The 262,960-nt window shown below is 44.0% G+C and overlaps 9 protein-coding genes and 1 long non-coding RNA gene across 18 annotated transcripts; 5 read left to right on the top strand and 5 right to left on the bottom strand.

Annotated features, from left to right (window-relative positions):
- The first annotated feature begins 11,995 nt into the window (after window positions 1-11,995).
- Window positions 11,996-17,857, top strand: UPK1A (uroplakin 1A). The gene is made up of 7 exons (XM_087939422.1): window positions 11,996-12,058; window positions 12,484-12,684; window positions 14,953-15,027; window positions 15,750-15,857; window positions 16,489-16,668; window positions 16,791-16,874; window positions 17,813-17,857. The coding sequence occupies exons 1-7, from the start codon at window positions 11,996-11,998 to the stop codon at window positions 17,855-17,857; spliced, it is 756 nt and encodes a 251-aa protein (XP_087795548.1).
- A 5,300-nt stretch (window positions 17,858-23,157) lies between these two features.
- ARHGAP33 (Rho GTPase activating protein 33) lies at window positions 23,158-64,537 on the bottom strand. The gene is made up of 22 exons (XM_087939895.1): window positions 64,258-64,537; window positions 55,526-55,620; window positions 54,220-54,304; window positions 53,980-54,063; window positions 53,125-53,262; window positions 51,484-51,576; window positions 49,736-49,858; window positions 48,151-48,228; window positions 46,166-46,232; window positions 44,763-44,822; window positions 44,487-44,636; window positions 42,692-42,794; window positions 41,571-41,715; window positions 39,007-39,089; window positions 38,753-38,860; window positions 37,227-37,372; window positions 35,213-35,402; window positions 33,303-33,448; window positions 31,306-31,380; window positions 29,234-29,785; window positions 25,476-25,834; window positions 23,158-25,072 (listed from the first exon to the last, which is right to left on the bottom strand). The coding sequence occupies exons 1-22, from the start codon at window positions 64,261-64,263 to the stop codon at window positions 23,963-23,965; spliced, it is 3,996 nt and encodes a 1,331-aa protein (XP_087796021.1). The 5' UTR covers window positions 64,264-64,537; the 3' UTR covers window positions 23,158-23,962.
- Window positions 64,538-69,741: 5,204 nt separating this feature from the next.
- Window positions 69,742-87,249, bottom strand: PROSER3 (proline and serine rich 3). 3 transcript variants are annotated; one of them, XM_087939887.1, is made up of 13 exons: window positions 87,124-87,249; window positions 78,792-78,905; window positions 77,744-77,852; window positions 76,950-77,248; window positions 76,608-76,753; window positions 75,698-75,759; window positions 75,014-75,093; window positions 74,717-74,850; window positions 73,611-73,795; window positions 72,702-73,205; window positions 71,788-71,959; window positions 70,867-70,948; window positions 69,742-70,128 (listed from the first exon to the last, which is right to left on the bottom strand). In XM_087939887.1, exons 2-13 carry the CDS (start codon window positions 78,800-78,802, stop codon window positions 70,062-70,064), a joined length of 1,851 nt encoding a protein of 616 aa, XP_087796013.1. In that variant the 5' UTR covers window positions 78,803-78,905; window positions 87,124-87,249; the 3' UTR covers window positions 69,742-70,061. The 3 variants fall into 3 exon arrangements, with proteins under 3 accessions (XP_087796013.1, XP_087796012.1, XP_087796014.1); XM_087939886.1 differs by lacking the exon at window positions 87,124-87,249 and adding an exon at window positions 86,512-86,647; XM_087939888.1 differs by lacking the exon at window positions 87,124-87,249 and adding an exon at window positions 86,512-86,600 and having other exon boundaries at window positions 77,660-77,852.
- Window positions 87,250-89,054: 1,805 nt separating this feature from the next.
- On the top strand, window positions 89,055-100,179 carry LIN37 (lin-37 DREAM MuvB core complex component). 2 transcript variants are annotated; one of them, XM_026702392.2, is made up of 10 exons: window positions 89,061-89,282; window positions 90,216-90,281; window positions 90,560-90,635; window positions 92,368-92,418; window positions 93,118-93,147; window positions 94,957-95,042; window positions 96,285-96,451; window positions 97,750-97,899; window positions 99,760-99,833; window positions 99,990-100,179. In XM_026702392.2, the coding sequence occupies exons 2-10, from the start codon at window positions 90,248-90,250 to the stop codon at window positions 100,069-100,071; spliced, it is 750 nt and encodes a 249-aa protein (XP_026558177.1). In that variant the 5' UTR covers window positions 89,061-89,282; window positions 90,216-90,247; the 3' UTR covers window positions 100,072-100,179. The 2 variants fall into 2 exon arrangements, with proteins under 2 accessions (XP_087796011.1, XP_026558177.1); XM_087939885.1 differs by lacking the exon at window positions 93,118-93,147 and having other exon boundaries at window positions 89,055-89,282.
- Window positions 100,180-106,255: 6,076 nt separating this feature from the next.
- HSPB6 (heat shock protein family B (small) member 6) lies at window positions 106,256-112,318 on the bottom strand. Its single transcript, XM_026702394.2, has 3 exons — window positions 112,043-112,318; window positions 110,077-110,199; window positions 106,256-106,786 (listed from the first exon to the last, which is right to left on the bottom strand). Exons 1-3 carry the CDS (start codon window positions 112,229-112,231, stop codon window positions 106,598-106,600), a joined length of 501 nt encoding a protein of 166 aa, XP_026558179.1. The 5' UTR covers window positions 112,232-112,318; the 3' UTR covers window positions 106,256-106,597.
- Window positions 112,319-112,432: 114 nt separating this feature from the next.
- Window positions 112,433-117,067, top strand: LOC148124917 (uncharacterized). The gene is made up of 3 exons (XR_015744811.1): window positions 112,433-112,568; window positions 115,807-115,874; window positions 116,936-117,067. It is a non-coding gene; the product is annotated as an uncharacterized LOC148124917 (long non-coding RNA).
- Window positions 117,068-122,347: 5,280 nt separating this feature from the next.
- On the bottom strand, window positions 122,348-125,846 carry PSENEN (presenilin enhancer, gamma-secretase subunit). The gene is made up of 3 exons (XM_026702398.2): window positions 125,664-125,846; window positions 124,042-124,146; window positions 122,348-122,722 (listed from the first exon to the last, which is right to left on the bottom strand). Exons 1-3 carry the CDS (start codon window positions 125,722-125,724, stop codon window positions 122,583-122,585), a joined length of 306 nt encoding a protein of 101 aa, XP_026558183.1. The 5' UTR covers window positions 125,725-125,846; the 3' UTR covers window positions 122,348-122,582.
- A 4,298-nt stretch (window positions 125,847-130,144) lies between these two features.
- KMT2B (lysine methyltransferase 2B) lies at window positions 130,145-197,014 on the bottom strand. Of its 4 annotated transcripts, none has more exons than XM_026702395.2 (37): window positions 196,671-197,014; window positions 185,158-185,233; window positions 180,189-182,380; window positions 178,858-178,968; window positions 178,414-178,576; window positions 175,600-175,840; window positions 172,149-172,204; window positions 165,699-165,938; window positions 165,159-165,271; window positions 164,704-164,802; window positions 163,748-163,861; window positions 163,392-163,538; window positions 160,732-160,827; window positions 160,345-160,462; window positions 159,123-159,236; window positions 158,150-158,334; window positions 156,224-156,316; window positions 156,051-156,140; window positions 155,639-155,712; window positions 153,942-154,066; window positions 152,926-153,029; window positions 152,129-152,266; window positions 150,089-150,247; window positions 149,705-149,825; window positions 147,823-147,901; window positions 146,361-146,521; window positions 145,349-145,564; window positions 142,847-144,359; window positions 139,269-139,364; window positions 139,077-139,183; window positions 135,310-135,447; window positions 134,723-134,797; window positions 134,048-134,225; window positions 133,231-133,338; window positions 132,369-132,452; window positions 131,679-131,808; window positions 130,145-131,090 (listed from the first exon to the last, which is right to left on the bottom strand). In XM_026702395.2, exons 1-37 carry the CDS (start codon window positions 196,998-197,000, stop codon window positions 130,815-130,817), a joined length of 8,460 nt encoding a protein of 2,819 aa, XP_026558180.2. In that variant the 5' UTR covers window positions 197,001-197,014; the 3' UTR covers window positions 130,145-130,814. The 4 variants fall into 4 exon arrangements, with proteins under 4 accessions (XP_026558180.2, XP_026558181.2, XP_026558182.2 ...); XM_026702396.2 differs by having other exon boundaries at window positions 165,177-165,271; XM_026702397.2 differs by lacking the exon at window positions 139,269-139,364.
- A 4,592-nt stretch (window positions 197,015-201,606) lies between these two features.
- On the top strand, window positions 201,607-224,444 carry SYPL1 (synaptophysin like 1). The gene is made up of 5 exons (XM_026702399.2): window positions 201,607-201,740; window positions 215,341-215,459; window positions 217,581-217,791; window positions 218,839-219,027; window positions 223,996-224,444. Exons 1-5 carry the CDS (start codon window positions 201,672-201,674, stop codon window positions 224,125-224,127), a joined length of 720 nt encoding a protein of 239 aa, XP_026558184.1. The 5' UTR covers window positions 201,607-201,671; the 3' UTR covers window positions 224,128-224,444.
- A 26,620-nt stretch (window positions 224,445-251,064) lies between these two features.
- On the top strand, window positions 251,065-261,909 carry LOC113437423 (trypsin-like). Of its 3 annotated transcripts, none has more exons than XM_087939902.1 (7): window positions 251,065-251,259; window positions 252,874-252,947; window positions 253,915-254,006; window positions 256,002-256,161; window positions 259,101-259,354; window positions 260,438-260,574; window positions 261,603-261,909. In XM_087939902.1, exons 3-7 carry the CDS (start codon window positions 253,952-253,954, stop codon window positions 261,753-261,755), a joined length of 759 nt encoding a protein of 252 aa, XP_087796028.1. In that variant the 5' UTR covers window positions 251,065-251,259; window positions 252,874-252,947; window positions 253,915-253,951; the 3' UTR covers window positions 261,756-261,909. The 3 variants fall into 3 exon arrangements, with proteins under 3 accessions (XP_087796028.1, XP_026558186.1, XP_087796029.1); XM_087939903.1 differs by lacking the exon at window positions 251,065-251,259 and adding an exon at window positions 251,408-251,533 and having other exon boundaries at window positions 261,603-261,880; XM_026702401.2 differs by lacking the exon at window positions 252,874-252,947 and having other exon boundaries at window positions 251,183-251,259; window positions 261,603-261,880.
- The last annotated feature ends 1,051 nt before the right edge of the window (window positions 261,910-262,960 follow it).

Raw genomic sequence — 262,960 nt, 5'->3', positions numbered from 1 at the left:
CCATTTAAAACAGGGGTATCAAACACAAGACCCGAGGCCCAGATGCGGCTCATGGGGTGCTTAGATCTGGCCTGCAGAGCTGCCCTGGAAACAGCAAAGGACCATCCCGCAGTGCCTCTGTCAGCAAAAACAGAGAATTGGAAAGGCTGCCACGGCCCTCCGAGTTCCATTTTTACTGGCAAAGGGTTGTGTTGTAGCCCGTCAGTGGCCAGCGGATTTGGCAGTAGGTTCGGACAGTGAGGAGGTTGGGGAGGAACATGGGCCAGTCCTGGAGTCTGGAGTAGGCTCTGGCGAGTGCTCTGTGTCAGAGGCAGAGATGGGGTCAGGGCCGTCTGACAGTTATCAGCTGCCTTCAGAGTCGGCCATCAATGAGGCAGAAGAACAACTGGAGTCTGTTTCCAGTATGTGCACGTGCAGAGTTGTCAGACGAAGGGAACAACTAAGGGACTTGGGAGTAAAGCCACAGGTGGACAATGAATGGCCCCTCCCATAGGGAACAAAAGAAGAGTGAAAGGGGACTGGGGTTTTGCAGGAGACAATTAGTTCATTCCTGGATTCTTGCCATATTGTGGCATCTGAAAGATATCGGCCTAGCCACTCTCCAAGCCTGATAAACAGGTGGGATTCTACTAGTTCGCACCTATTCGCTAGAACCGGTTGTTAACATTCTAAGCAGTTCAGAGAACCGGTTGTTAGAAGAAATTCCTGGCCTAATCCTGTAAGGAAGGCAGGAAGGAAACATTCTGGTGTTGCTTACAGAAACTGCCTCTCCATTGACCCTTATTACATTCTTGGCAGGACTAGACTTCCGGTCTCTGGAACTTCTCTGGAGTTTCTTTCCCCTCCTTTGCTGGTACTTTGCTTGTGTGGAGTGACCATTCAAAGTTACAATGGCACTGAAAAAAGTGACTTATGACCCTTTTTCACAGGTGCCCCCAACACAAGTGATGTTGAACTGGCCACACACACCCCTGAGCCCCCCAAGGTCAAACAGTACCCTGATGGGGCCCTTAATGGAATCAACTTTGACACCCCTGATTTAAAGCTTTTGCACTCACACAATTTAGCTTTCCTGTATAGATGTAATGATCCCCTTCATTGAGGAAAACCTGCATACATTATTAAGAGAAAACAGACAAATAAACTTGTTTGGATGATTTTGCAGCAAAAATCATGGATGTTTGGGAAAAGAAAAGTTTAAAACGGATGTACCCGGAGAAAAGACATGAAATGGCGCACATTTTTTCACTGATTGATTGCCAGATTTGCAAGGGGTTTTTTTCCATAGGAGTATGTCAGCCCCAGGAAAAATTGAGAAAACTGTTTTGCAACTTCCTATTCTTTAGACATTTACATTCCTATTTCCTTAGCCTGCTTCACAGTTCTCTGGTTTTCCTTTCACCCTTATTCATTAGTGTAAACTGATTGCCATAACCAAAGCAGAGTTTTTGCAAACCTAATTTGGAACCTATGCCAATGTATAGTTTGGCCAAACCTGAGATGAGGGAAGATCTCTAAAGAGATGACTAAAATGTCGTGAAATTGAAATTAGCATATCTCTGTTATATTATATTCTAGACATCATCTTGAGCAGCCTTTAAGCTTTGATACCATTAACATCCAATCATGATGTATGATACACCAATCCATGTCAAGTATCATACAATTAGTGCTTTTAAAATCATGTGGGACATACTAGTTGATGAAGGTAGGTCATATGTTCAACTCCAAATGCTGGACATTAAAAAAATAGCAAATCCCTGCATTTTTCAAAAGACACTAGAAAAAGGAACATGTTCCTGCCAAGGAAAGTGATGCCCAATGGGATCATAGTCTAGCTGTGTGACACATCTATGCAAGATCTCTGAGAGGATTCTAGGTTAAAAAAAAAACAGAGCTGATTTTATAAAAGTCCAGCTCTTCAAATAAAGGTATGGTTTATTCTAAATGGTTGCTACCCCACCCCCACCCCCACCCCCCAAAAAACCTTGGCATTGGATATTGGGGTTAAATCAGAGACCTCAATACCTCTCCTTAGGTTGCAATGAGCTTCTTAATCTATAGAACAGTGTTTGCTGGCTGGGCAATTTTGGGAGTTGAAGTCCACCTATCTTAAAGTGGTCAAGGCTGAAGAACACTGTGCTGTTTAACCAATTAACCCAGAACCATTTTCATAATAGGTCCTTGCCACTTAGCCCAAGCCTTTCTGTTGGAGCCATTTGTCCACTGGAAAAAAACAATTGTGCTGAGTAGTTGAGTCTGTCCGCCATTTTAATTCATCTGAGAAAGTCCTATTCTTGAGAGATTGTGGGAAACAGAAATGGCGGCTAGGCACAGTTGCTTGGCTGTGCACAGAGTGCATGGGTGGAGAAAATATGAAAGGAAGTCCCAAGATGTTAACCATATATCATGCCAGAAAGCATGGGGAATGTTCCAAAATAACAGGTGCCAATAGTGGCCCTTATGGTTAAACAGAAACTGCACTTCAAAATGGTTGCTCATAAATGCAATTACAGTTCTGTTCTAAATATATGTAACCATACTACTTCCCAGAGCCAAGGATCTAATCAGAATCGCTGCTTCTGAAATACATTGATCAAGTTTGAGTTCTTAAAGCCAATGACTGACTGACTCCATCCAAAAGCTAAAATAGAGTTGGTTTAATCACGATTGTCTAAATTATCTGTCATTCACATACAGCATCCTAATCCAGAGACCAGATCTGTTCATGAACCTGCTAAAACTTTAACATAGTTTGGTTAGCTTGACCTTTGCATGTTGTATATATACTATATATAAAAATTATGAATGAAGTGGATTGAACCTGGGATTCTCCAAGGCAGTCTACTAACTTGATCGTATCACTCTATAAAAGTAATTCCTGCCAATATTTGTAAAAACAGATTTTTCTAAATGATAGGGAACATACAAACTTTTGCATCATATGCCTGATGATTCATCCACAGGCAAGAAAAGCCTGTTTGCCGAGAAGTGACTGGGGTATGTCTGGACAAACACGTCACACTAAGACTGGCAAAACTCTATATGTGTTTCTGGGGATGGGCAAGCTAAATATACTGAGAAACCAAGACGGTCTATTACACTGTTTCTCAATCTTAATCTATTAGATAAAATTATGAAAGATCTGTTTCTCCAAGATAGCCTTTTTCAACCTAGTGTTTTCCAAATTGTTGGAACATGTGAGAAGTTCACCTCAATGATATCAAGACAACTTTAAGGCATGTGGACTTCAACTCCCAGAATTTCCTAGTCAGTATGGGGAATTCTGGGAGCTGAAGTCCACAGATTTTAAAGCTGCCAAGGATGGACACACCTGCTTTAAAGTCTTGATTCCTATAGGTCTACTCCTCTTTATATTTTACTAGCTCTAATTCTTGAATAAATTAAAGGGAAGAAAAATAGTCTTGTCTGAGGTTATTGACTATATTTCCGCCTCTTACACATGAGATCCTTATTTTTTTCCCCAATAAATCTATTCACTTTAAAGTGAGTCTGAGTTTTATTACTTTAATTTTTCCTTCTAAAAAAGACAGGAAATAAATACTGTAAATAAATTAAATGTTAATCTCGTGAGAGGAGCACATTATTTCGCTATGAAATATCTTCACAGCTAGAATCTCAATAGATTGTTCCAACTCAATGTAAAAATTCAGCTGTTCGCCAAAAAACCTGGAAGGAATTTTGAGTTGATGAATATTAAATTATGTTTGAAGAATTCCCACTCTCAGCTCACTGCCTCAAAGGTCCTTTTTTAAATAGTTCTTAAATTGCCTCACAGAGGGACAGTAGGATAATGTCACTATGCAGAAGAAGTTGGTTTACTTAGTGCTGGTGGAGACTTTATATTTATTATATAAAGAACTTGTTCTTATATGTTGCCCAGAGGTTGATGATACAGTATAAAAATACGGTTAATACATAATAAAACTATGCATTTGGATTTTTAACAGCATATGTTTAGCTGTCTTTCCACATTTAAAAAAGTAACTTGAGATATAGCAAAAATGGAAAAAAAATAGCATATTACCTATCATTGCCACATATTAAAAAACTGAAATTTGCAAATATAGTTATATATTGATTAAAAATAACTAACTGCCTCACTTTTTAAAGGAAGGAAACCAACAGCTGTACAGATGTTGTTGCTGGTCTACAACTTACAGCATCTCTTCCTAAGAGAAATGCTTGAAAAGATTTCTAAGAATGGAAAAGAGATTAATAAACTTCCTTTTGAGAGCTTTTCCTTTGAAACTATGAAAACTAATAATGCAAATTAGAGAAAGATAAGGAAATATTAGCTAGCAAATCTAACTTGTTGCATTTCTTGTCAACCATTTTCTATCTAGCTATTAATTATCTCTTACAATTCTTGCCCAGGCTTTTAATTTGACTCGCACAATCCTTATGCCAAGCTATTGTTTAATCCCATTTTCAAGCAAACCTTAGAAACTAAGTTTACACATATTGCTAAACCATAAATTATAGTATTGCTTCACAAACCACAATAACCTGGCTCAAAATTTGTCTTTAAATCAAAGAAAAATACTTTATTTTGGTATCACACATTTAGCCTTGGTTAACTGAACTATGTTTTAATTAACTGGTTTGGAAAGTTCCACAGCAAATACATCATAAATCAAATGCACACAATGGGTTTGCATAATACACTAGATTAAACTGTAGTTAAATAGTTTGCAACTCTGCAAACCATGCAAATTCTTAACATAATGTACGAAATGAGCCTGTTTTCTTATCTATCTGCCTTGTAGACCTCTAAAAATTCTTTAAGGGATCATTCTTTCTCTTCTATTGAATCTCCCTATGCTGGAAATGATAGTGGACAGTCAATCAGACAGCTATTCCTGGGTGGGGCAGGAATAACTGAATAGGCAAAAACAAGAGGACAACAATCTTGGTTGCTGGTCCACCTAGCTTCTGAGCCAGAAAATCCAGTCCAGTTCCTTGACCCTTTTGCTCCCACTTCCTTCATAAATATATAAAGGCCAATGCTGAGACAATTGTATCTTGCAGAACAGGTTAGAGTTGGCTGGTATACATCTAACAGGTAAGTGGCACTGGTAAGGTGGGATCTTCTTCAAGATGGTTGAGGGAGCAATTGTTGTCCTTCAAACCTATTGCTTCAAATCTTACTCTAATACTGTAAATACTAGATTCGAAAAGTAGAATTGGAGCTGTACTTCACTGAAGTTCTTAATTGTGATGTTCTTCCTGAAACATAACCAAAATAATCAGCTGTAGCCAAAGTCAACTCCAGTCTTAATGCCATCTCAAAGTCTAATGAGTTCATTGCAGTGAAAGCTTTGGGGACTTTAGATGTTTGTGATAAAAATGATCTCATCGTCATCTTTTAGTGCATTTATAAACTCCAGACTTATTATGCCTTGTGCCTTGGATGTTCTACCAGTTCCCACAGGGGATGTTTACAATCTGTGTTGATTAATAATATATTAATAGCATGGATAGCTGGAAAATATGTCTTTTTGTTGAATTGTCACAGCCTCAACAAGCCTAGCACATTATACAGATCTAACCCATATAGTTCAGTATATCCCAAAACTTTGTTGGATGGATTGAATCATGGATATTTGTGAAGGGCCACCACCACCTAGATAGAAGATTTGGGGTTTCCAAAAATCTCAGTGGATGATGGGTATTAAAATCTTGAAGTCTCCCAAGTTTAACCGGGATGCAGAATCAATTATCCATTGCTTCCTGTGAAACAATATGCAACCCAATACGATACTGTGATTAAAATATTGGGACTAGAAAGCAATACAGGTTCAAGTCCTTACTTGTTCACTCTCTTAGCAAAATGTATGTCAACAAATGTGTTCTGTTTATTAATGGACCCTTGAGCATCCAGAATACATTATTGAAATGCAAATACAGTAGTTAAAAATAAATGAATGAATCGTGCCTTGTAGCAACCTGGATATCCAAGTGCAGATATCTATGCATGAATTTTTATCAGAAATCGGAAGGCCAGGGGCTGCTGTAATCTAGCGGAAGAGCAGATTGTCTCCTATGATGTGACTGTCATAGTTAGAAGGCTTACAGTATTAAAAATGGGGGAAGAGGTGAGCATTCCAAGTATTATTTGTTTAAAAGGAGAAATGGGTCAGGTTAGAATCTTAAAGAGAAGATCTGTAATGAGGAAGGTTTAACAGTTACTCTGAATTCCGCTGCTATTATGAGAAAGATATCTGCGGGTTGTTTACAATTGTTCTTGTATTCCTTTCAACGATGATTTATTGGTCATGAACTACAGGAAGTTTCAGCGAAGGACACAGCTTGAGTCTTCTTTCCATGACTCGGTATCCCTAAAGCTGTTACTGAGTCTTTTTATTACCAACCCACTCCCCACTTTAAAATGTGTGCTAAAGCAACAATTAACTGGGAGTGAGCTCTACTGGGCATGATATCAAGACCAGCCTTCCCATTTGGCAAAACTAAAAAAGGGAAATGCTGGAGGATGCTTGTTTGGGGCTGTTCCAGCTAAATTCTCTTGGAGTGTTTCTTTGTTGGCATTTTCTCTGAAAAATCCCTGGATTTAGAAGTTAAGCCGACAAAATGGGATGAAGGATATTCTCTAAAACAGCATCCAAGAGATAACTCAAAAGATTCACTTCTTCTGTTGTGCTGACAAAAAATTGATTTACCCTTTGTATTTGTGGAATTGGGTTTTTTTTCTTCCTCTCGACTCTGAGCCTTGGCTTTGCTGGGGTGTTCTTCTGTATTTTGTAGGGACTATGTTCTTATTGTAATATTTTTTTATTTACAATCCAAATCAGTGGAAAGATGTCCAAAAAGAAATAAATCAGAATGCTTCAACTTCAGAGAGAAGGATCTTCTGTTCCTTAACATTATTTTTGGTCCCACTGTTTTTTCTTTTATTTTTAGAATAGACTTATATACCATTTCTCCATGCTTTACAGCCCTCTCTAAGTGGTTCACAGAGTCAGTATATTGCCCCCAACAATTTGGGTCCTCATTTTACCCACCTCGGAAGGATGGAAGGCTGAGTCAACCTTGAGCCTGGTGGGATTTGAACTGCCAAATTGCAGGCAGCTGGCAGTCAGCAGAAATAGCCTGCAGTACTGCACTCTAACCACTACGCCACTGTGCTCATAAATTAGAAATACCTAATTTAACAGGAAAAGAATGATTCAACTATGCCAGATTGAGCTAATTTCATACATTTCTATTAAAACTGATTCTAATGATAAAAAGAATGGCCAGTGTTTTGAGGATATTGGTCCTTCAAACTCAGGCGTGCATAGCCTTGATTCAGCAGTCAAATGTCTGGTTTTTCCTGTTTCTACGGAAACTTTTAATTAAGAATAGAGCTGGAATTTTTTGGAAGTCTTCTAGTCCAACTCTCTGCTCCAGCAGAAGACCCTGGCCTATATCATTTCAGACAAGTGCTTGTCCAGTCTCTTCTTTAAAATTCCCAGTGATGAAGCACCCACAACTTTGGAAGGCACGCAATTCCACTGGTTCATTTTCCTCACTGTTAGGAACTTTCTCCTTAACTCTAGGTTGCTTCTCTCCTTGATTAGTTTCTATCCATTGTTTCTTGTCCTGCCTTCTGGTGTTTTGGAAAATAAGTTGACTTCCTCTTCTTTGTGGCAACCCCTCAAATACTGGAAGGCTGCTATCATATCACCCCTAGTCCTTCTTTTCTCCAGACTAGCCATACCCAAAACCTGCAACCATTCTTCATAGGCTGTAGTCTTCAGGCCTTTAATTATCTTAGTTGCTCTTCTCTGCCCTTTTTCCAAAGTCTCAACATCTTTTTTGGGAATGTGGCGACCAAAACTCGATGCAGCATTCTAGATGTGGTCTTACGTTCTTGTTAATTCCTCAGACAAGAACAACATCACTACCAACAAGGTTCATTATCTAGTCTGGCAGCTGTTCAAACCAGGAGAAGCTGTCAGAATTTGAACTGTTACCACCCCTCCATACCCATCTCTCTGGAGGGATGGCCCTCCCATTAAGGTGATGCCCCAGGGAAAGGCGTTGATGTTTGAGCTCCTTTGCTGCTTTGAAATCGGAATCAGGATGGGATGGTATCCTTTGCTCTAAGCAACAAAATATCTTGGGCTGATTTTATCAAGATACGCATTATTAGCTCCTTCCCCAGTTTTATCCTCTTACCTTTCCAATATATAATATTCAAGATGGCTAGCGGCCTTCTCAGTCGCTTCACCTAAACTTGAATTCAGAAGGCCAAGTTGATGTTCTCTCTGTTGATTTTCGCCCCGGTGGCTTCAGACATTCCTTTTTTTTTTTTTAATACACCATTGACTCCATGGACAATAATTTTATTTTATTTTTTAAGAAATTGTTATTGTTTGCTTTTTGCCCATTTTAAGGTGTTTTTGGAACTCTCCTTTGCATTTTTAGAAATGAATTTTACATACATGGCTTGTATGTAAACAAAAATGAATTTTTGTTCCTTGCCTTTTAAGTATTTTAAACTCAGTACCATGTTCTAATTTTTGGTAATTGGATATGCTTGATTAATTGTCCCTGAACTCTGAAATGAAACAGAGTCAGGCTTTGCAAATTCCTGGAGAGATAAACTAGGTCAGGAAATCAAAACATCCTGGAAGAAGACCGAAGAAAGCTACTTTTGTACCATTGCCAAAAAAAGGGGAGGGGAGGAACCACCATTGCCTAGAAGACGGATCCAGTGGTAGAATTCAAAATTTTTTACTACCGGTTCTGTGGGCGTGGATTGGTGGGCATAGTGTGGTGGGTGTGGCAGTGGAAGGATATTGTAAAATCTCCATTCCCTCCCCACTTCTGGGGGAAGGTTACTGAAAAATCCCCATTCCTTCCCCACCCCACTAACCTACTTTCCAGCTCCCTTCTCCTGTGCAGGGCAACCAAAGAAGACCCAGCCGATCAGCTGGGACTCAATGGAAGGCAGAGAATAGATGGGGGTGGGGCCAGTCAGAGGTGGCATTTGCCGGTTCTCCAAACTACTCAAAATTTCCGCTACCGGTTCTCCAGAACTAGTCAGAACCTGCTGAATACCAGCTCTGGATGGATCTGATCTTAAAGCAAGGATCGTGTAAACTCAGATGAGATTTTTCTTTTTAATAATAATTTTTACTGTTGTAATCGGCCTTGAACAAAGCACACACATTGAAACAGCAAGGTAGAAATCTTTTGAATGATACAGGGTGGTGTGTTAACCCAATAATATTCATATCTTGTTAGCAGTAGGGGGTTTCTGTTTAACTTTAATTGAATTGAGTCATGGGCCCAGTGCTATAAACGCATCTTTTATTATACAGGTAGTCCTCAAGTTAGAACAGTTCATTTAGTGACCATTCAAAGTTACAATGACACTGAAAAAAAAGTGACTTATGACCGCTTTTCACACTTACAACTATTGCAGCAACGGTAGTAAAATGGGGCAAAATTCATTTCATGAATGTCTCCTTAGCAACAGAAATTCTGGACTCAGAGGTGGTGATACGTCAAGAACTACCTCTTTTTTTATTATATTGCATTTAATTCAATTTGCAAAGGTGTGGCTTACACCACTTAAGCTGTTTGCAACATCAGTGGCCTATTAATTTAGCAAAATAAATGATTCCAGTAATACATGCTGAAAATTACCCATCGGAATTGATATGATATGTATCCTATAAAGCAACTGCAGCTATTCACAGTGCTCTTTGCTGATTGGCTTCCAAAGCCAATTCCTGTTTGGGAAAACACTAATAAGGAAGAGAGTTGGATTTCTAAATCCACTGTAGGAAGTTAGCACCCACCCCTCTCCTAGAGAAATGAAATATTCTAGGAAAAATTAAAAAGGCAGAATATTTCCCCTAAAAGAGAAGTAGACTCAGAGAGGCAGAAACTCACCCCCACCTCTTTTGTTAATAGGCCATTAAGCCCTGGATCAGTCTATTCTACATAACAAAGATCTACCTCCTTGAGGCAGAGCCATTTCATTGCCCTTCATTGCACCACCCACCGAGTTTCCACCAAACTTAGCACACAGACAACCTACAAAGCTCGCTGTGACCTCTGACAGCAACCAATCAGAATACTCTTCCTGCGCCCCAGGAAGTTCAAGGCCCAGAAAAGGCATAAAACCCAGGGGCTCTCAGCATCTCTTCCCTTTTCTTTGCCCAAGAGCTCCAAGGCATGTGGTCCTGTCCACCATTAAACCTTCTTTCCAAGCAATTTCCATGATTCCAGTGCTTTTTCCCCACTTGGAACTGAACCCAGAAGGATTATTTCTTCCAACACCACATTCATTCCTCTCAGACTCTGATCAGTAGATAGGCAGGTGCTCACCTCCTGAGAGAAAACTTGGTATTTTCTCAGAAAGGTGAGGCAAAGCATACCAGGCAGGACTGGTTTAAATTTGTAGAAGACTAGCTCCTTCCTTGCAGAGCTGTCCTGACTGGTGCAATGTGGACATCCAGGAATCTCTGCTATGCTGTCTCCCCAGCCTTATGTCCAACCTGACAAGTTAAACCTGCCCTTTGTGGATTCAAGAATCAGAGCTCAGGGAGAGTCACTCCCTGATCAGAGATATTTTCCCAGTAGAGTTTCAGTTGTTTGATATTCTTTCCATCTGTCCCTTGTTTTATTCCGACCAAGGCGCAAAGAAATTGAAAAATATTTTAATTCATAATTTCAGTTTGGAAAGCAAAAGGGCTGTGCAGAATCAAACATGGGCTGCACTAGGCCCTAGTAATGTGGCCTCACAAGATTGTAAAATTGTTAACATTATGTGACATCCTTATATTAAGTGTATTATACATTTTATTTATGGACCAAGACAATTCCTCTTCATTCAGTGTGGCCTAGGCATGCCGAAAGGTTGGACACCCATGGGGCAGACTAGTTCCTCTTCTGAATTCTATCTTTTCTGAAGCTTCTCCTCCTCCTGCACTTGCTCTTTCTCCTTCTTCTCTTTTTCCTTTTCCTCCTTCTCCTCCATCTCCTTCTCCTTCTTCTCCTTCTTCTCCCTTCCTCCTCTTCTCCCTTCTGCTTTTACTGCTCCTTCTCCTTCTCTCAACTCACTTAGCACTAAATATGTTGATTGCTCTTTATCATGAATGATTTGGACCATAAATATCTCTAGCATTCCAGGTGTCAGCTAACTCAGTCACTAGTGAGGACTTCTGGAACCTGAATGTCAACACCAGCCTTGTCCATCTTTGGACCATATGGAAGATATTCCTCTAGGCTTCAGAACTGGGAAGCAGAACTTTCCTTGAAAATCTGGGGACTGGATTCCCTAAATTGCTTGCAGGTTCATTCTGCAGGTCAGATAAGATACAATATATTGTTGCAGGTCTTTTTTCTCCAAGCGTTCAATATTAATTCCTTCCATCTTTCAAGAATCTTTTGGACAGGTCAAAAGCAGAAAGAGTAGTTACGTCAATGCACCTGTTGGCCTGGGGACAAATGCATTTTCAAAATACCTTCTTTTTACTTTGCACGCTGCCTCCTCCTTACACTTCTCACTTGTGCAAACTTTGAAGCATTTAAAGCAATACAAAGACTGGGAGTATTTAGGAAGTTGCTGGCTTAAAATACATGTTTTCAAAAAGTAGCTAAGCATATCAGCAGTGCTATCTGGTGTACCGCAGAAAACACAAAAAACTGTATGTATCAACATATATACAGATGTACATGCCATGGAACACCTGGACACAAATAGCTTGTTAGCTAACTGGCAAACTTGTTAGCTAACTGGCAAACCAGAGCATATTAACATTTTATTAAGTGCAGATGTGGAAGGTATTAAAGAAGCTGGCTTGTGCAAATGCCCTTTACTCCAAAGAAGGCGAAAGAATTGAGAAAAGCAATGATTTTTTTTTCCCCCTTTACATAGCAAATCATTATGTTTGTTTGTTTGCTTCCCTTCTGCAGAATTTGAGGACTGGTATCCAAGAAGCCATTCCTGGAAAACATGGAAGGAAAGATATCTCCCTTTGTTGTGGGACTAATAGTGATGGGCAATATTATTATTATGGTAAGAGACCTACAAGCAATACCGTAATGTCTCTCAGCAATGGGAAAATTCCTGGGTTTGACTTGGGGATCTGAAAAATAAAATGGGGAATAGAATGACCTAGGTCATGTTTCTGATTTTTAAAAATGTCTTTGGAACGTTGTCTGTTGACCATCGTTCACTGTATTTTGTTGAATGAATCATCATTGGCCACATTCCCATTTAACCACCATGGTGGGGTTCATATAACATGCAAGATGCACAATTTGAGCCCCCCCCCCCAAAAAAAAAAATTGCACAGAACCCTGAAAAGGTGTAGGTATAGCACCGAGAAATTACAAAAGGAAGCTGAACTAAAATCACTCCCCTTGGACATGCTCAATAACAAAGAATCTGGTTTGATTTCTGGTAGTTTGGTGGCTAACAACCTTCCTCTGTTTCTACAGCTTGCAGGGCTGGCACTTTGTGCTGAGTCAATTTGGGTAACAGCTGATCCCTATAAAGTTTACCCCATCTTGGGGGTCTCTGGCAAAGATGATGTCTACGCAGGCGCCTGGATCTCCATTTTCACTGGGTTTTGCTTCTTCTGCGTTTGCGTCTTTGGCATCATCAGCCTTGTGAAAAACAACCGCCTCATGGTGTTGTTGGTGAGTACAGTAACAAGAAGAATCAGACTTCTCTAAACTCTACGTTTTCTCAACTTAACTCTGGCTAGCGATGGGAAAAAGCCAGGTCAATACAAGTAGTCCTTGACTTACCGTGATAATTGAGTCCAACATTTTCATGACTGAGCAAGGGAGTTGTAAGTTTTGCCCCATGCACGACTTTTGCTGCAGTTGTTCAGTGAATCACTGTGGTTGTTAAATGAGTCACAATGTCATTAAGTGTAGAGAAGTGTGAAATTCAGTGTAGAGAAAAGTAAAGTCCTACACTTAGGCAAGGCAAAATCAAAAGTGCACATATAATTGACTGAGTGAAACCAGGCTCAATAGCAGTAACTGTGAGAGAGATCTTGGACTCTTAGTGGACAACCAGCTAAATATGAGCCAGCAGTGTGCGGTGGCAGCCCAAAAAGTTAATGCAATCCTAAATTACATCAACAGAAGGATATAATCGAGATCAAGTGAGGAACTAATACCACTCTATAAAGCCTATAAAGACCACACCTAGAGTCCTGCATCCAGTTTTGGTCACCACACTATAAAAATGATGTTGAGACTCTAGAAAAAGTACAGAAAAGAGTAACCAGGATGATGAGGGGACTGGAGACCAAAGCATACGAAGAACGGTTATAGGAACTGGGCTTGGCTAATCTAGTGAAGGACCAGGGGAGACATGATAGCAGTCTTCCAATATTTGAGGGGCTGCCACAGAGAGGAGGGGGTCAAGCTATTTTCGAAAGCACCCGAAGGCCAGACAAGGAACAGTGGATGGAAACTGATCAAGGAGAGATTTAACCTGGAAATAAGGAGGAACTTTCTGACAGTGAGAACAATCAACCAATGGAACAGAAGTTGCCCTTGGAAGTTGTGGGAACGCCATCACTCGAGACCTTCAAGAAGAGATTGGACTGCCATTTGTCAGAAATGGTGTAGGGTCTCCCGCTTGGGCAGGGGGTTGGACTAGATGACCTCTAAGATCCCTTCCAACTCTGATGATCTGTTATCTGTTAAGCCAGCTGGGAAGTTTACAAAGGGTGATCATATGACCCTGGGAAAGTTCAACTGTCATAAATACATGAAAATTGCTAAGCACCTGATTTTTGATCACCTGACCATGGGACTGCTGCAATGATCATGTGACAAACAGGCATAAATCACTTTTTTCAATGCCATTGTAGCTTCAAATGAATGGTTGTTAAGTAAGGACTATCTGTAGTGCTTTCTCTTTTCTACGGGAAGAGATGAAGGTCAGTGCAAGTGAAGCTAACCAAGACAAAGTAGAAATGACTTGGAATATAGAATTGTATAGCTCCTGGTTTGTGATTCCATTGTTGTCTCTAGTCAAAAAAAGTATTTGTATTTTTCTAAGAATCTATCTGATCAGAGAGTTTTTTCTGGTAGACGGGTCTATCGGGGCAACCTGGTCTACCCAATTATGGGACGGAGCATACTGCTTCCGCTTTCGCCTTTCAGCCCCAATCCAGGAGCCTCCGCAGGCAGCCAACTTTCACGACAATTTTTTGTGTCGAATTTATGTTTACTTTTATTACCCTTTATTTCTTTGTTGGTAAACATAAATTCAATACCTGATCAGAGCAAAAACACCAAAAGCACATTAGCAATTTAGCTTGTAATCCAGTACATTTCGGTCTTAGCTGTTCCTCTCCAGCAAATGGAATGCACATACTGTCTCCATCAGTTAAAATGGTGTAAATAATGAACATTCATCAAAATCTCTTCTAATGGATTTGCTTATCCCTCTTTGAAAGTCATGCCATCATCATGTCCAACTAGAGCATGGCACATCATCAGCAATAGCAACAAACACCTGCGTTATCAACAAATCAAAGGATACAATAATTATTAATATAGTATTGACATTGTACATCATATATACAATGAAATTGGTTTAGCCTCTCTGGTACGATCCATAACAGAAAATACAAAACTACATAAATAGTATAGAGAATAATCTCTATACAAGTAATTGCGGGGGAAAAGACTAATCATAAGTTTCCTTATGTATGTGGAGTGATTGTGATTGTGTTTAAGAGTCTGACAGCCATGAGTAGAAGCTGTTTTTAAACCTGTTTGTCCGGCTGGCTATGCTTTGATGTCTTCTGCCCAATGGTAGAATTATCTCTAATTAATTATCTCTAATCCATGGTGAATATCCTGGGGGAAAATGTCTCCAAGTATGTATTTTTTTTTTTCTTCAAATTGAATCTTATTCTCTATTTTCTTATTTTTCAGTACCTGGTACTGATCCTGGTTGTCTACTTATTTGAATGTGCCTCTTGCATCAGCTCCTACACACATCGTGATTATGTAAGTACAGGGTGCAAATTCTTCCCAGGTTGGTCTTCTAAAAGCAAGGTTTTGGCTCACTCCACTTGGACAGAAGTACACAGTCTTTCCCAATGTCTGCTTATATCATGGTGAATGATCCATCCAAAACATAATTCAGTCTGGAAATTTGAATGAAGCTTCATTTGTGTCTTTTGTCAGCCCCATTATTCTGATCAACTTGGTAGGCTTGTATAGTTTATAATATGGGAATAGTATATAATTGGTGGATTTCTTTGAACTGTTGGCTCTTCAAAAACTTTCATGATAACCAAAGCTTGGAGAAAGCTTATACATTTCTGTTCACAAATAGACAAGAAAAGGCCATAATTGCTTATTATAAGAATATGGATCCTTTGACCCTACAATTCACATCAGTTCAATTCATACAGCTTTCACTTCTGTTGCTGAATTGGCATAAGATAGTACTAACTGATTTATGGAGGTGGGGGGATCATTTTGCCTCATTCTAAAAGACCAAGACAATCTAGAAACATTTGGGCCTTTCTTCTCTTTTTTGAATGGAGTTTGTTTTCCCTTTAAAAAGAAAACTCAGAATTGCTGTGCAGAAAGAAATGTATTTGGAAATGTAGAAATCTGTTTGCATATTTTTATGTAAGCTGAAACTTTGGAAGTGAAATGTTTGTGTACCTGGGCTTGGGGAATGTAGCTGACCAACATTCTCTCCTTCTTCCCTACCCCAGGTAGTATCAAATTCCAAACTGGTAACCAAGCAGATGCTGGGCTTCTATACATCTGATACACCCCAAGGCCGGGAACTCACCCGGATGTGGGACCGTTTCATGATGGAGGTACATATCATTGTCCAGCCTGTGAGAACGCCCTTGCCTTGTGTCCTTCACCCAGACATAGCTCCAGAATGTATACATGTAGGGACTGTGAATGCAATGCAACTTTTCTGCCAAGCCGAGTCAAAATGCTAGTGACTGAGAGCTGAACTCTCTGGTTTTTCTTTGAAGACGTTTGAAGCTCTGAAGAAGCTTCTTTGAGAAGAGAAATGTCTTCAAAGAAAAACCAAGAAAGTCCACTTGCCTCTTGAAAAAGCACCTTTGGGACAACCTGGACCTGGACAACTCCGTAGACATTTAGTGATTGGGAACTTTGAAGATAGGGAAAAGATTGGAGTGAAACTGAAAGGCAGTATTAGGTATGGAGCAATAACTAGGCTCAACTACTAGCCAGAAGAAGAAGAAGAATAGTTCTCATCAGCTCTCAGTTCCTTGCAAAAACTGATAAGCTTCAAAGATGTGAAATTCAAAATAACTCAAATCAGTCTTAACTTTCTAAACAGAAGAGTTGGGTGGCAGAAGGCCTAGTCAAGAGAAAGTAATACCCCAAAAGGCAGCCAAATGTCCTTTATAATGTGGCTCTTCGCAATAAATACTGTGTTTGATCTTTTTTTTTCCCCCGGTTCACTTTTAGCAAAAATGCTGTGGTGCCAATGATCCCTTGGACTGGGTAAACTATACCTCGGTCTTTCGAAGCAGATTCTCTGAAGCAGTGGCACCTTGGCCATTTTACTGCTGCAAACGTGATCGAAACTTTATCATCGTCAATGAGGAAGGTTGCAGATTGGGGCACATTGATTACATCCACACTAAGGTACCAAGCTCTTCCATCTTTGTACTGATGTTTACCTGCCATTTTTACTTTCTTGGGGATATTGGTACCGTTGGCAGCTTCCCCTTCAAGGCAACCTCACTGGTATGTTCTTTCCTTCTCAGGGCTGCTTTGAACACATTAAGCATGCAGTACAGAGCTATGCCTGGGGCGTTTCCTGGTTTGGTTTTGCCATTCTTATGCTCACAGTAAGTCCTAGCAGAAAGGCTTGTTTGGATGTGTTGGGGCTGCAATTCCAAAATTATCTGGTGGGAACTGTAGGAGCGATGGCTTAAGAACTCAGAGATTGAGGAAAGGTTGTAGCTTGATAATTGAGTGACCATTTGTCTGAAGTTTCCATGAAGCTTATCCTGAATGTACTCCACTCTATCTAAAGGTAAAGGTTCCCCCCTCACACATATGTGCTAGCAGGGGTGAGATTCAAAAAATTTTAACAACCAGTTCTGTGGGCGTAGCTTAGGTGCTGGGCGTGGCCCAGATGGTTGTGGGGCAATAGTCTGACTCTGTAAACCGCTTAGAGAGGGCTGTAAAGCACTGTGAAGTGGTATATAAGTCTAAGTGTGATTGCGAGGGAGGGAGGGAGGGAGGGAGGAAGGAAGGAAGGAAGGAAGGAAGGAAGGAAGGAAGGAAAATGAGGCAAAGAAAGGAAGCTATAGTGCTGTGGTTAGAATGCAATATTGCAGGCTAATTCTACTGACTGCCAGGAGTTTGATCTTAATAGGGCTCAAGGTTGACTTAGCCTTCCATCCTTCCGAGGTGGGCAAAATGAGGAGCCAGATTGTTGGGGCCATAGACTGATTCTGTAAACCGTTTAGAGAGGGCTGTAAAGCATTATAAAGTGCTATAAGTCTAAGGGCTATTGCTAATTGGTGTTTTCCATTTCCAAACCAACTTTAATTAGCTTGTGGTTTCTTACTCTTGGCAAGGGATTGGATTGGTTAATCTCTACAGTTCCTTCCGGTCCTTATGCTGCATGAGTGTGTGAGGATAAAATTGAAGAAGAGGTGGTGGTGGGGCAGATTATATAATTCATCTTGAAGTACTCAGGATGAGAAAACGGACTGCCGTTACAAAAAAATTAAATACGGGCTTGCAGTAAAAAAGGATTATTGTTGTTTTTCCACAGTGTCCTGTTGTTCTTCTGGCTATATACCATTACACCGCAATGTGAACAATTCCAGCCAAATAAGTGTAATTTTTCCTAAGAAGAGGAAGAAGAAGGACAAAGGGATGAAGCCCTTCCTTGAGGGGGAGGAGAAAATCTCCATGGATTCCCTCTGTACTATAACATGTTTTCTAAGGCATGACTATTGCCCAAGGTTTCTTTGGGTGTAGAAGTTATTGGGCATCTCTGGAAAAATCATGCCAACTACTTTAATAAAACCTTTTTAAAAAAACAAAACAAATCGTATAGTAAATGTTATTCGATAGGCATGAGAGATTTTTTTAAAAAAAAATTCTTCGTGAAATTCTGTAAGGAACTTGATCTGCGACCAAGCTGTTGTGTATTCACCGAGAACGTCCGAGGGGTCCAAATCAACTCAATCTGACAATTCAATTTGGGTTTCTAAAAATAGGATCGCACTAATAAAGAGCAAAATCCTATAATCTCTCTCTCTCTCTCTTTCCTTCTCCACCCCTCTCTCTATGTATACAGAAACTAAGCCAGTGGCATTTACAAAGGTTTAAATGGCATGAAAACCCACCCTGCATTGACCTAGAAAATTACTCAGACCATGAAGCATTTTTCATATGCTGGATAATTCCCAATACTGTACTGGGAAGAGTCCAGTCCCAGTCAAAACAAATTGGAACAGATTGGCAAGGAGAGGTCACGCTGGTGCTCAAGGTGGATCAGTCCATCCATCCTTCTGTCCTGTCTGTCCATCTGTTCATCCATCAGTCTGTCCAACTTTCTGTCCTGTTCTAATCCATCTATCCATTAGTCTGTCTCCATCTGCCCATCTGACTTTCTGTCCTTTTAACTGTGGCTAAAACTCATTGGTGTTACTGATTGAGTAGCCGAGTGTGTAGAAAAGTCCCATCAAAACATTTAAGCTTTAGAGGACACATGACTTGCACAGAAGAAAAGAATTAGAATACAGAATACAGAATAGAATATAGAATAAAATAAGGGAATATAGAATATAGAATATAGAATAGAATAGAATAGAATAGAATAGAATAGAATAGAATAGAATAGAATAGAATAGAATAGAATAGAATAGAATAGAATAGAATAGAATAAGAGAATATAGAACAGGAGAATATAAAATATAAAATAGAATAAGAAGAGAAGAGAATATAGAAGAGAGTAAAATAGAAGAGAGAATAGAATAGAATAGAGAATCTAGAAGAGAAGAGAATCTAGAATAGAATAAGAGAATATATAACCTAGGAGAGGAGAGAAAATAGAATAGAATCTAGAACAGAATAAGAGAATATAGAATAGAATAGAACAGAATAGAATAGGAATAGGAATAGAATAGAAATAGAAATGTCCTTTATTAGCCAAGTGTGATTGGACACACAAGGATTTTATAACTAGTAGTTTCTTAGCACTCGCTAGAAAGATAACATAGTTTAGCTTCCAGGCTAGTATGCCTACTCCAGAATAGCAACTAATCTCTGCTGTATTCAGATCAAATGGCTCAACTCCTAAACAGATGTGTGATCCAAGAATTTCTCACTGCAAATACTAAAATGAGGAACCAAACGGTTCCTGTTGGCCATTTTTAAATACGATGTATAAATAAATTTTTGTCCCGTTTCACATCTTGCAAACAGTGAGACCACAGACCCAAGCTTGCCAGTTTGCCTTTATTTGTTAATTGGTTTGAATTAAGCCATTTAGTACAAGAATCCCAGAAAAAAAGGGAAGTCAACTTATATCCAAAAAAAAAAAGAACTGCAGCACATCAGAGGCAACAAGGAAACATGGGCGGTTAAAAACACAGGCACATATAGACAGGCCAGTATGGCAGTGATCGCTTCACAGAATTGGGGGGGTGGGGTGGAGAATACGGGATGGTCGTCTTCCCTTTTGAAGTACTGCCTCTCTCGTGGAGGCATCACACAAAGGAAAGAGCAGGTGCTGTAAAGCCGTGGCTGGCCCACATGTGGCAGAATAAGGTGGCAGGAAAGCCACGGTGCGCGAGAGGGGCAGCCGTGGCCACATAACTACAGCTGCGGATGCGATGGGTTTGGTACTCCTGCATAAATTGCAGACGGGACAAATGTGGTTAAGAACATGCATCACCACCTGCCGAAGTCGAGAGTGGATTCAAAAGTCAACGGCAGGATGGGTGCAGGGATGCCCCCATTCTTCCATCTCAAAAATCTACCATTCCAATTTTGTGGGATGGGTTAGAGACAGAGCTAAACAGCCAGGGGGGTGGGGAGAATTGGATCAGCATGGAACCAGTTCTGTTCAGATTCCCAGGTCAAGAGGTCTTCTGGAGCCGCACCTTGCTTTTACACGTAGTCCTTGGCTTACAGCCATTCGTTTAGCGGATGCTTTAAAGCAGAGGTCTCCAAACTTGGCAACTTTAAGACTTGTGGACTTCAATAGCTGGCGGAGGAATTCTGGGAATTGAAGTCCACAAGTCTTAAAGTTGCCAAGTTTGGGGACCCCTGGTTTAAAGTTACAAGGGACATGTCACAAAACTGACATGACCCATTCTTAAAAGTTACAATCATTCCTCATCTTATGACCATAATTGAGCCTGTTTCTGCTATCAGAAACAGGCCCGTGCTTAAATGAATTTTGGTCCGTTTTACCACCTTTCTTGCCACCTTTGTTAAGCAAATGGCTTCTCTGGTTAATTTAGTAACGGGGTTCTTAAGTGAATTGGGCTTCCCCATTGGCTCTGCTCGCCAGAAAGTCACAAAAAGGGGATCACATGCCCACCCCCAGGGACATTGCCACCGTCATAAATATGAGTCAGTTGCCAAGCCACTGTGAGAACAAGACAACTAGGCCTTAAAGTTGGTGTAGGCCTCTGCCTAGTTGAAGGCCTCAAATTAACAGTCATGTGAAAAATGGCCGCACATCGCTTTTTTCAGTGCTGTTGTAACTTTGGACGGTCACTGAATGAACTGTTGTAAGTCAAGGACTACCTGTACATCCTCCCTGCAATAATTGCACCAGGATTGTGGTTGTGGTTTGGTTGCTTGGCAACCGGCTCAACGTTTACAATGGTTACAGCATCCTGTAGTCAGGCGATCGCAATTTTAACCCTAACCTTCCCAGCTAGGTCCTGACTGAGTGATTCACATAATGATTTCTGATTTGCTCAACAACCATAGTTAGAAATGGTAGCTCATTTGGGTCCGATCACATAGTGGTTTGCTTAACAACCACATCATGAGCAGCCAAAACTCTGGTTCCGATCATGGTTGCAAGTCGAGGACTACCTTTATAGTCAAAAGCATTCAAGCTGCACTTTTGCTTCAAATCCAGTCACACATAATGTCGGAACTGCAATGAGCATCCCAATCTCCCTGGTCAAATAAGTGTTGATAGAACAATCTTATAAATATCCAACGTTTGGTGATATTCGGGTGGAAATAGTCACTGCCCAGCCAAGTGCTAGAAATTCATGAAAGAAAAGTGCTTGGCAATCACTTTTGCACACCCATAATCATTACGTTGTACATAGTAGAAGCTTGTACAAATCTATTTTCAGGTAATTTCAAGGTTCATTTAGCGTGGCCAGCATTTACTTGTGAACCTAGGTGCTCTCCAGATCTTGGACACTCAACCTACGTAGAACTAACGATAGTTAACCATTCCCAAGGTTGCTCTGTCTCCCCAGCCCGACACAACCAACACCATGGATCAAGTTCCAACATTATTTTCATTCATGGATCATTAAGCCCCTTTTTTGCCCCACCCCAGGTATGTCTTTGCAAAACCCAGAAGAGGAACAGTTCTCCAATGTTTTTAAGTTCCTGGAGAAACAAGGAATATAACAAGCTATTGAGAATGTGGGACAACTGGGAAGTTTTTAACCATGGTGGCGTTTTTGCTTCGTTTTGTTTTGTTACAAAAAAAAGTGGTAAAGTTAGTGCAATTTCTGTGTTAAAACCCAGATGTGGAACCGATCGGTATGACGAGGAGGGAATCAATCCCAGATCGAAAACTCTTAGCGCAGGTTGAGACATTCTACGCCGAAAGCTGTTTTATGGGAGGAGTTGAAGATGTTGGACTCAATTGCATATCCTTCTGATGTAGAGATGAATCAAGTTCTTGACAAGCCGGGAAGGTCTCTAGTGAGGACCTCTAGATCTTGCTACCCAAGTGTGCCAGCCAGCTGGGGTGGCCAAGATCCCAGATCCCATACTCTGGAGGAATTCAACCCCTTTACCCACCCACCTACCCCAAAAACAGATCCCACGGAGGCTTCAAAATAACACAATTAAGGCTGTCATCTTGTTGTGCACAAATCCAGTCTTGCATTCCTTTGTGGGGTTGACTTCCAAGCAAGCGTGCCCAGGAGCCGGCTATGGATTTCATGGGGAAAGAAGCTTAAAACTTGTGCTTGGCTCTCTCTGAAAGCAATAAGATCCCAAAGTGCTTGAATTAAAATTTGGACTGCATTCAGGAAAAATATATATAGGTCTTCCTTCTCCGTGATGCATTACCATTGTTGCTTGTTCTGTTTCCTCATCCCTTACACCCCCTCTTCTTTTTTTAAAAAAAATGAAATCTGACAATATAATAATTTGAAAAGGAGCCTAGAAAAGTGCTTTGGGGAGGGGGATGCTGGAGGGAGGGAGGGGGATTTTCATCTTTCCCTAGTGTTTCTCAGCCTTGGCTACTTTTAAGACATGTGGACTTCAACTCCCAGCATTCCCCAATCATCATATGTATCTTAAACCCCTTAAAATGGCCAAAATTGAGAAACTGGCCCAAAGTGGAACTGGTCCTCAAGAGGAAGAAGGCATAAATGCCTCTCTCCCTTCCTCCTACCCAGTATATCTAAAATACTGTCTTGTGGAACATGCACAAACACTTTTACAGACACACGCACTCACACATGCGCCAACTCCAGACACGAATGCACATATCAAGTAGACATGAACCCAAGCAACCCTCAAGCCTGCAACTTAGTCACACATGAGCCCTCCCATGCTAGGCACACACCGTATGCTTCTCCTCCTCTCCCCCCTTGCCCCTCACTCCCAGTTCTTTTGTAAAACACACACACACACACACACACACACACATTCCAAAATCCTAAATAAATACAGAAATGCACGAGACCAACATGCTCCCCCTAGCTTTTTCTCAACATGCCACTCGGACTAGCTGCAAAGAGTGTGGGCTCTTGTAAGAGGAGGTTGCAGGAGTGGCCGCCTGTCTTCCTTGGTGGCATCTTATACGGTATTTCCTTGGACATCTATGTCCCAGCCCAGGGGATGGCTTTCTTCCAGGAATTGGCTTAATCTCAGGGAAAACCAGCAGGGGAAGGTGGTTAATATTTTAATTGGGTTAAAAGGGATGCTTATTACAAGTTAGAACTATTTTGGTTTGAATGCTGGAAAAGAAGAGGAACAAAGATTCGGGGTAGTTGTTAATGGCTCTCTCTCTCCCTTCCAAAGCCTGCAGTCTTCCCCAGCAGTGAGCAAAACGTGGTCCACAGCGCCTCTCTGTGTCTGTTCAGCGCACGACATGAGCACAGTTATAGCAGCCCTGGATGGATCCCAAGCATCCTATTGTGACTCAGGTTGCCAAAGTGGTCGAGGTGATGTAATCCGGAAGGAATCGGCTGCAGTCATCCCATTGAAACCAAACACTCTCCTCTGGGGTTAGAAGTCCGTAGTTGGGAAAGAGGGCAAGATGGAACAAAGCAACGTGGGGCATAACCGAAACTGGAAGATGGGACACACACGATGGAACTGGCGGAGGCATTCTGGTACCCCACAGACTGAAATGATGCCGTCAAATGTTCTTCGGTACGGTGTCCATGCTAAATTCTTCTGTGTGGTATCCATGCTGATTTTCTGGAGAGAAACCTCCTGCCTTGAAAGAATCATGTGCTCTTCAAACCACAAGGAGGTCCTCCAAAGGTGGCAGACACAATTGCCCAATGTGGGAGCCCAAAGACGTGACCTCAGAGTAACCTAGTCGGATAGGTCCTTCCGAAGTCTTTTATTTCTTTCACAACAATCCGTACTGTGTGATCCCATGAATACTGGCAAGGAAGAGGGCAGGAAAACCCGGAGCCCAGCCCCGAGGATCCAAACTGCGCATCTGGTCACCGCCTGTCCTTCAGCAGTAGCTGTGCGTCTGGCCCTCAGCGTACACTGTCCAGCTGGGTCCAAGGTAGCACCCGGATGGAGGGCCCTCTCTCCTTTCCACATTGCCATACTGTGGGGAAGACTCATCCAGCTTCTGCAAGGGAGCTGAGGCCTGGCTCCCCGAGCGGGGGGCGGGACCATCGTAGGTGATAATGGGTTCCGGACCGTAAGAGGGGTGTCCCCAACACGCAGAGGGTGGGCGGTAGAACTGCCACACGGCACGACTGCAAGGCAAAACGTCCATCAGTTGGCGGTGTTGCCCTGAGGGTGTGTAGCCCCATGCCAGCTTCTGCTTCTGAGGCAGGGGAGGCCTGCTGGGCTGGGGCAACGCCTGAGGAGCTCCCGGGTCAGAATGACTGCGGGGATGGGCTGCTTCGGGGGGAGGGGACGGCGTGGGGCTGACGAAGGAGGGCTCAGGGAAGGGCACGTTGACGTAGATGGGCTCCTGGCGGGTGACTGCAGGAGGCATCGACTGGATTTGCAGCTGGGAGTTCTTTAAGACGGGCTGAAGAGAGGAGGCAGCCGGAGGGAGATGGGCCTGGCGCCAGGGCCTCTCAAAGACCCCGTAGGAGGCATTGAAAGTGGCCAGGTACTCGGGGGGTGGGTAAGAGGGCCAGGGGCGGGCCAGGCCAGGATAGGCAGGAGGCTCCCCCACAATCTCATAATAGAGGTTCTCGTGCTCCAGCTGAGAAGGGGGGCTCCCATTGACCCCTGGTCGAGAGGAGACTGGGAAGTGGCTGTGAGGCCGGAGAGGGTGGTCTGTGAGGCAGGGCTGAAAAGTGGAGGACCTCGTTTTGAGGGGCAAGTGACCCGTCATGATGGGAAAGTGGGGAGGGGGCGGAGGCTTAGGTGGGGCAGCGGAAGGGCTGGAGGAAGGAAAGGCGTCTTGAGGCTGGCGGAAAGTCGGGTAGGGGGCCGACAGGGGAGGAGGTGGGGGATGCAAACCGTAGGCAGGAGACAGGGAGGACAGGTGGTAGGGGTCTGAGAAGGGGGGGTCTCTTTGGTCTAGCTCAGCGAGGACCCTCCTGAAAGGGGAAAAGGAATCCGAGCTACCCAAGGGAGAAGATTGGCTGAGAGGCACCTGCAGAGAAACAAGGCAAACTGAATGAGCAGCAAGAAGGCATGTCAAGCGCCACGTGAGCACAAGCAGGCCAACCCCTCCCGCCCTCGTCCCTCCCTCCTCCCCCTTTCTCGTTCTACCGCCTGCTCCACCCCATCCTCCTCCTCTAGCTAAAATCTCCATCAGTTGGCCAGATAAAGCCAGCAGGGGTTTCCCTCTTGATCGCGAGGAAGCTCAGGACGAGTCGGGACTCTATCATACTCTTTATCTTGGATCGCAACACAGTGGAGAAATCGCAGCAAAGAATAACCAGGGTAGGGTGTGGGGGAGGGAAATCCTTCTAGAAATATTCCAAAATCTGCACCCGGCCTAATGGCAAAGTTATCCCAGCTCTGTCCCAGCTCTTTGTGAGCTGATCCCTCACCTGGCTGCCTCCCTTCAGGTTGCGGCTTTGGCTGCCGATGCTCCTACCCCTGGCCTGTGCCTGGAGAGGGGAGAGGCCAGGCGCCTTGGGGCTGGGGCGCACCATGGAGTAGAGCGCTTGGGCGCCGCTCGTCAGCTCGCCTGCCTTGCACTCCAGCGACAGAGAGCGCCGGAAATGCGTCCGGGGTTCCCTCTGCTTCAGGCTGGCCTGCCGCTTTTGCTGCAAGGCTGCCTGGTGCGCACTCTCAGCCAGCGCCAGCGCCATCAGGCGAGCCGGGTTCTTGGGTGGAGGAGGCGGTGGGATATGCCGCAGCAGGGACAAAGCACCGGGAGACACGGGAGCGGCTTCAGACTTCGGACCTGAATTGGGAAAAGAAAGAAAGCAGAGCAGCTTAAGGATTCCATTAGAAAAAATTACTTGTTGATCTACTCGCGTTTGCATGTTTTCATTTTATATATATATATAACCTTGGCTACTTTTAAGTATTAAAGTTTATTTTATGGCACAGCCAGGCCTGTCCAAATTCAGAGGAGCTTGGCAGAACTACCTCAAGTTATAACAGACAGGCATAATGAAAACCAGCCAGGCCAACCACAAGGTCACAAGCAAAGCACCAAATTGCAATAGCTGGCAGGTCAACACTACCTTCTAAAGATAAGCATTCCAGGTTGGGTCGGACACAGGAGGAAGTAACAACAAGAGATAAGCCTCCTTTGACCAACATGATGGAAGCAAAAACAGAGCTATTTACTGATGGGAGGCGGTTGGAAGGGCTTATCACATGTACAAGGGCTAATGATATATAAAGGCAGAGATCTCTGTAATGGTAGCTTAATACTCTGATGATGTCAGCAGAGGCTGACGAAAGCTTAATAAGTACATTAAATGTAATTTTAAGTTCCGGAGATTGCAGGATGTCTGTTTCTTCTTTCACATACATACATACATGTTATGTCTCCTCTTGGAAATTCAAACGAACAAACACAAAGCAGCCATTTCACAATCAAATCAAACTGAAGGAAAATAACAAGATAACGTCTGGCAGAAACTGTTAGGACTTCCCTTCAAAATTCAGACAAACAGAGATCTCTTTGCAGTAACGTCCTCATTCAAAATAGTCATTTTGTTTCTGGCAAAAGGCACCAGCTCAGCTGTGTCCTTTTATACCCATTAAGGCAACGTGCTAATTAACTGGCTTGCCCTTCAGATTAACGTTTCCTGGTTCTGACGTCAATCCACGATCTAACAGTCATCAGATTCAAAACTCCTAACAGGACCGATCCTTCCAATCACAATACATACATACATACATACATACATACATCACATACATCACATACACATACACATACACATACACACACATATATATACTGTATATATATATATATAAAATACATTTTCCTTTAGTAAACTTAAAAACTCAATATCTACATGAACAGCATTGTCTGAATAGTTAGTTTTGAAAAGTAATAATAGTAGTAATAACAATAATATTCATATCATTGATAATAGTCACATAGTAATAATAATATTTGCTTGTCCATACTAATAAACCTTCACTGTACAGTTAATCATTCTCTTAAATCTTTAAGTTTCTAACTTCTGTTTCTGTTAACTAACCATTGGTAAAGCAAGTCGCATGTTAAGAAGTATTCTTCCTTCTCCTTTATTTTTAGTATTAGTCTATCCACCTCTGCGCATTCTATTTTTTTTTATTATTACACTTTCATCTGCAGGGATCTCTTCCTTTTTTCCATTGTTGTGTAAAGACAATTCTTGCTGCTGTTAACACATGCATTTTATGGTTTTCCAACCCCGTCCAGGTCTCTTAACTGGGCTGTCAGATTTCAAGCTAATAAGCTTTCCAGCTGACAAGCTCAGCATCTTTAACTGCTAGCCATCGCACCCCCTTGCATTAGGAAATGGGAACACCAACTTTGCAGGAAGAAGAACTCAGTTCAAGCTTAATCCAGTTTTTTTTATATTAATTACTTAATAAATATTATTAAACTAGACTGGAAGGCAGGGAGCTTCATCGGAGTTGGGAAAACAATGGCCCTCCAGATGTCATACTTTTTTATTACTTAATAAAGTAATAATAAAGTTTTTTTAAAAAAAATTACTTAATAAAGTATTATTAATCTAGGGTTGGAATGCTGGGAACTTCATCAGAATTGGGGAAATGATGACCCTCCAGGTGTTACATTCCCAGCAGCCCTCACCAACAAACTGCTGGGTGTTGCAATTCAGCAAAATCTTGAAGCCATAGAAATCCCCGTCCCTACAGGGCATCCTGAAAATAGCAAACTAGAATTTGGGAAGATATTGATGACTAGGAGAAAGGGGTTACATAGTGCAGAGGTCTCCAAACTTGGCAACTTTAAGGCCTGTGGACCTCAACTCCCAGAATTCTCCAGGCAGCATAGTACACCAGAACCCGGCTGAACCGGTAGAATACCACCGGTTTTGGATCTTTGGATCTTCAGGGCTGCCATATTTAGTGCATAGACATGCTGTGGCATACTGGGAGGGGGTTGCTTCGTGCGGGTAGAGACAGCCCAAACAACATCCCTTTCTCTGAGAATCAAAGATGTTCAGCCTGCACCTGGAGAAGCATGACTGGGAAGTATCTCCAGTTGGGACTTTGGATTGATTGGACCATGTGATGGACATGCTGCAGAGGTGGGTATTCAGCAGGTTCTGACCAGTTCTGGAGAACCGGTAGCGGAAATTTTGAGTAGTTCGGAGAACCGGCAAATCCCACCTCTGAGTGGCCCTGCCCACATCTCTTCTCTGCCTCCCACTGTGTCCCAGCTGATCAGCTGGGTCTTCTTTGGTTGCACAGGAAACCAGAGCTGGAAAGCAGGTTAGGGAATGGGATTTTGCAGTAACCTTCCCCCAGGAGTGGGGAGGGAGTGGGGATTTTACAGTATCCTTCCCCTGCCACGCCCAGCAAGCCACATCCACCAAACCACACCATGCCCACTATGCCCACTCCCACAGAACCAGTAGTAAAAAAAATTTTGAATCCCATCACTGGACTGTGGATGCAGGGGAAGGGACTTCAACTTTCTTTTGGGTGGGGAAAATCCGGGGGGACTTTCAGATTCGGGTTTTCCTAGGTGTGCCAATATGACATCTCTAATAAAATGTAGCTTTGAGGAATTGCCTGCCTCAGAGTCTTACTTGGCTGGGGGCGTTACTTGGAACCCTGACAGTGTGTTCATTTCAAAAGATGTTTTTTTTTCACTGACACTTTGGGGATGAGAAAACAAACCTTTGGGGAACTGCAGTCTGCCTATAGGTAAAGGTTCCCCTCGCACATCTATGCTAGTCATTTCCGACTCTAGGGGGTGGTGCTCATCTCCGTTACAAAGCCGAAGAGCCAGTGCTGTCCGAAGACGTCTCTGTGGTCATGTGGCCAGCATGACTAAACGCAGAAGGTGCATAGAATGCTGTTACCTTCCCACCAAAGTGGTCCCTATTTTTCTACTTGCATTTTTTATGTGCTTTCGAACTGCTAGGTTGGCAGAAACGGGGACAAGTAACAGGAGCTCACTCCGTTACGCAGCGCTAGGGATTTGAACCGCCGAACTGCCGACCTTTTTGATTGACAAGCTCAGCGTCTTAGCCACTGAGCCACCGCGTCCCTTCTAGTCTGCCTACAGGCAGAGGCTATGTTTTATTCTACCCACTCTTTGTGTTCAGCAGAGCACTGGCGGCAATAACGGGGAAGAGCGTCAAAAAGTACTTACTGGGTGGAGACAAACGATCCTGGGCTTGACAAATCTTGCCATGGACTTCACGTTCACAAGTGTTGCTGAGTTGTCCACCTGCCGTACTCAGGAGCATGGAGATCATATGAGGAGGGGAGCTCAGCCCTCTGGACTCCCCACCAGAAAACATTTCCAGCACTTTGTCGGGCAAGGAAACAGACAACGTTTCTGATGCATCTTGGCTGACGTTGGGATGTGAGCAGGGCGAGAGAGCCGCAACAGGACTCCCTGAGCTGGAGTCGTCCGAGAGGGATGGCTGTGGCACAGGAGGGCTACACTGGTACGTTAGCGGGTCAAAGTCCAGCCCACGAAGGCCAGGAGGACTCAATTCCAATTCCGAGTCCAGCTCCGAGTCCCCTTCCAGCCAAGAGGAACGCCGACGGGAGGCCACATCGTCTGTCCCAGTGGCCAAGCCTTCACCGTGGCCAGACACAGAAGAACCCAGAGAAGAACACGAGTGGCATTGTTTGAGGGTAGGGAAAGCATCACTGCTGGAATGTGGGCGTCTCAGGGAACGCAATTTGGGGAGACCTAAGGGCCAAGACCCAAAAGGAAAGAAATGACATGGATCGAAGTTCTCCAATCTGTTTATTCAACAGGCTAGAGATTCCAAGAGTCAACACTGTGAAGAAGAATATTTCTGCTCTGAAGGAGGAGTGGCTTGTACGGACCCAATTTTGCCTAACTACTTGCATTCGCTTACCTGAAATGGTATAGGTTGTCCTGCTTGAGCAGGGGGGTGGACTAGAAGACCTCCAAGGTCTCTTCCAGCTCTATTTTATCCTATTCTATTCTATCCTATCTTATCCCATCCTATCGTAATTCTATTATTCAACTTTATATTATTCTATTCTACTCTATTATTGTACTCTATTATTCTATTCTTATTCTATTCTATTCTATTCTATTCTAATTCTACTCTATTATTTTACTCTACTATTAGAATTAGAATAGGAATAGAATAATATCTATTCCTATTCTATTCTAATTCTATTATTTTACTCTATTATTCTATTCTACTCCATTATTCTATTTCTATTCTATTCTATTCTAATTCTACTCTATTATACTATTCTATTATACTCTATCATTCTATTCTACTCTATTATTTTACTCTATTATTCTATTCTACTCCATTATTCTGTTCCTATTCTATTCTATTCTAATTCTACTCTATTATTTTATTCTATTAGAATTAAAATTAGAATAGGAATAGAATAATATCTATTCCTATTCTATTTTAATTCTATTATTTTACTCTATTATTCTATTCTACTCCATTATTCTATTTCTATTCTATTCTATTCTATTCTATTCTATTCTATTCTATTATTTTACTCTATTATTCTATTCCTATTCTATTCCAATTCTAATTCTATTATTCTATTCTATTGTTCTATTTTACTCTATCATTCTATTCTACTTTATTCTCTACTCTGTTCTCTATCCTATCCTATTCTATAGGAGCTTCAGAAAAAGATGGTGGCATCTGTATTCCCACTGCAGGAGTTGTAACTCAACAAAGAACATCCTTCACATTCAGAGGGTTTTAAGGCTAATGCCTAACATGATCAGGTAACATAACACCTGGAGAGCAGCTGCCATTCAAATCAGAAAATGATCAGCCCCTGGTTTTGACCGCAGGTGAAGGTCATCACTCTGGGGACACTCAACAGACAAAATGCTCCTAGTTTCTTACACAACTGGTTTAATGCCAAACCCAGCAATTGAGAGCAGTGAGAAAATGTCCTACAGATCGATATTCACATTGCTTGAGGGATGAAACCAGCTCCTGATTCAGAAAAGCTGCAGTTGTCCTAAAGCAGCTTTCTCAGCCTTGAGAAGTTCCAGCTTAACAGGACATCCACTCCTGGAACTATCAGCAATGACCTCGCTGGCTATGAAACGCTGGGAACCGAAGCCCTAGAAGTTGCTACACTTGGGAAACAAGTGCTTTGAAGAAATATTCTGTGAGGGTCACCTTAAGTTCATGCAATCCATTTTGATAAGAGCAAAATCACAGGGGTTCAACAGACAAAAGGGGCCATTACCTGTTAGACTAGCCTGGGATGTTAAAGATTCTTCACTTTTGGCAGATCGCAAGGTGACCGTCTCACCACGGCTCCCTGCAGAGAAAGAGGACAAAGAAACAGGTGAGGGTTATCCCTCTAAAAAAGGCCAGAAGTTTGCAATCTCTCCTTGACCTTGAATCCATGGAACAAAAACCTTGCCCGTTTAATATCCAGGAAAAGATAACGGGATATACTGCTTATCTGGTTCCCTTGCATTCTGCTCATATCAAAACTCTGTCACAATGACTAAATTGACACAATGCGTGAAACCCACAGGTTAAAAAAAAAAACAGGAATGCTGTATTCAAACAATATGCCATGTCCAAACAGATAAATCTTCTTGGAATTGAGGTTTCTAAGGTTTTTTAAAAAGTGAACAACTTAATTATCCACTATTGGCCTCACCTCATTCCTAAGAGGTCTGTAAGGGGCGTGGCATAAGTGCATAATCCTGCCGACCGTCCCTGTCCTATTGTCCCCATGTATTTCCTGTATTCTTACTCATGTTTATACTTATACCTATTATTTTGTAAGTGATTGACAAATCAAATAAATAAATAAAATAATCAAGGAGACGAGCAACCTAGAACTAAGGAGAAATTTCCTGATAGTTAGAACAATTGATCAGTTGAACAGCTTGCCTCCAGAAGTTGTAAATGCTCCAACCCTGGAAGTTTTCAAAAAGATGTTGGATAACCATTTGTCTGAAGTGATGTAGGGCTTCCTGCCTAGGCAGGGGGTTGGACTACAAGACCTCCAAGGTCCCTTCCAATTCTGTTAATTCTATTCTATTTTCACAACACACTGAGCCACAAACAAGCCAAGTCCATTTTATCCTTGTGTCAGATCCGTGTAGCTGCCATTCTTCAATGGAAAAAGAAGGTGAGGTGGGGAAGGTTGATACAAATAATCCTTTTTGATGTAACCTGAATATCTTAATTCTTGTATTGAATCTGTATAACTTGCACGCGATATGCAACTGGGGGACTGGAGCCCAGATGCCTAGAGACTTGTCACCTCTTAGAGAGATAGCAAGAGGAGAAGGGGCCATAAAAATTCCAGCTCTGAAAGAAACTTCCCGAGAAATGCTTTCTCAACTATGTTCCCAGAAAAAAAAGGAGGGGGGAATTAATTGTTACTTCTTCCTATTGACAAAATCCACCTCAGACTAAGGGGAGGGCTTCTTACTCCCTTTATCTATGCTGGAGGCATATTAGACCCTGCTTTGACTATCACCTGGATAACTTCCTTTTCAATAAAGAATTCCTTCTGAAATACCCAGTTTACAAAAGTTCATTCTTATCGTATGAAGGGGAGAGAGAGTCTAGGCCTTACACCTTGTTTAGTCTAGCTTATGGTGAAATCCTAGCATTGAGCATCAGACGGTCCTCAACGTATGACCACAATTGAACCCCAAATTTCTTTTGCTAAGGGAGACAGTTGTTGAGTGAATTTTGTCCCATTTTATGACCTTTTTGGCCACAGCTGTTAAGTAACACAGTTGTTAAGTGAAGCTGGCTTCCACATTGACTTTGAGTGTCAAGCAGTCGCAAAAGGTGATCATGTGACTCAGGCCACTACAACCATCATAAATACGAGACAATCGTCAAACCGCCTGAATTGTGATTAAATGACATGGGGATGCTGCAATGATCGTAGGTGTAGAAAAACTGGTCATAAGTCACTTTTTTCAGTGTCATCGTAACTTAGAATGGTCACTAAATAAATGATTGTAATTTGAGTAAATGTTTAACCAGAGGGTAAAAAGCACATGGTCTCCCCTCCCCCACCCAAGGCTTAACTGCGAGTCCCAGCATTCCTTACCATTAGCCATTGACAGGGATTCTGGGAGTCGTAGTTCATTGACAGGGATTCTGGGAGTCGTAGTTCAGCCACACTTAGTAGGCTAAAAAGATGTATGAGCTTGTGATGTTAAGAGGATTTTTAAAAAATAGCGCATAAAGTAGTTTTCCTACCTGGTAAAGATTCTCCAAGCCCAAAAAGTTCTCCCAATCGATGTGATTTTTTGCGGAACGGAACGGGGGCCTTGCCGATGGCAAAGAACGTCTTCCAACTAGGTCCCGATATCTTCCGCAGCTTCCCATTGTTTTCTGTCTTTTGCCTACAAAGTGAGAGGTCAACTTAGAGTAGGGATGTGCAACTCGATTTCATTTCATCGGGGTTGTATTTTACCTTGTGGGCCCGGGGTGGCCCTGGCCCGTGTGGGCATGGCCAGCTCAACATCACTCATGTCAGGGGCACCTGTGGTGGTCCAAGCACTCTGTCACTGAAAACGGACTCCCAAGCTCTGTTTTCGGCTGTGTCAGCCTCCTGCAACCCTCTGCCAGCAAAAACGGAGCTTGGGAGGGCTGTTGCTGGCCCTCGCTGGCAGAGGCATCGTGTGCCGGTCCTTTGCTATTTCCACAAGGGCAGCATTGTGGGTCAGATGTAAGCATCTTGCAGGCCAAATCCAGGCCCCGGACCTTGAGTTTGACACCCCTGTCTTACAACAATCAGCCCCAACAACTAAACCGTTCCCAATCAGACAACTGAAGTTGACTGCTAATTCCCAGAAAGGGCTGGAATTTTTCACTGTGGTTCTTGGTGAGGGAGGGAGGAAAGGATCCCCAGTATAGGTAGTCCTTGACTTATGACCACAATTGAGCTCCAAATTCCAGTTGCTAAGTGAGACATTGGTTAAATGAGTTTTATTCCATTTTACGATCTTTCTTGACACAATTGTTAAGCTGTTAAACTGCAGCTGATAAATTAACAATACGGTTGTTAAGTGAATTCCCAACTGATTTTGCTTGTCAGAAAGTCATCAGAAGGGATCCACGTGACTTTGGGATACTGCAACCATCATAAATATGAGTCACGTTACCAAGCATCTGAAGTTTGATCACATAACCATGGGGATGCTGCAATGGTCGTTAAGTGTGCAAAACAGTCATAAATTATTTTTTTCAGTGTTGTTCAAACAGTCACTAAATGAACTGTTTGCAAGTCGAGAGCTATATGTATTATCCATTCATTGCATGTATAACAATCTGATAATGGTCTTTCATGAAAACATGAGAACTGTGTCCCTAAATCACCGTAGTCTTTCAACAGCAAATATTAATAAATTGACTGTAATTAGATCCCAGTGCCTAGTATCTGCATTTTAATATAATTTTTATTACAAGTTGCAAAGAGCATATTAAAAAGTAACAACCTAATAGAGACATGAGGAAAACAAAGGAAGAAAAAGAAAAAAACATAACAATAGAAAAAGGCTTCCAATTTTCTTTACAGCAAACATACAGTAAGTTCTGATTATAAAATTATCTCTTATTCTTAACTCACTTTTTCTGTTATATATATATATATATATATATTTTCTAACCATCAAAACCACAAATCATAAGTACATTTTTCCTGTTTCATGCAAAAAAGTCTATAAAGGGCTTCCAGTCAGCCATAAATATACATATTGTTCTTTCTCTAATCAAAGATGTCAATTGAACCATCTCTGCAACCTCCATCATCTTCACCAACTATTCCTCTACTGTGGTCAAACTTCCCCACTTTGGAGGATACAATAACTTCACTGCAGTTGTCATAGACAAGAACAAAGTTCCATTCATTTTTCTAGCTGCCTATTCATTAGTCTCCAAAGAAGCATCTCTAGTTTCAATTGGACTTTGATCTTTAAAATCTTCTCCAGCTCCTAGTATCTAGATCAGGGGTGAGGAACTATGGCTCCTTTATGACTTATGGACTTCAACTCCCAGAATTCCTGAGCCAGGTGCCGGCTCAGGAATTCTGGGAGTTGAAGTCCACAAGTCATAAAAGGGCCATCGTTCCCCCCACTTCTGCCTCAGCCCATGGATACAGCACTTACCTGGTATTAGGTGATCCCAAAACAGCAGAGAGCTTCCCTTGATCCTGTGGATCTGGAGATCCACGTCTGGCTTCCAGCTTGGTGATCTTGCAGAGGGCCTGGGTGCGTGCTTGGGCTTCTTCAAGAGATAACAAGCGGGTGGAAGGGCAGCTGACCAACTGGGACTTGGGTCGAGAAAGGAAGCAACGCCCTGTTAGAGGAGACAGAGAATAGTATAGCGATGTAAAAAAATCATGGTGCACCATCAGAATTGGGCTGGAACGTCCCAAGAGAGACATCACGCGATGTTTGTTTATTCTATTTCAGAGGCAAGGATTCCTCAGCTCTGCAGTTTAGCTCAGTTATTCCTCGACTTTCAACAAGTTGATTTAGTGACCGTTCCAAGTTACAACGGCATCGAAGAAAGTAACTTATGCCCATTTTTCAGAGTTAGAAACTTTGTAGCATCCCCCCCATGATCATGTGATCAAAATTCAGAGGCTCGGCAACGGGTTCATACTTATGACCACTGCTGTGTCCCAAGATCCCCTTTTGTGACCTTCTGACGAGCAAAGACAATGGGGAAGGCCAGATTCGTTTAACAACCGGGTTACTAGCTTATCCACTGCAGTGGTTCCCTTACCAACTGTGGCAAGAAAGGTTGTAAAATGAGTTCAGAACTCACTTAACAATGGTTTCGCTTAACAGAAATTTTGGGCTCAATTGGTTGTTGAGTGAATTTTGTCCCATTTTATGGGACAAAATCAAGGATTATAAATCAAGGACTGCCTGATCCATGTTTTGATTGGGATGATGGAAAGTCCATTTTGGAAATGATTGCCTGGATCATGAGCCGTCACTAACACACTCCTCTCCCTCCCTTTAAAAAAAATGAATAATTTGCCAAGTATTTTTTAAATGTTTCGTGAGTTTAAAAACAGAAAAGCGAAACCCACAGGAATGATTATTCACCTGCTGATTTTAAAAAATCCTCCTACAAGGAGAATGAAGACTAACACATGACTCAACCCTGGACCAGATGCATTTGTTTAATCGTAGGTTGCAGCTTAGAAGCTGCATGAATTGCAGCCAGTACATCCTTAGTATTGTCATTTGGAAGTTTAAGTGGAAGATCATTTGAAAACCCTTCACAAAGCTCAAGATCATTTGTGCTGGCATGCGAGCTGCAGACAAACTTACCTTGCTGCGCATGCACGCGCCTCACAGTTGATTTTGGCCGATTTGAGGCCTTTTTTGGGCCTCCCAGAGGCTTTAGGAAGGCTTCTGCAGGCTTTTCAGGCCAAAAACTAGGCCCGTTTCATCATTTCCTGTTTTTCCAAAAATACCGGAAATGACGAAACGGGCCTAGTTTTCAGCCTGAAAACCCTGCAGAAGCCTTTCTAAAGCCTCTGGGAGGCCGAAAAAGGCCTCAAACCAGCAGAAAATCAGCTGTGAGGCACAGTGTAGGTAAGGGGGCATGGGGGGGGGGACACATCACCTCCTGGGTGCTGGCACACACGTGCACTCATAATTTTTGGCACAGGAGACCAAAAACGTTAGCACTACTGGTATATATTATTTGTACAAACATTCCATCTTTCATTTAAACAGTGTGTCATCTGGGTACAAATATCTTGTGCAACAATATTTCTAATTAATACAAATTTCTTACCATAACAATGATTACATTCTTATTTTAACCTAACACATGATATATCTTATCATAATGACCATCCTCTTTTTGCTTCCTTCTCCTCTATATTCTTTTATTCAATTTCTAACTTCCATCTTTATTTTCCAACCATTGACAAAATAATCCCCGTATCGTGTAATATTCAGCTTGTTCTTTTTTTCTTTAATTGTCATTGTTAATCTGTTCATTTCTGCACTTTCTAATATTTTCTTGACCACATTCTCCCTTCTATTGGAATCTTTTCACTTTTTCCAATTTTGAGCAAATACTTATCCTCTAGCTGCAGTTAATACATGAAGAGTTCTAAGCAACTGTGGAAGCCTTCGCTGTTTCTTGAGGTACCTGTGCTGTCCTTGCCAATGGAGGTGAAGGTGTCGCTGAAGAGAACCTGAACATTGGTGAGGAGGAATTCGACCACAAGCGACTGAACTCGGACTTCCTGAAAGGCATCGGCTCCACACTGTGCGACTGACTCCAGAGCCATCGACCTGGCATTAAAAGGGGAACGGGTGATTAGCCCCCATCCGACAACAGAAAGACCCAGATAAGAAAAACGTGACAGTCAAAGCTCAGGAAGCCATGTTTATGGTATAAAGGGGATACAACATTAGCCCTACAACAGCAGAAAGGGCAGCCCAAATCCAAAAAAGCATCATGACTGAAGGCCCTCATGGGTGCAGACGGAGCAGTACACCATGAGGGATGATGAGAAAATGAAGGGGCATTATGGGTAAAAACGGTAGGGCAGAATAAGGCAGGCAGATGGGGAAAAGGAAATGCTTGTAAAAGCCAAAGCAGTGTTTCAGATCCGTTAGAACAGACAACGTTTGGGGAGAGTGATCAATGTTACAGGGGAAGCAGCAAATGATAATAATGTGGTTAGGATCACGTTACAGAAATCAGGGAAACCAAGGTTTTCTGAAACATTTTTTCAAGTTTGGGTGGGGGTGGATGCTGGGTTGTTTTTTTTTAAGCCACCCTAAGCTTATTATAAATCAAACACGTTTTTAAAATGGCAGGAGTCCCCTCAGTTGATTTTCAACCGTCCAGATGCAGGACAGAATAGAAGATGCTTTGAAGCCTGCTTAAAAGGTCTCAGAAGAGAAGAGAAGAGAAGAGAAGAGAAGAGAAGAGAAGAGAAGAGAAGAGAAGAGAAGAGAAGAGAAGAGAAAATATGGAATGGAATGGAATATAGAATAGAATAGAATAGAATAGAATAGAATAGAATAGAATAGAATAGAATAGAATAACAGAGTTGGAAGGGACCTTGGAGGCCTTCTAGTCCAACCCCCTACACTACTTCAGACAAATGGTTATCCAATCTCTTATTAAAAACTTCCAGTGTTAGGAGCATTACAACTTCTGGAGGCAAGTAGTTCCACTGATTAGGTTGTAACTGTCAGGAAATTCCCCCTTAGTTCTAGGTTGCTTCTCTCCTTGGTTAGTTTCCACCCATTGCTTCTTGTCCTGCCCTCAGGTGCCTTGGAGAATAGCTTCTCCCTCTTCTTTGTGGCATCCCCTGAGATACTGGAACGTATTGGAACACCGCTATCATGTCTTCCAAAATGGCTGCGGGCCAAATTTCAATTCCATCACCATCCCTTCAGTTCAAGGTCCCACCCGGATGGTGGGAACGAAGCAGAGACACCCAAGGGGCATTCAAGATGGAGCTGGCTTCTTCTCTCCGGCAGAAGAAAGGCCGAGCTACACGTTATCGTGTTAGCATTGATGGTAAGGGTTAGCGTAGGGAAGAATGGCTGGTGACTCAAAAAAAGGATTTGGAGAACAGCGCAGAGGCCAGTAGAGATGGTGCAAGGCAGAGTCGCAGAGGGAGCGCCAGGGCAGGGCCATTGGTCTGGGCGTCTCACCGCAGCAGGTTGGGTGCCCAAACGATGGCTAAGTTGCGGATGTGCATGCTGGTGTTTTGACTGTGCATAGCCATGCGTGCCAGATGCCGTAGCAGGAATTCCAGAGTCCTGTTGGGACAGAGAAGAAGCTGCTACAGGGAGAGTCTCTTTCAACACACTGAGCCCTCTTCAGCAGCTTCTCCCCATCCAACACCTCCCCAAACCATTTTATCCCGTTCTCTAGACATGAATCCGCGTCCCCCAACAATACCTACCGGTAGTGCGGTGGAGGTAATTGTTGGATGACATCATGCACCCTCACTAAGCGCTCTTCATTCCCAGAAACTGAGACAGCGTCCTATAAGAAGGGGAGGGATAGAAGAAAAAGAGAATTGAAGGAGGCGTGTCAGTATCAACATATTTATGGGCTCTTTTTTATTTCTGGCATTGTCATAACTGTCATTTACAGGCTCTTTTTATTTCTGGCCTTTTTATATTGTCTTTCATCCAATTCAGATTATCTGAAAACAGTGACTGATGACCATTGTTCACACTTATGTCCATTGCAGCATCTCCAGGGTCACGTGATTTACATTTGGATGCTTGGCAACTGACTCATATTTATCACGGTTGCAATGTCCGGGGTCATGTGATCTCCTTTTGCAACCTTCTGGCAAGCAAAGTCAACGGGGAAACCAAAGTCACCAGAGTCAGTAAAAGAAAAGGGGAAAGATTCCCCTCCCACATACATGCTAATCGTTTCCAGCTCTAGGGGGCGGTGCTCATCTCCGTTGCAAAGCCGAAGAGCCAGCGCTGTCCGAAGACGTCTCCGTGGTCATGTGGCCGGCATGACTAAACCCTGAAGGCTCACAGAACGCTGTTACCTTCCTACCAAAGGGGTCCCTATTTTTCTACTTGCATTTTTTACGTGCTTTCAAACTGCTAGGTTGGCAGAAGCTGGGACAAGTAACGGGAGCTCACTCCGTTACATGGCGCTAGGGATTGGAACTGCCGAACTGCCGACCTTGGTTACTAACTTAATGACTGCTTAACAAATGTGGCAAGAAAAGTCGTAAAATGGGGCAAATCTCACTTAACAAACTTCTCATATGGCAACATAAATTTTTCGGCTCAAATGTAGTCGTACATTGAGGACTACCTGTATTGCATTATTTGTCCCGTTGGCCTTAATAGGATGAAAGCCTGATTGTCAACAGCAGGGGGCAGTATTAAGCAAACCATGACTGATCCCTCAATGCTAAGCAAAGTTGGACCACAGTTGGCTGGAGGCTACCCAAAATTACCAGGATTAAAACCTGGATGGCGCAGTCAGAAACTATCCAGAAGAACAAAATGGCAACTCTTTTCCAACTCTAACTATGGTTAAGGAAATCAATATGGACACATCTATGGATTCACAAAGAATTTAGTCCAACTCAAGAGTCTTCACTCTTCCCTAAAGCCAGACTAAGGTTCTTCCCGGGTGTAACTTCCAGCTGCTATGTTTAATGGAGCCATGAATGGAGAATAATGTTTGCTTTGTTTCAATTAAAGTGAAAAGTTCGGAAAAGGGATCTGAAACATGAGGAGAAAGAGCAGGTGGTCCAAAGACTATCCTTGAGCAATAAAATTGAATTTCTGAGTTTTGCGAGATGGCCTGTTCTGAATAAGAAATGCCACCAAAGTAAAACAAATACAGTTCAAAGAGAATGGAAAGGAATGGGGTGGGGGGAGGAAAGGAAAAGGGGAGGGTAGTTGCAGTTAACTCAGCTTAAAATAGCACCACACAAAGAGCGGGTAATACAAAAGAATAATAGAGTAGGAGAAATTGCTGCTTATTATGTGGGCAGCACAACCGTGGGAGGGCAATGTAACTGTACTCTTCCACCTCCTCCCTCTCTGTCTCTTTGTTCTACAACTCCCACTTCCACTGTTCTGCCTAGGAAAAGGGTGTGCAAGTCAGAAGGTTGTTGAGTTCATGGTGCCAACTTTGCATCTCCAGTAGGTGCATACAGGAGTCACTAGAAGGTGTGAAGAAAAGACAGGTGCCCTAAGATACTGTAGGTAATAAAAGTGAACTTGAGTAGTGAGGGGGGCTGTCTTATTAACATTAAATGCGGATTCATATTAAGGTGGTGTTAACCAATTTAATTTGCGCCTTGCTCTGGGTTCCCTTGTTGGTAAAGGAATGTAACTTTTCAGTTTGTGGCCCCAAGATGATGTCACTAAGGAGAGTTCACCTGTACCCATCTTGCATTTCTCCTCATCATTTGGGTAGCTTTTAACAAAGGTGTCTATTGTTACCAATTCTTTTAGAGGAATATAGGATGGATGGATGGATGGATGGATGGATGGATGGATGGATGGACGGACCGGAAGGAGGAGGAGGAGGAGGAGGAGGAGGAGGAGGAGGAGGAGGAGGAGGAGGAGGAGAGAGGAGAAGATGAAAAGAAGAAAAGAAAGAAGAAGAAGAAGAAGAAAGAAAGAAAGAAAGAAAGAAAGAAAGAAAGAAAGAAAGAAAGAAAGAAAGAAAGAAAGAAAGAAAGAAAGAAAGAAAGAAAGAAAGAAAGAAAGAAAATCAAAAAATTACAATAAGGAGATCTTCTAAACTGAGTAAGTAAACTCAAAGGCACATGCAAAATATTCCTCTATTGAAAAGAAAAGACATATTTTCGCACAACTTAACCCACAACGAAAGGCACATGAAACTCAGTGCAATAAGGAAGCAGTTTCCCCTCAACTGAGCACAAAGGAGAGCGAGATGCTAAGGCACAGCTGACTGGAGGCGAGAGCTACAAGAAAGGGAATCTCCTCTAATGTTTTTTTTTTTTAAACCTACTGCAAATTTGTTGTAGAGCTGATAGGTGAGCAAAGGGTTCGGTAATTCCCGGAAGTAGAGCTTGCAGAGAGAGCTGACCGAATGGATGTCTTGCAAGTAAACATCTTTGGAGAGCTCAGGTACCCTCTCACTATCGAATTCATGCCTGAGACAGAGACAAAGAAAATTCATCAGGACAGGCTGCATGGGCTTATTGTCACATATGATTGTCACATACGTTGTCACATTGTGAGGGCTCCAGTGGAGACACTATTTTGGTAGAAACTATTTTGGTAGGCAGCTCAATGATGCAAAGCAGGTGGGATCATGGTCTATGCTATGAGGATTTTTCAAGCTGTTATTTATTTGATTTTTATCCTGCCTTTATTATTTTTATGAATAACTGAAGGTGGTGAATATACCTCATATTCCTTCCTCCTCCTATTTTCCCCATAACAACAGCCCTGTGAGATGATTTGGGCTGAGAGAGAATGACTGTCCCAAAGTCACCCAGCCAGCTTTCATGCCTAAAGTGGAACTAGAATTCATCATATCCCGGTGATTGGCTCAAAGTTATCCAACCAGCTTTCATGCCTAAAGTGGGACTAGAACTCACCGTATCCTGGTGATTGGCCCAAGGTTCATCCAACCAGCTTTCATGACTAAGGTGGGACTAGACATCAAAGTCTCCTGGTGATTGGCCATAGTCACCCTGCCAGCTTTCATGCCTAAATGAGACTAGAAGTCACTGTCTCCTGGTTCTTAGGCCAACACCTTTACCACGAGACTAAAAAAACTAGCTTTTCCTGAGTTTTGGAAGGAAAAAGATGGCGAATCTTATCTGAGAATACATGTGACCATTTTTCTTGGACTTTGCCACAGATGAGTAAGTTTCAGATATTCTGGTTGGAGAGGAGCCACAAAGTAGATCTCAGGCTATTCACCTCTGATGTACTCTATGTGGTAAGATACCCACTCACATTTAATTTATGTATACCACAAAACATGGGTGGGACTTTACTACACCACAAAAGAGGCGGGTATGCATAGGCAAATTTGCCCATCCCATATGCATTGTTACTTATTCTCTGCCATACTTTTTACAATTTCTCTCTATGGTTCCTCCCATGGTCTACACTCACCGCAAACGTTGGATGTTGGAGGAAACACCGGAGAGACGGTAAATGCCATCCACGATGCCGTGTTTTTCGATGAAATCGGAACAAGAACGTAATACCTGGGGCACTGACATAGTAAAAACATGTACATTGTCTTCATAATTCTTAGGAAAAAAACAGGCAGGACTAATATTTCCTGATGAGATTACATCACTTGGGAATATGACAGGGGGTTGGAGAGGGAGAGAATGTGCGCATCCATGGACATGTTTCAAAATGTTTAATCATACACCCACACACTTCTAACTACCATTCTGTGAGGAGGGTTTCATTCTGCAATGGATTGACTCAGGATGATGATGGTGTTGTTGAGAGGAAGAGGAAGAGGAGGAGGAGGAGGAGGAGGAGGAGACAACACACATACACACATGGTCTTGATAATTAGTTGGTCCCCTGGATTTTCACAATACATTGAACTATTAATGAACTTCAACAGACTGCATTCATGCAACATATACCAAGTCACAAAATAACACGAACCAATGTGAAAAGTAGCCAAGCATGGGGTATGGATGCAGCCTCTAGATTTGTAACCATCCTAGTTAAGACAGGGGTCCCCTCTAGAGTTGTAATCATCCTGTAGGGCAGGGGCCCCCAACCCCTGGTCCACAAAGCAGCATCAGTCTGCAGCTTGTCAGGAACCAGGCCATGTAAGCAAGCGATTTGCGCATGCACAGGATTTAGGCAGTGCGCAAAATGATCCCTGCTCCCGGTCCATGGAAAAACTGCTCTCCACCGAACCAGAAAAATTTATTTAATTTGTAATGGCTACTTCAGCTTTAACCACAACAATACAAGCGCACACAATAGATACAAACTCAAGGTAAACTGCACCAAACTAAATTGCAGGAAGTACGATTTCAGCAACAGAATGGCCAATGCCTGGAATACTCTACCTGACTCTGTGATTTCTTCCCCAAACCCCCAAAATTTTAACCTTAAACTGTCTAGTGTTGACCTCACCCCATTCCTAAGAGGTCTGTAAGGGGCGGACATAAGTGCACCAACATGCCTACCGTTCCTGTCCTAATGTTTCCTGTTTATTTGTATCCATTGCATATATTAATAATCATGTTTATATTTCTGTTATCCAATACATGTTTGACAAATAAATAAATAAAAAATAAAATAAAAATAGAACAGTTGAGCTAAGCCACACCCAGGCTCCTTGCTGTCTCCTTCTTGCTCACACCCCAAATACTGTTTCAGTTTCCTAACAGCCTCAACTCTCTCACACCCTGACAGGACGGTAGCCAGATGAATACCGATGGATGCTGGTAGGCAGAGGGAGGATTTTCCCCCCCTTATTTTCCTCCCCCAAAACTAAGCCCCACCACATAGTTCCGTAGCGAAGCATGGGTATCAAGCTAGTACTGCCATAATTTTGTGATTATGAATGAGGATAGGATGGGGTGGGGTGAGGCAGGAAACTACATCTCCTTGGAAGTAGGCAACAGCAGTGGCACTTAGACTTATATACCGATTTATAGTACTTGACAGCCCTCTCTAAGCGGTTTACAGAGTCAGCCTATTGCCCCCAGCAATCTGAGTCCTCATTTTATCCACCTCGGAAGGATGGAAGGCTGAGTCAACCTGGAGCCTGGTGAGATTCGAACTGCCAAATGCAGGCAGCCGGCAAGGCAGCAGAAGTAGCTTGCAGTACCGCATTCTAACCACTGCGCCACCAAGGCTCATTTCAGGCAATGAAAAATAAAATTTAGTAGCAGACTCTCCCTGTACTACGGAAGAGCCAACTTACCATCACTGCCTGAGTTTTTGAGGTGTTCACCTAAATCACAGCCAAAGACCCTCTCCCTCAGGATCCCCCGCTGCTTCAGGCGCTGTTTGCTGGGCCTAGACTTCATGAAAGTACGAAGGAACCCAATGAGCTTGCCATGTTTCTTAGACACTGGAAGAGAAGGAGAAATAAGGATGGAGGGGAATTGAGCTTAGGAGCAGGGAGGTAAACTTTTTCAATCAGCTTTCCTCCCTGATGATAATTAGCTCCCCTTATTTCATTTAGGGTCTAATTTACCTGAGGTCGGGGACAGGAGGCCATGAGTCCTGGGAAGGACACAGCTTGTCCCCTCTGCATCTACACAGGGAGACACAAAGAAAGTTTCAAAAATTCAGAGAGATGAAAAAAAAAATCACATCACCAAGTTGGGGGGAAGAGGATAAGAAAACCAAGAAAGCATGACCTGGATGACCGAGAATCTCCATAAACACTAATCAGAGCAGAAGTGGGTGGGTATTCAGCAGGTTCTGACCAGTTCTGGAGAACTGGTAGGGGAAATTTTGAGTAGTTCAGAGAACCAGCAAATACCACCTCTGACTGGCCCCTCCCCCATCTATTCTCCGCCTCCCAAATCCCAGCTGATTGGCTGGGTCTTCTTTAGTTGCCCTGCACAGGAGAGACGGAGCTGGAAAGTAGGTTAGTGGGGTGAGGAAGGGATCAGAGGTGGGTATTCTAGGTTCTGACCAGTTCTGGAGAACCGGTAGTGGAAATTTTGAGTAGTTTGGAGAACGGCAAATACCACCTCTGACTGGCCCGCCCCATCTATTCTCCGCCTCCCAAATCCCAGCTGATTGGCTGGGTCTTCTTTGGTTGCCCTGCACAGGAGAACAGAGCTGGAAAGCAGGTTAGTGGGGTTGGGAGGGAATGGGGATTTTGCAAGAATCTTCCCCCAGGAGTGGGGAGGGAATGGAGATTTTATAGTATCCTTTTCCTGCCGTGCCCACCAAGCCACACCCACCAAGCCACGCCCACAGAACCAGTAGTAAAAATTTTTTAATCCCATCACTGAATCAAAGGGTATGTCTTCATGATCTTTTTTTTTTAATTAGAAAAATACTTTATTAAACAAATTCATACAAATACAATAATACCAAACATTCCGCTTATTGCAATGTGAGCAAGACAGTGTTCACTCAATCTGACATCTCTCAAATTATGTATAATAATTTCACACTTATTACATTAATATATAACACAAAGCTATATGTTACAAATATAATGTTAGTCTTCATGATCTAAATGACCACTTATAGACTCTTGAATTCCAGGATCCTATGTTCTTCTGCAGATCTTTCCACCACCTCAAACTAGATCACTGATCACGCCAGGGGGGAACATTTCTACAATGGCTACTGCTTTATGTAGTGTTCTCCATATGGTTATTTGCTTCATCAAGGACCAACTACAAATTACTCCGTTGCTAGACAGGAGGATGAAAAGGGACTGTAGGCCATTTAGTTCATTCTCTTAGCTCAGGGGCCTTCAAACTTGGCAACTTTTAAGACTTGTGGACTTCAACTCCCAAAATTCCCCAGCCAGCGATGCTTGGAGCTGAAGTCCACAAGTCTTGAAGTTGCTAAGTTTGGAGATCCTTGCCTTAGCTTGATTCAAGGAAGTCCAACGCACAAGGAGGCACTCACCTGGTTTGACTCCTGGGCTGGGACGTTCTGAGAATAGTTCCACACATTCGCTGGGAAAGAAACCCACCTGGGGAAAAAAAAATACAAAATCCTTCCAGGTACAAAGTCCCACCATTGCAGGAAGTCCTCAACCCTTAGCTATTCGTTTAATGATTGTTCAAACTTACAACTGCCCAATAAAGTGTGACTGACTATCAGTTCTCACCCTTGAGACCCACTGGATCCCCACAGTCACACACCCACAATTCAGGTGCTTGGCAACTGGCATGTATTTATGATGGTCGCAGTGTCATAAGACACGTGGTTGCCATTTAAAACCTTCCTAGTGTTGTGGTTCACCGGCAGCAGGTGTGGTCTCAGAGAGTGAGGACTCAGATGAGGGGCCTGTGTGTGATGCAGGGATGGGGCCAGGACCATCAGGGAGTGGAGTGCTGCCTTAGGAGACTGTGGAGCCTGGCAGCAGTGATGAAAAGGCCCCTGAGGAGCCTGGGCCCAGGGCATGTGCGCGCAGGGTTGCTCGAAGGAAAGAGCAGCTGCAGCAGCACAGGTGACTCAGGAGTAAGGCTGCAAGGTAATGGCCCCTCCCTTAAGGGATAAAAGCCAGCTGAGAAACTGGAGTTCTTTGCAGAAAGCAAAGAAGTTCTTGCACTTCAAGCCTTGTGGAAGTTCGGAGTATCTTGGTTGGTGTTTGGAGACTCTTTGTGTTTGGAATATTTCTTGGCAACTTAATCTAGTGCTTTTGGCAGCCTTGCACAACCTTGGCAAGGCTCGTTCTTATCAGAGACAATTAGTTTTTAACCGTGAATTAACAGAATTCGCAGAGAAGCATTAAAAGGCTTTGCTTTTATCTCTGTTTAGTGTTTGTTGACTTGGAACAAGGTTTTCGTCAGAATACCTGGGAGCTTCCGACAAACAACGTCAATGGAAGAAGCCAGACTTATTTATCAAGCACCTTGATTCATTTACCAACCAATGGTTAAAAAAAGGTTGTAAAATTGGGCAGGATTCACTTAACAGCAGCACCCTTGGTAATGTAAATTCCAGTCTCAATTGTAGTCATAAGTTAAGGATTACCTATATAACTCATTCTGTCCCTATTTACACTCATTCCACAGGAACAAATCCAGCCAGATCCTATATTAAAAATATACTGTATTGATTATGCACTGATCAACGCTTTTTTCAATACCGCTTAATAATTAATTTAATCATAGCTTTTAAAGTAGAAGAGTGGTGTGGTAGCCTAGAGGTGGAGTTCTCACCTCACAATCAGGAGGCTGTGAGTTCGATCCTAGGTAGAGGCAGATCTTTCTCTCTCTGGGCACACTGAGAATCTATCTGCTGAACAAAACTCCACAATGGCAACAGAAAGGGCATCCGGCCATTAAAACACTCTGCTAGCTCCATTCAGTTGCCCAGACTCCACCTCCCACGAGGGATTGTGGGGTCGTTAAATGATGGTGATGATTGTTTTTAAAGGAGACTAAAACATGTTTCACATTAACTAAGAGGCTGAAGATTAAATTAATCAGCATTAATTAAAAGACTGGGGAAATAGCACAGTGCTAAAACTGCGAAGGGAGTTAATTGTGCTTTCAAAAAAAAAACAGTTTCATTTGTGCTGAAATATTTTAGACAACAGTTATCAAATGATCCCACTTATTCCTTCCTCCCAAAGGAATTCAAATAACAGCAATCAGGAGAAATATCCAAGGGAAAGTGATGGGTAGGAGAAAGGGTTCAGAATCCTGCTGATTATCTGTCATAATTGCCCTATGTATGACCCCTTATCTATTTTTTTCAGATAAAATGTGAACATGACAGTTCTTATCCAATGTTGGCTGCAGAATTCAGTGCCCAAAATCCATAACCCTGGAAGTTAACTGTGTTGGGGAGCACCATTTAAGCCCAAGTGTATGTGAAAGGCACCAATGGTGGTCGAACATCCCAACTTCATTTACACAGCCGCTTTGCTCAAGTCTAACCTGGAATCCATGCTTCCCACGCCACCAGCTCCTGTCCTCCTTGGGGGGCATGTCAATCACGGAAATTATGTCTCCAACCTACGATAAACAGATTATTTTTTTTTAAAAAAGGATTATATATACCCATTATGGCGAACCTATGGCACACGTGCCACAGGTGGCACGCAGAGTCATTTGTGCTGGCACAGAGCTGCAGGCAAACTTACCTCCCTGGGCATGCACGTGCCTCACAGCTGATTTTAGGCCAGCTTGAGGCCTTTTTCAGCCTCCCAAAGGCTTGAGGAAGGCTTCTACAGGCTGAAAACTAGCCCCGTTTTGTCACTTCCTGTTTTTTCAAAAATACCTGAAGTGACGAAACGGGGCTAGTTTTCGGCCTGCAGAAGCCTTCCTCAAGCCTTTGGGAAAGCCAAAAAGGCCTCAAACCAGCCAAAAATCAGCTGTGAGGCGCAGTGCAGGTAAGGAGGGATGGGGTGAGTGAGTGGGGGTTACGTGTGCATGTGTAGTGGGCGTGGGGGGGGCGCATTGCTTTCTGGGTGCTGGCACGCGAGTGCAAGCACATGCACAATTTTTGGCACAGGAGCCCCAAAAGATTAGCCACCACTGATATATACCATGCCGAGAGATTCAACATCATGCAGATGGATTCCAGTTTACTGCCAACCCATCAAATAAGAAAAATAATCTACAGATAGACCAGTGATTTACTTAATGACCATTTGAAGTTACAAAGGACCAGCCAAAAGCTACTCACAACCCTGATTTTGAAGTTACAACAACCAAACATCCACTGTGGTTATGTAATTGCATTTTTGGGCACTAGGCAACCAGTTCACCTTTATGGCCACTAGCAGTTTCCACAGTCACATATTTTTGATGTTTTGTTTTATTTTTGCCAGTGACTGGCATTTACTTCCAGTTTCTGGCAAAAAAACCCATTGAGTAAGATGGATTGGCTTAAAAATCACAGCATTCAATTAACAACTTGAAAAAAATTAATAAAATCAGGTCCGGTTATGTGGTGACCCGCTGAGTGACTCCAATGACTTACAACCATAATTTCAGGCTCAATTATGGTCTTAAGTTGAGGACTGAGGCTGGCTGGGGAATTCTTGGAGTTGAAGTTCACATATCTTAAAACTGCTAAGGTTGATAAACATTGCACTAGAGCAGGGGTCGGCAACCTTAAACACTCAAAGAGCCACAAAGGTCCTAACCAGAAGTCCCCCATTCCATTCTGGAGCCGACCGGAAGTCCGGTTCTCCCATCATAGAGTCTCCTCCTGCCATGGTGTCCTTTTTCCTCTACTTGTCCTAACCAAAAGCCCTATCAATTGTGGAGCTGACAGACAACAGGAGCCACAGCTGAGGGACGAAAGAGCCACATGCGGCTCTAGAGACACGGGCTGCCGACCCCTGAACTAGAGTGTTGCTTTCTTCTTGCTAAAGAACAGAAAACGGATGTCCAAATGGCTTTTTATCAAGGAATAGAGATGGAGCTGTAGTTTGCCTAACAAGCTTAGAGAGCCATGAGCCTACAAAGATCGGCTGTTGGAAGTCAGGTGAGTTGTGTTGGTGGAAGGGCTCACCTCGAAAGAGAGCTCATCGCAGGCCTGTGCTGTGTAACGTTTAACCACATGAGCAGCTGCAATGGCAGGAACATTGATAGAAGCTTCTTCATTCACCAAGAGTCGATTGCCGTGATTATCAATCTGAAATGAAACAACCGGAAGGTGGCAACTTAACGGGATTCAGCTTTGGATCGTCCTTTGGATTCCAGGCCTCTAAAATTGGGTTGTAGAATAAGTATAGGATTGTCGTCTATTTTCCGGCAGGACAACTTTACTTTTCAAAATAGGAGTTCAGCTCAACTTGGGGAGAATCAGGGGTGGGATCCTACCGGTTCAGTCTGGTTCTATAGAACCGGTTGCTCTGAAGTGCAGCTCACTGTGAACCTGTTCGCTGGGACGAGCTTTTGGTCTGTTGTTTGACCCTCCTGCCCGCCTGGGTTCTAGGCTGTCCTTTAGTGCTGCGTTTTCCTCCTCAGCTGCTTTGCGCAGCGCAGCTCATCAGCTGAAGAAGGTAAATGCTTGCCGGAGCTGGTAATGAGCATGCGCTTGCAGAGCATTTGACGTGCATGTGTGCACTTCCCAAACCGGTTGTTATCCTGGTCAGATCCCACCCCTGGGGGGAATGTATGCTATCCCTGAAAATATGTTCCCATCTACAGGATGGCAATGATGCCCTCATTTAGTTTTCCCACAATGCTTTTCATACATAAAAGCACCTTCTATAATCTGGTGCTCAACAGATGCATTGAAAAACTTCTTACATCGTTCCCAGACAGTATAAGTAAAAGCTGTGATGTCAGGTAGGCCTCGTTTAAGTACCACTTGCTTAGTTGACCATTCAAAGTTATGATGGACTGCAAAGAAGACACTTTTAATCAGATTAGAAGCGACAATGACCAGGTCCCCTTTGTGGTCATTTGATTGCATTTTGGGCATTTGGCAACTGGTCTGTATTTACAGCCCGTTGCAGTGTTCCACGGTCACGTGGCCACGATTTACAGCATTGTTTTGCAGTGGGTTCTCTGAATGATTGCCACAAAAAAGTCATAAAATTGGATTGTATGACCTGCTTAACAGTGGCAGGGCTTACATCCATAATTCTGGGCTCTATTATGGTTGTAAGCAGAGGGCCAACTGCAGCTTCTCAAACAGAATCATATGTATGTGCTTATTTAGTCCAGAGGTCTCCAAATTTGGCAACTTTTAAGAGTTGTGGACTTCAACTCCTAGAATTCTCCAGCCAGCATGGAATTCTGGGAGTTGAAGTCCACAAGTCTTAAAGTTGCCAAGTTTGGGGTCCCCTGATCTAGTCAAATGACAAAATGTCATTTGAGCAGAGAGAAGAACAGACATTAGACAAATTTGTTTATGAATTGGACAAAGGATGATCAGCCGTTAGATATGCTTTACGTTAAGGATGAAAAAGTTGCAGATCAAATAAGGGCCTTGTCATCTTTTGGAGTGAGGAGGTTGTGATCGCCCAAAATTATTCTAGCAAATTTTAGCAGCTTACTGCTAAGGGGTGGGAATGTGGTTTATGAAAAAGCAGGGGAGAAAATAAGCTTTCTGATTCCTTGGCATTTCTACCTAACCACAAACTCAATCTCCTCTGAGAACTCTGGCACCAATCACTTAGATGAAGTTACTATCACACTCGCTATAGAACTGGGTAACCATATAAGTTTAATAAAATAATTAAGTTGCCATGTTTTCTATCTCTCTCTCCCCGCTTCATCCTCCCCCTAGTCAACAAAAGATGCTCTCACCTCCATCCAGGTGAGAACTGGGCTGCAATTGATATTGCTATCCACAATAGCAGAAAGCTTCTCAAGATATTGTGAAAGCATGGGCACCAGGAGCTGTAAGGGAGAGAAATCTCTCTATATGTAAAAGTGAAATACCACTCAGGCATCATCATAAAATCTCCAGAACCATAATGCCTACAAACTTGAAATTTGGCATGTAATTTCGCTTCTAAGTGCTCACTAAGAAAGGATTTTTCGAAATGACCATCAGAGCATTAGTATTTCATATATTATTATTAACCCGGTCTGATGCTAAGGAGTTCTACTCCCCCTCCCCACCTGGAAAGAAATCTGTTCCAAATGCAAAACACAAGCAAAGGAGAGGAGCTTCAGTTTTGGTTTCACAGCACCAAGCAGCTTTAGTACAGTATAGTTGAGCTAAGCCACGTCCAGGCTCCTTGCTGTCTCCTTCTTGCTCACACAGAAAATATTGTTTCAGTTTCCAAACAGCCCTCAACTCTCTCACACACTGGCAGGACGCTAGCCAGATGAATACTGATAGATGCTGGTGGGCAGAGGCAGAAATTTTCCCCTTATTTTCCTCCCCCAAAACTAAGCCCGACCACATAGTTCGTAGCAAAGCACGGGTATCGAGCTAGTAAACAATATAAATAGCTGAAGTCTTTTCTAAATTCAAGTTTCCAGAAGAACCAACAACAGCTTGGGAGAGAGGTTGGGAAATTTCCCCACTGGGAAAAAATTCTTCATGGCAGATCATCTTATCCAGGAATGTCTTACTCTGAATAGCAACTATTTTCTAGAGCAGTATTTCTCAAGATCAGCAACTTTAAAAAGAGAGGACTTCCATTCCCAGAATTCCTCAGAAAGCATGCAGTGCAAGAGGTTCTGGGAATTGAAATCCATACATCTTAATATTCCTGAAGTTGAGAAACAATGTTCCAGGGAATCTTGTAGATGGCTTTCAAATGACCTTCCATTTGAACCTCTCAAATGACAACGTCAAGGATGTTCTGGCTGCCATTTATGTAACTTCTACGCTACAACCCATTCCCATATTCCAGGTGAGGTTTTTCCCTCCAAAATTTTGACAGAAAAGTTGACGCTCTTAGTGTAATAGGAGACCACTCTGACTATTCTTCCACTATTCATCATACAAGATAACACACGCTGGGAAGGACGCCAAACTCAGAGAGGAACTGTAAACTAGAGATATTTACATGCTTTGTTTCCAATACATTTGCCAATACACTTATTCAGTTGTCACAGCTGCAGCCCCTGAAGAGGATCAAGGCCCTCTCCTCCCAAGGAGACCACGTCTCTCCCTTATCCTCTCCTCCCTGCGTGCCCTAGGATGGATAGGGGATGGGCTTGGGTCCTCTCCTCTGACTGCTTAGCCAGCCTCTGCCCTTCCCCAGCCTCCTCCACAACCTCTGAAGCCACACTTCCACTCCCTGTGTCGCCTGTTCCTCTTTTCCCTCAGAGTCAGTCTCCACCAGGGGCATGACAGCAACAGACCTAAAGATGTTGAGCAACCTTCATCTTTGCTGAACACAAAGGTCAACCCAAGGATTGGGAAGTATTAGCTGGACACAGAAAGTGTTCCCACCCACATACACAAACTGTAAAATAATTCCCAGTCACCTCAGGATGAGCTTGCACATGGCTGAGGGGAGGCAATTCAGGAAGCTGAGAGAAACGCCGGTCAAAGATACAGCAATGGAGGTGAGCATCCAAGGTGCGGAATTCCTCATAGCTGCGATGTACCTGCCAGCTTTTCCCCTAGAATAAAGTAAGGAAATGTTGGAAGGGGCTTCATCAATGAGACTGAAGCCTACCAACACTATGCCTGTTTGTATGTCAAACCCAACATGTATAAATGCAATGGTAGATGATTACAGATTGTGAGTCCCAGGCTTGAGTCTACCTTCAGCCATAGAAACGTTGAATTAGTCAAATGTCTATGGACATTCTCAGTCATCCAGGTCATGGTTATCCCAAAGGTGCCTTTTCAAGGGGCAACTTGACATTGTTTTTCCTTGAAGGCGTTCCGCTTCTCATCCAAGAAGCTTCTTCAATTCTGACTGACAGAACTGAAGAAGCTTCTTGGATGAGAAGCGAAACTTCTTCAAGCAAAAACAAAGTCCAGTTGCCTTTTGAGCTAGGCATTCTCTCTCAGCTGAACGTATCTCGTAGATATGTTATGGTGAACAAATGGTTGAAGAAAAATAAGAGGGAGGAGCACTTTGCACACAGCTTTGATCTGCTATAAAAACAGTGGCCTAGTAACCTCACAAATAAATAAATAGCTTTACACTGGTCCAGGCCTTATATCTGTAGCAGAGTTTCGGTAATTTGCACAGTAGTTAATTATATGTCTAATCTTTCTTTCTTGGATTAGCAGCAACTAATCACTCAAAAACCCTACATTAGATGAGAAAAGAGTGTAACACTAAGAAACTAACTCAACAGGTTTTGCCAACCGTTGTCATCTCTCACCTGACAGGTAACCTGAACAGGGAATAAAAGGCTTCCCTCTTCCAAATTGTTGAGGTTTTCATTTTGATCAGGTGCAAACTGAAGCTGGAAAGAGCAAACAAAAAACAGTTATAGGATATATTTCAATTTTAACATCATTTACATCTACCCACTAAATGCCCTGTTTGTCAAAGACATCCGAGCTCCAAGGAATATTCATGTCCTTGGGAAAAGAAGAGGGGAGGGATTGTATTCACACACCTGGATGTGTCCAAAGTCCACGGCCTCATAGTGGAAATGGGCACATTCAGTCAGCTTGGGGAAATGGCCTCGTGTGATAGAAAGCCTGCGAAGCAAGAAAAAAAGACCCTGGAAATGAATCAAGGAAATTGAAAATTCCAAACTTCAATTTCATCAGGAAGCCAAACCATTATGACCAGCCTCCTTCATGCTGGTTAGGGTTTCTAGGAAGCATGAACTCTCCATCTCTACTTTTGGGAAAATATTAAAAGCAATCACTCTAAGCCCAGCCTTACTGTGAACTCTTGAGCCTCTCCAATCCTTAATTGCTTTGTATTTATCTCCATTTTAATTCCACTGCTTGATGTGGACCAATCTTCTGCCACCTGGAACCTCCAGATGAGGCAAGACCCAGAAGTCCTCACATGCTGGCTAGGAATTCTGAAAAAAGTCCCAAGACATGTGGCAGGCCCCAAGTTTGAGACTGCTGGATGCCTGGAGAAGCCTTCATCATCATCAAGATGCTTTCAGACTTTATTATGCGGTTACAAAGACACACCCATGTATCAGCAAGGTTGCATCCTTCCTTTATTATACTAGAGATTTTACTACCTGAGACTTTTCAAGAAACAACAACTGAATGGAAAACTGCTGGTGACCTTCTACTGCTGCACCATAGAGAGTATTTCAACTTACTGCACCTGTGTATGGTTTGCCAATTGCAGATAGGACAGCACTCCAGAGGGTTAACGTCATTGCCCAGAGGATCATTGGTTGTCCTCTCCCCTCTTTGGAAGAGCTTTATAGCTCCCACTGCCTTAAGAAAGTTCAAAACATTCTCAAAGATCCATCTCATCCTGGGAACCCTTTTTCTGAACTATTACCATCTGGCAGACGGTACAGGATAATAAAAACAAGGACAAATAGGCTGAAAAACAGTTTCTATCCCACAGCAATAACTATACTGAATTCTACTGTATAGTGCAATATTAATGCAATATCAGGGGTTTTCAGTTCAATTGTACAGAATGTGAAGAATGTGTTGTTTTTTATGTATAATGTATACTGAAGATGGCATTTAATTTCATTGTATGAGGTGCATAACAAGAAACTAAACTAAACTAAGCTAAACTAAATTTAGAACCCTTCTAAATTTGGCTACTTCTATTTTTCTTTCTACTGTGGCAAATAAAATACTGTAGCAAAGAGAAAAAAAATGCAGATTATATGTTAAATGCCCTCCATCTGGGAGGAGCTGACAAAACTCAAAGCCTGCTCGCACATCACAAGCCCATGCTCCCCAGCACTTCCTCTGCCTCCGAGTTACCTCTTGATTGGTTTTCCTTTGAGGTTACTGGTAGCGTTGCCCAAAGTACGGACTTGTCCCTCGCCTGTTGCATCAATGCTGTCTGTGCTCCGAGCCTGCATGGTTAGAAACAAGAAAAAGCATGCACAAATTTAACTTATCACATGCTGCGTGATTCACAAATGTTCTCCTGAGGTCACTTGTCTTCGCTCAATTTCCACTCTGCACCCAAGAGAAGAAATAGCTGTCAGAGAAATTTCATGGGGGCTCAAGAAGATAATCCCAGGGATTGTTATCAGATGTGGTGTGAGTGGACTTCCGCTTATGCAACAGAATTTCCTTTTCTTCCCTTCCCCCCCTTTCCCCTGCTCCACTCCTCAAATATGTTCCAGAAATTCTTGAGTAGCTGCACAGGAAGAAATGCATTTATCTGACACATCCTCTCTCTCTCTCTCTCTCTCTCTCTCTCTCTCTCTCTTTCTCTTCCAAATAGCCTCCAAAAATGTAATAACCCAATTCCAATTTTTGCCATCCTATATCAAAAGCAAGTAAATCATGTCCTGTTGAGATTTTTTGTAATGTTCAAATCTGCTTCGAGAAAGATCAAGGAAAAGGCGTTATCATTCTAGATATCTCTGGTCATATACTGTTGCAAACGGGCAAAGGTTACCCTGTTTCCCCGAAAATATTACCTCCCTTGAAAGTAAGTCCTAACTTGATTTTTTATATGTGTGCCCAATATAAGCCCTACCGCCAATATAAGCCCTAATTAAGATCCCGCCCACACCAGAGCAGGGGTAAAAATTAAGCTGGGGATGGGGGCGTGGATGGAGCTGCCCTACTACTTACCTTTGGACAGTTGTAGCCAGGCTTCGCACACCCTGACACCTGCCTTGACAGCCCATTTCTTCTGCAGCCAGCAAGGCTTTCCTGAAGGCCTCTGTAGCTGATAACAAAGCTCCAGATTGATCTGGAGCTCTGTTATTGGCCACAGGGGTCTTTAGGTAAGACTTTCTGGCTGCAGAAGACGTTTCTGAAGGCCTCTGACAGTGAAAAGGAGGCCAGGGGCGACGCGTGCAAGTGAGGTTAGTCAGTGGCTGACATCCCTGAAAATAAGACCTGATGCCTTTTTTGGTGGCAAAAAAAATATAAGACAGAGTCTTATTTGGGGGGAAACATAGTATTTTAACACCTTGAAGAATAAATGTATTACAGCAAAAAATGTTTACGCTGTGTGGCACAGCGTCCAATTTAAGTGTTTCTGACCAGACAAGAATGTATATTTAATTAGCAGAATATACCTCCATTGAAAGCTAACTACTAAAATTATTATCGTCACTGTTATCTCAACCATCCTCCAAATAACTCAATGGCATAAAAATATGGATACTCCTCCTTTTGTCCTTGTAAGAACCCTGTGAGGTAGGTGATGCTGAAGGAAAGAGGGTGGCTCCCAAAGAGGGTGGTCCAATGAGCTTGGCAACTCAAAGGTGATTCCCAATGCTGGCACTTCCCAGTGTAGGTCCAATAATCCAATAATTGCGGTAGCTGATTTACTTACTGACTTCTGCATAGCATAAGAGAAGATATATAGGTATCCTCCAATAAACTATAAATGGAAGAGAACCAGCAAGAGGAGTGCAATACTACAAGAGTATCATTTTAGCAAAAGCCTCGGTGGCACAGTGGTTAGAGTGCAGTACTGCAGGCTCCTTCTGCTGACTGCCGAACTGCAATTTGGCAGTTCGATTCTCACCAGGCTCAAGGTTGACTCAGCCTTCCATCCTTCCGAGGTGGGTAAAATGTGGAGTCAGATTATTGGGGGCAATAGGCCGACTCTGTAAACCACTTAGAGAGGGCTGTAAAGCACTGTAAAGCGATATATAAGTCTAAGTGCTATTGCTATTTTGATTCCAATGGTACTATGGATGAGCTCACAATTGGCCTTGAAGAGTTGAAAGGTAATCTAGTCCTTCAGGAGATCTACTCCTTTAAAATCCAACTTCTGGAATTCCTGCTTTGAGATTCTCGAGGTGAGTCTTGTCTTCAAAAGTTGTGGGTGCTCCTCCAACACTGGAGGTTTTTAAGAAGAGATTGGACAACCATTTGACCAAAATGTTCTAGGGATTTTTGCTTGAGCAGGGGAGTTGGACTAGAAGATCTCCAAGGTCCCTTCCAACTACCATTCTATTATTCTATTAGTCTACTGCCTTGTAAAACGGTGTTTCTCAACGTTGGCAACTTTAAGACATGTGGACTCCCAGAATTCCATGCTGGCTTGAAATTTGAAAAATCTGAAAAATTTGAAATCATCTATCAAATTGATGCTTAACTCTACCCTCCCATTCTTCCTTATAGAGCTTTTCTCCAAGTTTCTCACCATCTCCACATCTCATTCGCACTTTGTCGAATCTAATGAACTGCTAAAGTGTTAATAACTGAAGAAAGCCCTCTGTTTAAAGTGGGATCAAAGCTGAGCAGAGCCATTCCTTTCACGACACAAAAACTATATTGTTGTTAATGTAAGCCACAGTATAGGCGGAAATTGACAGGTCGCTGTGCAAGCTTCACGCCACCAACACTTCCTTTTTTTTCTCTTTCAAAATCATAGGTTGCAAAATCACATGTGTATTGGTTTTGCCATTCCCCAGCTCCTCCTTCCAGGCTGTTAGTTGGTCTGTGGTGAAGTGTGGTGATGTCATCTCCTGTGTTATATTTACTACGCATTTCTGGAGAAACAGAATGCTTTCTGAGGCCACCATCTGGCTCTTAAACCTTTTGGATGTTTAAGCAGAAATCCAAAATCTGCGTGATCTTCATGTCATACAGGAGCTGGTTTTGATCTTCCAACCTTAAACCTTCTTTTCCTGAGCATTCTCAAGATATATTGAGTTACAACTCACATCATGGCCAATTTGGGTAGGTGATACGTAAGAATTATGACTCGAAACACCTGACAGGATCAAGCTGAAAGAAGATTGCTCTAAAAGGCCAGGACTAGAAGAGATAAGAATTAGTATCTATCCTGCACATTTATTTCTATTGGAGAGAATCACCTGAGTGAAGAAGGAGCACAAGGAATTGTTTTTGGGTGGAGACCTTCTCCAAAAGTGAGACAAAATATCCACTACTCTGGAGGCCATGATATGAGCCAGCAGACCTGCTGGATGGTGTAGGGTTTCTGACTCAAAGTGGCTTTGAAACTTTCAGTGGGACACTATTAATTAAGCTGTTCAATGTTATTGTTATGAAAAGAACCTGCAATGTAATTGAATAATTTTTCCTCTTCTCCCCTTAATTTTCCTTTCCTAGGAGTGTGGTCAGAGAACAAAAACCATCCTCCAAATTTAGCGCTAAATGCCTAGACCGAGGTATCTATAAGGCCCTGTTAGTTGATAAAGAGAATGGAACTTGAAACAGTGGTGGTATTCTACCGGTTCGGCCCAGTTCGGCCAAGCCGGTTGCGGTGATGAGCAGCATTGACCAAACCGATTCTCTAAGACGCTCTGCTGTTGGGCCCCACCGCCCGCCTGGGCTCCCATACTAACCTTTATGTCCTGCTTTTGAAGCGCAGTTGCTTTGCGCAGGGCAGCAATTGCCACGCGGCACTGCTGAAGCGTCAGGGAGAGTGCAGGATTGCAGGAGGTGACTCAAAACACCTCTGTGCATGCGCAAAGTGCACATTTGGTGCATGTGTGTGCACGAAGTGTGTGTGCATGCGCAAAGTGCACCCACCAAGCCACACACACCGAACCGGTGGTTAAAAAATATTTGAAACACACCACTGACTTGAAGGGAAAAGAAGTTTCCAACCAAGCAGGCAAAAGTCCATCTGGGCCCCCCCAAGAGAAAAAAAGAAGAGAGTTGCTACACATAGTTTATTGAACAACTGCAATTGGTTTATAGACCCCATTGTTTATAAGCCACACTACACGTTAAGTATCTACCTTAAGTCAGAACCACAAAATTCACATTAAAATTTAGTTATGATGTATGAATCTAGTGTATGTGTAGGGTTGTTTGGAAGGAATTAGCCAGGTCTGGAATTCTATCTTCAAATCTACCTGATGCTGTTTGGCATCTTTAGAGCAACAGGTAAAAAAAATTGGATTTTCTCTGTCAACTAATTACTTCTTTACAGTCATTTAAAAAAATTATTTACTCTAATTTAATTTGCCTCATAAGCCATGCTCAGAATCTACTGGGATCGAAGAGCAAGGTAGAAAATTTGAGAAGACTTTTAAATCGTAATCACATTTCCATAGGATCTGCTGAAAATTGAACTGGGGAATGTTGGTATCTTGCTCACACATTTTACAAGATAATAAACAGAAAATAAACAAATACATTTACAGAGCATGGAAATATGCTGAGATATGCTCTCCGGCCAAGATCACCCAGTAAGTGTGATATAACCAATGAGCAATTGAGCCCAAATCTCTGTAAACTGAGTCACACCAATACATTAATGCTAATTCAGTTCAATTCATTTAAGGTTCTTAAATGAATCAGAGGGTTTCCATTTACAAAATCCTGATTTGTACTTAAAGTCAACTCATAAGCATAATAAGCAAATTGTTATAATGTCTAGTGATATAGAACAGATGCATGATTTCACCACCTTTCCTAAAGACTCAACTCTTATACATCAAAAATACAGTATATATATATAAAATCTGAAAACAGAATTCTTGCTGGAACTCTATTTTGATGTTGGATTTACATTCTCAACCTTTTTGCTAATAAATACCATTGATCAACACTCTTGTGTTTCTTTGGCTTCGTTCTTTACAAACCATGTTGATACAAGAAAACTCTAACACTAATCTTATTTCCTCAGGCATTGCAACAAATGTTGTGTACCATTTGGAAATCTGGAGTAGATATTGAAAAAGAAACTGCCTTTTAAATGCCACTGTTGCATATCCCATGATGATGACTTCCTTTTATTTGCTGCTACCTATAAAATTATGCCCCAAACTGATAAGCAAGGCCACTATCGATCTTCAAAAAAGCAATCTTTTCTTCCTAAAATTGTTTTTCCCTACTGTGTGCGTTTCCACGGAAAGTACCTCTCTGACTTGTTCGGCATTTAATATCTAATCTTGCTCCATCATCAATTTTCTAAAGCAATATCTCAAACCCACATGGCGCTTTTCATTACAGATTGTGAAAAGCTAAAAACTGATTATACGTAACATTCAACACCTGGTTTCTTCCATCAACTAGAAACCAGGTTAAAGTAAGTCAAGTCTTAGCTGAAGCTGGCAATAAAATTGTTATCTGGAAAGCTATAGAAGATTGTCAATCTTCACATATGATATGTGTAGCTGAGGCTGTTTTTACTGTATGTAGAAGAATCAACTGGGATTGTCAACATTCATCACATTCTGAATATTCTCCATAACAGGTGTCATTTTTTTTTAAAGCATTTCATAAAGTCTTTGCAAAAACTCACTCTACACTCAAATGTCTTTGAAATCATTTAAAGTACCCAGGGCTCCTTTCTTTTCCAAACTCTGCATTTATTTAGAATAGGGACTTCAATTCCCAGAATTCCTCTACCAGTCACGTTAACTCAGGAATTCTGGGAGTTGAAGTTCACAAGTCTTAAACATGTCAAGTTTGAAGACCCTTGATTTAGAACGTATTTTGGCAGGTAAACTTTAGTTCTCCATCTAAGTCAATCAGTTGAGTGAATGGTTAAGCTGTCCTCAAATGTGTAAGTTGCCCAATTCTAGTCAATTCCCAAAGGACCAATCTTTATGAAAGCAAAATAAAAAATATTCCACTATAGTAGAGCTTAACACAAGCGTGAAGAATGGCAACAATTGTGGGGAGAGAGAGAGAGAGAGAGAGAGAGAGAGAGAGAGAGGAGTGAAGAGTAGTAGGTTACTAACGTTGCACTGATGATGTTACCTAGTTTGGTAATGAAATGTCTGGAAAAAAAAACCCACAGGCTCAGAGAGCACCAAGAACATCACAAGTTCAACCCAAATTACAAATATTCCCTTCTATCATTAGTACTGGATTAACTTCCTCTCAAGTGGGCAACATACAACGATATTCCAATATGATCATCACCTTTTCACCCAAACTAAGAATTTTTCAACCAAGATTTCTTAAAAAGCAGTGCAAGATTTATCATTTGTGTATCTTTCTCTGTCTCTCACAGTTGGGAAAGACAGTATTTATGGTCTTTCTACACTATCTAAAAAAAACCCTGTCATTTCAAATAGATGTAGCTATCAGGTACACATTTCTAGAAAAGCAAAATGGGACACTGAACAATGATAAAATAAGAGGCACTTTTTTTTTCTATCCTAATAGTTCAGGTCAGGATTTGAGCAGCATTGGTTGTCAGAATACGGCATGCAACGGGTAACTACAACAGCCAAGGTTAACCAAGAAGAGCTTGCTTACCTTGTAGCCAAGTTTGTTTGTTTGTTGATTAGATTTTTGTGGTGCCCATCTCTCTAGTGATGGCCCATTGGCTTACTTGTTTCTTACTGACTTTACTGGCCAATGGCTCTTACTTTAATGGCAGTAGGCCAAAATTGTCCATTACATGGGGGTGGGGGGGTGTTGGAAGGTGAGATTAATGTTAACTTAGTGAACATGGGTTTGGTTGCTTGGCTCCAACATAAGGAATACAGGTGCGTCCACATATAATGAGTTGGGGATGAGCTGCTATCCAAGGCACTGCCCATCTCAATCTACTCAATGATAAGGCTCTTCCAGGAATAATCCCAGTCATCATTGAACCTGATTGCCATTGTGTTCTGTGCTTAGACCAGTGTTTCTTAACACCAAACACTCAACAGTTTGAAGATGTGTGGATTTCAACACCCAGAATTCTCACTATGCTGGCTGGGGAATTCTGGGAGTTGAAGTCCACGCATTTTCAAGTTGCCAAGAATGAGAAACACTGACCTAGATCTTAAGCAAGGATTTGTTTATTCATCTTACATTTGCATGTTCACTGTGCATATATATGTAGGGATAGAGGATGTTGTTCCTGTTTTAGAATAAATATGAAACAGGACTTATTAACCTTTTTATGTGGGTTCACATTTATGCGGTGGAAGGGGGAAACATTATCTCTAAGGGGATAGGAAGGAAGAGTAGGACAAGCGGGGGATGGCACTGGGACAACATAGGAAGCATAGCTGAGAATATTCTTCTGCTCAAAAGAATAAAGCTAGGTAGTTACGAGGGTGGACAGTTCTGAAAACAATCCAAGAAAATGACCCTTCCTTATGGTATATACATGCGTCATAGCTGGTGGGGAAAAAAAGCTTTACAGATTTTTGGATCTGTTTCAAAAAAATCTGCAAAACCTGTTTGATTAGTTGAATAGTTGAATAGCAGGAGGACAGCCTGTGAAACCAAGCCCATCCTAAGCCATGTTTTACTCTTTTTGGACAGATTAAAAAAAAAAAAAAGCATTATTCCTGTCCACTCAGCCAAAGTATACATAGAATGAGATACGAATGAATAGATTCATCTATCACTCTAAGTCTAAAACCATTATATGACCAGCTTGATGTAGGTTACATATATCCAGCTACTGATGTTTACAAATCATGGTTTATGTCTTTAGCCCATAGCTTGAAGATACTGAGGCTTATTCAACAACCATAGCTAAAGCAAAATAGCACTGAATAGGATATGTGAGCCAGAATTATGCTGGGTTTCTTGAAGTATTACATTCCAGCTCTCATAAACCATTACCACTGCTGTGGATGATAGGAGGTGGTGCACCAGAATGGGAAGATAACAAAAATGAGGCCTTTGGATCTGACTGGGTTAAGCTAGATGGAAAGAAATGCCTTTTGTATTAGATGTTTCTATTAAACCCCAAATATCAGGAAACTTTGCCTGTTGGTTTTGAAGATAACACAGTGGAAGAAAGTGTCCAGCCAGAAAATAGGATAATATTCCACTTGGCATCATTGACATTTCCATTCCTCCTCTTAATGAATGGCCTATTTCTGCCTTTCTTGCTTCTTAAGAGTGCAAATCCAGCTGACCAGGCCAGGGAACTCATGGTAACAGCTTCCCAAGAACTGAGCTTATGTAAAGTGGAGAAAGGTAATGGGGGAATATGTGGCTCCAACCTAATATTTACCAGATGCAGATCCGATCTAACGTTTAAGATAGCCAAGGTAAGGAAGGCTTGGAGATGTTTCTGAGGGACCTTTTTTATTTTAATAATAAAAAAATAAAGTGTTCCCTGGGCAGAGCCATTTGAACCTGGTTGGGGGGGGTCTCCTGAGGACATCCAAACCGTCGGCACTGCCCAGATCTTAATGAGTTCAAAGACTTTTCCCTTATGCCTGGTTCCCTGGAGCTGGGGAGAGGAAAGGCATTGGGCAAAGGGGCGATTCGGGGACGGGATGGGGGGGATCCCCTCGGAATGAGCCGCCCCCACCCGGACTCCTGACCTGAGCGGGGAGTGGGGGGGTCCGGAGGAGGCAGGGTCTGAGGTTGAGGTTCGCGGAGACTTTCATCTCTGGCCGCTTATGCAACCACGCGCGAGAGTCGGCGAGCCGAGTCAGCGCGTCGCGTCGCGGCGGGGCTGGGTCGCGCGGGGCGCCCCTTCTGGGTTCCGATGGTAACAGGTGCATCGTGTCGCGGCAGCGGGAGAGCCGGGCTTGCCCAGCCCTCCGCCGTCGCCCCCTCCCCAGCCAGACAGCCGGGCGGACGGACAGACCCCGCTCCTGCCCTGCCCACCCCGAGCCTTCACTCACCACCATGGCGCCTCGAGCCCGCTGTGCCGCGCCGACGGCCGCCCGAGCCAGTCCCGAGCCGGAGCGGAGACAATAGGGGAGGGCGCAGCGCAGCCGCCCGACGCCGCCGACGCCCGATCCGCTCCGGCCCGGCCCCTCGGATGCTGGCCCGTCCTCCTCCTCCTCCTCCTCCTCCCTGGGTCTCCAGCCGGCCCTTGAGGCCAGGCAGCAGCCGGGCGAGCGGAGGCGAGGTGGCGTGGGATGGCGCGCTCGTGCCTTCTTCGCTCGCTCCTTGCCTTCGCTTTCTCGCTGGCTGGCTGGCTGGCTGGCTGCGGGGGCGGGTTCAGCCTTTGGAGAAAAGAGCGGAGGAGGAGGAGGAGGAGGAGGCAGGCAGCGGCGGCGGAGGAGTAGTGGTAGTAGCGGGGAATCGATCGCTTGCTTGCAACAAAAGGGAATACGAGCCGAGGCCACGAGAAGGCGGCGGCGGCGGCGGCGGCGAGGCCGGGAAGGTGGCGGTGGGGAAGCGGATAGTTCCTTCTCTCCCCGCCCCCCCGCCTTGCTTTTCAATGCAAAATATCAATATAAATCTATGGATAGATGTATATAAAATATAAACACAAAAAGGGCACCCGGCGAAGGAGCTGCACAAAGGGGCTTCTGTTAGCGCAGCCGGCAACTCTGTATCTCACGACACACACACACACACACACACACAGACAGAAGGAACCTGGAGCCCTTTCTCCCCGCTTTCTCCGATTGCCTCCCCCCCCCTTCCTGGAGACCCCGATATTTGCCAGGTCCTCCATCCAGTTCATTCGCGCTGCTGCCGCCGCCGCCCTCCTGCCCTGTAGAAACCCGGCGCCTGGGGAGACTTCACGTCCCTCCTCCTTTTTAGCACATTCAAAAAAAAACCACCAATATTTATTCTTTCCCCCACATTCCCCGGTCCTTGTATAAACCAGCCACCTCCCTCTTCTTATATTTTCTTTCTTTTCTTTTTTTTCATGTAGTCACCACGTAGGACTACAACCGTGTTGCTTGCATCTTTACAATTTATATTGTTTTATTTGCTCCCTAGCATGATTTGATTGCTTATTTAGTAACCTACGACTATCACTAAGTGTTGTACCTTATGATTCTGGATGAATGTGTTTTATTTTTTCTTTATGTTTCCTTGTGTGTCCAATCACACTTGGCTAATAAAGAATTCTATTCTATTCTATTCTATTCTATTCTATTCTATTCTATTCCATATTTTCTATTCTATTCTATTCCATTCCATTCTATTCCATATTTTCTGTTCTGTTCTGTTCTAGTCTGTTCTATTCTGTTCTATTCCATTCCATTCCATATTTTCTGTTCTGTTCTGTTCTGTTCTATTGTATTCTATTCTATTGTATTCTACTCTACTCTACTCTACTCTACTCTACTCTACTCTACTCTACTCTACTCTACTCTACTCTACTCTACTCTACTCTACGGCTGGTTGTGGCTGAATGAGAAAAGAGTTGAAAGCACTTGTGTTGCTCCAGAGAAGGGTTGTCACCTGGATGGAGTCAGGTCCCATTTGGAATAGGTTGTGTTCCCCCCACCCCAATTATCCACACCTACCCCTGCTTCCAAAATCTTTACGTTCGTAGGTCCACAAACAAAACCAAGCCTGGATGATTACCCAGGAACAGGGGGTCGGCAACCTTAAATACTCAAAGAGCCATTTGGACCCGTTTCCCACCGAAAACACCAGGAGTCTCAAAACCTGGGTGGGTGTGGCCAACTCAATGTCACTCCCACCAGTCACATGACTCGCCCACCCCTGCTACGCCTACCCAGGTTTTAGGGCTCCGGGTGTCCCTTCCTCTTATTTGTGTTTTTTACTTTCTCGGGCCAGGCGAGGAGTGACTGGGAGGGGAGAGTAAGGGGCAGGGGCAGCCAACAGGGAGCCACAGCAGAGGGCCCAAAGACTCGCATGCAGCTCCAAAGCTGCGGGTTGCTGACAACCCCCCAGGAATAAGACATAATAAATCAGAGGTATTGAAGAGGCAGAGAAGCCCTCGCCCCTCTCACGCACAAAGGTCACTCTCCAGATGTGATGGGCACTAACTCCCAAAAGCCTAGTGGCTAGTTAGGGATTACGGGGAACAAAGTCCATCACCTCTGGAATTCAGGAAGGGAGTGGGAGGAAAGCAAGATTGAAAAACTGTTGCTTCCTAACTACTGAAGGAACAGGAGAGAACAAGCTAACTGGGATCAAGCTGCCTGTCAGCTGGTGCTCCATGCAAAATCCAAGAAAGAAATACTTAGACTCCATTAATTAGAGAAAAGATATCTTTTGCTGGAAATCAAGTGGTAGCAACAAAAGAATTCTGAATCTGAGAAAATGAGCGCGTAAATCACATATACAAAGTGATGACAACGTTCCCACCCCCAATACTTCAATTGGCTCATCCAATTAAAAGTTCTGTATATCATCATGTGGGCATCTCCAGGTGGTGATGAGGCCTCTGTCCATTGACCTTGACATATTTTGATAAAGAGTTGCAGCTGCACACAGCATAAGATAGAAGCCTAAGCAAGAATCTACTCCCTCCCAGCTTATACAGTTCTGGTTTGTAACACCTCCAGCTCACTTCCCATAACCATATCCACCCTCTTCCCCCTGTTAATTATGACAGCCGAAAGACACAAAGAGAGAAAATATTGAAGGCTGACACTGCCGATTTGAACCCAAAGCCCGTCTCCTGCCTTCTTTCATACACATCAAAAATTATCCTATAAAGGCCAGAAGGACCATCATTCTTACAGATGCTCAGATGATAGTTTTCCCAATCTTTAATATCCATGAAGGAATGTTTTGTGCATTGGTGCAATCCTGCCCTTACAAAAGCTGACATGGCTCTGTCATCCTAAGGAGATCAAGCCAAGGTAGACGACATAGTGAGATTCCAGTATCTAATGGAGTAAGTTATTTCTCAATACGGGCCCCAGCTGTATCATCTGAAGCGTGGATCCTCCCAGGTCACTCAGGGAGGTCAGCTGAGATCAGTGCTGACAATTCAGGAATCCACTGAGGAAGCCCTATTAATCAGCAACCTCTCCCATTGTTTCTGATGCAGTCAGTGCAAAATAACAGGTAACCTCATCAGTGCTGGAAGGGAGCAGCACTACTAGCGCTGATAATTGCAAATGAACATTGCAAATGAAATGTGCGTGCAAGAAAAACCACCAAGCTCACAGAGCACCAAGGACCCCACAGATCAACCTTGGGCAACAAATATTCTCTTCTATCGGTACAGGTAAGTCCTTGACTTATGGCCACAATTGAGTGCAACATTTCTGTTGCTAAGCAAGACATTTAAGTGAGTTTTGCTCCATTTCTTGCCGCAGTTGTTAAAGGGAATCGTTGCATTGGTTGAATTAGTAACATGATTATTAAGTGAATCGGGCTTCCTCGTTGACTTTGCTTGTCCGAAGGTCCGAAAAAGTGACCACATCAGCCCAGGACACTGCAAACGTCATAAATATGAGTCAGTTGCCAAGTGCCTGAATTTTGATCGCATGACCATGGGGAAGCTGCAATGGTCATAAGTATGAAAAACGGTCATAAGTGCAGTTGTCATTTAGAACAGTCACTAAATGAATGGTTGTAAGCCAAGGACCCACCTGTCCCATCCTGGAATCCCCATTCATCTCTCTCTCCTATATTGTTTTTTTATCTACCTTTTTATTCCAACAAAATTAGGCTTGATTTGTACCCCAGCATTACACTCAGGAAATTATCAGCACCCAAGTTCTGCTGAGAAATGGCCCCCAACCTCCATCCCAAGGAACCATACAGAATTTCTTGCTGTCTCGGGTCTGTCTTACCCTGTTATTTATATTCTCTGAATCATCAAAAATGCTCTCCCAGAATTTTATCCGTGGGATACACATGCGTGGCTCTCGGTTGCTGAGGCTAATGCACTGGAACCATCCTAGCCTTTTCTAGGTTCTTTTAATGCTCTTCTCTGGTCAATCAATTTTTCCAATCAAAGCTATTTTTCCAGATTTTCTGTATCCGGTGACAAAAGTGCTTGGTTTGCAAAAAGGACAATGTGGTCATTTACTCTCACCAAGAGTAGCACGAATGTTACTTTCTGAAGGTCCTGGTCTGTAAATCATCCTGTAGCGCTGGATTCTATAAATTGGTATTTGGTGCATTGTGGGTGATTGGGCACGAAGTGGGTGACCTTCACTTTCTCTCAGCCCTAGGAAGGAACAATGGCCAACCACTTCTGAAAAACCTTGCCAAGAAAATGGCAGGGACTTATCCAGGCAGTCTTCGAAAATCAGACATGAGTGAACAGAAGGGAAGATGATGATGTGAGTAGCCTGAACTTTGTACACACAACACACACACACAAAATGAAACAGGGCACAGCTGAAACTCATCTTTCAGCCCGTTCCTTCCTTCCTTTCCAAATCTACTTGATACTGAAGGGATCCTTTTGCAGGAATGCAACATAGTCTAGAAGCATTGAGAGATCTAACTTCCTCACAAAATCAAAGGATGATGTTGGTTGTAAGTGTGAAAAATGTTACTTTTTTGATGTTATAACTTCAAAAGGCCACTAAGGGAACTGTTGTAAAGTCGAGGACTACCTGTATTGGAGAGAAGTATTGTTATAGTTGTAAGTCACTTTTTTACTGCTGACATAATCCCCAAACAGAGATCCCACTCTTTAAAGTGGGTGTATTTGCAATAAAACAACTTTTAAAAAATTGTGTGAGGACAGTTGGGTAAACTAAAAAAGGAGAAAGTCTAGAAAAACAATACAAGCAGTTCACACTTGAATGCAACTGAAGTTAATTTACATGCTGTTGAGTAAGGTATGTTCGGTAAATCAGTAGCTGCAAAAGAATCTAGGAATCTGACTGTCTTGAACCTACACGTTGGAACTTTTTTTCTTACCCAACGTTCAAGACAATTAACAATTTCTTTATATATAAAATAAGTTAGGCAGGCAAGAATCATGACCCTGTAACTAAAAGACCCATAACTGTGAGACATCTTTCTCAGACTGAAGCTGGCCTGTATTTATTTTCCTTTGTAGATTCTGTTCATCTGCTTATTTTCCTGTCTTCTCCAGCTTGAATTCTGGTGCTGTTTTTGATCCCATATCGGTTTCCCTGCAGATCTAATTGTTTTGTTAAAAGATGTCATATGGGTTTTATGGATTTTTTGAAAATATTTTGATAGTTGGACTATCAACTGAAAAGGTGGAATAAAAAAAAGGGACAAGCTAAACTTAATTTGGGTTGGAGGGTGAGATCTTTAGCCTTCTTTTCTGTTCCAAAACAAATACTCTTTTCTCCCCTTCCTCAAAAGGTCCCCTTTGTTCTTTGCACAAGGAAATATTCATTCCCATTTCTCTGAGACAAATGAGTTTGGATTCCATTGATCCATTTTTCATTAGACACATTGTATCTGGATAGAGTACACTGCAAATTATCACAATTTGTTTTGATCCAAAAATACACATTTATTTTAAATGCAATGTGAAATATACACCGAAACCATGGAAACAGCACACCGAATATAAAGTAGAGGCATCCCTACACATCATTGTTTGGCTATTCTGCAATCCCAGATATCTTCTAGGAAAAGGTTGGCCTGCTAAGGGCAGGCAGACGTCAAAAACCACTAGAGGTGATAATAAATAAAAAGCACCTTCAAAACCCTTTGACTGAATTCATCCTGAAGTGCCTGATAATGCTGGGCTTGAGCAATGCCTTGAGGGAGGGACCTTAAACCACCCAAGGTTCAACAAAGAGAGCACAGGAGGTGGTCATCGGTGAGAGACGCCCTGATCAAAGGAGTCACTTTCCAGCTGAGTGATCTGGAAATCCACAGCTCTGCAAGAAAATGAAACGTAAATGCATGCCATTTTCAGGGCCAGAGGGCACCAGAGCAACATAAAACATGAAGCCAGAGTTAATAGCAGAGAACAATGGCCTGCAGAATCCGATAGATAGAGTGGAACCACGGTTGAGAAGCAGGGAGCAATGCAACGGCACCCACAAGAAAGCAATGAACATTCCCACCCTGAGTTCTAGAGAAAAACCAACAAAGCTAAAGCAAGAGATACATGTACATTAGACAACTGCATATGTTGCACATGCTTTGCAAAATTTGTTCTGCTTTTCCAGAACAAGCAAGATGACAAACTTTACTGAATCTTTTAAAAATAAGCTGGCATTTAAAACTGTATTTTTAAATACTGTATTCTGGCACTCAGCGCATGCTTTCCATTTTATACAGGAGCCCTAGGAATTTGAATCTTAAACAGCACTACCAAAAAACCCAACTACAGTCAGATGATCAAGCTGAATTCTACACTCAGTCCTGTAAGATGTTTCTTGCAGCTTTTCCAGGACTAAATACACACCTTCCTGTCTATACCCAGAAAAGCACTTGAGAGGAATGGATAATGAACACTGTGTGTTACAATATTAGAAGGTCTTATCAAACTAAGGAGAGGCAGATTCAATTTAATGACTAAATAGTTGCTAGAAGCACCTCTGAAGAAGTCACCTTTGCAATGAGAGTGTCAAGCTGAGAGGGCTGACAAGCATTTGGTGAAGGCTACTTACCGAAGCTCGTTGCGCAATGATTCCCTCTGACCTCTCAACACTTGTAACAGAGGGTCATCTTCAAATTCCAAGCCATCTGAGTCTACACAAAAGAAAAATAGCATCTCTATTATTTAACCATTTCTTTTATTTCTGTTAAATTCCACCACTAATTGTCCCCATTAAAGCCAAGCCATATTTCTGTTCCTGTTGTATCCTTTAAGCCCATTCTTAGGATCTCTTTTTTTCACCCCCTCACAAATACACAGCTCTTCAACTGCTGCAGTCTTCATCTTGACTTCCTTCTCTCCCCTTCCCCCTTTCACTGTCCAGATCTCACAAACCTTTCTTAATTGAACTTGACCGGTGCCTTTGGCTCTGCTCCCATCTGCGCTGGATAGCAAGGGAACAAAACATGCTGAAAGGGTTCCTATTAAAATAACCATGCAGCAGCATCCAGCCACCACGATTGGAGCTTTCAACTGCTTCCTGCTTGGGTCAAGGCTATGCCAGCTAGTAATGCAGTCAGATGCAGAGCAAGCCAGGAAAACAAAACTTACGTGCTACAGCTACACAACATGACACACAGTTTGTTTGTATCATGCCTCTTTCGTGTGTTCGTCATCACATCTCCAACTAGATCCTTATTTCTTTCCAAGTATGATTAACTTAAGTTGTGGAGTTCAAATTAAATTCACCCTTTGCCCAAGAGAAGCACTGCAGAGGGATCACACTTTAGCCCCCATGCCCAGGGACAGCCAGCAAGGGGCTTATGATCTTCACCCACATCCAGTTTCATGAAAAAACTCAAGTGGGAAGAATAACTTTGCGCTTAGGTATACACAGCAAAATGCAGTGTAATCCCTCTTCTCGAAATTGCTGTTGTGATGGAGATCTCTGTGAGATTCAAGCCCCCTGTCCTGTCCCCGTGGATTCTACTACCTTCAGCCTCTTCCAGCAGTTGAGCAGCCATGTTCAGGAGTTGGGGATGGGAGGGAGGGGCAACATTCTTTGGAATAGACTCCTCTGGACCCAAAGTCCTTGAGCTTCTCTTTGGTTTGTCCCGGGGAAGAGCTGGAGATTCAGGTGGGGAGAAAAGCCTTTCAGCAACTACCTGGGCAAGAGAGAGAAAAGAGAGCCCGTTCAAACTGCCTTCTGTTCTCAGGACCTTAGTAAGAAAGTAGACATGAAAGAGGCTAAAGCCGACCTGCTTAGTGCTCTTATGAATCCTGTGCCTTTCTTTCAAAGATAAACAACAGTGTTTCTGTGGGATCAGGCCAAGAGACCAGCTAGACCAGTAACCAGTGCTCTTGTGTCGTACACTGGGTGAAATCTAATGAATTTAAGGTCCCAAGATTGGAGAAGAGGGGCAATAACATCTTTCGTTGGAACATAATCTTAAATCATTGTTCCCAAAAGAAAATCCAATGACATGGGACCTTTACAATTCAGTATTTAGTTGGCAATCCTGATGATCCCAGGAAGACACGGCTGTTTTAAAAACTTATATGTAGCACTTCAGGAAGGCCTGTATATTCCAAAACATCTTTTGAATCTGAAGCACTGCATCTCTATTTAGAAGGTGGCGCAGTGGTTAGAATGCTGCATTGCAGGCAAACTCTGCCCGCAACCAGGAGTTCGATCCTAACCGCCTCAAGGTTGACTCAGCCTTCCATCCTTCCAAGGTCGGTCAAATGAGGAGTCAAACTGTTGGAAGCAATTGGCTGATATTGTAAACCACACAGAGAGTGCTATGAAGAACTATGGGGGTGGTATATAAATCCAAACGCTATTGCTATTGCCACTGAACTGTTCTGTGATAACGATCAGGCAGGTGGGTGGATTAGGGATTGTACCTCCGATAGTACATGTTGAACTGAATGCTTGGTGGGGCTGCCTGTTGACTGTCTGGGGTCTGGAATGTGTTTTGCTTGACTCTGCTTGACTCTGCGTAGCCCTGGTCTTCTGCTGAGTTCCAGGTGCATTCCCTGGCCAGATGGAGCTGCCTGTTGAACATGACGTGAAGTTGTCTGGCCCAAAGACTCATTCACTTTTGCAGATCTTGAAGGAAAAGTTTCCAGGTAATCAGGGACATGATCTTTTTGTGGGGTTGGATCCTTCACAATTGGCTCATCTCTGCATTCAGGGCCTCCAGTTACCATTATCCCATTATTGGGGGGAAGGGTTTCAACACGCTGGCTAGAAGTGATTCCATTCCTCGGCATGCCTGCACAGGAGCAAGGATGGTACTGGCTCTGGGTATATTTCATATCTAGGTGGGGCTCAGAGGTTGACAACACTTTTTGGTCTATGTCCCTCTGAGGGGTTGGCTCAGTTGACTTCAGAACTTGTCTTTCCATCTGCAAGGAGGAATAAAAAATATTAGTTATCAGGAACCATAACACTATGTTCTTTCCCTTAACGGGGCATTCTGTATTTGCCCTGTCAATTTTCTTGACGTGCAACACAAGGCTAAATTCTGCTGGTGACTTTCAGATAAAACGTAACCTCAGCTGCTTGCTAAAACATTCATGAAAATAAAACATTCTTGGGCTGAAGAGTATATGTGGAGGTGGATGCATGTATGTGGTTTGCAGAAATAGGCATTTTATGAAAATGTTTCTTTTGCAAATGCTTGTACAGCAGTCAATTCAAAATCTTCAGTTCAGTGGAATGAAACAGTCACAAGAAAGAAAGCATCTCTTCATTGGATCATCTCAATTCCAAATCTACACTTATTCCACTAACGGATTTCAAATCCTTACTTTTCCAGAGGCGCAGGTTGGTTGGAAGCACGGATTCCTCCAAATTTCAGGAGACATTGCAGCAACGGCTTTGCTTGCTTCCTCCATCTTCCGCCTCAGGCGCCACTGGAATAGGATGTCATCTTCTGGTTTTAAAGGGTGGGCTATAGAAGTTGGAGTGGTATGATAAGGAAGAACTAAGCTTTCTGGAACACACACACACACAAAAAAGATATTGTTATGAATTGAAAGTCATCACTGCAAAAGAGCTATGCGAGTGGTTCATGAACATCTCATACAACTGTAGAATTAAAAGGGGCCAATGGATTCTTCTAGTCTAACAAAGTTCAGGGAAACCAAGCAAGAGAAATGGTTCTTCGTAATGAACTTCAGAGATGATAAATACACAGCCTCTATAGGTGGACTGTCCCACTGTTGTACAGATCTTATCATCAGGAATTTTTCCTTATATTTAAGCAAAATTGTGGTAACTGAAATTTGTGTCCTTTTATTTCTGCTCCTATTTTTATAGACATGGAATATGATTCTCGATCATCTTCCCTACAACTTCTCTTTATGCACCTGAATATGGCTATTATACCTCCCCTTGGGTTTGAACATGCCAAGTTCCTTCAGCCTATCTTGACCAGACATGTTATTAAGTCACTTCCGCCTTGTGAACGCTGCCTAACCTAGCAACATCTCCTGGAAAGGTGGACCCAGAATCAGATACAACTCTACAAGGTGTAGTTTCACCAGAGCCAAGTAGAAAGGAATAATTATTCTGAGATCTCAGATATGCTGTTTCTAACGCAGCCCAGAAATGCAATACCTCTTCCAGCAGCTGTTTCAAGTTCAACTTGTTATCAATGACCACATTCAAATTCTTCTCAGTTTAAAGGTTTCCAGGCCCTGAATCCCCCCATCTTTTATCTGCGTCCCCCATTTTTTTCTCCGTAACAGATTAATTTTCATAAATAAACTTACATAGATTATCTTTTCTGACTGAACAGGGGTTCTGCCATTCCCCTTTCACTCTCAGTAGCCATTTCTTTCACTTAGATCAAATTTATAAATACCGTACCGCTGGGGGAGGAAATCATTCTAGATCACAGATGTCTCCCTACCTTTGACCTGGTGTGCTGCAGAGTGCTGTAGAGCGTGTTGAGGCAAGTCTGGGGTGCTATTTGGGTTGGTGGACGTAGTAGTAGAATCAAGCCCTCCAGAGCTTACAGTCCTGAAACTACTCAGTGGTGAGATGCTATAAGCAGAAGACAGATTGAGAAAGGCATCTTATTAGAAAGGAAGTATAGTTCTTTTGGGGGGTGCGGGGGGAATATCAGTTGGCTGAGACCCCAAACAGAGGGACAGACCTGGGAAATGGCATTGGTCTATTGGGTGACGGACAAAATATATGTCAGTACCTTCTGCTTAGGACTCTAGCTGCTCTTTCCTGCAGGCTCACTGTCTCAGCGTCAAATGCAGAAGCAGCTTGCATTTCTCCCTGCAAAGAGCATATAAAGAAAGTGTAAAGAGGGAAAATGCTATGGGGGAAAGGATGCCAAGATTCTGCCAGATGGAGAAGAGTGGAATTTTCAACACCTCTAGAAATGCACACCAATGCAAAACATGTAAGTTTTGGGGGGGGGGAAAGATGAAGTCATTACTATGCAATGTGACCATGGAATATTTTTAAAGCAAGATTTCCCTCCTCTGGAAATTCAGAATTTCTCAAGTTTCTTGAGTCCTCAGTAAAAGAAAAGGAAGTGACTGGGGGGAATCAAACTCAAGAAATCTACTAACTGAGAAACACTGTAACACATCTTACATTTTTCTCTACCTAAAGCAGAGCAATTACTCCGAGTATGTACAGTATTTGACAAAGCCTATGCAGCCACATTTCATTAAATGACCTTCCTATGTATCTACTGCAATTCTGTTCTGGCCTCCCTTAAAAAAGCTCAGGGCCACTTAGATGGGCACATTCTGCAGCTTTCTCAGTTCTCTGGGCCCAAGATTACCCATGAGCTGGGAAACAGAAAAGAAAGAAGCCATCAGAGTTGTGTTACTTTCTGCCTCTTTGTCTAGGAGAATATCTTGTTACTCACCAAGGCAGTTTGAGTCAGGATAGGACTGAAAAGAGATGACCTCACTTCACATTGGCTGTTATCTGCAAAGAGACATCTCCATTAAGAGTGGAGGCTTTATATAACGCAATCATCTTTCTAAAGGAATAACTTTTCAAAATATTTTACATACAAGGACAAAACAGACCCCAAATCACAGGATGCTTCAATGGGTTAGGAAATTCTTGATATTTGCATCCGATGTATCTCCATGGAGCTGCAGAGTTCCCTCTGAACCACAGTTATCACCTACACGCCTTCCCAGCAAGTCTACAAAACCACTTGCAGGAAATGCTAGGGATGCACAAAACATTTAGGAACCAAGACCATTATCCAAGGCTTGGCCATTCTCAGGATCCCTTCACTATTGCTTTTATTTTTTTAAAAACCCTTATACCACATCCCTGATAGTTACAAAGCAGATGAAGACAATGCAATACTTGTTGTCCTCTTGACAAGGCTGTTCATTATCTCCACTTGCTAAGAATTGCTAACAATACTTCATGTCTCCCAACCGGGAACTGGCAAGTAGAGGCCGCCCAAGGATAACATGCCCGTGTGCCTATTGATATTGCCTATTGATGTAAATATGAGACATATTTACAAACTTCCAAATGAAAAGTTCTTCCAATCTATTGCCACCATCCCTATGCTTAATGCAACTTTATTTCCACAAGAGAACTCAGACTTTGCCTTGGTCTGATAAAAGCTCCGTGTCTCTAAGAACTATATTTACACATTGTGTTCCAGTCACAATGTGGTTGGTTATTTTGGCATAGAAAAGTGATATGAACTCAGCCACTGCACCAAATAAATCATGGTAAGATAAACAATGACTCAGTCCAATGCATGAACCTAGCCAAATTTCTATTCTTCTTTTAGATGTAAGTACCTGAAGATAGTGACGCTTCCTTCTTAGAGTTTTCTCCATCTGGGAGAAATGAGTGGCTAAGCCACCAGAACTCAGTTGAACCGCCACTAGATGCCACGCGCTCTTTACGATCAGTGGGCTTCCCGTAGCGAAACCTCTCAATGTACCTGCCAAAGGAAAGAAAAGGAAGTTTGACCAGTAGGCAATCATCATCTTCAAGTGGACCTGAAATCAGGACTCTAATGGGAAAAGGTCAATAGAAAAGCAACCAAGGCCATCATTCAATGTTCATCTACAAAGCCCATTCATGTGTTCCTTAGCTTCATCTGCCATTTCAAAGGTGACTCTTATAACCAGACTCACTTGGCAATAATGGATTCACTGTCTGAGGCAGAATCTGGGAGCTTTGGTGCATCCAGGGTCTCAGCCTTTGATGACTGCTGTGCTGGAAGATCCTTTTTTCCTTCTGGAGTCAGGGAGGAAGAGCTGCGTTCAGTTGAGGGCCATGACTCATTGAAGGGGCTTGTGGAATTCGACTTAGGGGGCCTCCCCTCATAGGAGCTGGAATCGGGCAGTAAATGTGGGTATGAAGCACTCAATGGTTCTGGCTCCTCAGAAAGAGCAGAGCAATCCCTACGCTGCAAACGAGACGGGCTCAGAACCTAAGAAGTTAAAAAATAAAGAAGACATGACCACCCTTGGCATGGACATCAGAGACCCAAACTTCAGAGATCAGTTTCGTTTCATGAGGCATTATACATCACAGATTCCTGTAAATGAAATCTTTAGCAATGTCAGCTATAGCTTTGTGCTTTCAGACATCTACTTTATCGTTATATTTCTGGAAAGAAGGCTAGATGACTGGCTCAAGAAGAAATTTGTGGCTGGGTTGATTTCAACCTGCTTTCTCTAGGAAAAGGCTATGCCCATCAGCTCTTCGAATGTCTAACTCCTGCAGGAAGGTGGCTATTCTGTTCCAGCCTTCAGATCAGAGAAAAAAAGGGAGAAAAGTCTGCATTGCTAAAAGCTAGATTCCCAATTCTTAATCATCCAATTCCATAAGGATGGATCACCGGAGATCCAAAAGAACAGTCTGCTTTCAGCTGCTGTTTGCTTTTCCTTAGGGACCACATGGCATGGCTTTATCCTCTTCTCACCGTCTGTTGCTTCTTCTGCCTCAACGGCTGGGCCTGGGAGGGATGATAATGGCTTCGAGAACTAGATGCCTCCAAAAAGGGGCTCCCAAGAGTGGAGAATATAGCTAGACTGTGAGTAAACAAGAAATGTCAATTAGAAAAGTGTCTACATTTATCACAACCATTGGGGGCGGGAAGAAACCTAACTTTTTGGAATATAGGAGAAAAAAGAATAGTGTGGACATGATAACATGGACCTTTGGGTGAAATTGAATTACATATTGCACAGATTGAAATGGCAGAACTGTGGGTGCACTAGACAAATGAAATTTAGAGGGCCCAGTGTTAAAAACGCACATATTTAGAAAACCAGATGAGAAGGATCTCTCTAAACCTTTCTCTAGGATGCATTATTAAATAGAGAGGGTTTATATATTGTTGTTTAGGTTTCTAAGAGCATTAAAATTTCCATTTTTAATCCCTAACTTTTGTTTCTTTCTCTGTTAACAGGAAAAACACTTAGCTTCTCCAAAGGAGACTAGACAATGTTGCCAAAAATAAATGTGTCAATGGCAGTGGTCACATCATAGTGTGCCACTCAGTGACAATCTCTGGGAAAGCTGAATGAGTGGATCCAAGCACATCTGTGCCCTGCTTTCATAAGGTTCTGTCTGGATTAGATGGATTGTGGATGAACTCCAACATATCTATAGCTGTACTTTACACACTACAGGAAATGAGGCTGCCAGAATGAAGTGATATAATTCAGAGTTGTTCCAGTCCTCGGTGCATTTAGCAACATGGCATACAGTGAAAGATTTAGAAATGTCTTCGCCTTGTTGTTTCCAATATATAAAAATTTTTAACAGCAGAAACCTGCAAAATTACATTTCTCTGGTATACCCAGAACTCTATTGCTTCAATCTGTGTACAGTAGTAGGATTTACAGAGAAGGCCATATTATAGTATCACTTCGTTTCTTAGATGCAGATAACTGAACTTGTTATACTTATTCTATTCATTTTTGCCACAATATTCCAAGACAAAAAGTAGGTGCCCACTCTTGTACCTAGAATCCATTATTCTCCACCACGATGTTTGCAGAGAGCTGGTTTAAATCATGCTGGAAATATATTTGCCTGCTCTCCCCATGAAAATGATGTCAGGTATTCCAAAGTGTGTTCTATGAATAAACAAACAGAACAGGATCCATAAATAATACTTTTAAGGCATCAGACAATTTAATTATTTTGCCTAGTTTTGGCTTTTGTGAATTATCAATTTCTCTTTGGTTAGGTTTTGGTAAAGATGATAAAGAAGATGCTTAATACAAAGATGCAGACTCTTTTGTTTTGCTAAGAACCATCGACGTTAGAGGAAATGACACATTTTTTAAAAAAAAATATTTTTCTTTGAAGATGCCAATGATGGCAACACAGTACCCGTTCGTCCTGCACTTTTTATGAGAGCAAGGCTGACCCAGGTCTTGCAGTCTCTCCTGCAGGATTCTTACCATTGTTATAAGGGGGGAAAAGACAATATAAATGCTATAAAGTTTCTGCTTTCAGTGCTCTCTCCAAACCACCATCTCGGCCCCATCTTGATCATCAGGCTTCTGTATTGTGTTCGTCTGTGAGTCAGACTTTCACAGCCATTTCAGTATGTGTATATATATATATATATATATATATATGGATCTTTGATTATTCGGGTTTTCTCCCACGTAAGAGTGGAAGTATCTAGGTAACGTTTCGATGAAGTCTCATTCATCATCTTCAGGCTAGTGTCTTCAGCTCTGTGCTTCAGAGTGAGAAGAGTGAGAAGCTCAGAATGAGAAGCACAGAGCCGAAGACACTAGCCTGAAGATGATGAATGAGACTTCATTGAAACGTTGCCTAGATACTTCCAATCTTACACAGGAGAAAACCCGAATAACCAAAAATCCACATACAAATACCCGCGAGAACCTCAGAAAACAAATATATATATATATACACACACATACACACACACATGCTCTTCAGATCAAACCCCATAATTTAAAGAATACATATGAATGGATTAAAAGCTAACCTAAATAAATTGTAAAGCACAGATGATGAAGTCATATATCAAAGAAGCCTCAACATGACTATTTATGGCTTAGCATTATACATGTCCATGACCACTTATTCATCAAACTCTGTTTAAAATACCAACTTACAATGTGTGAAATCAGTAAAAGAAAATGCCAAGACACAAGACCTTCGATCCTTAGAAATGGGGTACGGTGTGGGGTGGGAGACTTAAGTAAACAGAAACACTCCATGTATTGCAAATTAATAATCCTTTCAAAGCCAACCTTTAAATTATGCCAGCACAAATATCCCAAGGCTACAAATTTGCTAAGCCGCAAATGATGCAGCAGTCTTGTTCAAATTAAGGACATTTGATAGGTTTGCCCCATGAGAAGCTTCCTAGGAATCTCACCATCCTACCATCCTGAATCCCAATATGCAATTATGCATAGTGGTGTCTGTTTTGTCTTATTGGTTAACAGCTGCTTACTGACTTGACTATTAGGTCATGACTAAACTTTATTAAATTCATTGTAATTACTGTGCCATTCTCATTTGTACCATACCTTGGTGAAAGCACTTAATAAATTATTTATTGTTCACAGCCTGTAAATATAGGTGGCTGTAAGTGGAATAAATAAACAGAAAATAAACAGAAAATCAGCCCTAGAGCCTGGTCCATGGAGTCACTGAGAATCGACACAATTGAGCAGACACCATCATCAGGGGGCAAAAGATATAAGCCATGTTGGGGGCATTTTGCTTTCAAGCTCCCCCAGCCTTGGAAAAATGTTAAATACCCCCTCCAGAGCTGCCATGCTTTGAAGCCCACTCTGTGCTCCGGAGCTGCACATGAGTATTCAGCATGCAGGTCAACCACAGTTGTCCAGAGACCGATCCACATTCAAAGGAATTTGCTTGTTAGCTCAACCCATACTTGAAATCCAATGCAGTTCCAAAACTATTGGAATCCCAGCTTGTTCCCATCAGCTGTCTTGCTGCTCAACAGTCTTTCCGGTTTCTAACTTCCCTGAGCTTCCAAGCAAGGAATTCTTTGCAGCCACCTCTTGGGCAGTTAGGAAGGAAATTTCCATGGTGCTATGCCGCCCCCCTCATATGCGGTTGCCAAGGCAACAGGCTTTTGTCCTTTTTTTTTTTTCCATCTTCCATGAATGCACCTCATTCACTGACCCTACTATAGCCCAGCACAGTGAACAGCATGATGCAACGAACAGCACAGAATCCTGTGCTCATACAGAGAAACTGTATGAGTCCAAGTGATCAAAGGTGGCGTAGTTCCTAGTCTAGCATCCCAATGTGGTTTTCTTAACCCAGCTCCAATGCTGGTCCTAGAGACGGAAAGCCAGCAGCTTTTGACAGAGTAAGGCAAGCCACGGCTTTGCTAGTCAGGATCCCTAATATGGCTTAAGAATCGTGAGGGATGAGAATGGTCCAGAGTGAGGGCAGGAAATATTCCCCTCAAGGCTCAGAGGAGTAGGCTGTCCTGTTGACTGCAGACAGGAAGTTGTATTGCAAGAATTAATGGCAGTGGCATGCCAGTAGATAAACAGTGGTTCCCAATTACCCATACTGCATACCGACAGGAAATCTTAGCTTATACAATCTCAGCATGGAAGAGAGGAATTCCCTTCCTAATGAAGCTACCAGCAGGATCCAGTTCTTTCCTACCAAATCTTTATGCACCAACTGTTCCAAGATGGCTGATCACAGCAGTTGACTTTTGCTGATTAGAAGGTTGTTTCTTGCATCTGACACTATAGCAGCCTGTGATTGTAGGGGTGGGTAGAAATTGCCTTCTGTATAGGAAACCAAGCCATGCTGGAGCAATTATTAGATCCTTTGGACTGATTTGTGCCTCTGATGATACATCCTGCCTCACACCTACCTGTCTCCCCTTGGAGGAAAGAGTAAAAGGGCTGCCCAGCAATGCCTTTGTTCTCTACTTTCTCTCTACATGTTTAGCAGAAGACAAGCAAGCTTTAAGCTACTTAATTCAATTAGAATAGAGCTGGAAAGGGCCTTGGAAGTCTTCTAATCCAACCCCCTGCTCAAGCAAGAGACCCTATACCAAGGTCCTTCAAACTTGGCAAGTTTAAGACTTGTGGACTTCAACTCCCAGAATTCCTGAGCTAACGTGACTGGAGGAGAATTCTGGGAGTTGAAGTCCACAAGTCTTAAAGCTCTCAAGTTTGAAGACCTCTGTCTTATACCATTTCAGGAAAGTGTCTCTCCAGTCTCTTCTTGAAAACCTCCAGTGATGAAGCAAACCACAACTTCTAAAGGCAAGCTGTTCCACTAGTTAATTGTCCTCACTGTTAGGAAGTTTCTCCTTATTCCTTGCTAGATAAAGGCATTGCCTGTTTTCTCCCAACTTAGAGGACAGAGGAACACAAATCCTTCTAAGCTCCTAAAGGTCTCTGGAGAAATGCAATTGGATTTTCAATACGTTCTCCGTACGATTTTTTTAAAAAATGTGCCAGACATGTGAATTCAGCAAGATTAACATCCGTGAAGACAGCAGAAATTACACAATTCCCCAGCTACAAACTCCTCCAAGATCACTCTACAAAACACACACATTTTCTTGCATCATTTCTGCCACTGCTACTGTTTAGTGCCAATTCTTGTCTGGATCAAATACTGATGAACGAACCAGGCACAAGGGCATCTGCACAGTGCTAATGCACATCAAAGCTGGAGAATAAAAGCAAGTACAATATTAAACACAGCATGAGTGCAGGAATTCCCATAGGCTTTTCAATGTGAAAAAAGCAGAGCTGATACGTATGACATATTCTTTGAAAAACAGGCCACTGACCTGCCCACTCCAACTCTGGAAGATGGAAATGGAAAATTCATCATTTGCACAGGCAATACTGGCATTGCAGTCTCAGGCTTGATGAACTAAGGGTGGCAGCCTCACTTCCTTTCCAAACCTATCACTCATCTTGTATTTCTTGAGAGCTGCCTATTATTTTTACCCAATTGACAGAATTGTAGAAAAACATGGACCTTGTCATGTGTTGCTAAAGACTTTGGACTGCCTCACTTTTTTTACGCTGGGTTTCAAAGTGGTGTCTTTAGGTTGGCAGGTTTAAAGAATTCCTCTGTGCCTTGGCACTCAAAGCAGACTGGCTTTGCATTTTAATATGGTGGCACAAAGAGGAAAAACTCTTCAATCCAAATGGGACTTAAAGTAATAGCTTGTGGTTTATTTCATGGCACCTGCTCAGGCTAAAACAACCCTTCCCTTGACATGGTCATCTGTTTTGTTGCTTTGTTTTTTGGCTTCTCCTTTTTGGTGCCAGAAATTCCAATTATCAGCATTTATGGAACAGAAAAAAATCCTTTGGTCTGATTTCTCCTCGTGTGATCATTCTAGTTCTAGGAAGTAAATGCTTATAAACACAGCAGTACACTCTATTCAAACCAGTAGCCAAATTCAATACTCCATTGTGTGAAATCCAATCTACACCAATCTTTTCCTTAAATTAATCATATTTAACCATAGTGATAAGATATGGAATATCCTGCTTAGGCAGGGTGGGGCGGATTGGATTAGATGACCTACAAGGTCCATTCCAACTCTGATTATCTGTATCTGTATCTTCCAGATTAACTATCCTACTGTCACTTTATGCAAGACCTAGGTAATAACTTGCTTTTTAAGTTCTCTGTAAGGATCATTGTTCCTCTTAACCAGACAATTACTTTTTGTGTTCATTTCTAGTGGTTACATTAATTGGTTGCAGATTTAGGGAAGGTTACCCAAGCATTTTATTCCTGAAACACCTCCATAGTTGTATCATGAGCTGCATTATGAGTATTTAAATGTTTTAGTCCTTACACATCAGCACAAGTTATAATCACCTAACAGCAACATGAAATTATGTTAAACAAATTAGGGAAAGAGGAACCATTATGTTTATAAACATACAAGTATAAAAAGTCATTTTCAAAAAAAAAAATAGTGCTATCAGAATTTTAAAATTCCCTTGACAATTAAATGTATGAGTAGCACTGAATCTGCTTGAATTTTTCAATTTTATAGACAAGCTTAATTAATCAAGGAGATGTTATGCTGCTTTCTTCCACTTGAAAGCCAAATGGTTACTTGGATGCTTCAAAGACATGCAAGCTGGATTTCCATTTCAATAAACCCAAGACTTGTTTATTATAGTCCAAAGTATTCATCCTAATAAATTAGCATTAATGATGCAGCAGATACAAAAGCAGTTATATAAGACATCATATAAAATCTAAATCCACTAGGCTCATTTAAAGCTGTTATATTGATGAAAGAGGCATTTGTGTATTTCCCGAAATGATGAGACAAATTGAGAAGGGGGGGACTAAGCCCAGCCTAGCAAGTAAAGTCTCAAAAGTACTCTTCTTGGGTCATATATTTGTAAATTAAATAGCCTGGGTTGGGGGGGGGAATAACTCCAATTTACCAGTAGAATATGACTACAGTACTTCCAAGATGGCTTCAATTAGCAATTTGTACTAAGAAATACAGCCTCTGAGTTTCCACTTCATCTACCTGACCTTTTAAAAGGCCAAATGTCCAAAAAGGTTCAGAATTATTACTAAATGTCCAAGTGACAGCTGTCTGAATGCAAAATTGAACTACTGTTGCAAAAAGATAAGCTTGAAGACAGTTGTCATATGCAGGCCCATTGGAATATAAACAACATTGTAATTAGCACAGTGTGATTTCAGAGCATCTGCAAGGGGAGGCAAAGAGCAAGACATCCCATGCATATACTGCATGACATTTGAGCCATGATGGGAATGAAACAAACTTTATATAATTTGTATTATGCATGTAACATCAGAATACCTTCTACTGGATATCCAGTTCAGAGATTATCTCTAGTCCAAGCTAATCTCCAAAGCAACTGAACCCTGCATTACTTGCATGTATAAATACAGGTAGTCCTCGACGTACAAGTTTGTTTAGCGACCGTTCAAAGTTACAACAGCACTGAAAAATGTGACTTATGACCATTTTTCAGAGTTATGACCTTTGCAGCATCCCCACCGTCACGTCATCAAAACTGGTTTGTATTTATGACCATTACTGTGTCCGGGGTCATGTAATCCCCTTTTGCAACCTTCCAACAAGCAAAGTCAATGGGGAAGCCAGATGTACTTTAACAACTGGGTTACTAATGTATCAACATATCAAGAAAAGCAACTACCTGTCCTAAATCTATCTGCTGACAGCTGGCTGCAATGACTCGTACTTTTTCACCTTTGTCTAGTGAGGAATCTCATTGAAAGAAGGTTGCTCTGCTCACTTCTGTAGGCATCTAGACCAGTAGTGGGATTCAAATTTTTTTACTATAGGTTCTGTGGGCGTGGCTTAGTGGGCATGGCATTGCTTGGTGGGCGTGGCAGGGGAAGGTTACTGCAAAATTCCCATTCCCTCCCCACCCCACTAACCTGCTTTCCAGCTCCGTTCTCCTGTGCAGGGCAACCAAAGGAGATCCAGCCAATCAGCTGGGACTCCATAGGAGACAGAGAATAGATGGGGGCAGGGGCAGTCAGAGGTGGTATTTGCCAGTTCTCCTAACTACTCAAAATTTCCTCTTCCAGTTCTCCAGAACTGGTCAGGACCTGCTGAATACCACCTCTGATCTAGACCTGGGAGTTGTGCCTCCTTCCTCTGACTGCACCAGCTGAATAGGAGACGCCTGTGGCTGGTCAGCCTCAATTGAATCCTGGCTTGCTGATCCAAAGGCTGACCATTCTGAAGCAACAGATTCAAGATCAGAGGCAGATTCTGAATCATGGCTCATGCATATTTCCTGCCCAGCCAAGTCCTGAAGCAAGGCTCAAGTCCCTTTAATGGGGTTTATTCTCTGGATAAAACCTAACCAAATTCAACCTTAAGCAGGCAGGATTATAATGATGTTTTTATCCCACCTTTTTTATGTGTAACTCGTGATACTGAACAAACCTACATGGAGCCACTTTGGTCTAGTGTAGGCATGTCCAACCTGCAGCCCACTGTAGCCCTGGACAGCTAGTAATGCAGCTCCACAATAACAGAGTTGGAAGTGACCTTGGAGGTCTTCTAGTCCAACCCCTGCTCAAGCAGGAAACTTAATTTAAAAAATAAATGAAGTTTGTTGTTTATATACATTATTATATATGTTATATGCAGCCCGAAACAATTCCTCTTCACTCGATGCAGCCCAGACAAGCAAAAAGGTTAGACAACCATGGTCTAGTCTAGTGATTAAGGCACCAGGTTAGGAACCCAGGGTGTTGAGTTCGAGTCCCACTTAAGGCATGACAGTGATTCTTTCAATACAACTCCCCTCACAAAGCTGTTGTTGGGGGCGCGGGGGGGAATAGGAGAGGGAAGGAGTATTAGACATGCTCTTGGCCTCGAGTGGTTTAAAGTCAGGATAAAAAATAAATATTCCTGCCGCCCATTTTTTTCCCCACAACAATGGTCGTATTCCCGCAGCTTCCCTCAACTCGGGAACTTCCCAAGCCATCATTCCCAGGCGGATGGGGAGCATAGGAAGTGTCGTCCTTCCTGCCCAGGAAAGGGTTTACGAGCCACCCCAGATTCGGTGCAGTAACACCGCCGTCGGGGGTAACTCCCCAGCCCTTCTCGCCTCAGACTCAAATCCCCACAACTCTCACCCTCGACAACCCCCCAAGTTCTTCCCGCTCACCACAGGATAAACTTACCGCCTTTACGGTCGCTTAGCAACGGGAGGGGGGAAAGGCGGTCCCTGCGCGCAAAGGATGTAGGGTAAAACAGCGCCTCCCTTTCCCCAGCCCCGGCCATGACAGAGCAGGTTCCACGACTACAATTCCCAGAAAGGATTGCGTGCCGTGCGCCGCCTTCAAAGGAAGGCGTACAAACTACACGTCCCGCCATGCTCTGGGCCAGCCTTTTAAAAAGCTGCGAGTTTAACTCAGGAAATATAGTATGGGAATACAGATCGAAGCAGTTATTATTAAAGTGAATAAAATCGATGCAAAGAACCGCATGTTTTCAGCAGGGCTGAGCAATTCTACAAAACTACACGGGCATTCCAGATCCAACCTGTGCAACCTCATCGGGTTTTGGGTTTTTAAAAAAAAACGTTCAGAGGCTGCAAAATGTCAAGAGATTGCAAGTGACTGCTAGTCATATTTTTTTGCAAACATATTTTAGCAGGGGTCCCCAAACTTGGCGTCTTGAAGACTTGTGGACTTCAACACCCAGAATTCCCCAGCCAGCTTTCAAGACGCCAAGTTTGGAGACTTCTGTACTACAGTCCTTGTTGGTTACCAATCTTGTGTTGATGTTTTTACCTTGGCACCACTTGTGTGGTGAGAGGGACCAGAAGGAAAACTTGACCTGAGTTGAGCTGAGATCTAAGCGAGCAAAATCCACCAGACGTTTTAGTGCAGAAGCTGTATCTTGACGTCTTCCGGGAGACTTTCGGTTAAAAAAGAAAAAAGGAAAGTTTTTTCAATCAGCTGCAAGACAGAGACTGAGAAGAGAGGGACTTTTGCGAATGGAAACAGCGCCTCTTGTGCAAGGATGATGCTATGGGAGCTAAAAAATGGGAGCTAAAGTCTGGTTTTTTTTTCTTTTTAAGGAAATTGTCCCTTCCCCCTCCAGGTATCGATGTCGTGGTGCTGAATCGAAGCTTTGAAGAAGTTGTTCATCCTGGTAGTTTTAAAAATACACAAAGCCCAATCTCTAGTGGCACTCTGAAGGGTTCCCAAATCCCAATGCAATATGACCAGCAGAGATTATACTACCTGAGACTTCTCAGGAAACAACAACTGAATCAAAAACTGCTGGTGACTTTCTACCGCAGCACCATAGAGAGTATCTTCACTTACTGCACCTCTGTATGGCTTGCCAATTGCACAGGGGCAGATAGGAAAGCACTCCAGAGGGTTAACGTCATTGCCCAGAGGATCATGGGTTGCCCTCTCCCCGCTTTGGAAGAGCTTTATAGCTCCCGCTGCCTTAAGAAAGTTCCAAACATTCTCAAAAATCCATCTCATCCTGGGAACCCCTTTTTTTTAAAAAAAACTATTACCACCTGGCAGGTGGTACAGGACAATAAAAACATGGACAAATAGGCTGAAAAACAGCTTCCATCCCAGGGCAGTAACTCTTTTGAATTCTGCTATATAATGCAGTGTTGATGCTGTCGGGGGTTTTCGGTTCAGTGTGTGGAGGGCGAAGGGTGTGTGTTTGTGTTTTATTTTCAATGTGCACTGAAGATGGTGTTTGATTTTGTTATATGAGGTGCAATGACAATAAACTAAACTAAACTAAACTAAACCAACTTCTGCAAGAGTTTGATTCAGCACCACGCTACCAGAGGAAAAGTGGGGTGGAGAGAATCTAAGGGGCTGCTTGTCTATGAAGACATCCAGGCCATGGTTGTCCCAAAGGTGCTTTTTTCAAGAGGCAACTAGACTTTCTGATTTTTTTTCTTTGAAGACATTTTGCTTCTCGGCCAAGAAACTTCTTCAGCTCTGACTGGAAAGCTTCTTCAAGTCAGAGTTGAAGAAGCTTCTTGAATGAGAAGCGAAATGTCTTCAAAGAAAAAACAGGAAGTCCAGTTGCCTCTTGAAAAAAAAGCACCTTTGGGACTAAGGGGCTGCCACAAAGAAGATGGGCTTAACCGATTCTCCAAAGAACTAGAACGGTGGACAAGAAGCAATGGGTGGAAACTAACCAAGGAGAGAAGGAACTTAGAACTAAGGGGAAATTTCTTGACAGTGAGACCAATTAATCAGTGGAACGACTTGCCTCCAGAAGTTGTAAATGCTCCAACATTGGAGGTTTTTAAGAAGAGTTTGGACAACCACTTTTCTGGAATGTTATAAGGTCGACTACTTGAGCAGGGGGTTGGACTAGAAGACCTCCAAGTTCCCTTCCAACTCTGTTATTTTGCTATTCTGTTAAGATGACAACCTCCACAAGTCTTAAAGCTGTCAAGTTTGAAGACCCCTGCCATAGATTGAAGGAATTCAATCTTTTTTTCCTTTGGGTGTTACTTTAAGGCAGGAATCTCCAAACTTGGCAACTTTGAGACTTGTGGACAAAGGAAAAAAATCGTAGTTGTTGCCTATGGCTCACACGAGTGTCATCCTTGCACAAGAGGCGCTGTTTCTATTCGCAAAGGGGTGAGTGAGTGGGTGGGTGAGTGGGTGGGAGGAAAAACAGCCTCGGTCACTGGGTGGAATCGCTCTGCCTACAATTCCCAGCATGCAATGCACCAGAGGCGGTTTTTCTGCATTCGTGCGAACGGGAAAGTGATCCAGAAGAAGCAGGTTTTCGTTGGACGGGTCTGTGGGGGTTGCACGCGGGCGAGTGGGGCAAAGCTAGGAAAGGAAGCGAGCCAGCCAAGCAGAGAGCCGACAGCAAGGCTAACCGCGATCCCCTCCAGAAGGATTGGGCTTGGATCTGATCCTGGAGCTGGAACCGCTCCTTTCCACCAAAAGTAAGAGGGGGCAGGGAAGGTGGGGAGTGAGCGCCCGCTCTTGGGCTGTGGTTGTGGGATCGGGTAAGAGGGAGATCGGGGTCCGCTGTAGAGATGCACCCGATCCGCCTGAGCCGCTGCTTAATCCGAGCTGCGAAGTAGCGATTCCCCCAAAAGGAGGAAAATAAAATGTTGCAAGAGGGAGAATTGATCGGGATGCAATCAATTCCGATTGCGTGGAGCAGAGGTCTCCAAACTAGGCAACTTTGAGACTTGTGGACTTCAACTCCCAGAATTCCTCAGCCAGCCATGCTCAGCCAGCCATGCTGGCTGGGGAATTCTGGGAGTTGAAGTCCACAAGTCTCAAAGTTGCCAAGTTTGGAGATCCCTGCCTTAAAGTAACACACACACCCCAAAAGAAAAAAAGATCGAAGTTAGAACAAGCACTGGAAAAAGTGACTTATGACCATTTTTCACACTTATGACCATTGCAGCATCTCCATGATCAAAATTTGGTTGCTTGGTAACGACTTGTATTTAAGGCAGTTGCATTATCCAGGGGCCACGTGGTCCCCATGTTGTAACCTTCTCAGATGGCTTCTGACAAGCACAGTCAATGGAAAAGCCAGATTTGCTTAGTGACCGTATGGTTCACTTAACAACTGCAGTGATTTGCTTAACAACTATGGCAAAAAGCTTGGGAAATTTGGGCAAAATTCATTTAACAACTGAAAATTTTGGTCTCGATTGTGGTCATAAGTCAAAGACTACCTGTCATCCCAGTATCTTGAAAACTGATCCAAGTTTGTTTGTTCTTATATTAAGCAAAATCAAGGTGGGGTTGAGTTTCTTTGTCTTTCTTCCCTTTATTTTTGGATTCTATCGTCTTTTGTGGTTGTGTGATGCCTTACCCAAAGTTAAAATGTGAATTTGAGGTTGTTTTTTCCCCCCCAGCTCTTTACTGCAGGGAATTGGTTCTCAAAAACATGTTACATACCAAAGTCAAAACAGAAAAACCAGGTAAGATGCTTCAGGAATGTTCTGCTATAAAAATTCAAGGCTTTGAATTTTATCCAACCTTGTCTCTCCCATTCCTATGCTTCAGTTTGGATTGCATTAAAAGTAAACGTTATTTAGCTTTTTAAGAGAGTAATTCACAAACCTTTGGGGGGAATTTCCTAGACCTGAAAAGAAAAAAACCAGGCGACTTTATTGTTAACTTTAAAAAAAAAAAAAAGAAACGTCATGAATTCCTCTCATTGCTTTATGCTAGAGTAACAAACTCTCGTCATCCTCAGATCTCGAGACAGCCAATGCTCGAAACCGTCTTGATGCTGTCCTACAGTGTCTGCTGGAGAAAACTGATGTTGACAGGTAAGGGAAAGGTTCCCCTCGCACATACGTGCTAGTCGTTTCTGGCTCTAGGGGGTGATGCTCATCTCCGTAACAAAGCCGAAGAGCCAGTGTTGTCCCAAAACGTCTCTGTGGTCATGTGGCTGGCATGACTAAATACTGAAGGTGCATGGAACGCTGTTACCTTCCCACCAAAGTGGTCCCTATTTTTCTACTTGCATTTTTACATGCTTTCGAACTGCTAGGTTGGCAGATGTTCAGCAAGTCAGTTCTGAGCACTGGGAACGAATCTGAAACCCTTCCGTTGATATTTGAAAGGTGCTAAAACAGTTGAGTGGGCCATTTTTGCTTTTTACTGCTGAACATTTCCTAAAGGTTCATCTGCAAGATGTATCAGGATTATAATTTCCAGAATTCCTTGCCGATGTGGCCAAAGTCCCCGCACATCTGATGAGTTAGGGTAGAATATTCCAAACAGCAGAACTCAAGAGCTTGAGGTGCCCAAAACAGGGTTTTTCAACTAAAGAACTAGTTTCAACATATTAGTTCATTTTATGAATCAACTTAGCCAAGCTTGATTGGCTAAGGCCATGAACAGACAACCTGTGAACATTGCTAGAGATTACCACTAGAGATAATCTTCAACATAATGGAACCTTCCCATTGCAGTTGTAAAATGGGTCTGTTGTGATTTTTTAAAACAGTTTTTGCAATTGTAAAGTGAGCACCATGATCAATGGTTCACTGTGGTCATAGTGTTGCCCAAAAACAGAAGTGCCGTTTTTTTAGCAGCATTTTTGTGAAATGGGGCCATGTGATCATGGGACGCCTCAAATGGTCATAAATGCGGGTGTATTGCTGAGTGCTCAAAGTTTGGTCATGTGATTGTGAAGGGAGCCATTTGAACTTCGAATCCGGTTTGTAAGTCCCCTTTATTGGGTTGTACGTAACTTTGAAGAGTTGCTAAGTGATCAGTCGTAAGTTGAGGAATACTGGGTATCACTGCACCCAGTATTATATAGATATAGGTACTCTACTACAACTCCAGTATCTGTAGGAAGCATGGCCAATGCTGAGTGATGCTAGGAGTTGTAGTAGAGTAAGGCTGGGCATGCCAGAGGTTTCCTGTCTTGGGTTAAAGATTCTTGCAAATCTTTTCCTATTGTAACCAGCCTGTCAATCTCTCATTTCTCACGAGGCCATTGTCAGGAAGAACCCCCAAGGGTAGGGTTGGAAATGATGGTTGGGTTGAATAGGAAAGTAGATAAGGACCCAAGGGAAGAGTACAGGAGGCAAGTCAAAAAGAGAAGAAGGGAAATTTCCAAGAGGATAAGAGACGATGGATAGGAAGGATTTTTATTAAAAAAAACAATTGGCTATGTTAATAATTAGAATAGATGAAAAAATTAGAAATAGGGTGAATATTGATACACATATTTTTACTTAACATGTCTAAAGTAAATGTTAGAGGATAAGATCAGACTTTGAAAGAGGATCTTCGCTCAATAATTATGCTATTACTTTTAGAAGGCTGTAGCAAATATTGAACAATTGAAAAAGGAAGGATTATGTGTTAATACTGATATGTATAATAACATTAATTATGTAAGTTTGATTAATATGGTAATTTTTATCTGTAGCAATACTATTTTGGTACCAAAACGAACGATACTCAGACTCAGAACCCCCAAGGGAGCATTAATGTTTTGGACAAAGCCAATTACATTTCTTTTTCTTTTCCGATTCATCTCAGGGATCAAATGGAAGAGGACCCTGGAAAGACATCATCAGATACGCTCAGCAAGTAAGGAGCAGCCCTAATGTTCAACCTTCTCCTTTATCTTTGCACTTTGGCCTGCCTCAAGTCATTAGCTGAATTCTGGCAGAGAAAGGGGTTTGAGTTTTTTTTAGAGAAGCTCGCCATGTTCAGATGTCAGTCAGGCATTGAGATGATTGGCGTATGTCTTCTCGGTGTCTCTGAAATCCTTTGCTTTGCTCTTCTTTCAGAAGTACCCGAGAGGCATTTGAGAAGTGGGTTGAAAAATCTTTTATCTTCCCCAAGCAACCTCCAACTTTTAGCATCCCCTACAACAACCAGCAATATATCTATCTAATTATCCTTCTTTCTGCTTGCTTGCTTGCTTTTGAAGCTTTTTCAAAATGACGCATTAAAAAAAAGTATATATAATATTTTTTACACCTATTTATAATATTCATGATTACCAGACTTTCAAAAAAAAAGAGGCATTACTAGTGGTCTGGGACAGCAGACCCCCAAAGAGCTGAGGAATTTATATCCTTCCAGGTGTACCTGGACTACGATTCCCAGCATTCATGGGAAGCATAGCCCAACAATATCTGGAGGCTACAGATTTCCTTCCTTGCTCCAGTCGATAGACTTGCTAACCCTGCTGAGAACCAACTTCCTAGAAAAGCGATTTTCTTTCTGGTGGGGCTGTTGCCTGCTAGGTATTTCCTAACCTCTCTTGCTTTGCGGTTGCAGGGACCCTTCTCCTATTGCTACAGGAAAGAGGTATGGTTCTTAGCACTGTCCTTCTTGCCTACTGATGACCACAGAGTGGGAGAATAGAAAGTTTTCTTACTGAGTTCAACCGAAGATCTAAAGGAAAAAAAAAAAATCACGCAAGTGTGTGGCACAGAATTCTGCAGCCTGGTTCACACGTAATTGTTGTTGAATGCCATCAGGGTCTGATTCTCACATTGTTTTCAATGCTGGTTTTGTTTTGGGATTCCTCCTTGGCAGTTCTCGCAGCCAAAGAGACAAGCAAAAGGAGTGGCTTGTTGTTGTTTTTTAGTTGTGGGAATGAGTGCAGCCAATGCATTCTGTTCTCTCCCTTGCAACAGCATTTGGAATTCAGAGCTTTCTTGAGAACAGCCTTCTCAAAAGCAATACCCCTATCTCTGCTCAATTTTAAGGTGCCTCCAGCTGCAACTGTGACCGGAGACACTACAAAAAACTTTATAGTTTCTTATGATCCATTTGCTGGGTTTTCAGTTTTGCTCATTGCAGCCCAGAAAACTTTGGAAGGGGCACGGCCTAGAAATACTTTTAATGAATATACAAACCAGCAATTGACTTGTAGTTCTTGCTGCATTTGGATTTTTAAAAGCTGATCGCAAACATGAAGGAGAGCAATTTGGATGCTCAGTAACCCATTTCCCATGCCCCTTGGGTTGATTGTGTTATTTATTCAAAATATAGATGTTTTATACTATATGAAGTAATAAATAGGCTGGAGCAAAAAATTGTATAATTGCCCTTGCACAATTAAGACATACTTCTAGGCGGACAACAAGCCAGCTCAGAATGATGAAAGGACAGAAGCTAGCTTTAAACTTTTGCCACTGCTGTGATCTGAGATAGATCCCATTACCCTAGCATGCTTGCTGTTCCCAGTGGGATCCAAATTCCATCACATGTCTAAAATAGGTGTGTCCAATCCACAGGCCACATGCGGCCCTGGGCATCTAGTAATGTGGCCCCACGAGATTGTAAACTTTTAACATCGTTATATGTGTTTATATTCATGAACTAAATTATACATTTTATATAAGGCCCAGGTAAACCAAAAGGTTGGGCATGGCTGGTCTAAAGGAAAACAGGTGTACACATTTTTCTTCAGAGTCAAGCTGACTTGTCTAGATCAAGAAAAAAAAACAGCATGCAAAAAGAACTAAGAAGTTGCGGATTCGTACACTTTGTGGATACACTATGACTTGGTTTCCAATCATCGTATATGATAGCCGTGGTGGTGCAGTGGTTAGAATGCAGTACTGCAAGCTGCTTCTGCTGGCTGCCTGCAATTTGGCAGTTCAAATCTCACCAGGCTCAAGGTTGATTCAGCCTTCCTTCCTTCCAAGGTGGGTAAAATGAGGACCCAGATTGTTGGGGGCAACAGGCCGACTCTGTAAACCGCTTAGAGAGGGCTGTAAAAGCACTGTGAAGTGGTTTGTAAGTCTATGTGCCACGTGCTACTGTTCCAAACGCCAGTGTTCAGAGTCATGGAACCCTAATGCAGGAAGGGACGGTTAAGGCCAACTTCCTGCCCAGTGCAGGAATCCCAATTAAGCCTCCTTCACAAAAGGCGACTAGCCTCTTAAAAACAACAACAACAAAGCTTAATGTCTTCTCCATTCATCCCGGGTGTTCCAGCTGTCTTGTCCCAGGACCCTTTTGAGATCCTTCCATCAGGTTCTTCAGAGCCCGTGGAAGGAGTCATAATAGAGTTGGATGACATTCTCAGCAGTCTCACCGTTCCCCTCTGCTCAGTGCAAAACCTCCGGTTACTTGCATCACTCTCTGATGCTTTTGTGTTCTCAGGCCTTCCACCCGATTCTCCCATCACCGTCGGAAGAAGAGGAAAGAGATGGACGACGGACTCACTGAAGGGGGACCACAAAAGCAGAGTGAGTGGAAACCTCAGAGCTGCCTTGGGGACTCTTGAGCCAAGTCACTGATTCTGGGCAGGGGTGAGCTGCTACCGGTTTGCCCCGGTTTTAGCAAACCGGTAGCTAATTTTATCATGTTTAATTACCGGTTCAGTGGTAAATCTCACCCTTGCTGGTCCCGCCCACCCTGCCCCTCTCAGGAGTCCCCAATGCAGCCAGTTTTGGATGCCAGGTAAGTACAGGGCCCGCTCAGAGGTTCGGGGAGGGTGAAAAATGGGCCCCCGGGAGGCTCTGGAAGGCTGAAAATAGGCTCGTTTCAAGCCTCTGGAGGCTGGGGAGGCTGTTTTCGCCCTCCCAGAGGCTCAAGGAAAGTGTGATGACCCAGGGTGGGATACAAAACAAACACAGTCACAGAAAACAGGTGAAGCCCCTTTTATTCCTTCACTTTGCTTCCAAGCTCCAAATATTCTTGACAGAAGGCAAAAAAACTCCCACACAAACAGTTACAAGAAGAAGGGAAAAAGCAACACAAACCAGGCAAGATATGGGCTGGAGGACGTCCACAGATAACAGAACACACCCTAGGAAGGAGGCCAAACTCAGAGAGGAACTATAAACTAGAGATATTTACATGCTTTGTTTCCAGCGCTCGCCAGGACGCAGGTCCATCCTCTTATCCAGTTGTCACAGCTGCAGCCCATGAAGAGGATCGAGGCCCTCTCCTCCCAAGGAGACCGCGTCTCTCCCTTACCCTCTCCTCCCTGCGTGCCCTAGGATGAAGAGGGGATGGGCCTGGGTCTTCCTCTGACTGCCCAGCTGGCCTCTGCCCTTCCCCCGCCTCCTCCACAACCTCTGGAGCCACACTTCCTCTCCCTGTTGGCTGTTCCTCCTTTCCCTCAGAGTCAGTGTCCACCCAGGGACATGACAGAAAGCCTCTGGAGCCCAGGGAGGGTGAAAACGCCCCCTCACACACACACACCATGGTGCAGGAGGCCAACTAGGCCACGCCCACCCAGCAACCAGGCAGAGAACTGGTTGCTGAAATTTTTGAAGCCCACCCCCGATTCTGCGGAAGAGTTAAACTGCTGACCTTAGGGATGCAAAGCTTAGGTTTTGCTGCTGAATGATGACCCCGCCTGCCACATCCCTTCTCCGCTATTTTCAAGCCGCCTTCGATTTCTGGCGGGAGGCATCATCCAGCTCTGATTTAAGACCTGCCTCTTAATTTATTTCTTTTGTCATGCATCTTTATCCTTGCAGACACCTACATCATCAAGCTGTTTGATCGAAGTGTAGACCTGGCCCAATTCTCCGAGAACACCCCGCTCTACCCCATCTGCCGAGCTTGGATGCGGAATAGTCCCATGGTGAGGGAACAGGAGCGATCTCCCAGCCCAAACCTGCCCACCCTGCTTGAAGATGAAGAGGTACAGAACAGGATTCTCCAATCTGGCTTCTAGTGGCGGGGAAAGTCTTTTCATTGGTCAAACAAAAGCCGAGTTTACTGCTTTCCACAAATTTTTCTCTGGGGGATTAAAATGTTATTGCGTACCTTTCACTCCATAACTCACACAATTGAGGAGGTCAGGCGAGTCCATATGTGATCCAAATGAAGTCTGGATCTGATCTGGGACCTTTTATGCACACAAGTTCTTTACCCATGTGGCATCTTGTGTAGGTAGTTCTTGTTAAGTGACCATCTGCAGTTATGTGATGAAAAAGGAACTTTATCACCCACAATCCTCCTCTTCCTCCTCCTCCTTGAAAAGCCCACTCCCTTCTAGCACTCATGATGTTCCCTAGTTCGGTAATGAAACACCTGCAAGAAAACAGCCAGTCTTCTTCTTTCTTCTTCTTCTTCTTCTTCTTCTTCTTCTTCTTCTTCTTCTTCTTCTTCTTCTTCTTCTTCTTCTTCTTCTTCTTCTTCTTCTTCTTCTTCTTCTTCTTCTTCTTCTTCTTCTTCTTCTTCTTCTTCTTCTTCTTCTTCTTCTTCTTCTTCTTCTTCTTCTTCTTCTTCTTCTTCTTCCTTCTCCTTCTCCTTCTCCTTCTCCTTCTCCTTCTCCTTCTCCTTCTCCTTCTCCTTCTCCTTCTCCTTCTCCTTCTCCTTCTCCTTCTCCTTCTCCTTCTCCTTCTCCTTCTCCTTCTTCTTCTTCTTCTTCTTCTTCTTGCCGGGCCGAGTCTACGCTTTCAAATTCAGAAGGGAAAATTTGAAGTTTAGAGCAGAGGTTTCCAACCTTGGCAACTTTAAGACTTGTGGACTTCAACTCCCAGAGTTACTCAGCCAGCTGCCTGAGGAACTCTGACAGTTGAAGTCCACAAGTCTTAAAGTTGCCAAGGTTGGAGACCCCTGGTTTAGAGCATTTCAGATTCAAAACGTATGCGATAATGCAACTTTAGAATAGAATAACAGAATTGGAAGGGACCTTGGAGGTCTTCTAGTCCAGCCCCCTGCTTAGGCAGAAAACCCTATAGCATTTCAGACAAATGGTTATCCAACCTCTCCTTAAAAACTTCCAGTGTTGGAGCATTTACAACTTCTGGAGGCAAGTTGTTCCACTGATTAATTGTTTAACTGTCAAGAAATATACTGTGTATACTGTAGTATAAATATACTTTTATATACTGTATTTCAAGAACAAGACTTCTGATTAAGGCTGCAAAAGTTGAACACATTTTTCTTTTGTCCTCAATTCATCTTTCTTTCTCTTAAATTTTGGGATCCCAGGGTGTCGAAGTCTTAAATGGGAAGATTCAGGATGTCTACAAGCTACCATCGCCTATCCCTTGCCAGACAAATCCTGCAGGGGAACCCATTAACCTACGTATCCCATTCCCACCAGCATCCAAAGAGGAAACAAAAGGAGCTGCTGAAACGGTCAGACCATCATGCAAATTAAGGGGGGGTGGGCATGGGGGGGGTGAGAATAAATAGGTTGGATGGTAAAATAGCAAATGGTAGGGATTTTAATGACTTTTTCTCATCTGAATCCCCTCTTATTAGCAAGACACGGGGCAGTATGTATCCGGATATTACTCTTAAGAGGACACTAGTATTTTGAATTTGAAATGAATTTTTAATTCTCTGGCCAGGTTCACACAACATCATCTTCTTTTAACAACCCCATAATCCCCTGCAGGGTGGAATTTGGGCAACTGAAAGGAGCTAGCACAATGTTTTAACAGGCTTTCCTGTTGCCAATGCGGAGTTTTGTGCAGCAGATATATTCTCAGTGTGCTCACGGAAAGAAATATCTGCCTCTACCTAGGATCGAACTCACAACCTCCTGATTGTGAGGCGAGAGCTCCACTTCAAGGCCACCGTCCCACTCCCAGATTCACACAACATGCCAAAACCTAAATCGAAGCTTTAAAAAAGCATAGTTGCTATATCACATTCTATAAGCATTTAACTGGTTTGCTAAATTGTCTCCCATTTTCTGGGTTTCCACAGGGCATTGAGCCACAAACTAAAACATCCTGGATTCACACAATGCAATAGATTATGCATGGGTATATATATATATATATATATACACACACATACAATAACAGAATAACAATCCCCCAACCATGCTTGGTTTGTTGTATGAATCAAACCACTATATTTTCAGCTGATTTGATTATGCTGTGTGGACAGAGTAGGCTTTTGTGCCAAGTTTGTCAGAGGGAAGGATTATTTCAGAATACTTTTTCTCAGTTCAAGAGAGGAAAGGGTACTTACAAGAAGTTTTAATTTAAAAGAACAGGAGGAACAGAAAACAGGAAGATGAATGAGTCAGAATGATTTAAGTGTAAACTTAAAAATGCAGCTAAAAACTGAAGTTGTGCCACCAACTAAATCAACAAAAGTAAAATAAACAGAAAAGGAATTTAGGATTGCAAGCTTCACAGACAGATAAGTTTCCGATTAATTTAGCAACCGCATCCCATGCTCTTCTTAAATTCAACTCAGGAAGCTCAAACTGCCCAAGGAGCTGCTGATCCAGTTCTACGGAGGAATTATTGAGTCTATCATCTGCACCTCTAGAACTGTCTGGTTTGGCTCTGCAACCCAACAAAATAGACACAGACTTCCGAAGATAATTAGGACTGTAGAAAAAACAATTACTACCAACCTGCTTTCACTCGAGGACCTGTATACTGCACAAGTCAAAAAAGGGCTGTGAAAATATTTACAGATCCCTCACATCCCTGAGATAAATGGTTACAACTCCTTCCCTCAAAACGACACTATAGAGCACTGCACACCAGAACAACTAGACACAAGGACAGTTTTTCCCCAAAAGCCATCACTCTGCTAAACAAATAATTCCCTCAACACTGTTTAACTATTTAAAAAATCTGCACTCCTATTACTGTTAATCTTCTCATCACTCCTTATCACCCATCCCCTCCCTCTTGTGACTGTATGACTAACTTTGTCGCTTGTATCCTTATGATTTATATTGGCTGTTTCCTAGTATGATTTGATTGCTTATTGAACCCTGTGACTATCATTAAGTGTCGTATCTTATGATTCTTGAATGTATGTATCTCTTCTTTTATGTATACTGAGAGCATTTGCACCAAGACAAATTCCTTGTTTGTCCAATCACACTTGGCCAATAAAGAGTTCTATTCTATTCTTAAAATAAAAAAAATTGAAGGTGCTTGTTAGGACATTCATACAGTACCTTAGCTTTGTAGCAAATGAATGATCTTGCCTATGTTTCCTGTCTCCCATAAACCCTCTCAGACTTCTGAAGCCGTCCCTTCAATGTCCACCCTCATCTACAAGAATATGGAGAGATGGAAGAAGATCCGACAAAGGTAAGGCTTGTGTAACAGAAAGCCAAACTCTGGGCCAGAGGGGGAAAATATCCAGTTATTGGCCCCATGCGAGAATCGCCATGTAGCGGGAAACAAATTGTGGGAAGGATAATGCAAAAATCCATGTGCGATGGTTGACTTGTGGCCTGTTTCCAGGTGGAAAGAAGCTTCGCAGAAGAACCAGTTGCGCTATGCTGAGAGCATGAAGATTCTTAAGGAGATGTATGAACGGCAATGAAGAGTGAGGGGCTTGTGTCTTTCGGGCATCCCTTGTCTTCTGGGCTAACGTGACTGCTCCTGAGTTTGTCTATCAATAAATGCACAATAAATGCATTTCGTTTGCAGATTTTGTGAGGTTGTGGATTTTATGAGGCTTGACTTCACAAGAAGACATACCAGGACAGTGGTATTCAACAGGTTCTGAAAAGTTCTGGAGAACCGGTAGCGGAAATCTTGAGTAGTTCAGAGAACCGGCAAATCCCACCTCTGACTGGCCCCACCCCCACCTATTCTCTGCTTCCCAAGTCCCAGCTGATTGGCTGGGTCTTCTTTGGTTGCCCTGCACAGGAGGAGCTGGAAAGCAGGTTAGTGGGATGGGGAGGGAATGGAGATTTTACAGTATCCTTCCGCTGCCATGCCCACAAATCCATACCACTCCCAAGCCACGCCTACAGAACCAATAGTAAAAAAAAATTAATCCCACACTGCCAGGACTTCTATAAATGTATGCATCATGCGTGCTGTGATGCATGCCTTTCCCAACCTAATTATCCATGATTAGCTGAGCTGTGGCCTTGGGTCACACAACACACTCAGTTAATGACACTGGCTAGGATCCTGCTACATTGGCCACAACCTGGCCTACCAGACTTCAACCGGTATGTTGTGCAAATACAATTCATATATTTAAAGAGGCCATCTATGTCAAAATTGAACAGCCCTCTCTCAACAGACGGGGAGGGATACGACGCCCAGGCGTTGTAGGGTGGTCATACAGGCACGTGGAGGCCACACACACTACTGAGCCTCATTTCGACTTGTTTTAAGGACATTACATCAAGGTTGGATCAGCCTGTAGTGTTTTTTTCCACTTTAATTTTGAGTGTAACTCCAGATCCAGACCTCCATGGGTTGCTAAATTTGATTTCCATTGATAATTTTTGTGTGATTTTGTTGTCAGCACATTCAACTATGTAATGAACTAAGTATTTAATAAGAATATTTCATTCATACAGATCTAGGATGTCTTATTATTGTGTTCCCTTTATTTATTTTTTTGAGCAGTGTATATTATGCAGGCATAATCATAGAAAGATGGCTACTTCTGGACAGCCCTGTAGCTTGGACCTCACCCAATACGGTTTCAAGTTCAATATATTGGCATCCTTGAGGAAGTAGGGGTTTCTCCAGGGAATGCTCTCTGACATCCATGCTTTTTCCTTCCTTCCCTGTAGAGGTTTCGGTGCAACAAATCAATCTTGTAAATTACCACATATTATAATAAATTGTCCGTGTAAATTAATTTGGCATTGAAATCCATTAATTAACCAGCTGATGCATAGCAGCTGTTGACTCTACTGTGCCGTGAAAAGATTTTCTGGACCTACCTAGACGGCCCAAATATGAACTGAGATCGTATTTGGAGACAAAAAAGTCCTCCCACGTTAGGAACTGTTAGACCAAGCCTAATGTTTCTCACGATGCATCTTGATGATGTGTTCTTTTTATAGTATTATTCTTAAAGGGAGAAAGTAAAGGAGATTAAAGCTAAATTGGTTGAATATAGGTAATCCTCATGGGAAGCTTCAAAAACGTTTTTTGCTATTGCAACTATTATCACTTCTCAGCTTGCCAACAAAACCATGTGGGGAGGGAAAGGGTAGATACTCTGTTTCCCCAAAAATACAACCTACCCTGAAAGTTAGTCCTAGCGTGATTTTTACATGTGAGTCCGATATAAGCCCTACCCCCAAAATAAGCCCTAATTAAGATCCCACCCACTCCACTATGCACGGGTAAAAATTAAGCTAGGGTGGGGAGGGGGGTGGGTGGAGCTGCCCTACTACTTACCTTTGGACAGGGACCACCCTGGAAACAGTGAGGGACCATCCCACAGTGCCTCAACCAGCAAAAACGGACTCCCGAGCTCCATTTCCGGCTGCGATGGCTTCCTGCAACCCTCTGCCAGTGAAAACAGAGCTCCATTTTCTCTGGCAGAGGATCGCAGGAGGCCATCGCAGCCAGAAACGGAGCTTGGGAGCCCATTTTCACTGGCAGAGCCCTCAGGCCACCACAGGGGAACCTGACATGAGTGACGTTAACAGGCCATGTCCCTCTGACCACACCCACTCTGGCCCCCTGTCAAACACAACCCTGACATGTCCCTCAGTGAAATCAAGTTTGACACCCCTGTCTTAACTGCAATGATTCACTTGACAACCAGGGCAAAAGTTGTAAAATTGGCTGTGACTCCCTGAGCAGCTGCCTTGCTTAGCAACATAAATTCTAGTCCCAATTTTGATCATAAGTCAAAGACTACATTGTACCTCCGGCCTTACTGGGAAGAAGAGAAACAAACCCACTTCTCCTAACATCTATTTTGCTTTATGTGGGCAAGAATCACCTGTTATAAGCTATCTGGCTTCACCCATCCTGGGTTTAGAGAATGCATAAGAGCCAAGGAAGCAACTTGATGTAGATCTATCTATAGCCCATTATGCAAACATGTATTTTTCTGTCTTCCTCCACAAAGTTCATGATAGGTTCCAGAGAACATTCTCAACTTACTCTTTGCAGCTTGGCTCAGAGCCAAGGATCATTGTGACTCAGCAAGTATTGCAAATTGGGGTGTGCTTTTTTCCTCCTCATGTGCAAAGGAATATGATGCTACAGGACCCGACACCAATTATTTTGAGTCCTGTTAAGTAGACAGGTTTCCTAGCCACTCAGAGATGCATTTTAAGGGGAGAATCGTTGTTAAGATGGCATATGCTTCAACTCTAAGGACCAGTCTGGTTTAAGATGACCCTATGCAGCTGGTACATCAATCACGCACACATGACTCAGTTGTTCCCTGAGGTACAAGGTGAACAGCCAACATCTAAAAATCCTTCCCTGACATCAGCTTTCAATTGTGGCTGCATCTGAATGTTCTGTTCTGCTATGGTTGAACTACTAATAAATCGTAAGAGCAAATCATAGGTGGACAAGCCCATAAAACACGGTTTACAATCCCAGTGCAATGTTAAATAATATGCAATGTTAAAAAAAATATGGCTTGATACGTTGAAATGTATTTGGAGATCGTAAAACTGAAAAGGGACACTTTGGTTGTGTTTTATTCCTTGTGTTAAACAGTTGTGTTCACTTAATATTTAATGCCTGATTACAAACTTAATGCTGGCCTGGTTTATTCAACAGATCAAGACCAGGAGGGTTTGGAAAATCTCCCACCGTGCTGGATCCTAAAGCACCTGAACAGGTTACAACCAGAGGTGGTATTCAGCCAGTTCGGACTGGTTCTGGCATATCAGTGGTGAAAATTTTGAGTAGTTCGGAGAACCGGCAAATACCACCTCTGGCTGGCCCCGGCCACTCATCCCTGCCATTTCCTGTCCTATATTCCCTTGGTTTTTTAGCTCAGCTGATTCATGTGGCAGAGCAAGTTGCTGCACCTCAGCTGAGCTAAAAGACTAAAAGACAGCTCACCTCATTAGCGCTGACAGGGTTGTCAGTACTGTGTGCGCGTGAACCAGCAGGGAGAAACGTGGAATCCCACCACTGACTATAACCTGCTTAACCCCAACGTGTGATCCTGTCCTTCATTGCGGAATTCATTACCTATTTTTCTACACTTCCTTTTTTTAACTCATTTTGGAGGGAGTTCCTGTGGACTATTGGGTCATCCTAGGGTCTTAGCTTGGCTTTTCATCCAAGCACCAATGGGGGTGGGGCAGAGAGGTTGAACACCATGGTAGAGCACTATCTGCGCTACATAGCAGTGCTAAGTGAATTATCAGTAATTGGGCGGACCTTCTGCCTTTTGCCGAGGTCGTGTACAATAATAATGCTGTTCACAGTAGCACGGGACTAATCCCCTTCAAAGTACTGAGCGACAGGGACTTTGTCCCAATGCCTGAGTATCCAAGGGATCCCCTCTCCTAAGTCAGCTTGACTGATTGGATGTCAATGCTAAAAGCAACTTGGGAGAATGTAAAAAAGGTGCTGGTAAAAGCGGCACAGAGCTATAAGAAACAGGCAGGCAAACACCGGGCCCTGCAAAGGCCATTCCAGGTGTGGGAGAAGGTTTATCTCTCCACCAAATACTTGAGGTTCAGGCTCCCTAGTAAGAAGTTGGGGCCAAAATTCATGGGTCCGTTCCCCATAAGTAAAGGTTATCAACCCAGTCAGAGTGCAACTGAAGTTGCCCCGACTGCTAGGGAAAATACACAAGGGTTCCTGGGAAAGGATCTCTAAGAGTGTTTGGAATCCTTCATTTCAAAAAGCCACCCACAGCCTTTTCAAAGCAGCATTTAAATGTTTAGCAAGTAATTTGGACGGAGGCATCATTTAAGATGTTATAGATAGCTATAGAGAACTAGAATCCAGAAGAACCTAAAATCTATAGGAGAATCTCGATCAGGGGTGTCCAACCTTGGTAATGTTAAGACTTGTGGACCAACTCCCAGAATTCCCCAGCCAGAATTCTGGGAGTTGAAGTTACAAGTCTTAACGTTGCCAAGGTTATAGATATCCCGATCTAGAAATTCAGTGTAAAATCTATAGATAAATATATAGAGCAATGCTGTACCTATACATCAAAAGCCAAATAGGGATAGTTGTAAAGAGGAGGGGAACTCACATTTAGAGCAGAGCCAAATATAAAGAGAGCAGTCTGACCAACTCCCAGGTAAACAATATGCCAAATTGCATGTTAAATCTTTGCAAAAAGCAGTTTTTTTTTCCAGCTGTGTGGCACCAACCCAACATTTGCCCCAGAATTGCATCTTGAAATTATGTGCTTTCACTGTTGGCTAAATGTTTAAGATAACTTTGGTAGCTTTCCATTGGATTTGCCACACCTAATTTGTCTTGCATCAATGCCACCCACCACCTCCTTTACAATCCATTTAGGAAAGAATGAAACTGAAACCCATTTCTACTAATTCTGGGTGGATATTAGCTTTTGAAAAATTCCCTCATTAAACTTAATATAGGCAAGTACCAACAGATTCAAAAAAAACCCAATTCCTTTCATGGACATTGTGTATCTGGTTGTGTGATTTGCATCCAGCTGGCTGCAAGATTCTCCTTGGCATAATTTGAAAGTCTTTTATTCTCTGCCTCGTTAACTAAAAGCATATTCTTTCCCTTTCAACATGGGAGCCAGGAATTATCATTTATAAAGGATGGTTATTGATGTATACCTATCCCACTCCTGCCCTCTTTCTGCAGAAGAACCCATAACTTATTCCTTCTCCTCAAGTTCATTAGCAGGGAAACCTTTTATGTGGAGTTCTAGTTTATCATCCACAAGATTTGTTTTGCAAATCTGTACCCCTCGGTTAGACATTTGATCTGTTTTCACAAAGCATATTTTTATTTCGCCCTCCCCAAGTTTTCAACATTGGAATGATAAGACCAAAATGCAAACGAGATGCAAGAAATTATAATAAACATCGAGGACCACACGGAAAACTCGGACTGGTTCGGGAAAATCTTGGACTGGTTCGGGGGTTCGGGAGAATCTCTAGCAAGGATTCTGCATGGTTCGGAGGACCCCCAAATCCCACTCCCGGCTGACCCTGCCCACCCTGCCCCTCCCCTCCCACGCAGGAATCCCCACGCAGCCCATTTTGGATACAGGTAAGTGCAGGATGAGCGAGGAGGCTCAGGGAGGGCAAAAAACGGGCCTCCCAGAAGTTTGGAAAGACTAGAAATGGGCCCGTTTATACCCTCCAGAGGGCCCCTCAGAGCAGAGGTTGGTATTCAGCAGGTTCTGACCAGTTCTGGAGAACCGGTAGCAGAAATCTTGAGTAATTCGGAGAACTGTCAAATCCCACCTCTGACTGGAGATTTTACAGTGTCCTTCCCCTGCCACACCCACCAAGCCACGCTCACAGAACTGGTAGTAAAATAATGTGAATCCCACCACTGCTCCAGAGCCCAGGGAGGCTGTTTTCACCCTCCCAGAAGCTCAAGGAAACCCTCCTGAGCCCGGGGAGGGCCAAAATGTGTCCCCCCCACCGCCACTGTGGTGCAGGAGGCCGACTAGGCCTCGCCCACCATGGCCACACCCACCCAGCAACCAGGCAGAGAACCCCTTGCTGTAATTTTTGAAGCCCACCCCCCTGACCCCATTCCATTCCCCTAAAGAAAGAATAACAACTTCAGGTTTATTGGCAAGAATTCCTCGGGCAACATTTGGCTCTTAAGCAAAGAAGCACTTTATTGCAAATGGGTATTTATACAAGGAAGTCAGTACAATATGAAGAGTGGTACAGAGTTAAGCCTGCAAAGGAAGAAAGCCAGAGGAAGAAAATGGCGCCTTCTTCTCCAGCAGGTGGAATGAAATTTTTGGACAACAGGGTGTTTGCTGTCAGCATCCCAGCAGCCATTAGCAGAGTAGGAAAGGAAGGTCACTTCCTCTCAAGGCTTAAGAGTGAACAACCTTGTACATAACAAACAAGGGGAGTCCAAGCTCACAATGCTGGCATCTAATAGTGGGGGGAAATACGAAAAATTCTGGGCCAGGCTGCTTCTCTCTATTTTCCAGTGACAGCTGGCTTCTCTTGGCGAGTGATGGGAATGTTCCGTTCCACTGCAGTTTTAGTGGGGCCGGTGATGGAGAGCACCCCATCTGGAGACAAGGCAGAGGTGATAGCTGCCGGATCAACCCCCTTGGGGATGGTGTAGCGACGGTGGAACTCCCGGGAGATGTAGCCGTGTTCGTCCTGTAAAGAACAGAGCAAGACAGGACAAATGAATGGAGAAACAGGGAAGCGATGGCCTGATACTACTACAAGTCAAGGGTCTTCAAACTTGGCAAGTTTGAGACTTGCGGACTTCAACTCCCATGATTCCTGAGCTAGCATGAGGAGGAATTCTGGGAGTTGAAGTCCACAAGTCTTAAAGCTGTCAAGTTTGAAGACCCTCTGCTATAGGTAGTCCTCGCCTTACAACCACAATTGAGGCAAACATTTATGTTTTCTAAATGTGACACTTAAAATGAATTTTGCCGCTTTCTTGCCACCATTGTTAAGCGAATCATTGCAATTGTTCAGGTAGTAACATGTTGGTTGTTTAAGTGAATCTGGCTATTACAAAGTCTGCACTACTATTACTGTTAATCTTCTCATCACTCCTTATCACCCATATCTCCTCCTACTTCTGACTGTATGACTGTAACTTTGTTGCTTGTATCCTTACAATTTATATTGACTGTTTCCTAGTATGATTTGATTGCTGACTGTATCCCTATGAGTATCATTAAGTGTTGTGCCTGATGATTCTTGACTCTTGACGGACGTATCTTTTCTTTTATGTACACTGAGAGCATTTGCAGCAAGACAAATTCCTTGTGTGTCCAATCACACTTGGCCAATAAAGAATTCTATTCTATTCTATTCTATTCTAAATTCTAGTCTATTCTTCCCCATTAACTTTGCTGATCCAAAAATTGCAAAAGGTGATCATACAATCAGTTGCCAAGCATCCAAATTTTGATTATGTGATGCTGCAACTGTCATTAAGGGTGAAAGATGGTCACAAATCACTTTTTTCAGTGAGGCTGTCACTAAAAGAACTGTTGTAAGTCCAGGACTACCTATACGGGACGTCTTTCACCATGCAAAGTTTTCAAGGTTTTGCAATCAGCAAACCTTTCCTGACCCATCTTTTCAAATTAAAGTATCTTTTTTTTTTAAAAAAAAAGCATGGTATACTCTTGCTACAAAGAACATTTCCGACGCTATCTTTATTCACTCAGTCCCACAAGGTTCCTCACAACCTCCCTCGACATCATCAGAAAACAAAAATAGCCCTTGTAGCATTGTGGAGTTTTGTCCAGATGTGGGTCCACTCCACCTACTGTGGAGAGACAAGCAAGAAACAGATTGAAAAAGAACATGTTACTTTCCTTTGGGGAAGTGGGGATTTTGTAAAAGGCTGAAACCACAAAGGTAGCCAATGCTGCAAACTTACAAGCAATATGTAGGTGATATTTCAGGAAAGCATCCAAAAGATCTCCCCAAAATGTAAATATTCCACTGGTGCCTAGAGCAACAATTTTTACTCGAAACTGGGTGGTATCCCAGGTGTAATACACGCTTTGTCTCTAACTGCAGCACACACACAAAAAGTTTAAATATGGGGTAGTCACATAATTTAGACCATCCCATCTCCCATTGCTAGAACTCTCAACAAGTAAAGCTCAGAAATATTTTAAAGTCCTTTTTGTGTTGCACGAATGATTTTAGGCTATTAAGGCCCCAGTTAGTACAACACAGATTAGGCTAAAACAAGACAATCTGTAGTTCAGCATATTAGGAAAATCAAGACAACATGTTAAATCATAATATGTTTGAACCCAGTTTATATGAATGCAGATAGTCCTTAACTTACAACAGTTTAGTGACCATTCAAAACAACAACCGCACTGAAAAGTGACTTATGAAGGGTTTCACACTTACGACCATTACAGCATCCCCATGGTTACAGGATCAAAATTCCGACACTTGGCAACTGACTATGATGCTTGCAGTGTCACGGAGTTATGTGAACCCCTTTTGTGACCCTCTGAGAAGCAAATGGGGAAATCTGGGATGACCCGGAGTGTAACACAAACGTAACAAAATTGGAGATAAAACGTATTCAAAAATAGTCTTCAAAAGAAAGCAATACAGTCTGAACTTAATGAGCAGGTAGAGGTGAAATAAAAAACTAAAACAAACTACAGTGAAGGAATTTCCACAACGGACCAGGATATCTCCAACTTCAAGGAGATAAAAAGGCACAGTCTGTTGGAAGGACACCAACCAAGATAACGTCAGCCCAAAATAACACGTTTTGCTTCTGGCAACGCTGTGTTTGAAACGCCCCTCCTCTATACTATTCTCCCCAGCTACAACCAATGAGGGGGATCGTGACTGCTTCCTCTTTCATAAGCCAAGTTGTTTCCTTCTCCATTCCTCCCTGTGTGCCCTAGGATAGAGAGGGGATGGGCCTGGTTCTTCCTCTGACTGCCCAGCTGGCCTCTGCCCTTCCCCAACCACCCGAGTCACACCTCCACTCCGTTGGGTTTGACTCTAACAAGGGCATGACAAAATCATAGTCACTTAACTCTGTTACCAACTTAACTGCATTCACTTAATGGTGGCACGAAAGGTCGTAAAATGAGGCAAAACTCATTTAACAAGTGCCTCACTTAGCAAGGGAAATGTTGAGCTCCACTGTGGTTGTACATTGGAGATGGCTTGTACCCGTGTTTCCCCCAAAATAAGACCCTGTCTTATATTTATCTTGCCACCAAAAAAGGCACTAGGTCTTATTTTCAGGGGATGTCATCCATTCACTAACCTCACTTGCGCGTGTCGCCCCAGGCCTCCTTTTCACTGTCAGAGGCCTTCAATAACTTCTTCTGCGGCCTGCAAGGCTTTCCTGAAGGCCTCTGCATCTGATAACAGAGCTCTGGAACAATCCAGAGCTTTGTTATCAGCTATAGAGGCCTTCAGGAAAGCTTTGCCAGCCTTGCTGGCTGCAGAAGAAATGGGCCTACGAGGCAGGTGTCGGGGTGTGCGAGACCTGGCTACAACTATAGTAAGTAGTAGGGCAGCTCCACCCCCTCCCATTCCCACCCTAGCTTAATTTTTACCTGTGTACTCTGGAGTGGGCAGGATCTTAATTAGGGCTTATTTTGGAGGGTAGGGCTTATATTGGGTGCATGTGTAAAAATCAAGCTAGGACTTAATTTCAGGGTAGGTTGTATTTTCAGGGAAACAAGGTATATAAATTGTAGCTTATTAACCCAAAACTAGGATTAAGCCCTTTGTGCAAGATCAGCCATTTTATATGCAATCCATAAATGCATCTTTTTGTGTGAAAATGCCAAGAGACGCAAATTCAATTTGAGTTCCAAGTTAGACACAGGCTTAAAAAAGTGGCTTTAAAAAATGTTTTCACAGATGCCAATCTCAATTTTTTTTTACCAGGTAAAGGAACAGAAGGTGTAAGAAAAGCTACATACCGGACGTTCCTCGTGTTTGGCGTGGACTTCGATGTAATCACCCACCACCTTCACATGTATCTCTTCTGGTGAAAAGTGCTTGACATCCAGCAATACAGAGAAGTTATCCTTGTCCAGCTTCATCTGGAAGCAAGAAAGGTGAAAAAAAGTGGGTGAGAAACCACCAGCCTTTCTGAACCCAGCAGAGAACATTTGCTTGGGGAGTTTCTGCAGACCCACACAATTAAACGGTATTGGTTTTTAAGCCAAGGGTGTCCAACCTTGGCAACTTTTAAGACCTGTGGACTTCAACTCCCAGAATTCCCCATGGCTAGCGAAGGAATTCTGGGAGTTGAAGTCCACAGGTCTTAAAAGTTGCCAGGGTTGGATACTCCCTGGTTTAAGACGTTTCCACTGGAAATGGATTCCACCCATAATTTAATCCCAATCAGAAACAGTTTTATGTCTATACAGTACACACCCAGCCCACATTTTCATATTTATAAATTTGTGGCTCTTTAACACCTAAAGGCTACCAGGCAGGTTTGAGCTTAAACTTCTATAAACCATATTTGAACACTTTTCTCATTAGCCTCAGCAGTAGGCAGAATGCAAGATTTCCTCCCATCGCTCTCAAGGAAATCAAGCAATAGAACCAACTGAAAAATATGAGCATGCAAGTATCTCATAGATGCAGAGATTACAAGCATGCCATCACTGTAGGGCACCTGTGTTTTTTCAACAACCAAGCAGAAACCACCCACTAGATTATGTAAGGTGGGACCACTGCCTGTTACCAGGCAACAGCCATCCATCAAAAAGCTATTGGTCCAATGCCTCTCTTGCTAAAATACAGGTGTTAAAATCCAAGCCTTTGTAATTAGACAATGATTTACAAATGGAGTTTTTGTAAGAGTTTCTGGTCACCCAAAGACCTGCATAAATTGGGGGCACCCATTATTTGCATTGGTCAATTCATTCTGAAGAAAACAAGAACCCATGTTCCTTGAATGGCTTGCTCAGGTTGCTTTCTGGCTTTAAAAGTTTGGCAGAGGTACCTTGAAACTAAACTTAACAGCCTCCTTGCTGCACAAATCTTCATGTTCAGCAATGGAAAGAAGGCAAGAAGTCAAACTCCAGGGAAAGTCGAGGTGCTCTGCACCCAAAGGCCCCCCCACAGTAGGATTTGGGGAGGGTGGGAACATCATCTATCCTGCTCAGGAGAAAAGTGTTGTGACTTTTTAACAGGTGAGTTTGGAGAGTGCACTACAGAAAAAAACTGCAGCTGGCCAAGTTCATGCAATGCATCGACCTTAACCAATGACTGACAAGCCACCATACTTAACAGTAACCAAAGTTCACAAGCCAAGTTGCACGGAGCCAAGGAACAGCTTCCTCTGTTCCCGCAAGCTTTCTAGTCTAGGGAGCCAAGGGCAGGCAGCCATCCAACAGGATAAGGTTTCTTCTACCAAGCCTTTAGGGCTGCTTGTATGCCAGTCCTTCGGCCTGGAGGGCAATTTGCTTGGCATTGTCCTTTCGGCTCGGCCAGGCAAAAGAATGTTACCATAATAGGCAAGCGGACTCTCCCATTCCGCCTGCCACCCCCTTTCCACGCCCCTCCGCTCCACTGCTTCCTGTCACACTCATCCGTCCGGCCCTTTTCTCCCCTTTGCCCGCTAGATGCGCGCAGCCCCCTTCCCACGGCGCCCTCGACACGTGAGTCCACGGCCTGGGCCGGGTGGGGAACAAACCCACCCGCGCGACCGGCCAAGCTCCGACATAATATTTGGAATAGACTCTCCTGCTCGAGCAGGGGGGTTGGACTAGATGACCTCCAAGGTCCCTTCCCACTCTGTTGTTCTTAAGGCCGGTCCCAGCGCGCCCAGACGGGCAGCCGATTCCACCATTCGCTCCCCGCCCAAGACCCTCCCCAGGCCAGCCCCGGAAAAATAAAAAAAAAACCCTTCCAGTTGCCCTCTGCGCCTACCTCCGACAGCCCCGAGTCCGCCATGCTGGGCATGGAAGGGAAGCGCATGTAATAGGGGCAGAGGGTGGCCGAGAACAGGTCGCTCTCCAACAGCCCCTCGCCGAACCTCTGGTCGAAGAGACGAGGCGGGAAGAGCGAAGATAAACCCATGGAGCGGCGGAGCCAGGGGTGCTGGATGACGATGTCCATGGCGCAGCAGGGAAAGGAAGCGGCGGCGGCGGCAGGTTCTGCAATAGCGACCCCAGCAAAGGTTCGAGTGCACCGCGAGACTCAGACGGCGAGACCCGGCCTGGGCGATTCCTTTTATAGGCACAAGCCGCCGCTCCGCCCACCCCGCCCGGGACTGGAACTCGCTAGAAGCCTCGCGCCTCTTCCCGCCCCGGCGCGTCGCTTCGGTCCCTGGAGGGCAGCCTCGCCTCCTCGGAAGCGGCTGCGGGGCGGGGACGCCCCCTCCGAGGGCCAAGAAGAGAGTAGTTGAAGGGGGCGGCGGCTGTTCCAGCTGTTTTCTGGCCCTTTGGCTGGCTCGGTGCGAAAGTTGGGTCGGGGGGCGGGGGGGGGTGTCGCAAGTGGATCCGCAGAAAGTGGGGCGATTTATGGGAGGGGCTGTTTGCAAGCCTGGATTTGGGGATTAGGAAAAGGGGTCGTTTGTGTTTTTTTCCCCCAGTTTATTTCAGACGTTACTTTATGCACGGAAGCCAAATTAACACGGGAGAAAAAGAGCGAGCCCTGCCCTTTTAGACAAGGAAGCACGATGACGGTTAATGTTCCGGACGGCGGAGACTGGACGGCCGCTAGAGGACAGCAAGGTGGGGTTATGGTGCCACGTAGAGGCCATCCGGGGTGCTGCAACACAGATTTGATAATAGTCACAGCCGCCGTAATTTGATCTATTGCTCGAGGGATGGCTGTGACTCACCCCTTTTTTTGGGGGGGGGAGGGGGAGACATGGTGATTCCATCGTTTCTTCTTCAAAACAGCTTTTCTGAAAGGGTATCAGAAGGCAGGAGGGCATCTGCAGATGTCCAGCTGCAGTTATGCGCATCCTAACACATTCTGGGGTTTGCACAACTGGGCGAAGGAGCAACAGAGAAGCTTTTCCGTTGTGGCGTTTGCCTTATGGAACTTCCCCCCCCACCCCCAATTGGCCCCCATCGGGCTGACCTTCCAGAAAGTCCTTAAAATCTGCTTTTGTCATCAAGCCAGGGATTTCATGGACTGTGTAGTAGAGGCTGCCAAATAATACCATTGTTCATAAGTTTTGGAATTTGTTTTCCTGTAAATTGTGTGGGGTTTTTTTGTCTTCTATTTATAGTTGTTAATTACATTTTTTATGGTTTTGTTTTTCAATCATTTTGATTGTTTGGTTTTGGTTATTAACTGTATGCAACACCCAGAGTCACATGTCAAAATTATAAACCTCATAATGAAACAAATTAACCCTAGAGATCTTAGTTCATGCAGCATTCTCATCCACACCCAAACTAATCATGGTTAACATTGGCCAGGTTTAGCATGTCCTAATACAGTGGATAATTCTGGAAGAGAACTAGGTTAAGCGTGTTTTGTGTACCCAACCAATGCCTCTAATGCAGAAAGGTCAGGGTTGTATAGTAAATTATTTTGGTATGGGATGTGTTTTCATTCTAAGTTTTTATTGATGAAATATTTTACAGCAGAGGTATCCAACCTTCATAGCTGTAAGACTTGTGGACTTCAACTCCCAGAATTCTGGAAGTTGAAGTCCACAGATCTTAAAGTTGCCGAGTTTGGGGACCCCTGCTACAGATTAAGCTTTGTATAAGACAAATCAATAAACCAGAAGGGGATAAAACAGGAACATGTTCAAGACCTGTTTGAGCAGGGGGTTGGACTAGAAGACCTCCAAGGTCCCTTCCAACGGTTACTCTCTTACAAAAAAAGTGGACTTTCTACAACTGAGTAATACTTTGACCCACCCTGACAATCGTTTTAAGAAACAAGGTCACCATGGAAAGACTCCTCCTTAAAACACAAAGAGTTTGCATTTATTTTAGGAAACACAGTGCTAGTTTTTAATGACAAGAAGGTCACGTTTTCCCAAAACCTACCTTCTCCATCAAAAATACAAGAGCCAGATGGCTCTCAGGGAGTACACTCAATCCCAAACTTGATGTGTTCCAGATGTGTTATCCTCTTGCCCCAGTAAGAATGACCCATGATTCTGGACTGGAGTGCCAAAATGAGAATAATTGTTCTCGGTTAAGATCAAGGGTCTTCAAACTTGGCAAGTTTAATACTTGTGGACTTCAACTCCCAGAATTCCTGATCTAATATGACTGGAGGAGGAATTCTGGGAGTTGAAGTCCACAAGTCTTAAAGCTGCCAATTTTGAAGACCCCCCCTCATGAAGCCCAAAACTACATAGTGTTTCACTAGCAAGGGAAGATACTTGCTTACGCATCTTTTTGCTTGATCAAAGACATCTCACACCCAGAGTGATTAGCAACATCAGCAGTTTCTGTGTGGAGGGTGGAGATATAAGCACCCTTGGAGGTAGAATCAGGAAACAGGACATGCCAGGGGCCACCTGGGAGATGAATCTGGGGAGGCTTGCTGGAAACATATAAGTGTGTTTGCCATAAGTCTATGGAGATTCTCTGTCATCCAGGTCATGGCTTTCCCAAAGGTGCTTTTTCAAGAGGCAGCTGGACTTTCTGGTTTTTCTTTGAAGATGTTTCGCTTCTTGCATGAGAAGCGGAATGTCTTCAAAGCAAAACCAGAAAGTCTCGTTGCTTCTTGAAAAAGCACCTTTGGGAAGTGTTTGCCATATTGTTTTCATAGAACCTTGCATTCTGCAGAGCTAGTTCATACTTATTAATTTACCGCCTATCTTCATACAATGATTAACCAGTTCGTAAACAGACCTAGTAGAAGCATTAACATGACATGTCCATTTGGATTGATGTTAATTATTTTTGCTGATAGCTTAGCATGTGATTTTGGCCTGACCCAATGGGTTAATTTAGTACTTTGGTCTACTGTATTAGTAGATAATACTCAGCAGCTAACTTTAGCAGGCTGAATGAGGGCAATTTATATTTTGAGATTCTGAATCATGCCAAGCCCCCATCCAAGCTCCTCCTCAGAAATTTAATTCTGTTTTTCTTTTTTAAATCCAGAGGAATGTAACTCAGCTGAAGGATACATAAAGCCAGCCCTGAGACTGCATGGTTTGGGTCACCCCACATTGATTATGTGCCATCAAATTGGTGTTGACTCTTAGCAACCGCATCATTGCTCAGTTTACATTCCTGTGTATATATGGCAAAGCCAGGCAATTGATTTAATTCAGTACTGTAAACCATTGTTAAGTGAGTAAATGTGTTTTGCAAAGTCGGTGGCTAGAGCTGCCTAGCCCCACCCCCACCCCCCACCCCCCCAAAAAATCTGGCTAAAATGAGTTTGGATAGATTATGATGTTGTGGGTTTGAGTGGTGCAGTGGCCTAGAGGCAGAGTTCTCCCATCACAATCAGGAGGCTGTGAGTTCGATCCGAGGTAGAGGCAGATATTTCTCTCAATGAGAGAACTCTGCATTGGCAACAGGAAGGGTATCCGGCCAGTAAACACTCAGCTCCATTCAGTTGCCTGGATTCCACCCCTCAAGGTGTTATGGGATCATTAAAAGAAGATGATGATGGTGATATTGTGAGTTTCATGAGTGTTTAGTGTTTTTTTTTAATTAACTTACTATATGATTTTGCCTACAATTTATCTCTCCAAACAGTGAGATCAGTGCTCAATAACAACAGCAGAGACACAAGGAGAGACTCTTTGCTCCTCTTTCTACTACAGGTAGTCCTCAACGTATGACTATTTATTTAAGGACTCTTCAAAGTTATGACAACGTTGCAACCGTTGCAAATACATGCCAGTTGCCAAGCACCCAAATTTTGATCATGTGACTATGCAGATGTTGTGGCAGTCATTAGTTCAAGGACCAGTCATAAATCATTTTGTTCAGTGCCGTTGTAACTTTAAATAGCAATAGCACCTAGACTTTTACAGCCCTCTCTAAGCGGTTTGCAGAGTCAGCATAATTGCCCCCAATAACAAACTGGGTCCTCATTTTACCCACCTTGGAAGGATGGAAGGCTGAGTCAACCTTCAGCCTGGTGGGATTTGAACCGCCAAATTGCAGAGAGCCGGCAGTCAGCAGAAGTAGCCTGCAGTAACTGCATTCTAACCACTGCACCATGTGGCTCTGGGTTACTAATAGTTACTAAATGGATGGTGGTAAGTTGAGTACTATCCATACAGTATCCCCATTGATTTTCCAGGCCAGGGAAAAAGCTTGGTCTAAATCTTAGAGCATCCACATGCCTATAAAATAATATAATCTTGATATCATGGGGGCGGGGGGGGGGAGGGAAAGCTCTACAGTAATTCCATGCTTTCTCAAAGTACACCATTTTGTCATGTTCTCATCCTAAATCTGTTAGAGCATGTCATGAAGCAAATTTCCCACAGGCCAAGCCACATGGGGATGAAACTGTTCCACCCAGCCCTGGAGCAAACAGCTTTCTTAATTTGCCAAGCAAACAATCCTTCTACAGGTTTTTAGAACTCTGAAAGAAGAATGCACCTGGATGCATTTTTAATGTACTCTTTCATGCAAAAACTTGCTTTCTTTGTGCTAAGGCACTTACTGTTCTAACACGCTAAGAACAAATTACAGAGCTAGTAATAAGCCTTCTCCAGTAGTTTGTCTAGTCCAGGGATCCCCAAACTTGGCAACTTTAAGACTTGTGGACTTCAACTCCCAGGAGAATTCTGGGAGTTGAAGTCCACAAGTCTTAAAGTTGCCAAGTTTGGAGACCTCTGATCTCATCCTTCCCTCTTCTGTCTTTCCTCAGGGCCTTCAGTCTATTGCAGTGTTTCTCAACCTCATCAACTTAAAAGATGGGTGGACTTCAAATTCCCAGAATTCCCCAGTGGAAACATCTACACAAAAAAACTTAGCTATATGTCTGATTATTATTGCACAGTACAGTACTAATATTTTTTTCCATTCTAACTTAAGAGTTCCCACTGCAATAAAACCCTGAAGTATGGATTTTTCTTATTCTTAGTCACTTAATTTGTAGCGCTTCCAAGCAAATACAAAGACATTCCATTTAAATTCAATTTTTGCCCATGGGATAGAGTAACTGAAACTACCACACTTACTTTATTACACTGACCACTATGCCAGACACTTGCTGTGGACTCTAACCCCATACCTCATTAAATATCTTGGTCAGTTTTATTTTCAGATTCAGATGATTCTATTTCCTTAAGAGTGGTCAGATGTTTTTAAGTGAGAGGTATAAGGTGGGCAGCAGATTGCCTGATTGATCTGTTCACAGTGCCTAATTGATTAATCAATATCATTTTTCCGTATGTAACATGTTTTATGGACTGCTCGTTGACCGCAATCATTTTGATTGCCATCCAGAATTATGTACCACCGATGCCTTCAGTTTTGGAAGAAAACAAAGCAGAAGCATGTTAATGCCATAGCTCTGGGTTGAAACCACTTCTTTGATTTACCACAAGTTTAATTGTTGGCAGTTGCCGCTTATAACCGAGAAATATTTCTACACCAAAACTCAACAGCTACATAAATTTGACCCATTTATGCTGAAGTATAAATCGCATTACGGAGTTAGGATAATTAACTAGGCACACACTATATTGCCCAATTAGTATCATCAGTGGATATTACATTGGATGAGTGATGTGTGCAAAGCCTGCATCTTAGAGAGCTTAGGGCAAATCAGTGCTGAGTCGGTTCTTCATAGTGGGAATTATAGCAATAGCACTTAGACTTATATACCGCTTTATAGTTCTTTACAGCCCTCTCAAAGCGGTTTACAGAGTCAGCCTATTGCCCCCAACCATTTGGGTCCTCATTTTACCCACCTCGGAAGGATGAAAGGCTGAGTCAACCTTGAGCTTGGTGGGATTTGACCTGCCAAATTGCAGTAGGAGTAGCTTGCAGTACTGCACTCTAACCACTGCACCACTGAGGCTCCTAATGCCAAATAGTGATATCAGACTAATGGCCTACATCAGAAATACCAGCACATCCAGGCAATGTCCAACTCATAACGTTTTTCCTCACAAAGGGGTGGGAGGGAAGAGGATAAAGCATTAAGCTCTTGTCTAGCAATCAAAAATGCGTCCCCACCCCACCCCCCCAAATTAACTTCTGAAACATGGCACAAAAAGCTGCAGAATTTTTGCACAGGCTACAGATTCCTGAAAATCTCGGCATCAGCATAAATGCTCATATCCTGTTCCAGCATTTGTAAAAATTGAGCAGATTCAAAATACCAGGGAAGCTTCTGAGCTCTATGAACTCCAACAGGATTAAAGAACACTCCATTTTGTATAAAGCCGATTTGCCGAGGATCGTTGTGAGGAAATAGTTCAGAGCTGGCATTCAGCATGTTCTGACCAGTTCTGGAGAACCAATAACGGAAATTTTGAGTCGTTCGGAGAATCGGCAAATACTGCCTCTGACTGGCCCCACCCCCATCTATTCTCTGCCTCCTGAGTCCCAGCTGATTGGCTGGGTCTTCTTTTGTTGCCCTGCACAGGAGAATGGAGCTGGAAAGCAGGTCAGTGGGGTGGGGAGGGAATGGGAATTTTGCAGTATCCTTCCCCTGCTATGCCCACCAAGCCACATCACGCCCACCAAGCCATGCCTACAGAGCTGGTAATAAATATTTTTGACTCCCACCACTGAAATAGTTGTTTTAAATGACATAGTAGAAAACAGAGCAGGCTAAAAAGAAATGAAAGGGCACCCAAGATTCCAGGGAAATCAGTGTCTTAGATCAATGATCTCAGCTTTGTCTCAAGGGTACCCGTTCTATATTAACGTGGTCTCCGGGGATCCTTGTGTTTTGCAGAGGTTTCTACAGTCTGTTTGCTTGGACAGATGTGGGACACAGCCCAGGCATGTTGTTTTGCTATTGCCTGAAGCAGATACAATCATCGTTGAATTAACAAAGGATGCCTTGTGCCACCATAAAGATGGCCACATTGTGCTAAAAAGGGTGGCTCCAGTTTTTGAAGCCAGCAAAGCTCTCTGTCCAAGTTCTTACCTCTGTGCACTGGAAAAGCAAAAGGCCGTAATACAATCCCCGCACAGCTTTCACACAAAAACAAAGACATACGCACGCAGACACATACCTAGCAAATCTGAAAATTATACAATGTGTCTAAAGTTGTGACACAGCTGCATTCATTCTCCTTCTTCCCACAGTTGTTTTCAGCTCCAAAAGTTAAACTCAAGATTGTAGCCATTCCTGGTCCTGATATTGCATTTTGTAGAAGCCGCTCGGTTTTTTTGGACATTCTTATGAACCACTTCATTGGGTAGATTGGAAGAAAGGGAGTGAAAATCAGAGGGTGTCCAGCTCTGTTGCCTTTGGCTTGCCAACATATGTTACGGAGATTTGTGGTGAAACAAGGATGGGAATTTTGTTTGTTTGCAGCTCCCATCTGCCAAATCAGAACTATCTTCCTTTCGATCTTCTTGTGTCATTTGGCTTTACTTTAAAACCACCAAAAGCGCACATACCCAAAGGCCGCCATCTAGGGCAAAAAAGTATTAACACTTCGCCAGCGTGATTTCCCATTTTTGATCCCTTGAGCAAGTATGAGCAAGCGAAACCCACAAACCTACGTAAGCCTCTCTGAGGTAATTAGCTGTGGATTTTCCAGTCCCTTCCAATCAGAACTGTAAGGTATCCGCGGTGTAATTCTCTACCGCTGTGAGGCAGGGAAGAGATGAAAAGCATAGTGAAAGTGGTAAAACAGGCTCAATGTAATTTTTATCAAGCCCACCAAAGATATTATCTGCCCGCTAACTCTTGCCCTCCTGTTACATACAACTACAATCAAAGAGAGCAGTTTGGTGAGGTGGGGAAGAAACCGGCCTAGAAACCAAGAGACTGTGAGTTCTGGGCCTGCCTTGAAGCATGAAAACTAGTTTTGGGCCAAATAGAATAACAATAACAAGAGTTGGAAGGGACCTTGGAGGTCTTCAAGTCCAACCCCCTGCCTAGGCAGGGAATCCTACACCACTTCAGACAAATGGTTATCCAACCTCTTTTTTTAAAACTTCCAGTGTTGGAGCATTCACATAAACATTCACAATGTTTATGGAGATTCTCAGTCATTCCAGATCATGGCTGTCTGAAAAGTGCTTTTTTCAAGAGGCAACTTCGTTTTTACTTGAAGATATTTCGCTTCTCGACCAAGAACATGAACTGAAGAAAGCTTCTTGGATAAGAAGCGAAATGTCTTCAAGGAAAAACAAAGAGAGTCCAGTTGCTTCTTGAAAAAGCACCTGTGGGGCAGCTTGGGACTCAACCCAGCTAACCTCACAGGATTATTGTGGTAGGGAAAATAGGAGAGAGGATACGTTTCACCTCAGATTAAAAAAAACAAATCCCACATGCATTCATACAACCTGTGAAGCATGCATAACCTTATCCCTTGTTAAGACTTTTTTTTTAATGGCTCAGCCTATGGTATGAACCCAGGCCTGGTTAATTTATAGTTGAAGATTCAGAAAGTGGGATGATTCAATAATCAACAATTCAATTTTCCAATCATAATCAATTGAGTTATCAATTACATCAATTGTGAGAACACCACGTGGCTTTTTTCTATTCTGGCACCTTCCAAAGAGGCCAGCTTTCAATTCCTACAATCCGTATTAGCCAGCACGGAAACGGAGCTCTACTCAGTGAGATGATATACAGGTAGGCCTCAATTTATGACCACAGGTGAGCCCAACATTTCTCTTGCTAAGTGAGGCAGTTAAGTGAGTTTTGCCCCATTTTTCAACTTTTCTTGCCATTGTTGTTAAGTGAATCGCTGCAGTTGTTAAGTGAGTAACACGGTTGTTACTTCCGCGTTGACTTTGTCAGGTCACAAAAGGCGACCACATGATTGTGAGACACTGCAACCATCATAAATATGAGCCAGTTGCCCAAATTTTGATCACATGACCATGAGGATGCTGCCACGGTCATAGTGTGAAAAGCGATATAAGTCACTTTTTACCAGTGCCTTTGTAACTTTGAACAGTCACTAAAACCTAATAGTTGTAAGCTGGGGACTAGCTGTATTGATAAATATTTCACTTTAGAAAAAAAGAAAAGAATCATGGACCAAAGTAGTTCAGAAAGCAAACTCTCAATTAAGGAGAAAGAACAAAGAGAACATAACTGAATATTATAAGATATGGGAATTATTCTGTCGATGGTTAGAGAAGCAAAATGGAAGTTAGAAATAAAAGGAGACGAGTAAATTATGGAAAATAGGTTAAAGATAGAGATGCAAACAATATGATGATGGTAATCGATATCACTGTTAAGCTTACTATGTTTAATATCACTATATTTATACTAGAACTTATGTTAAGAGGGCGGAATGGAAAAGTTTTATTATATACAATATTATGATTGTTAAGATTAGAAAGTTAATATCAAAGCAATATATATTGTTGTAAATTTTGATGGTTATTGCACAGAGATATTTGTAACCAGACAACACACTGTTTAATGGAAGATGGAATGTTTTATATGAATTTTTTTTTTAAAAAGAAAGCACACTCTTCAAGGCTTGGTCCATTTGGAACCATTCAGCATTGGTCCGAGCTCTATGGTCTGTGGATCCAATAAGTTGAGGGCAACTCCGTGATAAAGAATGGCCACGGTCAAGAACAGGGGTGTCAAAATTCATGAGCCTCGAGCCAACTTTCAAAAGAAATCCAATTATTTATTAGGAGCAACATGTTGGCATTTTTCCCAAATGCAGTCGGCTCTGACCTACGTAATTTACTGCTCACCTATGACCCTGTTTCCCTCCTCCTCCCAGGGTGTGTCATAAATCACATTCTCCAACGGGCTGGGCTTGGTAACTTGAGACATGTGGAATGTGCTTCTGGTCATAACAACCAAACTGCTCTATCAGATCTCATCTCCCCCCCCCGCTCCTTCTTATGGCAATTCGAGAGCAAGCCAGGGATGCTTTACGAGTTGACACTGGTGGCTCTCAGGCTGGATGCATCACGCACAGGCCACACCCACCCCAGCTCCGTGAATGAGGAAAACGTGACGGCAATGTGACGCGGCGGGTTTGACACCCGTGGTCAAGATGAAACAAGGTTCACACACGAACCCAGACACCTGTTTTGAACAAGAGGTTACACCCCACACTACCCATCACTTTCTCACAATACCATCACGCTGGAGGCCAACAGGAAGAGACCATCCTATCTTTATTGATCACCTCTTGTAGTCAAGGAGAGCCGGAGTGGATGATCCAGGAGACCATAGAGAAGAGATGGCTCCCGCCATAGTTTACCACAGTAGAATCCCAACCTGGATGCCATGAAAAGGAGATCTGAGGAAAAAATTAGCCAGGGAGGCTATTCAAGGAGTCCGACAGTAAAATGCTATAAAAGTCCATGTTGAGGACCTTAAGGAAGAAGGTGCATCAGGGGATGCCCAAAGGAATGGTGAAGGAAAGATAGTCGCCAAGTTCACCCCACTCGGCCCGGCGTGCCTGGAAGATGCAGGTCCACGTTGTGAGCACAATCACCCAGAAAAGGAGACCTAAGGCTGACCGCTGGACATCTGTGAAGAGGTAGAAAGAAATGACCAGAAAATAATAAACCATTTCTTTTTTTCCTCCAATGATAAAACATTTCTTATCCCAGCATCTCATCAAGAACTGAGTTCCAGTCAGGGCTGTTGTCTTAGGACAGGGGTGTCAAACTTGATTTTATTGAGGGCCGCATCAGGGTTGTGTTTGACCTTGGGAGGGGGGACGGGGGGGGGGCAAGGCCGAGATGGGAGTGGCCACCTTGATGTCACTCATGTCCGGGGCACCTGTGTGGCCAAGTGCTAAGGCAGGATTTCCCTCAGACCCTCCCTCCCTCCCTCCCCTCTTCATTCTCTTTTCTTTTTCCTTCCTCTCTTTCTTTCCTTGCTCTCTTCCCGTTTCCTTCTTTTTCTTTGTCTTTTCCTCTTTCCTTTTCTCCTTTCCTGTCCCTTCTTGGATGCTCAAATGCAAAAGAGAAAACATTTCTCCTTTCAGTTTGTTTGCTAGCCTTCTGCCAGCGAAAACGGAGCTTGGGGGGGCAGTGTGTGCCCCCCACCCCCGGCCGTGTTTTCAGCCACAACGTCCTCCGGCCAGGAAAAACAGCTCGGGGGAGCCACACGCGGTCTTCCCGAGTTCTGTTTTTTGCTGGTACAGGCATTGTGGGCCGGTCCTTTGCTGTTTCGAAGGTGGCCACGTGGGCCAGATCTAAGCACCCTGTGGGCTGCATCTGCCCCCCTGGCCTTGAGTTTGACACCCTTGTCTTAGGACATACTGTACACACTAGAACCATGATGACGAAACTATGGCACATGTGCCACAGGTGGCACGCAGCGGCATTTGTGTTGGCACGTGAGCTGCAGGCAAAATTACCTGTGTATGTGCGCGCCTCACAGCTGATTTTTGGCCAGTTTGAGGCCTTTTTCGGCCTCCCAAAGGCTTGAGGAAAGCTTCTGCAGGCTTCTACAAGCTTTGTAGGCCGAAATCTAGCCCCATTTCATCACTTCCAGTATTTTCAGAAAAACAGGAAGTCATGAAATGGGGCTAGATTTCAGCCTACAAAGCTTGTAGAAGCCTGCAGAAGCCTTCCTCAAGCCTTTGGGAGGCCGAAAAAGGCCTCAAACCGCCCAAAAATCAGCTCTGAGGTGAAGTGCAGGTAAGGGGCGGCGGGGGTGGGAGGTGGGGTGGGATTGCGCGCATATCTAGGGGCTGTGGGGGTGTGGGCGCATTGCCTTCTGGGTACTGGCACGCGAGCACGAGCGTACAAGCACAATTTTTGGCACAGGATCCCCAAAAGGTTAGCCCCCACTGCGCTAGAATACCCTCCTGCTCCCTTCTCCCCCAGGGAACTCACAGCGCTTGATCTGAAGCTGCTCAGTGTATGCGGGTGCAAAAAAGGCCTCTCGGAAAAACCAGATAACGTTCACCAGCCACAGGAAAGGGAGCAGAGCAAAGCCACCTAAAGAGATGGGAGAAAGGCATTATCTACTACCCTATTTTCTTCAAGGGATGGTGCAGGGGAAAAACAGAGATTTTTCACAAGGGCTTCATGAACGGAAAAGTGCATTTGCTCTACTCGGTTTTCTTCTTCACGAACTCCATTTCAGAAAGTAATGTCTGTCTGAATCACGGTCCCTTTCTTTCCAGAGGATTATATTTTCAGATGCTTGCGTTCCTTAACAAAGTCCAGGTTTGTTCTCCCCAACCATGTCTCTGCCCATTCGACAATTTTCATCACTACAATGTGTAGTGATAGATGAGGATAAAAGATGAGAACAGAGCCAGAACGAGTAACCCAAGTTGCAGCAAACTGTGAGGAGTCTGCACATGGATGTCCATGGCATAAGCCTTTTTAAGGCTCCTGGACACCTAAGGGTGAAATTGATTGCAACTTTCTTCTTGCTATATTCCATTTTAATGTGTTGTTTATCCACTGCCCCAAAACTGAGGGTGAATGAGGAAACCTTGCAAGTTTGGTTGCAGGGGCTAAGGTGTTGAGCTAGAAAACAGGAAATCCTAAATTCCACTGCTAATTTGGGAATGAGGACCCATTGAGGGGCTTTGAGCCAGTTTCTTTCAGCTCATCCTACCTCACAGGATTGCTGTTACAGGGAAAATAGGAGGCAGGATCATTAACAACATAATCTGAATGGAACTGATCAGATATATGAAGAGCAGGATAACAATCTCATAAGCAACCAGTCAAAAATTAACAGGTTTGTTTCCCTACCTGGAAGTTATGTATACATTACATTGTGACTGGCTGTAAGCTGAGGGAGTATATGGGTCCAGTATCTGATTTTTTAAAAAATATAAACAATGCTATATTTCAATGGTTAGATGGCCTAGACATTGATATTTGAACATAGATCAATTTTTTTGACATTTATATTTTATTGGATTCCACTAATCTAGTTGAATTGTTATTACTAGTTCATGTATGAGATGCCATATGCTAAATAATATGCTAACCTGTTCAATCCCTGCAGTCAAACAGTAAATTATATTTTAGAGCAATGTTTATCAAGCTGGGTAGCTTTAAGATGTGTGCACTTCAACACCCAGAATCCCCCAGTCAGGCACGGTGAATATATTTTCCTTTAGTTAACCCAGTGTATTTCAAACTCAGCCACTTAAAGCAGCCTGGACTTCAACCCCAGAACCCCCCTGCCAGCCAAGGTGAATATATTTTCCTTGAGTTAACCCAGTGTATTTCAAACTCAGCCACTTAAACCGACCTGGACTTCAACTCCCAGAATCCCCCCAACCTCTTAAAGGTTACTGACCCACTTCCCTTGAGCCCCCTCCCTATTGACCCCTTGTTTTAAAAAAAGACCGAGTCTTATCCCCCTCGGCGCCCTGCAGAGACCGGGGGCTGCATTGAGGGGGTTGTGGGGGGGGTCCCCCGACGCCGCTCCTTCATGCCCCCCCCACCCCCCAGTCGGGGCTGCGCTGGACCCGCCGGCCGCGGCTCACCCAGGTAGTATTTCCGGCAGAGGTTCAGCTTCTCTTCGTTGGAGACGCGCTCCAGGTTCATGGTGCCCACGGCTGGCGGCCCCTCCCAGCCCCGCCGCAGGAAGAAGGGAAGCCCCCGCGCTGAAAGACTGACCGAGCGGGGCTCGAGGGGACCCGGCCAGCCTCGCCTCGCTCTTCCGAAAGAGCCGCCCGCTCTCCCTTCCCGCCGCAGCTGCTTCCTGGCCAAAAGCCCCGCCGCACCCTCCCTTCCCCTCCCCCCCGCCGCCGCCGCCAGGAACTCTGGGAGTTGTAGTCCGCCAGCTGCTGGGAAGTGCCAAAAGAGAGCGCGGAGGCCAGGGAAAGCGGGCACCTCTGATGGGTGGGGGGGGTGTTGTAAGGCAGGGTCTTCGGATGGAAATGTCTTTGAATAGTAGCAGCTCGGGGTGGTACTTGATTAACAAGAGGTGGGAAGGGACCTTGGAGGCCATCTAGTCCAACCCCCAGTCTTCCACTCCCAGAATTCCCCGTGCCAGCAATTGGATCGGTGTTAAGAAGCCCAAACCACTCCAAAGTTATCTTGTAAGCGATTGACAAATCAAATAATAAAATAAATAAAATAAATTATAGATTAGATAGATTAGACGGACAGACAGACAGACAGATAGATAGTGGTTTTATTGGTTTGAGCTCCGAGCTGGGCGATTCGGGTCGCAAAACATTCTTTCGTCCCCATTCTGAAGTCGCCTCTTCTGGGTTGGCACAAACGCGTGGGAGCCACGGCCCGCAGTCTCCGCCCGGGCAAAAGCCCAACCCAGGTGAAAACCAGGTGAAAAGGAACAAAGCAGTCCCCACAGTTAAGAATGGATCGGCGGAAGCGTGTTTTGCAAATACAGGCGCCCCAAAGGTGCTTTTTCAAGAGGCCATAATAGATGTCAGTAGAGGCGCTCTCTCTCTTATGTATGGTCTCTAAACTAACATTGTCTTGCAGGTCGCTTTGGACTACAAGTCCTTTTGTGTGGTTAGTTTTTTTTAAAAAAAACTAATTGTGGTTTATATAGGACTTGTAGTGCGAAGTCGCCGAGGAGAATGGGGCATCCGGTTGTCTTCTCTGGCTCGAAGAAAGCAACGAAGCCAATCCAGATAACAGATAATCAGAATTGGAAGGGACCTTGTAGGTCATCTAGTCCAACCCCCCGCCCAAGCGAGAGACCCTACACCATTTCTGACAGACGGGAGTCCAATCTCTTTTTGAAGGTCTCAACTGATGGCGCTCCCACAACTTCCGAGGGCAACTTCTGTTCCGTGGGTTGATTGTTCTCACTGTCAGGAAGTTTCTCCTTATTTCCGAATGATATACAAGGCGTAGCAATCTGCAAGCTCAAATAAACTACTAACAATTGCTCTAGGTCACAATTAGGCAAAAGCAAATCCAACAAATAAAAAAAACAAGAAGACTGTAATTGGAATGTCCTGGATATTATTATTATTGTTGTTGTTGTTCCGGATCCACCTCAAGTCCTCTGCGATTCTACCACTTTGCAAAGTCCAGTTTTTGAAATCACGCCCACCCCGCCGCATGCTGGGATTGTATTTCTCGTCGGAGAAGAGGATGCCGGTAATTGTAGTTCTTTTTAAAAGGGAGTCATGAGCGAAACTATGTCTCTCTTTTTTGCCTCTCTTTTCTCTGTGTGCGGCCCGCATCGGTGTTTTAAAGCAACGTTTATCAAACTGAGCGATTTTTTTTAAACGATATGTGGACTTCAATGATTCGCCAGCCAGTAGGACTCTGGGAATTGAAGTGCACACCTCTTAAAAGTTGCCTAATTTGAAAACAAACTGGATGCTAAAAGTGTATAAAGAACGGTTGCAGGAATTGGGTATGTCAGGTTCAATGAAAAGAAGGACTAGGGGGGTGACATGACAGCAGCGTTTCAACATCTCAGGAGCTGCCACAAAGAAGAGGGAGTCAAGCTGTTTGCAAAAGCACCTGAGGGCAGGACAAGAAGCCATGGGTGGAGAGAAGGAATCAAGGAGAGAAGCAACGTAGAATTAAAGACGAAATTTCCTGACAGAACAATTAATCAATGGAACAACTTGCCTCCAGAAGTTGTGGATGCTCCAACACTGGAGGCTTTTAAGAAGAGACTGCACTTGTGTGGAATGGTATAGTAGGGGGTTGGATTAGAAGATCTCCAAGTTAGTTCCCTTCCAACTCTATTCTGACCAGATGCTACATACCTAACCATGGGAATTTATAATCCTGGTAAATACATGCCAGTTGCCAAGGGCTCAGATTTTGATCATGTGACTCCGAGGATGCTATGATGGCCCTAAGTGCAAGAACAGATCCTAAACAGAGGTGGTATTCAGCAGGTTCTGACCAGTTCTGGAAAACCAGTAGTGGGGGTTTTGAGTAGTTTGGAATATCACCTCTGACTGGCTCCCATTGAGTCCCAGCTGATTGGCTGGCTCTTTTGTTGCCCTGCACAGGACAACGGAGCTGGAAAGCAGGATAGTGGGGTGGGGAGGGAATGGGCTTTTGCAGTAACCTTCCCCCAGATGTGGGGAGGGAATAGAGATTTTACAGTATCCTTCCCCTGCCACTCCCACCAAGCCACGCCCACAGAACCAGCAGTTAAAAAAAATTAATCCCACCACTGATCCTAGACCATTTTTTTTAGCAGGGGATTGAACCAACTGTTATTGTTAGAGCTCCAAATTGCAAAACAATTTAGGTATCTAATTTCATCTAATGAAGGTAAAATCACCACTTATTATATCTCTGCAGTTTTTGTGACCCCCCCTGTGGAAGGAATTTGTCAGGAGTGTCTGCAAGAGTCCAAATGCTGACCTTTGCAACGACACTTCACAAATGCTGCAGTGTCTTTTGAGGGCAACATCAGTCACAACTTGGGTACTACTGCTTGTGTGATGTTGCTGAGTGTGCATGTGGTTGTTGCACTTGACATGGCTGTGGAAGCTGCTGTTTTGCAATTGTGTTCTTTCCAGGTTGTTTTTTTCCCCCAACCTCCCTATCTGTGCCTTGTCTCTGCTACTTCTGAATAACATGCCTTTAATCTTGGACTCCAAATGTAATCAAGCAAGCAGTGCCAGTTGTGATGAGTTTTATCCTTGCAACACAATTCAGAATTTGTGAAAGATGGAGTACATCAGGTGTGACCAACCAGGGCAACTTTTTAAGACTGGTGGACTTCTACTCCCTGAATTCCCCAGCCAGATACTAGAGAGGATATGCACCTAGTATTCCCAAGTAATGTAGAAATGCCAGCCCAGCTGTACATAAATGTTTGGAAGTACAACTCTATGTGGCTGAGTTTGTATGGCTTGTAGGGTCTGAATTCTTTAAACTCCTGGCTCATTGAGATGAGGGTTTTGTTTTTAGAGGAAACAACCTACAGAAGCCAATTCATACATGGTGTCAGCCTTCACATATCCTTCTTCTGCTTATCTTTCCAGCTGCCATAGAAAGGGTGCGGGAAGGGAAGGTTGATTGGACCTCGTGTGTGGGAGGAAGAGTGCTGGAGGCATGAGATGGTGAAATGTAAAACTTGGGAAAACTTTCTTGACTATGCTTACTGTGCATCTTATCTATTCAGGCCAAGGTCAACCATCTTGGCATACCAGATATCTGAAACACCACCTGAATATGCCCCACATGACATGCATATCTCAGATTAGATGCCCAGTTTGAACTATTGGGGGTGGGAACACTGGCATAACTTTGTGCATGTGATGTTCCAGCCTATTGTCTCAGACCTTGTATTCTTCTGGTGCTCCCATATCGATTTTCAATAAAAGCCCTTTTCTCTAAAACAATGGAGTCTAAGGTTTACTTTCTTAGGTTTTGAATGGAGCTTCGCCTGACATTATACAAGATCTCCATTCAAAATCCAAGAAAGAAAACCTTAGTCTAATACCCATCGGACAGCAAACACATGGCTTGTCTGGTCAGCTGCATTTAGTGGAAGGAAGCCAGTAAGCGCTTTCAGGCAATAAATATATCGAGGCTTACTTGAGAAAAATCAGTAGGTAATCCTCGATTTACAACTGAGCTCTTCTTCTGCAGTCACATGACAGCATCCTGGGCACTCCACAATCAGCCGGTATTTACAGCATAGCCTTTGCAGCGTCCCACAGTTACGTGACCATAGTCTAAAATGTTTTTGCCACAAACTGGTGTTTACTTCTGGTTTCTGACAAAAAACACCTTATAGTGAACAATAGGTTTGCTTAATGACCATAGCAAAAAAAAGGTTGTAAAATTGTGCATGGTCACACTCTAACATAATTTACAACAGTCACTGCAAATAACAGGTTCAATTCTAGTCGCAAGTTGTGTATTCTCAATTCTGTTATAACCAAGGAAAGTTCATTCAATCACAGAACTACAGCTGTCCCTTTCCAGAGAGGTTTTGTTCTGCATTCACACATTCTCCTTCATCCTGAAATTTAAAGCAATTGAAGACATGGAGGACACCATCTTGTGTCAAAATTGCTTTTTATTTAAAATTATACCAACAAGAATCCAACCCTTTCCCGTCTGTTGACTGAGCATCTTAAATAAAAAAGTGCATAGAAAATAAACAGGTTTAGAAATTTGTACAACTATTTACATCCTCCTGGGTTTGATGTATTTTTTTTTCTTCTTCTTTAAAACAGAGGATCATCTTGGAGGAAGGAAGAAAAACCACAAAATTTAAAAGTACAAAATAAAAGATTGTTCTCGCCCCATAGGATTGGGGAGGTGTGTGGGGGGGCTGGGGGGGGGAGAAGTGGAGGAAGGGAAAGAGGTCTATGAAGCAGAAGGGGGACACAAATAAAAGGTGATTCTTCCTGCATTTTTGCCCTGGATCTCTGCGTCTCATAATTTCAAGCCACAAAAGATAAAAAAGAAAGGACCGAGCTGCCGCTAAGAGCTTTCCCTCATCACCCACCACACGGGCATCCCTGATGCTCTTTGGAGATGATTGAGGCCCTTGGAGTCACATGCTTCAAGGAATTAAAAGGGATGAGTCAGCAATGCAGCAGCCCGCCAAAAAGTTATGCCATGATTAAGCTCCCCCGTCCATCCACTTGGCCCGGCCACCCGCTGACACCGGAAAGAGGCTGGGCAAGCGCATGGATCTGGAAAGCCAGGTGAGGGACCAGTCTTTAATTGAGGAAACGACGGCAGCGTTTGGCTCCGCAATTGCAAGGGAGTTTGCTGCCAGCGTCTTCGAAGGGGAACTTGTAGTCGTAGGTGAGTTCTTCGCCCCGGAAGATCCGGCGCAGGGCGAAAATGACAATATGCTTCTGGCCTTCGACATGGATGACGCGGGAGTAGCAGTTGGGCTCGCAGGAGTGGTTGATGAAGCGGGCAGCATTGCCGTGCATTGTGGCATCCACCACATCGAAGTCATCAATGCGGAACATGTAGCATCCAATGCCCTGCAAGGAAGGAAAGGAGAGTTAAAGAGGGGGGGTGGCGTGGAGGATCCATAGAGCTCAGGGTTTTGTGTTGTTGGATTCTTGGTGGTGGAGAATTTGGGGTCCTAGTCCTTGTGAAGGAGGAGAAAAGTTGGAAATGAGTTCCGTCCAAGGGACAGAAAGTTTGAATGGGGAACCACAAGCTTGCAATGATGAGGTTTACAGAACTTGATAATGCGGGAAGAGAAGCGTGCTCAGAGAACATCAAGAACCCAACAAAATAAAGGGAGAACAAGTTGACATCATGTATGTGCAGATTCTCAGTCATCCAGATCATGGTTGTCCCAAAGGTGCTTTTTCAAGAGGCAACTGGACTTTCTGGTTTTTTCTTTGAAGACGTTTTGCTTCTCATCCAAGAAGCTTCTTCAGTTCTGATCTCAATCAGAACCGAGGAAGCTTCTTGAATGTGAAGCAAAACGTCTTCAAGGAAGAAACAAAGAAAGTCCAGTTGCCTCTTGGAAAAGCACCTTTGGGACAAGCTGGCAACCATGATACTTCCTTCCCGGCTTGCACCCCCCTTTTCCTTTACCCTTCCTTCATGAGCGCTACCTTGCTGTCGTAGTACTTTTCACGCTTATCGGTGAGCACCGAACGGATGACAATGCCGGAGTACTCAATCACCATCTCACCCGCGTCAATGTTGCGCTTGCAGAACAGGCCCCGCCCATGGATGGCTGACCTAAAATGGAGAGAACAGCTGACAGGTGAAAACTAACAGGGGGCATAAGAATTTAACCCAGGGCTCTGGTAAGAGTTTTTACTCTCTCAGATCCTGGAACAAATACAGGACACAGCTTTGCCTATACATTGTGTGGAGGACTTCAACAAGTGATGGTTTGGAGGGTAAAATTCGATGGGTCTAGTTTAATGGAAAGAAGGACTTGGGGGTGACAGGATAGCACTGTTCCAATATTTAAGGGGCTGCCACAAAGAAGAGGAAGTCAAGCTATTCTCCAAAGCCCCTGAAGGCAGGATAAGAAGCAACGGATGGAAACTAATCAAGGACAGAAGCAACCTAGAACTAAGGAGAAGTTTCCCTGACAGTGAGAACAATTAATCAGTGGAACGATTTGCTTCCAGAACTTGTGGGTGCTACAACAATGGAGGTTTGTAAGCAGAGATTGGACAACTATTTCTCTGAAATGGTATAGGTATCCTGCTTGAACAGGTGGGGGCTGGACTAGAAGACCTCCAAGGTCCCTTCCAACTCTATATTCTGTGATCCCTTTGAAGTATTACCTGTACACTCCCACAGCCTCTTTAGAAGTTTTCTTCAGGTGCCGAAACCTCATGGCCATGGGTAGCTCCAAGCTGGTGGCTCGCCTAGGATATAATAGATCAGATCAGGCCCTAAACCACACAGCACATGATTGGCTCTTTCAAAGCTATTACACAGGATCTTGTGAACAGGCATAAGAGTTTGGGCAGGACATATCCCCCCTTTTCAGAGCAATACTTTTGTACAGATGCGACAGAAAGATTGTTACTAGGGATACAAGCTACTCAGGATTTTAGTTTTATTGGCTAAAAAAAAAGCACTTGACAGGTTTCATATCTCATCCATCTCAAAATCAGCAATTCGGATTTTAAAGGTTCTATAATAATAGATACTGGGTTCAATCCAGGTTTAATTATAAGCTATCACGCAGCTCTGTTGAAATCAGAAATCTAAAAGTTAATTAACTTGATTTCAATAGTTGTTCTCTCCTCATGAATAAATCTGTGTCTATAATGCCATAAAATCTGGAAAAAAAGATTGGCAGCTTGCAAAATTGTCACATTTGAAACACTAATGCATTCCTTCTTTATCAGGAAAGTGAGTAGCCAACTCCATAATAATCATTAACTTGCTACTTCGGTTAGTAAGAAGGTTCTCATCCTAACAAACTTAAAAAGACAAATGGAAAATTAAAATCCAGTTGCCAAGATTTCTGTAGCATAACCCTTTTTTTCTCCTTTCAATTAAGACTGATGGTGAGAATCGAGTTCCCTCGGTTGTACACAACTGCTGGATTTGACATTCCTCAACACGAGAGTCAGAACAGACGATATGATGTCTACTCATAGCTCCGGCACAATGAAACTGAGAGGGCCTCTTTACCTTGTGGATTTCAGCTGCACTTCGTCTTCTTCTTCATCATAAGGGCCACCCTCAGGAAGCACACGATGCTGAGATGCTAAGAAGTTGAACATGTCAAAGGTGCATTTCCTGAAGGAGAAGGAATAGAGCAGCAGTTACCAACTAGTGGTCCACGGATCACTGGTGGCCCGCAGAATAATTATTTGCATTTTTATAGCGCACTGAGTACTATTTATCTTTTTTTTAAAAAAAGTCATATTAGTGGTCCACAGGATTTAAAACTATGAATTTAGTCTGAGGTCCGAAAGGTTGGTGACCCCTGGAATCGAGGATGGTTCAGAACCCAAATGGATTCTTTGTCCTTTCAGTTGCCTTTTCTCACGCATTCTAGCCTGCTTTCCAAAATCTACTGGATCAGGAACCCCTTTCTATTGGTGCACAGGCTTCAAATACAGATAGTCCTTGGCTTATAACTATTCGTTTCGCAACCACTCCAAGTTACAACAACATGAAAAAGGTGATTTATGACCAGTCCTTGCGCTTACAACCATAGCAGCATTCCTGTGGTCAGTGTTCACGATTTGGGTGCGTGGCAGCCGGCTCATATTTATGATAACTGCACTGTCCCAGGGTTACACGATCATAAATTTGCAACTTTTCTCAGCTGGTTTACGACAATGGAGAAGCTGGCCCAGAAGGTCGCAAATTCCATTAATTATGTGATGTCTCGCTTAACAACAGCAGCAAAATGCAGCCCACTTAACGATGAATTTTCCAGCCCCCAATTGTGTTGAAAGTGAGAAGCGCCTGTATTAGCTATCACCGGTTATTCATCTACCTGACATAAACTTCCGCCCGGGCACAACCGTGAGGATTGAGAGGCAGCTCCTCTTCCTCGCCTTCATGCTGGTGGTACCGGAATTTGTACTTGTGGCAGGCCTTGGCACCGTACAGCTGCTCCACCAGGAAGATGACAGCATCGTGATGCATCCCCAACATTCTCACTCCATTCATTCCTGTAAGGAAAAGTAGGGGCATGCAATTCAGAACCGAGACCTGATCCCAAGAAGTCCTGCTTGCAGAGAAAAAAGACTAAAGCTATGCTAATCTACCTTTCCTTCCTCTAGCTCAAAGGTCTGCAACCTTAAACACTGAAAGAGCCACTTGGACCCGTTTCCCACAGAAAAGAAAACACCGGGAGCCCATAATTTAACAACCGGTGTGACTGGGTGGGCGTGGCCAGCTCTACGTCACTCACTCCCACCCAGTTGCCTCCTGCTCTGGAATATGGAGCGAGTCTCCATCCTCCATCGTCACCCTTACCTTCTCAGGCCAGATGAGGAGTGACGGGGAGGGGCCGGCCAGTGGTGGGATCAGCCGACAGGGAGCCGCAGCAGAGGGCCGAAAGAGCTGCATGTGGCTCCAGAGCCGCAGGTTGCAGACCCCTGCTCTAGCTTATTCCCTTCAAATAGAAAACCCTGAAAAACCCCAACCAGTATAGAACTTTTCTTACCTGCAAAGGACAGGTGTTTGAGCCGGGCATTGGTGCGAGCTTCCTGGACCTTCTCAATCACTGCTTTCCAGGCACCTGAATATAGACAGAACACAAATGAATTATTATATTGATGGCTTGGAGGTGGTTTAGAAATGGGGCTCTCACCTCACCATCAGGAGGGTTTGAGTTAAGATTCTAGGGAGAGGGCTGATATTTCTCTCTCTGGACAATGTATCTGCTGCAAAAACTCCACATTGGGGACAGGAAAGGCATCCGGCCAGTTACCCGGACTCCACCCCGCAAGGGAGTATGGGGACATTAAACAACGAACAACAGCAGCAAATGAATTATTATACTGGGAGAGGTCTAGACAATTCACTGCAAATGTAATCACCTATCAGTATAAGGGGATCAGCAGAGGGTGACTTGGGGTACTTCTAGGAACTCCAGAGGATCCTCAAGCAAGGCCCCCCCACCCCCAGCTTCCACTGGCACCCCAAGAATATGCAACCCATCTGTACTAATCCACCATTACTGAGAGGAGCTTTGCAGAGCACCCAAGAGAACGGTTAAAGGAATTCTGCCAAGGCTGGTCCCCTCCTCACCATCAATGCTGTCGGCCTGCACTTTAAAGCCGTCTTCACTGGTGATCTCAAAGCACAAGTGAGGCTGCGTTTTGCGGGGCATCTCGTTTTCTTTGTCCTCCTGTTTCAGGCTGTCTTCATCGGAGCTGGAAAGATCTCCTAGAGGCAAAAGAGAAGCCCAAATTGGGGTTTTTTCGGGGTATATACCCTGTGGAAACTTCCTGTGTCAAGATCTCGGATAACGGAGTGGGACACACGGAAGGCCCTAAAATATGGGTCGTCCTCGACTTACGACCACAATTGAACCCAATATTTCTGCCATTATGTGGGACATTTGCGGAGTTTCGCCTTGTTTTACAACCCTTCTTGCCTCAGTTGCTGAGTGAGTCATTGCGGTGGGTCAATTAGTGACACCGTTGTTAAGTGAATCTGGCTTCCCCACGGATTTTGCTTGTCAGGAAAATCGCAAAAGGTGATCATAGCCACGGTCATAAGTATGGACCAGTGCAGGGATTCTACCAGTTCGGACCAGTTCTATAGAACCGGTTGTTACGATTCTGTGCAGTTCAGAGAACTGGCAAATCGTGCCACTGGCTGGCCCCTCTCCTCCCCTCCTGTTGGATTTCTGCTTTCTAACTAATCTAAATCACTGTTGTACTGCTTTGCCTTTCCCCAGGAGGCTTCCCTGAGGTCCAGTCAGGGGTGGTATTCAGGGTTTTTTTTTTTGGGGAGGAGAAGTGGCCTGAGAGCAGAGCCGAACCTTCCTTAGGACTGAAGTTTCTATTTTTCAGTGCAGACTGAAAAATCAGGCAGCAGATTGCAGAAAGGTAGATCTCTGAGTGAATCTGTGGTTCTGCAAGCAACTCAATCTGCTTTGCCTGATTTTGGGTAAAAGTTGCTCAGATAGATAGATAGATAGATAGATAGATAGATAGATAGATAGATAGAATGAATATATATATAAATACAATATTTACATAAATATTTACAATATTTACGTACAAGCCACACCCACCCAGTCACATGACCACCCCAAGTCATCCCCCAGTCAGCAAGCCACACCGACAAATTAGGCCATGCCCACAGAACCAGTTAAGAAATTTGAATCCCACCCCTGGACCAGTGGCCAAACATCTGGATGTTGATCACGGGACCATGGGGCTGCCAGAAAGGTCGTTAAGTGTGAAAAATGGTCACAAGTCACTTTTTTTCAGTGCTGCTGTAACTTTGAAAGGTCAATAAATGAACTGGGACTACAATAAATGAGCAGAGGGAAAACAAGAAAACTCAAGGATCTTTTGAGAGAGAGAGAGAAAAAAAGAGTGGTTTGCCAAGAATTGTCATCTCACAAAGCGTAATTTCAAAAACCAGCCTTGAGTCTTTGAGAAAATGTTACATTCTAGACTCCTCTCTAGAACACTAAAAGTCTCCACAGACCGTTCTCATCCTGGGCATTCATATTTTGAACTGTTACCATCAGGGAAGTGTAATAGGTGTGTTAAAATGAGTTAAAAGGCAGTAATCGTCTTGAATCAAACAATGCATTTGTGATTTATTATTATTATTGTTGTTGTTATTACTATTATTGTATATGGTGTTTGTGACACTGTGCTGGAGTAGCTTTCAAATTTCATTGTATTTTTGGAATGCAATGACAACAAAGGCATTCTATTCTATTTTATATAAAGCCTCGGTGGAGCAGTGGTTAGAGTGCAGTACTGCAAGCTACTTCTGCTGCAGCCAGTTGCCTGCAATTTGGCAGTTTGATTCTCACCATGCTCAAAGTCAGTGGTGGGATTCATTTTTTTTAAAAAAAAATTTTTAAAACATCATCTGGGGTACTTGAGGCAATAAATAACCAAAAGATTAACAAGTCACCAGATCTGGACAACCTCGCTGTGTACATATACAAAGAATACCAAAATACCTTAGCACCGTTACTAGTAGATGTATTTAATGAGGTTCTAGATGAGGCAAAAGCACCACAATCCTGTCAGGAGGCAACTATAATCTTGATACCGAAAGAAACGGACCAAAACTATAGACCTGTATCACTTTTAAATGTGGATTATAAGATCTTCACAATAGTAGCAGATAGACTTAAAAAATTCTTAAACAAATTTATCCATTAAGACCAAAATGGCTTCCTACCCAATCGGATTCAATTTTTTTTATTACTGGTTCTGTGAGCGTGGCTTGGTGGGCATGGCAGGGGAAGGATACTGTAAAATCTCCAGTCGGAGGCGGGTATTTGCCGGTTCTCCGAACTACTCAAAATTTCCGCTATCGGTTCTCTAGAACTGGTCAGAACCTGCTGAATACCACCATGTCTGCTCAAAGTTGACTCAGCCTTCCATCCTTCCAAGGTGGGTAAAATGAGGACCCGGATTCTTGAGGGCAAGAGGTTGACTCTGTGAACCACTTACAGAGGGCTGTAAAACACCATGAAGTGGTATATAAGTCCAAGTGCTATTGCTATCTTCAGTGAGGTACTTCTTAAGCCCATTCTCTCCAGATGTGTGGAGTTGCAATTGCAACTTCCAGAATTCCAGAGGCAGGTGTGCTCTCTGTGCACCGGACTTATATACCCACACGGACTGCTCTATAGTGCTGAGATGACCAACCAACCAATGCATTATGTATACATTCCAATTTTCAGCATTTACACAAATAGCCTTCGACTTACAATGGCAATTTCCATTGCTGAGTTGATGTGGTTGCAAAGCATGACGGCACTGCTTAGCATCAGCAATCCCTGCAGCCCTGCTGCTGTTCTTAACTGAATCCCACAGTTGCTAGGCATGGCAACTTCCCGCTGGCTTCCCAAAGACAGATCACTGGGGAAGCAGGCAGCCCCAGGTGGCTTGCAAGCAGGATGGCCGGGAGGTGAGAGTGGCTGGTGCTGGGTGAGGGAAGTGGTGAGGCTAGGGTGCACGGGGGTGCAAGGGAAGTATGGTGGAAGGAGACAGGGTGAGGGTCACGGTGGTGTGGTGAGGATTGCTGAAGGTGCGTGGGGTGTGTGATGTAGGTGCAGGGCGGATCCAAGAGGATACACGAGGGTTAAGCTGAATGTCAGTTTCAGGACTACCCATTAAATTTTACGAGCAAATGGGGACTTGAATTCCCAGACCTCCATTCAAGTAATTTCCATACCAGACTGGTTATACCCATAGTAAAAACTGCTATTTTTCTTTTTTTGAAGTTATTCTGGTGTAGGACCACATAACGAAGACTGATATGAGCAGGGGTGGGGCTGCTGGGCGTTCGTGGAGGTTCAGGAGAGCCCCTAGCTAAAAGTCTGCACAGTTCGGAGAATCCCCAAATCCGACTCCTGGATGGCCCAGCCCAGCCCACCCCTCCCCACCTCGGGAAGTCCCATATGGCCCGTTTTGGATGCAGGTAAGTCCAGGGAGCACACGGAGGCTTGGTAAGGGTGAAAAATGGGCCTCCCAGAGGTTCAGGAAGGCCAGAAATGGGCCCATTTCTGGCTTCCAGAGAGCCTCCGGAGCCCGGGGAGGCCATTTTCGCCCTCCCGAAGGCTTGAGGACAGCCTCCGGAGTCCGGGGAGGACAAAAACGCCCCCCCTCCCCCGCTGTGGTGCAGGAGGCCAACTAGGCCACGCCCCCCCCATGGTTATGCCCCCACCCCCAAGCAACCGGGTAGAGAACCCTTTGTTTGAAGCTCACTCCTGGATATGAGTATCCTAAAATATATTTATCAGGAACTAATCGAGAGCTTCCCAACATTGGAGCCCTTTCACCAAACCAGACGGAAGCAGAGGACTCTACCTGCGTATCTATGCCAGACGTGTTCCAGCACCGACTTCTGGATCTGCTCCGGGGATCCAGGATGGGAATGCAATGCTGCCAAGGAAGGAGAATGCTCCATCGGAGACCTGCAGAGACATCGGAAAGGGAAGATTAAAGGCCGGCAAGCAAGCAAACTCCGGAGCTCCTACAGCATGAAGCCAATACACTTACGGCTCGTTTTCGCTGACGATGTTCGCCTCCTCTTTGAATGCATTCAGGTTTAGGACACCCTTTGCTGTGGGCGTCTTCATCCGTACCCTCCCAATGCTGTAGGGCAAAGGGGCCATTTCAATAGGTAACACACACGCATACACACACACGCTTGCATAGATACAGGTAGTCCTCGACTTACAATGGTTCGTTCGAAGCTACAACGGCACTTGAAAAACAAGTGACTCACGACCATCGGAGCCTCCCCATGGTCACGGGATCAAAATTTGGACGCTTGGCCACTGCTTCATCTTTGTGACGGTCACAAGTGTCCTGGGGTCACGTGATATCCCCTCTGGCGACAAGCAAAGTCAATGGGGAAAGCCAAATTGACTTCACAGCCGCGTTAACTAACTGGAACAACTGCAGTGATTCATTTGTCATAAAAGTGGCAAGAAAAGTCGTTAATGTGGAACAAATTTCTCACTTAACCACGTAAATTCTGGGCTCAACTGCGGGGGGTAAACCGAGGACTACCTGTAGACACTTGTAAGAGGGAAACCAATGCGATTTAGGTATTTCTGCAAGGCTGCAGATACAGAAGCTGATTGATGGTATAGCTGTCTTCAGCCAATCAAGCAGCTGCCAGCAACTAAGGCTCCCGACACCCAGTAGCTGACCCAGAGAGAGAGAGAGAGAGATCCAGGTGACTTAGAATTGGGGTTTGCTGCATTTCCTCCCCGTCTGATGTTTCAAAATTGGTTTCTATTGTGATAGAAGAAATTTGTACACACCACTGGAATGGAAGACTTCACCAACACATTCTCTTTACCAACAGAAAACCTATGTAGGTTCTCTTCGCCAAAACTGGTTCCAAGACCATTTATGATTGTTTAAAAAAAAAACAAAGCTGCACAGCCACGTAATAAAAGTGTCTCCATTTAGTTATCACTTTTTCCTCCTCCGTGAAGAGAGAACTCTTTATTCATAAACTGAATATTTGGGGGTGGGTACCCAACTCCTTTGGAGTCTCAATAACAAAAACGAACAGAGGGAAAAATGGAAGGTAGGTGAAAGGCTCTTGATGAGCTCAGAATCAAATAAAACCATCTAGAAAATCCTTGCAAATTCTAACTGGACTTCTTTCAAGCTCTGGACATAGTATCACAGTTATTTGATCAGGAAGTGACCAAGTGCAGGGAGAATAAGTGTGAGCAGCTTCTTCCTGTCCATGATAGATTGCAGTTGATGCTGGGTTAGAAGAAAGTAGATTATTGTTCTCCAAAGCACCAGAGACAGGATAAGAAGTAATAGCAATAGCACTTAGACTTACATACCGCTTTACGGTGCTTTACAGCCCTCTCTAAGCGGTTTAAAGCTCAGCCTATGGCCCCCAACAATTTTACCTACCTCGGAAGGATAGAAGGCTGAGTTAACCTTGAGCCTGGTGGGATTTGAACTGCCAAATTGCAGGCAGTTGGCAGGCAGCAGAAGTAGCCTGCAGCACTGCATGCTAATCATTGCGCCACCGTGGCTCAGCATAATGGGTGGAACTTGTGAAAAAGAGAACCAAGCTAGGAGACATTTTCTGACTGTGAGAACAATGGTTAGGGCTGCCTCCTGGAGTTGTGGGTGCTCTATCACTGGGAAATTTTCAGAAACAGACTGGACAACCATTTGACCAGGATGGTAAAAGGTCTGCTGCCGCATTGAAGAGGGAGTCAGACTAGAAGACCTCTGAAGTCCCTTCCTTGGATACTATGTTCTAAATGAGAGCTGTTGTAGTTGGAAAAATATAAGCTACCTGTAGACAAAGGACTCCCCGTTTCTTTTGGTGATCCCTGAAGCTCCCTCAAAATTGTGCCACTGAAAAGGTGAATTGCTATTTAACAGGGATTCAACGTGCTATTTAATAGGGATGCAATTTATGCATGTCAGATTTTTTTTAAGCTAAACAATAAAAGGGTTATATTAAATCTTCAGAAGGCTTAACAGAATTAGCCCAGTCTCTCTCTACCCTTGTCTCCCGATACTAGTTCAGCACTTCCAGGTTCTCCTCATTCAGTTAACAAAAAAAGTGGCGGGCATAATTAACATACTGACAGCAATTCATTATAGATCCTCAGGTTGGAGCTTCACACCAAAAAGCAAAAAAATGAGTTGGTGGTTTTGTTGGACATTTAGTGCAATGCCAAAGAGATGAGCACATGGTTCAAAGAAATCCTATGAAACCCACTCTACAAGTCAAAGAAAAGCAATGGTGCGTTTTTGGCTTTCCAGACCCAACTCAGAAGCATAAATGACCCCACGAACAGTGTTGAAATTCTCCAAGCAATCAAGGAAGAACTCTGTTGTTTCCATTCGTCCCTGTTGCTCCTGCCTGCCCCAACAATAGAAGTGACCCATTAGGTCAACAAAAGCTATTTGGGGGACACAAGTGTCAAGCTGGACTGAAAATGTTCTAGATCCCCGTGTCATCAAGAAAGCATAGAGTTGAACAGCTACCCTACCTCTGCTGAGGAAAGCACCTACAGTTAAGTCTAAGACACTGTTTGTATTTTTACCCTGTTCCTTGTTATTTGACCAGTTAGCTGCTCTTTGGGATTGAGATAAACTGTGCCTGCCAACCAACTGAGTGCAATAGCACTTAAGACTGATATACCTTCACAGGGCTTGATAGCCCACTCTAAGCTGTTTACAGAGTCAGCAGATTGCGCCCAACAATCTGGGTCCTCGTTTTATCGACCTCGGAAGGCTGAGTCGACCTTGAGCCACTCAGGATCGAACTGCTGGCAGTGGGCAGAGTGGCCTGCAATATTGCATTCTACCCACTGCGCCACCACGGCTCTGGTGGAATCTGCCACCCAAGTACCAGATTTCTCACACTAGGACTGTTTTTAATCCTACAAAACTCCCGCTTTATTCTTGTTGCAAAGAACTAGAGCTACAAAACAAGGAAGAAACCAGATATATAGAAAATAGTCCAAGCTGGTAGGATGTGCATTATTCACTGGTACCCATTTCTGAATCCTAGTTTTCTCTATGCATCTCCACCTTGAGGACCACCAAAGCTCAAGATTATTATGTATGGAATGGCTTTGTCTGATGTTATTTGTGGGATTAGGTGGCAGAATACTTAATATCTGAAAGAAAAACCATATGTAAGGAGATCTGGTGTTAGAATGGGGATAAATTTAGGTAGAACTGCAAAAAAAAAACCCCACCAAACCACCTGTTGCATCTATACTAAAATGAATGTCTAGACCAAGGCTGTTCACAGACAAGTTTAAGATTTGAGGACTTCAACTCCCAGAATTCCTCAGCCAGCTGGGAGTTGAAGTCCACAGATCTTAATAGTTGCAAAGTGTGGACACCCCTGATCTAGATCCCGAGAGATGCTAGATTTAACACTGTGCTAGCACTGAGCCCAGAGAAGACGGACATCTGGAAACATGGATCTCACAGCTATTGTAGTGTGCCCTCCTTAGATCTGCTGGGTCTTGGTTACAAAACCTTGTGTGGTTTTGGTTTCAACACAACTTGTATGTAATTAACATGGGAGGAACAGAAAAGGGATAGCCTGAGATGCCCGTACTTACCCAGAACCCATCGTACTGCCGGAAATGCAGTTATTTGCCAAGTGATCAGGAGTAACTGTTGGGGGCTCCTCGTCATTAACTCCGTCCACTTTCATCTTCTTGACGGGCACATTTCCGACGAAGGTGGAAACTCTCTTGACCCGGATGGCTGGGCGAGGGCCGGGCAAAGACACCAAGCCAGGAATATTAAGCACACTAGAATTCATGGCGACAGGCTGAAGGAGACAAGTCTGCTGGAGTCCCAAGGAAGGTGTCACCAGAGCTGGGGTGCTCAGGGCCAACTGCCCACCACCACCAACAGCCTGAGATGTGGTGCCCACCACGTTCATCATGGGTACCATGCTAAGTACCGGGCCCCGGATCGTCCAAGTGGGCAAGGGGTTAGGAGTCAGGCCCAGAGGTGCCCTCAGAATGACCGTGCCAAGATTGGGAGCAGCCGACATCGGGGTGGGGTTTGGCTTGAAAGCCTGTTCCCCGTCTTGAGCGGCCAGTGGGCTTTCCTCGCCTTGAACTTTCATGCACACCTGGGCCAGCTTGTTCACCAGAATGATCCTGGAATTGGACTTTTGTGCCTCAGGCCCCAGCACCGCCGTCACTTCAGGGCTGGACGGCACTTGGGCACAACCGAGGGTTAAGGTTGGAGCTGGATCCGGAGCAGGGATGGGGTGGGCTGACTCCGTGCCGTTGAGGCTGGCAGAGGTAGGAGGTGCCGGTGGCAGTGGCATCGGGCTGAGGCAAGATGGAGGGCTGGCCTTGCTCTCGGGGGCGTCCATGTTCTTCAGCACAAACTCCACAATGTCCGAGGGCAAGTCCTCTGGAGCTGGCGTGGGGCCGGCCAGCTCTCGCTCGACCCTTGGCTCAGGCTGCTTGCCCTTGGTGGAAGGGTGCCCCCCCGTCGCATCTGCCTCGCTGTCGGTGCCGTCGTCTATGCCGTCCAGTTGGTGGATATGGGGCAGCGGGAGATCCAGCGGGTAAGGCGGCAGAGGTGGGTCTCGGGTCACTACCGTGCGCGGGAAACGGAAGTAGCGGCTGGCCTCTCCTTCCTCCTCACTCTCGCCATCGCCCAGCCCGTCTAACTGGGGCAGGCCCAGGCTGGGTGAAGGGGGACATGTCCGCGGCCCTCCCAACTCTTCTTCCTGGAAAGGCTCATCCAGGAGGCTGTCGTCAAATTCCAAGTCGGAGACGTTGAGCTCAAAGGCCAGTTCTGGCGGCACAGGGGGGGACGAGGGAGGGGGTGAGGTAGCTACGGGCCGCTGCTCGTCACACCCAGCTGAGGTAGAAGGATGCCTGAAGCCGTTCCCAGCTGTTGGGTAGTCTGGGAGGGGTGGCATTGCCCTGAGAGAGGTGCTGGGGGGGCTAGTCCTGCTAGCGGGGGCTTGGGGTGGGAGGAGGGACCGGCGTGGGCGAGGGTTGCTGCTGGGTGACATGGGGCTGAGGCGTTGCGTGCGGCGCGGAGGAGGGAAGTCGGGGTCACCCACAGTCAAGATATGATGGGACATGGATGATGCGCTTCCTGCAAAAAGGGAAGGAGAGAGAGAAAAAGGAGGTGTGAAGATGAGTGAACATGCATTCACTGCTGGGACCTCTCCTGGTCAGGAATTTGCTGTGGATACAAACCCCCAAGCTATCACCCCAGTTTTCAACTCTTCCCCCCACTTCAGTGGGGACATTTATAGTAGAATTTACTGCTTAAAGTTAGATAAAGATCAATAGCTATGTAGTGATTCTAGGCCCGTGATGGCAAACCTATGGCACGTGTGCCACAGGTGGCACACAGAGCCATTTATGCCAGCATGCGAGCTGCAGGCAAACTTACCGCACTGCGCGTGTGTGTGTGCCGCACAACTGATTTTTGGCCGGTTTGAGGCCTTTTTCGGCCTCCCAAAGGCTTGAGGAAGGCTTCTGCAGGCTTCTGCAAGCTTTGCGGGCTGAAAATTAGCCCCGTTTCGTCACTTCCGGTATTTTTGGAAAAACAGTAAGTGACAAAACCTGGCTAGTTTTCAGCCTGCAAAGCTTGCAGAAGCCTGCAGAAGCCTTCCTCAAGCCTTTGGGAGGCTGAAAAAGGGCTCAAACTGGCCGAAAATTAGCTGTGAGGCGCAGTGCAGGTAAGGGGGCGGTAGGGGATGGGGGGGATTGTGCACACATACGTAGGGGGTGTTGCTTTCTGGGTGCTGGCATGCCAAGTGCAAGCTTGCGCACAATTTTTGTCACAGGAGCCCCAAAAGGTTAGCCACCACTGTTCTAGACTGATCCCTCTTTTCACTCCACCTCCAGGTTTTGCCATCCCTTCTCCTACAGCTGGGGATGGGTTGATGGGTTGTGTTTCACGTGCAACCAACCCTGGATTATGACCTAACGAAATGAATGAATCCAAGTCATTGTGGCTCAATTGGAAAACTGAAAAGGAAAAAGAGACGCCACCACTTCTATACGACTTCCCTGTGAATTGATTTTTAAAATGCGTGATCCACACCCTACGGATGTGGATGGCCAAGTACTCACCGGGAGAAGGCAACGGGCGGGATGACACCCCGCTTAGGGGCCGGCGGGTGGGGGAGTAGTTGGGCACTTTGATGCGAGCTCCAGTGAGAGGTTTAGGCTTGGAGACAGCAGGCTCGGGAGGTGGCAGAGGTCCTGGGTTCTGTGCTGGAGAGTGGCGCTCCAGTGGTGGTACAGGAGAAGGTGCCTCCTGAAGTGGCTTGTCTCTGAGGTTAGGGTCTGAAAACAGAGAACGTGTCAGAAGAAGAAACGAGAAACAGTGGAACCCAGGGACCTGAAATGGGCCTCAGGGGTAAGGACCCTTAACCAGACTCTTATTAGTGGCATGTTACTTGTAAGTTCAAGATAATAAACCTCCAGGTTCATGATGCCACTCAAAAATCTGGCTGATGGAGTGTCGAGAGTAACGAAGGTATCTTTGGCAGAAATACGCAAAAATCTAGCCAAGAAGGGGCTGAAGCAAGTCCAGAACAAGATAATGTTAAGGCCCTGATGATGTTATCTAGTTTGGTAATGAAACATCAATCAGAAAACCACCAAACTCGGAGATCACCAAGGACCCCACAGTTCAACCCTCAGCTACTAATATTCTCTTCTATCAGTACAATAAGATATCTGGAAAGGACTCAGGAGGAGGAGGAGAGACAGTGGAATAAGACATCTTAGAACAGGGGTCCCCAAACTTGGCAACTTTAAGATTTGTGGCCTTTAACACCCAGAATTCTCCAGCCAGCATAGCTGGCTGGGGAATTCTGGGAGTTGAAGTCCACAAGTCTTAAAAGTTGCCGAGTTTGGAGGCCTCTGTCTTAGAAGTTTCCAGGGTTGAGAAATCTAGGAGGTAGAAGGACTGCAGGACGATGCAATGAGTTTGTTGAGCTGACTCCAATCCTCTGTCTCCCATCATTAAGGAGGACATTAAGGGATGCAGAAAATCCTCTTGTCACATTTCTGCATGAGATGGAAAAGTAAAATGCAAAAGAAGTCTCAAAAAAAAAAAGGCCCAGACCAGACTTACCTACAGGGGCAGCCGGACTATGTACAATTGTGTGGTTCTCTTCCTGCATTCCTGAGGCATCTGGCTCTTCTGGGCTCAGCTTTGGCCGATATTCCAGGACCCGGCATGTATATTGGCAACGCTTACGGGCATCCACCGTGCTCCAATATAATCTGGAACATCTGGTGGGGATATATGTGCAGAAGGAAGCAAAGAATCTCTTGTACCTTCTCGGTCTAAGCAGCAGGAGGAATGCTCTACGAATCAGGCACCTTCTAGCTTAGAGAAGAGGTGAGCAACCTGCAATCCCTAAAGCCCTAAATACTATTGCTGAAATTTGGTAGCAAGGTTTCCTGCCATCAGGAGAGAAAGATAGTAATTTTTAAAGATCCTGCAAAATGATTAAATAAGCTCATTTTAAGTTCTAGGATAAGCTTAAAGTACTTAAAAAAAAATAAGGATTTCCAACATGCCACAAAAATGGAAGGGGCAGAATTAAAATAAATAAATAAATATTGTCCCTATTCTATTAGGAAAAAAAAAATCCCATCAAATGCTACCAGAGATGTGCCCTTCCACATCTAATAGGACATTCACCCTTTTCCAACCTGGTACCCTCTAGAGGTTGTATGGTTACATCTCACCGCATTCTAGCTAATGTGGCCATTCAGGGAGCTTTTTAGAGGCTGGGTGAAAAAGGAGGAGGAAGCATCTTCAGCTAGTGCATTTCCTATACAGGTAGTCCTCAAGTTATGACCCTAATGGAGTATATCTATTGTGGTCAAAAAAGGGATTGGTCAGGTGACCAACCTGATTTTGGGATGTTTGTTGCAGCAGTCATTAAACAAACCTGCAGGTGTTAAGCAAGCCAAGTAAATGCCAATTTTGGCAAACTGTCATAAAACACAGTGACGTGACCACAGAATATGCATGTGCATACAACCCGGCACCAAAATTCTGGCTGAGGGTGAAGGTTCGTTTTCTGAGCTTGTGGGTCGTTTCCAAATCTTTCGTTACTGGGCTAGGTAACTCAAGGTATTACCTAAACTCAAAGTGTTACCTAGCCTGATAATGAAACTTTGGAAACCAGCCCACAAGCTCGGAGAAAGAACATTCACCCTCATCCTACACCCGAGCTATAGATATTCACCACTATTGCAAAATTCTGACTCTCTAGGATCAGCAACATCTTCGTTTAACAAACTCATAATCCCTTACAGGGTGGAGTCTGGCAACTGAATGGAGCGAGCAGAGTGTTTACTGCCCTTCCCGTCGCCAGTGTGGAGTTTTTGTTCGGCAGATATATTCTCATCGTGCGCAGAGAGAGAAATAGCTGCCTCTACTTAGGATCGAATTCACAGCCTCCTGATTGTGAGGCGAGAGCGCCACCTCTAGGCCACCGCACCACTCCTCTGGCTCTCTAGGATCCCACTATAAAATGGAACATGACACTCCAAGCAACAACTTGGAAGTGGATACTCACTGGTAGCCAACAGGTAAAAGCCGCCCCTCACATTCGGACAAGTCCGTCAGCATCCCCAAGCTATCAATCTTCATGGATCCTGGCAGCAAAGACAAGATTTGGGAAGCCGTCAAGGCTCGCCGAGCAGGAGCAGATCCAACACGCTTCACCAACCGGGCAAAAGTCCCTGTGAAATTCTGCTGTGGGAGTCTCCATGGGGCTCTCCCCCAAGAATGTCCCAGTGGATGGCGGCCCGTGGAACACAAATGGGTTGGGTGGGTGGCGGGTGAGAGCTTTCTACTTCAGACTAGCCAGGATGGCAAATGCTGCGGGGGGGCAAGTACGAAGAGAGAAAGCAGCTGCCTGGTGGAGAGTCAGAGCACTTGTTCATCAAGCTACATATATATATATATATATCGTCTATTCTGACTGGCAGACGCTCTCCAAGGTGCCAGGCAGGGGACTTTCCCAGCCCTACCTGGAGATTTGATGGGACTGAACATGGGACTTTCTGCATGCAAATCAGCTGCTCTACCACTGAGCTACAGCCCTTCCTGCAAAAAGAACATAGGAAGCCGTCTTCAACAGAGTCGGAGCCCCCTGTCATGCTACTCACCAGTGCCTGCACTTGTTGGGAGAGACTATCGAGGGCGAAGGCCAGGGAGCGTCCCGGCCTGATTGAAAGATGCCAAGGCGGATGTTGAGTTAGCCTCTCCCCAGATGCAAGGGGGGGGCCCCCAATCCCTCCTCCCCCTCGCATTCCCAACTGACAACCTGATTTTAATCCCCCGCCCCACCAAAATTAAACAAAACCCACCTGCAACATAATTCTGAATTAGCCGAGAACTGAAAGGGATATAAAGCCAGGCAGGTATTGAAAGGGATTTATCTATTTATTTACAATATTTGGGGACTGTTCTATTTGTGAGAGTATTATGGTCTAAAAAGAGATTTCAGGATAGACGACACACAAATTTTTTTAAAAAAAATCGACAAAACATTAAAGGGCCAAACCACATACAATAAAATCAAGAGGGATGAAAGCATGCGCCTAGCTAATATTAGAGTAGTTTTAAAAGCCCAAATGAAAAGATTTTATCCTGAAACGATACGGTGCACCTTCAGAATGCCATTCCATCATTGAGGAAAGGCTCCAGAAAAGACTTTCTTTTCTGTTCTTCTCTAATTATTGCACTTATACCACTTCCGTGTTTTAGAGCCCTAAGTGGTTTACAAATGCCAACATATTGCCCCCAACAATCTGGGTCCTCATTTTACAGACCTCAGAAGGATGGAAGGCTGAGTCAACCTTGAGCCAGTCAAGATGGAACTCCTGGCAGTGAGCAGAGTACGCCTGCAATACTGCATTGTAACCGCTGTGCCACCACGGTTCACCTAGACACCAACATGGCTGTCAGTGCAGCCCTTGGAGGGACCGTTTTCTTTAATAGTCTCACCCACCCCTTCCCATACATATAAAGCCACGGAAGCCACCAAGACCAGGTTAAATTCTAATTTCAGTGATGTGAACCAGTGTTTTATCCCATGCCCATAAATTGCTCCCATTCATTTCCATGTGAAAAAAAAAATGCACTCCTAGGGAATGAAGTCTGTTCTCTTGGAAACATATCACACCTCCTACGGCATGCAATGCTCTCGGGGTATGGCCCCGTTCTGCTTCTACGCAATCTGAAGATGAGCCCTGCCAGCGCGGGAGGCCTGAACATGAGGGCCGCAGAGACATTTTCAGATCAGATCTTCTTTACCTCCGAACCCTTAAATTCATTCCCACGTCCACCACGAGAACCTCCCGCCTTATGGGAGAAGTAACCTCTACTCATCTCTACTTTGGATCCCAAGGCTTCCTCAGCCCACCGCTGCTCGTTCGCACCCCATCAAGTACCTATCATCATGTGGATGGTATCCGGCTCCAGGCCCACCATGAATTTCCTCTTGAAGCTGATTCCCTCAAAGTCGACATAGACCCGCCGTAGGACATCGAACCCATCTTCAGCAACGATCTCCTAGAGGACAGGCAGAACGACAGCTTCGCGCACTGCTTATTCCTAATCGTGTCACCAGTATACATACATACACACACACACACACACACCACACACTCTATGGGAAACCCAGCTCACTCCTCCGGCCAGAAGCGACGAAACTCTCCCAGCCGTGACCTTTTAATCCCAGCATTAATGGAAACTCCTGCACCGTCCACTCCCCCCCACCCTCCCCGGCCATTCTCCTGCCTCCCCCCCCCCTCCCCAGTTGTTCCCCCTTTTACCGTTCCATCCAGGAGGTCAACGTGCTTCTGGCAGAAAACTTTTTTGTCCTCCTGGAAAGTACATTGGCAGAGGCGGGCGCACATGAAGTGGTAGTTACTGAGACAGGCAGAGAGGCAGCAGCCAACCGTGGCCCCGGTGCGTTGACAGTGTTCACAGCGCTGGAGCCGGAAAAGAGAGAGAGAGAGAGAGAGAGGGAGGGAGGGGTCAATGACAGGGTGGGCCATGTCAGCACAGCAGGCCAGAACGAGGTAAAAGGCCCAGCAGCCACTGCTGCTCTCATCTGATTATTTTTTGTAGCGTGCAAACAAGAGAGACATATAAGCACGCAGTTCTTGTGCTCGCCATGTTCTCCTTTCCCCACAATCTCTCCCACATCCTTAAGAAAGCCCAGCCAGCTACAAAAAGCAGGTAGGGCGTTGGCAACCTTGTAGTCCAGTATTCCCTAACTTTTCTGGGTTGGCGGCCAGGCGCGAGGGGAGGAGGGGGGGAAGAGGGGATGGCTTTGTGGGAGGGGCAGGCGTGGGCACACAGCTTCGTTTGTGTGAATGGTGGGTGTGCATGGGTGCTATGAGTGTGAGTGGGGCTGTGAGCGCTGGCACCTGCTGCAAGCACAAGTGGGGCTGTGAATACACATGTGATGACCCAGGGAGGGGTACAAAAACAACCCAGACACAAAAACGGGGGATGTCCCATTAATTCCTTCAACTTGGCTTCAAAGCTCCAAATGTCCTTGATTGGAGACAAAAAATTCCCCCACAAACAGTTGCAAAAAGGAGGAAATGCTGTTTAAACTAAAAATACCTATAAATTATAAAGAGAAAAAACAACCCAAACCACACTGAAGCAAGTAAGGGAACCAGGCAAGATAAGGGCTTGAAAACATCCACAGATATCGGAATACACACTGGGAAGGACGCCAAACTCAGGTAAGAACGGACAGACTAGAAATATTTTCATGCTTTGTTTCCAGCACTGGCTCATGCGCAGTCCCTCCTTTTAACCAGTTCTCACAGCTGCAGCCAATGAAGGGGATCAAGGCCCTTTCCTCCCCCATAGACCATGCCATTCATGTTTCTCCCTTTTCCTCTGCTCTCCTCCCTGTGTGCCCTAGGATGGAGAGGGGATGGGCCTGGGTCCTCCTCTGACTGCCCAGCCAGCCTGTGCCCTACCCCAGCTTCCTCCACAACCTCCAGAGCCACACTTCCACTCCCTCTCGGCTGTTCCTCCTCTCCCTCGGAGTCAGTCTCCAACAAGGGCATGACATCACATGCCAGCTCACAAGCGTGCACTGCCCGCCGCAACCATGGCCCAATTGCAAATAGCCCACGGCCCGATAGTGGGTTGTGGCCCCTTGCTGTAGTCTACTCCAGGGGTCCCCAACCCCCGGCCCACAGCATGCCAGAAATCAGGCCACGCACACAAGTGAAGCCCCATCCGCAGAATGCAGGCAACACATGAAACCATGCTCCCCTCCAGTCCGTGGAAAAACATATCTCTCCACGGAACTGGTGTCCAAAAGATTGGGGGGCCACTGGCCTACTCAACTTCCTCTTAAGTTTAATATTGGCAGTTCAAGACTCTGAAAATAGAAGGATTCAAAATGGTCTCCCAGAGGGCGCATGTTTTGCTTTTGTTTCAGCTCAGATCGAGATGCTGCCTTGGATACAAGTACACATTTGTTCTGAGCCACTTTGGAGTCTTTGGGGCTCAGGCAGAATTTACACCAGCACCCCTGTTCGAACCCAGAGCAGATCTTCCAGCAGCATCACCAGCTGGGATTACTACTGTCTTGCCCGACTTGGAACATCTTGCCTGAACAACAGATCTAACCTAACAATTCTGGTTTTGATGCCACTCCTCCCATTCTCTGGAGCAAGAATCCACATTATAACATCGACATCCTGGACAAAATGTACCATAGTGCACTGATAAAAGTGATCTGTAATGAAGGCAAAAATGAATTCAAGGTGTGTTTCCCACAGAGAGGGCCCTTCAAATAAAGAGGGGATCAGAGGGAAAGAGGAATGACCCAAACTCACCATCTGCCGGCCCCGAGCCACCGCAGCATGTACGTTCTTCAAGGAGCCATCGTTCTCCTCAAAGACCTCCGCTGACCAGATGGCACAGTTGACATGAGTCCATTCGTTTTGGCCAATGTACAGCAGCCTCCCTGCGTCCTAGAGAGAAGGGATTAGGTGTGTTTGGTTTGGATTTAATACGGATTGTGAATCCCATCATGGTTGATTGCCTAGGATTACTCTTAGCCCTCAACTTATAACAGGGGTGTCAAACTCGAGGCCTGCAGGCCAGATCCAGTCCACAGGGCTGCCCTGGAAACAATGAAGGACTGGCCCGCAGTCGTCTGCCAGCAAAAACGGCGCTCACGAGAGCCCCACACAGTGCTCCCAACTTCTGTTTCGCTGGCAGAGGGTTGTAGGAAGCCATCGCAATCAAAAACTGAGCTTGTGAGGGCTACATGCAGCCCTCCCAAGCTCTGGTTTCACTGGCAGAGGGATACAGGAAGCTGTCGCAATCAAAAGTGGAACTCAGGAGCCCATTTTCACTGCAGAGCACTTGGGCCATCACAGGCGCTCCCAACACGAGTGATGTTGAGCTGGCCAGAATTCCGGAGCTAATTAATATGACTGAAGGAGGAATTCTGGGAGTTGGAAGTCCACAAGTCTTAAAAGCTGTCAAGTTTGAAGATCCCGGACCTGGAGGACTGAGAATCTCCACAGACACTGAGAATCTTTGATCTATACTTCAGGTCTTCCTTGTAGGATTTCCTGAGGTTGGCCACTCCAAGAGCCAAGAACTTTGGCCGGGTCATTTTTACCTTGGAAGGAGCATCTCCAAACTGAAGACAGAGAGCACACTGTCTCTTATCCTCGGGGTCCGCCAACAGCTGCTCTGGAGGGACATGTTCTGCCTCTTTCCCAGCTGCAAGGAGAGAAAGAAAAACATTGGTTTTTGATCTCACTTCCCTACAACTCCTTTAATATTTCCTCAGCGCACAGAAGATCCTGAAAAGGAGACAGGATCTTTATTCCACAGAAGAAACTCCAGAGTATCTCCTGGTAGAATCAGAAAGACCAGCCTTCTGCCCTTCTACGGTGCCAGGTAGATAACTCTCATACTCTTCTGAATGCATGGGGCCGGGTGGAAAAATGGAGTTTGTAATCCAGTGTATCTGCTGGTTGGCCTGATGACCAAATGGGGCAGTTCCACGCTGCAGGTGGGTACTTGATTGAGTGAGAACGATCCACCCATGGAACAGAAGTTGCCTTCGGAAGTTGTGGAAGCTTCATCACTGGAGGCTTTCATGAAGAGATGGCACTGCCACTTGTCAGAAATGGCGTAGGATCTCCTGCTTGGGTGGGTGGGTGGGTGGGGGTTGGAATAGATGACCAACAAGGTCCCTTACAACTCTTAATCTATAAATCTGATGGCAGACTCCATCTCCGCAACCTCTTGTGCAGTGCTCTCCACCCAACCATCTTTTGGGTTATCATCTTGATGTCTTCTCATTGTATCTTTTTTCATCATTTATTTCATGGTTATCATTATTTACATGCCTTTCAAGTTCTTCCTTTTAATTATTTTAACTCGCCTAGAGTAGCCCCGCGGAGAGATAAGGCAGCAAATAAATTTAACAAACAAACAATATAATATTTGGAGAGGGCTGGATGGCAGAAGGCTGCTATAGACAGCATTGGAACAGAAATCTGGCTCAAAAGAAGCAAGTGTCTGTATTGGGGAGATACGGGGCGAGAAGAAAGTCCCCTTTAGCAACTGTTGGTCTGAAGGTGTCCAGAAGCAAAGACCCTTGAGGCCTTTCCATCAAAGACTTACCTATGTTTTCAGGGCCAGCAGAACTCAGGTGGCTGTTGGCAGCTGAGCTGACCTCTTGCGGCTGCCTCCACTGCGCATAGATGTGGTCAGAGGAAGGAGGCAGAACTGCATTGGGGAGCATGCCACTATCAGAAGAGGGGAGAAGAAAACAGGAAACCATCAGAAGCTGCAGAGGCTATATCCAATATGATTTCCAGCCCCCCAAAACAGGTAAAGGTTGCACTAGGCCACCCAACCGTGGTCCTTCATATCTTTCATTGTGGATCGAGCTGGCTGGAGTTGAGGAGAGTTACAGGTGAGCAAGAGGTGAAAGGTTTCAGGAATCTTGCTCAAGGGGACTTGCTTAATTTGTAGACTGAGCAATGTAAGATTCGGCACTGAAAATAAAACACTTTTTTTCTTGCATCTGGGCTTTGCTCTTTTTTATTTTTATTTCCCCTTTTGGGTTCTTTACTTGCACTTTTAATGAAAAGACGAGTTAGGGAGACAAGTATAAAACATTTGAAATGTAAGGGAAGAGAAGAACGGGACATAAAATCAGCCGTGGCAAATACAGGTAGTTAGTTCTCAACTGACAACCACAACGGAGCCTGGAATTTTGGTCATAAGTTACTTATGTAGTCATAAGTCCATGTGACCGGATTCAATTTTATGACCATTATTATGACAGTTTTTTAAGCGGTCACCACCGTTGCAAGTCCAAATCCAGCTCATCTAATGGACATTTTTTGGGAGGGTTGGAAAATGGCAAAAGAAGAGAAACATAACACACATTCAGGTGACCGGGGGACACTGCAACCAGTCGTAAAATGCAAGCTGGTTGCCAAATGCCCCGAATGTGATCATGTAACTGTGGGGATGATGCAGGAGTCAACTTTGAGGATGGATCGTAAGTCCATCATAACTTTGAACGGTCATTACGTGATCAGTTGTAACTCGAGGATTACCTAAACAGGTAGCCAGCTCCCGGTAGCCCATTGCACAGTAACTGTCCTTTTAATGCCATGGCTTCACTAGCAATCATCTGCTGGCCTGAGTTCCAGATCCATAAAATGGGACTGGAATCTTGCATTAGGATGCGGTTGCAAGAAGATGGCTGATTAATAAACATTATTTGAAACGCAAAGATTACACATGTATACTTAATTCTTTGTTGTATCCGAGCTCTGCTCAAATTCTTTGTATTAGCTGGAACTTTTGAAGACAAAGGCGATTCTATTGGTGGGTTTTTTTTTTTTTTTAAAGTTCCTCTGAAGCCTTGGCATTTTCTTAAACTTTGGGGAGGAACTGCCATACTATAGATGAGGAGTGTCAAACTCCTGGCCCGCAGGCCAGATGCGCCACGCCCACCCCCAGTTTAGCAAAGGGGGAAAAAGTTGTGATACATCACGTGACGATGACGTGAGTTGGACACTCCTGCTATATATAGATCATGGGTCCCCAACCCTTCAACCGGGCGCCACTGCCATACCCATTGGCAACTGGGCCACACAGGCGGCAGCCGCCACTTGCACAAGTGTCATAGGTGTGGGCAGAGCCATGTCCACCCTTGGTCCAGTTGGCAGAGCCGGAAAGGTTGGGGACCGCAATTAATTTGGTGCACATTTCATGGTGTAACGAAGGGCCCCTCCGCTTCCAACAGCCCCAGTTTGATAGATTCCACATCACGCAAGATGACTTTGGTTCCAGGCACTCACTTGGGAAGGGAGCTGTTGCGGGTCCAGTGCTTTGCATCCAGAGCATCAAACCAGCTGAAATACTTTCCCATCAGCTGAAAAAGACAAGAAAAGAGCTGTTCAGAGGCCTAGGCAGACAGGCAGCAGTTCCCACGAAGCAAAGCAAACCAAGAACTGTAGTCCAAGCTCTGGAAGGAAACCCAGGACATTGACTTCCAAAACCTGAAATGCAGCCCGAACAGCTGTTGCAACTTAGAAGAGCTTGTCTAACCCTGACAGAGGTTATACATAACTACAGGAGAGAAGGTAGGTGAGGCTAAGATGGAACAGGTTCTCCCATGCGTACATGCACCCTTTAACCCTTACGTCAACTAAATGAATTCGAGAGAGCATCTTCCACCACCACCACCCCCAGGTGAGGCGAGAGGAGTACCTCAAGATAGAGTTTCTTTGCAGAGAAGGTGACCTGTTCTTCCTCTGTCTGTCCCAATAGGACTCCCACTATGTCCTCATTGAAGCTGTGCTGCAGAGAGAGAGAAAAAGCTCACGGGAGGTCACAAGTGGCTCCCACTCTCCAGTTCTTTTCATTCTTTTCTCCACACTCACCACGGACGAGTAATTCCCCTGTTCAAAGAGCTTGTTGACGGTGCGTAGGTCACAGGGCCGGAGGTGAACCTTCACGCCATCATCCGGGCAGCACTGCAGACAGCAAACAGGGGAGGAAAATGCACCGCTGTCGTGCGGCTTACAGTTTCCACCTGCCACCCATAACCACAACCACGGTTCTCCTAGGACTGTGATGGCAAACCTAGGCAATGCTTGCCGGAGGTGCCACACAGAGCCCTCTCTCTGGACATGCAAGCTGTTGCCCCAGTTCAGCTGTGCTGTGCATGCACACGCACGCACCTCCTGCCGACCAGCTGGTCTTCAAGGCACTGCCACGCATGCGTGGGGGTGGGGCACGTGCAGGGTGTGTGTGTGCGCATGTGCGGGGGTGGGGCGCATGCGTGAAGGGCGCACAAGTGTTGCATCTTCAAGATGTGCGTGCACATTTTGGGCACTTGGTGCCGAAAAGGTTAGCCATCACTGTCCTTGGACATGTGTTATGGCCCGTCGGCTGCCAGCAGAGCTAGCTGCAGAGTCAGATGAGGAGGAGGCGGAGGGAGAGTTTCGGCCAGCTTCGAAGTCCTTGGAAGACTCTGATAAGGAAACAGCATCAGAGGCAGAGCCTGGGCCTTCCGTCCTCCCCCAGCTGGAGAGGCAGCTGTCCTTGGGGCCTGAGCTGACTGAGGGGGAGGGAGGAAGAGACTGGACCCATCCCAGATGTGCGTATATACGCAGAGAGGGAAAAAGAGAGGAGAGCAAAGGAAAACAGAAGCCTGCTCTCAGGGAGAGGCAGACACGGATGACAGCCAGCCCCTCCCTGTCTGGGAAATAAATAGGCGGGGTTTGGGAGTGGCTGGTTCTTGCAGACAACCATTCGTTCCTAGTATACAGCAAGCAATTCTGATTTCTTGGCTAAACCCAGCTTTGTCGGGACTAATTACGGTTGATTTTTTTGTTTATCCATGTGAATAAAAGACTGTTACTGCCCTGTTGTTTTAAAAAAGGGAGTTGTTTTACTTGTGAGTAAATGTCTTATCGCTACTTGCGAAGGCTGGGTCAGAACAAGAAGCTTCTTCCTAAGGAAGAGAAATTTGCAAAACAACAGCAATGTGCAAGCAACTTTCAGACCGGTGCTCTCCAACCTGGGCACCCACTACATACATAGCCTTAAAAAATCCTGGTGCTCCCCGATCAATATGGACCCTGAGAGAAATTCTGGGAGATGAAGTCCATAAATCTGTCTGGGGAAGGACCGGAATCTCAGTCTCAGGAGCACCAGAATCTCAACTGATCTTTCCACTAAAAGGTGTAGCCCTTGAGAAAAGCTCGCTATTGCCTCTGAAATAATGTGCCTTAGCCACCAATCTTAAAAATATGGATGCATTCACTGAAAAGTGATAGCTTTTCAAATAGCTCCCAATCCATATGATGATTAAAACAAGAACTGGCATATTTGCATTTCTGTATTTATTTAGTTTGGGCGCTGCCCAACTCCAGTCAACTTTGGGTGGCTCATCACATAAAAGCAAACCAGAGATACACAAAGAGCATGAGACGATAACAATAACCGGATGGCAGAACTAATCCACCAGAGAAACAAACTGTATACTCACAAGAGCTCTAACTTCCCTAGTCCAGTGCCTGGGAGAACGTCTGCCTAACTAATTGGCAGCCTTTGCATTTGGGTCCCCTACACTGAGTGCTCTGCGTCACCCAATTTTGTTGAATGGTGAATAAATGAATGAATGAATGAATGAATGAATGAATGATGAATGAACTCTTTATGGGCCAAGTGTGATTAGACACACAAGGAATTTGTCTTGGTGCATGTGCTTTCAGTACATAAAGAGAAAAAATACATTCATCAAGAATCATAAGGTACAACACTTGGTGGGGAAAAGAGAGGAAATAGAAATGCTCCCATACCTGTGCACACTGCATCAGTGGCGCCACACACTTGGAGCTCAGCAATCCTTGCAACACTTGCCGCAGTCCCTTGCGCAGCTCCGAGTTAAGGACCTCTCGCCACTTGGTCTTATCGCTGCCACAGCAGGGTCGGCATGCGTACACCACACTCTCCGGCAAGTTAGACAAGATCTCATAGCCCTCATCTGGAAGAGACAGGGAAAGGAGCACATCTCTCTTGCTCGTTCCTAGGCTGATTGACACTCCCTTTTTTTTTTTCTCAGATCTTCTTGCGATAGCTTGCCTTGCTAAGCTATATTTTTGCAATACAAAATCCAGCTGGGGAAACCTCCTGAGTCCCAGCTGATTGGTTGGGTCTTCTTTGGTTGCACTGCACAGGAGAAGGGAGCTGGAAAGCAGGTTAGTGGGGTGGGGAGGGAATGGGGATTTTGCCATCCCCTGCCGTGCCCACCAAGCCATACCACAGAATTGATAGTAAAAAAACTATCACTGCGCCACTCCCCAAACGGGCCATCCCCTCTTCATCCTAGGGCACGCAGGGAGGAACGGAGAAGGGAGCAACATGGCTTACGAGAGAGAAGGCGGCCCTGATTCCTTTCATTAGTTGCAGCTGGGAGAACAGGATATAAGTGGGGCGTTTGCACACGGCTCTTTGCTGGAAGCAAAGTCCCAACTGTGGGTGCTGCATTATCCTTTGAAAGTCTACAATTTATCATCCTGGCCTGCCGTGTTAATTACTTTAGTGTGGTTTGTGTTGGTTTTTTTTTTATTTCTAATTATCTTTACTTTGGGTTCGGACTGCATTTCTGCCCTTCGTAGACTGTTTTTGGAAGAGTTTGTTATCCAGCAGAGCATAATTGGACATTGGGGCCAAGTTGGAGGCATTAAAGGGAATTTATTCTACTTTGTGGTGACTTTGTCATTTTTGTGTCACGCCCCAGGTCATCACACCTTGTTGCTCCAGACAACAAACCTGAAAGTCCCTCGCACTTGGCATGAACCCAGTGGTCACACTTGGCACACTGCATCATCTTGCTCTCGTAGTCATTGTCTTCGTAACAGTGCAAGCAGATTGGGCAGTAGTTCCCTGCATGAGGAAGAGAGACCGCATTGAGATATACGATGAACCCATCCAGCTTTTGAAAGAAAGGTTAAGATTTCAACATTTGCTCCATTGATGCCCTGTACATCAGTATCCACACAATATTCCGCGAACAAAAACCCTGAAACATCTATAAGAGCAGAACAGAAGCTGTTGGCCATAAAGGAGAATGATAACTGTGCCTCAGCATTGAAACAGAACAAAATTAAAATGACTAAAAGGTTGAAAAATTAAACCATTTTTGCTTGGTAATTGAAAACAGTTAGTCTGGTGGAATGGAGGGAGAAAATGTGGGCTAGAAGTGAGGAGACCAAGCTATTCGTGTTTTATACACATAATGGTCGTTGTGGCTTTTAAATCAGCAGATGAAAAAAACCAATACAAAGTAATATAAAGAACAAAGAAAAAGCAATGAATCAAGGCGGTGGGGGAAGCAAAAACTGCTAGAAAAAAAGGGAAGAAAAACAAAAAACAGGATATAAAAAGCAGCTTTTCCGATATTCTTCACAGCAGTTATAAGCACAGATACATTTTAATCTCTCTGAAGTTACATCGTTCAGGTTCAAGTCTAAGGGACAGACAGCCTTTCATTCTTAGCCCAACCTACCTTATAAGGCTGTTCCTATGGGAGAAAACTGGTAGGAGTAATCTATACCTCTGTAAAAAAAATACAGGCAATGCATAGGCAAGAACTACCTTGGAAAACAAGTATGGAGTAATGGTTAAAAGGACAGGCTGGCACCGGAGACTAGTGGTCCATAAATTCATTAAACATATGTCCTTGTATTGAACCATTTGCTAAGCATTCGATTGATAACGATTATGAGCCATAGTGGCACAATGGTTAAAGTGCAGTATTGCAAGCTAACTCTGCCCACTGTCAAGAGTTCTATCCTGACTGGCTCAAGGTTGACTCGGCCTTCCATCCTTCCAAGGTGAGTAAAATGAGGAGCCAGATTGTTGGGGGCAACAGGCTGACTCTGTAAACCGCTTGGAGAGGGCTGTAAAAGCACCGTGAAGCAGTATATAAGTCTAAGCGTTATTGCTCTAACGGAAACTTTGGGAAATTTTCAGAGGATTTTACTGCACTCACCTTTATTGTACAGCACAGAGCAGGCCGAGCAGAGACTGTAATCGCTGGACCATTCCGTGTCCCAGTTCTTCCCTGGCGCTGTCCCACAGCTTTTGCAGCGGATGCAGGCCGAACAGATCTGAAGGAAGTAAAAAGCAAAGGACTCCACAATTGCAATATAGGGACAGTTCAGCCTGCAGTAGAAAGGTTGTAGAGTTGGCTCACTCTCATCCTCTACTCTAGTGTTTCTCAACCTTGGCCACTTTTTTTTTAAAGGTATGTGGATTTCAATTCCCAGAACTGAAAAGTGAGCCAGCATAGCAGGCTGGGGAATTCTGGGAGTTGAAAGTCCACAAACCTTAAAAAGTTCCCAAGGATGAGAAACACCGCCCTACATTTTCTACTTACCCAGCCCTTCCTCTTACGGAATGGTTTGGTGGGATAGTTGGGCCCAAGACAGGCCAAGTGGTAACAGTTCCTGCAGCGCTCACACTCCAGTAGTTGCTGTTGCGGGTTATAGAAGAAAGAGAGAAAGGGAGTAAGGGGCGTGAAAAATCCAGCAGCTACCCCTGTATTTGGAACCCTTCACATCTCCTAAAGGAGAACTCTGATCAGGAATGCAAAAAGGGCGCAGAAGAAAACAAAGCGGAGAGCTAAACACTGAAGCGAGGGTCTTCAAACTTAGCGAGTTTAAGTGGACTTCAACTCCCAGAATTCCTGACCTAACATGACCGTAGGAAGATTTCTGGGAGTTGAAGTCCGCAAGTCTTAAAGCTGCCAAGTTTGAAGACCCCTGGTGTTAAAGCTATGTTAAGAAAACCCAAATACTTAGAATTCTTGTTTTAAAAAGGTAAAATCTTTGTACATGATCAGGATGTTTCTCTTTCTTCTACTCAATGCCCGTCGAGCCTGCCATGCTGTGGGCACTGCTGAATCCACCTGCCCCATTTGTTCAAATGGGTATCTTCATTCCCTTCCCTATTTCATGCAGGGCTGTAATATTGCTGGGTCTTCTTTTTTGCTCCTTTAACACCCTTCGCCTACTTACTTCTGTTTGCCTTTGCTGTATATATGGAGATTAAAAAAAAAACCACAACCTTGCAGAAATACCTCTCTCCAGTTGAGAATCCTTTGGCTGTTTACTGGCAGTCCTTGACTTACAGCCACAATGGAGCCCAATATTTCTGTTGTCAAGCGAGACATTTATTAAGTGAGTTTTGCCTCACTTTAAGATCTTTCTTGCCATAGCTGTTAAGTAAATCACCGCAGTTGTAAAGTTAGTAACACAGTTCTGAAGTGAAGGCGGCTTGTCAGAAAGTGATCACGTGACATCGGGACACTGCCACCATCATCCTTGCATGCCGGTTGCCAAGTGTCCGAATTTTGACCACGTGACCACGGGAATGCTGCAATGGCCATTAAGTGGGGGGAAATGGTCATAAGTCATTTTTATCAAAGCCGCGGTAACTTTGAATGGTCACTAAACGAACGGCTGTTAAGTCGAGGATTACATGAAACCAGGGGTGGGGTTCAAAAATTTCAGCAAACGGTTCTCTGCCCGGTTGCTGGGTGGCCATGGCCACGGTGGGTGTGGCCTACTCGGCCTCCTGCAGCAGGGGGCAGCGTTTTTGCCCTCCCCGGGCTCCGGAGGCTTTCCTTGAGCTTCCGGGAGGGCAAAAACAGCCTCCCCAGGCTCTGGAGGCCAGAAATGGACCTGTTTCCGGACTTTTGGAATGTCTGGGAAGCCCGTTTTTTGCCCCCCCAGAGCCTCCTGCACTTACCTGGCCTCCAAAACGGGCTGCGTGCAGACTCCTGGGAGGGGAGGGGCGGGTGGGGCCAGCCAGTAGGTTCAACTATCGGTTCGGTGAACCAGATGTAAAATTAGTATCCAGTTCGCACAAACCGGTTGAATCCCACCCCTGCCTGTAACAGCAATTATTGTGCTTCTGGTGCTGCAAATCAACCACCAATGTGCTTTATTTATTTACTGAGCTTCTACGTTGCTACAAACTCCGAGTGGTTTATTGGATTGGACAACGGTGGCAGCTGAGAACATACTGCAAACATGTGCAGGGAGATGAGATGGGGTAACTGCCAGACTGACTGAAGTTACGGTAGGGCAGACACTGAAAGGACATGAGATGGTAGGGACCAAAGGCAGAGACAGTGTTTTTCAACAATGGCAATTTCAAAGTATGTAGACTTCAATTCCCAGAATCCTCCAGTTATCATCTTAAAAGTTGCCACGGTTGAGAAACACTGGGATAAGGCGACAAAAGACCCACAAAGTCTTGAGACACAGTGAAGGAACAATCTGAAATGCTGTTTTTGTTCATTGTTCTAAGTGCACAAAGGCCAGAGAAATTGAATATAAATACATTTAAGAAATTGTTTTTTTTTATGGGTGAGGGAGAAGGGGCGGAGAACAACAGAGAGACAAATCAATATCCAAGTGGGCTAAAAGAGAACCAGTGAAGCCATTTGGGAGGTGGGCTACTCATGTTAAGGAAATCAAGAGTTAAGAAAATAATAGGATGATGCCCGAGTACCCATATGGCTCTAGAAAAAGGAGAGAGAGAGAGAGAGAGAGAGAGAGAGCTCATGAAAAAGGAAGGAAGGAAGGAAGTAGCAAAAGAGGAAGCCAAAGGAGGATGGGATTACTGTGTTCTGAAACCTCAGCTTATTGATGCTTCTGCAATTGCTACACATGTGCCTGTTTTTGGTTACGTTCCCCAAGTCTGGGCTTTAAAGTAGGGGAATGATGGCCGCGAACTCTCTCCCCATAATCCTGAAATAGGAGATGAAGATTAAGGAGCAGTTGATTTAAAGTCACTTTCCTGACCCTTCAAATCCTCCATCCGTGAGCTTGAAAAAGCGAAGAGCACTGCCGTTTCCAGAATGCTGACTCCTGCCCCACTTACACAGAGCTGTTGGGTGATGCAATGATGGACTGCTATTTTCCTGTTAGCAGAAGGGGCACAGGCCAAGATATTCCCTGCCTGCACACACACACACACACACACACACGCACGCACGCACACACACACGCACACACAAAACTTCCTTACCTTGGATGCTTTGTTTTTGCGGTCGCAGACATAACAAAACTTGCAGCGGCGACAACACCAGCTGTCCTCCTGCTCGGGCAGCGGCTGTTCATCCTCCTCCAGGCAGAAGACATGGAAAGGATCACAGCATACCTGGCAGTACACCAGCTGCAGAAGAGGCAGCAGTCATGTTAGCAATCCTAACCTCCATGGAAACAGGCAGCGGGAATCCCTTTTTAAATCCCCAAATCTCACCTGAAGATCTTACCTTCTTTCTGAAGGTAAAAGGACCCCTCCCTCAAATTCCTGCCTAGGGGAACTCATGCCCCCCCCCCCCACCTTTTGGGTACTTCTCGACTCTTTTTCCTCGAACCCACCTGATGGAAACCTTTGCTTGCGCAGAGCAGGCATACCACCTGCGTGGTGACCGGTACTGAAGTGAGGATGCTGAGACCGCCCATCAGCCAGACGTTCTCCAAGTCACAGTCTTCCTGCAAGGCACACAAACAGGGAAACAAGTTTGCTCTAAAAGCTACACGGCCACATGCAGTAAATCACTGAGCTGAAAGGGAATTTACAAATCTTACAAAATTTACAAAGGTAAATTTGTACATAGTAAGGTGGAGAGAAAAGGAGTGGGGAAGGAGAGAGAGAGAAAAAAAGAGAGAGAGAGAGTGAAAGGAAAGAAAGAGAAAGAAAAAGAAGGGGAAAAAAAAGAAAAAAGGGGAGGAAGGGGGAGAGAGAGATGGAGGGAGGGAGGGAGAAAAGAAGGAGAAAGAAGTGAGAGTGAGAGTGAGAGAGAAAGAGTCAATCAGCATCAAAGTAAATTTGTTCTGCAGTTTCAGAATGACATGAGAAAAATCCTCCTGTTCACTTAGCAAGACTAATAGGAACTTATATTTAGAGATCAGAGTCTATTCAAAAAGGTAAAACTAAAATGAACATCTTCTACTGAGTCATAAAAAATAAATAAGAACCATCATATATCCTTTAATGTTGGACAAACAAGCTTACAAAACTGTGCACGGGTACATAGATCAGCTGCCAAACCTTTTATCTAATGAAACTTCTGAACAATCTCTGAGGATAGTCCTGTGTACAGCATGCTGCAGTAGCCTAGACCAAAATTGTTCAGACCTGGTTCAATAACACCAGTAGAGCCCCTTGGGCTTAATAGGCATAAAGCTGTAAACAACAGATTTAGGAAAGGTGCCAACTGAGGTTTTGTTCCACTAGGGAACACACTTTGGTGTCTAGCAATTGCCAACATGACTTCGCTGTATAGGACATCCTTTCAAATTGGGTGTCGGTGAGACAGATGTTCCCGCCTCACCTTGAAATCAACCCTGAGACGGTGGACTCCATCCGTGGATTTCTGTTTCCCATTCCAGCCATTGGAGATGGAGGGGAGTGAGGCAGAAGGAGGGATGTCCTGTGAAGGACAGAGAAAGGAAGGGAAGACAACGGCAGATGAGTAGAATATTCTGAGACATTTACTGTGGTTGCCTGTGGGATACACAATGCTGGTGTTAGAGTACGACGAGAGAAGAAATAAATGGATATGGGGGAGGGTAAGGAAGGAAGAAGGAAAAATTGGCATATTTTGCCATAAGTGAAATGAATCTTGGTGGAAAAAAAAAATGACTTGCCATTTGGCTCATATCCCACTTAAAGAACACAACACACAATGGATTCCTTGAAGTCCTTGATGGGCACTGTGCACCCTCCTGAGTTACAACACAAACCACAATAAAACTTTGCCCAGATGTGGATCTTCGCCTGTCTCACCTTTTCTTGAAGGCTCACCTTCTCTGGTTTCTTCCTCGCTTTCAGCTGCACCACGGGCTGCAAAGAACTTTTACGGGGCCGACTTTGCTCCTCAGGGTCCACGGGAAGCAAATCTGGAAACATATGAGCATTTTAAGAGCGTATGTTCTTTGCATCGGACTCAAACAGGATGAGAAGCTACTCTATTCTTCACCCGGCATGGCAAATCCATCAGCTTTTAACCTCAGAGAAGCTACGAGTCAACAATAAACCTGAAATCTGCTGGACTATCAATCATTGAACATCAAAGATTTCTGGCTTGCTGTTAACATGGCATCACACCGAAATGAGACCAGGTCCTACTCTCAGGTCCTGTGTTGTATTTTTTGAGTCATTCTATCACGAGCTTCCTCTTAAGAAAATTGTGACCAATAAGCACAGCCACACCTTCAGGTACAGTATATGTGAGGGCTGATTGTTTAGTACAGGTGTCTACTGGCAGGCTGGCAAATCTCTATGTGGAAGTCATGGACTTAAGCAACCCGAAAGCTCACAGCTCACCTGAGTCTCGCGAAGATTTCCGGCGATGAGTGGCTGAGGCCGGCTCTGTGTCTGAGTCAGAGGATTCAAAGATGTCATACGAGGGCCTCTGCTTGACGCAGCGCCGGGCTGACTTACGCTGCAACAGAGAGTCTTGCTCAGCGGTCTCTGTGGCCCCCAGCATGACTTCCCAGGGGGCTGGAAACTCCTCTTGAGAATCCTCCGAATCCCAGTGGGCGATGGGCTTCACTACTGTACGGCCTGAAGACAAAGGCATGGGTGAGCAGCCCGACTCTGGGCAGCAGGTGGATGTTGGGCAGAAGGACCATTTCCTCCCCTTTCCTCCATCCCCGTTGAGGTCTCCCCGAGACTCGTTTTAAGGGCGTGACGAGGGGTGGGGAGGTGGGAGAGAGAAAACGAATGCAAACCCTTGAACCTATCATGAGGCAGCCGACCGCAATCCCAACCCGCTCTGAACGTCTGACCAGACCAACGTTAGAAAGCTCTCCTGCTCAAGATAGGTGCCCTGGGTTCTACCAGCATCCACTTTCAGCTCAACCTACTGCTCAGCGCCAGAGGACTGACAAGGAAGGTTTCTGTGTCTCTTTCTTGCAACCAAAGGGCGTTTGGGTTTTAGCAGCCCAGATTTAATCCTGGGGAGAGATGGTAACTCTCGCCTGCCTTGTGGAAGAAGCCTCAACCCAACCCATTTTGCGCCAGCTGTTGCTCTGCTTACCCACTGACCTGTCCAAGGGGTCTCCTCCCCAAGTCTTCATTAGCTCACTTACCTTAGCTACAGCTCATCTTCCATCTATAGTGGCAATGCTTTAATCCCCCCCCCCCTCCTTTCACCAATCTAGATTTACAATCACTACCCATCCCTGTTTAGGTGTGGGTGGGGGCTGTCTTCCTATGTATAAGGCTGGTAAAAGGTCCTTCTCTTTACTTTCTCATTCCCAATACAAAAGAGATTTAAGCATTCTACAGCTAGGAGCAAAGAGATAAGAAGAAGAGACAAAAAAAAACCTAGATGGGATTTCAGAGGGCCTTACTGCCTAGGTCATACTAATCACACTGAGGACTCAAGGCTCAAGGCTCTGAGCTCCTAGAGATCCAACTTCAGTCAGGCACTATGGATTTACTCAACAAAAAAAACCAAAACACCTGCACTGGATTGTAATTCTCCTTTGCTGGGAGCAAACCCAAGGAGCAATAATTGCCTTGCTTTCTAGCAGTCATTGTCTACTTTCCCATATGCAGATGAAGTGGAATGAAGGCTCTGGTCCCAACCCCTCCCCCCCTCGAAGGTACCATTAGGAGTTTGTGTGTGTGTGTGTGTGTGTGTGTGCTTCTCCCATTGTTAATTAATTGGCCCAGAAGTACAAATGAATTAGAAATTCAAAGGAAGGGAGTGGGGTGGAGGGCCAAAGCTTCCTGCCTCTTGCTCCCTTAGTGGAAAAGCTTGGAAAAGGATGAAGCAGCGAGTGAGGAGGAGGTAAGGCAGGGAAGAGATTCAGCAGCTCAAAGAGATTTCCCCCAAAAGGAGGCTGCACCCTCCCGAGCGTTTCTCCCGAGACATCCCTCAGAATGGAGCTGAAGAAGTTGGGAAACTGGGCTCCAATTCTCCCCCTCCCCTCCCCTCCCCCAAGAGCAGGACAAGCAAAATGTCATCTCCCCCACACACACACCCCTCCACTCCTTGTGCCACCTCCCCACCTTCAGCCTCCTTCCCCAGATGTATCTGCTCACATAAGCAACGTTTCTTCAGTCTGCACAGCAAGTGAGGGCATTCTCATAGGCATGCGGGCTCTCCCTCTGGCCAGGCCCCCTCAGGTCACAATGGCCTCCCCAGCCCAGCCCCTTCCTAGTACCTGCCCATTTCCTCCCCGCAATCCCAAAAAAAAAAAGACAGGACCTCCACCCCCTCCCACCTTTGCAGTATTACCTACGGAATCCATGGCTCCACCCATCCCAGGCTATAGCAAACAGACAACATTGCCTCCATCTAAGAAGGGCCTTTTCCACTTGGGGGCCTCCAGAGGTCTTAAGGCTGCAATTCCCAGAATCCCCCAAGATGCCAAACTGGAGAGGGCTACAGCCTTACTTTTAAAAGCCGCTTTCTTCCAGAGCATTGAAAAGTGGGAGGGGAGCAGAGAGAATGAGGCAAATTGCTGCCTGAGACTCCTTGCAAACAGAGCATTTAAAGCAGCACTTATAGATAGATGGTCAAGGTTTAAGCTAGGATTCTCAGCCTGTTTGTGTGGACTTCCAACTCCCAGGGTTCTGAGAACTCTGGGAGTTGAAATCCACAAATCTTCAAGCCACCAAGGCTGAGAAGCATCTAAACCAAGGGCCTTCAGACTTGGCAAGTTTAAGACTTGTGGACTTTGACTCCCAGAATTCCTGAGCTAACATGACTGGAGGAGGAATTCTGGGAGTTGAAGTCCACAAATCTTTAAGCCGTCAAGGTTAAGAAGCACCTGAACTTAAGCACCAGGGGGAAACAACGGACGGAGAAAGAAGACGTGGGTTTATAAGCAAGCAGAAAGCATGCGTGATTTCAGCTAGGCTGGGTTACAGCATTAATTATAGCAGGGATAAGCAGGAGGAGTAGAGATCTGCTCATTGGACAGCACAGGTTTCCTACTTATATTGTTCCAAGAACTGCATCACAAAAACTTGGGTCGCTTTTAACTTTCTGGATGTTTTATTGTGAGAGTGGAGAATGGTGTGAGCTTCTTTTAAGAGCCATCCTAAATTCCTGGGCTCAGAGGCAACCTATGCCTGAACAACCTGCTTATTCAAGGCCAGTTAGCAGTTTCACTGGCCCAGTAAGCAACGTTTATTTAGTTCTCCCATTTTGTACTTTTTGTTGTTGTTGTTGTTGTTGTTGTTATTGCTGGTTAGCATTTTGTGCAAACCTAGCTCCATTTCTTCTTAGCTTAGGCTTCAACGTATTGTACGAGCCAAGGAAATGGGCTGATTTGGTACGAAGGTCAAAGGTCTGCTGTAAACTTGGACTTTGCGCATGTTCATACAACTAAGCCATGCCCATGCGCTTCGTTCCAGTAATCAATGCGTGAACCTCTGCAGGTCCCAAGCCTCTTCAACTGTGGTGAAAGCCAGGATCAAAACTATCTGAGGAAGCCATGGTTTAGGGAAAAGCTGTAGCAGGTAACAGGAAGTGGGAATATCAGGACTAAGGGACCAATTCGGCCCACAGGTGGGTGTGACTTTTTTTGTTCTTTCATATCCACCTAAATCAAGGAACTTGGGTTTAAACTGAACTCCTATATTTAGGCTGCCTATTCTAGGCTATGACTCAGGATGGGGAAGTTGCCCCGCTACGAGCCTCAGCAACCCCAATCACCCATGTGCAGGACAGAGAACATCACGCATCCCATTTTCCAAGGCCGTTTAAAGGATTAGTAGGACGTAAGGCATCTTAAGAGCAATTAGAACACCGGAAAGCAGGGTATGAAGGTTAGATAGCATTTTAATAGTCACTTTTAAGAGGGTAAACGTTTCCATGTGATAGGATCCTACAAAAACTGAACTCTGGAAGAGGACAAAAATGGGTCAAAGATGAATGCAACGGCTAATGTCAGCGGTAGAAAATCTGCACCGTTTGGCGATATCATAGGAGTGCTTATATCCTCACCAATAACGAAAAGTTAAAATTGCAGATCAGATCAGATTCCACGTTCCCATTGGAAGGGCAGCAGAAGAACAGCCTGAGGGTTTGCCAAGTATTTTTGGTTTCTTTTAGAATCCCTCGCTTGAGAAAACAAAAGGCCCGAGATGAGTATTATCTTTCTTTGGTTGGGGAAACAGGTGACTGGAGAAATGGTGCTAAGAGGGAAAAAATTGAGGCCAAAAGGCCTGTTCAATAGCTTTGGGGCAGGAGACAATGATCTAAACAGGGCACCTCTTTTAAATTACATTACCTTTAATGGCTATATTTCCGGGAAACCAAATCAGCATCTCCAGAGAGAAACAGTAAGGAGTTTATATCCCCAGGATCAAAGACGTGGCCTGGAGGCTGTGGGATGGAGCCATCTTCCTTAAGCTAAGCGGGACCAACCCTGGTTAGCATTTGGAAGAAGGACCAGATGGGGAACCTTGATGCACCAATCTCAGGTTTCATGGAACCAGTGAAAGGTAGCCTGCCCGGGAATGTCCAACTAGATGGAACAACGTTTCAAATGGCAACAGGTACCATAGTTCAGGGATAGGTGTGCTTGTTGCGGCATGAAACAAGGGGAGTGAGAGGAACAGCACATTCTAGGGGAAAACAAGGACAATTTAGTGTAATGGCTACAGACAATACACATTAAGAAGAAGCAAGATATAGAGCCGGGAATATGTTAAACCAGGTCACTGGACCAATTAGCATCCACAGAAATGTGGGCAACTGCTCAGTGATAAGAGCTCACGCTTTGTAGAAAGTCCCTAATTCAATTTTTGGCAGCTCCTGAGAGAAATAGCAGGAGTGGGGAAAAGCTAGGCCAGCCATGACACAATGATCAAAAAATCTGACCTGATGTGAACAGCTTCCTTGGTTAAAAGATCAACTGTGATTGCAGTAGATCGGAATTTATTTTATTTTAATATAAAATATTGTGGCAGATCAGAATTTATTTTATTTTAATATAAAGCCTGTGCAATCAAGCACATTTTTTCAGAAAGCAATTCTAAGAATAGATCTTTATCAATGGAGTCATGATTATCCCAAAGGTGCTTTTTTCAAAAGGCAGCTGGACTTTGTTTTTCCTTGAAGGCGTTTCGCTTCTCATCCAAGAAGCTTCTTCAGTTCTGAACTTCTTGGATGAGAAGCGACATGCCTTCAAGGAAAAACAAAGTTCAGTTGCCCCTTGAAAAAGCACCCTTGAACCAAGAACAGGTCAACTCTCTGGCCTCAGATCTTTGGATCTGGAAAGCCTACAAAACTAAACCGACTGCAATGTTCATCGAAAAATAAAAAGCAAAATTAAAGGCCAAGTCCCAACCGTAATGAATTGCTGCTAAAGTGTTGAGGCCTAACTGCACAAAGTATGGGAGCCCAATATTAACGTGTCCTAACTCAATAGGGCCTCTGTCACCCACCACGACGTTCTTGAAGCAAAATGCATTAGAAATTTATTTATTAAAAGATTCCCTGGAAACTACAATTCGTGAAACAGACTTTGCTCCAAGAAACAGGAACAGGCACGGGAGAGTGTGAGTGAGCAGACATTGTTCAACAGAGGCACAGCAGTATCCTGGGGGGGTAGCAGATGAGTTTGGATCCTCCTTAGTGGGACATCTGATGTTCTGTATGTTTACCATCAAGCCACATAATGCATGATTTGGTTTATGACACAGATTCTGTATGCAGATCCTCAGGAGCTCACCTTCACTCGATGACCTTAATATTTAATGACTGCCTTGGTCATCCAAGGTGACTGACTGGGCTGGCAGGAGAGGACATGTCTTTGAGTTCCTTCTCTGACAACTTCGGTTAGTTTTCATGTGGGTTTCCCCTCTCCTGTGACCAGTACAAAACACCTTGAAAGCCCTCAACCTTAGAGTGGGCTAGTCGCCTTTGGGAGCCTGTTGATAATGTTCTACAACAAGCATGTATTTTCAACAAATTGTAGGGAACTGCAGCACAGAAACGTACCATAAAGAGGAATGTGTTCCTCCCACACCCGCAAAAAGGAAGGGGGGATTCTGTGGACAAGGGAATGAGTTTTTCTTAAGGGTGGTACCCCCGGATGGACCTTCCCTTTCTTCTTCTCATGGGCCTTAATGCTTCTTCCTCATCCCTGACGGTTTACATACCACATTTCAACTTCTTTCACAAAATCGTGCCGTGTTACAATTTAATATGTTAAATCCGCACAAGTTGCAAAATAGAAACCCGCCAATATACAAAGTGAGTCATTAGCAATGGTCATTTCCATTGGTTAAACCCGCCTCTCCACAAACATTTACGCCCCATGTGGTTTACAGGAAGGTAGATAAAACAAACAAAGCCGAATCGATGGAACAATGAAAGTGTATCAAAAAACACACAGTTGCAAAAAAAGCTACAATTAAAGACAGTAGAAACATTAGCTTTGGACTTATACAAAACTTTTCAAAGGCAAACTACTAGAACATTAATTAAAAAGCCTGTCTTAAACACAGGCACTTGGGATGTGAAGCATCAAACATTATTATTCATTCCGGTATAATGTAGAAATCAATGCTCATCATCCAAGTTTGGACATTCACTGCAGAATTCCAGCCCTTTGGTATGGGCTGGATTTTAGCTAGTATGGTTATACAAAGGTATACAATATTAAAAAAAAAATGCCCCTGACTAGAAGGTTGTATCATATCGAACAGGAAAACCAAAGACACACACAGAGAAGAGACCACACATGATCACGCAACCAACTCACAGGAGCACATCAGTCCAGCCATGTTCAACCACTCAACTGTTACCTTTCTTAGACAGCCGTTCCACTCGCCGTGCTTCAATCTTGTCGCACTTCCGATACCTGTCAGCCAGACATACATTGTCAGAGGAGAGGAAAAAAGAAAAACTACCTCCAACAGACTCTTCAGCCCACGGGTTCAGAAATAAGCCAGGAGGACTTAAGCTTGGGAGGGGCACACACCTGGATGTTGGGAGAGCACAAAGGGTAAGATGGCTGCCACAAGGGACTATTAAGTAGAAATACCCATCGATTAAATGTTGAATTCTCTAGTGTCACGGTTAGTCTTTGGTGGGGAACCAGGATCATTCCTGAAAATATGCCAGAGTCTGATAGTTTGGCAACAATGCCAACTTCCTGTAATTATTTATTTTAAAAGATGTTTTTAAAAGGCAGGTGGAGTGGGTGGGCTCTGGATGCCTCCTGATGCCGGAAACACCTCACACTAACTGAATTCACATTTGACAGCCAATGAAAGATCAGAGGCTTTTTATAAGCCTTTATATGCCTTTTAAGAAGAGACTGGAATGACATAGGGCAGTGATGGCAAACCTTTTTAGCACCAAGTGCCCAAACAGGAATGTGTGTGCATGTGTGTGTGCCAGAGCGCTGGAAACCCGAAGAGTGGCTGGCCGGTGCATGCGTGCCTGTTTTTTGGCTGTTTTGGGTACCATTTTCCAGGCTGTTTCTGGAGTGAAAATGGCCCCCAAAATGGCCTGTTTTTTGGCCATTTGGGGGGGCGTTTTCAGGCCATTTTTCAGGCCGTTTTTCAGCACTCCAGATCCCGCAAAGACCAGCTGGGTGGTGCGCATATGTGTGCCATAGGTTCACCATCACGTATAAAGGGTCCCCTGCAGGGAATTGGACTAGAAGACCTCCAACTCTGTAATTCTGTTACAGGCTAGACACAAGTATCAAGTAAAGCCAGCAAAACAGAACCCCGGGCCTTCCTCAGGACAAGGTGGATCCATTGGAATAATTAAGTAGGAAATTGACCTTGCTATCACATGGGTCCTAAGACAGGAAAACAATGACTCCTATTAAAATTAAGAAACCCACGTGTATCTCCTGATAATTTGGAGCCATGAAGCTTTCCAAATGTATTTGGTATCTGAATCCTCCCACTGGCTGTCTGGATGTAGAAGCTGAAAAATCAACCTCTTGGCAGGACCAGGTTGGGGGCCAGGATGACTTACGCTTAAAACAAAACCTCTTAAGACCGACATTGCTGTGGGAAATGCAACGTCCTGCCTGCACAACTTGTAAATTTCTATTTCCCCACCCACCCCCATGGAAAAAGAATTCCCATCCTCCTTGACATGTAGGCACTGTCCCATGAGGGAGAAGACTTGAGGTTCCATTGCAGGGTTTTCAGTCTTGGCCGCTGTAATATGTGTTGGCTTCAGCTCCCAGCATTCCCTAGAGAGCAGGTTGACTGAAGAATTCTGGGAGTTGAAGTCCACGCATCTTAAAGATACCTAGAACTGTTCTAGTGGATATGCTACAAAGTTCCAAGAGTTTTCTTCAAGGATTATTTTCTCCATCCTACACTTCTGCTGTTTTCATTGAAATCTCTTTGGTGTTTTTTCTGTTCCAGAAAGATCAGGCCCCAAACCAGGATATTACTCTACTCTAAGCACTGTGTGAGTGCGTATAAGAAAACTAGGAGTCCTTGGTGCTCTCCGAACTTGGTTATTTTCTTGCAGATGTTTCATTACCCAACTAGGTAACATCATCAGGGCTAGAAAAAGAAAACAAGGCTACAGAGTTTGCCGAATCACCTTCTCCTTCCTACCCTATCGCAAATATTAATAATAGCTAGCTTTAGAGTCCAAAGACAGAATCCAGTTGTAGAAAATTGTAAGAAAGTCATGGAAAGAGAGAAAGGAATTCCAGCAGTGAGTTAGATGCTGGCAGGGTGGGATCTGTTCAGCTTCAGAACACTCAAAAGTGACATATTACCTAGAGCCAAATTATGAGAGTAATAAAAATGCAAGATAACAAAGCCAACTCAACTTGATAAGAGTTTGGGATGTTTATCACAATCTGTATGGCATAGTGAAGTTTGTTTATTTAATTTGCACATTAATTGTGGTACAGAGATATGGAGAAAATAACACACCATGTTTAGATTTCGGTATTCTGACTCATCTGTGGCTTCACCTTTAAAGGGTATTTAAACCTGGGTCTCAGACTGTAAGGGTAACATAGCGTAAGGTTTAGGGCAGGGGAGTCCAACTTCGGCAACGTTAAGAGCTGTGTACTTCAACTCCCAAAATTCCTCAGCCAGCAGAATTCTGGGAGCTGAAGTTCACAAGTCTTAAAAAAATTGCCAAGGTTAGACTTGGTTTAGGTATTAACTCTGCTAAGGGGATCTCGTAATAAAGCCCACACTGAGTGACCCTGGCCAGTTGCCATGACTCAGTCAATGCTGGGATAAAACTGATAGCATGAGGATTATATAAGCCACTTCTAAGCTTTTAGAGGAAAAGTGGGGTATACTGTATTTTTTGGAATATAAGATGCTCCAAAGTGTAAGATGTACCTAGCTTTGGGGGAAGAAAACAAGGGGGAGGGAATCTGCCTCTGCCTCCCAGCAATTTGCCTCCTTGCAGCAAAGAGCAGTCTGATCGAGCACAAGCAGCTGATTGTCTGGATCGGCCTCCCGACAATCAGCTGTTTCAAACTGCAGGGATCACCATTGCCTATCGCTGCCTCTGCGCTCCCCGTTTTTGACCTCTCCACACCCTATTTTCCGCCCGTTCCAATCCCTGTCGGCTGTTCTGAGCCAAAAATGGGGCGCACGGAGGCCAAAAATGGGACGTGCGGAGGCAACAATAGACGATGGCGATCCCTGCAGCCTGAAACAGCCGATTGTCGGGAGGAAATTCCAACCAACAATCAGCTGCTTGTGCTAATCAGGCTGTGCTGAAAGTGAAATGGGCTGTTTGCCATTTGCTGCAAGAAGGGAAATTGCTGGGAGGCAGCGGCTGAAGGGTGGAGGCTGGCAGGTGGGCGGGGCTTGGGCAACATTTGCTGTATAAGATGCACAGACATTTCCACCCACTTTTGGAGGGGGGGAAGTGCATCTTATAGTCCAAAAAAATATGGTAAATCCAACCAACAAAGAAATCACTATGTCAATGCCTGCAGTCCCCTATCTGCTGACTTTCTAACTTATGATTTTCCTCTGAAGATGCACAGCAAGTAGCTATAGATTTTTTTTTAAGTTGCCTTGCCTACCTTTAAGGAGCAGAGGTTGCTTTTGACTGTCGAGAGGGGATGCTAAATTTTGCAGCCAGGGCTTGCGCTGTAGAATCAGCATTTACAAACCCTTAACTACAGGTGGAGCCTTTCTTCTTGGCTACGGATGAAACCCTGAACTCTTGATTTCTAATGCTTGGCAAGCACGAAGGAGTGGACAAGGCTGGAGTTAGGGACTTCCCAGACACACTCACACGCAGCATTGCTTCTTAGTGTTTGGCCCGCCAAATTTTGGTTTGTCCAGGCAGTTGATGCATTCGCCGCAGTCCTGGAGCCTCAGGCATCCTTTGCACTTCCCACAGCGAGTCATGCGGTTCTTTTTGCCATGATGGTGAGAAATGTGGCGACGCACAGGGGGCGGCGTAGCCTTGACGGCAGAATCCGGCTTCACTTGTTTCTGCTGGCCACACTCATTCTCAGACGCTGATGAGGTCTCTGTGGAACAGTCCAAACATTAACTGGATTGTAAGATCCATGCTGCAATCTCTAATCCTGTAAGCCTCTTTGAACTTCATCCCAGACTGCGGCTAAACTGAACCCGTGGTTATTAGCTGACGTAATATTCTGACTTGACAGGTTAGATCAGTGTTCCCCAAGGTGTTCAGAATTGGCCTCCAAGAGTCAATGGAACCCAAGAGATTGATAAATGGCTGGAGGTCAAGAGGTAGCTGATAAATAATGGAAGGTCAATGGGGGTCAATTAATCTTCTGGGGTCTCTGTAGATCTCCACATTACCATGTTTCTCCAAAAATAAGACCTTGTCTTATATTTTTGCCACCCAAAAAAAGGTATCAGGTCTTATTTTCGGGGGGGGAGGGGGGAATGTCTTCCACTGACTCACGGCAAGGCTTTTCTGAAGGCTTCTATAGCTGATAACAGAGCTCCTGATCGACCTGAAGCTCTGTTATCAGCTACAGAGGCCTTCAGGAAAGCCTTGCTGGCTGCAAAAGAAATGGGTCGAGGTGTGTCAGCTTTGAAAGCCATATTAGCACCAGAAGCTTCCATGCTGCCACATTCTTGTGCTTGGGAAATTGGGAGGGGGGATTTCATGGAGCGTGTGTAGTTCGACATAATAGCATTCCTCTTTACGGTCAAGGTCATGTTATTCCTGCAGCTGGATGAGGAGTAGTTTAAGGGATGTCTCAAGTTGGGACGGATGGTGATTGGGGCATGTGATGGAATGATGGGATGGACTTGTGCATTTTAATTATTGAAGGAAGAAAACCTGGAACTCTCAGATTCGGGTTTTCCCAGATGTGCCAGTATGACTTTTCCAATAAAAAGACACTTTGAGAAAATGCTTGTCTCTGAGTTTTTGATTGGAGTTTGGTTTTGCTGGAATGCTGACACAGGGCCTGGCTGCAACTGTCCAAGGTAAGTAGTAGGGAAGCTCCAACCCACCCCTCATCACCACCTTAGCTTAATTTTTACCCATGCACCCCGCAGTGGTTGGGGTTTTAATTGGGGATTATTTGGGGGGGTAGGGCTTATATTGGGCGCATGTGGAAAAATTAAGCTAGGACTTATTTTCTGAGTGGGTTGTATTTTGGGGGAAACATGGTAATCCTGAAGGTGAAGTAGTCAGCAGTGAGAGATATTACCTACAGATACACAGTCGGATGCCAGCAAGAGTGATCTTGAATATTACTTATTACTAGTAGTAGTACTAGTAGTGTTAGTTAAAATAGTATTTGTTGAATTATTTTCACATAATAAATGTTTGGGAGTCGAACAATCTGAAACTTCACGAAGGGGTCAATGAGCTGAGAAATTTGGGAACCCCCCCAACTTAGACAAAACCTTCTATACCTGTTATTTCTACCTTACCCTGGGAAAGTCAGCAAAAGTCTGATTTCATTGGAGAAAAAGTGCCACAATGGAAGAGTGGACGGAACAGGCTGAAGAAGCTTCAGTCCAACTCATATTGTAAGACATCCATAAAAGGACTTTTTTGGTATTCACACGTTATAGAATTTTGCTTGGTAAAGCAAAGGTGTAGAAATTGCACATTCAGGTGCACGGATGGTGCACTGAAGCTAATTCTTTGAAACCCGTCTCTTCTACTGTATAAACCACAAGAGCACATATTCAGATTTTCACACACACACCCATCTGAACCCTATAAGACAGTGGTGGGATTCAAATATTTTTACCACCGGTTCGGAGGGTGTGGCTTGGTGGGCCAAACATGCGCTTTGCGCAGGTGCAGAGGTGTTCCAACTCACTTCCTGCAAGCCTGCACTCTCCCAGTCGCTTCAGCAGCTGCCGCGCATGCAAAGCAGCTGCACTTCAAAAGCAGGAAATAAAGGTGAGCATGGGAGCCCAGGCGGGCGGGTGGGCCCAACACCAGAGTGGCAGAGAGAACCGGTTCTGTCTCCGCTGCTCATCGGCGCTACTGGCTCGGCAGAACTGGGCTGACCCAGAACACCGCCACTGCTATAAGAGGCAACTAGTGTGGCCTAAGAGCCAAAACCATGAGAGTTAAGAACCTGGCTTTTTTTAAAAAAAAAAATGGTTCAGCTATGCTTGCATGGTATTCCTAATACAGGTTCAAATTGCACTTTCAACAACAAAAAAACAGTCATGAATACGCATCAATCCTCAAAAGGAGTTGCTAAGAAGTCAACAAAATGATCCCGGGAATATGATGAGCACCTGCAGGGATCATCATACTGATTTGTAAGCATATGGAGGAATCCAAAGCTATGTATTTCGATATTGCTTCTTCCTCCCCACTCAAACTAAGTCAGGATTCCTCTTTCCCCCACCCCCGGGACAAACAAACAAGCAACAGATTTATTCTGTCTAAGCCTATGCAGGTGTTCCAATCCTTTCCTATGTTTATTCCACCCAAAGTTGAATAAAAGCTTAGCCTCGTGATGTCATTAGCAGGCGTTACATATTAAGGTAGACAATTTACTCAGGGAACAGGTTTACCCAGCGGTGACAGTGCGAGGCCAGAAGGCGCAAGTTGAGTCTTCAGCCAATCTCTTCCACAAATACTCACCCTCTATGGTGGGCGATGCAGTGATCTCTTCCCTCTCTCGCAGAGGCAGGGCACTGAGGCGTGGCACGTCCTCCGGCACCATCGCACGGGACTGCCCTAAGGCCACCGAGGCATGCCGACAAACGTGCTTGATCCGTGGGCCCTGCACCGGGGACTCCTGGCCCTGTCAAGAACACCAAACAGTAAGGACTCCCATTATCATGAGTGACAAGAAGCGGCAGAGCTGGTTCTTCCACAGAAACTGTTTGGCCGGGCTCCATGCATTGTGCTGAGCCACACTGTGCTGACAGGCCTGTGAGGGGCTGAGCTCACACACAGTACGAAGCAACAAACCGTGAAGCGGGAGTCATGATAACTAGGTTATCAAGCTCAGCGCCCAGATTCCCCCCCCACCACTTTTTTTTGTGTATTTGGAAGATGGTTGCATGGCTGCAAGTCAATTACCTGTTTTCTAACCTCTTTTTTGTCTTCTGCTGTGTTGAGGTCTGTGGGCGTCTCCTGCTCAGCCGGGAGTTTTGGAGTCTCAAAGGCCTCGGCTTTGATACTTTGACACCCCTAGAAGAAAAAGACAGCAGCATTATAATCCACATGGTTTGGGACCACCACCACCCCGGCACCTTCGATACTAAATTCCCCAAACAATTCTGCCCATTTTCCAACACAATGGCAGCTTTCATTCCAGAGATCTCTCAATACAGCAGCACCAATCATTTCCCATGAAACGCAGCATGGTGTACACAGATATGGCCAGGCGCGCAGAGTCCCAAGGGCATGCTCAAATCACACGAAACCATCCAATGTTCACTGTGGCTAATTGAATAAACAACAGATGGGCTGTATTCACACAACATGCCAAGCCAAAACTAGAGAAAACATGTCTTCCTTCGTGTGTTCACATAGCAAACTCAACCTGATAATTGTGGAATCCAATTACAGGATTTTTCAAAACACACCGAACTATAAGCTTACCAAATGGCTAGCGTTCAGGCTATGTGACAAAAAAACTATCACAAAAACACATTAAAAAAAGACTTGACAGTCGTCATACGTGGCATATTGTGTGCATGCAGCCACTAGCTTTGGCACTGGTCACATTAAGCATGTTTGATAAAGGCAAGCTATTACAGTGTGGAGCAGGGGCATCCAACCTTGGCAATTTTTAAGACTTATGGACTTCAAGTTAGTCAATCATGCTCTTATGCTGGCTGGGGAATTCTGGGACTTGAAGTCCACAGGTCTTAAAGTTGCCAAGGTTGGATACCCCTTTCTTAGAGCAAAATATAAACCCAGCCTCAAAGTAGCTATCACCTTTGAATCATAGGTGGTAGCTTGTCCCAATCTCCATTCTTCTCATTTACTGTTCAGAATATCTCAGAACCTTTAGATTTCTTTCCTAGGGGCAGAACTCACATAAGATAGGGCAATAAACTCAATTCTTTGAATTCTGCACCACTTTTATAGTAGTTTGATAATTCTCCTTGCTAAAACTTCCGGAAGGTCCGTTTTTCGCCCTCCCCAAGTCTCCGTGTGTGCCCTGCACTTACCTGCACCCAAAATGGGCTGCGTGGAGACTCCAGGGAGGAGAGAGCCAGGCCAGCCAAGAGTGGGATTTGGGAATTTATCTGAACTGCATAGAATCTTAGCTAGGAGCTCTCCTGAACCCCTGTGAACCCCCAGCAGCGTACCCCTGCCCCTACTCTGATGGATGTGGCCTACCCTTGCGACGATTCCAAAACCCACATCATTCAACCTGGAGGGGGGGGATTTCCTCTTACCGGAATGAATTTGAATTGCTTCTGCTGGTCAATCTTGTACAGCTGCACCTTGGCACGGGTCAGCAGGCTGTAAACTTTATCCATGCTGGAAAGCGATGGGGCAACGGGCTTGGGCTGCTGTACGGGGGGCTTCACTTCCTCTGAAGAGAGGCTTGCGGGCTCCGCTTCGCTCTCCGAACTACCGGCCGCTTTCTCTTCCAGCTCCTCCGCTTGGGCGGAGGATGGAGGCAGGACTCTTCGGATGGCCACCTTGTGAACCACGCCGGGAGAATTGACGTCCTCCATGGTGATGAGCTCTTTGCTCTGCGCTTCGAGGGGTTTGGGAACCTCCGGGAAGAGGGGCAAAGCAAGGTGGTTGGTCCTTCCCACCAGTTTCTTCCCACTGCGGGTCACCACGGGCTCGCTGGAGAGCAAGGGAGCTTCTTGCAGCGCCACCGGGGGGTCCCTTCTGACCTCGGGGGAAGCTGGCACCAGGTCAGACTCTTCAGGAGAGACCGAGAGAGATTCATAGATCTTACGGTGCGCCTCACTAGGTGTAAACTGGGGAGCCCGTAGCAAGGGAGTGCGCTTGGTTGGGGTGGAAGGGATGGGGGCTGGCGCACTGGGCCCAAGAGATGCATCTTCACTAGGCACCTGGAAGAGAGCCTTCCCCTTCTCTTTGGGGGACAAAGTGGGGCTGAGTGAGGTCCATCGGAATGTGGGTTCCCGGAGGATGGACCGCCGTTTCTCGGGCAGGGCCGAGGAAATCATGTGGAGCCCGCTTGGGGAAGATGGGGAGGACGGGGCCCTGGAGGTATCTTTTTCTGGAGAACTGGGGACTGAGGGGTTCAGCTGCTGGGGTGGGCTCTGCAATGGCAACAGAGAAGCTTCCTGCTTGTCCAAAGCCCCGTCAGGGACAGGGCTTTCCAAAAGCTTGGTCGCCTTCTGCGGGATCTCATCCATGAAGCGACGGGGGGTCCGGATGAGACGAGACGACCGGGCGCTCACCACCGGCATGATGAACTGGCGGATATTTTTCAGGAAAGTAGTTTTGAGAGCGGGGGCCTCCTCGGAGCCAGTGACTCCGGACTGCTGAGCCATTCCCCCGGCCTCCTCCCTCATCTTGCCTGGCAGTGGCCGAGTTGCCATGCGCCGCCCACGACCCCGTTTCAAACACCGTGCCCTTATGGAAAGGGCAACCCGAGAAGGCCCCTTCTCGGAAAGGAGGGCCGCTCCGTCGCTCTGTGGACAGAGCTGCTGCTGCTGCTGGGACTCCTGTTTCCAAGATACCTGGTTGGGCGAAGGAAGAGCGTCACCTTCAGGTATGGAAGGCTTTGGTTCTGGGACAGGGAGCTCCGGTTCTGGGACAGGGGCCTCTGGGGCTGGCTGCAGTTCCTGGACAACTGCCTCCTGTTGTGGCTCTGGGTTTGAGACTGGGGATTTGGGCTGAGGAGATGATTCGGGGGCAGGATTCTCTGATAGCAAATGAGAAGGAAGGGGTTCGTTCTGTTTGGGTTCTGGGGCAGAGGTATCCGGCTCTGACAAAACTGCTTCCGATTCAGACACCGCCTCTGAAGGAAGCGGGGAGAGCTTCTTTTCCGGCACCACGCTCCACTTCCTCTTCCGGCCCCTTCGGTGACCCTGGGTCTTTAGCCGGACGTGAGTCACCACCAACTGGCCAGATTTATGCCGCCTGGCCTTGGAGAAGAACTTGAGGATGAGCGGTGGTTTCTTCAACGCTTCGGCCGGCTCAGAGGATGCACTGATTTCTTCTGTGCACGAGGAGGGCAGCTGGATATTATTGTTAGGCTCCGGGATGGAAGGGGAAGTTTTGGTGCTCTTGGGAGGAGGTCTTGCAACTGGTTTCTTTCTGAAGGAGCCACGTGGCCGGCCTCGTGGCCTGGGTGAGGCAGTGGAATTGAGTGTCTTCTCTGTCGGTGGTGGAAGAAGGGGAGGGGCGGTAGATTTTAATGGGTCAGCAGGTTCTGGGTCAGCTTGAGTCTGCTTAGGAAGCATCCTGACCACTTTTGGACCAGATGTTGCTTGCCGGCCTATCCTTCCCGGAGTCCCTTTGGTCCTCTGAAGCAGTTCGGCCAAAGCTTTCACCATACGATCTCGCTGGGACTCCACCGCCTTTTGTTTGGTTAACCTTTTGGAAACAGAGTCCTCAGCAAATGCCCTCTTCCTCCTGCCATGCGACATCAGAGAGGTACCTGTACGAAGAGATAGAAATCTTAGCTGTAAAATAAAATTGACTCAAGTGTGCAGGAGGGCACTCACAAAACTGCTGATCAGCTGCAACTTCCTACCCCCAGAAAGAATCTGCCCAAGTAACAGTCCATTATCAGTTGAAGATTGCCCTATCCCAGGGCGGTCAAACTCAATTTAATTGAGGGCCACATCAGGGCTGTGGTTGGCCTCGGGGGTGGGGGCCTGGCTGACTGGGTGGATGTGGCCAACTGGGGGGCGTGGCCAGCTTGATGCCACTCCCCAAACTGCTGGCATATTTCCTCTTCGCATTGGGTAGACCAGGTTGAAGTGATGCAGGTAGACTGGGCCAAAGCAAAGCAGGCTGGCCCCTTACATTTTCCAGGACAACCCCACTGCGAGATCTGACCACATCATGGGCTAGATGCAGCCCACGGGCCTTGAGTTTGACCCCCCCCTGCCCTATTCTGTTCATACAGCTAGTTCTCAACTTGCAACCACTCGTTTAGCGACCATTCAAAATTACATCATCAGTGAAAAATGTAAGACTAACAACCGGTCCTCACACTTACAAGCATCACAGCATCCCTATACTCATGTGATCAAAATTCTGGCACTTGGTCAGTGGCATGTAATTCAGATGCTTCTGGTGACCCAGGGTCATAGGATTACCATTGGGAGAAGCCGTGGTGGCGCAGGATTAGAAGGCAGTATGGCAGGCTGACTCTGCCCATAGCCAGGAGTTTGATCTTGACTATCTCAAGGTTGATTCAGCCTTCCAAGGTGGGTAAAATGAGGACCCAGATGGTTGGAGGAAATTATGCTGACTCTGTAAACCGCTTAGAGGGGGCGGTAAAGCATTGTGAAGCGGTATATAAGTCAAAGTGTGATTGCGAGGGAGAGAGGGAAGAAGAGGGGAGGGAGGGGAGGGGGGAGGGGGAGGGAGGGAGGGGAAGGAAGGAAGGAAGAAGGGGACAGGGAAGAAGCTATAGTGCCGTGGTTAGAATACAATATTGCAGGCTAATTCTACTGACTGCCAGAAGTTTGATCTTAATGGGGCTCTAGGTAGACTCAGCCTTCCATCCTTCCGAGGTGGGTAAAATGAAGGCCCAGATTGTTGGGGGCAATAAGCTGATTCTGTAAACTGCTTAGAGGGGGCTGTAAAGCTCTATAAAGCGCTATATAAGTTTAAGTGCTATTGCTATTTGTGACTTTCCCAGCCTCCTTCCTAGAAGCCATCATAGTGAGGGAAGCTGGAATCACTTAACGACCACAAGGGTCACCTAACAGCTGCAGTGATTCACTTAACAGTGGCAAAATAGATTGTAAAATTGGGCACGACTCACTTAATTATCACCTTGTTAATTCGAGTCTCAACTGTGGTCGTAAGTTGAGGACTACCTATAGAATATTGCGAAAGGCACTTTGCCTGATCACCTATGATAAATGCAACATCCCGCTGATAGAATGTACACTGTACTATATAAGTTAGAAATCTTGTGGAACATTCAAAACAAGCTTTCTTTCTAAAAATGAACAATGCAATGAATGAAATTACAATATCTTAAGAAAGCTTATATTGAGGCTGTGAGAATATTAACGTTCATAAATTAGCCGGTCAGCAGCAGCAGCAGCAGCAGAGAAATGCTCTGAACAGCAAACAACTTTAATGATAAGAGGAAGTAGACTGCCAGGAATAGAATCAAAGAGAGAACTTCACATCTGGCAGGGAGTCATTACAAGCCAAACCAAGCTGCGCCAAATGTCACAAAAGGTTTTAAAATACTGGGAATCCTATAAAACTGGAGAGCATTAGATGAATCAATAAATGATATTAGAAGCGAGTTTGGAAAATGGCAGTATCAGAGTCCTTGGAAGTAATCATTTCACATTTATACAAAAAAACCAGATCCTAGTATTAGACCCACTAGAAAAGCTACTGCTTCAAATACAGTGTCACAACTCATGTGATTTTTGTGCATGGACACAACTGCTGGAAAACAGAACAACTTTTGGACCTGTTCTGAACAACATCCTTCCTACATTGTAATGCAATATATCCAATTTCAAGGAAGCCAGTTGCTATATAAGTATGGGACAGCAACTTGTCTTTTAAAATGATTAAATATTAGTTCTTTAAAAATCCAACTAACAGTGTCAGAAATGAAGACTTCCACATGAGGATTAAAAAAAATGGGATCACATTCTGACTGAGAATCAGCCTTTGAACGTTACAATACGTACAGAGATTATAGTTTGGCTGAGTCCAGACCTTTTGACCCTAAACTCAAACTGACAAACACAATATACTATAGAGGAGGAAGCTGTCAAACTCATGGGCACTGGCCACGCCCACCCCCATTTTAGCGAAGGGGGGGGAAAGTCGTGATACGTCACGTGACACCGTGAGTTTGACACCCCCACTACAGAGAAACTATCTTATGATTAGTGTGATGGGATAGTTCCCACAACATATTAAACCACAACTCCCATATATGTTCCCATCAGCAGGGGGAAACCTGTGGGACACTCAAAATTGATTCAAAGCATAAATGTCAAAGAACAGTTGGGATTATCGCTTTGCAAGGCTGACAACTATTGCTGATTGCAATGCTCTCATCTCAACTGATACACCATGACGTTTTGGGTGAGAACCCTAAAACTCCACGAGATGTTAAGCTAGAAGATCAAACTCTCACGAGAATCTTCATGCCCAACCCTGAAGACCACGTTTGCCAGGTAGGATGCAAACCACCAACCGATGCCTCCAGAAATTCCTTACCTCTTTTAGACCTTAGAGCAGCACGCAGCGGGCTTTGGAAAGTGTTGTCCTCTGAATGGAAGCCCAGGAACTCTTCCTGCCAGGAGAAAGAAAAGTAACCACGGTCATTCCAACAGGAAGAGCGCATGCCATACTTATCACAGGCAATAGTGCTGAATACGGTCAGAGTCACCCCTAGCCCAGCACTACTGAAACAGGACGTCCCGTAGGTGCTTTTTCAAAAGGCGACTGGACTTTCTTTGTTTTTCCTTGAAGACGTTTCGCTTCTTGTCCAAGAAGCTTCTTCAGTTCTAATTCAATGGTCAGTCACAATGCAGTCAGAACTGAAGAAGCTTCTTGGATGAGAAGCGAAACGTCTTCAAGGAAAAACAAAGAAAGTCCAGTCGACTCTTGAAAAAGCACCTTTGGGACAACCATGATCTGGATGGTTGTGAAGCTCCGTAGACATTTACTAAAACAGGAACAACTCTCGGATAGCCATAGCTTATATACCGCTTCCCAGCCCTCTCTAAGTGGTTTACAGAGTCAGCCTCTTGTCCCCAACAATCTGGCTCCTCATTTTACCGACCTCAGAAGGATGGAAAGCTGAGTCAACATTCAGCCAGTCAGAATCGAACTGCCGGCAGTCGGCAGTCAGCAGAAGTAGCCTGCAGTACTGCATTCTAATCACTGCGCCATCGCAGCTCTTACTGGAATACTTTCCCCATTATCTTTGGGGAAAGAATGAGGAAAATAAATACCCCAGGCCCACGTGTACATACAGCAGAAAAAGTTGGCCATTTTAACACACAGGTCTCACCCACACAAGTGGCAGGCTGAATCTATTCTAAAGGAAGGATCAAGTTGATAATTCTGCATGGGATCTTATTGTCTTTATTATTTATTTCTTTATAATTTAGATTTGAAAGATCAACCAAGTCACAGCGACTGTCTGCTGCCCCCCCACCTCCCCAACGCAGAAGCTTTTAATAGATTTGAATGCCTGTGGATTAGTCCTCAGTTTCAGAAAGGAAGACTGCAGATGTTAAAATGGAGGCCAAAACAATCCTGGGCCTCAATAGCAGAGAGCAAAATAATTCTACAAAGAGACCGAAAACTCTTTTTTCTTTTGACAGGTGATCCATGATAAATCACTAGATTTCAGACCCAACTGTCAAGACGTAGTCAAGGTAGCAGCACCTGGGAAACAGATGGCAAAAAAAGGAAGAAAGAAAGTATGCTGAGATCAGGTACAGATTCGGCGAAAGCTGGCAGGGTTTCTGCAGAAAATCAAGAAAGAAAACAGCAGAGCCAAAGAGAGCAGGGTTTTTTTTTTTCTGTTTTGAGGCCATATTCTCTCAAGATTAAAGATCACATGGTAGACCAGTCAAACACAGCTGTTTGTAGGGTTAGAGAGAAAAGCAGGCAGGGAGATTCTCGTCTCTGCCTTCCTCTCCAGGGAAGGGAAATTCTTAGCAACCATCCAAATGGATCAATGGCACAGATTTTTCAAAATTAAGCCGACCGCTTATACTTTGCCCCTACTTTGATCTTTGTTCTCCTTTGTGTGATCTTTGTGGATTGTTGCATCTCTACATTCGTAGCTGTGGCGTCGACGGCTGTCCCAGCTGCTTCTAAATACAAGCGTACGGGTAGTCCTCGACTTACAACCACAGTTGAGGCCAAATGTGAAACCTTTGTTAAGTGAATTTTGCCCCTTCTTGCCACCGTTGTTCAGCGAATCACTGCAGCTGTTAAATGGGTTACGGGGGTTGGTTCAGCGAATCTGGCTTCTCCCACTGACTTTGCTTGTCAGAAGGTCACAAAAGGAGATCAACGTGACCCCTGCAACCGACATAAATATGAGTCAGTTGGTAAGTCTCTGATTTTGATCACGTGATCTGCAATGGTCATAATGGTGAAAAATGGTCATAAGTAGAGGTGGTATTCAGCCGGTTCTGACCAGTTCTGGAGAACCAGTAGTGGAAATTTTGAGTAGTTTGGAGAACCGGCCAATCCCACCTCTGACTGTCCCTGCCCCCATCTATTCTCTGCCTCTCACTGAGTCCCAGCTGATCAGCTGGCTCTTGTTTTGTTGCCCTGCACAGGAGAATGGAGCTGGAAAGCAGGTTAGTGGGGTGGGGAGGGAATAGGATTTGGCAGTAACTGTCCCCTGCCATGCCCACCAAGCCACGCCCACAGAACCGGTAATAAAAAAATTTTTTGAATCCCACCACTGGTCATAAATCACTTTTTTCACTGCTGTTGTAATTTCTAACACTAAATTGACTGTTGTAAGTGAAAGACTACCTGTACTCTTTCAGTGCTCCCAAGATGCTACCCTTGAAAGTGTACGGCAAACAATTATGGCGACGGTTAACGGCCAGTTGCTGCAAACTACAGTCTTCACCTCCAAAACAGATGCATTAATCAACAGCAGCCCTCTCTAGCTGGTGACCACCACCAGCTAAGGTCATTCAGGAGTGATCTGAACACAGGAATGAGCCGTGCCTGACTAACAAATGCTTCCAACTTTTCTCTCCCGCCAGCTCATCCGATCAGAGTTGCCGAATGGAGCTTATTATTCAGCAGGGGATAGAAAGAGCTGTCAGCATTTTCTTCTGGCGAGGGGCAGGCAGATCCCTTGAAAAACAAACACAGGAAGCAGAGAGGAATCCTGCAGTTGAAAGCAGCAGTCAAGAAATTAAAAGTCTAGCCTGACGACGACGACGATGATGCCAGAAAGATGCCAGGCTTCTTTCTGAAACGATTTGGAAGCACTTAGAACCCTTGGATTGCAGGATTTGGGAAAACAAAAGAAAGACGAGCGGGTTTAGACCAAGAATGTCCAACTTTGGCAACTCTTAAGACTTGTGGACTTCAATTTCCAGAATTCCCCCAGCCAGCATCACCCGAATAAAACACCACAACTGAGAACTGGAAATATGGATCTTATTGAAATGAACTTAAAAGAGGATACAGAAATAGGAATTGTATTTTCTTTCTTACTTGCTCTACTATGTTATGGATGGTTTTATTATTGTCTTCTGTATTCTGATCAATCAATCAATACATGATGATGTGCCATCGTACAGAACAAGATAGGAATTCTGGTTTATTAAGATGGAATCTGCAGTGTGTCTTTGGGCAAGCAGCATGTATAGTAAATGGATAAAGTAATCATATTCATTTAGTACAATATTGTCTCTAAACCAGGGATTACAAAGAAACAGATTTACAAACCAGGGATCACTGTTGTTTTACAAAATCTGGCTTTTTAAACATATTTAACCATAATCCCAGGTTCTTGTTAACATTCAGCTATGTAGGATATTCACCAACTCATGGAAAGGAAATGAATGAATAGGCTGTGGGGCACAATACCACTTAATAAACCAGAACTCCTAGTTTATTCTTTTGTTTGGGGACATGCACATTAAATGCTTTTATTATATTTATATCCTATCTTCCTTCCCTGTTGAAATTCGAAGCAAGGTGCAACTAATTTGCAGGTGTTCTTATTAAATAGCAGCAAATTAGGTGGGTTGGGACTCGGTTCATTTCTTGGAACAATTTTAGCTGACAGAAAGCTCTTTTAAGAGGAATCAATCAACTTCTCATCAGAATCAGATGATATGCAGGCATTTAAGGTGCATAGGTCATGCATGCCCCTTCATAGGTCATGTTGTACTGTGGTAAAAGCCTAAAGCTTTGGGAGTCCATCAATAGATTTTAAAGGGTCTGTGAACTTGGATTCGGGAGAAAAATACAACTATTTTATTTTATACTAGCTCGATACCTGTGTTTCGCTATGAAACTATGTGGCCGGGCTTAATTTTGGGGGAGGAAAATAAGGGGGGGAGATTCTGCCTCTGCCTACCATCCTAGCATCCATCAGTATTCATCTGGCTAGCGTCCTGTCAGTGTGTGAGAGAGTTGAGGGCTGAAACAGTATTTGCTGTGTGAGCAAGGAGACAGCAAGGAGCATGGGCGTGGCTTAGCTCAACTTTTCGGTACTAAAGCTGCTTGGTGCTGTGAAAGTAACACTGAAACTGAAACTCATTTTTCAGGGAGGGGGAGAAGAACTCCTTAGCATCAGAGCGTGTTAATAATCATATTGGAAATACTAAAGCTCTGATGCTCATTTCGAAAAATCCTTTCTTAGTGAGCATCTAGAAGCCAAGAGGAACATATGTGCCAAATTTCAAGTTTGTAGGCTTTACGGTTCTGGAGATTTTGTGATGATGCATGAGTCTTTCACTTATATATATATGATATAGATACAGAAATAAGAGGAGGAGGAGGAGGAGGAGAAAGAGGAGGAGGAGAAAGAGGAGGAGGAAGGAGGAGGAGGAGGAGAAAGAGGAAGAAGATGGTATTCATATTCATTCTTCTGAGAAGGACTTGCAGGTTCCACCAGGCTCTCAAAAGGAGAGAAGCCCAGTTCTACCAGAATGTTCATAGATATTACATATTTCAGTGCATGAACATACAGGCATGGCTGACACCCCAGCTTCCAACTAATCCATCTTCCAACCCTGATACAGCGCAAAGAAGGATATCATGCAAGAATGTGATTCATTCACTCTTGCATATAGGCTTGAGCTGGCAAAGGCTGCTGAATGTCTCAACCCATGCACGATTCTGTACTTTTATGCACCTTGGAAATGGGAAAAAATAAGCTCCAGAAAATACTGAGGCAAATGGAGTTCATCCACGCTGGCCAAAATTAATGCTACTGTATAGGCTAATGAATGGATTACAGACAATCAGTTCTTTGGCACAAAAAATTAAGAAGGAAAAGTTTCCTTTCTGTTCCTTAACTTCTGTCTAGTAATTAAAGCACCTAGCTGCAAACCACAGGAAATTCAACACTCAAAGGAAGATTATTACAGAAACGGTCTTCAAATTCACGTGCACAAATGTTTCTGAAACCAGTCATAATAAGAACTGATACCAAGCACATTCCCTTCCTGAAATATTAATATTACACATACTGGATAATATCAATTCTAAGAGCTGAAGTCCAGCCATTTTCGAGTTGCCACAGTTGAGAAAGACTCCAGGGGTCGGCCTCGGCTTACAACCACAACTGCACCCAACGTTTCCGTTTGCTAAGCAAGACAGTTGCTTTGTCCCATTTTACGGCATTTCTTGCCACAGTTGTTAAGTGAATCACTACAGCTGTTAAGTTAGCAACATTCAAGTGAATCTGGGTTCCCCATTGACTTGGCTTGTCAGGAGGTCACAAAAGGTGATCACATGATCCCAGGACACTGCAACCATCATGACTACATGCCAGTTGCCAAGCGTCTGAATTTCGATCACGTGACCATGAGGATGTTGTGAGAAAAATGGTCATAAGTCATTTTTTTTCCACTGCCACTGTAAACTTTGAACAGTCACTAAACAACGGCTGTAATTTGAGAATTACAAATGTGACTAAAAATGTTACGCTAATTTTATTTCAATCGAAGTTTGCTAGACTGAGGTAGCCATTCACCGGGCTGTCTGAGGACAGTAAATGATTCGCCCCAGGCAACCAGCACATAAAACGCTATTAACTGAAACAAATGTGAATTGGATACCTTTGATTGGGGTTTCTTCCCCTGTAAGCATGCACAGATGAGATGCAGCAGTGTGTGTGTGTGTGTGTGTGTGTCACACACACATTTTGCCTTTGCTGTAACTGTAGATACACACATACACCAAGCATAAATCATGATGTTTCCAACAATTTAAATATGGGTGTGCATATACATATTTCATCCTGCAAAAATTCTAGTTACAGCAAAGGTGAAAGTTCTAAGAGACAAAGAAGCGTAGAGTGAAATGTACATAAAAGAGAACAGGTGAGCCCAAGCAACCACACATGAGAGACTCATCCATCCTAATCTCTGCATGAATTAAAATTATTGCCTCAAAGTTCATTTGGTCTAAGTCCTGATCAACCGTCATTAGCACATCCTAAGACCTGTTCTTATTCCCCAGGAGCTTCAAAAGAAGAAAAGCTTTTTTATGAGATACCCATTGCCACCCACATATAACTGCCTTGAGGAAATAGAAGATGCGGATGGACTGTCTATGGGTCCTGACACATTATGCAGAGGGACAGATAGATGCTCACGCATTCCCAGTAAAAGAGGGATGGTACCAATATGGAGGTTCAGTGGCTGCTGGTACCATAATGCCAGAAGCGTATTTCATAAAGAGCTCTAGGAGGTTACATCTTATGGGTGAGAGAGTGGGGCACGGGGAGGGGAATAAAGATCTGAATAGTTGTATTTTAGGAGTTATTTATACTTGTAGAAACCAGCAGCTTTAGGACAAACTGGAAATACATTGAAGGATTCTGGTTTTCTCTAAAATACCCGTCACCTTGACGTGGTTGTTAGCTTGTTATTAGAAATCATATAAGTTCTCCACAGGTAGTCCTCGACTTATGACCACAACTGAGCCCAAAATTTCTGCTGCTAAGCGAGACAAGCTGTTAAGTGAATTTTGTCCCATGTTATGACCTTTCCCGCCAAAATTGTTAAGGGAGTCACTTCAGCTGTTAAATTGGTAACATGGTTGTTAAGTGAATCGGGCTTCCCCATTGACTCTCCTTGTCAGGAGGTCACGAAAGGGGATCACGCGACCTCAGGACACTGCAACCGTCATAAACTGAGTCAGTGCCCAAGCGGCTGAATTTTGATCACGTGACCATGGGGATGCTACAACAGTCATAAGGGTGAAAAATGGTCATAAGTCACTTTTTTTCAGTGCCGTTGCAACTTCGAACAGTCACTAAATGAACTGTTGTATGTTGAGGACTACCTGTATTAGTGTGGTCCAAATACTATGACCCTCCCTGTGATGACCCAGGGTGGAATACAAAAGCAACAAAGTCACAAAAAACAGGTGAAGTCCCTTTAATTCCTTCAAGTTGGCTTCAAAGGTCCAATTATCATGGACTGGAGAAAAAACTCCCCCACAAACAGTTGCGAAAAGGAAAAACTTCCATTCAAACTCAAAATACGTATAACTTATAAATAGAAAAAACAACACAAACCACAACTGAAGCAATTAATGAGACAAGGCAGGATAAGGGCTTGAAGACCTTCACAGATATCAAAACACACACATTGGGAAGGATGCCAGAACTCAGATAAGAACTGAAAGACTAGAATTATGTCATGCTTTGTTTCCAGCACTCGCCCGTATGCATGTCCATCCTTTTATCCAATTGTCACAGCTGCAGCCCATGAAGAGGATCAAGGCCCTCTCCTCCCGAGTAGACCACATCTCTCCCTTATCCTCTCCTCCCTGCGTGTCCTAGGATGAAGAGGGGATGAGCCTGGGTCTTCCTCTGAGTGCCCGGCCGGCCTATGCCCTTCTCCAGTTTCTTCCACAACCTCCAGAGCCACACTCCCACTCCTTGTCGGCTGTTCCTCCTCTCCCTTGGGAGTCAGATTCTAACAGGGGCATGACACTTCCTTACTAGATCGACAGGCTTTCAAACTTGCTTTCTGTTTAATCTTGTCCATTGCAATCGAGTCTGAGATGCATTCTATGATCCATGTCATTCACACAGGATGTCTTGAGGGTTTTAAGCGTGCAGAGGACAACATTTGGATAATTGGGCACTATAATCGGAATTTTTTTAAAAAGATGCGATGAGTAGAGTGATGATGAAGCACAAGGGTAGAGCTAAGATACTTTGAAGATTTCTTTTTTTCAAACTGATATAGATTTTTTTCCTTTCCCGGTTTTAAACTTGTTAGGCCCTACTTAAGGATATGCAGTGCAGTGTCCATGCAGTTCCTATACCATAAGGCCCACAGGCAGCTCTGGAGCTATGAAAAGTCTATATAGTTTGGGGACATATAGTAAAATATATTTCCCGGGGACTAGAATTTTATCTTAGGATGTACTGAATCGGGTGGCATGAAATGTGTAATTGTCAGGCAATTGGCTGCAATGGAAAATGTAACTTGTAAGGAAAATGTATATACCATTATTAATGGAACTCTAATTAAGGCCTGCTTGGTCCGTAAGTGCAGAAACTGCATAGATGAACAGAGACAAAGAACAATTGAATCTTTCAGTTCCCAAGTTCTACATACTTGTTTACACTAAGCAAGGATCATGGTAAGAGCCATCGGCAAGGAAAGGACAAACTAAAAAGAAAGAAAAAGCGAGGGAGAAATTACAGAAAAGGAAAAAGTAGAGAAACACTTTTCTTCCTATTGAGATGGTGAATGTGATGAAGCTACACACAAGATTCGTGACTATTCAGAAAAAATATACTTGTTTGTACAACTATAGCTATGGAATGTACTAAACACCAGATGTGGCCAACAGCTATCAATTTAAGCATAAAGGTGACTATGGCACTAATAGAAGATTGGGCTGCAAATCATCACTAATTCGGATAGGTATATATTAATCTCTAAAATCAAAGATCATGCAATTCTTTAACAAAAATCCTGTTTGCAAGCTTTCCATATTCATTGGGTTGGCTGCTGTATTATGCCCAGCAGCAAACCAGGTAAATCTTATATAGACCTTCTCTTAAGAGGCAGAGGCTTACGTTCAAACTCCCCACAACTGAGATTAATTTTCATCAGTTTTAAAGGCAGTACGAAGCCTTCTAGTGTCTTCTGCCTACCTAGAATGATCAACCTAAAATGTTACTTCACAAATCCAACGCCCCGGTTGCTCTTTTGCATGCTGTTAACAAGATGTCAAGTGCTAAGGGAGAACGAATAAAAACAGGGCTTAAGAGGCCAACCCTCAGAGTCTTTCTCATGCAAGCTAAATGATGTCACTAAGGACCAGGACAACCGTCAAGTTACACCCAAATGACAAAATCAAAAGGGGAAGAAAAACCTTGATGACAAAATCATCCTCAAAAGAGTTCTAGCAGATACCCTCCAAGTGTGGCTTTAGAAGTATGAACACGGCACATCTTTTGTCTTTTGTGAAAGATGTGAGATAGCTGGAAAAAAAGTGTCATGCTTACAATATTTCATCTGGGACCACAGAGACCATGGCTATTGCATCAGGTAATGAAAGGAATCCCACTTGAAGTACTAAGTAGGTATCTGCTTTGCTTTGCCATGATAGGCCTGAGGTCACTGTCTATCCTAGTTGATGTGGCCTTTGAAACGAGACCACAAGTAAAAGGTTTGAGAATTGTTTGGCATGGGTCACTGCTTCCTAAGGTCGAATGCCTTGCATCAAGGGTCTTCAAAACTTGGCAAGTTTAAGACTTGTGGACTTCAACTCCCAGAATTCCTGAGCTAACATGACTGGAGGAGAAATTCTGGGTGTTGAAGTCCACAAGTCTTAAACTTGCCAAGTTTGAAGACCCTTCATGTAAAGCTTTCCACCTTAGGAAGCAGTGACCTATGCCAAAGGCCACATAAACTTCCTGTTAGGATTGATTCCCTTAGTTTCTTCTAGAAGACTAGATGTCACCAGGCTTCTGAAACCTGTCAGGGAGCCATCATCCATCTTTTTGCAATCAGCAACGGCAAGCAGCCCCAAATACAAAAATAGCTGGTAAAGGCCTATTTGATGTGCTGCTTCCAAGGGGGTTGGGAAAGATAAGTTGCAAATATTCAGGGTTGATGCCAATCAAACTGAAATAGGGGAAACTTTTACTGTATATTGACTGGATGATTGCAGTCTGCAAGTGGGAATCATGACAGAAAGCTCTTCCATATCAATAACCTCTTTCAAGGGAAAGGATATCCCTTCACCTAGTACTAATCTTAGCTTCGGCTAAATGTTCTCGTCCATATAGTTCTGGATTAAGATTATGGAAATGCGATTCATACCCAAGGAGCTGCCATAAATATATGAAAGTCAAGCCACCATCCAGCCTGTTTCCGGCACTTCCTAGACACTTCCAGTTTCCTGGATGTTCCCAAGTAACTTTTTGAAGTTCCTGGAAGCAAGCAACATCATCTTTTTTCAAAAAAAAAAAAAAAAATCTCCAGCCCTTTCAGGAATCATGGGACTGTTTTAGAATCCTGTGATTTCCTTAGAATCCTACAAGGATCTGCCAAGCTGCTTTGAAAGAAGCTGTATGAGAGGACTTCTCCGGTTAAGCTGGTTCCTCCAAGGATCAAGATACAGGAGAATGGAGGAGGAGGAGGAGGAGGAGGAGAAAGCCTTTGCGGTAGGTGACTGTTCAAAGAGTTAACTCTGGAAAATCCAGGAGGAAACAAAGGCAGCATATGTCTGAACGCACCACACCCCCCAACTAACCAGGAACAGGCCCTCCTTCTCCTCCCTCTCTCCCAAAGAGCCACCTTCCTATTAAAGAGCACCTAGGAGCAAAAAAGAGAGAACAGCTGCCTCTGCAAACAACAAGGGCTGGAAGCAAACCCCTCCTCTTCCTCCTCCTCGCTTTTCCCCCCAAGGAGGACAGCATCTGTTCACCATGGCTACCCCATCACACCTGAACTAGTTGCACACTGCCATGCCAAAGCGGCACAAAGGGAGGAGCGGGCTTGGATAAGCAGCCAGGCCATCAGTTCCAGGATTGCTCCCTGCTAGCTCAGCTGCAATTCCCAGGGCCTGGTTTTCTTGGGAAGCGGGAAGCACCCTGGGAAAGTGGGGCAATGGGGGGGGTGGGGAGATCAATCTCACGCCCGGACTAGGTCAGCAGCTATCAAAACCCACCAGGAGCCCCTCGGTAGCATTTAAACCCAGCCAGCAGAAGTCACTTTCTGGAGCCTGCCGGGCAAGGCAAGCCGGTCCAGTCAGGGCTGTCTCTAACACATGGGCCCGATGGACACTTGCCCATGGGCCCCACAAGCATAGGGGCCCCATACTAATCTGAGCATGTTAACCCTCCCATGCACCTTGTATCACGCAAATACAGCAACATATTTATTCCATTTTGCTGCACTTAAAAAAAAAAAAATTAATCCTAACATGCCTTAAGATAAATTAATACTGGAAAAACTTCTAAATCATGGTTCAACACAGGTGCAACATCAGCCACTCATCCCATCCTTGTGTGAGTAGTTGTCGTGGGGGTCCCAGTACACTGCTTTGCCCGGGGCCCATAATGCTGGAAACCCACCCACCCACCCATACACCTCCTCAAGGCCGCTCCCCCTGAGCGAAAAGCGCCGCAATCCACGTGCGGGAGGCGCGGGCCCGGCTCAGAACCGGCTCCGTCCCCTTCGAGATCCAGGGAGGAAAGGCTGCCACGACACTCCCTGCCTGGACGCCGGGATGGCGAGCAGGAACCTCCCCGCCCGCCCGCCCTCCCTCCCGAGCACCGCAGCCCCGTGGCTCCCAGGAGGAGACGCCCGACTTGGGAGGAGGGAGACAGACGGGGGGGGGTATATTTAGAGAGGGGAGGGAGAGAGGGGGGCTGCCCGAAAGGTCAACCCGCCGCGTGCACGGGCCGCTCAGCCCGGCCGGGAAGAGAAGGGAAGGGAAGGGAAGCGAAGCGGGCTCGGTGGCGCCAAGGGCCGCCCTCCTTGTCAAAAGGGCCGCCGCCGCCGCCGCCGCCTCGGGAATCTCACCGGCTCTTCCTCGCTGCTCTCCCCCAGCAGACTCTGCAGGCGGCGCCAGCTCCGGCTGAGGCCCAGCAGGCTGCCCAGGGTGGTGTCCCCCGCCGCCGCCGACACGGCCCGCTCGCCCTCTCCGGAGGAGGCGGCCCAGAGCAGCAGCTGCGGCGCCAGCAGCGAGATCCGCGCGCGGCTGCCGGCCCCGGCTCCCCGCGCTCGGCACCCGCCGGGCCGTCCCGGAAAGCGGCCCCGCGGCACCGAGGCCCAGGAGGAGGAGCCGCTACCGCCGCCGCCGCCGCCTCCTGCCGCCGCTGCCGCCGCAGCAGCCGCCGCCGCCGCCGCCATCTTTAAACACTGAGAGGACTCTTAGGGGGCCGGGCCACCACAATAACAATCCTCCACCAGCGCCTCCAGCTCGCGGGCGCGAGGCAGCTTGGGAGTGCGAGTCCCGCGTCGGGCAGCTGTGCCCTGAGAGAAAGAGGAGGGGGCGAGACTCCTGGACCGCGGTTCCCGTCGGGCGCCGCGGGCCGGAAACGCCCTTCTGACGTAATGCGAATTGTGGGGGAAAGAGTCCTGGCTTTGCTTGGCGCTCTGCAGTCCGACCGAAGCGGTGAAAGAGGAAAGACTAGGTTTCCCATCGGGCACCGCGGCCGCACTCGAGCCTGAACGGCCCTTAGGGCATGGTGAACGATTGAGACGGGCGTAATGGTCGCTCGCTTAGGAGAGAGAGAGAGGTCGGAGGACCTTGCTAAAATGTCTGTACAAAGAACAAAATTCGGATTTCCCCTGTGCTTTATGACGCGGAGTAACTATTGCTCTCTCCATGAACTGTTGCAAGAGAAGTCTTTTAAACCAGCTAATAAGAAGTTGAACTTCCTTTGCGCTCAGCCTGAGATGCAGGTACGAGACCACAGGTCCCAGGATGCAGTGCGAGGCTGGATTCCCGTTTCCGTTGAATGCTGGGAATTGTAGTCTGCGAAGAAGCTCCGCTTGGCCGTGCGATCAATGCCGTGTAAAATCCCGGAAGAAGCTATAAAAGGGTTTTTTTTTCCCCTCCCCTTGATAAGCTGCCTGCAAGAATGAGTTTGCAAGTCAACCGTGCAAAGAGTCCCACATGTCTGGGGTCGCAGTAATGACGGGTGGTCCAATCTCGCCTCTCCGCTTCTCTATTTGACAGGGTCAGTTTGAGTCAGAGCATGCCTCCAGGTCCCAACCAGCTATTGGCTTCAAAACTTTCAAAGTTGAAGAATGAATGAATGAAAACCACGCGTCAATCTAGTATAAAATATTATCAAATCCTAACTAGACAAATTCTGAACTGGGTCGTTCATTTTATGTTATTTGCTCCAAAGAAAAGAGGGAGGACGGATACCTCTGACTTCCTAAGGCAATTCAGAAGGGAGTTTCCCATTACAGAGCTGGAGGCTATGAGCAAAATAGCAAGAATTATCCTGCACGTAAAAAGAGCTAGGCATTCAGACAAAAATCAAATATCAACAAATGCCCCAAATAATGTTGAAAGCAAGAGAAAAGCATTGTTATGATCAACAGAGTTCAAACTGAAAGTTTTATTATCCAGACTGGCTGTCATTAGGTTAAAAAAAATTGCCTTCTGCCTTATTTTCACCTTCTGTCGACCTTTTGGCCTGGGATTGCTACTCAATGAAGTTACATTGTAGTCCTTTTTATCAAGAATCACAATGTTACTCACAGTCTAGGCACATAAATGCAGGCCTGGTTCAATCCTGCCTTTTCTAAATCTTATTTTGCTTGTTATGAACGTAAATTGTGTCTTGTTCCTAATTAGTTACTGCACATTGCAACTAATCCGAATAATTTGTGCACATCTGCACACATACAATTGTGTACAGTAATAATTACTGCCAAGTAAAACTATAGTGACTACAGCATTTCAAAGAAAATCCTCCAAAGCAGTGAAACAGCTGACATATTTCATTTTTTAAAAATTGATATTTGATTTTTTTTTTAAACAAAGCATTACATCCAAAGAAATAGTAAGCAACTGGCTCTTGTGGAGATACAGGTTTACTTACGAAAATTAATATTGGAAGGATTTTTGAGATCAAGTCTGGAAAACTTGAGCAAAATAAATTTTCCAGCGTCAGAAATTTTCCACATCAGACATCTGGCACTTTCATAATTGTATGATGTTTGTTGGTTCAGGTGATTATTAAAAAAAATTGAGTGATTTTGATGTAACTAAAATACACATTTAGTGTATATACTAAATGCAATATACTAAATGCAATCATATTCTTTGCATAGGAAAATATTTCAATACAATTTTGGGGCTGGGATGAGAGCATACAGCCTAAAAGTAGCCTTTTCCCCCCCTCCTAATCCAATTTCTCAACTTTAGCAACTTTAAGATGCGTGGACTTCAATTCCCAGAATTCCCTAGCCAGCTGGGGAACTCTGGTCCGAACATTTCTTATCATTAGTTTAAGAAAACAGAAGAAGGATATAGACTAAGAATGAATGAGCTCTGAAGGACTGATTTGGCAGGAGGCTGGACTAAATCTCAAAATCCCTCACAAGGAATGAACATATTGGCGACTCGTTTTAAGCAGCAACCGCCTCACTGAAACTCCCAATTAAGGAGCTTCAATTCCATGTGCTTTAAGAAGTGGCTGTAATCTTGGGTTTGAGACATTTGGGATTAGAAATTTCACTCCTTTAATAAAGGATTAAAGAGAAGAGGGAGCGGGGAAAAAACCAGTCACTCTGCAGCAGCCACAAAAACTCACGCTACAAGTTTGCAAGTTTGTATTTCACCAGAATTACTTAGTAATTAGTAAGCGATTCCCATACTGCCACAGGGACTATGTTTCTAGGAGCTTCAAGCTACAATATAGAAACATGGCATATGCAGTTGGCTATGGAGAACAGCCTGGAACATTAATAGCCAGACATGGGTCTTAAACTAGGGGTGTCAAACTCACATCATGTGACGTATCGGGACTTTTTTAGCTCTCTTCGCTAAACCGGGCAGGGGAGGCGACAGCATGTGAACCATTTGGCCCGCAGCCCGCGAGTAAGCCATGTTTTCTTCACCTCACCAACTTTAAGAAGTGTGGATTTCAATTCCCAGAATTCCCCAGGCAGCATACACTACTGGCTGGGGAATTCTGGGAGCTGAATCCCACACAACTTGAACATTTCCTAAAATGTGGCCAGATCTTTGTTGTTGGATAGAACCTGCACCTTCAAGTGGTTGAGCCTGCTTCTTGGTATAACATCAACACTTCATTGAATGTGGAAAGTTGGTCAGACCATTAGGCCGGGCTTTTATTAAGCCACCAATAGAAAATAATGATCACAACACAATAATAGAGTAGGAAGGGACCTTGGAGGTCTTCTAGTCCAACCCACCCCCAAAACAGGAATCCCTACACTTTTTCAGACAAATAATTGTCCAATCTCTTCTTTAAAACCTCCAATGTTAATGTTATCCATTTAATCACGTCCAACTCTTGGCAATTCTACGGGGGCCAGCTTTCTCCACATCTTCCAATCTTGCCCTACTTTTATTTTTATTTTTTGTTTTAATTTAGTTTGTCAAGCATGTATCTCCCCTAGTCTTTCTTTTCATTAGACTAGACATACCCAATTCCTGTAACTGTTCATTGATTTTAGCCTCCAACCCCTTAATTATTCCTGTTGCTCTTCACTGCAGTCTTTCCAGAGTCTCAACATATTTTTATATTGTGGTGACAAGAACAGGATGTAGTATTCCAAGTGTGGATTTACTAAGGCTTTCTAAAGCAGTGTTAGAACTTCATGCGATCTTGATTCTATCCCTCTATTAATGCAGCCTAGGGTTGCATTGGCTTTTTTGGCTGCTGCCATGCACTGTTGGCTCATATTTAAGTGGCTGTCCACCAGGATTCCAAGATCCCTCTCACAGTTACTGGCATTAAGCCAAGTTTCACTTAGCCTCTATCTGTACAGTTGGCTTTTCTTGCCTAAGTATAAAACCTTGCTTTTATCTACTTTGAATTTCCCGCTGTTTATGCTGCTGCGTTCTATACCAGTTGTAGCTTCCAAGCACTCTTCATGGGTAGCATACCATATAATAGAATTCTTTTATTGGCCAAGTGTGATTGGGCACACAAGGAATTTGTCTTAGTGCAAATGCTCACAGAGTACATAAAAGATACATTTGTCAAGAGTCAATCATAAGGTACAACACTTAATAAGTCATATACATATAAGTATAAACAAGTATAAGTATATACATAATGAGTTCCAATAAATGGGAACAGTAGGACAGGGACGGTAGGCATGCTAGTGTACTTATGTACTACAGACCTCTTAGCAATGGAGTGAGGGCCAGGGTAGACAGTTTGAGGTTAAAGTTTTGTGGGTTTGAGAAAAACTTCTGTGAGTTTTTCTATGCTCTGGCCGGTGTCAGCTTTGATGGCGTCCACCCACTGTGTTCTTTGACAGCCTGTTTCTTTTTACCGCTTTCAAATATAATTGCTTTCTCCAGTGAATTCCCTCAAGCGGCTTGGTCAAAATAAGAGAAAGTTGGGTTAGGCAAATGAAGGCTCAAAGACCGCCAAGCCAAGGAAAGGGGGTCTTCTTTCACCCTCACAGCCTGAGAGGGGCGACACAGCAAAACAGGGGCGAGCGGAGAACCCCGAGAACGCAGCGGGCCCTGAAGGAAGAGGGGCCCGCCCGCTCCTAAAGAGAGCCTGGCCTGACGGAGGCTGCCGGCCCGGCCAGCGCACTCCACCTCGCGGTTCCAAGGGCGACTGTCACCAGACGCGGGGCCGACGCCTTGGAGCCGCGGGGCGGAGCGCCAGCAGCCACGACGTCCCGCCAGCCCGGAGCGAGTGAATCAGATAGGAAGCCGACGGCCCCTTCGGCCGTAACCGCCCCTTCCCTCCCTCCCTCCCTCTGCTCGCTCGCCCGCCCTGCCCCGCTCCCCCTTCCAGGAGCGACAAACCGAAAGAGACGCCTCCCTAGCGCTCCGCTCGCTCCCCGCTGGAAATGTCCGGGTTTAATTTGGATCTGGGGCCCGCCAAGGAGCCGCTCGGCTTCATCAAAGTCCTGCAATGGGTAAGTTGAGCAGCGGCGGCGACGGGAGGCACCCAGCCAGCCGAGCCCGGGCGGGCTGCTGCGGAGGGCCCGCTCCCTCCAGCCGAAGGGACGGAAACGTAACGCCAAAGGAGGAAACCGGGGGCGCCACGCGCGACTGCAGGGCACACGCGTGCAATCCGGGCTCTGCCATTTCCCTCGGGCCTCCCCCGCGCCTGGGTGGGAAGGATCGGGGTGTTTTTGGGGGGGGGGTTGCAGTCGGTTCCTTTCCCCCCGGTTCCCCCCCTCCCCCCGTTGTCCCGAGCCAAGATCGGGTGAACTTTCCTCCCTCTCTCCCGCTCTGCTTGCACAGTCCAGCGCCTCCGCCTGCATTTTTTCCTATCTCTCCCCCCGCTTTCCTTTCCGTGGTTCTCCCCCCGCACCCGCCCGACGGATTTATAAACACAGGCGTGGCCTCCGGGCTGCGAAGTTGAATGTTTCGATTCCTTCTAGGAAACTTATGGCTCTTCCACACCCCTAAATCCTCCGGCGATCTATTTTTGGGAATTTTCCCTCTCTCTTCCCGCCCCCCCCGCCCCCCCGCTTCCCTCAGTTGCATAGTTGCGCTGTCTTCGCCCGCGAGCCGACGTGCCTAAGCCGTGGAATCTGCGGCCAGAGATCCCGCGATTCGAAAGGGTCGCTCCCAGATCCACTAGTACAGATTGCGCCTGAATCGGTTGGGTTTCTTTTCTCCCGCACTCGCCCTCCCGCCCCCGTTTCAACGACTGGCTTCTTTCCCCAAGAATACCGGATCCAAAGGGCCCGTTAAGTTGCTTTAAGGAATCCAGAGAGGCTTAATCGCTTAACATGGGATCTTTAGCGGGGGGGGGCGTTTTGCAAGAGAAAACGATCGTGGAGGGGGGGGGGGGAGGTCTGATCTCCGGGGCTATGGAGGAATGAAATGGGCGCCTTTGCCCGAAGAAGCTATTGTATAAGTTTATTCCTGGGGAAGAGAGCAAAATGGCACCTCTGTTTCTACCGCTTCCAGATGGTGCCCCGTTCAACGGAATTCTAGGCCTTGTTTGTATTGCTTGCACTGTAGTTTGATTTATTGATGATTAAAAAAAACAAAAACCAACCTGGTGTGGATTGACTGCAGGGTGCAGCTAGTTACACAACAGAAAAATAGTCTTTGTAGCTCAGGTTTGAATTGTGGAGTCCTTGGTACACGTGGGTCCTCAGCCTATGACCACAATTGACCCGAATCGAAAATGTATGTCCTTAAGCAAGACATATCTTGAGTGAGTTTGAGCTGTTTTTTTACCACTTTTCTCGCCACGTTAAGTGAATCGCTGCGGTTCTTAAATTAGGGACAAGGGGTTTTAAGTGAATCTGGCTTCCCCATTGACTTTGCTTGTAGGAAGTTTGCAAAAAGGGATCGTGGGACACCGCCCCCTCCCAAGGACACCTGCACCCGTCATAAATGCAAGTCAGTTGTCAAGCATCTGAATGTAAATCCCCTGACCCATGGGGGACGCTGCTGCGGTCATAAGTGTGGGAAATGGTCCTAAGTCACCTTTTTTTAGTGCCAACTTTGTAACTTTGAACGGTCACTAAATGAACTGTTGTAAGTCGAGGTCTGCCTGTACTCTCTGAGCTTGGTGGTTTTCTTGATGATGTTTCATTACAAACTCTAGGTAACAGCAGATCGTTGGAGATGTTGCCTAGCTGGGCAGTGAAATATCTGTAAGAGGCTCTGAGTGTACCAAGGACTCCATGCAACAGTTCAGATCAGGATTTTTCAAACTTGGCAAACTTTAAGATGTGTGGACTACCACTCCCAGAATTTCCCAGTCAACAGTTGAAATCCAGACATCTTAAAGCTGCCAGGTTTTTTAAAAAAAACACACACACATTGGTTTAGAAACAGGGTCCCCAAACTTGGCAACTTTAAGACTTGTGGACTTCAGCTCCCAGAATTCCTCAGCCAGCTATGTCCACAAGTTGCCAAGTTTGGAGACCTCTGGCTTAGAATATATTGTGGGGGTCAGCAAATATTGTGGGCAAAAAAACCCCCCAAGAACATATTGGTTGGGAACATGCAGGAAAGGCCTTCATTTTGCAGTGGATGGACAATGGCTAAAATGATGGTGATGATGATATCGTGAGGAAAGATGACTGGTTTAATGATTTTAAAAAAATGATTTCCAGGGTCTGAATTCTGGGAAAGAAAAGCATTTAATGAAATCCCCAGTGTTTACTTCTAAGGGAATTTGGGGTGACCTTAAATGCATATGGATTGATATCTCTCTCATGGAGTATAGTTTACATTAAGGGTCACTTGGCAAGTTTAAGACTTGTGGACTTCAACTCCCAGAATTCTGGAGTAACATGACTGGAGGAGGAATTCTGGGAGTTGAAGTCCACAAGTCTTAAAGCTGTCAAGTTTGAAGACCTCTGGTTTACATCATCAGATTCTTTAACGTTGCACTGCCTTAAAGTTTGTAGTACAGTTAATCTTCAACTTATAACTGTTCATTTAGCGACTGTTTGAAATCACTGAAAAATGTGAATAATAACTGATTGGTCACATGATCAAAATTCTGGCGCTTGACAATAATTAGCCTTTATTTAGAACTTGATCGCTATTTCTGATCTTCCCAGCTGGCTTCCAACAAGCAAAGACAGTGGGAGAAACCAGATTCACTTAATGACCGCTTGATTCATTTAACTGTGGCCAAAAAAAAAAAAAGGTTGCAGAATCGGGTGGCTTACTTAATGCTAAGTCTTGCTTAGCAATAGAAATTCAACAGAAATTCTATTCCAAATTATGGTTGTAAGTCGAGGGTTAGCTACAGATAAACAGTTTAACAAGGAAGAACTCTCAAAATGGCCAGTTCTGCCTAGAAAAGTAATGTGTTCAAATGCTTCCCTGGGTAAACAACAAATGCAGCAAACCTGACATGTCCTTGCTGCACCTTTGAAAAGCTGTACAAATAAGGTTTGTGAGAAAAGCATTTGAGCATGAGTAAGAGCTTGATACGCCCAAATACCCGAGTACAGTATCTGATTGTTGATCATGGCTTTGATGGGATTCTGTTTTTAATACTAGATTAATTTCACAAGCCTTTCAAACAGAGCAGGGCAGGAATTGCAAGTGGCGATTGGTAAATGCTATCTTAAGGGAAGCCTGAGATGCTAGATTTAATGTCGAGCTTGGTCCTCCATCATATGCAGGGGTGTCAAAATGGATTTCTATGAGGGCCGGATCAGCATTGTACTTTTCCTTCGTGGGTCAGCAGGGTGGTAGTGGGAGACAGGAGGGATGTTTTCGGACTGGACGGCCTCCTGCAGCACTTTGCCAGCCAAAATGAGGCATGGGGTGGGGGAAACCACACGAAGCCGCTTCGTGCCCCATTTTGGCCCGCCAAGTGCTGCAAGGGGCCACCTAGGCTGAAAACAGGGTGCTGGTGTGTGTGTGTGCAATGCCCCTTGCACCCCCTTTTGGCTGGCAGAGTGTTGCAGGAGGCTATTAAGGTAAAAAATGGGGTGCCGGGGTCTCATGGCCCCCCCCACACACCCCGTCTTGTCTTCCAGAAGCACCGCAGGCCATTCCTTTGCTATTTCCAATTGAGATATCTTTCAGCTCCCTCTCATATGGCTAATGAGGTTAGTGGGAATTGCAGCCTTAACTCCTTCAGTGGGTGTGGATGCTCAACTGGCTGAGAATAATAATCAGGATGGAAGTCCACCATGGATGATGAGGGTCCTTCCTTTTTTCCCATGGCCAAGTCATGTTGGGGTGGTGGTGGTCTTTTTCAATAATTTGGAAGGGGCATGCGTAGTTAGAGTAGGTGTAGAGTGTGGGTGTCAAAATCAAGGCGTTCCAGCAAAGCTCCATTCCAATCAGTAACTCCGAGACAAACATATCTGAAAAGCACCTTTATTAGAATAGCCCCTGGCGCATCTGTGGAATCCCGAATCTAACAGTTTTGGGGGGCTTTCCACAATTTCCCAAACGACAAATCCATCCCGCCTTGATCGTCATCACATCACATGGCCCAATCACGATCCGTCCAAAAGTAAGATCCTGAGCCATATTCAATGGCCTTGAACTAAGAAAAGAATTCTATTTTGTCTACCTAGAGCTCCTTAATTGAAATCACCCCCTCCCACTTTCTCAGGCTATGTGGCAGCGTGGAATATGGCTTCCAAAGATGACACCTGGGGGTTGGATCCGGCCCAACAGGATGTTTAGATCTGGCCTGTGGGGCTACCCAGAAAACAGCAAAGGACTGGCCCGCGGTGCCTCTGCCAGTGAAAACAGAGCTCAGGAGGGCTGCTTGTAGCTCTCCCCAGCTCTGTTGTCTCTGGCAGAGGGTTGCGGGAGGCCATCGTAGCCGAAAATGGAGCCGTTTTTGCTGGTTTTGGGGCCGCCACAGGTGCCCCGAATATGAGTGACATCAAGCCGGCCACACCTACATGACCACGCCCCCCCGCCCCCCCCAGGTCAAACACAACCCTGATGCAGCCCTCAATGCAATCGAGTTTGACACCCCTGGTATAGAGGTAGGATGTGAACCAGATGTTATGGAATTGTTCTGGCTAGAGAGATGGGGAAGCTCACAGCCCGGGCTTTGCCTTGTGCTGTAAGGAAAGAGCTGTATCATGAGGAGAATTTAAGATGCAGCTTGGCAAGAGAAGTTGCTTTCAGTTTTTCTTTTTAAGTGAGAGTTTGCTTTTATTTTTGCTATGGGGTGGAAATGGGAGAGGCCTAATTAGAAGCACATTAGAAGTGGGTGATGTTTCCTATCCAGGGAGAATTTGCATCTTGGCCAGGAACGATCTGGAACATTTTTAGATAAATGCATGATTCATTAAACCAGTTATCATGATTTAGAGCCCATCATGGCTCACTCTAAATTTAGAGTAAACCGTGCTGGGCTCGAAATCATGATATTGATTTAATGAATATTGATTTGCATTAAGTGTTCCAACCCTTGCTTTATTAACAGTAGAGGGGAATTAAAAACACTGAAAGGGAAATGGAAGAAAAAGTGGTCTGATAGCATTTTTACTCTGCTTTCCATGAGATTTTGTTCTTCATCAAATCTCATGTGCATAAAAACAGTCACTGCATAACAGGAAGCTTGTTGGGGCTGTGCTTGTATTATTTCGCTTCTGTAGGATGCTGATTAAATATGGGTGGCAACCCCCAGTTGTTTGGGGCTCCATGGGGGAAGCACAATTTTTTTTCACACTTGAGGTCCACTCTTGAAATTATCAACAGTTGATGGTACCAGGCAAAACTGCACTGATTGTGGGATTCTTTTTATTTCTGAGTCTTGTCATGTATTTGCAGTGGCGCAAGTGGTTAGAATGCACTACTGCAGGCTAACTGCTCACATTGCCAGGAGTTCGATTCCTTCCATCCTGACCGGCTCAAGGTTGACTTGGCCTTTCATCCTTCCAAGGCTGGTAAAATGAGGATCCAGATTGTTGGGGGCAGTGTGCTGACTCCGTATACCCCTTAGACAGTGCTGTAAAACAGGGGTCTCCAACCTTGGCAACTTGAAGCCTGGTGGACTTCAATTCCCAGAATTCCCCAGCCAGGTTTGCTGGCTGGGGAATTCTGGGAGTTGAAGTCTTCCAGGCTTAAACTTGCCAAGGTTGGAGACCCCTGCTGTAAAGCATTGTGAAGTGATATATAAGTCTAAGGGCTATTACTCAGTGGTGGAATTCTACCGGTTTGACCGAGCCGGTAGCAGCAATGAGCAGGGGAGACCAAACCAAAGCTCTCTGTTGGGCCCCCCTGCTCTACCCTACTCCTCTATATCCTCTGCTTTTGAAGCGCAGCTGCTTTGCGCGGTACAGCAATTGCTGTGCGGCAGCTGCTGAAGCGATAGGGAGAGTGCAGGATTGCAGGAGGCAAGTCAAAACGCCTCTGTGCCTGTGCAAAGTGCATGTTTGGCACGCACACGGACACAAAGTATGTGCGTGCATGCAAAGCGCACCCACCAAGCCACACCCACTGAACTGGTGGTAACAATTTTTGAAATGTACCACTACTATTGATTGCTATTGGTGCTGTCAAATTTGAGGTTACAATCTGGCACCAATTTACAGAATCAAAAATAACAGAGGAGGAGGGGATTTTGGAGGCCTTCTAGTGACAGTGACTTGATGCCCGCCCCACTACAGATAGGATCTTGCCCATTACAGTCAAAAGTCAGGATGACCATTAAATGAATCACCTCACTTAATGGCCCTGCTATCCTTGTTTTCCCCAATGCATTTGTTAAATGAACATATAGTCATTAAGTGGAGCCTGTTAAATGAATAGTCATTAAGTGGAAACTGTTAAATGAACATATGGTCATTCAGTGTAGCCCGTCATGCCTAATGGGTGGGAAAGACCCAGGAGGACCTATTTCAAGGCACAAGCCCACCTGTCTCGGGCCTCTCCCTATCCCCTGAGATACCCATGTTCTACTTCCCACACCTTGGGGTGCCCACAGCCACTGGGGCCTCTCCACTCCTCCAATCACAAGTCAGGGGTTGCTCGCTTACTTTTCAAAGATCTTGAGAGATCGGGAAGTTTTGGATAGAGAAGGAGGGCAGGCTCTTTCTTGTTCTGACCCAGCTCCCCAAACACGACACACCCTCTGACGTGAAACTCAAAAGATTCCTTTATTAGGAATGCCAGCAGCCCCGGCAAAAAGTTTATCTCGCAGGCTAACAAGTCCATCTGGCCGGAAGATGAATAGTTGTCTGTCACACCTATTCATCTCCTCCCCCCCTGCCGTTTATCCCAGAGCTAGGATGGGGCAGCTGTGGCTTTTTCATCCCAAGGACCAACCCATAGATTTCCACTGCTCTCCTCTCCTCTGCCTTTTGAGCAATGCACACGTCAGACACTCGACCCAGCTGTTCCTCCTCTTCTTCATCAACCACCTCCAGATCTGGGGACTGTTGACTCTCCATCTGAAGGCTAACGATGGCCTAGGCTCTGTCTCTGTCTCTTTCTCTGTCTCTCTCTCTCTCTCTCTCTGCCAGCTCTATTCCTCCTCGTAGCTCCCAGGTTTCCCTGATGCTGACCCTGACTCCCATGCTGCCGGCTCCCCTGATTTGGCTGCTGTAGGGGCTGGCGGCCAACAGGCCTCAACAGTTCTCTAGGGTTAGTTGTAGGACCAGTCTGGATCATTTCAGAGTCTCTACACCCATGTAAGAAACCTAGGTCCACCCCCACCCCCCAACCTTGAAATCCATTGACAATTATCTATCTCCAGTTCGCCTTTGCCGGTTAGTATCTCAGTTTCTCGTGTCTATGTCGTCGCATGAATTTGTATTTTTGAACTCTGTCCTGGCTCCTGACTCCTTGCACCGGACACCAGATGGCACAACCTCACGCGCCCAGAAGCTCTTGTCAGACGGGCGGCTATATTAATTGGACAGGTAGGGAGACGGGCAGAGAGCTAGCCAGCACAGATTCTGTTTCTGCACTTAGAAGTTTGAGGAGCAAGCTCAAAAGATGTTGTTTCGGCACAAATGCCCGGGAGAAGAAATTCCAAGGAAAGTGATGATTCTGAGAAGATGATACATACCTCCCACATGATCATGTTAGGCTAGAATTGTTCCAGGAAACATAATGTAAGAATAATTTTGGTAGATGAGGCCTCCAGGCAAGCATTTGGTTTCTCTCATTGACCAACCAGAGACCTCTGGCTGCTGGCAATGGAGAGAGGGAAGAAACAAATCCTTCTGTTGTTATTGTTCGCTTGGTAACCGATATTTGGAAGCCTGCGGCCCTCAACATAGATTGAGTGTCACAAAATATTTTAATCGTTTCTGAAATGGAAAGAGTTCCAAGTTTTGCATGATTTGGGTTGCTCTCTGCTGCCCTTTTTCCAGTTGTATTTTTTTTCCCGCTTTTTTTTTTAGGGTTTGGCAAAGAGAACTATTCAGGATTATATATGCGCTGCAGATTTATGGGTATATCCTGCAACGTAAGAGCATTATCTTGGCATTTTTTTTCTTAAATCCCTTCCCTAATGGTCCCTAGTATGGAATTTGCTTCTTCTAACAACTACTGCATTGAGCTGATTTCTTAACTGTGCTGTCCACTGTGACCCCAATATCATTTTCCTGGCTTGTCAGAGATAGTTCAGACTCCACAATCACTTGTTCTAACCTGAACATCACTGGCTTTGTACTTAAACTGAATTTGCTGTTGGAGCATCCTCTGCAGCTCTTCACAATCACAGTTGATTTCCCCACTCTGAATATAGGTAGTCCTCCACTTACGACCACAATTGGGACCAGAATTTCCATTGCTAAACAAAGAGGATGTTAAGTGAGTCATGTCCAATTTATCGACCTTTTTTGCTATAATTGTTAAGTGAATCACTTTAGCTGTTAAGTGAATCTGACTTCCCCCATTGCTTTGCTTGTCAGAAGCTGGCTGGGTAGGTTAGAAATAGCAATGACATAACCACAGAATTGTAGGACATGACCAGGCTGAGCCCGAGGGAGGAGTCAAATGCGTCATCAGCCTCAAATCCCTTTGCACTCACAAGTCCGGCCCACCTTGAATTCCTTTGACTCTTATGTATCACCAATTTGCTTGGACCGTTAGTAGCTCAGATTCTTATAGAAAACGTACACATGCAAGAAACCTTTACATTCATTTGAACTGCCTGGATTTCCTGATTTCCTGCGTTTGACTGTCATTGCAATCATTGTAAATACATACCGGTTGCCAAGCTCCCAAATTTTGATCACATGACCATACGGAAAGCTGCAATGGTCGTAAGTATGAGGACTGGTTGTAAATCACATTTTTCAGTGCTGTTATAATTTTAGAAAGTCCCTAAATAAATTCGTTTTAAGTCAAGGCCTACCTGTGGTTTGATGTTGTCTAAACATTTGGCGGGAGTATCCACCATGATCTGTACATCATGGTGAACAGCCCAGAGGTAAACAACCAAATTCTTCAAGATTTTAATGAACTAAAAGTTGACATCTGCAGGATTTCATCTTGCATCCCAAGCATACCCAAGGAAGGAATGGATACAGATGCAGCAATTATTCCTGTCCTCCTTTAAATTTTCAGCTATATAAAGCTGGACTCACACATTGCATAAACATCCAGTGCAACCTTAACAAGTTCTTTGAACCCAAGTATTTTGATTTGTAAATCATAGCTCATGACAGTGGTATGTACAACCCTATCTACTGGCATACCTTGTTTTACTGCTTTTTTTAAAAAAAAAACAAGATCTATCAACAGTAAAAAGGTTATGACTTCTGGATGGTTAACATTTTTTAGCAGTAAAGTATTTCAGTTAAGATACATACGGGGTTTTTTAGTCATAATGCTAATTTGCACTTAATGGATTACAGGATAATATCAATATAACTTGTTTATGCAATGGGAAACCAAAACAATTATGTGACTTGCCTTATTGTGATATTGCTTTATTGCAATGGTCTGGAACCAAACCCACAATATTGCTGAGGTACACCTGTACATATGGTTGATGAGTTCCAGCAAACTATGGATCAATAATAATTTGACAAATGGAAAGACTGTCTAACTCTTAGTGACAATGGTTAAAACATTTTTAAAAACAGAGAATAATACAAAAAAAAAACTCCACAAAAATATCACAAGACAAAGAAACAGTGATGGCAAAGAAAATAAACCCAAAGGGGAATATGAAGGAATAAAAGAGTATTAATTGTCTTCTTCAAATATACTGTTTTCTTTTAAACAGAAGCTAAAGTCATTTACCTAAAATACTGCACTAGGGGACCAGACTGCCTTTTGTCTTATTCTAAAAATGAACTTTGCTTTAAAAATTATTGGGCTATTTTAAAATGATAGATCATTTTGTTTATTTTATTTATTTATAGAAACATGATTTTCTTTTTGCATGCTACGCTGGATGACTCCAAGGAGAGAATAATTTACAAAAAAAAATGAAATTAATAATGATAGGAAATAGTCTATGACACTTCAGTTGGATGCCAAAATTAATTTTTAAAATGGGGCCGAAGCAAAATGATGCAAATTGGTTCTGTATTTTCTCCTGTGGTCTGAACCTTTTTGTTCCCAAGAGAAAGATTTCAGGAAGAATGAAACCAGGAAATACTTGTTTGTGTGAGTTCTTATATACAGGTAACCCTTGACGTACAACCACAATTGAGCCCCAAATCTCTTTTGCTAAGCAAAACATTTGTTAAGTGAATTTTGTTCCATTTTACGCCCATTCTTGCCACAGTTGTTAAGTGAATCACTACAGTTGTTAAGTTAGTCACACGGTCATTAAGTGAATCAGGCTTCCGTACTTCGCTTGTAAGAAGATTGCAGAAAGGGATCGCATAACCCTGGGGCACTGCAACCGTCATAAGTACAAGTCAGTGACCAAGAGTGTGAATTTGGATCACGTGACCATGGGGACGGTACAGTGGTCGTAAGTGTGAAAAAACGATCCAAAGTCACTTTTTTCAGTGCTGTTTGTAACTTTGAACAGTCACTAATTGAACTGTTATAAGTCAAGGACTACCTGTAGAAACGGTAGATTTAGAAGTCCCTCTAATGCAGAGGTGTCAAACTCGATTTCATTGAGGGCCGCATCAGAGTTGTGTTGGATCTCCGGGGGCCAGGGTTAGGGTGGGCAGCATGATGTCACTTGTGTCAGGGTGACACCTGAGCAGTCTGCCAGCGAAAACAGGCTCCGTTTTTGGCTGGGATGGCGTCCTGCAACCTGTCAGGGAAAATGGAGCTCGAGGGGGCCATGCAAGCCCTCGCAAACACCAATTTCGGCTGGGAAAGCCTCCTGCAACCCTCTGTAAGCAGAAACAGAGCTTGAGGGGGCCACACAGGCTCTCGCAAACATCGTTTTCAGCTGGGACAGCCTCCTGCAACTTGTCAGGGAAAATGGAGCTTGAGGGGGCCATGCAGGCCCTTGCAAAGTCCATTTTCGGCTGGGAGAGCCTCCTGCAACCCTCTGTAAGCGGAAATGGAGCTTGAGGGGGCCACGCAAGCTTTCGCAAACACCATTTTCGGCTGGGACGGCCTCCTGCAACCTGTCAGGGAAAATGGAGCTTGAGGGGGCCATGCAAGCCCTCGCAAACTCCGTTTTCGGCTGGGACAGCCTCCTGCAACCTGTCAGGGAAAATGGAGCTTGAGGGGGCCACACAGGCCCTCGCAAATGCCATTTTCAGCTGGGACGGCCTCCTGCAACCCTCTGTAAGCGGAAACGGAGCTGAGGGGGTGGTGTGCGCAGCCCTTGGAAGCTCCATTTTCACTTGCAGAGGCACCATGGGCCAGTCCCTCTCTATTTCCAGGGTGGCCCCATAGGCCAGATCTAAGTAACCTGCGGGCTGGAGCCGGTCCCCAGGCCTTCTGTTTGACACCCCTTCTCTAATGGTATTTCAGGGCTATTCACAAAAACGTGGCTGGGTCCTTAGGCCTCCATATGTGGAGATTTCTAGGTTTGCTCTTCTGACGTGTTATCATCCAAATGGATCTTTTGTCCTTCCACTAGCAGCCCAAGGTGTGGTTGGTTGTGTTCGATTTCAGCGCTTCTATTCACATTGGGTAATAATTGTGTAAGCCTGTGGCAGAAAGAGGAAGTTCGTAACAACAGCACAAGGAAATCAACAGAGCCAGAGGAGAAAATTCTTCTCTTACCTTCTCCCTTTAATCCGTAGGACAATCCTGACTGGAGACCATGAATAGTTCCTGGGTTGACTCATTCAACTTTCCATTGTTCTTTTCGTTGCCCTTCAGTTTTAATTCCAAACTTCAACCTTTTGGAGAGGGAAGATTTTGTGCTAAGCAATAACTGAAGCAAGTTGTAAAATGTTGCACAACAGGTTGCTGGCTTTTAAGTATGATCATTACTTAGGGAAGCGGGGGGAGCAGGCTAAGATGTTGAAATAGCAACCTTGGCTTTTCTTTATAGGATTGAAAATGTGTGTTTCAGGAATTTCTGGGTCTAATCTCACAAATTTAAAATGAAAACGACCTGCTTTAAATTAGCCTGGAGGGTCATGTGGATTTTTTTTTTTTTTAAGGTACCATGTTTTCCTGAAAATACGACCTACCCTGAAAGGAAGTCCTAGCTTGATTTTTACATGTGCATCCAATATAAGCCCCCCCCCCAAATAAGCCCTAATTAAGATCCCACCCACTCCAGAGTGGACGGGTAAAAATTAAGCTAGGGTGGGAATGGGGAGGGTAGAGCTGCCCTACTTCTTACCTTTGGATAACCAAGTTACAGACCGATCCAGAGCTCTGTTATCGGTTGCAGAGGCCTTCAGGAAAGCCTTGCCAGCTGCAGAAGAAATTCCTGAAGGCCTCTGACAGCAAAAAGGAGGCCAGGGGCAACATGTGCAAGTGAGGTTAGTCAGTGGATGACATCCCCCGAAAATAAGAGCTGGCGCCTTTTTTGGTGGTAGAAAAAAATATAAGATAGGGTCTTATTTTCGGGAAAACACGGTACTATATTGGAACCCAAGGAAAAGTGCATGAAGTCTTTTCCTCATTAAAACAGCCATGTCATCTTCCAAGCTCACGAAGAAGAAAACATGGCTGCTTTTTAGCCATTTAAAAAGAATTGCTTTGAAAAATGTTTCAAAGACCTCTCTGGATTTGCACAGCCTCAGTCAACAGGAGACTATTTTCTGGATGTTCATCTCTTTCACTATAGTTTGCAGTCAATCTGAACAGCTTGGTCTTTCTTAACTGGCATGTAGTTTTGACTGTGTCCTTAAGAGCACTGGAAAACATGGGAGATAAATTGGACTAAAAGACAAATTGTGTGTCTTTTTGCAGTGATAGGGAATCCAATGCTCTATGTCTTACAAAGCCAACTCACTTCACAAGGTTGTTGTGAGGAAAATAGGAGGAGGAATATATTCACCATCTTGAGTTGTTTATAAAAATCATAGGGGGTGGGGGGAATAGATACATAAATAAAACTAAATTTGTATTAGGTTTGATAAGGGCTTTGATAACATCTTCCACAATTTGAAAATTACTTTTTTCCTTGTCATGCTGCAAACATTAATGTTTTGCATTAAATTTTTAATACGGTGGCACCTTGGTACATTTTGACACAAAAGTTTGTCCCAGTACTCATCATTTGTTTGGTACTCAACACACAAGCTACAACTTGTCGATGTTAGCTTCTTTATGACTCATTACGTTATTCTTTGTGGGAAACATTTGTTTGGTGCTCATTGTTTTTAGTACTCATCACACTTCCCGGAACCAATGAACAATAAGTACCAAAGTACCACTATATATTTTTTGGGGGGGAGGCATAAATTATGGGGTGAATCCAGCCATTGGAGTTTATATCTTAACCATGTGAAAACTTCATCAGTTTGCTAAACTATACAAGGTGTGAACCCACGTCTCTTGAAGTTCTTAAGAGATCTCCGTTGAAGTGATTCAAAGGATGGGTCTTCAACCAAGCTTTCAAAAGACCTGAAGTTTGGAAGGTGGTTCTAAAGAGCAAAAAAGAATTCTAGATTGTGCTTGTGAAGACGACCAGTACTGTGTTTGCCTCTGTCTCTGGAAAACATCATTAACATGTCACTTTTCTCCCCGCTTTTCAATTTCTCATAGATATTCTCCATTTTTGCCTTTGCTACCTGTGGTGGATACAGTGGGAAAACATCTATATTCCTCACCTGTAAAAATAACCAAAATATCACATGGACCCGGGATTTCTTCTATCCCTTCAGGTGAGAGCATGGCACTTTTTATAACCCACCTGGTGGTTCTTGGGTGTATCTGCCTGTGATCCAAGAAAAGTTATTGTTGGAGATGACAGTTATTTGTAGAGATAGTAACGTTGTGATAGAGCTGGTGTTGGGCCAGTCCTGCCCTTTTCCCCAATCTGCCTTGTGTGGTTGCTGCTGGGGGGAAATTGGAGGTTGGTGAAGCCATCTGGAGTTCCTGGGGGAAAGGCAGGATCTTGAATCAAATAAATGAGCAAATAAATATTTTTGTTGGAGAGATTACAGTAATCAGGACACACATGGTTACAATATCCTGTGGCAGCGGAATATTTGGAAATAATTCTCACTCAGTTGCACATCCCCCCCCCCCAAAAAAATGATGGAAGTTTTACTTTCATCATCCATTTTCAAACACTTCTTAGCAAGCTTTTTCCTCATGTCTGGTTCTATGGAAAGCATTTGCTATTGGGAGGAAAAAAATTGCTTCCAATCTGTTTTGTTCCCAAGTGGCTGAGTACTAGGCAGGGAGTCCTCACTTACCGACTCCTTGTTCAGGGACCACTCAGAGTTGTGCCGAATGAGAGGGTCTTGCAACCGGTCTTCAAAGTTCTGGCTGTCACACCATCCCCATGATTTGGGCACTTAAACAACAGTTGCAGTACCTGACAATCGCATGATCGCCTTTCGTCCCTTCCCTGCCGTCTTCCCATGAGCAAAATCAATGGGGAAGCCAGCAGGACACAAGCCACTTTGATAAGACCTCCCAACCTCTCTGCAGTTGTGTAGTGTTATGCCTGACAACTAGAAAGATACCCCTTAGGTCTTTTTAGCTGCCAGAAAAAGGGAGCGGGGGAAAGCAAGGCATTCTTGAAATGCCTAGATAATCATCCCAGCATCCCAAAGTTGTCGCAGAAGAAGGTTATTGGAGAGCATGATGGATGACTCTTGGAGATGGATGTGTCCCATTGGAGAAGTCACATCCAGGGGGTGGGGGAAAGACCAGGGTCAAGGGGGGAATGTAGGATGTAATTTAGTATCGGCTGCACCCAGCCATGCGCCAACATGGCAACTTCTGATAAACCAATTTACTTTTCTCTGAGATGTGGCTAGAGACTTTTGATTTGAATGAGGGTGGACAGCAATCCTGGTCCCAATTGCCATTGTAACTTGAGGATTATCTGTGTCCTGCCCAAGTGTTCTCAGATTTAAATATAAAATCTTCTGCATAGAAACACACCTGATCTGCAAACACTTAGAGAAACTTGGATCAGCAAAAACATTGTGTGATGACCCAGGGTGGGATACAAAATGAACACAGTCACAAAAACAGACAAAGCCCCTTTTATTCCTTCACTTTGCTTCCAAGCTCCAAAAAAAACCTCCCACACGAGCAGTTACAAGAAGGAGGAAATGCCGTTTAAACTAAAAATGCCTATACATTATAAAGAGTAAAAAACAACACAAACCAGGCAAGATAAGGGCTTGAAGACATCCACAGATACCAGAACACACACTGGGAAGGGTGCCAAACTCAGAGAGGAACAATAAATTAGAGATATTTCCATGCTTTGTTTCCAGCACTCGCCCGTATGCATGTCCATCCTTTTATCCAATTGTCACAGCTGCAGCCCATGAAGAGGATCAAGGCCTTCTCCTCCCGAGTAGAGCACATCTCTCCCTTATCCTCTTCTCCCTGCGTGTCCTAGGATGGAGAGGGGATGGGCCTGGGTTCTCCTCTGACTGCCCAGCCGGCCTCTGCCCTTCCCCATCCTCTTCCACAACCTCCGGAGCCACACTTCCACTCCCTGCCGGCTGTTCCTCCTTTCCCTCAGAGTCAGCCTCCACCAGGAGCATGACACATTACTGGAGACAAAGAAGTTTCCCTCTTTGTGGGAACATATCCAGGTAGAAAAGGTGGACATTCCCAGCAAATCAAAGTTAGGTTGAAATTATGACAACGGCCATCACTTTGCAAGTCCTGCTCTTGTATACTCACTTTTGCACCTCTGATGTAAGTATGTAAATTGCAGTACTTGAGACATGACACGTATGCACAGACACACATGCACACATTCCTGCATGGACAAAAACACCTAAGTGTCAGCTTTTTCTTCTTGTCACCAGGTTGAGCAAAATCTCCTTTGGACCTCTGGAGCCAGGAATGAAATGCAACAATACTTGGAATTTGCCCAGCTACTTGGTGGGAGATTTCTCCTCCTCGGCAGAGTTCTTCGTCACTTTTGCGGTCCTCGTGTTCCTGTATTGTATCGCAGCCTTAATATTGTACCTCGGTTACATGCACTTGTATCGAGGTGCTGGAAAACTCCCTATGGTTGTAAGTCAACATAAACTGGCTTTTTACCTTGTTTTTCTATTATTTATAGCACTGGCTGAAGGTATGCATATTTAATGGATGGAAAACAACTATGAGTACCACTTATCCCTAAGATTAATTTATTGAGAGCATAGTTTTGTTTTTACTAATAGAGTAGAATATTTGTAGCTTGACATGAGAGGTCCTTGGTGCTCTCTGAGCTTGCTTGTTTTCTTGCAGACGTATTTCTTCAGTATGAATATATTTCCCTCTATTAGAAGATAAATATTATAGGGAAAACAGTTATTTTGAATAAAAGCAAGAAGAGTGTCCGTTTCAAGCAACCAGAGCCACTTGTAAATAGCTAATGTCAGCAACTTTATTGCCTATTATCTATGTTACAAGAATCTCACCAGACTGCTTGCCTTCCACTGGGAATGAGCAGATAAGGCTTCATGGATGTTGGAGGAGGTCAGGCTTATGCTGTTTATTGCTACGCAAGGACTCCAAACTAGAGCCTTGCTTTACCCCTCCTTCCAGCATAACTGGCAGTTCCCCAACAAACGATTACTTTTTTAAGCCCTAAGATTCACTTACTCACTCTTGGTGAATTTTGTTTAAACGTAGCTTTCCTCTCATCTCTGTCCATTGCTCTATGCCTTTTGTGAGCGTGTAGCACCCCAGCCCATGCCTAGGCAGCTGGATGAAATGGAACAGTGAACTCTGATGCTAAGAACAGGTCCTACATCCTTCAGAGAAATATCTAACCATAACAGTAAACCTTTCTTCTTCTTTTCTCTTGCCGCTGGATTCCAGGAACTGTGGTGAGTGTGACATCTTTTCTGTAGACCAAAAATACACAAGGCAGGGTCTGTGATAGATGTTGCAAGCAGGCCCACCCGCTCAAATTTTTTACATGCAGAAAATTTGCACCATTCCTTGGTCCATAAACTTTTGATGGACCCCAGAGTTATGATATGATAAATGTTAGTCCTTGGAATGATAGAATTGATCTGTTTGGATCATTTTTTTTTCTTCTGAAGCCTCTTAACTTTCCTCCTTCTCCAGGACTTCATCCTTACGGTCATCATTGCTTTCCTGTGGCTGGTCAGCACATCGGCCTGGGCGAAGGCGCTTGTCGACATCAAAGTGTCCACCGGACCCGGCATAGTTACTGTATCTGAATATTGTAATGCACAGCCTGGTTTCTGCCATTTCAATGAGATCAGAAGGATGGGATCCTTGAACGTGTCCGTGGTACGTAGGCCTGTGGTTCAGGAGGGGAAGGAACAGGTGGAAGGGGCACTGATATGAGGCTGCCAAAGACTCTCGGTCAGTCTCTGTTGGAGAGAGAACACTAGGCTAATAATACAGCGCTAATTGCATGTTAACTGAAACTAGCAGTAGGAAGAGTTGGCAATAAACATGAATGGGGAACCTTATCTTACGTTGACCTCCTGTTTTTTATGTTTCTCACTTTGTGACGATCACATTTATCTTCTAAGCATCAGCCTCCTGGGAATGGAGCAGAATTCTGAATTCAAAAAGGGCGGGGAGTGCCAGATCCTGTAAAATCTCCAGTCAAGGGTGGTATTTGCCGGTTCTCCGAACCACTCAAAATGTCCTCTTCTGGTTCTCCAGAAGTGGTCAGAATCTGCCGAATACCCACCTCTGGTGAGGGGGCTTGGAAAGGGAGCAAAGGGTAACTTCAGGTACTGGGAACTGCAGGTTTCCCAGGTAGGTCTAAATAAACCATCGGAAATAAGCGTATTTATTTAGGAACATGCCTGTCTGAGGTGTGTTTCGTACTAGAGCATGTTTTGGCATGCTTGAAATTTGCATTCATGTACAGCTCTTTTAAGGCATGGTGAGGAATATGAACATTGGCTGCTTTCCATAGGCACAACTTTGAAAACTTCCGTGCTCCAAAATTTTTAGAACTTTATGGTTTGGAAAGGTGGCGTGAGTTTTGTAGGGAGTACTGAAGCAGTCCTCAATTTGTGACTAGTCACTGTGACCATTGGAAGTTATGATTGACACTCCCACCCCCTCCAAAAAAGGTACTTACTTCCCAGTTTTGAAATTCCAATGCTTGCTCTGCCCCCTGCAGGCCTGTGATTGCATTTCAGGCACTCCGCAAACTGGCTCCCATTTATGGCTATAAAAAATGTCCCAAATTGTGGTCACGTGACTAGGGATGGCTGCAAATAGCAGCCATCCCTAGTCACGTGACCACAATTTGGGACATTTTTTATTGTAAACTGGCAAATACTTCCAGTTTTTGGCAAAAGCACCCCACGGCGAACAATGGGTTTAACTTAACAACCAGAGTGGTCACCTAATTATCATCTGTTAAAAATGCTTAAAAGTGGTCACTTGGTCACTTGTTTGCTATCACTTGTTTTGGTGCTGTTAGTAACTTTGAGCAGTCACTAAATGAACTGTGTTGTAAGTCAAGGACTACCTGTAGTTTTATACCGGTGGTTTTTTTTCAAACAGTTTTTAAGATGTGAGGGCTGAAGGATTCTGGGAGTTGAAGTCCATGCATCTTAATATTGCCAAGTTTGAAATACATTGCTATATAACATCGATGCGATGTCTCTTGTGATTCCCAGAAGTACAACTCTTAAAATATACGGGTGGTTCTTTGACTTACGACCACAATTGAGACTGGAATTTTTGTCGCTAAGCAATGTGGGCATTATCTCAGTCCACTCCCAATTTTATGACCTTTTTACCATGGCTGTTAGCAAATAACCTGGTTGTTAAACGAATCTGTTTTTGCCTGTTGTCTTTGCTTTTTAGAAGCCTGCAGAGAAGCTGCAAATGGTGATCCCATGACCCCACAATGACCATTTGCTTAACAGATGCTTTTTTTAGTTTTTAAAAATAAACTTTATTAAACATTAAAAATATATACATAATACAAAACATTTCATAAAATACGAAGCCAAAAAGGTATCCATAACCAATAAACATAAAAACAAACATTTCTAATTATTTAGACAGTGAGTTCTTATCAAACAGTTTTCCAGTGCTTGCTTCCTCTATCTGGTAAATACTCCTATCATAATCTCTTTATATTTTCCCTTCCCCATCTGTTTATTCACTGGTTTCTATCCTTTATCCAATTATACCAGTTTTCCCAAAGTGTATAATTTTTTTAGTCTTCCTTATCTTTTAACTTTTGGGTGAGTTTATCCATTTCCGCGCAGTCGTAGAGATCTTCTGGATTATCAAGTTATCCTTGGCAAACCGATGCCTTTTTAAAAGATTATAAAATTGGGGCAGACTTGTCACAACTTACGATCATAATGGGCAGGCTCCATTAGGCCCATAGGTTGCGGATTACTTGTATGTTCCAAATGAAAATGCTATTTTCAGAAATTTCAGTCAAGCTATATCAAGTTCTCAGTGATTCCAAAGAATTTCTTCTCACCATGAGGATGAGCCATGGTGATGCAGTGGTTAGAATGCGGTACTGCAGGCTACTTCTGCTGATTGACTGCTGCCTGCAACTTGGCAGTTCGATTCTGACAGGCTCAGGATTGACTCAGCCTTCCATCCTTCTGAAGTCAGTAAAATGAGGAGCCGGATTGTTGTTGGAGGCAATAGGCTGACTCTGTAAACCGCTTAGAGAGAGCTGTAAAAGCACTGTGAAGCGGTACATAAGTCTAAGTGCTATGGCTATTTAGTTATCTCATTTTCTGCATTTCCACCCACTCCTTTGGGATGCATTTTCTTCTGTGAGATAGAATTTCAAGATGGAGTAGTCTGTCTTTGGCACGGTATGTTATTTTGCACATCAAAAATATGTCATGTAACAAAAGACCTCTGTTGCTTAGACATGCTTCCTTTTCAGACAGAACTTGGCAGCTCATTCCAACGCTTTGATTTTGGTTTTATATCTTGTCCAAACAGGTAGTCCTCGACTTAATTGAGCCCAAAATTTCTGTTGCTAAGTGAGACATTTGGTAAGGGCCCCATTTTACGACCTTTCTTGCCACAGTTGTTCAGTGAATCACAGCACTTATTAAATTAGTAACAGGGTTCATAAATGAATCTGGATTCCCTGTTGACTTTGCTGGTTGCAAGGCTTGAAAAGGGGATCACGGGAAAACAGGACACGGCCACTGTTGTAAATATGAGTCAGTTGCCAAGCGTCTGAATTTTGATCACATGACTATGGGGATGCTGAATGGTGCAGTAGCCTAGAGGTAGAGTGCTCGCCTCACAATCAGGAGGATGTGAGTTCGATCCCAGGTAGTGGCAGATATTTCTCTATACCTGCTGAATGTAACTCTACATTGGCAACAGGAAGGGCATCCGGCCAGTGAACACTCAGCTCCATTCAGTTGCCCGGACTCCACCCCGCAAGGGATTATGCGGTCACTAAAAGAGGGTAATGATGATGACCATGGGGATGGAGTTATGGTTGTAAGTGTGAAAAATGGTCATAAGCCATTTTTTTCGGTGATGTTGTAACTTCGAATGGTCACTAAAGGAACTATTGTAAGTCGAGGACTATCTGCATTAGTGGAGTGATTGATCAGTTAATAACAGATCCCATCTCCCTCCCCATCTTTGCAGTGTTTGACTTTCTGTACTAACTTATTTATGGTTTTACTTTATATACAGTATTTTATCTTTTACGATAGTGTAAGCCGCCTGGAATTACCTTGAGGTAAGCTGGGCGGCCAATCGATTTTATAAATAAAATAAAATAAAAAATAAACGTTCTTGAATAAAGTGTTAGATCCCTCTTGTGATAGAAAAGAAATCCAGGATGTGTTTGTTGGATAAAATCAGGGGGGAAACGCTAGGCCAATTTATCTGAAATCATTTCACCATAATGAAATGCCAGAATGCTAAAGCAGATCCCGTAACATTCATCGCAACTTTTTGTAACTGGAGACACATTTTCTTTCACACGGATGCCAGCAGCTCATACAAGACCCAGGAGGGCCGTGCTGTCAAAATGTCATGCAAAAAAAAGGGAGCCAAATTTTATTTTTAGGGAGAGCATAGACTGAGCCTTTCCATTTTTATTGCTAGCTACTTTCCATGGGCTGAGCCTGTGGCAAGGCAAGGCGTATCTTACTTTCGTTTCCTGATGTGAAACAGCTGGCAAACAGCTCGCCACATGTTTTTAACCATCTGTTACCCAAATGTCGGTCCTGCAGTTCTGGGGGGGAATGAAGATGCCTCCTTGTGGTACTTCTGGGACCTTAATGCAAACCATGGTTTGCTCACCCCCTGGAAATACAACTATTACAGAAGTGTAAGTTTAGGCTCACTGGATTATTCAGTCAATGAACTCCAGTGTTGTGTCATTTTGCCTTCCTCTCTTAATTCATACACCACCTTCTTCTTCTTCTTCTTCTTCTTCTTCTTCTTCTTCTTCTTCTTCTTCTTCTTCTTCTTCTTCTTCTTCTTCTTCTTCTTCTTCTTCTTCTTCTTCTTCTTCTTCTTCTTCTTCTTCTTCTTCTTCTTCTTCTCCTTCTCCTCCTCCTCCTCCTCCTCCTCCTCCTAAGATTGCTTCTGCCAAGCAATGCCGGCATTAACTGAGTCCACACCCAATTTTATGAGCTTTTCACCAGGGTTGTTAGCAAATGACCTGGTTATTAAACAAATCTGGTTTCCCCTGTTGTCTTTGCTTTTTGAAAGTCTGCAGGGAAGTTGCAAGTGGTGATCACATGACCCCAGAATGCTGCTATTATGAATGCATTCTGGTTACCAGGCGGCTGATTTTTTATTACATGACAGACGGTTTGGCTGATTTTTTATTACATGACAGACGGTTTTACGTGCGAGGACCAGTCGCAAGTCACTTTTTCCACTGCCTTTGTAACTTTAAACAATCTGTAAATGAATGGTTGGGCGTCAAGAATTAGCTGGGATCCTAATTTGTGATAACATTCAATTATACCAGAGGTCTCCAAATTTGGCAACTTTAAGACTTGTGGACTTCAACTCCCAGAATTCTGGGGGTTAAAGTCCACAAGTCTTAAAGTTGCCAAGTTTGGGGTCCCCTGAACTGTACAATATCATCCATCAAATATATTGTTTAAAGGGGTAGCGAATAATACATTTCTGCCACTTTCTGGAGCAGAAATCAAAGCCTTTGGTTCCATTTTTCTGCTGGCTCATCCCATCCCTTTGAAATAAACTGGGCTGCTTAGGCCTAAAATTCTTGAACTTTTCCCGCTTTCTCTTTCCTCTAAGGTCGTCGGCTTCCTCAACCTGTTCCTGTGGGCTGGCAGCGCTTGGTTCGTCTACAAAGAAACCCACCTACACAGTCCTCCCTCCAGCGCTTTGCCGAACGCAACCAGTTCCCCGTCTCCTTCAGGGATGTGAAAGGCCTGAAAAGGCCTTGGATGTGGAAATAACACCTCTCGCCTCAGGATGATCCTCGCAATGGCTGTTCCCTCCCCTGTCCCTCCCCTCCTCCATGGTGTAATCGATGTGTGAAAAATCAATGGGTTTCACATTTTTGTTTTTTGCTTCCACGCCGAGGACAGAACCAAAAGTGACACCGTGCACGAGAAATATCACGTTGCATGAAAGCTTGTTCTCTCTGCGTTGAAAAAAAGAGGGTTCCTCTGTCTCGGGTTCGAAGACTCCGCCCTGCTCCCCCGTGTTGATAATAAAAAGTTGAGTGAGCAGCATTTCAATTGATTGAAGGCAGCTTGTCTTGTGTGTGATTAGAGTTGAGTTGTCCCTTGCTTAGTGTCACTCTTTATTAGTGTATGCTTCCTTAGAAGGAAGTCCCGCTGAATTCAGTGGGGCTGACTCAGCAGTGATATGCTACCGGTTCGGCCCGGTTTGACCCAACTGGTAATCAGCTGAGAGGAGAAAGAAGAGAAAAGCGCAGGATTGGCCCTCCTACCCACCCCTGAGCTTTTCTGTTCTTTATCCTCTCAGCTGATTGGCATGGCAGTGCCTCAGCTGGTGTTTGGAAAGCTGCATGCGCCAAGTGCACGATCACCAAACCGGTAGGGAAACTGGTAGAATCCCATCACTGGGCTGACTTGTCAGGTAAGCGTGCTTGGGATCTCCCCTCCAGATTCCCCAGAAGGGAGTCCAATTTTTTGCAGATCTTGCCTTTCTGGCGGCTGTCCAGAATGTATGAAACGCCTGGGATTTGCAGTCAGTTTAGGTGGAAGTCTAAATAACTCTTAACCCTTTGCATTTGTCACTCTCAAAAGTTCTTTAAATCTAGAAAACTTACAGTGCTAGTAGTTAGTTTCCTTCCCTTCCCCATAGTTTCATCTGCAAAGACTTGGCTAACATATGGCCCATGTGAGCATGCCACATATTATATAGTTAAGGTTCCCCCAAGTGCAGCACAACTTAATGCTTCACAGCTGTCTCCATTCCCTCCCTCCATCCCAGTTGTGGTGCAACTATTCAAAAAGAGGCCACTAAGTTGTAATCGTGAATGTTGTTGAATATTGTGATACCCCTGGGCAGTAAATCTTCCAGGTTGTATTTAATTAGCTTTTTAATGACACTTGAATTCAGATTAGGTTTTAGCTTGGCCTGGACTTCTCTGCTTCTTTTTACAAGCTGGAAGGAGGTCTCCTCAAATGTCACTCATGGGCTTAATGTGGCTTGAAAATAATGGTGCAACCTTAACAGGCAGTTAATTCTGCTGATGAATCCAGGGAACCTGCAGGAAAGGTGATGTCTGGTCACGGCTCCCGACAAGAGTTTTAATTTGTAGTCCTTCTGGCAGACAAGACATCCTGTAGAACAGAGATCAGCATCACTCAAGGCTGTGAATTTATGCTTCTTCCTCTTAAAATATGTTCGAGCCAAACCCAAAGCAAAACCTATATGCCAAAGAATCAGGGCTTTATGTAAACTGTACAGAAGCATGTGGGCAGGGAAAAATCGCACCATGAAGCCATTTACAATTGTTTTTATTGTCTGCCAAGCACCAGGAAATTCAGGAGATGCAGACAGTTGAAATGGGTATAAAGGTTTAGTGTAAGCTTGAGCTCTCTACAAGAATCTGAACTACTAAGAAACAAGGGAAATTAGTGGGAGATAAGAATAGAAGCAATTCAAGGTGGGCTGGACTTAGATCTCTTGTGGGCATGAAGAGACTTGAGACTATAATGCGTTTGACCCCTCCTTCAGGCTTAGCCTGGTCATCTACATATTCTGGGTAAATCTCTGTACATTTTGTGATTGCAGAACTTGGTGTGAGGTTTGTGGCTGGTGGTTTTTCTGGCATAATTTTCCAGAGATCTTGTTAATTGGCTAGAAGTTGAGGTTCTGTTTGTCACGATGTCAAATAATAGAAACAGAGGCAGGATCTCGAAGTGAAAATGTATCTTGCATGGTTTTTTTTTTTTTATTCTAACTACCGATAGAAGAGAATATCTGTAGCTCAAGGTTGAATTGTAGAGTCCTTGGTGCCCTCTAAGTACCATGTTTTTCTTGTAGACCTTTCATGACCACACTAGGTAATATTATCAGTGCATTTATGCTAATTTTTATCATTGCCATGTATGAATTTGCCCCATTCACTGCTCCTTTGTTGCCTTGGCTATGTCTTTACTACCAACTTACTTTGCCAAGGTATTCTACCATGGTTGCGGAAATCCACAAAAGTTTCCGATTGCAAACTTACAGGACGTGTGTGTTCTTTGGATTGATTCTTAAAATAATGGACAATGTGATCCGCCGTGTATCAATTTTTCCTCTTGATTCCTATTCATGCCTAGTTTTTAGGGTGCTTGTATGAGTTTTCCCCTTTTAATATAATTTGCATTTACTTTCTCCATGGTTTTTATTGGATTTACAACTGTTTCATGATAAGACGTTGTGGTTAAACCTTCAATTTTTTTGTTTTGTTAGGGACAGCACCTAATCTTCCTCACCCCAATAGTCTATGCTGTAATAAGATCATCCTTTTGCAAAATCTGTCTTAGTCTCATATCCCAGTGGGGGGAAAATCACTGTTCTTAATTTTAGTGCAGGACAGTGAAAACTAGGACTACAAGCTTACTTATCAAAAAAATGTTTCAGCAACATTGGGGAGATTATAGTTAAAAACCAGTGTCATAGTCTCACCATCATACTTGTCTTACTATCTGCTTGTTCCTGGTTTGAGCAGAGTAGGCATATGGGTGAAAGTGAGGATGTAGAAATTGGACACACAGCTGTTTGAAAGGGTATAGGGCAGGGGTCTTCAAACTTGGCAGCTTTAAGACTTGTGGACCAACTCCCAGAATTCCTCCTCCAGTCATGTTAGCTCAGGAATTCTGGGAGTTGAAGTCCACAAGTCTTAAACTTGCCAAGTTTGAAGACCCTTGGTGTAGGGTCCCCTGCTTGAACAGAAGGTTGGACTAGAAAACCTCCAAAGGTCCCTTCTAACTCTATTATTGCCACAGAGAGAGAATTCTCACTTTTTAAAAGTAAGCTTCAGTTCTTCCCATAAAATTAAGGCTTTGGGCACAACCTTTTCCAATCCATAGTGCCCCCCCCTTTTTTTTTTTTGCTAGAGTACAGAATGAATGTGCAAGTGTTGGATTTATGGGCTGGAAACCCCCCAAAAGGCCTCCATTGTTGAAAGGAAGAAGGAGCTCCGGACGTTGTTTAGAAGTCAGACCTCATTACAGGTAGTCCTCACTTAGTGACTATGAGTGAAGTCATTGTCAGCCTTCCTGGTAGGACAGGCAAGGAAACATAATCAGGTGATCTAATTCTACTTTTATTATAAGGCTACATTAACAGAATCTTGCAAGTCTGAAAGTACAACTCTCCCGCCATCTCTTTTACAGCCTGGGAAGTTAAGAAGGATCCTTTCTGAGTTTCTTTCTCTGCGCGTTATGCAGCTGAAGGCTGTACCCTCTTTTATCTGGTTGTTCTCAAGGCTGCCTCTCTCCCCAGCCCATTCCCTCTCCCAAAGTCATTCCCACATACCATTTTACATTTGCCAAGTGAAACATCAGGTGACTCAATGGGCTCACAGTGTCACTTTCCATTCAGCTGTTAAGCGAAACATGACATGATGAACAACTCGCAATTTTACCACTGGCTTCTGCTTATTGGAAGCTGGCAGTGAAGTGTGCAGGTGACTGTGGGAGGCTGCAACAGTTGTAGATTCAAGAGCTGGTGCAAAGTGACTTTTTCAGTGCTGCTGAAACTTCAAACGGTCTCAAAAGCAGGATAGTCATTAAGTGAGATCTACCTCTAGGTCAGGGGTTTCCAACCTTGACAACTTTAAGCCTTGTGGACTTCAACTTCCAGAGTTCCTTAGCCACTTGGCTGAGTAACTCTGGGAGTTGAAGTCCACAAGTCTTAAAGTTGCCAAGGTTGGAGACCCCGGCTCTTCTAGGTAATCTTCCCTGACCCATCCTAGTTTTCCTGAATATCTGCAACTCTTTCTTTGGCCAGTTGGTGGTGCTGAAGGAAGTGGACTTTGACAACATTTGTTGGTTGTGACCATCCTATCCTAGCTATGAAAACTGATTTCTTCACACACAAATCCCTGACCAACATTGAATGAATCTTCTTGAGAGTTGGATGAAAGTATTCCAAAGAGACCTTTGGCCTAAATTTGGAAGGCAGATACCAACGGGTGGGTGAAATTGTATCTCCTGTTACATTGCAGACGTGAGAGGATATTTAGAATCTTGGTCTAGGTCTAGGACAAGGGTCTTCAAACTTGGCAAGTTTAAAACTTGTGGGCTTCAACTCCCAGAATTCCTGAGCTAACATGACTAGAGGAGGAATTCTGGGAGTTGAAGTCCATAAGTCTTAAAGCTATCAGTTTGAAGATCCCTGATCTAGTATGTTTCTCAACCGTAGGAACTTCAAGATGAATGGATTTCCAACTCCTGGCTGGGGAATTTGGAGAATTGAAGTCCACACATCTTAAAAGTTGCTATAGTTGAGAAACATTAGGATGTCAGGTTGACTTTCCTTCCCATAATTCCCCTAGAAGTCATCCCGGCACAGCCCTTTTCAGGGGCAGGATTATGGGAATGTCAGAATTATAACTGGCTTGTCCTCTTTTCAGCTGATTCCATCTTCTGCTCTCCTTGTTAAAATACCCTGCAGTTTTTCTATTCCCCAAACGGAAATGACAAAAAAAAAAGTGCCAGTTACAACTTAGTTTGTAGAGCCAAAGCTATAACCGTGAGAGAGACCCTCAATCTAGATTCAGGTCTTGTACAGCAGTTCAGACACTGGATGAAATTAAAATCCCATTTAGCTGTACAGATTTGCTGCTGCTTTCCCTTGAAATGCTGAAAGCCAGAATATTTGGAAGGAAAACAATGCTTCAATAAAATAGAGCTTTCTCTACTGTATATTTTAATCGCTTGATAAGTAGAGCCCTCTCCAAAATCCCTGTAAGTAACACAAATAAAAGCTCATTTGATGTTTTCCCTCCCCTGTATATAAAGCTGTCTGCCCTATTCATTCATTTGCAGGGAATTTCATGTTTTGCAACTATGGCCTTATATTCCTGATCAGCTTGAACACATTTCGAATTACAGTTGCTGTGCCAATATATGCCTTTTGCATCTTGTTATGTTGGAGACAGAGGCCAAATGCTTTGTTACATATATATATATATATTAAAGAAGTTCATGTACACCTTGAGAATTTTCTCCCGTCTCATCAGAATTATTTGGGAAATGTATGTGTGTCTGTGCACAACTGGTTTAATAAACATACTTTGCTCACTGATCAAATGTCTTCAGTTGCCACTGCTTTCCAGTTCAAAAAATTTGCACAATTTGGCTTTAACATTTCTCTTTCATCATGCTTCGGTGCCTTTTTTGATCTGCCAGTTATCTGATTTTGTTTGAGAGCAGATAAGGAAGCAAAGTGTTTGTTCCTAAAGTATCAGAACACAAAAATGTATTAAAGAAAAATTTTGGAGGGAAATGGTGATACGTTTGATAGCATGTAAGAAAGGTTTAAATGTAACCCTGAAGCCAAGGGAGGGTGGAAGGGGGGAGGAATTGATTCCTGTGTAGGTCTATGAATAGCAGACACAGGGAAATATATGTGAAGTCCATATGTGAACATTTCTATAATTATCTTTAGTTGGCGTGCCTGGAGACGTGAACTGAACAGGGACCAAAGTGACCCCCAACTTAAGAAGGGTCTGGGCCATAGAGCTTATTGAGCCACCTTGAGAGGGTTCTTCTTGCCCTAAATAAGGGGTTCTCAAATTTTGGGGGCCTCCTGTAAAGGGTGTCGTTGGTTTCCAAGGGAGGTTGCTGGCAGGGTTACGAGGCCCATCTTAGCAATCCTTGGCTCAACCGAGAAGTTCTCAAACTTCTGTGACGTGCAGATTCCCTGAAATAATAATTTAACTTTCCCCTCACTAAACATCTCTCTAATAGAGCTCCTTGCTCAAAGCCTGCTTTGGCAGCAGCAAACTGCATGGAAACCAGATTTTTAAACCCAAACGTAACACCAGAAGTTCTCTGGTGGCAGCCAGTTTTGGTGCTCGCAGCAATGTCTTTGGCCATTGTTCCACTTCTGTCGAAGCACCTCTCAAGTGACCAGGACAGAGTCCAAGTACAGGTTGTCCTTGACTTACGACCACAGAGCCCAACATTTCTGTTGTTAAGTGAAACATTTATTAAGTGAGTTTTGCCCCATTTTACGATCTTTCTTGCCATGGTGGTGAAGTCAATCGCTGCAGCGGATAAGTTAACAACATGGTTCTTCAGTGAATCTGACGTCCCCGTTGATTTTGCTTGTCAGGTGGCCACACGTGATCCCGGGACATGCTGAACCCTCTGGGGAAAGGACAGTTCATCAGTGAGAAGTAAACTTCTGGTAGGAAGAACTGAGAGTGGCATCTGGGGTCCTTCCTCATTTAATTTCGCAACAGGTAGCTGAAAAACAGCAACTTAAAGTAGTGTTTTTCAAACTCAGCAATTTTAAGAGGTGTGGACTTCAACTCTTAGAATCCCCCAGCCAGCATGTAAAAAGGTGAGAATTTATTAGGGTAAATTTGAAATGATTTCAAGTGCTTCTTCCCAGTTTTCTTGCTATCTGAGTGGAGCGCCATTTATAAAACCAGTCCTTCATTCATTCTGTCCTCTGGACTATATAGTGTTGAATTTATATTTTACCTACAAAAAAAATAAAAGGAGACTAGTATAGATCTATTTCAAGCTATTTAGCTCTCATCAGCTAGCCATACCCTTTCGGAGATTAGAACCCGGGCTACTTTCCTTATTGATAAAATATAAATTCAATACAAAAATAGTTTGTTGTGAAAGCAACTGCCTGCGAAGCAGTTTTGAGATTCAAAATTTTTTACTACCGGTTCCGTGGGTGTGGCTTGGTGGATGTGGCAGGGGAAGGATACTGTAAAATCTCTGTCTCCCCCCCCTCCCACACTCCTGGGAGAAGGTTACTGCAAAATCCCATTCCCATCCCACTGACCTGCTTTCCAGCTCTGTTCTCCTGTGCAGGACAACAAAAGAAGACCCAGCCGATCAGCTGAGACTCAATGGGAGGCAGAGAAGAGATGGGGGCGGGGCCAATCAGAGGTGGTATTTGCCGGTTCTCCAAACTACTCAAAATTTCCACTACCGGTTCTCCAGAACTGGTCAGAACCTGCTGAATACCACCTCTACTGTGAAGGCTCCTTGATTGGGGCTGAAAGGCAAAAGCGGAAGCAGTATGCTCCATCCCATAATTGGATAGACCAGGTTGCCCTGATAGACTGGTTTCACTAGGGAACACCCCCCCCCCCAAAAAAACTCTTGACTATATACTACTCCCTTTCTTTACCCACGAGAGTTACTCCCTTGCTTGGCAAGGAGGTTCACTGAATGCCTTGGCTCTGCTCTCCACTCGTTGAGAAGTCCTTACACCGTCTGATCACTCCAGCTGTTGGATGGTGCCTGGATCTAGGTCAGGAGTCTCCAAACTTGGCAACTTTAAGATTTGTGGACTTCAACTCCCAGAATTCTCTGGCTGGCTGGAGAATTCTGGGAGTTGAAGTCCACAAGTTTTAAAGTTGCCAAGTTTGGAGTCATCTAATCTAGGTGATTCCTGGCTTGAGGTTCAGCTGGAGCAGCTTCTTCAGAGTCTGAGCTGAGCCATGACAATCAGTCTGCCAATTGCTGGAGAAAAATCAGTTGTGTTGGTAGCATGTTGATCCCACACTTCCTGCACCATCTGCTACGTTGAACGTCAGCTGCAAAACTCTGGCTGTGGTATGCAAAGGCAGTCTGTATAGCTACTGGCCCTTTTACCCAAGCAAAAGAGACAGGCTGTCCCCGCTATCAAAATTAGGAAGATTATGGTAGTAACCATGGGGTCAAACTATTTCCCAAAGCATCAATAGGCAAGACATGAAACAATAGTTGAAACTCAGCAAGGAGAGAAGCGACCTAGAACTAAGGAGAAATTTCTTAATGGTGAGAGCAATTAACCAATGGAATAGCTTGTGTTGTGCTTCAATAAAAGTTGTGGGTTTCCATCACTGAAGGCTTTCCAAAAAGAGACTGGACAAGTGTTTGAAACGATTTAGGGCAGTGGTGCTCCTGTGCCAAAAAGTGTGCACCCGCTTGCACGTTCGCGCTCGCGTGCCAGCACCCAGAAGGCAATGCGTGCCGCCCCCATGTCCCCTATGCACGTGCCTGCAATCCCCACCTACCCACCCTCCGCTGCCCCCTTACCTGCACTGCGCCTCACAACGGATTTTTGGCTGGTTTGAGGCCTATTTCGGCCTCCCAGAGGCTTGAGGAAGGCTTCTGCAGCCTTTGCAGGCCGAAAACTAGCCCCATTTTGCCACTTCCGGTATTTTCGGAAAAACAGGAAGTTACAAAACGGGACTAGTTTTCGGCCTGCAGGAGCCTGCAGAAGCCTTCCTCAAGCCTCTGGGAGGCAAAAAGAAAAGGCCTCAAACTTGTCGAAAATCAGCTGTGAGCGCACGCATGCGCAGTGAGGTAAGTTTGCCTGCAGCTCGCATGCCAGCACAAATGGCTCTGTGTGCCACCTGCGGTATACGTGCCATAAATTCACCATCATGGATTTAGGGTTTCCTGCTTGAGCAGAGGGGTTGGACTAGAAGACCTCCAAGGTCCCTTCCAACTCTTATTATTCTACGTTCTATGACACGTTCGGAAAGTGAAAGTGATGCCCAAGCCAGATGCATCTGAAGCTAACGCGATTCCATTTGGAACATGCCCTTGGAAATCCCTCACGTCCTTGGACACCGGAAGAGCCAATAACCTTGCATGTTGCCTTGGAGAAACTTCACTTGACCTGTTGTCCTCCAGAAGTATTGGATTGCAGCCTCCATCCTCTCTAAGTCCCAAGCCTTGAAGAATTTTGTGTTGCATTTTTTAATCAAATCCTAATGACCCTTCCCTTTATGACGCATACACTCTGCTTTTCTTTAAAGTCTAAAGAAAAAGCGAGTTGGCTGACTGGTCTTTCAGGTGATAAGGATTGCCCAGCTTTTGTGTGGGAGAGAAATGACGGCAGATAGAGGAAAAATGGTTTCTTTGCTACAGGGAATACAGGGATAAACATAGGAAGAAAGTACTGCCTTACTCTTTGGCTATAGCTGCAAGGGGATGCGGTGGCTCAGTGGCCAAGATGCTGAGCTTGTCGATCTTTCAAATCGGCAGTTCAGTGGTTCGAATCCCTAGCGTCCCGTAATGGAGCGAGCTCCTGTTACTTGCCCCAGCTTCTGCCAACCTAGCAGTTGGAAAGCATATAAAAATATAAGTAGTAAAACAGGCGGTGGGAAGGTAACAGCGTTCTGTGTGCCTTCGGCGTTTAGTCATGCCGGCCACATGACCATGGAGATGTCATAGAGATGTCTTTGGACAGTGCTGGCTCTTTGGCTTAGAAACGGAGATGAGCACCACCCCCTAGAATCGAGAAGGACTAGCAGGCATGTGCGAAGGGAACCTTTACTTTTACCTTACAGCTCAGGGGTCACCAAGCTTAAATAGTTCAGGGACCTCTAAATTCATAATTTTAAATCCCATGGACCACTAATATGATTTTTTTTAAAAAAATAAATGGTAGTTAGTGCGATATAAAAAATGCAAATAATTTTTCTGCAGACCACCCAAATTTTCTCATGGACCACCAGTTGGTGACCACTGTTATAGCGGCAAGAGAGTTTTGACAGACGTGAAGCTAGTTTACCCAAACTCCCCTGCACCTTGTAGTCCTTCCTGCCCAGGTGCATCTTCCCCCTAGCATATGTGGTCAGTTTATCATTCAAAGCGTCACACAGAATCCCAGATTCAGTGCAAGGTAGATCTAGGAAGGACAGGAAAGTTCCTGTTTGAGATGTTGAAGAATCCAGTCTGTGTGGGACCCACATAGTACACAAAAACTAGCCAGTGGGGCCCAAACCTAGCTTAAGTAGCATATAGCTCATGGCTTATGTTTTAAAATAGTGCCTGAACCTCTTTCTAAGGAAAAACCTGTTGCTGAACCAGGCAAACACACCTCTGAGCTGATACAATGGGATTTTCCTGCTTCCAATAAGTAAAAAATATCTTTAAGCAGCAGCATGCCTTTGATTTAAAAATTTAAAAAAAATTGTCCAAAGTCATGCTGATTAAAAAAAAAAGTAGGAAACTTGCCGAGTTGAAGAAAACCACCAGTTCCTCCATTTAAGATTTGTGTGTGTATTTCACTGTGGACACTTAGACACTGTTTTCTTGTCTGCCTTTCTAACCAGGATGTTCTATATGGCAAACCTACATGTGTGCTGCTCCTTCTTGTGGTAGCATCTAAAATAACATCTAGCACGTTATTGCAAATCAACTGCAACAAACTTTTAACAAAGTCATGGAAATTGGGGGTGATTAAATCCAAAAATTGCTTGGTATAGTGTTAAATGTTTTGTTAAAGCATAGGTGGTTTGGTTAGCAACTATATTGGGATCAGCAGTCCTGCTGCTAAGTACCACAATGGCTTAGCGGGGAGGGGGTTCACATCATTGTGATGAGCTTATGACCTCACTTCTCATTTGGTCATTAAGCAATACAATAACGTATTGCATTAAGCAATACAAATGTTTCATGACTTGTGACTTAAGTTCTGCATTCTCCATGCCATCTGGTGATGGCAGGATATTGCGATGGTCATAAATGTAAGGATTGGTCAGCTAAAACATCGTCACGACTTTGAATGGTTGTTAAATGAAGCAGTGGGTAAGCAAGGAACACCGCTATGTACTGTACACCTAGCAAAGAGAACATTTCTTTAAGAGTCTTAAACAGATAAAAAATAATCAAGAATGCATCAGTTATAATACATTATTCTTGCTTTTGAAAACTTTGGTGGAGAATGGCACTGGCAAACTACTTCTTGCCAAGAAAATTTCAGGGACTGATCTAAGAAGTTGCCAAAAGTAAAAAAAAACTGACTGAGAGGCACATTGTTGGACAGGGGTGTCAAACTCAAGACCCGCAGACTGGATCTGGCCCACAGGGTTGCCCTGGGAACAGGGAAGGACTGGTCCGCGGGGCCTCTGCCAGTGAAAACAGAGCTCAAGAGGGCTACGCAGGGCCCTCCTGAGTTCCATGTTCACTGGCAGAGTGCTTGGGGCACCACAGGCCCCCAACCTGAGTGATGTTGAGCTGGCCATGCCCACCCTAGCCATGCCCCCTGCAGCCCTTCCCCCTGAGGTCAAACACAACCCCAATGCGGCCTTCAATGAAATCGAGTTTGACACCATCGCTGCAGGAGAACAGGCAGAACTGGTGGGCACGGAGTTGAATGTGTCATAAGCTTAGAATCCATATGTTTCAGCAAACAATCCAAATCCATCTGCCCTTGAATTCCACTGAACCTTACCCAGTGCCAATTTAATATTGACCTTTAGTTGACTAGATTCTTGTGTATAGGCTTGAATAAATCTTTGTGCTGCAGCTTAATGTATGCTCCTGGTCCTTTGTGTCTGACACACAGAGACACATTCACACACAGATACACACAAAAGAAGGGGAGGGGGAAAATACTTTCAGTCTGGCAAGGACTCATTATTGTGCTTTTTGTGTGGACAACCAGGCAGACTTAACTCTAGCTTTATCCAATCCATTTCTGCCTCCATTCTCTCTCCTCACCCCCATCTCATTTTTTTACTAATGAAATGACAAATCGATCCTGGAAGTTGTCATGTCACAGCCCCCAAGGCAGCATTCTAGGACCCACACTCTTTATACTCTATATAAATGACCTTTGTCATCACCTTATAAGCAGCTGCGTCCTCTTCGCGGATGACATAAAACAATTCAGTACCACCGACAATGCTACTGTCCTTCAAAGTGACCTTGATTATTTGTCTGAATGGTCAAACAATTGGCAACTCCAAATCTTGACCAACAAATGCTCTGTCCTACACATTGGAAAAAAAAAATCAGTACACCAAATACAAACTAAGTGGATATGACCTCATTGACAATCGTCACTCTGTCAAGGACCTTGGAATATTCATATCAAATGACCTAAGTGCCAGAGCTCACTGTAACAGCATTGCCAAAAAGGCATTAAGAGTTGTAAATCTAATTTTACAAAGCTTCTCCTGCGGTAATATTGAATTGCTAACTAAAGCATACAAACCTTTTGCTAGACCAATTCTTTATTGGCCACGTGTGATTGGACACACAAGGAATTTGTCTTGGGGCAAATACTCTCAGTATACATAAAAGAAAAGATACATTCGTCAAGAGTCAAGAATCATAAGGTACTCGAATACAGCTCATCAGTCTGGAATCCACACTGTATATCGTACATTAATAAAATTAATACAATTGAGCGAGTCCAGAAGTATTTCACAAGAAGAGTATTACACTCCTCTGCTCGCAACAGAATGCCCTACATCACCAGGCTTGAGATTTTGAGCTTGGACAACCTTGAATTACGCCGCCGATGGTTAGACTTAAGCGTAGCACACAAAATTATCTGCTACAATGTCCTATTAGTCAGTGACTATTTCAGCTTCAACCACAACAATACAAGAGCACACAACAGATACAAACTCAATGTAAACCTCCCCAAACTTGATTACAGAAAGTACAACTTCAGCAACAGAGTGGTCAATGCCTGGAATGCACTACCTGACTCTGTTGTTACATTCTCTAACCCCCACTCCTTTAACCTTAAACTATCCACTATTGACCTCAACCCATTCCTAAGAGGTCTGTAAGAGGTGTGCATAAGTGCACCATCGTGCCTACCGTCCCTGTCCTACTGTCCCCATTTATTTGTACCTATTTCCTGTATTCTTACTCATGTTTATACTTAAGCGATTGACAAATCAAGTAAAATAAAAAATAATAAATAAATAAATATTGTATATCTGTTTCATGCATATCCCTAAAGAACCATAGACACATTTGTGCCATTCAAAGAAAGGAGTTACACGATGCACATCATTCATCTAAAATTTCTGCAAGGAAATGAAGTCAGCAACCATAACCACAACTGGCTGTGTTGAAATTAATAGGTTACGCCTCTGAGGCTTCTTTCCCAGAATTAATGCTTTTTCCACACAAAAATAGAGATAAAAATAGCAAATCGAAGAACAACCATTTTAAAAGAAAAAAAATGCTCATTTTTACACTTGTAAAATGCTTATGCCAAGCCAGAGGTTCTCCAACGACCATCCTTGTTAATGTTCTTTATTTAAAGTTATCGTTCTTTATTTAAAACATAATATAATATTTGTCCATAAGATGGCAATATTTGCCTGTCTTATAACTGACTTTTCCAGCAGCCATGATGGCTTGAGTAGCAAGGAAAATCTAGCACATTCCACATATTCTGGGGGTAGTAAAATGCATTGTAACCCACAGCTGCTTTGGATGAGATGAAGTAAAACTAAACCTCAACTCCAACCCTCCACTGTATCCCCAGGTAAAGTCAAAAAAGTAAAGAAAGTCAAGATTGAAGCTTGATGACTTCAAGCTTGGGTCACAACATTCATTATATTTTTTTGACTGTTCCTTCCATGGATGCCTCTGCCCCAAACCAGACCAGAACCAAATCAAAATCAATATTAAATCTTTGGAGGAAGACAATTCTGATGAATTCAGAAAGGGCTACCAATGAACAAGCAGGCCAGGGTTGCAATTTAAGAAGAAAACATCCAAACCATATTTCCCAATACAGAGGACTTGATAATAGGGAATAATCCCTATTCATGATTTTATTTATTTTATTTTGTCAAGCGATTATTAGATAGCAGGTATAAGTATAGACATGGTTATGAAATGAAATGAAATGGATACGAATAAGAAAAGAAAGAAAGAAACAATAGGACAGGGACCGGTAGGCACGTTGATGTGCTTATGCACGGCCCCCAGCTAGCCAGTTTGGTCTGTCTAGTGGTTAAGAAAGCAAGAAACTGTGAGTTCAAATCTTGGCCGAGCTATGAAGGACACCTGGGTGATATTGGGCCAGTCAATCTCTCTCAGCCCAATCTATCTCACATCTATCTTGTTGTGGAGGCAAACGGGTGGGACTTGGAATAACGGAAAAATGGAGTGCCACCTGGAAAAATTAAGAGGATTAACAGTGAAACTTTGAAAAGACTCCAGAGAATACGTTGTAACTGAAATCTTATTAAAAGGTACAGTAAATCCACGGAAAGGAAAAGTAAAGGAAAGAAACAAGAAGGAACAGTCTGGGATCGTTTGGTGGTTTAAAAAAAAAGGTTTTTGGCATTGGGTTTTTTTGTTTTCTTTTTCTGTTTTTACTTAAAGTCAATTGGGTGGTGGTTCGAAAGTGTTTTTAAAATGGCATCACTGCTGGAGGAATTGAAGATGAGTCTTAAAAAACAGAAAGAAGATGCAGAAAGGGGAGGAAGATCCTTTGGCTTTGTATTTGAATTTTTTGAAATGGAGACCCTGAACTATGAAAAGCAAAAGGAAAAGCTCCAAGAGCAAGAAGAAGGGCAGGACAAAGAAGAAGCCATTTTCAATGATCAAATAATGCGAAGGGTGGTAATAAGGAGAAAAAGGGGGAAAGGAGTTAAAAGTTTGAGATCAAAGGGAACAGTCAAAAAGAAAAATAGTCTGAAAAAGAAGTATATAACAGCAAGGAGAAGCAGAAAAGAAAATTACAGAAGGGAAAATTAGAGAGAGAAGGGTATAAAAAAGGGATTAGAAAAAGGGGGGAAAGATAGAAAGGGAAAGAACTTATGAGGGACAAAAGCAGGAAATGAAGAAAAAGGGGAAACGTACTAGGATTAAAGGTATTTGCTCAGCTAGAAAACACAGACAATGGCTAAATTAAGTTAAAAGTGAGGATTCTGCAAAGGTACAAAAGATAGTGTTGTGACAGTAGAATACTGTAATGAGTTAGAAATTAAATAAGCAAATAATCTATGAGATAAAACTGTTTTGTTATGTAATGGTATGTTTATTTATAATTAATGCAATAATAAAGGGAGGGAAACATTGTAATTGTTTCTAAAGACTGATAAAATATTGTGAAAGATTTATAAGGACATTTATACCAGTTACTAGAATGAATTTGAATAATTATTTTGCTTAAAATAGTAAATAATTTATAAGATAAAACTGTATGACTACCCAATGGTATGCTTATTAACAATTAATGTAATAATGAAGAAGGGAGGGAAACATTTCAATTGTTCTCAAAGATTGATAAATATTGAAAAGAAAGATTTACAAGGCTCATACCAGTACTAGAATGAATTTGAATAACTATTTTGTTTACTAATGTTTATACATGTATATTGTCTTTGCTATGTTTTTAGAATATTTCTTTTTACATTTTCAAGGAGAAGTACCAAGCAGAGTCTGAATGATGAGATTTACATGATATAAAATAGATACTAGAAATTGTTATAATTTTAGAATGCACAAATTTAATGTTTAATGAGATTTCATATGCTAATAACAATAAGACTTAAAGGTGTTGCACTCCGATTGGCAATCATAGGGGGAATTTTGCTTTTTAAGAATGTTGGAAGAGAACATATGAAATTGTAAACAAGACAGACGAAAGTATAGGTATAATGAATAAAAAGATATAGAAATTTAGGTAAAAGAAATACAATTGAATAAGAAGAAAATGAGATAACCATAAAAGAAAATTAAGAGAAGTAAAGGGAGAAATAGTGAGAAGCTGGAAAAAGAGTAATGAGATATGAAGTTGAATACATAAGATGAATATGCATATGAAATTGTGTCTGTATGGAAATGTGGTAACCCAGAACCATGCTGTACTCAAATAAGATGTTTTATTTGTTTTGTTAAAACTCAATAAAACTTTTTTTTTTTTAAAAAAGAAAGAACTTCCTTATTTTGGAGTAATTTTCTCAGTCGTTCTACAAGGTGAAAGATAATACAATGTGTTACCAATGACCTCATTGCCTGCCATGCTGTGGATGATGGTCATTGACAGCATGCTAGGAGTCTAAGTTACATACTCCACCACCATGTTCCTGAGATAGGATTGGTAGCTACACCTTCATAAGACAATTAAACTTTGGCCATCTTGACTCAAGTTTTCATCTCACCGAAACTTGGAAATTCATGACTTTAAAAAATAGCCATGGGAGAAAACACTATTGTCATGGTAGTGCAGTGATTAGAATGCAGTATAATTCTGCCAATTGCTAGTAGTTCAATTCTCACTGGTTGTCTCAGCCTTCCATCCTTCCAAGGTCAGTAAAATGAGGAGCCAGATCGTTGGGGGCAATAGGCTGACTCTGTAAACAGCTTAGAGAAGGCTGTAAAGCACTGTAAAGCAGTGTACGTCTAAGTGCTATGGTTATTGCTAAATGCTACTGTACATTATTTATATCATTTCTTCTGAATGTGTCTTGAGGGAGTTTTGCAAAAGTATGAGCATCCCCAGCTAGCCCCATTGAAGCCCAAAGAATTAAATGTATGTTGTGACATCACATTGGAAACTCCATTTTTTGTATCTGCCTTTGTATCACACCCAGGTCTGTTGGGGAGGAGGGATTCGTGACATTGCAATGAACCTTTTTTCACTTTCCCCACCCTGGAAGTCTATGTTCAAAAGACCATTCAAAACAAAAGCAACTTGGGAGTCACTTACTACTCCTTGCCTTTTTCTTTGACATCTACATAGATTGTGCTCATCAGAAGTATACCGGGTTATAGTGGGCTTATTCATTCCTCACTATGGTTGGGTTAGTTCAAGATGCTGTGGGAACCAGTGCGTTATTTTAATGTGTCGTATGAAGTAGGACATTTCACTGAAACATAATTCATTTGCATGTGGCAGGCTGCGGAAACCCAGTTGCAATTTTCTTAACCTAGGCTCATCCTTCAGTGTATTTTGGGAACCCCATTGATCTGTCACACGGTGCACAGGAAATGATAATATTGCATACGTGTATCTTCTGCAATTGTCCAAACCTGGACAATTAAGACATATAGACAGCATCTCTCCTTAAGGTAGACCTGTTGGGGAGACCCAATAGTGACTGTAAGGCAAAATCATGGGAGGAAAGATCATACACGCACATGCATGCCCACAGACACAGACACAGACACAGACACACACACACACACAGAGCAATGTTACAACAGGTAGAAGAGGTTGGGATCAGAGAAGGCCAAGTTTTTCAGGACTTTGGACAGCACCCTGTGGGAAAGGCTAGAAGAATCTTGAGCACAAAACAAAAACAAAGACAGTGCCATTGAACTTAGAAGTTGGAATAATAAGAGTTGGAAGGGACCTCGGAGGTCTTCTAGTGTCCAACACACCTGCTCAAGCAGGAGACCCTAAATCATTTCAGACAAATACTTGTCCAGTCTCTTTTTGGAAAGCCTTCAGTGATGGAGCACCCACAACTTCTGAAGGCAAGCTATTCCATTGGTTAATTGCTCTCACCATTAGGAAATGTCTCCTTAGTGCTAGGTCGCTTCTCTCCTTGGTTAGTTTCCATCCTTTGTTTCTTATCTTGCCTATTGATGCTTTGGGAAATAGTTTGACTCCATGGTTACTACCATAGTCTTAATATACCATATCAAAAAGAAAAAAAAAGGGGGGGGGATAGTTTTCTTTCCTTAGTAATCAAACAAACAAACAAAAAATTCATTTGGATTTCATCAGAAATCCTGACACATACACACACCCCAAAAGTGTCACTGGTAATGTTAGCCCTTTGAAATAGTCCAGACGAGAAGCATGACAATAAATGCTATAATCTGTAATTTCTAGGAATTACGGTATCTCCTCTTTCTATGTCCAGGAATGAATTACCATGTGTTGACACTGCTTGGAGCAAATAGCAGGATATCTAAGGGGATGTGAGCAAAAATGCAGAATGTCTGCTTTGTTCCTTCGAGGCTAGTTGGGTGATCAGGTAGAAATGTGATTTTCTTCTTCTGCTTCCTCCGGTGCAGCAAAAATGGAAGGAAAGTTGCAACTACAACACACACCGTGGCTTCTTTAATTCTGGAAAACTCTCTTCCCACCAGTGCAATAGTTGATCCTGTAAGACAAACGGATTTCAATGATTTGGCTCCAACCTTCACCCAGGAACATCCTTGTGGGGAAAAAATCCAGGTTTCCTTTGAATCTTCTTCCTCTTTAACCCTCTACAGGGGGAGGAGGAAAAAGAGAGGTGTGCAGATAACATCACACAAATGACACGATTTGCATTCTTGCCTCAGAAATCAGGATGTGACTGTCACAAACTGCCTAGGGCAAGGATGTCAAACACAAGGGCTGGATCTGGCCTGTGATGTGGTCGGATCCAGCCTGTGGGGGCCATCCTGGAATATGTAAGGGGCTGGCCCATGTGGCTTTGGCCTGGTCAACCCAATTCAAAGAGGAAACATTGGGCCAGAGTGGCTTTGATCTGGTCTACTCAATGCGAAGAGGAAGCATGCCAGCAGTTTGGGGAGTGGCTTCAAGCTGGCCATGCCCACCCAGTTGGCCACACCCATCCAGTCAGCCAAGCCCCAATGTCCCCGCCGAGGTCAACCTCAGCCCTGATGCGGCCCTTAATGAAATTGAGTTTGACACATATGGCCTATGGGCTTCTCCGCTAATTGCAGAGAAGATGTCAAGACAGTCCTTCCTGATTCCATTGCAGATTGATTGCCTGAAGGAAATGTCTGAAAAAGGAAACCCTATTTGACAAATGGGCCTCTCGTCACACAGGCAGGGCCCCAATTTTTTTCTTTTGTGCAGTGAATTCATGAATGAAAGTCACAAAGTGCCATTGTCTGAAATTCACATGTCACACTTCCATTGTTCACTTTATGTTGGTTGACAAGGCAGAGAGGGAGACAGAAGGAACATGAGTTTGGTGTAGAGGTGAAGCCATCAGGCTAGGACTTGGTACACTGAGTTTTACTCCCACCTGAAGCACGAAGCCACTTGGGGGGACTTTGGCCAGTCACTCTCTGTCAAACCTAGGAAGAAGGAAATGGCAAATCATTTCCAAAAATGTTGCCAAGAAAATTACAGGAACTAATCCAAGCAGTCATTGGGATGAAAACAGACATTTGAAGGTGAAGGGAGAGAAGAGGAGAGGGGAGGGGAGAGAGGGAGAAGGGAGAGGGGAGGGGAGAGGAGAGAAGACAGATGGGGAGGGGAGAGGAGAGAGAAGAGGTGTGAAGAGAGGAGGGAGGGGAGAGGGGAGGGGAGGAGAGGGGAGGGGAGAGGGAGAGAGAAGAGGAGGGCTCTTTGAACTATTACCATCGAGAAGGAGATTCAGGGTATTAAGAACAAGGATGACTAGATTTAAGAACAGTTTTTATCCAAGTGCAGTTTTGAGTTTGAATGCAGGGTCATAAGATTTTTGTGGAATTTAATGGCTGAGAGTAATGGGGTATTTACATTTTTAAATTGTATAGAGATTATTGTATGGTCTGTTGTGTTTAATTTTATTTTTCTTTCAATGGTGTTGTCCAGTTTTACTTGTGGAAGAGCACCTCATTTCGTTGCACCCGCTTGCGAGTGTAATGACAAATATATTCTTATGTCTTATGTCTTAAGGAAAGGGGAGAGGAGGGGAGGGGAGGGGAGAGGAAATAGGGGAGAGGAGAGGAGAGAGGGGAAGGGAGAAGGAAGAGGGGAGGGGAGAGGAGAGGACGGAAGGGGAGAGGAGAGAGAAGAGATGTGACGAGAGGAGGGGAGGGGAGAGGAGAGGAGAGAATAGGATTTGAGACCATTCTTAAGGCAGACGTTCCCAACCAGATGTCCCTCCTGTTATTTATATTTAGAATGACCTTGTCTTCTTATTTGATAGAAGAGACTTATCTATTTAAAGGTATGCCAAAGGATAAAACTCTGTTTGTGGGCGACCCATGTCTGCATTGATCTCCAGTTGATTTCCCAACGTTATACCAAGGTTGGTTTGTCTTGGTGTTCCTGACTGTGAAAAAGTCTAACCCTACTTTATGCCTAATGCACAAGTCTACACTTCCCTGTTTCTGCTTTGTTTGCAGGGGATTAAAATGTCTCCAAGCCAAGCCACTTTTAGATTGTGTCACTGCACCATCAGAAACTGACAATGTTACCTTACCAGTTCCCGAAACCTGCTTCCAGTTTTCATTTAGTTACATTTTGGAATGCTGATACTGAATTTACACTTCAATATATATATATATATATGCATCTGCCAAAGGCACTGAGGCCACACGAGGAAGTTAGAGATTTTTCCAGATATTCAAAAACTCCATTTTGCCTGCAGTTTTTCCCTTCAATTCCCTTCAATTCCTTTCAATCCAAGAAGCAAAGCAGAGCACGGGGCCCATAATATTCTTGAGGGTCGAGTCTCTATCAATGATCTTTTGATGACAATTGTAAAAAGGGCACATTTTACTTTTATAGATCAGGTCAAATCAAATCAGATCAAACCTTTCTTATTGCCCAAGGACCGAGCATCAAATATTATACAAGTAAGTCCTTGACTTACGATCACAACTGAGCCCAAAATTTCTGTTGCTAAGTGGGACATTTGTTAAGTGAATTTGGCCCCATTTTACAATCCTTCTTTCCATGTTTTGTTAAATGAATCTCTGCCCTGTTGATACATGGTAGCTGTTAAGTGAGTGACACAGTTGTTAAGTGAATCTGCCTTCCCCATTGACTTTGCTCGTCAGAAGGTCGTAAAAAGGGATCCCGTGACCCTGGGACATGGCAAAGGTCATAAATATGAGTCCGTTGCCAAGCTTCTGAATTTTGACCACATGACCATGGGGATACTGCAACAGTCGTAAGTGTGAAAAATGGACATAAGCCACATTTTGCAGTGACGTTGTAACATTGAATGGTCACTAAATGAACTGCTGTAAGTCAAGGACACGAGCATAGCAAGAAAAGAATTTAGTTCAATTTTCAGATGAGAAAAGAGAGATCATATTGCAATACGACTCCAGCAACAGAGTGGTCAATGCCTGGAATACACTACCTGACTCTATGGTTTCTTCCCCAAAGCCCAAAAACTTTAACCTTAGTGTCAGGATTCTGTCAATTACCCCAATGGGAATTAAATTTTTGTACTACCGGTTCTGTGAGCATGGCTTGGTGGGTGTGGCAGGGGAAGGATACTGTAAAATCTCCAGTCAAGGGTGGTATTTGCTGGTTCTCTAAACTACTCAAAATTTCTGCTACTGGTTCTTCAGAACTGGTCAGAACCTGCCGAATACCACCTCTGAAGCAGGGCAATAAAGATTAGGCTAGAAAAACACCAGAATGTTTCCTTCCTGCCTTCCTTATAGGATTAGCCCTATAGAGTGGAAAAAACAAAAGGAGATTTCTTCCTACAACCAGTTCTCCGAACTGCTTAGAAAGTTAACAAGTTCTCACTAATTGGTGCGAACTGGTTGAATTCCACCATTGGTCTCAAGCCAAACTTAGACTGTCTTACTGTTGACCTTACCCCTTTCCTAAGAGGTCTGTAGGGGGCATACATAAGTGCAGCAACGTGCCTACGATCCCAGTCCTAATGTTCCTCTTTATTTGTATCCATTTCATGTATTCATAATCATGTTTATACTTATACCTGTTATCCAACACTTGCTTGACAAATAAAGGAAATAAAATAAATAAAATAAAATAAAATGAAAGCACAGAACTGGGCAACCTGAATAAAAGCATTTGGAAATTCCTTTTGCAGAGCATTGTGTGTTCAAAAGAGTGTTTAACGCAAGGGTGAAGATGTCAAGGAACGTTTGGGCAGGTTTCCTTCGGAGTTTGTTTAGAAACAGAGTATTCTAAAGAAACCTGTTGCAACCTCTTCCACTCTTCGGTGTGATTCAAGGTGTTTATTTTTATGAATCAGGAATACTGTCAGGCACTTACACATGGACATCAATCTTGAATTCCTTTAACAATAGGGGTTGGATCAAATCTGACTCTTCTAAGGATAGTCCTCAACTTACAATGTTTTTTTGGTGACTGTTCAAAGTTTAGAATATTGGTAGAATACCTTTATTGTCATTGCATTTCACGAATACAATGTAATTTGAAAGCTACTCCAGCACAGTGCCCCAAACAACACATCACAATCACACTACAGAGTATTTAAAAATTAAAATAATAATAATAACAACGATAGGACTAAATCACAAATGCACTGTTTGATTCAAGACCATTACTGCCTTGGAAAAGAAACTGTTTCTCAGTCTATTAGTCCTCATTTTAAGACACCTCTAAGCCCTCCCTGATGGTAACAGATCGAAATATGAATGTCCATTTTTTTTCTGTGGAGATTTTTAGTATTCTAGAGGGGAGTCTGGTCTTCGCAATCTCTTCCAAAGAAGAAAGAGAGCAACCGATGGTTTTTTTTATAAACCGATGTGTTTATAACTCTCTGGAGCATCTTCTTATCCACTGCATAGCATCCAGCATACCACTCCGTTACACAGTATACCAAAATGATCTTGATGGTAGAATGGTAAAAAGTAGCCAGCAACTTCTCACCCAGACCGCTCTTTTTCAGCAGCCTCAGAAAGTGCAGGTGCTGTTGGGCCTTCTTTGCAGTGGCCATAGTGTGGACTGACCAAGTAAGGTTGTCGGACATATGAGTTCCTAGAAATTTAAAACTATGAACTCTTTCCACACAGACTCCATTGATATACTGTATAATGGGAGAGGCTCTGCTTTGCAACTTCTGAATGTTACAACAGCGCTGAAAAAAGTGACTTACAACTGTTTTCCACAATTAAGACCAGTGGTGGGATTCAAATTATTTTTACTACCGGTTCCTTGGGCATGGCTTGGTGGGTGTGGCAGGAGAGAGATAGTGCAAAATCCCCATTCCCTCCCCATCCCACTAACCTGCTTTCCAGCTCCGTTCTCCTGTGCAGGACAACCAAAGAAGACACAGCCAATCAGCTGGGATTCAATGGGAGGCAGAGAAGAGATGGGGGCGGGGCCAGTCAGAGGTGGTATTTGCTGGTTCTCTGAACTACTCAAAATTTCCGCTACCGGTTCTCCAGAACTGGTCGGAACCTGCTGAATACCACCTCTGGTTAAGACCTTTCCAGCATCCCCATGATCCTGTGATGAAAATTCAGATGCTGGGCAACTGGTTCATACTTATGACAGTTGCTGGGTTGCCAAGGTCACATGATTCCTTTTCGCGACTTTCCAACAAGCAAAGCTAGTGTGGAAAGCAGATTCACTTAACAACCGGGTGACTAGCTTATCAATTGCAATGATTCACTTAACAACCGAGGCAAGAAAGATCGTAAAATGGGGTAAAATTCACTTGACAAATATATCACTTTAACAACAGAAATTTTGGGGTCAATTCTGCTCGTACATTGAGGACTGCCTGTGTAATCCATTGAAAGTCAAACTGAAGCCCAAAGTTGCTTGATAGTGAGTTGGGTGGCATATAAATTTAATAAATAAATAACATTTTAAAATAGAGTAATAAATTAATCTCCTTTTGTCGCCATTGGATAGAAGTCTTTCGTCACCTGCTCCCACAGTCAGGGGATACCTTCCACATCTGATGCAGCCCCTCACCCTATTTCTAGGAACCCCAAATACACAATTAACCAGCGTATTTTTTAATTCACCAATCTTAATAAACTAAAGCAATTTTCCTCTTCCAATGCAGGCTGTCCTTCACCTACGCAATGAGGGCCAGAATTTCTGTTGCTAAGTTGTAAAGTGAGTCCCTTTTTTGCCACAGTTGTTAAGCCAATCGCTGCCATTGTTAAGTGGATCAGGAAGTCATTAATCTGGCTTCCCCTGATGACTTTGCTAGTGGGAATTTGGCTGGGAAGGTCACAAATAGGAATCATGTAACTTCAGGATACTGCAACCATTGTAAATATACGCCGGTTCCCAGCACCCAAATTTTGATCATCTGACTGGAGACGTTGCAATGCGAGGATCGGTCATAAGTCAATGCCATAAATTGAGGACTACCTGTGTATTGGGGCTTCAGTTAGTACCCTCCCAATCAGCATGGGTTATGTTGTTTAGGAATGCTGGATTTTGAAATCCCAGCACATGCAGAGGGCGTTCAAAAAGGCTGAATTATGTGCAAATTATGTGGTTATTTTTCCCCCCTTGCACAAACAGCAAACAGGTTTTTGGCACCTTAAGGACTAGCAGATTTATGACCACTTAATAGAGAATCCCAAAGTGATGCTGACTAATTAGCCCTAATAGCTACCCTCTTTATTACTTTTAATGCGCAGCTATGCATACACCCACTGTGATTCACCTCACTCCGAGCAAATGCCTTTGAGAGGAGTTCACACAAACATGCAATTTAAGATTGCCCCTTTTTACCCAGAATGGATGTTGCAAGCCCAAGATACCCACACTAGAACAAACAACACATGGCAGTCTCCTCTAGGATGCTGCCTTTGCAGGATAAATATTCAAGTTTGGTCTGTTGTGCATCACAAAAGTAAAGTCAAGAAAAATGAAAGTATGGTTAGGGAGCATCTTGGATCAGCGTTAAGGGCTAGTGAGTCCAGAGAAAACAGCGTATGCATATATACATAATATGCTTTGCATGCATGTATATTGATAATTTACACATATAATTCCTACTACAGTATCCAATCCTTAGCAAATATTGGATGTAAGAATGTGTATTAAAGTTCTTATTTCCTCCTTTCCTGCAATACTTTTATAGATGCTATATTTGCCCATCATTGAGGCTCTTTTCTTCATAATGTTATTTGTCTACCCATAATCAGCAGTTCAATTCAGCCGGATAATAGAAGAAAGAAATTGTTCTCCAAAGCAGCAAAAAACCAGGAAGAGTCTGGCAATACCTTTTCCACCTAACCAATTGTACTAAATGGCCTCCACCAGATTTAAAGTAAATTTTAAAAGAGGAAAGGGAAGGGAAAGAATAAAATGTGCAAGGAAAAGAAAGGAGAAAAAAGGGAAAAGTAAGAATATAATAAAGAGAAAGAAATATATAAAATGTGACTTCTAATCTTCATTATAAATGTAAACAAATTTAGTGACTCTTCACTCCCTCTAAGATTGCAAACATTTATCTCTTCATCCCATATACCATTTCTTATTTGTAGACAAATCTATAAAATCTCATCTTTTCAGTCCTGCTATCAGCAGAAAGTCCATAAAGGGTTGCCAGAAGTAACAATATATCTTGTTTTAATCTTGATCAAATAAACCAATTTTATATTCTTTTCTTCTCCTTCTAACTTAATCTTTAGTTAATTCAAATATTGGTATAGGATTCTATTTTATTTCTTCTTTGTTTCATTGCACAGAGTTATTCAAGGCTTTAATAAGCCTCTTTTGTAAATTCACCAGGAAAAGTTAACCAGGTAACTTTCTTGCTTTGTCATTTATATTTTTAAAACCTCAGCCAATTTCTTTTGTAGATCCAGTGAAACATCCTTTTACCAAGTCATTCTCTTGGTCTCTCAGTTGTAAATCCACTTTCAATACTATCTCTTATCTTGTTAGATTGGTTTACATCTTTCATTTTGTCAATAACATCTTTTGGGAATAGTCTTTCATAGAAGCAAACATATTTATTTCCATTGTTGATATAGTGGCTACTAATTTCTGACTGCATTCTTACAAACTCTCATTCAGAATTTTCATTGTTATAATTCTTTGCATCATTCTGAAAGTTTGTATTTATTTTTCCTCTATTTAAAATCTTTGGTACTTTTAGTTTGTAATTTCATTGTGCATGCTCACATTTCTTTCTTAATTGCACTTTAATAATTTTTAATCTAGCTCTCTGATTGCTAACACATTTTAGCATTGTTTTAAAGTTACTCTGGTTTCTCATATTTTGCCAAGATTAAGTTTATTTGCATTTGCCATTTTTGTTGTGATTGATTTTTACAGGTACAGATAAATCTCCCAGTTTTTTTGTTCTTTAACCTCTTTAACAGAAAATTAACAGAATAACAGAGTTAGAAGGTATTTTAGTCCAAGAAACTTTATACCATTTCAGACAAATGGTTGTCCAATCTCTTCTTAAAACCTCCAGTGTTGGAGCATCCACAACTTCTGGAAGGAAGTTGTTCCAAAGATTAATTGTTCTATCAAGAAATTTATCCTTAGTTCTAGGTTAGTTCTCTCCTTGATTAGATTAGATTACATGTTTATGCTGAATTAATTTGGGGGTGTTTGTGTTTTGATTGATTTATTTATCTATCAAACTTATATAGTCATCCATCTCACAGAACAAATGAAATAGCTTGTATGAATGTTTTTTATTATTATTTACATTTTTGTAAATAAGTGTGCTAATGCTTACTAATTTAATAATTTTCAGCTGCTGTTCACCAACATGTGTGCTTTTGGATGCTTCTTCCATCTGTTATTCATATTTTGGCACAGAGAGGTTGGAAAGCTATATTGCAACAGTTAGAGAAAGATAGCCACAAAAGTACAGATGTTTTTCCAATGTGCATGTTGTTTCAGGAAATGAGATGTAAATTAAGGTCAGATTCAAATGCAAACTGAATGAACTTCTGTCCCCTTCTCATCTTTATTTATGGGTCCTAATTAAGTATCTCTACAGGTGCCAATTTGGGCAGAGACAATAGTTAATAAATGCCAGAGGTAATTGAGTAAAGGGATGAATGCAGCGATAAAAAATGGCACCTGTAATAAGCTGACAGAGGCAACCAATTCACCTTAGCTCATAAAAAGGCCAGCTGCGTTTCCAAACCACATTGGAACAATTTGCAGCAAAGTTAACCTGTCACTGGGGCAAATGATTCAGACAGCTTGGGCAAGTGAGAACAAGTTCCGGTAATAAATGGGGAGATTTGTGAGGTTCGACTGTCAATATGGCATATTTTGAGGGGCCTCTTCCTCCTTCTTTCGCAGTCACCTGTTGTATCATCAGGAAGTTATTCAATCTGAACAGTGGATTTGGTCCTAGTCACTCGCTAAGAGAGATAAAGGCGGGGTGTTAAGAAGCACTTCCTGATTAACCCAAGATTGGCTAATCTGAGGCAGGATCCCAAATAAAAAGCTAGAATGAGACTGGGAAGCAAATCATTGAATTCCCACATCTTGGGGGTAAGAACTGCCGATACTGCCTTGCTGTCTCTCTGATTTCACAGCCTGTTTTCCAGGAACAACATGAAGAAGATCCCTGCTGGAGGCAGAGGAAACCTGTTACCAGGAGATCTCAACGTTGACAGCTGTTAATTCAATCATTTTGTTTCAGTAAATGAACAGGGGTATTTGCAGCCTTGATTTATCAAACTCGACCGATGTGGGACAGATGTAAATTGCCAACTCTAGCCAAGGAGTTGGTTTCTGGCGCATAAGAGTTGAGCAGTCTTCTGAGGTTGATGTCTGCCAATTAGTTGAGGGGAGGAACAGATGAATACAGGGGGATTATTTATTTTATTTATTTATTTATTTGATTTGTCGATCGCTTACAAGAGAATAGGTATAAGTATAAACATGAGTATGAATACAGGAAATAGGTATGAATACATGGGGACAATAGGACAGGGACGGTAGGCACGATGGTGCACTTATGCACACCTCTTACAGACCTTTTAGGAATGGGGTGAGGTCAATAGTGGATAGTTTTAAGGTTAAAGGAGTGGAGGGTTAGAGGACGTAACAAGAGAGTCAGGTAGTGCATTCCAGGCATTGACCACTCTGTTGCTGAAGTCGTACTTTCTGCAATTAAGTTTGGAGTGGTTTACATTGAGTTTGTATCTGTTGTGTGCTCTTGTATTGTTGTGGTTGAAGCTGAAGTAGTCATTGACTGGTAGGGCATTGTAGCAGATAATTTTGTGTGCTACGCTTAAGTCCAACTGTAGGCGGCGTAATTCAAGGTTGTCCAAGTCTAAAATTTCAAGCCTGGTGATGTAGGGTATTCTGTTGCGAGCAGAGGAGTGTAGTATTTTTTTTCATGAACTACTTCTGGACTCGCTCAATTGTATTAATGTCCAATATACAGTGCGGATTCCAGACAGATGAGCTGTATTCGAGTATTGGTCTAGCAAAGGTTTTGTATGTCCTAGTTAGCAAGTAAATACATATACTGAAAAATGTGAGGAGATGCAAAAGATGTCTCGATGTTGATGACAATGTATAAAGTTTTATTGTATGTTTTTAAAATTTTAAAACTTAATAAAATTTATTATTAAAAAAAGATTAGATTTACAACTCTTAATGCCTTTTATGCAACAGAGCTTGGATTTTCTGTTTCCATCCTAGATTTGGGGGACTCTTTGTTTTTGCTAAGCAATGCTGCTATAATACTGTATTTAATGGTTATGCAATTAGGTTAGACTGGGCTGGGCTAGGTTAGATTAGATATTTCTATTTTTTTAATCTAAAACCCTGGAATGAAATGCAACAATACTTAGTCTTCACCCATCTTCCAGTACTTGGGAGATTTCTCCTTCTCTGTGGAGTTCTTTGTCATTTTTTGTGGCTCTTGTATACCTGTATTGCATCACAGCCTTAATACTGTACCTTGGTTACATGCACTTGTATTGAGGTGCTGGAAAACATCCTGTGATTGTAAGTCAGCATGATCTGGCTTTTTAACTTGCTTTTCTGTAATTTGTAACATCAGGTGAAGTGAGTACCATTTATCTGTAAGGTTTATTTATTGAGTGTATATATTTATTTTTTATTTATATCCCATCTCTTTATTTTTATAAGCAATTCAAGGCAGCGAACATACTCCTTGCATCCTCCTCCTATTTTCCACATAACAACAGCAACAACCCCGTGAGGTGAGTTGGGCTGAGAGAGAAGGACTTGCCCCAAGTCACCCAACCAGTTTTCATGGATAAAGTGAGATTAGAACTCACAGTCTCCTGATTTCTAGCTGGGCGCCTTCAGTATTAGAGCAAACTGAGTCTACTTGTTCGGCACCTCAAAATGGCTAGAACCCCACATGGTAGCTTTGGATAAATAATGGGTGAGGGGCAGGGATGGGATTCAAAATTTTTAACAACCGGTTCTGTGGGCATGACTGTGTTGGTGGACGCATGGCTTGGTGGTCATGTGACTGGTTGGACATGGCTTGGTGGTCATGTTATTGGCTGGGTGTGGCCAACTCAATATCACTCACATCAAGGCACGCATCTCCTCGCCTGGCCTCTCGTGACTGTGGGGATGCTGCAACAGTCGTAAGTGTGAAAAATGATCATAAGTTATTTTTTTTAGTGCCGTTGTAACTTTGAATGGTCACTCCACACAAACAAAGTACCAGCAAAGGAGGGGAAAAAAACTCCAGAGACGTTCCTGAGACAGGAAGTCTCGGCCTGCCAAGAATGTAATAAGGGTTAACGGAGAGGCAGTTTCTGTAAGCAACACCAGAATGTTTCCTTCCTGCCTTCCTTACAGGATTAGGCCAGTAATTTCTTCTAACAACCAGTTCTCTGAACTGCTTAGAATGTTAACAACCAGTTCTAGTGAATAGGTACGAACTAGTAGAATCCCACCCCTGGTGAGGGGGTTCTGAGGATTGCAACATAAAGGAGCTGAAGGGGCTGACTCCAGCCTTCCAACCTCAGGTTGCCTACTTTTTGAAAAACCATTTAGAAATTTACGATTCTTTACTTTTCCTGTAATATCAAAGGTTCTATGTGTCTGTTTTCTGTGAGATTCATGCCGACCATTAGGCTGAATGGTTTGGTAAATCAAGATGGCGGAATGTCATCCTCTTACATTTCTGAATGTTCTTGTTCCCAACAGATCTTATTCCCAGGAACCATTGTTGTTGTGAAGAACCATGTTACATCTTTTCTTCAAGTTACTGGCTGCCATTTTGTTCATGGCATCTTCAGGTAAAGATCTTGGAAACATACATGCTTTTTCTTTAGATACAGTGAATGTATTTGAGGGTGAGTTGAGGGTGACAGGAGTGGGGTGAATCCAGGGTCAATCCAAGGAGACACACACACACACACTATAAATCTCTTGCATTGCACCATATGCAGGGCTAGGCAAGTTGTTATAGTCTCCCACAAATGCCTTTCACCCGTATTTCATACATGGAAATGTCATAAAGGCAGAGAGGTGGGGAGTTGAGTAGCAATTGAAGTCCTTTTAATCATACCTGACATTCCTGTTGGAGGGAAGGGCTCCATTCTCTGCAAATAAAAAGATGAGCTGCTTCCAGAACTGAGGAATCAGAAAGCTTCCTGCATACCCACTTTGGGAAACTGAGGTGAGCCGGTTTGAAGGCTGAGAGGACTTTTTCAAGTCTGAATGGAGACATCAGGCAGCAGTTCCCTCTACTTTGCTGTCTTTTGTGTTTCCTCTCTGTTGTCACAACACACACAGAAACACTCTTCCTCCTTCATTATTTTTTTGTCTTTTAATCACCCCATAATTCCTTGTGGGGTGAAGTTAGGGCAACTGAATGTTTACTGGCTGGATGCCCTTCCTGTCGGCAATGCGGAATTCACAGCAGATAAATTCTCATTGTGCCCAGAGAGAAATATCTGCCTCTACTTAGGATTGAACTCACAGCCTCCTGACTGTGAGGAGAGAGCGCCACCTCTAGGCCACTGCACCACTCTTCCTCCCTCATTAATGCACTTTAAACTCAGCTACCGTGAGTCTGAATTCCCTGCTGATTCCCTGCTGATGAAGCTGAATCTCAAAGAGGCTGGAATGTTCTCTTCACCACAGTAAATAGCAAGTAGATGAGATTTTTATGTAGGAAAAGTTCGCCCTTGCACAGGTGGTCCTTCACCTGAATGCTCTGTGGAGATTTATTTATTAGGAAAATTTATATGGCCTCCCAACTCACTCACAGTGACGCCGGGCGGCTTACAGAAATAAAACTTTAATACAAAAGTCAATAACATCCATCGCCTTGGCAACAATAATCAAGCCAAGTTCAGTGATGGGATTCAAATTTTTTTACTACGGTTCTGTGGGTGTGGCTTGGTGGGCGTGGCTTGGTGGGTGTGGCAGGGGAAGGATACTGCAAAATTGCCATTCCCACCCCACTCCACGGGAAAGAAACTGTAAAATCTCCATTCCCCAACCCCCACCCCACTAACCTGCTTTTCAGGTCCATTCTCCTGTGCAGGGCAACCAAAGAAGACCCAGCCGATCAGCTGGGACTCAAGAGGCAGAGAATAGATGGGGGCGGAGCCAGTCAGAGGTGATATTTGCCGGTTCTCCGAACTACTTGAAATTTCCACTACCGGTTCTCCAGAACTGGTCAGAACCTGTTGAATACCACCTCTGATCCCCTCCCCACCCCACTAACCTGCTTTCCAGCTCCGTTCTCCTGGGTAGAGCAATAAAAGAAAACCCAACCAATCAGCTGCGGTTCGGGAGGCAGAGAATAGATGGGGGCGGGGCCAGTCAGAGGCGGTATTTGCTGGTTCTCCGAACTACTCTAAATTTCTCCTACCAGTTCTCCAGAACTGGTCAGAACCTGCTGAATGCCACCTCTGAAGCCAACCATTTGATGGACTTCATATTATCCTGCGGTTCCCCAGGCTGTTCACAAAACCATGCCTTCAGGGATTTTCGAAAGAGTGTAAAAGTGGAGGCCATTCCTACTTCTGCAGAGATGATCTTCCACAGGGAGGGAGCTACCGTGGAGAAGGCCTTTCTTCTTGGTCCCACCAGGAATGGAACTCCTTAAGGGAAGAGATCTGTAATCTATCTTCTTGAGATCAAAAGGGAATCTCATCCTTTCTTAGAAATAGGTTCCTTGATTTCTGACTTCGACGCATCTTTCGGTCCTTCTGGGATTCTTTCTTCCTTGGTTTGTGGTTTATTCATTTTTATTCTCTCTCTCTCTTTTTTTTTTTCAGCCGCTGCAGAGGAAGGAAATAAAGTCCTGGGGGGAAAGCCATGTTTGCCCAATTCCCAGCCATGGCAGGCTGCCCTATTTTCGGGATTCAGATTGATCTGTGGAGGGACTCTCATTCACCCATCTTGGGTGGTCAGTGCTGCCCACTGCAGAAAGTCATCGTAAGTGCAAGCAGGGCAAAGGATGTTGGGTGTGCTGTTCATTTTAACAAGACCATGAAGAGAACATAAAGGAAAGAAAGGTCGAAGGGAGGGAATGTGTTTAGCCCTGGGCGTAGAAGAGTAAGGACATGCTAGCGCTTGGCCTCATGGAAGGACGCAAATATTTATTTTGTCTCGTCTAAGAGGGAGGGATTTGGATTTAATAGGCATGCATAGCAAGGACAGATTATGGGTTATATTGCTGAAGAACTCTCTGGTGCCAATAAGAGAGTTTCATCAATGAAATTAATTGTAAAGAGCAGGGGTCCCCAAACTTGGCAACTTTAAGACTTGTGGACTTCAACTCCCAGGCTGGAGAATCCTGGGAGTTGAAGTCCACAAGTCTTAAAGTTGTCAAGTTTGGAGACCTCTGGTATAGGGGGATAGACAACTCTCTGTCACTAAAAATATTCAAGTAGATGCTAGCTACTACCTACCTGCTGTGGATCTGTTCATGCTGGATTTTCTGAATGAAATAGAAGGTTGGATGAAATAACCCAAGAATCAGCCGTATGATTCAATGATGATATGATTGCTTATAAATGTAGAGTAAGCTCAAGAACACTCACTGGCTAAGAGTGCATCCTGATTTACTTATACCTTTTCCCCCTGGTCCTCTCTAAAAATATCTGGATTACAATTCCAAGTATTGTCGCTAGAATGACCAGTAAAACTCTTCTGGCAGACATCAGATTGAAAGGTTACTCTGAGGAAGGAGACATCACACAATCGTCTCTTTTACATGAATGAAGTACATTGTGTTGTCTCATTTTTCCCTCCCTGCAGTAACATAGAGGTAGTTCTTGACTTACAACCACAATTGGGGCCAGAATTTCTGTCACTAACCAAAGCAGTTAAGTGACTTGTGCTCAATTTTATGACTTTTTTTTTTTTGCTATGGTTGTTAAACAAAACTGTAAAGTGAATCATGCAATCATTAAACAAATCTGCCTTCCCCCATTGACTTCGCTTGTTGGAAGCCATCTGGGGAGGTTGAAAATGGTGATCACATTATTATGGAGCACTGCATCTGTCATAAATATATGCCAATTGCCAAGTGCCTAAATTTTGATCATATGACTATGGAGATGTTGCAATGGTCAGGACGTCATAATCATTTTTTCCCCAGTGCTCTCATAACTTTGAACTGCCTAATGAATGATTGTAACTCAAGGACTACCTATACCACAGTGGTGGGATTAAAAAAAAATTACTGCCAGTTATGTGGGTGTGGTTTGGTAGGTGTGACAGGCAAAGAATACTGTAAAATCTCCACTCCCTCCCCACTCCTGGGGGAAGGTTACTGCAAAATCCAATTCCCTCCCCACTGCACTAACCTGCTTTCCAGCTCCGTTCTCCTGTGCAGGGCAACCAAAGAAGATCCAGCCAATCAGCTGGGACTCAGGAGGCAGAGAATAGATGGGGGTGGGGCCAGTCAGGGGTGGTATTGGCCAGATCTTCGAACTATTCAAAATTTCTGCTACCGGTTCTCCAGAATTGGTTAGAACCTGCTGAATATCACCTCTGCTATACCTATCCATCCATACATGAATGTTGCTATATGACAGAAAGCTGAAAAGTATTTATATAGAATAGAATAACAGAGTTGGAAGGGACATTGGAAGTCTTCTAGTCCAACCGCTGCTTAGGCAGGAAACCCTACACCACTTCAGACAAATGGTTATCCAATCTCTTCTTAAAAACTTCCAGTGTTGGACCATTTACAACTTCTTCATTTAGTAATGAAGTGTAACTTCTATGTGATACAACTAATGCACTTGTACAATAAGATATGATGTTGTGAATCCATTTTAGTTTAACTTAGTTTAACTTAGCACTAGACTCAGGGATAAAGTCAGAACAATTCCTCCCTATACTTACAGCTAGTTTTCTTTCCTCTCCATAACCAGTTCAAGGTGTGGACAAATGAGCTGCGTTGTTTTCATGCATGAACAAAATGGTTAGGAGGTCTTTTCCCTTTTCTTTTAATTTTAAAACATCCAAAAGTTTTGCAACAGCATCAGGTTCTCTGCAGGCAAGAGCTTTCTTTCCCAGGAATGACCGAGTGATCTCATATTACACGGTCAATCCAGGAAGCATTGGGGATCAACTTAGGTGTAGCAGCCTATAAAAGTTGCAATAAGGAGATCAGTCTTGAAATAAAGATGAAATGAAGCTGGAGGACTTCTCTGAGTTAGTTTCAGAATTTTTTTAAAAAAGTAGTCATCATCTATGAGCACTTCAGCCTGGAGTGGTGATTTTTTAAAAAAACTAATCTCCTTAAAACATAGAGATCTGGAAACCTTCTTTCAAAATTAGGCAAAGAAGTAGAAGAGGGCTGATTTATTTCGGTCAACTGATTTATTTTGGTCAAGGCACATAGTCTTGGAGGCTGTTGCAATGATGGGAGGTGGTGGTGTTTTCCACTATTTTTAGAGACACTTTACCAGAGATCTCCAAACTTGGCAACTTTAAGACTTGTGGACTTCAACTCCTAGAATTCCTCAGCCAGCCAAGCTTAAAGTTTGAGGATCCCTGCTTTATATGGAATTTGTTTGAAAAGCAATGGGATTTAGTTTTGCCTACGTTGATGTATTCAAATAAAAATGCAATGAATGAGAGCTGGCATATAATTACCCCTGCCAAGAATTCGAGTCGCCAACCGATTTTTGTGGCTCCTTTATTTTCAAAACAGTCCAGTGTGAACAAATGAAAGCTTCAGTTTATTTTCTTTAAAGAAATCAGCAAACAGAATAAATGAAAGTTCTTATCACAAAAACCTCTGGTTTATCAGCCTCTACCTGCTTAGATGCCTTTAAAGATCCAAGGGCAGATCCAGCAAGAGAGAAAAAGAGGGCAATTTTCCAGCGACAGAAGCTAATCTTGTCTCGTTCTTCCAGCATCTTCCCTGTGCGTCTTGGAGAACACCATCTCAGGCGCATAGACTGGTCAGAACAGCTCAAGTTATCGTCCAAAGCCATTGTGCATCCTGAATTCAACCGTCGGACCTTAAACAATGATATTATGATGATTAAATTGCTGACCCCAGCTACCTTAAATGACAAGGTCAAAGTCCTGGATTTGTCTACCAACTGCCCGGAACCTGGAACTAAATGTCTCATTTCAGGATGGGGTACAACAAGCAGCCCACAAAGTATGTTGACAGATAAACTGAGTTCTCATATCATTTCTACATGCTGGTTGGCCTGATCGTTTATTGAATAAATCTGAGAGATCTCATTGCTGCAAGATGCTGAACCAAAATATAGACACTGTGGTTTAAGGGTGGAGTGTGTATGATTTCCAGTATAAGCTTAGGAGTACATTGTGTTTCATAGAGCAGGCTGAATGAAACAGTGGAGGAATATTGTCTGTTTTTGGAGGTAGTCCTACGTATTATGGGACGCTCAAGGTGTTTAGAAAGATACTTAAGGCATCGGCAATGCTTAAGGCATCCCCTTTGCCCCTTAGAACTCCTAAATAAAAGGCTCCAATGTTGACCACCATCCTGTTGGGCTTATGGCATCAAAGGTCACAAAACAGACAATGATTGCTTGCAGATTTTGCCACTTTGGGATAGTTCCATGGGACGGTCCAGTCATCAAATATATATATTAGTTAGTTAGTTTACTTTATTGTCATTGCACCTCGTACAACAAAATCAGACACCATCTTCAGTATATATGTGTGTGTGTGTGTGTGTGTTTTCTTATGTTTTCATGGGTATTTATATGTATGGTATTTAGGTTTCTTCTTTTCCCATGTCTTAACAGTTGTGCTTTTAAAGTTATAGCGACATTTCGACAGAATCTCATCTGCCATCCTCAGGCTTGTGTATTGGGTTTTTTCTTAATCGTGTGTATCAGGCTTTGGCAGCCATTTCTGTTTGAATTTGGTGCTGGCTTCGTGCTTTATTTGAATGGGTATTTTTTCTTCATCCTGATTCATCCTAAAAGCACAGCTATTAAGACGTGGGAAAATACCTGAAGAAACATACATGCAGAACCCAACTTTACATTTTTGTCTACTCCTCTTTTAAACCATCAAAATTAATGGCTATCATATGGCAATGAATTCTACAGCTTAAACAAGGCAAGATGCTTCTCTTTCGTCTGGTTTTAAATCTCTGACTGGTCCATTCCAAAGACAACCTTAGACCTAGTCATAAGAGGGAGGAGAAGAATGCCACTTTTGCCTATCTCCCTTCTCCTTTATTGAATCCTGTCTTCCTTTACAGCCAAGTATCCAGATGTTCTACAGTGTGCCAACATCACCATCATCAATCACAATGTTTGCCAATCAATTTATCCTGATTACATCAATGAAAATATGGTCTGTGCTGGCAAGATGGAGGGAGGAACAGATTCTTGCCAGGTAAAAGGAATTGGGGGTTTATTTAAGCAACCAGAATAATGGGATTTTCTCTAGTCCAGGAGGAGGAGACCAAGTATGCCAGATAATAACTTCAGGCTCCATAGCTTCTCTCTATTCCGCCCTGATGAAAAGGCCAGTGACTGGTATAATTCTAACAATGTACTGCAAAGCAGGTTACAGTCCAGAGTTTGATTGATTTTCCAGGGGTAGGAAAAAGGCTCCCCCCCCCCTCCAATAAAATGAGCTGGCTTTGGGAAGGAGGCTTTGACAGATGGCTGGAGCAACAAGTTTAGCCATCTGTCAAAAACCTTACAATAAAATACCTGCTGTAACCATTCTCAGGTTTGCTGAGAAACTCGTACCTGACTTGAAGATAATTCTGGAGAGAGCCGAAATCCTTGCAAAGCAGAGGTTTCTTCAAGATCTCCCATTTTTATCAAGCATAATTGTACCTTTGCCATTCATGCTCTGGCTTTGCAACATCCCGATGCATGTACAGAAGAGAAGGAGCTCGCACTGGGACAAGTGCTACTTTCATAATTTACCCTCCCCGCTTTGCCTTCTCAAGGGCACCATTGTTGCAGAGTAACCTGCCTGTGGAGACATCAGCACAGGGTTGACAAGCAAGGCCCTGTACCAACATTCTCATCCATGGCTTGCTCTTGGGAAATGCTTCTTCTTTCCCCTCCTCTCTCCATGCTGCAGCCCAAACCAGCATGGCAAAGATGGGCAAGCGAAGATGAGGTGGCACATCAGTCTTCTTGTTCCTTCATGTTCCCTAACAATAAACACCAGGAAATAGGTAGCCACAGCTTAAGGAGAGGTACCGTGGTTCGATATTGGGGACGGATAGAGGTTCCATTGGTACAGTTCTTCATTCAGCCATGAAGTTGACTGGATAGGTTTGACTTTCTTGAGTTGCTCTGAAAACAGAAAGGAGAAGCAAAAAAATCACCCATGCTACCTTGTGCTCCTGGGGTGGGGAGAAGGAAGGACTCATGTGATGTTTTGTTTTGTTTTCTGGACAGGGCGATTCAGGTGGACCCTTGGTCTGCAATGGGAAGCTGCAAGGCATTGTATCCTGGGGCCCCTACATCTGTGCACAGCCAAATAAGCCGGGAGTTTATGTTAATGTCTGCAAATACACTAACTGGATCCAGGAGACTATCCAAAATAACTGAGGATGAGAGGACAATTCTGAACAAATGCCAAAGGGAGAAGCAACTTTGCTTCTCTTTTTGGTTAAATTGGCCTTGTGTTATATTGATGATGCTTTTGACATGCCTGCTAAAATGTCAATTAATAAAAGAAAAAAGCTATGTTGGTGGCCAAGTTTTCTTGGGTCCAGAACTTTATTTGACTCCCCCACCACATCACACCCCAATACCAATACTTTAGCAACTTGAATTTTCCTTTATATGTTTTAAAATATACTCTTTGATTCACCAAGTCTATTCCCCATGCAGGAATCCTGACAAAATTATCCTTCTCAGGTAGCCATCCGGCCTCTCTTTGAACAAACTCAATTAAAACATCTCTCATCTCTTTGCTTAACTGGCTCCATTATTAATTGCTTGTACCAGTAGAAACATTCAACTGGAATTTTTCTTTTTGTAATTCATGCCTGCATCCTACAGTGAAAGACAACGAGTTCTTTCCTTCGTTTGTGTAATTCTTCAGATATAAATAGAACAGCGTGCTTCTCCAGGGTTAATTCTCAGGATTAACTCAAGTCAATGTTCTCAGTAAATCCATACAGAACTTAGTCTTCAAACTCCCGATCCATCCTAGCTGTTCTTTTCTGGACTTCTTCTTCCATTTTATATGTTTCCTTCTAAAAAGATCCTCTGGACTGAGGAGGGATTTGATAGTACTCTTCAGATTTCTGAAAGGATGCTGCATAGAAGAAGACGTGGGTCTATTTTTCATTATTCCAGAATCAAGAACATGGAATAATGGATTTAAGTTATAGAATGACAGATACTGATGAATATTAGAAGAAATATCCTAATCGTAAGAGGCATTCGTCAACGGAATGGGTGACCAAGAAAAGTGGTAGCCTTCCATTTCAATCAGACGGCCATTGATCATGGATGATTTGATTAGGTTTCCTCCAATGTGCATCAGGTAGAATTCAGTAACCCCAGTTCCCTTTCCATCTGATCATTACCTGATACAGCCATGTCAAAAATGAAGCAGACTTCTTTGATTGCCCTGGTATGCACCTTTCTGTAGGTCATTGGCACACAACTTTCATCATCCTATGCCATTGTAACCACAACAGTTACATTCATACTATGATTTAATCCAGGGAGATGCAACTCATATCAGTTGGAGAAAAAGAACAGGCTATACTTTAGGGACCAGGAATGCTAATGGATGAAGA

The sequence above is a fragment of the Pseudonaja textilis genome, chromosome 10 (genome assembly GCF_049901715.1).
Source record: "Pseudonaja textilis isolate UNSWEBS1 chromosome 10, rPseTex1.2, whole genome shotgun sequence".
Taxonomy (NCBI): Eukaryota; Metazoa; Chordata; class Lepidosauria; order Squamata; family Elapidae; genus Pseudonaja; species Pseudonaja textilis.
This window is presented reverse-complemented; position numbering and strand designations above follow the sequence as displayed.

Bases quoted from the DNA above. Each gene is read 5' to 3' on its own strand.
- LIN37 (XM_026702392.2), top strand. From the start codon at position 90,248: ATGTTACATACCAAAGTCAAAACAGAAAAACCAG. The intron at 95,043-96,284 runs GTGAGTGGAAAC...TTATCCTTGCAG, and splicing joins AGGGGGACCACAAAAGCAGA to ACACCTACATCATCAAGCTG. The intron at 97,900-99,759 runs GTCAGACCATCA...AAACCCTCTCAG, and splicing joins CAAAAGGAGCTGCTGAAACG to ACTTCTGAAGCCGTCCCTTC.
- ARHGAP33 (XM_087939895.1), bottom strand. The intron at 29,786-31,305 runs GTAATGGCCCCT...CTTGGCCCTTAG, and splicing joins ATCCCAGGCTAGTCTAACAG to GTCTCCCCAAATTGCGTTCC. The intron at 25,835-29,233 runs GTAAGTACTTTT...TTCCCAATTCAG, and splicing joins GGATCGTTTGTCTCCACCCA to GTCCGAAGTCTGAAGCCGCT.
- PSENEN (XM_026702398.2), bottom strand. From the start codon at position 125,724: ATGAACCTGGAGCGCGTCTCCAACGAAGAGAAGCTGAACCTCTGCCGG. The intron at 124,147-125,663 runs GTGAGCCGCGGC...CCATCTCTTTAG, and splicing joins CTGCCGGAAATACTACCTGG to GTGGCTTTGCTCTGCTCCCT. The intron at 122,723-124,041 runs GTGAGTTCCCTG...ACCTCTTCACAG, and splicing joins GCAGCTTCAGATCAAGCGCT to ATGTCCAGCGGTCAGCCTTA.
- PROSER3 (XM_087939887.1), bottom strand. The intron at 73,796-74,716 runs GTAGGGAGACAT...TGTGTGTTCCAG, and splicing joins TGCAGCACACCAGGTCAAAG to AAAGCTTAGTTCTTCCTTAT. The intron at 70,129-70,866 runs GTAAGTAGCCTT...ATTTTCTTGCAG, and splicing joins TCATTGCGCAACGAGCTTCG to AGCTGTGGATTTCCAGATCA.
- LOC113437423 (XM_087939902.1), top strand. From the start codon at position 253,952: ATGTTACATCTTTTCTTCAAGTTACTGGCTGCCATTTTGTTCATGGCA. The intron at 259,355-260,437 runs GTATGTTGACAG...CTTCCTTTACAG, and splicing joins TACAACAAGCAGCCCACAAA to CCAAGTATCCAGATGTTCTA. The intron at 260,575-261,602 runs GTAAAAGGAATT...TTTTCTGGACAG, and splicing joins GAGGAACAGATTCTTGCCAG to GGCGATTCAGGTGGACCCTT.
- SYPL1 (XM_026702399.2), top strand. From the start codon at position 201,672: ATGTCCGGGTTTAATTTGGATCTGGGGCCCGCCAAGGAGCCGCTCGGC. The intron at 201,741-215,340 runs GTAAGTTGAGCA...AATTTCTCATAG, and splicing joins TCATCAAAGTCCTGCAATGG to ATATTCTCCATTTTTGCCTT. The intron at 219,028-223,995 runs GTACGTAGGCCT...CTTTCCTCTAAG, and splicing joins GATCCTTGAACGTGTCCGTG to GTCGTCGGCTTCCTCAACCT.
- KMT2B (XM_026702395.2), bottom strand. From the start codon at position 197,000: ATGGCGGCGGCGGCGGCGGCTGCTGCGGCGGCAGCGGCGGCAGGAGGC. The intron at 164,803-165,158 runs GTGAGACAGGCG...TGTCCTTCACAG, and splicing joins AGGTGAGCCTTCAAGAAAAG to GACATCCCTCCTTCTGCCTC. The intron at 153,030-153,941 runs GTAAGTCTTTGA...CTCTCCTTGCAG, and splicing joins TGCTGGCCCTGAAAACATAG to CTGGGAAAGAGGCAGAACAT.
- HSPB6 (XM_026702394.2), bottom strand. From the start codon at position 112,231: ATGGACATCGTCATCCAGCACCCCTGGCTCCGCCGCTCCATGGGTTTA. The intron at 110,200-112,042 runs GTAGGCGCAGAG...TCTTGCTTCCAG, and splicing joins CGGACTCGGGGCTGTCGGAG to ATGAAGCTGGACAAGGATAA. The intron at 106,787-110,076 runs GTATGTAGCTTT...TGTTCTTTACAG, and splicing joins CCAAACACGAGGAACGTCCG to GACGAACACGGCTACATCTC.
- UPK1A (XM_087939422.1), top strand. From the start codon at position 11,996: ATGGAAGGAAAGATATCTCCCTTTGTTGTGGGACTAATAGTGATGGGC. The intron at 12,685-14,952 runs GTGAGTACAGTA...CTTATTTTTCAG, and splicing joins ACCGCCTCATGGTGTTGTTG to TACCTGGTACTGATCCTGGT. The intron at 16,875-17,812 runs GTAAGTCCTAGC...GTTTTTCCACAG, and splicing joins TTGCCATTCTTATGCTCACA to TGTCCTGTTGTTCTTCTGGC.